At 41.2% G+C, this 226,695-nt stretch overlaps 6 protein-coding genes across 7 annotated transcripts in view; 4 read left to right on the top strand and 2 right to left on the bottom strand.

Moving 5' to 3' along the window:
* Positions 1-5,589, bottom strand: part of usp45 (ubiquitin specific peptidase 45) — a 44,034-nt gene extending 38,445 nt beyond the window's left edge. The window contains exons 1-5 of the mRNA XM_083919075.1: positions 5,339-5,589; positions 4,572-4,682; positions 1,836-2,005; positions 413-513; positions 1-26 (exon numbers count right to left, since the gene is read on the bottom strand). The exon at positions 1-26 is cut by the window's left edge and continues 75 nt beyond it. Of these exons, the coding sequence (XP_083775201.1) occupies positions 1-26; positions 413-513; positions 1,836-2,005; positions 4,572-4,674 (400 nt within the window). The 5' untranslated portion in view covers positions 4,675-4,682; positions 5,339-5,589. The remainder of the gene's footprint in view (positions 27-412; positions 514-1,835; positions 2,006-4,571; positions 4,683-5,338) is intronic.
* Positions 5,590-6,328: 739 nt separating this feature from the next.
* On the top strand, positions 6,329-8,798 carry tstd3 (thiosulfate sulfurtransferase like domain containing 3). Its single transcript, XM_083919217.1, has 4 exons — positions 6,329-6,568; positions 6,701-6,868; positions 7,712-7,871; positions 8,336-8,798. Exons 1-4 carry the CDS (start codon positions 6,430-6,432, stop codon positions 8,391-8,393), a joined length of 525 nt encoding a protein of 174 aa, XP_083775343.1. The 5' UTR covers positions 6,329-6,429; the 3' UTR covers positions 8,394-8,798.
* Positions 8,799-14,371: 5,573 nt separating this feature from the next.
* Positions 14,372-18,657, top strand: LOC310950442 (desmin). 2 transcript variants are annotated; one of them, XM_083918254.1, is made up of 11 exons: positions 14,372-14,701; positions 14,910-15,069; positions 15,263-15,412; positions 15,852-15,971; positions 16,057-16,152; positions 16,233-16,367; positions 16,457-16,567; positions 16,662-16,772; positions 16,921-17,045; positions 17,189-18,142; positions 18,294-18,657. In XM_083918254.1, the coding sequence occupies exons 1-11, from the start codon at positions 14,472-14,474 to the stop codon at positions 18,385-18,387; spliced, it is 2,286 nt and encodes a 761-aa protein (XP_083774380.1). In that variant the 5' UTR covers positions 14,372-14,471; the 3' UTR covers positions 18,388-18,657. The 2 variants fall into 2 exon arrangements, with proteins under 2 accessions (XP_083774380.1, XP_083774381.1); XM_083918255.1 differs by having other exon boundaries at positions 17,189-18,148.
* Positions 18,658-25,261: 6,604 nt separating this feature from the next.
* prdm13 (PR domain containing 13) lies at positions 25,262-30,893 on the top strand (the record flags this gene model as incomplete). Its single annotated transcript, XM_083918313.1, has 4 exons — positions 25,262-25,429; positions 26,938-27,069; positions 27,179-27,299; positions 29,401-30,893. 4 exons carry the CDS (start codon positions 25,262-25,264, stop codon positions 30,891-30,893), a joined length of 1,914 nt encoding a protein of 637 aa, XP_083774439.1.
* A 65,498-nt stretch (positions 30,894-96,391) lies between these two features.
* On the bottom strand, positions 96,392-197,315 carry me1 (malic enzyme 1, NADP(+)-dependent, cytosolic). Its single transcript, XM_083917553.1, has 14 exons — positions 197,122-197,315; positions 158,271-158,404; positions 155,555-155,704; positions 122,271-122,346; positions 119,545-119,706; positions 113,785-113,888; positions 103,372-103,481; positions 102,605-102,702; positions 99,988-100,101; positions 99,241-99,346; positions 98,556-98,698; positions 98,258-98,431; positions 97,115-97,213; positions 96,392-97,012 (listed from the first exon to the last, which is right to left on the bottom strand). The coding sequence occupies exons 1-14, from the start codon at positions 197,248-197,250 to the stop codon at positions 96,845-96,847; spliced, it is 1,767 nt and encodes a 588-aa protein (XP_083773679.1). The 5' UTR covers positions 197,251-197,315; the 3' UTR covers positions 96,392-96,844.
* A 22,507-nt stretch (positions 197,316-219,822) lies between these two features.
* prss35 (serine protease 35) lies at positions 219,823-225,444 on the top strand. Its single transcript, XM_083917682.1, has 2 exons — positions 219,823-219,978; positions 222,847-225,444. The coding sequence occupies exon 2, from the start codon at positions 222,866-222,868 to the stop codon at positions 224,144-224,146; it is 1,281 nt and encodes a 426-aa protein (XP_083773808.1). The 5' UTR covers positions 219,823-219,978; positions 222,847-222,865; the 3' UTR covers positions 224,147-225,444.
* Positions 225,445-226,695: the final 1,251 nt, after the last annotated feature.

Raw genomic sequence — 226,695 nt, 5'->3', positions numbered from 1 at the left:
AGAGCTCCTCGTTACATTGAAAACACCTGTTACAATGAGACAGGGTCATAGAGAGACAGAGAAGCTTTAGGTTACTGTGGAATTTAAAAACCCTCAAGAAACTGTAGTTGGAATGAACCATTTATACACACAATCAAATATAAAAATGTAGTGATACTATGTAAAAAATGATATAGGTCTTGAAACTGAATCTGCTCTGTAAATTGTGGTAGCCAAGGTCAGTAAGACTTTTGGACAATACGCACCTATGGTGTATGACATGTGTCAATACACCCACACCTATTGTCGACGTAAGCCCACACACACCCTGGTGCTGTGTTGACATGTGTCATCGCAAGTTGACACACAGTGGCATTGTGTGCAGTCTTAGTTTTTCATTTGTTTATCATAAACATATTTGGAGGTTTCTCACCAGGCCTTCCAGGTGCTCAGGCTGATGGTGATGCAGTGAGAGTCTGGATGGAAAGCTTGGTGGTGCTTGACAGCGTGCTGGACCCCTGACTGGTTACAGCCCTGTAACATAATTCATTCATGGTTTTTAGTTGTTTTTATGCACATACCTATGTTTACAGACAGAGGGTCCTTTCCACTTCAATAAAGCAAAATTAGCATGTGGGCTAGAGTTATGGGGGTAAAAAAATACTTTTGGCAATATACAATACACTGTATATGTACATATTTATGCATTTATCTCTTCATCTCTTCTTTATAAACCCATTTGTCTAATTAGAACAATACATTTGTGCAGAGCTTGATAGTAACAGTGAATAGTTGTTGCATTAGTAATAGTTTAATATTTCAGTTACAGTCAGATACAGAAAACAACAACGATGCAAAGAACCAGCTGCACCTGAACAAAAAACAAAAAGGAAATTTTTTAATTTGAGGGTCTTTTATGTAACATTTAAACAATAAATGAATGCAAAGTATCTTAATTACTCAAAATATAAAGGTGACTAAATATGGCAAACATATTTTCAGTTGGCAACAACTATTAAGAGTTAGTGTTGTTTATACACAAATTAATAATTTATTAGAACTAGCGCGATGCCCGTTCGGGTTGTGTCCGTTTGGAGCGCATGCTTGTTCAGAAAGGGGTGATTGCTGTTTGCAGTGTTGTTGGGGGACATGCCCGTTGAGAAAAGGGTGCCCGTCTGAAGGGTACCCGGTTCCTAGCAGTTTGTTGCATTCTCAAGCTACATGTGCAGTCAACTGGATGAACGATTATTGAGATATGCAAAGGACAATCATATATACGCATACATAGACAAACAGACATGATGCTGCTACAGCACTATGTGTTGGCCAAATGGCACCAGATTTGTCACAACCACTAGAGCGGTGCCAATTTTTTTCTTATATCACAGCAGTGCAGTGTTTGCAGTGATTGGCCACCGGGGCTGCCAAACACTGCAGCTCCAATCAAAATCTGTTGGATGAGCAGTGAAAACACGGATCTGGAAACAATTCGAAATGGTGGAAAATCAATCTAATCAGCTGTGGACCCGTCTAAAAACGTACATGCCGAAATGTAAAGTTCGGTATTAGAGTTCCACCATCTGGCCAAACTGCTCAAAGTTCTTGGGAGGGGCTATGTCCACTTATCCAATCGACACACTTGACACTGCACTCCCTTGGGTTGACAGCAATAAACCTGCCTAGTGTGAAGTCGATTGGACAGTTCTTGAAATATGCGAAGGACAAGAGAAACAGACAGAAAATTACCTGCTTCCTCTTACAAATGCATAAAAGTAAATAAATGACCAAGTTAATAGATATTGACGATCACATCTGGCTTCCAACGATGAAACATCAACAATTACAACAATTCTTACCTGGAAGCCACACTTTAAGCACACCAGGATGTCGTGGGATGCTGCTGGCTCTCCATCGATCATGGTCCTCTCCTTTAGGCACTCAGAGCACACCAACCACACACTGGAGATCACTGATCTCTTCACTGAGCTGAGGTCCACTGCCTTACTCACATGCTGACAAGTCAACCCTGATTAAAAACAAAATATGCTGTCATGACAAATGTCCCGTCCGATCCCAGTTAGGGAGCAAATTAGGATTCTGAGTGATTATGTTTTGAAAGGGAAACAATGTGCACAGTATCTGCTGTAAATCATATAAGGGGGGGAAATAAAGAAGTGTATATACAATCCTTTGTAAGATATGTCATGGGTTTTCATGAACATAAAGCTCATTTCCCTGGGGTTTCGGTTATAACTGTTGTGTATGCCCAAAAACAGGGCCTGAAAAAGACACACGCCACTTCCCATGTAAAAGTTGTGATCTAGAAAAACAAAGTTGTGCGGAGAATGTGCGCAGCTGTAGGTAAACTCTGACCCACTGGAGACAGGAGAAAGTGGCAATGCAGATGGTGAGGTGGTAAACTGAAGTCAGATTATAGAAACTTAATGAGAGGAATCCTTACTCTCAAACATATCACACGTTACTTAGGCAATAGATCCACTTCATCATAACCATTTAAACCAGCGGTGTTATTTGAACTTTCACTGAGCCAAAACTATTCCATTAGCAACTTTTAATTTGTAAAGACATAAGCCAACTCAAACAAGTGGTTGACCAATATGGGTTTTAGGTAACAATTTATAATACAGCCTGCGACTTAGGGCGCACTCACACTGTCCATCCGTACCGTGCCCATGCACGTTTCACAGCTTAAGTCTAGTTCGTTTGACCAGTGTGAGTGCAAGCGTAAGGCACAGTCCACGGACCGCTTGGGGGAGCTGGGCTTTTGTAAAGCACGTTTGCACATGTACGAGCATGAGCGGGCGCACGAGTACGAGCACGAGGCCTAAACGTCAACTAAACGGAGTCGTGCCGCATCACAATGGGTCCAAAAAAAATCACAAATTCAAATACGTTACAATGTTTTCTGCGCTGCTTTCCATTATGTGGCCAAAAGTCCACGCACTTTTGTAAACAAAGCGACACATCGCGATGACGTCATCAATGCAGGTGACGTGTTACGGTGTGATGACGTATAGGCAGCAAGAAGCATTCGCCGAGGCCCAGGTAGTGCGAGTACAAACGGGCCTAAACCACAGGGGGAGAGGGAGGGGGGGACAAGTACCCTAAAGCACGGGGCACGGTACGGACTGACAGTTTGAGTGCGCCCTTATAGTGTAATTACTCAACATTTACGGTGTAATAATGTCGTATGAATCAGAGCATATATAATATTTTCTGGTTTCTACTGGTACTTAAATGTAGGTACAACGGAACAAGGGAGTAACAATTGTGACTTTTAGAGGAAATGAGAAATGACTTGTACTGTAAGTATTTTACTGGGTACTTATGGAGTATTTTAGATGGGAGAAGAAATTACTTATTTCACAGTCATGTGATGTGCTACCAAAAAGGTAAAGACGTTTTTTGTCCTTTGCTCATGGCAGTTGTAACAATAATTTCGTACAGGTGTGCCTTCAGCTGTATTTATGGATTTAAAGTAAATGTTCTGCACTTAAAAAGTAAAAACGGGAAAACAATGTAAGCTTTATAATCCAGTCCATCCTCTAAAATACCCTAAAATTACCCATACTTAAGAATATTTAGTGTAAGCAATTTCTTCTTTCATCTAAAATACTCTGTAGATACCTAGTAAATACTAAAATACTTGCAGTATAGGTAATTTGTCATTTCCGCTAAAAGTCAAAATTGTTAGTCCCTTGTTCTGCAGCGTCTACATTTAAGTACCAGTGGGAAACAGTAACTTTTATAGCTTTCTATGAACGGATCCATACGACAATATTACACTATAAGTGTCAGGTAACTATAATAGAAGTCACAGGCTGTGTTATAAGGTCTTACTGTGTTTTCAATGGCAGGGCGGCTGACGGACAGTATAAAATGCCGATATCATGTTGTTGGATATTTTAAAATCAGATAAAATGCAACTTTTTAATAAGAAGAAGCAAAAGGACTAAAAATTGCTGAACTTAAATTAACATTTATTTAAAACTCGACAAACTTGTTTTCAGCACATTCTGTTGTTGTGTGACAGCCCCTAAAAGGCTTTGCGGTTGTTATTGTTTGATAAATGTTTTACTCGAGAGTAGATGCGGGGGCTGCAGATGCCTATACAATAGTTTTTCAAGCCTTGTCAGCTAGTTTGGCTGGTTGAAGGCTTGCTACCATGACGCTGATATCTGCCCATACTGTAGAATGGCTAAATTGACACAAGGGGAGCACTAACTTAACAGCCAGCTGGTCATCGGCCTTGTGAGCAAAGGCATCGGCAAATGCTGATTATCTTAAAACTAAAAATGAAATCTTAAATCCAAATCTACTCAATATTTTATCATCGTTGAAACCAATGCTGTGCTTACAACACTGGACACAGTCAAGAGTAGTGGCTGAATGCACTCATTGAATTACTTGATGAACTTTGTGGACTTTTTTACTGAAAGTATGACTGAGTGTCATGAATACATGCGCCTTGCTTTTTGTGCATTCGTAAAGAGTATATTCTATTCACTAACCAGTGTGCTAGGACTCACAGCGCCAACGTTAAGTCTTGTGGTACTGCTTCAGTGACTTACCACTGACTTCATCTGATGACTCCTCATCTCGAGGTTTCTTGGGTTTATTAGTCCGCTTAGTCATATCGGCGGCTTTCAAAGAGAAGGGGTCCTTTAGCCGCATCTGGAGCTCTGAAACGGAAGATGGAGAACAAACATGGGGGTTACTATTCAAAATAAAACTACCACATTTCACTTAGTGTAGTCCACAATATTCTAGCACAGTGGATCTAAAATGAATCAATGAATGGACCATTTTGAGGGATTTTTTACATTTGGACCAGATGAAGTTGGTAACAATTGTAGCTCAGTTAATGCATAGCCCCCTGTTTTAAGAAGCACAAATGAGCTGGACAAATAAACCCTTAAATCAAATTAAATTATTTAGCAGGGGAAATGCCCGGGTGGACTGAGGTCAGGTGAATGACTTTGCCCAGTCAAGAATAGTCCACTGTTTGGCTGCTCGTAGGTTTAAGTTGTCACCTTTGAACCCGTTTCTACACTGTTTACCCTCACGATGCATACATGGGACCACCATGTATACAGTAAGAATACTAAATCGAAAAAAACAGAAACTGTTTACCTGTCCAAATACTACAGACCACAAAGTATGTTCCTGGGAACAGAAATAGCCAATCGAATCAAATTTGAGACTATATTAAGGATAGATGAGTTACACAGTAATGAACAAGGTGAGCAGAAGAGGCCTGCAAGTCCTTTATCAGAGACATGGAAACACTGAATGGACACATGTTCCAGTTAGAGTTGGGAAAGCCGTAAGAACTCACCTCTTTATTTGAGCTCTTGTGTTGACTGTGTCAACTAATCTGAAGCCAACAGTAAAATGTCAACTCTTCCTCGTTGGCAAACAGGCTAACGTTAGCTGCATTAGCTTGTCAGGATAAATAAAACATTAACAGTTGTGTTTTATCCAACAACACACGGGGATATTAAGGCATTTCAGGCAAAGTACAACAACAACTGCAAAGTTCTCTCAATACTTGTTCGTTTTTAACTTAGACTATCCAAATAGTGCCAAGCTTTCGGTGGCATCAACTAGCATACCTCAGAGCAAATCTAGTCAACATGTGACGCACTACGGCGGCTCAAGTTGGCCGAATGCTGCGTTCACGTACAATTGGAAATCTCACAGAAAATGGCAGAACATCATAAGTTTTGAGGCGTTCACGGGTTTAACCAACGTTTTTTTTTTAAATACAAGAGTAACTACAGAGATCAGTTTGTTTTTTGCAGATACCAAAAACAATGAAAATGACTATGATTGCAAACTTAATTATTGTATGTGTTGTTGCTTCAACTCTGGGTGTTTGTTTAATTTATAGTGTGGTTCAGCTCATGGTACATTCGTTTTGACGACAAACAGATCTAACTGAGTCGAAATCCTAGTGATGTTATCAATCGATCTTTGGGTATTTTCGTCAGGAAAGGTCATGGTAGCCCGGTGTATTTATTTAGAGAACTCTTGATTAATTAATGTCCAGAAGTGGACACTCGTGATTCTCACTTTTCCGTCTTTCCCACGACCATGGATGGATCATATGTTATGTCTTGGATAATTATTAAGTGCATTAGTTTTATCCACCTAGAGCACATAGCGATTCTTTATTGTGATAACTGTTTAACCTTTGAAGTATGAGGTTAATGACTGACGTTTGCGTTTGATAAGACTTGAAACGAGAGAGTATTTTTGTCCTTTAAGGGCTCCGTACTTCTGCGCACGCGTATGTCATTGTTGGCAGGGTGAGCGTGTCATCGGTGAGAATTTCAGCAGTGTCGCGCGCAGTATTGTTGCAGAATTAGGGGTTTACGTTGACGAAGTGTTAATACATAGTGTACTATAGGGTGTAAATAATAACACATGGCGCTCAGAAGGTGTTGGGGGGTTGCGGGGGTTCTTCCGCGGCTGATATGGACCAGTACCGTCCCGCCTGGGTCTTCTGTCCTGGGAGGACGAAGCTCTGTGTCCAGCCTTGTCAGCACTTACCACGGCTGTAAAAGTGAGCTTACATCTAGTGTTTTATGAATGTGTTACTCTACAGGCCATGTGAATGTCAGCTGGTTGACACGCTACTCACTGTCATCTTGTGAAACTGATAATAAACTGTATGTCATGCTTGTTTTGCTCTCAGCTACAGCGCCGCTGGTCCGCAGGCTCGGTTCAGCGCCGCCGAGCACAGATGTGAGTTATGCGCAGCTGAAGCAGCTCCTGGGTGACCGGGCCGCTGTAGTGATCGATGTCAGAGAGCCCTGGGAGCTCAGGGAGTACGGCTTCATCCCCGGGTCAATTAACGTCCCCCGTGAGTGTAGAAATGCAGAGAAACTGTGTGTTTTGTTGGCTGGGATGTCAACCCTAAATCACATCAAGTCTGGCCCACAAAGCACAGGCCTTTACCGAATAAAACAAAGAGGGTTGTGTTGGAGCTGTTTGGTTTGCTCAGTCTCAGTTTATTAGAAGAAGAAGAAGAAGAATTCCTTTTATGTATCCCGCAAGGGGAAATTCATTTTTTTCACTCTGTTATTATTATTCAGGTTACACACACACAGGCCCAAAATACACACATTCACAAACAGGACCTATATACATGCAATTAATGGAGAGATGTCAGAGCGAGGGGACTGCCATTGGACCGGTGCCCGAGCAGTTGGGGGTTCGGTGCCCGAGCAGTTGGGGGTTCGGTGCCTTGCACAATAGTATCTCGGCAGTGGCCAGGAGATGAACTGGCACCTCTCCAGCCACTAGTCCACACTCCATTCATGGTCCAGACAGGGACTCGGACTGGCGACCGTACGGTCTCCAGCCAAGTCAACCATTGGACTGAGCTACTGCCGCCCCTTAGAGCCTTCTTACTGTGGAAAATTGCTTCAATATTACATTCCCTGTGTAAAAAATACAAACAAATCAACATGAATGACACCTGCAGACAACTTGGTGAATAATGGAGGACAAGCCTCCCAACTTTACTCATAACTAACATTCCTTGGATAATCCTGATTGGTGTAGGCCTATCTAGGTACAGTGTTTTGACACTACTTACAGCAGTTCCCAGGAACTACAGACCCACCAATGTTTTGTTTTACCTAATAGCACATAAAGGGCTACAGGTCATACTTGACCTGTCTGTGTTTCTTTGACTTTGCAGTGGGACAGGTGAACACTGCCCTCCAGCTGGCTCCAGAAGAGTTCAATGAAAAGTATGGTGGTGAAATGCCCCGGCAGACAGATAACATTGTGTTTACCTGTCTGGCAGGGGTCAGGAGCAAGACTGCGCTCAACACAGCTGCCACACTGGGATACAAAGAGTGAGATGTGATGTTTTCTTCACATATAAATTATTGCTTCTCTGCCTTATCTTATTAAGTCCTTCAATTATTGAGAAATCGTAGTCAAAAATCGAAAATGTTTTTTTTTTTAATTCGTTATTGTTTCTTTTTGAAACATTTTTTTCCAGTACACTTTTATGGTTGAATGCCATATGACTGTTATTTCATCACAAGACTGTTTTAAGTTTCACCAACTTGAGGTTATTAACCTGTTGCATAATACCTCAAATCACGCATTGCTCTTTTGAGAGCTGCCACATCTCCAGAATGACTAAAAAGGAGGAATAAAAAGCTACTTAGCTCAAGAAGCTAACAGTAAAATCAATAAATGTGGCTTTTTACTTTGTTAGTACCCGTAAAGTCAGACTCAAATGCGGTATCATTTTTGACGCACCTCTGTTTATGCAATATTTCACTTTTTTCCTTTTTTCCCTTAATTTCAGTATTCAGCATTACCCCGGCGGATGGCAAGACTGGGTGAAAAATGAACAACAGAACTGATTGGGATAACAAAAACCCTTAACTGAGATCAGACTGGCAAGTGAGAGTGTAACAAGGAGACTTGTAAAGGGTTTAAAAAAAAAAAATTCACTCTTGTGTTGTGTTCCTCATCTGTGAATCCCAAAGACTGAAACCTGAGGGCTCAGCACACTTCAACAATAATGCTGCAATTTTACTTGAAGTTACTTCTAACTAAATTCTGCTGTTTATAAACCCTTTACAACTTCTGAAGAGGCCTGTAACCAGTGACTATTCTAAACCGGTTTGTTTCCAGACTATGCAAATGACTACTTAACTGTGAATGATTGTGCTTAAAAATGAAGTTTTTCTATTACATTATATGGACATGAAGTGTTGTAAATATGCAATAGTGTGTTGCTCATAGATGCAGCTGTGGTTGTTGCCAACACCATTCAGTAAATAAATACATTATCGCTTTGATTAACAGTGAGATTTAGTTTGTTTTGTCTCTTTTATTTAATTATTCTACAATTTATACACAGTGTCCATCAGCTCTTTTACAAATGACATGATTTGTGATATAAATAGGCATAGAGTGGCTCTCTGAGGTGACATCCCCTGGGACTAAGATGATCTACAGTATTGAAGAGTCATGTCTAATATCCCCTCTGTCTCAGTATGAATTTGCCACCCACCCTCCAGGGAGCATTAACAGGTTCATTCGTCATCCAGGATAATGAATGTGTTTGTCTCAACTGAGAAGAATGCCTCTACACAGTATGTCAACCCCTGCCATGGACCTTGTTCCCTATTAGCTCCCCATTTTACAGCTTCAGATGAAAGTCCGAACAGAACGCACAAACTATATTCTAATGAGTAGTTTGGTCAAGATTTAGAAACGATCCAAGTGCCTCACTAAACTTAGAAGCAGCTTGTTGATACTGGGTCATTGACACTGAATAGGAAAGTGACCTCTAAGTGACTTACCAGATGCATGAGTAAATAATCTGGCTCAGAAGTGTTAATGCTATTTCTGCTCATATTCTCAAAGCAGGCGAGGGAAAACCCCAAATGATTGTTCATATGTACATTTAACTGTTAAAGCAGGTCTGTTTAACTCCATTTTGCCTGTTTAATTAGGAAAACACCAAATGCAATCTGGAAAGACTGTCCATACCTTCTCTATCTTATGTTCCAATGAGCTATTTTAAGATGCTAATTTGGGGGGGGGGGCATTTGTAAGGCTTACCTAAACATTGTAATAGAAAATACCACAATGGTGATTGATGTCATTTGGTTGCGACATGAAAAGAGCTGGTTAGTGGAGATAGATAGTTCACATGACTGATACCACCTCTCCCCAAAAGTCCCATGCTGCTGCAAGATCTGAGGTCAATGAATAGATACTAATCCATCAAGACAGGTTTTCACACACAACAATAAATGAAAACGCATTTTAGATGCTGGAATTCTATGTTTTCACGTGTTTAAAAGCAGTAGCAGCTTGGTTAGAAAGTTTTGGTTTTTCTGCAACTGTCTGTGTGTGTGTGTGTGTGTGTGAAACCTGAGTGTTATGTTTTATATGAGGGTCAACAATGCTTGTTGTAATGTTCACCTCAGACTTCAGCTATTGCACAGTGTCCTGCCACCTTCGGAAGTTTCCTGATGACACAGCAATAGTTGGCTGCATTGGAAAGGGGGATGAAAGTGAATACAGGACTGTTGTGGGCAACTTTGTCACTTGGAGTGAGCTGAATCACCTGCAGCTCAACATGACTAAAACAAAGGAGCTCGTAGTGGATCTGAGGAGGGTGAAAACCCCTGTGACCCCTGTCTCCATCCAGGGGGTCCCTGTGGGCACTGTAGAGGAGTAGAAGTACCTGGAGCTGTACTTCAATAATAAGCTGAACTGGACTAGAAATGCAGAGGCTAAAGTCGACTCTTCTTCCTGAGGAGGCTGAGGTCCTTTAACATCTGCTGGACGATGCTGAGGATTTTTTATGAGTCTGTGGTGGCCAGTGCGATCTTCTTGGCTGTCACATGCTGGGGCAGTGGGCTGAAGGTCACAGACACCAACAGACTGAACAAACTGATCAGGAGGGCCGGTGATGTCGTGGGGGAGGAGCTGGACACCCTGACGACCATGTCAGAGAGGAGGATGCTGTCCAGGCTCCGGTCTATCCTGGACATTGTCTCCCACCCTCTCTACGACAGACTGACCCAGCAGAGGAGCACCTTCAGCAGAAGACTCCTCTCACCCAGATGCACCCCAGGAAATCTTTCCTGCCTGTGGTCATTAAACTATGCAACACATCCCTCGGAGAGTGTGTCACCTCCTCTCTGTAATACGGACTCAATCATAAACAACCTGTTCTTTGCACATTTGTACGGTACTTTGCACATGATTACAGTACTTCTGATCTGTATGTATTACTATTGTCAATTTGATAGTTTATATATATATATACAAACTATATATATAGATATATAGTTATATATCTATATATATACTGTTTTACTGTATATGCTCATTCATTCATTCATCTTCATCTGCTTATCGGGTCAGGTCGCAGGGGCAGCAGCTCTAACAGGGGACCCCAAACTTCCCTTTCCCGGGCCACATTAACCAGCTCTAACTGGGGGATCCCGAGGCATTCTCAGGCCAGTGTGGAGATATAATCTCTCCACCTAGTCCTGGGTCTTCCTCGAGGCCTCCTCCCAGCTGGACGTGCCTGGAACACCTTTTATATTTCTGTTTTTCCAAATATATGCTATCTGTATAATATTGTTGTGGTTAAATATGTTGTTTGTATAGCTGGAGTTTGCAAAGAAAACAATTTCCCCCTGGGATTATTAAAGTATTTTTTAATTCTGATTCTGATGATTGATTTTAAGGACAGTGCAGCATTTAGGCTACTGAATGCCTAACTGTAGGTGTGAATGAAGAATGCTCTGAACAGACACAAGCCCTGTTTTCTCCCCTCATATCACTGAGCCGTGTCAAGCGTAAACTAGACTAAACCCCCCTCCTTTTCTTTTGTCTCCTTGTTTTTCCATTAATTTAATTTTCTTTTTTCTGATTACTATGGTTTTAATATGTTTCAAATAGATCAGACAAAAAAGTACTAATCTATGTCAAATATTGCTGGGGCCCTTTGTTCCTGTGCAGCTGCAGCCTCATCAGGTCACCCTCCAGCTTCTGCTCAGCACTCAATTAAAGTCCCTCGTCCCATCAGAGCAGATCACATCAGTGCTGCACCTACTGGCTGCTACTGGACCCTGTTTGCTCTTCTGTCTGCTGAGGTGGTACCATAACACTGGCAAACAGAGGCGCGGCCAATGGCCACACCGGTACAATCGGAAAGAACAACTAGCCTATTTGAAGTACAATTTAACACCTAACACATGTATATAAAGATGCATAGCACATTTGCACACGGACCACTAGCATTCAGCCATTTGTGATTTGATTGTTCATGTTCAAAAGCACAAATGCACTTGATTGTTGAAGTTACTTGAAGTTATGGGAAATAAGGATCAGCAACCTTTTCAATGTTCTGTGCCAGAGTTACAACATTTATATATTGTTTTGTAATCACACATAGATAGTTTACTGCTGCTGCACAAATGGACCAATTTGCTTTACAATGCTAAATACAACTATGCTAGTATGTTCAACTTGTTGCCTAATATATTGTAGAATTCAGGTTAACAATCTTGTATTCAATTTATACTACGTACTTTAATTATAGCATCATCTCCATAATGCTGCTTGCTAGAAACAGATATGATGGTATTCCTTTCAGATGCTTTGTAATCCATCTTTAAACTGCATTGTCCTTTTGGAGACTTCGTAAAACAAATCCAGAATGATAAATCCAACATCGAATGTTTTCCAGGATTGTTTATCAATTTTTCTGTGTTCAAAACACTTTGTGTTGTTGTTAGTCTTTCCATAAGCAATTTCATGATGCTGTGAGTTGAGTCTGTCGACCAATCAGAGGCTGTGTTCCTGACTTGACAACCAATCAGAGGCTGAATTCCCGAATGTGTGACTGCTATCTTATACAAATTAAAACATAAACAACGAAGAGACTTGTGGTGTTTTTAATATGGTCTATATGATGACGGTGAGGTGTATAGATGCTCAGAAATCTTGTGTTTTATTTTAGAACCTGCTAGGCTTCAGAAAACATCAAAAACCAACATGTAGGACAAGTCATGGGCTGAAAGGCATGGAACCAGTGTCCAAGGATGTATCATAAGAACCGGATACCAGATCCCAAAATGGCACTCATCGAGTTCAATGAGAATTGTTCATTTGGTCCTTAGTTTCTGGGCTTCAGAGCTTACTTTTAATAATATATGGTGAGATATCACAGACTTTACATTGGGATGCTAGTGGGGAAATTCAATTCAATTCAATTCAATTCAATTCAATTCAATTCAATTCAATTCAATTTAATTTATAAATCATAACAAAAGTGATCTCAGGACACTTTACAGAGTAGGTAAAGACCACACTCTATGACTTATTTATGATTTACATAGACCCAACAATTCCCCCGTAGAGTACAGTGGCAACGAAAACCTTCCCTATTACAGACAGGAACGTCAGACAGACCCAGCTCTGTGGAGGACGGACATCTGTCTGCACCGGTTGGGGAGGAAGAAAAGGAGAGAGAAAGAGAGAAAAGACGGACAGATGGACAGAGAAAGACAAAGACGGACACAAAGACAAAGACAGACACACTTCCAGTAACTATAATAATGTCTATAGTAATATGAATATGACTTGTATGTTATGGCAGTTAAAACAGCAGAATAGTAGAAACAAGCACAGCTAAGGTTATAGATTATAATACCAGCAGGTAGCGTCATGCAGGACCACGGCAGCAGGCACAACCAAGATCAGCAGAGACCTGAGAGACGACAAAGCACAAACAACTCTGGGGCAGCAAAAGAGGATAGTGCAAACAACAGGAATATCAATAACAGATGCAAAATACAAAAATACAATAATAGACTAAACCACTTTTCTTGGCGCGAGGACATTTTAGCAAATATAAAACTCCCTGGATTCAAAATTCATAACAGAGAAAGTCAATATCAGCCTGTTTGCAGTTGGAGGTGTCCTGTGTCAAGTGTTTTACAGGTGTCTCTTTAACAGTGGTGGCAAAAAAACCTTTTTGGGTGGCAGGGGGATTTTTCGTTGTAGTACCGTGAGATGCCTCTGGAAAAAAAAGTTGCAAGACTGAGCAGTGGTGCCATACACATACTCGATATACATTCTGGATATGCCATCACCATGTTGTAATTTTGGAACTAGAGTATGCTAATATTGTAGCATCAAACGACTAAATGAAACAAACCAAAAATACCTTCAGGAAAAATGTATTTGACATGCGCTTGATTTTATAGTTTTGCCCATGTCCCATCTGCTAACATAGTCAGGGCAGGTTTTATGACCTATACCGCAGCCAGCCACCAGGGGGCGATCCAGATGGTCCAGCCATCCATCTATATATACAGTCTATGTGCCTGACATGGCAAGCTTTATCCAAGCAATACACATCTGGTGAGCCAGACTAGATGATTAGAAACGTTGACTATAAAATAAGAATCCAAGGTATATCATTATGTGATTTCTTAAAACTCATATTGTCCGTTTTCAACAAGCCTATATACTACAACAGCATAATAGAATTTATATAATTCAGTTATGGCTGTTGGTTTGGGTGTGCCCCATCTGGCCACCCCTATGAACATTTTTAGGGGCACGTGATCACATACTGTATTTTGCAGAAAGACTAATGGGTGATGCCGTCAGCCACTATCCCAGCCAAGCTCTGCTCCTCACAAGCTGCTGACAGATATTTGAGCAGCAGGTCAAGCCTGAGTTGGTGCAGGGGTTCGAGATTCCGCATGAAATGGGCTGTCTTTGACACAGTCGGGGTATGACTGGCAATGGGAGGTATAAAACCTGATGCTGGGTTGACACCCAGGGAGTGCAAACAAGTTGGAACAGCCCTGCAGTAAACCACAGACAGGCCTTGCTTGAGTATTTCTTTCATCCCCCTTCAGAGATCGAGAAGTAACACAGTTGCTGCCGCCAAAATGAGCCGCAGTCCAGAGAGGATCTCTTCCTACCGCCGACACTTTGAGGACAGCAGCAGCCAGTCCTACCAGGTCAGGGTGTCCAGCCCATCCCCCACCAGGAGAGATGTCCGAAATGCCTCCGCTGGCTACCCCTGCAGAGCCGGGGCCGGGGCCAGTGGCATGCGTGTGGAGTCAGTGGGACGAAGGACCGCCTCGGCCGCACGCAGGACTCGCATGGTTGGAGCAGGGTAAGCCGTGTCAGCTGCAGTGCCTTCAGATGGACAGATATAGGGCTTATGTGTTAGAAGCCTGTCACTTATAATATTTGTGCTTATATCTTTCTCAAGCTCTCTTTCAACCATTTAGAGTTTTATTACATTAGTTATTACATTACACTTTTTCACAATATGCCAACTACCACTTCTTCCAATTTGATGTCTTTCACTAATTTTTTAGTGTGAGTGCAGGAGCCATGGTCTGTGTCGGACCAACTGGAGAACCTGCAATGGATCTGGATGTGGCTGCGGCCGAAAACCAAGAATTCCTCAGCACCCGCAAAACTGAAAGACAGGAGATGATCGTTCTCAATGACAGACTGGCTGTATACATTGACAAGGTAAAACAGCCTTCAAACTAACCACATCTTACATGTTTTATTTTACAAATATATTTGTCAGGAAAAATGCCTTTAACTGAAAAATGGGAACATATTACTCTTGCCTCTGTGAGCTAAGGGACAGGAAACATATTGTGGTGTTTCTGCTTCAGATGAAATTGAAATCACAGAGGAGGTTTTCTTGTGCTCACAGGTTCGATCACTTGAGCAGCAGAACAAGCTATTGGAAACAGAGATTGAGGCCTACCAGAACCGCTTTGAGAATCCATCAGGTCTGCGCCTCTTATATGAGGAACAGCTGAGGGAGCTGAAAAAGATTGCTGATCAGATGAGAGTTCAGCGGGTGAGACAGAATTTTCCAAGCTGCACATTGCCTCTGTTTCTTATTTTACCTTTCAGAAGCTCAATAAAGCATAAAGACTGAGCTCTTTGTTTCCGGCGAGATTTACACCTCACTGAGCTGTAGAGGATCCATCCAAGCAACGATACAAGACGTCAACTTGGTGTTTTCAAGGTTCCTTACCTGGTAACAGGCTTATTTCTGGCAGGCAAATGGAGAGGTGCCTCAGCATGTTAAGGTGTCATGGAGTACAGCTGTCTTCAGCTATGTTTTATGCACAGATGAGTTGGCTTGATTGTACATTTGCAGACACACACACACACACACACACACACACACACACACACACCGCAATGTGGCTGATCTACATTTTGTACACACTATTGCACACACCTCCAAATCTTAAAGATGACCATATTACTTCTGGCTTCTTGGTTTTCAGGACATTTCCTTGGCGACGAAGGAGTCCACAGCTGCTCAACTAGAGGCAATCAAAATCAAATATCAGGAGGCACTGGAGCTGAGGAGGAAAGCCGAGTTAGACATTGAAGCCTTCCGTCCAGTAGGTTACATTTAATTATCTCCTTCATCATCAAATTAATTTACAGTCCCATACCCACATCATTATCGTGTCATGTGTTCTTCAGGATGTTGACAAAGCCACCTCCTCGCGCATTGCCTTGGAGAAGAAGCTGGAGCAACTTGAAGTTGAAATTGAATTCCTAAAACGCATCCATCAACAGGTGGGTAACATCACCATGTAAGAATCACATTTTTTAGTAGTTTTTTCTTATTTATGACTACTAAAGTTTTATCCTCCCAGGAAATTGAAGAGCTCATGAAACAGATCTACGCAGCTCACGCGACAGCTCAGAGTGCATTTACCCTACCTGACCTCGCAGGGGCTTTGAAACAAATCCAAAACCAGTATGACGACATTGCAGCCAAAAATCTCCAGGTATAATTAATCACACTAGCACTGTCTGGAGTGTAGTTCCCTGGGTTTTAGATTAAATTCATGTGGTTTCTTTCATCCCTTATCTTTAGGAAATGGATTCATGGTATAAAAATAAGTTTGAAGATTTGACCAGTAAGACGTCAAGGCATGTGGATAAGGTTCGAAACATTAGAGATGTAATAGCAGGTGCCAGAAAGGACGTGAGTATCAAAAGTGAACATGAATGACTGAAGCTTGATTGACTATTGATATTGAAGGACTGTAATGGATATAATCATAAAAAAATATCTCCAGATCCAAAGCAAAGACCGTGACTTAGATACCCTGAGGAGCAGGAATGAAGCGCTTGAGGCTAAGATCCGAGAGACGCAAGAAAAGTACAAGAAGGAACTGGAAGACCTGCAGGTAAAGAAAGGTTCATCTAGTCCAAGGGTGCAAACCTGGTCACACCAGAGTCAACATTGAGCACATACGTCACTGTCATGCATGCAGATACAGAGCCACCACAGTAATGCATTCATACATTCATTTTATGGCTCTGTTAACCCAATAGGCTCGGATTGAGGCCCTGCAGCTTGAGCTAAAATCTACCAAGGAGAAAATTGCACTGCACCTGCGTGAGTACCAGGCCCTCCTGAATGTCAAGATGGCTCTGGAGATTGAGATTACAACATATAGGTGAGGGGAAATAACTGAGAATTTGAAAATAAAAAATATATATTTTAAGAAATGTATTTTTTAAAATTAATGTAATTTTGTCCTTTATTACTGAATAAATAATGAACAAATAATACAAATAATAAATTTGTGATTTGTTACAGAAAACTTATTGAAGGAGAGGATGTCCGGCTCTCTGGCATGATGCAAACCCTGTCTCTTACCAGCTGTAGCACGAGTGCCACCGGTGGTGGGATGAGCTTCAGTGGAGGAGGCATGGGTGGTGTTGGTGGAATGGGTGGCGGGATGATGGGAGGTAGTGGCGGTGGTGTTGGAGGCACGGGGAGTGGAGTAGGAATGGGTGGTGTTGGCGGAATGGGTGGCGGGATGATGGGTGGTAGTGGCGGAGGTGTTGGAGGCATGGGGAGTGGAGTAGGAATGGGTGGGGGCATAGGTGCAGGAGGCATGGGCACAGGTCCAGGCAGTGGTGCTGGAGGAATGGGTGCTGGAGGTCCAGATTACAAGAAGGGTCCTGCTGGTAGGGCAGGTGGGGCAGACATGGGTGGTGGTCATCGATTGGGAGCTGGCGGTGTAGGTGTAGGAGCTGGTGCAGGAGGTGTGGGTACTGGTGGAGGAGGTGGAGGATCCGGTGCTGGAGGAACAGGTGGTGCTGGCACTGGTGGTGGTGGACTGGGTGCTGGAGGTGCTGGAGGTGTGGGTGTTGGTGGAAATTTGGGATTCAGCACGGGAGGCAAAGGTGACAGCAGTGTGGGTGGTGTTGGAATGGGTACAGGTGGTGGCACCACAGGTTCTGGTGGCAGGGGCACCACTGGCATGGGGTTAAGTGGAGGAAATGGTGGTAGAGGGGGAGGGATGGGCGATGGAACGGGTGCAGACATAGATAGGGATGGAGGTAAAGATCGTGGAATGGGTCCTGCTGGAATCGGGGGTGGAATCGGAGGCCGTAGAGAAACTGAAGGTGGAGGTGATGTTGCAGTGTCAGGCGTTGGTGGAGGAATGGGTGACACCAGATATGGATCAGATGGATATGATAGCAACAATGAGCCCTACGCAGAACAGGCTGTGGAGCTGACAGAGCGGAGGACGGTGCTCATTAGGTAAAGGTACCATCAGGTGTCTTTTCTATTTCTTTTAAACATACTTTCTGTACTTGATCGTGAAAGAATGAATGAAAGTCATAAGGCATGAGGCTAGGGTCGAGAGGTCCAACAAGCTTCCTCCCTTTGCATTTTCTTCCTTCCCCTTCAGAACTGTTAAAAATGAGGATGATGTGCTGGAGATGGACCGCCAGGAGCAAACTTACACCATCACCGGAGCAGCCGATGACTCTGACGATGAATGAACAGCCAGAATTCCCTAGTGACCTCCTCTCGCCCTTAAACCTCCACGCCTATCTTAGCTTTGCACTGACCAAAGCCCATGTCTGGGCCGTGACCTTCGCCCTTTGCCCTGGACAAGAAGACTTTGAATGACCCTTTGCCACAGAGTGAAACCTTCACCGCATGCGGTTTAAATACATCTTAATAGTAACACTCATGGTCCCTTAACTTTTGTGCCTTACACCCTCCTCCCTTTTTTTCTACTTGTCACAAATAAAGCTATCAGCATTCAATTTCCTTGTCTTATTTTATTTGATGTCTTTTTCAGTGTTTGTGTCTGAGGTGCCTTATGAGGCCGCACAATGTAAACAATACTGTTTTCATGAAATGTCGCTAAAAGTAATGTTTTTGCTCAACTGAGAGAGACATTGCTTATTTTGAGACATTCGGCTTGGACGGATACAGAGTGGAAAAAAAGGCAAAGGGAAAGGAAGTAGTGACGGAACAGCAAAACAGAGAGAGAGAGAGACAGTCACCTGAGGGTCAAGGCGGTCGCTCTGACACTTTCTGGAGGGCGAAAGAATCCGTCAGTCAAATTCTGTCCCGCAGTGAAGTGATGGCACACAGCCGTTTCCTGTCCTCATTCCATCCACATCCACACCTTTCCCTCCTGCTGCTGATTGGGAGCGATCGGATCTGGCTAGCAGATGCCAAACACACTCAGTGTCCCGCTCAGGGGTTTAGAGCAGAAACATGCAACACACCAATCCTCTGAGAGACACTGCAACAAAAGATAGAACAGAACCGGTGTTATTATGGCAGCCATAACATTACTGTTCCACTATCAGTATAATGGGGCACATCTGGCTAAAGTCAACCAAAGATCCAAAACCTAAAATGATTTCCCCTGTAGAGTGTTTCTGCATTAATGGCACTCTAAAATATGTTGCATTTGCTTTTGAAGATGGGAATGGTGGAAAAAGTGAAACAAATGCACACATCTATGTGTTTATCGCCTAATATTTATTGCTTCAAATGTGATTAGACAAAATATTTGGACTGGATGTGCTGGATTAACACTGCGATTTCCTGAATCCACACAAGAGCATTTCCCACTCAGGACAAATACAAAATATATGAATACGTGAGGTATGCACATTCGCAAAAAAACAGCCAAAAATGAGCCTACGATTTATACAATCATTGTGATTTAAGTAGCAATATAATGAAAAACAAGCCAGATGAAATACAAAGGAGAGATGACCGGCGTTGTTAGAGCCGCTGCGCCTCTTAGACCGGCATCTCACCGTACAATATCATGACTTGATAAATCATTTTTATGACGATTATGCACAGACTTCATGTTGAACTAATCAATATTTCTCTCGGACATCATTTCCACAAGCTCATCCCACCCGAACACGCTGGAGACAATTAGTTTGAACCTAGAACTGTCAATCGGAGATATAATGAGGAGCCGCGAGACGCTCTTATCATTACATTACATTTTGTTAGAGCGAATTATTAATGTGCATCCAACCGAACCACTCATAAGCCTACGTATGACTCAGCCTGTATATTTAGGCTGGAGCTCAGGGAGATGCGCTTCTCGTCAATATGATGGGATGGAATTTATTATCAATATAATTAACAGACAAGGGAGCGTGTATGTGTATGCGTGTGTGTGTGTGTGTGTGTGTGTGTGTGTGTGTGTGTGTGGGCGCGCGCACGCGTGTGTGAAAAGCGGAGCTCTCCATGGTGCCCCGTCTTCACAATGGATAAACTGACGCATAGGAACAGACTGGTGTAATTTTATCATTATAATAAATAAATAAATAAATAAATAAATGAAACGTAAATTTGCTAAATTCCACAAACATTTTCAAATCGACAATTCTGACTCAGTTTTTATTCTTTTGTCATGTTAGGCACACTTAAACACATCATTATTATTTTTAGGTTATTAGGTTATTGTTATTATTTTTATTACTAGGCCTGGGCCTATATGATCCTATATATATATATATATATATATATATATATATATATATATATATATATATATATATATAATCCTATATATAGATTAATTACTGCTACAAAACAACAAAAAATATAAACTTCCACTGTAAAGAATCAGACATAACAGGGTAAAAAGCAATAGATTTATTCAGATATTTGTTCAGATAATTACCATGACACCGGCTAAAATATCTGGCTTTATTCAAACATATAGGCCAGTCAAGGCTGCATGTCTGCAAACATGCTCTTTGCCATTCTAGTTGTTTTGCTCACACTTTTAGTTTGCAGATCCACACCGCAAAGCAATTGGGTCACTAACCTCCTTCCTTTAAGAAACCGCTGTTTCGGTCTGAGCCGAGGGAAAGAGCTCCTTACATTCACTGAGGAGGGCAAAAGTTGCGACTCTCTTTGAAAGCTGTGGTTTTCTGACACTTTGTGAATATATTTTGGGTGGCTAAATCCCAATTAGGGTCGGCTGACACGCTGCTCTATTCACGCACAGCCCTGCCTGCATACATTTGCCTAGGAATGATCCTCTCAAATAGATCTCCCGCTAAATGCGTTGGACAGCAGAGAGAATCGGCCTGAGTGACACTTTCTTTCTGAGGCGCTCGAGTGAGAAAAGGTATGAATTTATAAGGTACACCGAAACATATCAATTCACGCAACTTCACACGCCATTATCCGCGTCCCCTCATGCGAGACAAAGTGCGTTTAAGTCAGGGAAATGTGGCCTGAAAAAGAAAAAAAAAACTTTGGAGAGACTTTGAATACCGAAATGGTGCAGCCCACTTTGGAGGCATTCTGAATGAAATCACGCATGAACAGCGTTGAATCAGGTGCCGTTTATTCGGCTCCTCTCTAATGCGATTTTGAATATTAGTCTGGGTTAAAATCCCAATCGTGTCATCTGGTGGGAGTCCCATACAAGCATCATTACTATTCAAACGCGTCGCTAATGTCCCACCCGCATCAGGCAGCTGGTCTGCCCTCGGTACAGCTCGCACCGTTCCCCGTGATTCTCAGAGAGTAAAACACCTTTAATATGAGCGGCGGTTGATTTTAAATAGGCTGCAGAGAAGAAAGGCGAGGAGCAGATAAACAGGCCAGTCCAAAGCCTCGCTCTTTGTCTGACAGCGGGCCCGGGTGTGAAAGGGATAATAACAAGTTCTGTTTCTTTTGCTGGACAGAGTTCAACCTGTCCAACAAACCAAAAGCACGAGGATTTAAGTTTTCTTTTTCTTTTTTTGTAAACTCAAAGAAGTGTGACCAAATAAATGCGAGAGGTGCCCAAGGTGTGGCTTTACATGTTGGGAAATAAATGGATTTACACAAACAGAGTCATTTCCAAGACGTGGGAATCTGTGAGAAATAGGCCACAATGCTAAGTGGGACAATGATTGGGCTCTTGTGAATAGACCCAAACAAAGTTTATGGGTCGACATAAAAAATGTGTTTTCTTCCGAGCTCGGAGGGGTCTTAAATGGTAGGCCATTGAAACCAGTCCCGGAGAGGTGGTGGTGAACCCTTGGCACCCCTGAAGTATAGCCAGGCAGCATGAATGGAGATCCCTGGTGGGGCATTGCTCTCTGTATTTACCGCGTTGCTTTGCAGACAGGTTGTTCCTCTATATTCATGGCTCATTAATGGCCAACCAGTTAAATCAGAGCCCCATCGTTTAGACAGTTCAAATCCAAAAAAGGCTGGCAAGAGCCAGGCAGAGCCGCCCATAAAACGTCTCCCTCCTCTCCCTACTGCGATTCTTCTCAGGTCGTTATTTAGGCCGCGTTTATTCTAGAGTCATTTAAGAGGAGCGCACTGGCGGAATGCTGTTGATTCACTCCTCGAGATTGTCCCAGAATAAAGCTCCGACCATGTAATTAATGTGTCTTTTTCTTTTTAAAAACGAGGGGGGACAATACCGCCGGTCAGAGCCCTTTAATTTCATTTAATTTTCCATCCCATTTGCTCCCAACACTGTTTTCACTCTGACACCGAGCCCTTTGAGTGCTCTTCGGGGCTTCACATCTCACAGTGCAGGATTCAGGAGCAGGGATTCATCCCAGAGACTTCTGCGCAACCAGAAAGGAAACGTCTTCGCCCTTTTCTTCCCCTCCTCCGAGAATAATTCCTTTCACCGTGGAGAAGTGCTGGTCTTTAAAGCGGCGCAGGGGTGGATGGGAACCAGCCGCAAAAGGCGAGGCGTTAATAAATAACCCCTCCGCACAGCCAGGCGCAAACATTGCGTCCATTGATGAGATTGTTCGCGTGTCGTTGGGGCTCTTTGGCTGAGTGGAGGAGCGCAGGGAGGAGGAGAAGGAGAGCAGCAGCACGGGATGCCTGCAGAGAAAGAGAGAGATTAATGTCTGTTAATTTACGGCATGTTTTTATAAAGCTAGGGACACATTTCACACTGGAAAGAATTAATAACATACGCTGGTTTAAAGTGAACTGTGGGTTGTGTTTGGTTGTTGATTGGTGTTGGCTAATTTATTCTTCCTTTGATCCATTCTTTAAACATCATTAAACATGGAGATACAGCACCGGTCTCTTCTGGATATTTGATCATTTGATATTTGCGGCTCATCCTGGAGAATGTTGGAGTGACGAGTGTACTTGTGCACGGTGCACAGGTCAGAGGTCAGCATGTCCCTGGTCTGAACTGATCGCCCACAGGTTCTTGGTCAGACGTATCACTGCAGCATCAGAGGGACAGCATGAGGGGGAACAATACCGCCGGTCAGGGCCGTTTCATTTCATATGGAACAATAAGTGGAAACAACCTGCTGCACAGGGCCACATGTCCCAGGCTGCCTTTCCTCTCCTGAAATAAGTCGCATCGCTTATTTCAGGATTTTATGCCATTAACAGCAGAACCATGCATGCAATGATGAATGGTGTACAACCAACAAGTGAATCAATCATTTAAGGTCAAATGGTTGGAAGTAGCCTGTTATATTCTATGATATTATTGTTACACTTGATGTGCCATAGATGCATCAACGCTCTATTATTATTATTATTATTATTATTATTATTATTGTTATTGTTATTGTTATTGTTATTATTATTATTACTATTATTATTATTATTATTATAAGTATTCTTCTTATTATTCTTATTATTATTATTGGGTTATAGCTGTACAGTAAAAAACATCTCCATGCTTGGTCATTTTCATTTTCAGATAAACTGAAAGATTAAATGATCCTTCTGATAAATGCCACCGACATTAAATGACATTTAACATTTAAAAAAAAAATGGGACTATCTGAGGAAAATGCAGTCACGAAGCTGACAATGAACACACAACTGATGCACAGTTATAGCGATATTGGGTTTTCACAGGACAGGACATGGTTTTAAAATATACTTTCATAATGTCAAATCAATCATTCAATTAATACATCAATCAATCAATCAGGATATCTCTATAGTGACTCTAGGACACTGATGTGAATTCAAAATGACCTTATTAAACTACTATGAACTATTCTATCTCCTCAATATTGTATGAGGATACATAGAGTGTATGGTTTCATTATTCTCATTGATTTGATGGAACAGCCACAAATAAGATCAAAATAACACTTTGTCACTAAAACAGATAGCTGAATGGAGTTAACGTACAAGGTCAAATAAAGTAGCCCATACCAAACACAACACACATATCACAAGTGTGTAATTGTGTTCACTTTGATAGAGCAGAATATACATGTTGAATGAAGAAGCCAAGATAAGAAAGCCACAAGTGTGTGTGTGTGCGCGCGTGTGCATGTGCGTGTGTGTGTGTGTGTGTGTGTGTGTGTGCGTGCGTGTGTGTGTGTTTGTGCGCGCGTGTGTGTGTGCGCGTTGGGAAGATGCTGATGGTTATTCTCTAGTCTTTTTTTTTCTCTTCCTGCGGCTGGTTCCTTTTCAGTACCTGCCTGATCTCCACCCGGCACACGCCGAGAGTCAATAGAAGTTAACAAGTCCTCTAAACTTTCCTGCCCTTTTGTTAAACTAGGGACACAAAGGAGGAGGGGAATGGAGCGCTTTGAAGTATATAAACCTAAAGAATGCCAGCCAAGTAGATTTAAAGTAGCCACTGATTTCCAAAACCCGGCTTGAAAGGGAAGAATGGAAAAGGGTGAGGATTTATGGAGAAATTATACAGTGGATTTGTCACTTAAAATATCGGAACTGTCTGGGGGACAAAGCCACATGCTGAGGATTAATGGTCGCTCTGGACCTTTGATTCTGCTCCCTCTTTTCTCTGCCCTTGACAAATTGGATTTTGGGGATGGGAAGGTCGCCTGGCCCTTTGTGTCTCTTGACCGTTTTGGAGCGATTCATTATGCGGCGGGGTGAGGGAAAGTCTCCATGTGACCAGGCCGGCCCGTTCTCCCTCTCCTCACAGCTGCTGGGAGAGCCCAACTCTCTCACACTCACTCACACACACACACACACACACACACACACACACACACACACACACACGCACACGCACACGCACACGCACACACACACACACACACACACACACACACACACACACACACACACACACACACACACACACACACACACACACACACGCACACACTACCTTACAGCACAGCATCACCCCCCCCCCCCCATACACACTTGCATCCCGAGCTGAAGAGGTCGGGAGGGGTGTGTGTGTGTGTGTGTGTGTGTGTGTGGGGGGGGGGGGGGGGGGGGGGTTAGGGGGTGGTGTTGGGGTGGCTACCTTTCCTGCACCATCACTAGAAAAGCCGGGGAGCATAACGCCACCGCGTCACTTTGAGGGCGGATATCGGCCGGTCCTCATCCTCTCTTCCTCCTCCTCTTCCTCCTTCCCTGCACTCTCCCATTCGGTCTCCATCAGTCTTCATGGTTCTGATCTCACCCCACGCCATGCAAGCCACCCGGGTGTCGACCACCGTCAGTGTGTTTGCGGACTCCAGCATCCCGGCCGGGCTCCGGATAGGACCGGTACCGGGCATCTTCAAACTCGGGAAGTACGTGTCGGACCGTAAAGAAGTTGGACCCAAAAAGAAGGTAAGTTGAAAGCACTGAAAACGCGTTATAAAAATAAGTTTGTCTTTAAGTTGTCAGTTTTACGTCATGTTTTTTTGACTGCAGCCGCAGAAATGTGTTTATATTTTGCAAAAGTGCAATATTTTGAGGTGATGCGGGTTAATAAGGTGCACTGGCTGATGGGTTTGAATGAAGGTTACATTGCTTTGATTTTGCATTAACTTTTATTTATTCATTCATTGCCAATTTAAATATCCCGAAATTGCATTAAAAAAACTTTTTTTTCTCAAACATTTTAACCTCCTAATAAAACCCAGCTCCTGTTCCATTTAAACGTAGCCTGAGCGTGTATCAAAAGAAGGAACGGACTGATTTGGACTTTAAAGCTGCACTGTCAAACTCCATCGGGCCTTCGCTTATTAATTGGTTTGGCCTGTCAAGTTGGAAATAATTGAGCTCCATTAGTGGCCGACTTGTCAGTCTGTGCTTCTACTTAACCGGCCTTAATGGGCGGCCCGGCTCTGCTGTGTGGGATTTCATGCCCTCAGCCGCCTCACATTTCACCGCCCGGCGGGCCTGTTATCCCGATGAGCCGTTTAATTTTAATGCAATCCGGCCACAGAAAGATGCCGCCGAGGCCGGGGCCGCAGCCTGGGGCTGTGCAAAACTGATATAATAATAACACCATTAATAAAAAGATAAAAATGAAACAAACTGCGTTCATGTTACTGGACTGCGGTTATTCTGATTAAGAGCAGCGTGGTGGTATAAATCATATTTTTAGTCCACAGGAGCAAAGCATGAAAAAATCAAATTATTCAGATATTAAAAAAATATATTAAAAAAATAGAAAATGAGAAACGTAAAAATAAATCAAACTTTCAAACTGTTATTTTGACACGCACAGGAGTGAACACTTTGAGCTGCGAGAGCATCTAACCGCGCCCTGTTATTGTTGGAGCTGTCAGTGGTTGTGATTGATGCGTCTAAATGCACGGCCCCGGGCCGCGGCGATCATCAGGTGCAATCTCTGTGTCAAATGTCACGCTTCGATCTTTAATGTCCTTGAACAGTTTAGAAACGCTCTGACACTCTTCAAATTCGTTTCCCATATCAACTCAATTAGGCCCGAGTGTCGTTCTCTTTAGTAAATTATCAGCAGAGCGGATAAAGACGCATTAAGTGCGTCTTGGTCATGCCCGACCGCAGCACCTCCAGGTGATAATCACGGGCGACAATATTGGTGCGAAAATTCGTGAAAATAAAATATCAATAAAACAAATAAATTCATTTAAACAATAAATATGTCGATTCTGAAATTAAGCGTGAAAGAAAAACAGCTAAAGTTGCGCGTAAAAAAGAGGCCAAATGTGTTTGCTGGATATTTAAGTGGGGGTTCGTTCCGACTTCTATCTCTTTGTTTGTTTGTGACGTGTTAAAGGCCTTTATATATTTCCCATCATTCATATCATTCTTTACAGTCATTTGTCAAGCCCATGCTCAATCTGACCGTTTGTTTGCTGGCCTAGATCCGCTTGGTACGAGGGGAGTTCGTGGATGAGTCGGGCTGTCCCGTGCCAGACTGGATCGGATTCATCCGCGCCGCGAGGAACAGTCAAGAGCAAAACCTGGAGGCAGTGTCGGACTTACCTGGCGGACAGGTGAATTTTCATCCCGTCACACTTTGAGCTTGATGTCAGATTTTCTTCCATTTGGACACTTGAGTTAACTGCAGCCTCTCTGCTCCTCTTCCTCTTTTTCTGGGTCAAGATTTTCTACCGCGTGCTGAGAGAAATCCCTTCAGGAGAGGAGCTCAGTGTTTGGTACTCCAACGCTCTGGCACAGTGGTACGACATCCCCACCACGGCCACTCCTACGCACGACGAGAAAGGTAAATCAGACTTATACATAATAACTCAGACAGTTTAACCAAACGGCTTATTGTCTGGAAATAAAGTTATGTGAATGACAGGAAACTGATCACCTAAATAAAAAAGGTTATATATGACTGTGGAGAGAGTATTTTAGATGTAATTATAATAATAAAAATCAATAATAATAATAATAATAATAATCAAGTTCATGGAAACACTAAATGGACGTTGAGAGAAAAAGTATCTATTTTTTAAAAATTGTGTATAATAATAATATTAATTCTGGTGCCATGGAACACACTGTGGGCATGCCCTCAGCTTCACAGAGGGCTGACACTGACACGACATCGACATGTTGAGGGCTCCATCACTGCGCTGTTAAATGACTGCCAATACCCGGGATGGCCCTCCGTTATTGCTCTGAGATGGAAATCAATTATTGTTTTTCCTTGGGCAGTCCATATTTTTTTTGCTCTTGTTATCACATATTAATTTATTTCATATCATAAAATACCGAACAATATCACAAATGTTTTATTAACTGAAAATGAAATAAAATGTAAAATGAAAAGGGTGGACATGTTACTTCAGGCCTACAACAGCAAAGATTGAGTTGGTGTAGTCAGATGAAGGCGTCGCCTTTAATCATTTCTGGGACATTCTTAATTCAATACAGAGCAAACTTTAATCCGCATTCAAGAGCATTAGATGATGAAGCACTATGATCTTTGATTACTACAGATATTATTGCCTTTCAGAATATCTGATTTCGTGTTTTGCCTGGATTAGTTTTGTCATCAGCCTGTGTTTGGACTTTTAATCTGTTTGTTTGGGCTAGTCATGGTAATTTCATGGTTGCGCTTGGGGATTATTCCCTAATCCTCCCCAAACATCAACTCAGAGGGAATTAATCCGTTGAAAAAATAAAGAAAATATTATTTTCAGCGGACACAGGGGACGCAGGGAATTCCATTAACTGACGATTATTTTGGATTATACATTTTTATTTGGACCTCGTTACTTGAATAAATGTAAAATCAAAACAGCGAAGCTTCAAATGAAATGATCATATTTGCTCAGACAAAAAAACTATTATGATAAAGTAATTACGGTGCTTGAAGCGCAATAAAAAAGGCAATTAAAAAGCAAAAACTAACGTGTCTGCGCGTCCATGGAAGAAGAAGAGGCTGATGATTCAGTTGTGAGACGGAGGTTAACAAATGTCATCGCGTCATTAATATTCATGTATTCAAAAGCAAATAAATTCAAAAACAAGTGCTTCACGGTAAATTAGGTGGGTGCGTCAAGGTATTGTGGCCTAATGAATGCTAACTTTTATATGGGGTGTATATTGCCTTGATTCTCCGGCCCAACACCGTGTGCGCTCCTGGACATACGCTCTCCTCCATTATTAGGCGTCAACAGATGGGCCAGCGCCATTGTTTCTGGAGACTTGCGATTTCAAGCAACAGCTGCTGTCACTTCCACGGGAAAGCGCAGATAGAGGGAAAGTCCCGCATTCAATGCATTGGTTTCTGAGCGCCAGATTGGGCAGGGCGTTTGCTCTTTTGATGGCGATCATTAACAATGGCCCGTATGAGGATTACAAAATCATTACATCTGTATTAACCTCTGAGTGCTCGACTGGGGGGCATTTAAATGGCCTCCTGTGTCTATTTCCATTTGGCACCAGATCTTCGAAACCGGATCATATCCATGATCCTTAAGTTTCGGGTGATGAGCTGCAGTGACTGATGAAAACGTTGCTCTTTAAAGGGACGTTGTCAAAGGAGCATCGATGGTATATTACAATGTTTTAATATTTGAATCCCTCGGTTTTGATACCAACGCACTGCAAATGTATTTATCCTCTTTTACATCACATCCTCTGTGCGTGTGTTGAGTGTGCCCGGGAGTGACATGACTGTTCACAGGTCTTTTCTCTACAGGTTTCCAAACCTGTTATTTTCATTTTACGCACAGAGCCGGTATTTTACGCACGGGAATAAATTGTAAATAGTCATGTCATGAGTATTATCTAATGCCACGCTGTGTTGGGCGACTTAATGATCCGCATCCATCCGATAATTAATTTCATGTTTGCTGTTGTCTCTACAGGTGAGGAGCGTTACATCTGCTGGTACTGCTGGAGAATATTCAAATACCCGAACACACTCAAGGCCCACGTCCACTTCCACTGCGCCCTGAGCAACGGACAGGGCTTTGTGAACAACGAGCAGGCCAGAGGCACGGAGACCTTCAGCAGGTCACCAAAGTCTGGAGACATTCCCAACACTTCCACCTCCCCGAGGAGCGCTCACAGTAACTCCATCTCAGACTCTGGCAGGCGGGCGGTGTCCTCTTTGCCGTTCCCACACAAAGTGGGACTGTCAAAGAAAAGCATCTCAGAGGAGCAGGACAGAGCCCTCGACATGAGCGTTACCTCAGCAAGAAACCCAGGACACATCCTCGGCCTCGGCGCCACATCCTCGATGCTAAGCACTATGGGTTTCCACCCGGGTGTGCGCTCTGCCTTCAAACCGACCGGCGTCTCCAAAGTCCCGGGCGCTGACGCCTCCAGAGAGGACGCAAACGGGAAGTTGAGCGGCTTGGGATTCAGCAAACTCATTGGAAGCATGAAACCTATCCGTAATGTAGGTGAAACTCTAAATGGGGGAGGGAACCCCACTCCTAAGTGCACACCTGCGATTATAGACTCCGCATCTCCAATGGTGCCATGCACAAACGCTATCCGAGGTTTCCCTTTGCTGCCTCACATGGAGGAGACCTCAGCTTTTAAGCACGTAGAGAGCCGGATGCACCCCGGCCTGTCCCCATCCCGCTACCCCCAGATCCCCCCTGGACTCCAGTTCGAGAGGTTTTCAATCCCTCACTTCGATGGTGTCAAGACATACGGCGGAGACTGTAACATCCCACTCATGCCCCTCACTGTCTATAACGGGGAGCTTCTGTACAGCTCACCTTACTATCCACTCAAATTCCACTTCAGCAACCTCCTCAAGTACCCGGAGTCCATGTCCTACTTTGGTGCGCCATCACTGAACCATGAATTAGGCTCGATCACTAACATCGACCGGGAGATCGCCATGCACACGCAACAGCTGTCTGAAATCGCTGCGGAGAAGAACCGGACGAGGATGGACTCAATACCTACCGGGAGCGCCAGCAACGCCGGCTCTGGTAAACCGAAAAAGGGACACCTGTGTCTGTATTGCGGAAAGCTGTACTCGAGAAAATACGGCCTAAAAATCCACATGAGAACTCACACAGGTTACAAGCCGCTCAAGTGCAAAGTGTGCTTCAGGCCTTTTGGAGACCCCAGCAACCTGAACAAACACATCCGGCTCCACGCGGAGGGAAACACGCCCTACAGGTGCGACTTTTGCGGCAAGGTGTTAGTGCGGAGGCGAGACCTGGAGAGGCACGTCAAGTCCAGACACCCCGGGCAGACCGTTAAGAAACTAGACGACAAACCGGGCGGCCTGTTCGAGGACGCAGAGCAAAAGAGCGACAATGACAATGATAGTGACGTGGACGTGTGCTTCACCGACGACCAGAGCGACCAAGAGTCCAGCAAAAACAATGACTGAGATGTTGCCATGCCCACAGAGAGACTATTCCTTTACTTTAACTTATACACAAGAACATACGTCCTTCAATCTTGTACTGAATCTTGAAACTTTACATTTTAGACACTGAACCAAGGGCGTCTGAACCGCAGGGCACAAAACCTTCCAAACTTTAATGAAAATTCAAGTTGAAAAATATTTATTTTTACTCCAATGGGACGTTTTTGTTTGGTGTCTCATCACGAAGTAATCAGGCAGGTGAAATGTTCTTTGTCTTGCTCATGAACACAAACAATAACCAGGGGCATTTTGGTTCTGGCAGCTTTCTTAACCAGCCTAAAGTCTGACAGTGGTGTTGCACACGGTTTCGTTTGTTTCAAGTGCAAATAATCATAATTGTTTTCATATTTTTGTTTATGCAAATGTAGAAATCTCTGTCTTTATCCGCTGCCGCCCGAAATACTGACAATTCTACAAAAGCAGCACAACTGCTGCACACAAAACAAGAACAATGATCCGACATCACTTACAGACATTTTCAGTCGCTTTAAGAACAGAAATAGTCAAATCTGAATATGAGAGTTCATTCAGATATATTGTTTTTGCAGTGTACAAAAGTGAACCATCTTTTTTCTTTAATTCGTCTCCCTCTGAATAAAGGATCTATGGGTTTACTAAAGGCCTAACCCATTTAAGAGCACTAAATTAAATGACACTGGATACGGGCTCAGTCTGGGAATTTATGAGCTGCAAAAGAATATAATTCTTTTTTTTATTTTCTTCATCTGTCAGTTGCACTTTAAAAACAGCAATGGACATAACATTTCAACATGACAGAAGCATACTGATGATTATAATCCATCTTATTTCCCTGATTTCATGAAAGATCTCGGCTTCCCTGCGCCTCACTGAGCAACACACTGTACTTAAATTTGCACTTTCTTGCCGAGGCACGCTGTTCTTAGGGAAGCAGCAGCAGCAGCAGCAGCAGCAGCAGCAGCAGCAGCAGCAGCAGCAGCAGCAGCAGCAGCAGCAGCAGCAGCAGCAGCAGCAGCAGCAGCAGCAGCAGCAGCAGCAGCAGCAGCAGCAGCAACAGCAGCAGCAGCAGCGCCCAGTTTATTTATGGAACTATTTCTAGAGAAAGAAGATATTGATTGCAGTTATAGCCGATGTAAAGAAGTGTAAAGTATGATATTTCACATTTCGGTGGAGTAGTGTTGTATACGTTTGTTTATAAGTGATATTGTCTATGAGCGCACTATTTTACTCCTGTCCATTAAGTCGTTGGTTTTTGAATAAATTTAATTTAAAATCAAATGACGTTGCTTGACGGTTTTATTTGTTTTATAAATATACATATATATATTTATATATACATATATATATACACACACACACACACACACCGTATATATACTGTATATCCTTGTGATGCTGAGAATGAATTACATAATGTAGGTTTCATGAAAGCGGTTAATTAAATTGATTAATTAAACTCTATGATAAATACTCTAATATTTGAGCTTCGTGTTTTGTTTTGTGTGGCACAATCAGCCTAACGGATGCAGTTGAACGGATATGGTCCAGGAGCTCCCATTTTGTCTGTTATGACGCATGCAGTCGGGCCTGCTGCAATCAGGAGAAAACCTTAATGCTCCGCTGATGAAGGGTAGTACATTTTTATTTATCCTCTTTTCATCCTTCTTATAATAATAACAACAACAAGAATAATAATAATAATAATAATAATAATAATAGTAATAATAATTATAATTATAGTAATAATATATTTCCCCCAAATGAAAAATATTTAGATGCTTGACATAAGTCATAAGTCCTGCATTAAAATGTTTATTAAAAGCATGTAAGCAATATTAGCTAATTGTAAGACTTTATTATCAAAAGTCAAAGAATGCAAAAAACAGTGATATCATATTATCTCATCATGTGTAATTAGCATTTTTTTATATCGCCAAGTGTACAGTAGGGCTTATTTTCACCAGTCTATATGTTGGTTTAATCTTTAAAGTTCATCCTATTTTACAAGCTATTTTTCAAACATATAACGATATGTTAAGATTAGCAAAGCAATCGCTGTCAAATTCATGTGTGGTAAAAAGTACAGAATTTCTTTGTGAACTGTAGTAGAGTAGAAGAATAAACTGGCATCAGAATTTAATATTCAAGTACAAATAACTCACATCTGTATCAGTAGGCTATTTGAGTAAATGGAATAAGTTACATTCCACCACTGATTTCAGCACTGACCCATTTAACCACAAAATCTCAGCTCTTGATTATTGTTGAATTATTAAACCATGAGTTTTGAGGCGGTAAAAAAAGGAGCGGATTTAGGTGGCCATGGGCCCCTAGGCTACTCTTTGTGTCAGCTCCCCTCATACTCATGAGAAAGAAAGTCATTTAGTGCCATGTTGTGTGGAAGAATATTAGCCGGCCCACACGCACAAACTCAGGGTACACTACACACATTATGACAGCTTTTACCATAAATACCAATTCTACAGAAAAAGGCTTCACAGTGCATCTGTAAGCTGGTAAAAAGTAGCTCCTCACCCAACAGGTACAACGTCAGCAGCCGATCAGAGCATCCTGTTTCGTTGTCAATTCAGGGATTCTTCTTCAGTAGATCTTGGTTTTCTTTCAGTCGTTGTGCTTTTGGTTTCATATTTTCATATTTCATGAATATTGTTTGAAAACCAAATTGACAAATTAACCTGGCCGGGGAGAGCTGTTTCCTATTTTTAATGTTTCATAAGGCCCAGTGGGGGTCGAGGTTTTCACCAGCCACAACAGCAACACTGCTATTGTTTTCACCTCATCAGTCTGTGTGTGTGTGTGTGTGTGTGTGTGTGTGTGTGTGTGTGTGTGTGTGTGTCAGTCATCATGGCAAAATGTGTTCTTGGAGTCATCTACTGTAGAGGGATATAGAGGCATTTGATAGCATCCCAGCTGTGCAAGGTGCAGTCATGAAATGTTACAGGTCTGTAGTTGAGATCAAAATGAAGGTCGACATCTAAAATGGGTGTGGTCTGAGACACCCCCCTTCCACCCCCCCACCCCCCTATTCCACACACACTTTAAATTGGCTGCTGGTGAATGACAAGATGTAATAGTAAGAGTAGGTGTGACCTCGACGTGGCATACTGAATCCATTGTAAAAAATTGAGAGTAACTGCATAGTGTGTCACTATATCATGCTGTATTTTACACACACATACATGCTTTCTTTGCATCCTTCTCACCATGCATAAAGCTTGCTTTGATCTACCAGCCTTGACGCGAAGGCCCTGTCCTTCCAGTGAAGCTGCAGGGTTAAAACACACCTGAATAAAACCAGGTGAATCCTGAAGGTAGGTCACAGCGAAGTTAGAACGTAAAACATGGGCGGTAGCAGAAGTCACAATCGTGCTCCTTTGGTAGAGTCTAACTGCATCCCTTAAACCCATTAACTATCCATCCATTCTTTGTGTCTTGTTGTTATTTTTGTTACTTTACGTCTACCCTTGTTGTCTCATCTATCTTTTACATGTATACAGTATGTCAATCTGGTCACGTGATTTCACTAATAAATAAAATCATCTATCAATTTCTGGTAAGGCAATATGTTAAAATGATGAAATGTTACTGCGGTTAGTAACTGCAGTGTTCTTTAATTACCAAATTTTGTAGAGGTTCAGACATAAACTCATACTGCATATTTATGTATACTGATAAAAGCAGCTGGTAGAGGTCAAATGTTCAAGAAAACTGCTCATGGTCACCATGACCTGACTAGAACATGTCTAAAGATGTCCAAAGATCTGCCAAGATGTGTGTTTGCCAAAATGAGTGTGTGCTCAATAGTTATTTGAGAAAATACAAATGATATCAATGCAGACGCTGAGGATGGGTGGTCAAATACTACTAAAAAAAAATACACCAATTGATCTCCACACTTTCACTGACTGCAAGATCCCGGGAAGCCAATTAAATCCATCACCTGTGTTAATCTTCATATGTCTCATGGTGTCTTGATTTTTAATATCACTCGCCACTACATGAAACGATGCCGTGACCCGGATCCTAAACTAGACCACATTGGGTTCCTCACACAGCTGCATATTTTTACTTCCCTCTTTGCTTGTTTTTAGCCAGAAATGTCTTTATTTCCCTCGATACTTACAATAACTACACCATGAATACATCCATTGATTAGAAACGTGGCGGTACTGAGAAACACACATATTTGAATGTGCTGGTACAGGAGTACTACCCCAATTCAAACACTGCCTGTTTGGTGTTAATGGTCTTGAGTGTAAGCTTTGACTCTCTCTCAGAAAAATGTGGTCTTTTCCTTCCAGATAACAACTGCCCAAAGTGGAGCAGTCCATTAGTGAGGGTGAAATGGATGATGGGGTTGAGTGTGAGTCAGGAGCCTGTGATGGTTAAGGTTGAACTGAAAGAAAAAAAAAGGGCGACGCTTTTGATTTGCTGGTTGTTTTGTTCACCTACTGGTCACAAGTGTGAGACAGTGTTTGAAAGAATGAGATTGCAGATACAAGTGGTCACGGTGACCTCACTCTCCCAATAAGAAAAGTTCAGTGTGTTTAGTTTCTTGCTCAGATTTATTCCCTTGCGTATTGTCAGTTAAGGACAAAAAGAGGAAAAGGCCAGTATGATGCACATAAAATCTTTCCCCAGAACGTGTTGATACCAAACAGTGTCATTATGATTGCCCACAAATGCACGCCATGATTCAACCCACAGGAATTATTGTAATTAACTCCAAAGTGTTTTCACTCTCAGCAGGGTCGCAGCTGTCTGTCCCTTTATGTGTTGCTCCCCTGTGTTCACTGTACCCTGTATTATATCCTCTTCTCTATTACAATACTCAGGGCCCTCCACTGGGCCCCCGCATCAGTCTGGACTGAGTCCAGGAGCTGTTTGTGTTCAAACCCCCTTTACTCTCTCACACTATAACACCCTGCATGCTCATCCCCTCCCACCAGCGTTTTCAATCAATTAGTGCCGTTCATTAGTGGGAACATTGGGAAAAAAAGAGTCTGATTGAGAGAGATTGACTTCCAGCCTAGAATTTGATCCAAAACCAGACTTCACTGGCAGGCCAACCACCAAATCGAGGCCGACTTGTTTCCAGGCTACAACTTAGTCTCCTCTAAAGTCTCATGGGTATCCTTGATCACAAGAATCCTTTTCAGCTGCTTGCCTTAACCGACCAAGCGAGGGGTAAGTCATTATCAAGATAGCAGATATTTTCATGTAGAGTCACAGTCACAGTTAAAATGACTAAATATTACATTCACTGCATTGACTGTAATGGCTGGATACTGTGAAGCAGAAAAGAAATGATTAAGTTAAGAATTTGTTCAACTGAAAGTGTTCAAAGTGCAAAGCTCTAAATAAATAAATATATAATAATCTGTCACATTATTCAGCAAATACCCTTTGGAATTGGGAGCTGTGTAGAACATATAGTTTTAATAAGGAGGCAACCTTTTTGACATCTGATTGTAATTATTAGAAACATATTGTTTATTCATTGCGCTGAAGGTAAAACAACAAAACAAAACCGTGACAGCCTGCATCACAGTGATTTTATCCTTAGTATTAGTACCGCATTTAGTTGGTTTAAATGGTTGAATGAGATTGGAGACAAAGGAACAACATTAATAAAAGGAAATTCTCATTTTTGCATTCAAATAAGATGCAGAGGTCAGATCGAGTCTTACCTTTATCTTTTCCCTTCCTCTCCCACTGACGGTGTGAAAAAAACTAGAATCTATTCAGAAGCTTCTGATGTGATAAATGGAAAGTAAAATGAAGTTGGGTTGCCAGCTATTAACATCAGGTCTTATAAGTTCCTAAGGTCCTTAGGTGTGTGTATGTGTGGATACCGGCATATTCAAAGCGTCCTTCATTTGATAAGGTCTTACAGTGATTCTCTGCAACGCCAGCCGACATGATTGCCTTTCCTTTGGGTTAAGCCATCCCATTTCTAGGGCAGCAACTGAGTCAGTGGCATAGTACTACACAGTGATACAAACTTTAATTGAACCATGCCCTTTACAGTAAAGCCATATCTAGACCCAGACCCAGCTTATGAATGGCTCATGAGGCAGAAAACCTTCATACTGTTCATGCCTTTTGACACTGGAATCTTCTCCTTGACACTGGGAGCACTGGTGACTAACAGAATGTAGAGAGAGATGTTTGAAGAAGGAGCCAACAACACCTCCCGTACACACTGTGATACACTTTGTATATAGTTTCCCTTTATACAGAATATAACACATTTTGTATATGTGAAGGGATTTTTTTAAATATTTGACTCAAACCTAAATTGAATTAGATGCCTATTTGAGTGATATAAACACATGGAAAATAAATAATTATCAAATATTTATACAAAGTAACAAAAATGAACAGAATAAAAAAAATAAATATATATCTTTCCTGCTTAACTTAAAACTGTATACATTAATATAAAACAACACAAAGCAGAACATAGTACACAATTAATGCAACAAGAAAAGTGCAAACATAAAGTCTGAGTAAAACACTTGTGCCTCAAAGGCCGTGACTAGCCTACAGTTGTAGTCAGTCTATTTGTTTTTTCCGTCTGTACTTCTTCTGAGCTCTTGCTGCAGCCACAAGCTGTTTGTCTTTCAGTGCCACAGAGTAAAACTCTGAGCCAGACATTTCATCATTTAGAGTGACAATGAGCTCTCCTTTAATGACTTATTATTATTTATTGTTATTCATCCATTAGTTTGATGTATTATTTATCTACCTAATGTACTCATCTAGCAATTGTACTTGCTTATTACACAGAAAATAATATTGTTATGTATTTCTGCATACAATTCAGACATTCATTGTACTTTCCCATATTAACCTTGACCAGAGTGTTAAAATCATTATTTAAATACCATATCTGCGGCGTTGCCTGGTGGACAATAAATTGGTCTTGGGTTCCCCTAGTTTTGGTGTGTTTCTTATGTTTCTTGTGGCCACGCCTATTGCTTTAGGTCAGTTAGTCCACCATGGGCAGTACCTCAACCAATGAGATGAGCGGGATTCTGGATCGCCATACTCGTGTGTGAGTGTGCTGTCAGCTCATTGGATACAGAGCAGGAGAGGCTGAGAATAAGTTAACCGTAAATTTAAAGCCAGACAGCCATCTCTCCCTCCCCCCAACGACGCATCAATGTCCTTTTTTGGTAAGAGGAAATGAGGCGGAGTCAAATTCCAATAAGATGGCAACTCCATTGGGGCGGCCAGTGGAACAGTGGTTAGAGAAGTCGCCCCATGTAAAGACACTGAAGGTCTTCGAGGCAGCGGCCGCGGGTTTGACTCCGACCTGCGGCCCTTTGCTGCATGTCCCCCCCCCCTCTCTCACCCCATTTCCTGTCTGTCCTATATAATAAAGGCTTGGAAAACTGCCAAAAAAAGAAACTTTAGGAAAAAAAGATGGCGACTCCCGTAGGCGAGTACAATTAGATCAAGTTGAGAGAATGGACCCCGATGGAGAGGCTACGTCCATTTTTTATGCAGTCTATGAGACGTTCCCATCAGCCTCAGCTACACTTTTTGTTTAATATCAATTAGCAAATGTTAATATGCCGTGCTAAGACAAATTATGAAATGCTGAACTAAGATGGTGAACCTACCAGGATAAAATGTTGACAATGTACGTTTTTGCAAACCACAGATATGTTAAATATCAACTTTTAAACACAAGATTAATGTTAATTCAAACAAAAATGATTAACGTTACTCAGGTTTAGGCAACAAAACGTCACGGTTAGGTTTAGGCAACAAAACTACATGGTTAGGTTTAAACAACAAAACTACATGGTTAGGTTTAGGTATCAAAACTACATGGTTAGGTTTAGGCAACAAAACTACATGGTTAGGTTTAGGCAACAAAACTACATGGTTAGGTTTAGGCAACAAAACTACATGGTTAGGTTTAGGCAACAAAACTACATGGTTAGGTTATGGCAACAAAACTACATGGTTAGGTTTAAACAACAAAACTACATGGTTAGGTTTAGGCAACAAAACTACATGGTTAGGTTATGGCAACAAAACTACATGGTTAGGTTTAAACAACAAAACTACATGGTTAGGTTTAGGCAACAAAACTACATGGTTAGGTTTAGGCAACAAAACAACTTGGTTAGGTTAAGGCAACAAAACAACATGGATAGGTTTAGGCAACTAAACTACATGGTTAGGTTTAGGCAACAAAACTACATGGTTAGGTTTAGGCAACAAAACTACTTGGTTGGTTTTAGGGAACAAAACTTCATGGTTAGGTTTAAGCAACAAAACTACTTGGTTAGGTTTAGTCAACAAAACTACGTGGTTAGGTTTAGGCAACAAAACTACATGATTGGGTTTAGGCAACAAAACTACATGGTTGGGTTTAGGCAACAAAACTACATGGTTAAGTTTAGGCAACAATACCTGGTTAAGTTTAGGCAACAATACATGGTTAGGTTTAGACAACAAAACAACATGGTTAGGTTTAGACAACAAAACTACATGGTTAGGTTTAGACAATGAAACTACATGGTTAGGTTTAGGCAACAAAACTTGGTTAGGTTTAGGTAACAAAATGACATGGTTAGGTTGAGGCAACACAACGACATGGTTAGGTTTAGGCAACTAAACTACATTGTTTGGTTTAGACAACAAAACAACCTGTTTAGGTTTAGACAACAAAACAACATGGTTAGGTTTAGACAACTAAACTACATGGTTAGGTTTAGGCAACACAACTACATGGTTAGGGTGATATTAGCATGAGATACTAGTTTGTATACTGAGAGCACCCTCAACCAGATATCAACACAGCCACACGACATGTGTTTCTCATCAAGGTTATGCCCGTTTCATGTTTTTACTGCTGTATCCGTAGCTTTCTTTGCCTTCATGAGGGAAGTTGAGAGATGATCACAAGGGAAACTTCAATGACATCACTCAACAAAACAAATATAAATAAATACATCGACCACTTTGACAGAATGATTAAAGATACACCTTGTCTTTCAGGTTTCCCTTACAATCAAAATGGAGAAAACTGGTTATGTGTCATTCTTACCACTCAAAAGGTTCAAACTCACAAGATGATGAAAAGTCCGTTGTCCTTTGTTACAACCAACAAAAACATGTAACATAAAAATCTCAAGGCTGTCTTATTTATTAAAGAATAGTAAAGGCAGCTGGATTTATTTTCCTTCAAATCACAGGCATCTCATCATTTGACATCTGCAGTGACTTTCTTTCTCTCTTCCACATCCAACAAACACAGGATGACTGACAAGTGCAGACACAATTTAATGTGCTCTCAAGTGTGTTTCAGGTCTTCACCCCTGCTGTTAAATGTGCAGAACTTCAGAAAGACTCTAAGATGGTCAGTAAGTCAATTGTTTGGTCCAGTGGATGTAACTACATTCAAGGGCAAGATCACCCAAATGATAGAAAAACACATTTTCTCACTACTTGTAGTAGTAGCACTGCCTTGCATTTACTTGTCCAGGTTTTGAAATATTGGTTGGTGCAATGTCTGCAGTCACTCCAATACAATAGAGGTAAATGGAATTTTGTCTTTGGCCCTCATAGAAATGAAAAAATACCTATGAATAAATTCAGCAGCAGCAAACAGCAGCGTGTCTTTACAGAATCAATGTCCTTGTTACTTTGGGGACTGGGAACAGAAAATATGCTTTGAGCAGCAATTCTGTTCTGCCATGATAAAGATTTTACATACAAATCTGTATCCTCTTCAAATTACCTACAACCAGCTGTTCCACTCTTGTAGATTGTCACTATATGCATTGACCATGGTCTGGGTGAATACTCAATTCTGATGGCAGAAGTCCTTTTTGAATTGATATAGGAAAACTAATAAGTAGTTTCAATTAAACTGTCTGCTTACCATTCTAATTTATCCATTTATTACACTGACTGAAGTCCTTTAGTGCCTCATCCTCTTAACACCACAGGATGGAAACTGCAACTTACAAGCTGCAAGAAGTGCTGAAGTTAAACTGCCCCTCTGAACTTTATATCACAGCGATCATCTCCCATCACAGCAGGCTACACATGGATAATGTTAGGCGTGTGCAAAAGGAGGACTCAAATGCAGTCAGGGAACGATTAATGCAGGCTTTAATTCAGACACAACGGGTATCCTCTTTGGACAGGGCAATAAATAAATAGGCTACCAAAACCTATACTCGTCAGTACGGACGAGGGGATAAACAAAGGAAACAGACGTGGCTATAAACACCAAACAAATAAACTAAAAATCACTCTTCTTCAGAGGAAATCAAGGGAACAAAAATAATAGCGAGGCAATTCCTAGAGCCAATAGAAGACTGTGGTTATGGCTGGAGGTTCACTAGAAGACGCTATACTGTGACACAGGTGGCCACAATCAGGGAATCAGGGAACACAGCAGACCGGTGACACAGGAGGAAGGGCAAGTGACCTGAAACCAGAGGAAGATAAATCTTTCAAAATAAAACGTGAATTTCACAAGACAAAAAACCCAAGACAGGACACCTCTCACCGCGATGTGACAGATTATCAATCTTCATGGAACTCTTGATATTCTTTTGGGGACAGTGGCATGGCTGGATAGCTAGCTTGTCTTTAGTGTCAAATTATATTTACAGTTTGCCATCTGTATTGACTTTCAATCTGGCCAGTAAACATTAGCGTTAACTTGGCTCGTAGCTGAAGTTCTATGAGCTGTGCTGACTAGGCTACTAATATCTCCTGCTGCTAGGTCGTATTTAAGGTCTGTCCTTTTTACTGGAGCAGTGACCAACATTTCTATTGCATAAGAACATTATTGGATGGGAATGATTATTCTAGGTATTAGTTAAACCCTCAGAGTTCTTGTTTAAAAAAATGGAAAATGCATAAATAATATGACATATAACAGAGGCGCGTCAACTGGCTTTTGTCTTCCAAACAGTGCATGCATTCTTTCCTGTGATTCCTTCATGCATGCATGCCACTCGGAGTGCAGGAGGTGACTAATGACTTAATAGCTACGGAAGAAATAGCAACCATACATGAAAATGATTCGCATTTTGTCTTTTAGAGTTGTGGCTCTAGACAGCAAAAGCATTTTAGCCATCTAATCTTGATTTGAGCCAGGAGAATACTTGTAACTGCATGGTAGGACGGACAACCAAATGCACCCTGGAAGACCAGGACTGAGCCACTGAGTATAATGTCTGCCATTACAAGGATATAGACTGATAAATCATGGTTTATGCAATTATGTTTTTACTACTGCAGCACCTGCTTTTCTCACAATGGAGCACAGACGAAGGAGCTCAGAAAAAGGAAGAACTAGAAAACCTTATGTGATGTTAACATTTTGTTATTTCAAGGCCACAGCAAATTTAGACTTGACTAACATGTACAGGAGAAAACATTGCTGTAATTCTTTAAGCATGCAGTACAATATTTGCCACACAGCTAAAGGTTTCATTTGACTCTTCTCTGATGAGTTACACAGTTGGTAAAAGAAAAACATATCTCTGAGAGCTAATCTTAGTTTATAAGCCTGTTTTAGGTCTGACAGACTGATGTTGAGTGACTGCTCTGCTGCTGGCAGCATGCTCTCCTGGAGCAGGTAGACCAGGAGATGAATACAGTTAGAGTCAACACGCACAACTGGTCAGATTGAGCTTGAAAGAGATGGAACAAATGGCCCCACGTGCACACAACGTGCATGCAAACCCATATGCACCACCTTCAACTAAAAATGACCCAGCTGTAAACCCAGTGTCCACAAATCCTGGTAGACATGCAGACCTCCTGGCAATGTTAGTCTGACAGAATGGATGTGAAGTGACGGGGCTGCTGCTGGCAGCCTGCTCTCCTGAAGCAGGTAAACCAGGTAGAGTAAACACACACACAGCTGGTTTCACAGAGCTGCAGACATACACATACACGTACAATAACAAAAAAATTGCATTGAGGAACATTAAAAGACAAATATGTTGACATGCATACACACAACTTTAGGGAGTACAGGGAGGAAGAACACTAGCTGTAATCAGAAAGATGAACAGGCATGAAGGTAACAAGGTGTGTGTGTGTGTTTGTGTGTGTGTGTGTGTGTTTGTAGACTTCACAGCCTCAACTTCAGTCAGAGATACTATTTGTCCCTGGTTACTGTGGCCCAGCCTGTCAGTTGTGATAGCAGCAGGTAGAAGGTTGAGACTGTGGCACACCAGCTGTGGCTCACTGGTACCCTCTCCTCCTCCATCCCTCCACCACCTCTGCAACACAAACATATGCTAAACAGGCCACTGTCTCCTCTGCCTCCCACATTCAGCTGCAAATAAGCCTGCAATGGGCCCCAACCTGTTTGATGTCATGAATAATAAGGATGCATTTTCATTTGCGCAGGTTTCTGAAAACTAGAACCCCTATTGTTTAGGTCCCTCACATCAAGCAGCCAGGTTTGTGAGCTCTGGAGTCTATCCATGTCCAAGTTACAAACACATACAATTCAAACCCACAAATTAACAGACATATTCTGTGAAATAAATACACTGTGGCTAACACACTACTGAGCCCGAGAAACAGCAACTTTGTGAGGATTCAGTTTCTCAGTATGTGCAGCATTCTTGTTGACCTCCTGGCAATGATGGATATTTGACAAAGTGGATGTGAAGTGGTGCCTTGCCTGCTGGCAGACATAGGCTACCAGAAAGCTCACAAATAATAAATCACATTCACATTCAGAAGAAGCCTGACCCAAATTAAGACCTTTGTCTCACGTCAATACATACTCTCTTCACCAATATTTTCTGTATCAAAAACATCATCAAACATATGAGCAAAGAACAAGCACAAACCCACGGGACTGAAGGATTGAGATGCTGTAAACAAAAATGATCCTCTCAGATGCATCCCTTCATCCGCCCATCCATCCGCCCATCCATCCGTCCATCCATCCATCAAAGACAAGAAGATTGCTAGCACCCTCATATGTCTGTTAGATTATAAGATGGAGCCAGGAGACGATTTGCTTAGCTTAGCATAAAGACTGGAAATGTTGAAACAGCCAGGCTGGCTCTGTCCAACGGTAAGAACTGAATCTCCATACCAGCACTAAAAAAAAGCTCACTAATTACCATGTTATGTCTAGTTTGTTTAATCTGTACAAAAACTGAAATGTACAACCAACTGATTTCCTGGAGTCTACTCTTCCCGGTACGGTGGCTAGGCAACCGGAAATATATATTGTAAAATAGTGAGCATTACAGGTGATGATGAAATAAGCTAATCTAAGTTTAGTAAAGCTAAGAGATGGTTAGCTTAAATGAGATAAGACCATCTCTTGGCTGACAGATAGCCTATCGATCTTCTCATTAACATATTGTGAAAGGAAACACATGACTTCCTGGAGTCTTATCTTCACCGCAAAGTCACCAAGCAACCAGGGATTTATGTTTGAAGTTTATTTCAGGCTGACTTTCAACAACAAAAACATATTACCAAATCACATATATCACATCACATCGACAACCTGAAACAGGTGTAGGCTGGAGCTCTTGCTTATAATGCCTATACCCTTTTTAAGCAATTCATGTATGAAAATAATAATATTAATATATATATATATATACATATATGTAAATATATACATACATATATATACACATACATATACACATATACATACATACACAAATACTTAAAAAAAACTCTCTTACATAAGAGTAAGACTATTTGTGAATAATAATACACATCTTAGGAAACGATTGTGTATGCAAGTGAAGTTGCACAATTACAATCAAGACAAACACAGCTTATCCTTTATTTATTTTTCTTTAGCTACTTTCTGCTCAACCTTTTTCATATTGTTTCAGTATATTATTTTTAAACAGTTTTGAAAAATTACTTAGTGTACTACATGTCTTTAATTCCTCAGTGCAGCTGTTCCATAGATTCACTCCTTTAACTGACATACAGTGATATTTTGCATTGGTCCTCACTAAACATTTATTGAACATAAAATTTTCTCTTAAATCATGTTGGTGTTCTCTTATCTGAAATGATTATTGGATACTTTCTGGTAATTGGTGTTTTTTGCTTTGTACATGCTTTGTAAAGTTTTTAGTTGGCCTAGGTCTTTACATTTTAGAGATATACAGTATGTTAAGCAGTGGCTAGTTGTTTCCCCTTACTTCTAATTTTCATGCTAAGATGGCTAAAATAACCTAACCTAAGCTAAGCTGTTAGCTGTTAACTGTTAGCTAAAATAGGATAATATGAGCTAACCATCTCTTGGCTGATAAATATCGATCTCATCAATCTAAAGTTATAATTTACGTCTTATGAAAGGAAACATGAATGATGACATAACAGTATCGAAAAATAAAAAAAATAAAAATAAAATGAAATGTCTGCAGAGCTTCTCAGTTAACGTGATACATCTAAATGACTAATTCATGTATAAATGTGTCAGGCCAAGCAACATTACATATACATTCTTCTTCAGTATGAAGCAGAGTGAGAGAAACAAGTGTGAGGCAGTAAAAGTAGCAGGTTCGACTCTTATCGACTGACTGACGGGTTAAAAGTTGGATTTAATTGAAGCCCACAGGCTGCTACAAGCTACTATCGACAGGCTGCTTACGCCAGTCTATGAGGGAGTTACAGTTAACTGGTCAATTTACCATCCTGGTTGACATGGTTGAGGTGTGACTCGGCCAAGGCAGTCAGACTTGAGTTATTCTGTGTCATGTGGTTTGTATGTGATTGTAAGAAAGTTATGAGAAACAGGGATGAATGAGTTGTAGGCTTCTCCTGGAAAACCACTTTATCTTTCAGTTCAGTGTGTGGCTAAAGATGTGTTGAATGTGTCCATTGATTTCCTCATTACCCTCAGCCTACTAAACAACCAGGCGATTGCTAATGCACTAGTCATTACCATTCAACTTGCTGGACTCTCTATAGTCAAACATTTCTCCACAATCCCCAAGGAGATTTGCTGCTGTGTTACTTGTATACCTTGTGTGTGTGCTAAGTGTACAATAAAGTATATAAAACAAAGTAATCCAGATTTAATTTGTATTCAAACACTCAAAGAGGATCATTGTTCAATTTTGCATTATTAGTTTAGCTGTTGTTTCTGACTTAAAAACCATGAAAAAAATCCATTAAGCTAATAGGATATAGGCTGCCTGTATCATACTAACATACAGTAGGTTCACTAATGTGCAGCAGTGGTTAGCTGCTTGGTCAATAATTAACAGTGAGTTGTCATGATGGTGTGGTAATAATTTGAGTGGGAAGCGGGGAAGGTGCAGTGGGCGGCTGTGGCTTAGTGATAGAGTGGGTCGTCCTCCATTCGAGAGATTGGCAGTTCGATCCCTAGCTCCCCCGGTCCACATGTCGAAGTGTCCTTGGGCAAGACACTGAACCCCGAATTGCTTCCTGTGCTGCGCATGGGTGTGTAAATGTGGTGTGAATGATTAGATTAGATGGTTTGTAGATGTCCACTGCCATCTGTGTGAATGGGTGAATGTGGCAAGTAGTGTGAAAGCGCCTTGAGTAGTCAGAAGACTAGAAATGTGCTATATAAGTACAAGTCCATTACCATTTACCAGTGTGGTGGTTAACCAACAAGTAGCTATTCTCTTGGTGGGTGTTTTGAGTCTTTACAGTCTTCCTGAGGGGAGATGTGATGGGCCGAATGACAAGTGTGGGGAAAAATCACAGTCTTTGGGAGAAATATAGCATTTCATCATGACTGTTACATTTAGAAGTAACTGTGCCATAATGTTAAAAGGAGACATATCCTGTGCTGATGAGGTTTTGATGGTCCACCACGCTGGTCCAGACTGCAGTATTGCAAAGTCTGGACCAAGTCTGGACCAAAATCCAAGAAGCTAAACAACACAAGGATGAAAATGTTAACATTAGCTTAGCATCAGCATGATGACATTGCCATTTGGAGCATATTAGCATGCAGACATTAGCATTTAGCTAAAAGCAACCCTGCGCCCAAATCTACCTAACAGCGCTGCTAGCATGGCTGTAGACTCTTAGAGCTCTAGAAGAAGAAGAAGAAGAATTCCTTTATTTGCCGGGGAAATTCGATTTTTTCACTTTATTATTATTTTTCATTATTATTCACACACACACACACACACACACACACACACACACACACACACACACACACACACACACACACACACACACACACACACACACACACACACACACACACACACACACACACACACACACATGCACATGCACAAACAGGACCTATATACATGCAATTAATGGAGAGATGTTAGAGCGAGGGGGCTGCCAGTGACCAGCTCCCAGTTGGGGGTTCGGTGCCTTGCTCAACAGCACCTCGGCAGTGCCCAGGAGATGAAATGGCCCCTCTCCATAGTGCAGCACTGCTGTACTAGTTTCAGAGTGAAGCAGTTGTCATTTTCATACGCAGCACCCATGTTCTGGAAGTAGCAAATGTACTTGGGTCAATTTATACACCCAAGGGTGTTTTGGTGTTAAAATAAGGTGTGGTAAGAGGCATTGTTAGCACATTGCTATGTCCAGGATGCAGGAAGTGATTGTGCAATTGACCAACAAAAGACAGAAAGAAAAAAAACACTAATGCATCAGAACTATACATAATGTAAAAAGCAATAGCCTACACTGGTATAGGGGGAGTGGAAATCATTGATTACATTTGGATAATCTAAGCGTTAAAGTGGATCTGGATGGCGTCAGAGCTGTTGCATCATGCTTGTTAAAAAGACAGGAATACTCATTTGTAGTCAAATGGTGTGACAGAGGATTGGGAGATGGCAGAAGGCCCAATACCATGTGCACAAGCAGATCTGTTTCCTCAGCAGAAAATTGCTCACGTTATCAATTTCCTGCATCCACTATTGCAGTAGCTGCAGACACACCTGGCTTTTAAAGGGAATGGGAGATGACACAAATTGGTTTGATGCCCAAACCACAAATGTTTAATTAAGAGACTAAATACAACTCCTTTGCCCCTTGTGCCATATTTATAGACTTAATAAGAGAATATGCATGCATAAATAGCATAGGTGGAGTTGGAGACTCCCTATATGACCTTGTGCCACGGCTACAAAGACCAAATTCCAAGGACATTCAGATTTAGTGAATTCAAAGCTCCAAATTCCCTTTAAGACTAATTAGTGTTAATGTTCAATGTTATAAAAATGCATGCTTTTGGATAGACTCCAGGCCCTATGATTATGAATAGGTTAAGTGCTATAGAAAATGGATGGATTAACACACTGCCATGAATATTGTCAAGGCTTCTCTCTTTTCAAATACAGTGAATTGACTTCCGTTTATACCTATTTATTTTCAAGTGTATGTTGTTACAATCTTGTGTCTTTCCCTCGCTATGTCACCATGTCATTCTAGCTTGTGTTTTCCTTGGCTACTCACCTGGGAGAGTTCCAGGTTTTCACATACGAGTAGCAGCTGGAAGAAAAATGTTAAAATTCAAAACACTTGCAAACACTCACACAAGTAAGTCCATATTTTTGATCTGAAACATCCAATATTCCACAAGGCTGTTATTACCATAAAATCTTGTACTTCTGCCCTATATTCAAATGCAACAAATGTAAATACACAAGCACACAGTACACCTCTTCATTTTAAAATATGTGAACTCCATCACCTAACTTTTTGTATATAACTTCCTTTTGTTGTGGGCAACGGTATGTGTTCTTAAAGGAATAAAATATATTTTTTTCCCTTTTCTCTTTCACATCCTCAAGGGACAATCATTACCACACATTACAAAGGCTAACTATTTAAACCCTTGCTCCTATTGAATGCCAGTTCATACAGACTGAAGAAGAGAACCTAAAAGTAAAAGAAAGGGAGGAAACAAAAGCGAGATAGACTCTTAGAGAACGTCGAGGAGAGAAAGAGGAAGGGAAAGACAGAGAGATAGGGATGGAAAGAGCAAGACACTTATAGAGAAAGAGATGGTGAAGAGGAGGCTCTTTTGGGGTGCAGTGGGGTGTGAGACAGGTCCATTCACTGTGATCTAAACACTGTGTCCCACTGTGCATCAGTGCTCTCACCCAGGCAGCCAACACTGTGGCCACAGACTCAAAGTTAACCAGTCAACTCCATTACAGTGCAGGGGGCGTGTACAGACCTGCCACACCAAAGGGATCATGCCAGCCAGCCAAGAATATTAATTGCTTTTAAATGAAGTGGAAGTCTCTTTATTGGGTGTCTGGTGTTGGTTTGTTATCTGCAGGGCTGAAAAGGACTCACTGCTCTTTGGTCTCGCCGCCTTTGAAAGAGAAACTGACTCTGGATGAGGTCATTGATCAGCGGGGGCTGTATACTCCCATTGGGTTTTTGTGTGTCCTGCCCCTTTAACTACTGCTATTGTACTTCGCTCATTCAATCCTCAATGGTCAATAAACATATTTGTAAATAATGCTTCCTCCCAAATGTAGATTCAGTTTAAAGTATGATATGAACCATAATGTATTTGTTAAACATGCAACTTGATGCTCATTGTACGACTGCAATTCATTAGCCTATTTAGTAATGTGTTACTGTAGGCTAATGTGATTGTTTTTATTCAGTAAAGGATTACAATGTCAAATTGAGTACTAATCCCAATGATGAGAAGACTGGCTCTTTTAAGTAACCCAGTTTGTGTTGTTCACCCTCTGCAAGCAAACTAAGTCATGAGGGACTCTTTTAGTTTTCCCTCAGGGGATGTGTGCTCATGAATGATTAATTTTTCAGCTCAGGGGGTGCACGCTAAATGAGAGTCTGAATGAGAGTCGCTCTGATCGAGAGTCTGGAGCAACAGCTAACAGAGTTTAACCTGGCTGTTAGGCACTGAAAATAATCCATACATAAGTAGGATTTTGGATTCACTCCTGTATTGCAAGTTGAGTCAACTTGTTCCTCTTTAAGAGTTGATCTAAAAGAAAAAAATCAAAGTAATTGGATGTCTGATGGACCAAACAAAGCCATTTTTTGTAACCCTTGCTAGTTTATCTGCTGTAGAAGAAGACACAACTGTAATATAAAAGCTAGAACAGCCAGTAGTGGTCAGTTGGTAGTAAACATACTATCAGATTAGCTCAGTGGTGACAATTTACCTACCCCTATTGGTCATCTGACCCTACAGGTCGTAGTGGTGAGGCAGCTAGTCTTGACCAAAAGAGAAGTAATGAAACTACCTGTAACTCCAAAGCTGTATACAGTAAGCTATGTTATGTGCTTTAAGCTGGCTTGCTAACGTTAGCTAGTTAAGACGTGCTGATTTAGTTGAGACAGAAGGACAGAGTCTGCTGTCAGTGTGTGGGTCTAATGTTAAGCTAGCTGGGATGTTTTGCACGCTCCCGAGTCACCTTTCATCACCTCGACTACAGCCAACAGTGATAGCTTAATGCAGTCCGCTAACGTCAACAAACAAACCAGAAGAGTCCACACATGCGGTTCTTCTGTTATACATTCTGCAGGGGCAGCCTGGAGATGGACCTAAAGTTGGTGGCTATCCTGTAATGGCAGCTATTAGTTTGCTGTTCTGGCTGGGATTCGGACCCAGAGGGGTCCGGGCTCAGACTCTCTGGGTCTGGGGTTTATGCTGGCTGAGATCCGAAATGCTGGTGCTGTAGTCAAGGCACAGCGTGTGTGGACTGTTATAGTTTTAGTTTGCTAATGTTAGCTAGAGTTGATAATGTCAGCTTATTCATCCAGATTCCAAGGGGTGATCCGTCTCATTGTAAGCAAATTACTTTATCAGCTAACATTTCAAAGTAAGCAACACAAGATCCATCCAAGTTTCAGCTAGTCAGCTAACGTTAGATTATTTGATAATGCTAGCTCACTGAAACCTGAGCCTGCTGTCAGAGCTAGCTGATGAAGTAATATGCAAACAGCAAGCTAGTATTATTGTATAAATGATTGTAATTCCTGATACAACATGCTCTTGTATGCGGCTATGAAGTTTGCAAGCATACAGGTGCTAACAACAGGAGAGAGCGTACCATTGTTCCCGGGGTCCTATGTTCCCGGCTTTGTATGTGAACAGGGTGAATGGGATCCTTTTTTAAAAAAAAAGCAGGGTGGAATGTAGGGTCGTTTCAGGAACGGAGAAACACATAGTTATTCAGAACTGGGGCAAGGATTGAAGCCCTTTGCAAGCCATACTGCTTCCTGAACTGTATCCACATTTTAATGGTATTGATGACAACCGGATTGGGTGAGACCTTGTAGGCAGTTATGGGGAGCTGTGAGACAATTGTGGAATGCAAAGAGCAGGAAGAAGATGTTATTTCAGTATGAGCCCAGGGCAGGCAGACGTCTGCAACTCCACCGCGGAACCAATAAAAAAGTTTATTCATGTTGCAGGCCCAGAAGTAGTGGCGGAGATTAGGGAGTGCTAGTCCACCTTCATGTTTAGAGGGTTGAAGAAGATGTTTTTTGATATGGCTGGTTTATTCTGCCAAATAAAAGCGTTAAGTTAGGTCTAGATTACTAGATACTTTGGTAAAATTACCATCTTAATAAAATTTACCCGGTCTGCAATGGACAGGGGGAGGTCCGCCCATCTAGACAAGTCTGACTTGCATTTATTCAATAGCAGCTGGAAGTTCTTTTGAAAAAGGTCCCTGAAGGAGCTGGTGAAAAACACCCCCAAATACTTGAACCCTCGTCAGCTGTTTGAAGGGGGAATATGGATTGTGGGAGTGATCTCGCCAAGTTATTCATGAAAAATAACTCACTTTTAACTCACTCATAGGTTCCCAAACTGATCCACAATTGATAAAACTGGAGAGGTGGAGAAAGTTTTAATAATTCCTCCGGAATTTCCACCAGCCTAGCCCATTCAGCCCTTCTCATTTGAGAAACATAGGATATCACTTGTCCCTGAATAGTAGCTTTAAGCGCTTCCCACAGAGTGCCGCTGCTGACGTCAGGGGTGTCATTAAACTGTAAGAGTGGATTTGAGTCGCAACAAAATCTTTGAACTTACTGTCTAAAAGTAAGTGTGAACTTAACCTCAATGGTGAACGTGGAATTGCATCCCATGGAAAACTAATGTCAACTGTGGTAGGAGCGTGGTCAGAAGTGACTATTGGGTCATATTCACATGCATTCACACAGTGAAGATTGGAGATTGTTACACAATAAAAATGAATCAATTCGAGAGAATGTGTGGTGTACGTGGGAAAAAAAGGAGAAAGCTTTCCCTGGATCTCTCCACCGTCGCCACGACCCAGGCGAAGCTCATCGCCCATTTTAAGGCTTCTGGCGCTGGTGACCGGACCATGACGGCAGCCGACAACACCACCCTGCCGTGGACTGCCTCCATCACCACCGGATCTCCAGCACCAGCACTCACCGAGTCCCGCTGGCACCATCAGGGCGTCCCCGCGATCCGTCCATCCAGCTGGTCGTGGCTCTCGCTGACCCAGGAGCCGGGGTCAGCTTCGCCAACCTCATCCCTCCCCTCCGTCTCGGTTAGGAGCAGCCGCGGGCCGGTGCGCATCCAGGCAGCCCGTGAAACAGCGTATTCCCTCCGTGCTGGTTGTCCAGACCTCGATGGTCTGACACGTGAGGGTACGCGACGGCCAGTCCTTCTGCCACCATGAAGCCGGCGTCAGGGAGGTTGGGTCCTCCACCCTCCAGCTGTGGTCCTTTAGGTCGGTACAAGCGATTTAAAGAACCGCCAGTCCGAGGTCCTCAAGCAGGACTTCAGGTCCATCATGAACTGCCTGCTAGACAAGGGGAAACGGCTGATTATTTCCGGTCCGCTTCCCCCGCTAGCTGCACCTGTGGCTTAAAGGATACTGCCTGGGGAAAAGTATTCCATTTATGGACAACTTTACGGCCTTTTTTACCAGACCTAGGCTTTTTAAATACGACAGCCTGCACCCTAACCAGGAGGGATCAAGACTTTTATCTGCCAACATTGACCTGACTGTCGAGTACTGCACCACTACCACCTCCTGACAAAAACCCAGTGTTGGGATCAGGATGCAGAGTAACAGTTTAACACACCTCTCTGCGCTGCCCTTACCACAAGCGCACAGCAAGCATAGCTGCAGTCTTACACAACTCTCCGCGCGCTCTGTGGATCACTTTACAGCTCAGTATCCCATACAAACGCTGTGTGCCCCACGATCATCTACATCAATTAATTAAAAAATGAACAGAAGAGGAGCTACACAGAAAAACTTGATACAAACACCAAATCTGCGATAATGCAACAAAATCAGAAAATAAAATGTGGACTTTTACACATCAGATCTCTGTCATCTAAAGCTGTATTAATAAATGATTTGATATCAGATAACCATATTGATGTTCTCTGTCTGACTGAAACCTGGCTGTGTAATGAAGAATATGTTTATGCCTAAATGAATCCACTCCTCCCAGTCATATTAATACTAATATTCCTCGAGGCAGTGGTCGAGGAGGAGGCGTTGCAGCTATTTATATCTCAGGCCTATTCATTAACCCTAAACCTAAATTATAATTCATTTGAAAGTCTTGTTCTTTGTCTTTCATATTCAACCTGGAAAACTGTTCAGCCAATCATACTTGTTATAGTGTACTGTGCTCCTGGTCTGTACTACAGGGTTTCTGTCAAATGTAGTCCTTAAATCTGATAAAGTAACCATTGTAGAATATTTTAATATTCACGTGGACGTTGATAATAATAGCCTTAGGATTGCGTTTATCTCTCTTCAATTGGTTTTAGTCAGAGTGTACATAAACCTACTCACTGTTTTAATCACACCCTCGACCTTGTTTTGGCTTGTGGTGTGGAAATCAATGACTTATAAGTCCACAGAGTCCTATTTTATCAGACCATTATTTAATACATTTTGAATTCGTATTAAAGGACTACTCACCTCTGGGCAAAACTTTCTACACTAGATGTTTATCTGATAGTCATCTCATCTTTAAGAGAGGAGAATAAGAACAATCCTAGATTTCTTTTCAGCACTGTAGCCAGGCTGACAGAGAGCCACAGCTCTTTTGAGCCATGTATTCCTATAACCTTTAATGATAAAATTATAACTATTAGAGACAAAATCAACTCGCTTGGCGCCAATTTTTCTTCGAACCCAGGAACCTAAGAAACAACTGTATGGCCTTATATACTCTTGGACTGCTTTTCTACAGTTTTCTACAAATTACTAATGACCTTCTAATAGCTTCAGACAAAGGACTTGTCTCTGTACTTGTTTAACTAGATCTTAGTGCTGCCTTCGACACTATTGACCATCACATCCTGCTACAGAGACTGGAGCATCTAATTGGCATTAAAGGAACCGTATTAAGCTGGTTTAAGTCATATTTATCAGATAGATCTCAGTTTGTATAAATCCTCTATACAAACTAAAGTTAGTCACGGAGGGCTGTAGAGTGCTCTGCCCAGAGGTTAGCAATAGCCGCCAGGCTAATCTACACCCTGCCTCGTCTGCGGTGCTAGCCTTTGCCCCCTGGTCTTTTATAGTTCGTCTGCTTGCATAAGTTGACATATCTTGGTGGTGTATCCATCAAACATGGCGAATATTACAATTTGTAGTGACTTTCCGGTTCCTGAAATGTGAAATTAATAAAGGTTGCGGGAGCAAGATCTGACCTGTGTCTACTCCATCTCAGCCAAACCGGAAGTCAATGCTATGTTTTTATCATGCAAATCTTGTTACAATTCAAGCATTTTTTAATTCACTAAAAAGGTATGATGACAAACAGCAACATTGTGCAACAATGGAGTCAATGCAGCCAGTGGATTCCTTAGTAACTATATTTATAGTATACAGTTTTACATTACTAATACCTGAATATCTTTGCACAAATTTACACAGATACGTAGCCCAAATAGATTCCGTTGTTGCAAAATGCTGCCATATGGCAACCCACCCCAAAGTAACCCTCTAAAATATAATATTTGTAAAAAAATATATATTGTTATATTAATTGGGTTTTATTTTAACTGTTAAAAACTCTAATCTTTTCCATGATGGTATAATAATGTGTGCAGTACAAGGTTTAATAGATTATGTGACATTTGGGTGTAGAGGATTTGGAGTTGTTTAAATACAGTATAGGCTAACTTGGAACTAACCTGACTCTCGGCAGATGAATTTCGTTCTGCCTGGCTTTACTCATCGATCGACACATCGGCTGAGTGGAGTTAGGCGGAGTCAAGACGGAAGCAAGGCGGAACGAAAGTCATCTAGCGATAGTCAGGTTACCTTGGAACTGGCCTGAGTAATGACAGCAAAGTAATAAGTAATGTAGCTAATTCATTTGCTGTTGAGTAAATGTAATTCTTTTTTTAATGAGTATTATGTAATAAGATTTAATTACATTTTTACTTGCCCAACACTGCTGATGCTTAGTATGTTTACACGGATGTATTATTATCAAAAATAGTGCATGTCCTTTTATCATGAAAAATGAACAATGTCCCATCACAACAGATACCATAACAAAACAAATATGAACACCATGTACTAGGCTTTATTGTTTCGTCTAATAGGTTATGCATTGCTGCCTGGCTGTGATTGAATGCATTTCCACCTGTGAGCTATGTCAGGACTACAATGGCTGCTGTAGCTCAAATCATGTACAGTGTGTCCACCTCTCTGGTCCCCACCGAGCTCTGTGTCTGAGGCCTAGCAGGCTATAGCAGGGGGAGAGGATAGAGGACATTATCTATAATTCCCTGCGCCGTGTCTCTCTAAAGGGGCCTGGACACCAAACAAAGCCTTGCTGCCAGACAGCTCTGGAGATGAAGATGAAGCTGAGGTATCACATCTCCGTGAATAAGGTTAGATATTAATCCAGCTAAGAGAAGAAAAAACATGCTACAGGTTGCTTTCTCAGTTTCCTTTGTGGGAGTATTTCTTTGTGTTGCTGCCTGTCTGGCTTGTGAATAGGACCCCTCCTCCTTCTTACTATGTCCATTGAAGAAATGGCTTCTAAATACAAGCTATTAGAATATTTGTGTAGATGACTAATAAGTTATTAGTTGCAATTACTGGTCATCTATTAGTCTGGTATAATAGACTGATTTGGCAGCAGGCCTTTTAACTTCTGAAGAAGTAATTTGGAAGACAGCCTACCTTTGACAAGGCAAAGAAAGGTTTCCTTTATTCAAGCCATATCTGGCTATTGTACTAACAGACATGTTATAATGGGATTACTAGCGACTACAGTGGACTGATGAAATCAATGGCGAATGCATCATTTTGTATAATTCACAGGTACTGGAGATGAGAAGAAATCTTGGCTAGTGAAAGGACACTCCAAACAGAATGAATAGGGAGTGTTATCCGCATTACGCAACCTATATTTAATATAATTGATTGCATATGGGAAATGGTGGCAGGACATTTTACTCCCTCGCTGTTATTCAAGGTGACTTGAATATTTGAGAGTTTTGGATGGGATTTTTGGAGCATGCTTGCCTCAAAACGTTACATTGTGGCCTGTCTGAGGATGACCTGTGTTTGACCTTGGAGAAATTGGAAGCATAGCCTCCTCTGTACAGGTAGTACTGGTCCTTTGTCAAAGATGATGACAAAACCGCCATTCATATTCTGTCTTGAGTGTTCCAAGGACACCTTGTTGTTGTCAAACATATCCCTGCCTGAAATCTTTCTTAATAGAGAACAATAGCAGCGCTCGTGGTCACGGTGCTTAGGCTGCTTCTGTCTTCATTCGTCTTTCATTTGCCTTCTCTATTGTCTTCAATCCAAGGAGATACTGGTAAATATTTGCTACCACATTAACAAACTGTTTGCACACAATTATGTGCATTAAAAAAACACAGTCAAAAATGAGGGAAATTGTTTGAGGGAAAACCTGGTCTGACATAAAGTATCCTAGGCTTGAGCTTACACAACTACACAAGAGTGTACCCAACTACAAAATGAAGTTTGTCCCTGAACATGACATGAACACTCTTCTATACAAGGCTTTGGTGAACCACACAGGTGAACATAGGAGGTTCTTCATGCCTCTCTGCCCTTCAGTAACTGGCTCAAGTTGTGCTTCATGCCTCCTCATTCACCAGTGGCCACAGATGGAGCATGGGGTTGACAAATAACCCTGAACAATATCATCTTTCCATCGGTGGCAGACAAGACAAGTGTATTGCTTTCAATCCTACCCACTTGTCTCCCTTCTTTATACCTCTGTTTCTTCCTTGCATGTTTTTATTCTAATGTGGACTGGATGGAGCAGCTGGTGGTGACATGGGGTTGATTATGCTGTTCCCACAGTGACATATTCAAAGGCGGAAGAGGAAGGCACCATTGTTGCCTCTGATCTGTGGATGACAGTCCTGCCTGTTGCACCAGCTCCACACTGGCGAGCTCATGGTGAGAGGGGAGCAGGGACATGTACAGTTCATGCCAGGGTTTGACCAGTGTGGGCTTTTGAAGGGATATACCAGGGTGTTTGGTATGAGTCTTCCAGTTTTACCTGTTTTTGTGCCAGTTTCAATTACATTTCAGTGATTACCTGCTGCATTTTTATCATTACAAGTTTGGAGACATCTCTGCAGCATAAAGGTATTCGACAACTTTCCACCGAAACCCTTGCTAATCAAATTATTTTAGGGTGAGCAGCAGTTTGATCAACTAAAAAAAAAAACAACTACAAAAACTATCACAAAACTCTTCTTTAACATACTATTCTTTATTACCCAAACAGTCACCAGGGTTGAGGTTGTTTACAATTTCTTTGTATTAAGTCCATCCATTATTGATGTTACTTATAAACCACCATAAATATAAGGTATTAAAAAACAAGCACGTTACCATTCAAAATTCTTCAACTCATCAGTAAGAGCCAACATGGTCACGATGTCCTTAAAGTGCTCAGAAGAAATTAAAATTTGATGTTATTCCATGACAACTGGCAAACTCCACCTGCTGATGAAGGTCAACTTGTATGATTAGAAGCGTGAGACCAGCTACTAAATGCACCCTGAAGTGCAGATGTTTACGTTAAATCTCCTTTCGAGTGATATAGCACATCCTAAATATATTCTACCTCATTTTTTCAGACCCAAATTCATTTTTACGGCAGTGGATAGTTGGCCCAGCCTCTATTAAATTATGCCCAAATTGGATGATGCAAGTAGTGTGTGTGTTTGTGTGACCTTCTTGCAGGAGAGAGAAGCGGAGTTTACTTCTTGTCAGTGAATGTTCTCCACTTTATTAATCCTAACCACAACATTTCCCGAACCTAACCAGGTGATTTAGTTGCCTGACCAGCTTTTTATTGGACTATTCCTAGCTAATGCAAAGTACGCAATCCCACAGTACATACACTTACTCTGACTCCTACTCTGTTCTAAAGCATAGAGGACAATACTGTGCACACAAGCAAAGAAAAATAGTGCAGCTAGTCACTTAGTCAGTCCAGCTACTTCATCACAAGGCCCAGTTTGGATCATTTGGTAGGTAATTGCTGCCCACAAGTGAGCCACTCCACATGAATGGAAGTGCAGTAAAGCGTCAGCGGCCATGATCAGTGTCTGCTCCCAGGTAATAGCCCCATCCCCTCCCCCTGCTCCATCCCAGTCTCGTTCTCCTGTTGAATGAGAGGATAAAAGTAGTCAGGGTGAGGGCTTTTGCAAAAAAGGAAGGGAGGGGGGGCATATAGGCAGTCCATAATTACCTGTAATGAGACTTTTGTCTTGGAGAATTATAAGGATGTTCTTGAAGTCACCCCGGAGGTGGTTTTCAGATGGAGGAAGAGCCATGTACGCCTCAAGTCCTCTCATCGCCCATCTCATCCATATGTGCAGTAATAAGTAATTACTGAAGTCTCATTGAAGTCCATAGAGCATTCTCCCTCTCTCTCTCTCTCTCGGCAGATGAATACCCGCCACTCACCTATTACACAAAGTGACACTCCTGGAGATCCGACGTGTCATCTCAATCTTCCTCTTCAGCCCTACTTGTTCCTCTCCTCCACAACCCCCCCATTTTAGAAAACAGCTGGCACCCTTTGATGTCTGGCTGTCCTCGCATTGGGTCACCTTCACTGCTGCATCTGACAGGGTATCTATTCATACTATTCTCAGGATGTTGAAATAATTTTCTATATGGCACCATGCTGCAAATACTGTATCTATCATGGACTTCCTGCGCTACTTCCTGACACCTAAAAATTGATAGCTCTCACCTCACCGCATTACAAAAATGCTTTGACTGTTTGGTCCGTTGAACACCTCATCTATATCTGCGGGAAGTATCTACAGATCATTTTTAGGGATAAAAGGAAATGCAAGAATCATCTTTGCCACTGGGTGAAACCTCTATTTGTGTTACATTAGCTGTAGGATATTTATTCCCATTTGTCACAACATTAGTTTGGTTTTCGTAGCTGCGCTCATCATTTACGCCGCTTTTGATATGGCGGCTGTGGCTCAGAGGTCGAGCGGGACGTCCTCCTTTCGAAAGATCGGCGGTTTGAAGGCTACAGAAACCTTCCTGTTCACCAAAGCATTTAACTAAGGTCTTTTAGATGTTCTCCTTTTAAGTAATGACTTATTTTTCATTTTACTTTTAATTTTTATATTGTTTCTATTCTGCTCTGTAGCACTTTGAGATTGTTGAATGTAAAGTGCAATACAAATCAAATGAATTGCTATTATTATTATTATTATTATTATTATTATTATTATTATTACCCCTGTTGGTGGTTTAAATGATTAAATAAGATTTGTTGCGTGAGCATTCATACTGATAGTCTGCCATCAGTATGTAGAAGACTAAAAAGGTGCTTTATAAGAACAAGTCCATCCTTTTACTAAGTAAAGTAGTTGTTCCCAACTGCCAGGTCAAACCAGTTACTGGCTAACATGCCAGCAAATAATACGATCTGAAAAAAGTTCTGACTAGTATTAATCACTGAAGTTTTTTTGGCTACTTGTGTGGTAATTATGTTGAACTTGGAGAAGTCTGTCTGTGCTACATCTGTCCTCATCGCCACATAGCCTCTTGATCTGGTGTGCTGTGCCCCTGTCCCTGTTTCAATTAGCTATCTAACATTAGTTAAGAACTAAAAGACATGTTGCCTGAGAGAAATATTGGATCTTCAAATTTGCAGCACAAAATTATAATAAGATTAATTGGAACATTATGAATGCCCTATGAAGTGTGGCTTAATTTAACCTACTTGTCACAAGAGTCACACACTTGATATTTATGTGAACTTGAAAATCAACCTGAAAGGCTAAAGATTTATAATATGATAACAAAAGATCTTTATTTGCCATCTCAGCACTGCTGTGGGAGATATTTGAAAAAGGTAATACAAAAGCAATGATGATGAGGTCACCAGTAGGTACTCCATACTTAGCTCTCAGGTGGGGTTTTAAATTGAGGAGTGTGTGCGTGCATGTGTACGTGTGTGTGTGTGATTGGATTTCTTGTGGCTTCTCCTAGACGATTTGTTGTGACGGAGGAAAATTACCTTTAGTGACCGCATGTGCTTAGACTCTCACACACACACACACACACACACACACACACACACACACACACACACACACACACACACACACACACACACACACACACACACACACACACACACACACACACACACACACACACACACACACACACACACAAAACAGCTGTGCGGGTGGGCCTTGTCATTAGTCCTGCTTGTTTTTCTTTTGATTGAGGGAAGTTGCATTGCAACTCTCAATACACGTTGGAGAGTGAGTGTGTGTGCCATGTGGAACCGTTCTCAGTGTCCACTCTGAGCTGGGACTAATTTGCATTCCTTTGTGTATGAATAAAGGACACCTATTCTGAGGACAGAGTTTACCAGCTGCCATCCAGGACTAGTCCTTATTAGAGCCCTGCTGTTCCTCTGAGAACGCCAGCACATGTTCAACACACGCTGCCGCTCACAAACGGGGGCATACACACATACACACACTCAAGGACACGTGCCCCCCCACAGTCATAATCCATTCATACACAAATGAAAACACACTATCACAGATGCCCAAGAAGAAACAAACACACACTTTACATAGAGACACTTGAGGGTCTGTGCAGTGATTACCAACACCAGTGGCAATATTCTGTAGCTTCCAATGAAAGGGTGAAGGTCACTGTCTCACACGTCACATTTTGATTTTTTTTTTTTTTAAGATAAATCCCATGTAATACAATGGCTTATTTTTACAATCTGGTCACATAAGTAACACAGTTCTAGATCAAACAGCTGATGGTTTATAGGAAATGAGGGAGAGAGAGTGGGGATGACATACAGAAAAGGGTCGCAGGTTGGAGTCGAACCCGGGCCACTGCAGCGAGGAGCTCTTCGAGGTGAGCGAGTGGGCACCCCATCGTGTTTCTTGTTAGTACAATAAAGGGTTAGGATTAGTACACGTATAGTGTTAGTACTAAGTGTTGAATTGTGGCAAAGCTACAGTGAAGCCAGAGTGAAAGAGACTAAACAAACTGCAACAGTAACAGGTTTTATGGGGAATGTAGTAAAACCCAAACTCCTTAACTCTTAATTGGCGTGGCACAATTCTGATGTGCTTATGTTATGAAGAGCTACAGTAGGAGGTGTCACTTGCTGTCACTGCTTTGAATGTAAATGACCATGAGATTAGGGGATGATTCGGGGTATGAAAGAAGAAACTAATTGTTCAATTTGGGCTAATTAGAACAGAAAATGTAGACACTGACCAGCTCAGCCTTGGCTTGAATACCTAATTACTGACTGAAAAAATGATCCAGCTTTCTCTCGAAAATTATAGTGAGGTTTAACAAACAGACTCTGACCCTGAGCATCTGAGGAGACAGACTCTCAATTTGTATTGTATTTGTATTTTATGCTGCTGATGTAAAGCATACACTCCCCTCCCTCCTGAGTTCATGTATGTGTGTTTGTGTGCGAAGGGGTTGCGGATATTCAGGTGTTTTTTCAGCCAATGTTGCCCCACTATTGTTTAAGTTTTCTTTATGCCTTTTTAAACCAGTTCTCCTTTATCTATTTTGCATTAATTGCACCTCTCTTAATTGTTTATCTGTTAAATAGAGAGTATAGAATGGCGCATGACAAGTGAGGAACGACAATGGCACTTCAGAAATGTTGCACACAAGCTAACACTCGAGTGCACTTCAGAGCAGTGACAAAGTGCAGCTTTTAGTGTTTAATCAAAAATCATTTTAAAAATAAAAGATATGCTAATTATGTATGTTATTACACACAAAACCCAGACATGATAGTCAGTGAAAGCGTGAAGAGGAAGCGAGTGAGAGCAAACATGGAAAAGAATAAGAAAATGAAGTAACAATTTACATTTAAATGATCTTTAGGTGGCTACAGTGATGGTCGTTTTCTAGTTTTCATTTTTCAGGAAACACGACTGATCTTTCAGGTTGTGAAGAAGGATAAATGTCGGTGAGCCGCTGGGTTGTACAGTCCAGACAGAAAAGAAAATGCTTCTTTCAAACTCCCCCAGCCTGCAGCAACCGCAAACTGTTCATGCATCTCTTCGGAACAACTTCTCATCTCTGAGGGTCGAGAGGTCTGAAGCGGCTTCGCTCATGTTTTCTGTGCAGGTCACAGTACGTGACCGAAAGCGGCATTTTATAATAATAATAAAAAATTAAAAAAATCTAAATTTAAATGACTTCTGATCATTTTACATATTGTGTCACTGAAGGCTTTTTCTAATTCAACTGGCCTTCTCTGAGCTAAAGAAGGGGGCTCACAGAACAAATGGATACTGGTCATCTAAGGGACATGTCTGACTGCTTGAAGCATTCCTTGCATTATTAGATAGAAACCATCAAATTTGTTTTGGTGGATTGAATCAAGAAAGAGATTATTACCTCGTGGCAACACCAAAGCTGCAGAAGATTAAATGGAATTCCTTAAACCAGATTCCTGTAATTAAAAATGATATTTGAACCACCACTGAGATGAATGCAAATGAGAGCAAGTCACTGAACCACACATATTCTTCTAGTCACAAACTAAAGGTGTTATGGGACTGCGCGGTAAATAGAGTGTTTCCTCTGCTCTGATTTTTTTCCCCCATTACTCCAATTGTGGGATACTCATAGCTGAGAGAGGGGCTATGTGATGGAGTATGACCGCTGTCACAATACAGACAACAGAAAGGCTTGGTGAAAAATGTAATTTCCCCTCCTCTGTGGTGCTGCACTAAAGGGGAGGAAAAATGAACCCGGCAGAATGATTTGCCGGCAACGACTAGAGCTTGTGGTAATTACTATAATGATGTCTCAAAGTCAAGGCACAGCCAGTGCCGCTATCACACTGAAGCTGATCAGAAAATCCAAAAATCAGGGGGCACACAAGGAGGCTATCGTCATCTCATTAATACGTGCATGCTAAATAAAGAGAATTGACAGAAAGAACCCTTCACAAATATTCAATGAGGTAAACAGCTATGCTCTTATTGTATTCATATACATGGTATTGAAGTTTGTATGGGTAGAAAATAATATTATATATAATATAATATTAATATAATATATCGCTGTTTATTTCTACAGTTCTGCTGAGGACACTGAGGTTCTATTTACTGTGTTTCTTTTTATGGGAATTTGGGTGGGTTATGACATGAGAAGTTTTCATTTGACAATGAAAAGGTGGAGAAGGTTTTAGCATTTGATCTTCAGCCCGGGAGAAGAAATGAAAAGAAAACACAATGAAAAGTTAAATCAATAAATATGCATAGAATGGGGGTTCAGACTCAAGACTTCCATATTTCCAAAATCCTGGCCCTGGCTTTATCAAGGACACTGATGTCTGGGCTATTTTCTGTAAATTTGAATTTTACCAATCTGGAAATTTGGGTGGGTATTTATTTTGCTGATTCTAATATGATCTAATAGATCCAATTCAACAACACGTTAAGCCCCAATAAATAGATTAACATTTTATTTTTTTCCCACCATAACTTTATGTTTTGCTCTGTTGCATGTAGATGGTGTGACATTGTTGCTCAGATTTGTATCACTCTTCTTTATTTTTGACCTTCCTCTTGAACTCTAACCTTATATGTTTCTGCTAACATGAGCATGTCAATAGAACATACATGAATGAATGATTTATGCTCTAATGTGTCCGTTAAATGTCAGTTTAGTTCAGGCTTAACCTGAAATGTGTAATAGGACTTCTCTCAGTTTTTATAAAAGGTCATTTATATCAAGAATGTAGCTTGGCTAACCTTTTTTGCTATAAATGTTACATGTCTAGAGGTTATATCACAAAATGATGTGTAAACAAACACCTGGCTACATAGCTGTTAGTCAGAGGTTGTAATTAATGTGGCTGAGGTTTTCTGTGTGTCAGTGCTTGTTCTTTTAGATTGGCAGAGGAATGCTGCCTTTTGACCAGGCTACTGTCTACCAAGCTGTCAAACAGTTTCCATTAAGACAATAAAATGACAAAAATGTAGTATCTTTTATTCCCACTTACAGAAACACATCAGCTGTACACCACAATCATTTTTCACATAATTTGAAATAGATGGATTTAAGGGTCTTTACATTTAATTAACTGGTTATCATTAATATTCACCTCTGTCTTTGTCATCTCTGTCATTTACCAATACTCTTTTAGTGTCAAAGGTTATTTGGGTAACTTAAATATATATATATATATAGTGTTATATATATTTCTTCTTCTTTTTCTTCTTCCTCTTATTCTAATCACTATTATAATTATTGCTTCCAATTAAAGCTTGATGTAAGAGAACCTTCAAATGCCCCCCTGAGTACCATAAGCGTTTATCACACACCCTTTTAAAACAAGAGTAGTTCTAAGAGGATGAAACAGAAACTAGACTGCAGCAAACAGTGCTTTGCGACTCTGCGACTGGCCCGAGAAGACACGGTGGACATGCAGGGACGTGCTGATTTGCACAGATGTTCCCCCTCATATCCACAAGCGTGTGACCACAGTCACTGGTTCGCCCTTGCCTGGCGCCCGCTTACGCAGCTTGCCTCTTGGTCCTTCCACATTACCCACTGCCCTGTTTGATTGTGATGGGTCCTGAAAGCCAGGAGACATACGTGGCAGTAACAACATCAATGCGCTTCGCCAGGTTTTCAAGTCAAGGACATGTCTTATTATAATTACTACTTTTTTATTTTGTTCCAGAGAGAGAAATCGTCATGGTGCTCCGTGGACACTTTTCTCTTTTCCTTTCCTCCCTCCCATCCTCCCTCTTTCCTGTCCACCTTTCCAGTCCTAGGAGAGGAAGGAAGACTACAGTTTGGGAAGAAAGCGAGAGCAGGGGGAAAATGGTGGGGGCAGCAGTGATCTGCAAATCATTTATTTACGTTTCGCATCTGCATAATGAGGCGGGGAGCCAATGGCAGCCCTGGCTGGCTGGAGACAGGGTGGCATGCCTTCAGTTTTAATGGGCACACTGAGGAAACTTCCAATCCTTCTTGACATTTCTCATAGCGAAATAAACGTGCTCTGGGTCAGAGTGTCTATTAGGAAGATAAGAGACGAACAAGTCAATTATACTTCAATGACTGCATAGCCAGGGGACCTCATTAACATGATCAGGGAGGTCCATGGTGCAGCAGCCCTCTCCTGTGTGTAGCTCCTGATTAAGTTGTGGAAGAATGACATGGCCCTTTTTTGCCTGCTTAATGTAGAAATGACAGAAAAAACACAACGACGTAAATATATTCAAACATACATAAGCAAGTCCAAACACACACATGTATGGGTCCACACACACACACACACACACACACACACACACACATACACACAGTTACACACACATGCAGCAGACATCGCCAGGACGCTGTGTCTGGCCAGCCAGCCAGAAACTGTTGACACATTCAAAAAAGTGAGAGGCACACTCCATGAGGGGTTGTGGGGAGGTTTTATCTGCTGATAGGGTCATGGAAGTAGATGCTTTGGGAAAACATTTGTGGCAGGAGATGTTGTGAGCTGTCATGCACAGCCTGGACGCATGGCCTAGGGTTGCAAGTGGAGGGTGGGTCGGGAGGGGGGAAGCAGGCGAGCGGGCGGGGAACGGGCAAAGACGGAGGCACGGGTTTAAAAAAGCAGAGCCTGGGGTTTGGTGGGTGGAGTGGTGCATGTTCTTTCCCCCCTTCCCCTCTGTGCTGGCTTGTTTTCTCAGTGAGGACACTGCGATCTGTTGACGTTGATGGGATGAGTGCAGACAGGGCACAGGAAGCACTGGCTTGTCTTTTCTAGTGCTTGCATAGTGTGCATCATACCCAGCCACTGCTCAGCTAAGGCGCTAATGAATGAATTTAAGTGCCTATCTGGACCAGTGGGAATTGATCAGCAGCCGTCTTATCAATGATGAAAGTGTTGGCTACTACTTTTGACTGGAAGGAAAACCTTCCTTCATCTGACAATTTCAGCTATAACATTACTGAGAGATACTCGGTCAGCCACCACTGTTTGGTTTGAAAAGAGAATATAAGTGGTATTTCCGAGTAACTGTGGAAATTTTAAATGTTTTTGAATGAGGGAATATAGATTCAGTTAAAAGCAGTACAATTTTCTCAAATAATTTGCAAACTTTGGTAAGAATTTTAGGACATGCTGAGTATTTTAGTGTCAACTGTTGTCAAGCAAGGTTTCTTTATATAGTACCTTTCTCGTTCAGATGTCAAGTGATTCAAAATAAGTCAAAAACGAGACAAAAATAGACACAATAATAAATGAATGCATTCTGATAGATATACAGGGTAAAAGCGAATAAAAATGCCAGGGGATGAAACCTCTTTTCTGGGTCTAAATGCTATTGACATCTCAGTTTTGACTTTTTGAAGTTCTCTTGTACCACTGGACATAAAGGAACCGCCTCTGCTTAGCTGTACTTAGAAATACATCTATTGAAGCTCTGAGATTCATCTGATTTCTATAAAATGGCCATCTGCCATCCTTACCACAATCAAGCGTGTTAGCTGTAATTTTGATCTCTGGTTTGCATGTTTTTTGTGTGTGGCCATGAAGAAGAGAGGAGAAGAGACAGTAACAAGCTTTTGTCCACGGGCACACCAAGCCCACACAAAGGCATCCCACTAGGAAAGGTCCTGGACATATCTGCTCACATACCTCCATTATTGCTCTCTGAAACATGAATGATTTGATTATTTGATGACAGCTTATTTCTTAAATCTGTTTCGGCACCATATGTGTCTAATATGCAGCTCGCTCGCCATATGAATGCCTTGCCCTGGGGTCTGAGGGAGGCCAATCCAGTTTTCAAACCTGGAGGGAGGATCGGCTTGTGAACTCAGACAAGCAAACTGCGCATTGGGCTGTGTTCAAGTGCATGTTCAAGGAAACATGCATCCCGTGTTCTCTCTCTCTTTCTCTCTCTCTCTCTCTCTCTCTCTCTCTCTCTCTCTCTCTCTCTCTCTCTCTCTATCTCTCTCTCTCTCTCTCTCTCTCCCTCTCACTTTCTCTCTCTCTCTTTTTCTATCCCTCTCTCTTTCTCTCTCTCTCTCTCTCTCTCTCTCTCTCTCTCTCTTCTCTCTCTCTCTCCTCTCTCTCTCTCTCTCTCTCTCTCTCTCTCTCTCTCTCTCTCTCTCTCTCTCATCTCTCCTCTCTCTCTCTCTCTGTGCGCATGCGTGAGTGTGAGCGGAGCGAGTGAGCTGGAGTGATTGACGGTGGTGAGTGTTTTCTCAAAACTTTTCTATAATTGTTTGTTTGTTTGTTTTGCATGTTTTAGTGTAGTTTGTGAACCTTGTTCCAGTCGGTGTGTGTGTGTGTGTGTGACACCGGGCATCATGCCCGGTGTCGGAGTAGATGAGGTGGGACTGCAGAAACTGACGAGGGCGACATGCGGTCAAACTTTTGCCGGCTGTCGCCTGTACAGTGAGGATGCAGCCTACGCATCGGAGAGCTTGTGGGGTTTGTAAGTGTAAAAGCTGCCTCACGGATGAACAGCGCTATCGTCATCTTTCTGGATGATGTGGCAAAGGCGGAGAAAGTGGGTGGAGAGCGGCGTGGTGTCCATGACACCTTCACGCCGGTGTTTCCTCTGGCTAACCCGGTGAGGAGGATCATGATCTCCAACACGCCACCTTTCATTAAAAACGAGGATTTAAATACAGAACTGTCCCGCTACGGACGAGTCATCTCTCCAATAAAGATGATGATGTTGGGAGGTAAAACCCGACCGGAAATGAAACACGTTGTGTGTTACCGGCGGCAGACCTTCATGGTGCTCAAAGATGGAGTTAAAGACCTCAACCTGTCTTTGAGTTTCAAGGTGGAAGGATTTAATTATATCATTTTCGTCACATCTGAGACGATGAAGTGTTTTTCTTGTGGGGCCGAGGGGCATTTGGCTCGAGCCTGCCCTGAGGATAAGGAGGCTGCCGGTGGCACTGCGGGGCCGAGCGCCGGTGCATCACCCCGGCGTGCGGGGGCCAAAGGCCCCCGCCCCTGGGGATCCGGGGCTTCGGCCTCTGGTGGACCTGGCGCTTTGGCCTCCGCTGAGCCGGCAGCTGATGCGTCAGCTGGTGGCGAGAGTGGTTCGGGTGAGACGGGCTCAGGTGAGACGGGCTCACCTGACGCGCTGCAGCCGGCGGCTGAGTTAGACTCGGCCGGTGTGCAGCGATCTGACGAGACGGCAGAACAGAGTGAACGGGAGGAGATGGAGCAGAACAGGCTGTTTGCCCAGAGGAAAATATTACTGCTACAAAGAGCACAGTCACACCTGCTAATAAAAATAAACAGGAAAATAAAAAGAAGGATAAAAGAACATAATTTGAATGCAGACGAGGTGGTGAAAGAGGTGATGGAGGAGGACATGGATGAGGATAAAAGATCAGGAAAAAGGAAAATCAGTGAGTGTAGGGAGGAGAGGAGGATGATGAGGATGAGGAGGAGGTGGAGGTGGAGAAGATAGTGGGGATGAAGCAGGTGAAGAAATGGGATATGACTCCATCTCAGGAGGTTCACACCACCACCTATTCATTGAGAGAAATTAAAAAGTTCCTAAAAGACACAAAAGGGAAAGTAGCTGTGCAGGTGAAGAATTTCTTCCCCGACCTGAAGGGCTTCATTGTGTCTGTGTCACGCCTTAAAAAGATGGAAGACTCCTTTGAAACGAAGGAAGTCTACAGACTGAACAAGTTTGTCACAAAAGCCAGGGTGAAGCTCGCTGAACTTAATGATGACTCACTTTAAAATGTCTTATCACACCTTTGTGGCTGTTTTCTTATTTATTTTTTTTTCATATAATTATGACTAATATAAATATTGGTTCTTTAAATATTAACGGTGCCAGAAGTGTTGTGAAGAGAGCTTCTCTTTATAAACTTATTGATTTTAAGAAACTGGACGTAGTTTTTATTCAAGAAACCCATAGTGATGATGAAAACAAGAGAGACTGGAAGAAGGAGTGGCCTGGCCAGGTTTTTCTCAGCCACAAATCTTTAATAGTGCTGGGAGTCGGTGTGCTTTTTAACAAAGCTTTTAACCCTCACTCCGTCGAGGTGCAGGATGTTTTATCAGGTCACATTTTGAAGGTCAGAGCACAGTTTGAGAATGTCATAATGGTTTTTATATGTGTTTATGCCCCTGTTTTTAGCAAAGATAGAATGTTTTTTTTAGACATTCTATCTGATGCCATTAGCGGCTGCAGCACTGAAGAGTATTTATTTCTGGGAGGTGATTTTAATTGCACAGAGCATCCTAATACAGACAGGAATCACCTAGAGCCTCACCCTGCTTCATGTGCTCGGCTTCAGCGTCTCAGTGAAGCTCACGAGCTGCAGGACGTATGGAGAGGGTTTCATAGAAATATCCGGCAGTATACATGGAGCCACAGTCGTGAGAATGTATTATCGATGGCTCGACTTGATCGGTTTTATTGCTTTAAACATCATTTTAGCATTTTTAAATCAAGTCATATTATACCGGTCGGCTTTACAGACCATTCTCTGGTTCAGTGTTCTTTTTTTATCTCAAATGTTAAGATAACCAGTGCTTATTGGCATTTTAACACAGCTCTTTTATTAGATAATGCTTTTAGAGAGGGTCTTAATTATTTATGGGTTTTACACAAGGGCAAGAAGTCCAGTTTTATTTCTTTACAGCAGTGGTGGGATATTGGCAAAGTCCAAATCCAACAATTTTGTAAACAATATACTCGCAATGTCACTAAGTACATCACCAGGTCTCTTCAGGACCTAGAGACTGAGGTGGTACAGCTGCAGGGTTTGGCAGACTGTACAGGAGAACAAGGGCATTTTGAAGCCCTTAAAAGGAAAAAGGCTGCTTTAGCCAACCTGCTGGGCATTACAGCACAGGGGGCGCTGGTCCGATCTCGTTTTTTGAATGCCTCGCAAATGGATGCTCCATCCCGGTTCTTCTTCAGCCTAGAGAGGAAAAATGGCCAGAAGAAGATCATCCACTCGCTACGTGCTGAAGATGGTTCTTCATACACGACAGGCCCAGAGATCCGGAGGTATGCCACACATTTCTATAAAAAACTGTATTCAAATGAGTTTGTGGATAACCCAGAGCTGGGTGGACAGTTTTTTAATAACCTGCCTCAGGTGGAGGCTGCCTCAAACACAACACTGGACTCTGAGCTGACTGTTGATGAGCTCCACACAGCCCTCATGAGTCTGGCCAATGAGAAGGCTCCTGGCATTGATGGGCTCCCCGTGGAGTTCTACAAGTCTTTTTGGCCGGTTCTCGGCGAAGACATGTTGGAGGTTTTCCAGGATAGTCTGAACCGGGGACAACTACCACTGAGCTGCAAGAGAGCTATAATTACTCTGCTCCCTAAAAAAGGAGACCTGCAGCTTTTAAAGAACTGGAGACCGGTTTCATTGCTGTGTGGGGACTACAAGATATTGTCCAAAGCCCTGGCCCTGAGGCTGAGGGAGGTCGTCAGTGAGGTCATCCATGTGGACCAGACATACTGTGTGCCCGGCAGGTCCATAAGTGATAATATCACTTTAATCAGGCATGTTTTGGACGTCTCTAGCTCATTAGGCGTGGACACTGGTCTGATTTCCGTAGACCAGGAAAAAGCTTTTGACCGGGTTGAACACCAGTATCTGTGGCAGGCGCTGGCTGCTTTTGGGTTCAGCCCAGGCTTCATAGCTAAGATCCAGGTACTGTACCGTGACATTGCGAGCATACTGAAGGTTAACGGTGGCCTGGCTGCTCCTTTTAATGTGGAGAGGGGGGTTCGGCAGGGATGCTCCATATCAGGGATGCTTTATTCCCTTGCCATAGAGCCTCTGCTCCACAAATTAAGAAAGGAGCTCAATGGTGTTGTTTTTAATGGATGTCCTGCTGTTTTTAAACTGTCTGCCTATGCTGATGATGTCATTTTAATGGTGAACACACAAAAAGACATTGACATCATAAAAACTAATGTTGGACTGTTTAATGAGATGTCATCAGCAAAAGTAAACTGGAGTAAGAGCGATGCAGTGATGGTAAGTGACAAGCCCACAACTAAGCTGGTTTTACCAGGGGGACTGACGTGGAAGACAGGGGGCATAAAATACCTTGGGGTGTTCTTAGGCGATGAGACTGTTTTAAATAAGAACTGGGACAATGTGCTGGAGAAGATTGAAGGTCGGCTCAGGAGGTGGAGCTGGCTGCTACCGAGCATGTCCTATAGAGGAAGGGCACTCATTATCAACAACCTGGTGTCCTCCTCCCTTTGGCACAGACTGGCCTGTGTGGACCCTCCCCCTAACCTGCTGTCAAAAATACAGGCATTGTTAGTTAATTTTTTCTGGGACAAACTTCACTGGACCCCTCAAGCTGTCCTCTACCTTCCTAAGGATGAGGGAGGGCAGGGACTTGTCCACCTGGCCAGCAGGGGAGCTGCTTTCCGGCTACAGTTCTTTCAGCGACTGCTGTACGGCCCCAAGGACCTGGTCTGGAGACCGTTGGCCCACATGGTTCTGCAGCGGTTCGCTGGACTGGGTTTAAAAGACTCTCTATTCCTCATGGACCTCAGCACTGCAGACCTTCGCACATTGCCACCTTTCTACCGGGGAGCCTTCACTGTGTGGAAGCTGATGGCGAAGGAGAAAAGTACGGTCTCCCTTCACTGGCTGCTTCAGGAGCCTGTGGTCTTTGGAGGACAGCTCAGCGCCCCTTTCTGGGCGGGAACAGCTCTTAGGGACATCTTCTGTAAGGCCAGGGTCATGACTCTGGGGTCTGTTGTTCACCTGGCTGGAGCTGAGCTGCAGGATGCAGCCGTCCTGGCAGCTGGTGTGGGGATCCGGTCTGTGAGGAGCATTGGCAGACTTTTGGAGCATTGGAGAGGCTGCCTGAATGGACATCAACGTCTTCTACTGAGCCGGCACTCCCAAGGTTTTATTGCCCCCTGCACTGACGATCCGTTTCCCTCCATTACTGTTCGTCCGGTTTTTAAAGACTACATTGGTTGTTTTTTAAACTCACAGCACTGCACTTTAAGCCTACAGGAGGCCACTGGCAAAGCCTTGTACAGAGTCATGGTGACATGTCTAAATGGAAAGACTCTGAACCGAGTGGACACTCCATGGAGGGGTCACCTGCAGTTGGGAGATGAGGTGACACCCGCCTGGAGGAGTCTCTATAAAGGTCCTCTGACTAAAAAAGTGGCAGACCTACAGTGGAGGGTGCTACATGGCATTGTAGCAGTTAACTCCTTCCTGTCGATCATCTCCCCAGGGCACACTGACCGGTGTGTGTTCTGTGGTGAAAGGGAGACAGTTTTTCACTGTTACAGTGAGTGTACACGTCTCACTCCTCTTTTCACTCTCCTGAAGAGTCTCTTCAGAGCAGCTGGAGAAGAATTCTCTGTTCAGGTTTTTATCTTGGGTTTTAAGTACAGAAAGGCAGCAGAGAGCAAGTGTAAACTTTTAAATTTCTTACTGGGACAGGCCAAGATGGCAGTACATGTGAGCAGGAAGAGGAAAGAGGAGAACATGGTAGATGTTGAGGTGAGTTTGCTGTTCTGTCGGATGGTGAAGGCCAGGGTCCACATAGATTTTAAATACTACAGTCAGATGCAGGACATGGATCAGTTCACCAAGACCTGGACTCACTCCAACACACTGTGTTCAGTTACTGACAAAGCTCTGGTCTTCTCTCACCATCTCATCTAATGCATCTCTCTAACCCGTCTGCACGGGCTAAGCTGTGTATGTTTTATTGGTTTTAGTTTGAATTTTAATGTTTTTTAAAGGATGTGCTGTTTGATATGTGCTTTTTGATCAAAATGTGTATTCTTAATAGTTAAAATAAAGGTACTATAAAAATCAAAAAAAAAAAAATCTCTCTCTCTCTCTCTCTCTCTCTCTCTCTCTATCTCTCTCTCTCTCTCTCTCTCTCCCTCTCACTTTCTCTCTCTCTCTTTTTCTATCCCTCTCTCTTTCTCTCTCTCTCTCTCTCTCTCTCTCTCTCTCTCTCTCTCTCTCTCTCTCTCTCTATCTCTCTCTCTCTCTCTCTCTCCCTCTCACTTTCTCTCTCTCTCTTTTTCTATCCCTCTCTCTTTCTCTCTCTCTCTCTCTCTCTCTCTCTCTCTCTCTCTATATATATATATATATATATACGTATATATATATATATATATATATACGTATACATATACTATGAATTAATAATGGTGCTTAAGGCTGTAAGTGCTGTTTTTGAATATCTTGGCCTCAGCAAACCAACCAAATCAAGCAGAATAAAGCTATGGAAAGCATCTCTCATTATTTCCATTGCTTTCCTGAGGAAGTATTCTCGTTATCATAATTGGTTCCCCAGTCTTTTCCCTTGCAGGACTTTGAAAACATGACAATGCTTTATGATTCAAAGTAACTTTAACCAGCTTTCCAACCTGTGTCTCGTCACTCTGAATGGCTCTTTAGTGGATCTCACTGGCTGACAGTGATGCCCTGGCACACTGTCCATACTATTGGCACAGACTGCAAATAAAATGGATTAATTCATAGTTCTTACAGTCCTGCTGCAGTTTCACAGGAGCAAAATGCATTAGTCTTTGGTGAAAATATTTAAATTAAAAATTCAAAGAAATACATCATTGTTATGTTTTAGTGCATTTTAGCGGAAAACAGTTATAACAAACACACACACACACACACACACACACACACACACACAGACACACACACACACACACACACACACACACACACACACACACACACATATGCACACATATACTGTGTTATAAATATAAATATATATATAGTTTTGCGAATACCTTCAAAATACGGTAAGCAGATGATTTCAATTATTAGTTTAATTGTATTTTATTATTTAGATTATTTTAGCTGAACATCACCTTATTATTATTCATACACTGTTTCCAACTGTGAGTAGCATCAAAAAGACAAACAACATTGGAATAATGTAATCCATCCATTAATGAACGGTGTTGGTGTGTAGTGTGCCAACACTCAAGTGTTAGTGTGTATATTGCCTCTGGGGTTGGATGAATGCCGTGGTGCAGCTGGAGGTCACAGAGGTCAGGACACGGAGGCTGCAGAGGGTTGCTCACTCTAACGAGGGCCCCGTGAGGAGAGTCCCTCACTGTGTCCCTGCTCTCATTTACACCTCGTGTAAGGAAGAACCTGACGGCTCTCCTTTAGAAATCACTCGACTGCAGGGATATCAAATGACTTGTCAAAAGAAATACCAAATCTTACTGAACTGGAAACTGAAAGGATTGGCTCCAAGTAATGCAAATGACCCTAGGAGCAGTCAGAATCATGCAAACATTCATCCCTATTGAGGCGTGCCATACAGTGGCTTGACAAATAGGCTATTTGGATTATTTTTCTACTCCCTCAAAGAACTTTTTTCCACAATTGGACAATTACTGGCCTTGCTAATTCTCTATTTCTTTACAAAATCTATTCATGAGCTAAGACGAAGGTAATTCTGTGGTCTTGAGATACAAGTATTCCTTTATCTAATTCCACCGCTTCAAGGTTTTTACAACATTGAAATTTCCAGAGAAGAAATCTGCAGAAATGCCACATTCAAATATGTTTGACAACTGGCAAAGTTTTTAGCAGTTGGCAGCACTTACAAGTTTAGTTTTTCTGCCCTGTCTCCTCAAATTTTCATTTGTATGGTTCAACATACAGTATATTGTCCAGGATCATGTCCTGTGTGAAACCAAAAGTCAGCATTGATTTGTTTACACAACTTGCGTAACTTAAATTATGAAACAAATGTTCTTATTTGAAGCCAAACCATCGTCTTTTTCTAAATCTAACCAAGTAGTGTGGTTTCAATTGACATGTGTTTAAAACAGTGACCCAAATAAAAAAATATGTCTCCCTCAAAACATAACTGGCCGCTGTGAAATTCCTGCCAAAATGGGAATGCCATTTTTTAGGAGATAAGGTTGAGTTTGTAGGTGTCCCAAAGGCAAGAGGGGGACTGTGAGACTGTTCAAACATGTGTGCGTTTGTGCGTATGTGTGTGTGGGCGTGTGGGTGTGGGTGTGGGTGTGTGTGTGTGTGTGTGTGTGTGTGTGTGTGTGTGTGTGTGTGTGCGTGTGTGTGTGTGTGTGTGTGTGTGTGTGTGTGTGTGTGTGTATGTGTGTGTGTGTGTGTGTGTGTGTGTGTTTGTGTGTGTGTGTGTGTGTGTGGGGGGGGGGTTGTGATTGATTTGGGGGTGCCACTGGGATAGTTCTTGGCCATTTAGCCCTGCTAATGGCCTCTCTGCCATGCCAAACACTCCTTCTCTCCAAATATTTAGACCTGAACTCCCGACATCCCCTCAGGGGACAGAACATACTCTTTAATTGATATACTGTGCATCCCCAAACCTTTGAATTTGAAGGAAGGAGCTCAAAACTGGTTACTGGTGTAAATAGGAGAACAAAAGGCTACAGCACAGAAAGAAGGATTTATGTTCTCCTCTGCGTTGCTGGTGTCATGCTGAATGCCCCTGCTCCTTCAGATCTCTGCTGAAGAGATAACGCTGGCTGTGCCCTAACAACACATACAGTTATGGTTGACTTCATTCTCCTCAGGTCTTCTCATCAAGGCGGAAGAAGGAGACAGAATTGATTTGTTTAAAATGTGATATGGGCACACAACACTTTATCTGTCTTGCTTTTTTTCTATTTGACATGTGAGAAATAAACAGAAATCAAGGAAAACTCCGATGTAGCCTAAAAAAAGAGCAAAGTCACCAGCAGGAATTAATACGCTGCCTTTTTTTGACACAGATTTTCATTTGGATCATCAACTTGCCTATGACTCTTTAACGTTGCTTATTACTACGGTGAAGTGAAGCATCTAACGTTCATCCCTTCAATAACCTCTGAGCCATACGAAAGCTGTTATGTCTGGAACAGAGCACAGCACGAGTGCCACTATGCTCTCTCACGGCAGGTTGTTTTACTCCGCCACTCCAGACTGTATCACATAACACAAATACTTTATTAGATTCTTATTTTGAAGCTAAACAATAATGCTAGTTTAGAAGGGTTATACATTTTCTTTTGATAAGAGCAATTAGCTTTTAGTGACTAGTGAAGAGACAGCTGCATGACTGCTGCACCTTTTAATTGGCCCTAATAGAATGTAGATTTATTAGTAGGCTTATTTTCTCATTGACTTCTATTTAGAGTCATGTAGGTGGTTAGACAGATTACAGGTTTAAGGCATTTAAACCTATATTGGCTCACTTTTCAGGCCCGGGAGCTACGTTCTCCTCTCTCATACAATCTTTGATCTGTAACCTACACACACTTATACTAGTCCTTCTGGTATATATTGGGGTGTATTATGCTAGCAGCTGCTAATGTAGCCTCAGCCTCAGCCAGATATTTTACATTTGCAAACTTAGTCTTCAGCGCCAAATGATACTGACTCAAGTGACACTCGAGGCAATTTATCATATTAATAACTTATATATCACGTAGTGTGGCTCACTGGATGTAGACTGTTGGGATAAAGCCTGTCATTGGCTGCCTATTTCAGCCACAATTCTCCTCCCCTTCCACAATATTCGCCATCTATTTGTCAAGGGCACCATCGCTGCATCCAGGGCTTAGTGCTGCCCAAGACGATTGTGACTGGTTTAAATAATTACAAACAAGCCAGAAAGTTTCTTCCCTTATCCCAGAACAATGCAGCAGTGACACAGAGCTGTGGAGCTGGCAGTGCAAGAATGGACTTACTTTGGCTCTCTCTTTTTTCACATATGCAGCAGTACTACCCAACACCTGGAAACAGTCGGTGATGTGTAAAAGTGCACGTTTTCCTTTAATGCAACATTTGATGAAATATGCTTCTCACACAATTTTAGTTTGTCAGGTTGCTTGATATTATAAAGGTTTGTATGTTGTGATAAACACATCTGTTGAAACAAATTAAGGTTGGGCAGGTAAAGGTACTTCATCACTGTGTGTGTCCATTGTGAGATGGTGAGATGCACCCTGAAGGCTGAAACAGGTCACAGTGTCAAAATGTGCATTAGAAGATCAGGGCCTGCTGTAATCTTCACACCTCCCCACGTGCTGGCTTAATTGACCATAATTGCCTAATTAACTGGTCAGTGATTTCATTGTAATTATTCCGTTTTTTTTTCTCCTCCCACTCTTTCACTTTACTCCATATTGTTAGACATAAAGACAGGCCCTGTTTGGAGTGTCATGTTCGATAAAGTGGACTGGAATGGGACCCAATTAATATCATGAGCTGAACCCTCATACAGAGGAGAAAAACTGGAACCGGGGGCATTTCCTCAGGACATGATTGAATCTGATTACATCAGCTTTAATTTGAGCAATGTTGCCTGCAGAGTATACATTTTTCTTGAAGGTATGCATGTTAAACTAATAAAAACCTTAAATCACTAAACATCCTCTGATCCTCAATTACTCACCTTTAAATGTCCTTTTGTCAGCAGGGCAGATGACTCAGAAACGTTAGAGTTTCAGTCCGGAGCAAATGTTGTTGGAACCAATTGAACATTCTTAGAGTGGCAGTACACATACATACCATACCTACTCAAGGGGCCACTTCACTCAAATCACAAAAAGAAATATATTTTTCCACTAACCACCATCTGTACATAGACACCACAACTTGTGTATCAAGTTCAATAGGTCGGTGTTTTGGGATATCCAGCTCTGACCTCTGCTTTTTCTTAAGTCATATTTTTTACACAATATCCCATTCCCCTTTATTGTATTGGTGTGAAGGCAGAAGTCTCACTATGGACATTTGAAAACCTTGGCAAATACAGTTAAAATTAACAACGCGGCCAGAAATCACCAAGGGCAACTGAGAATAAATTGTGATCCCAGTTCACTGGGCTGAACTTACTTTTCTGAGAATGTTGCTCAAAATCGAGCCTCGAAAAACCCTTTGGACGAAATGGGATTTGCTAAATGAATAGAAATGTATAAAAAGTTCCAAGTCAAATATAAAATAAAAGAACAATTGTTACTGTAAATGCTTATAATGTAAGTCATTAATGCGGTTATTCTTGTTTCTTCCTACTGTGTGTTATAGGGATGGTTGGAACTGGATCCCATCATGCACTGGCTTGAAAGCTGGTAAAGAGCATCAACATATCTTCATCACAATGCACGTTTAACGTTTAATCACAATGTCTGTTGCACTCTGTCACATCTAGTTAATTGTTTGATTTATTTTATGATAGCTTTATTTTGATTTGATTTATGTTTCCTTATTGTTACTCTGACCCTTTCCCATCTTTGTATTGAAACTGTTGCACAATAATTTCCCTTGGGATAAATAAAGCTTCCTGAATCCTGAATCTTGAATCTTGAACGTTGACAAATGAATAGTTTGGGGTCGTAGTGGTCCACTTGTCTTGTTTTTCATTGGGTATCACACATTTGAGGAATTTGTGCTTACTTGAGAATTACCATTTAAACATGCCACTTTGTACTTCTGCTAAAACTATAAGTCAGCGGGAAATATTGAACTATTTACTCCATGACATTCAGCTTTCTACTTACTTTACAATTTATTATTCTACAGAAAATAACACATGGCGAGCTTATACAATATGATACAGTTATAAAGCTGCACTCACAGTTTAAATCCTCTCCATATTGACTGAGTAGTCCAATAAATTGCTACCTAAACACTGACACATCAGCGATAATAATCTTATGATGTAATCTATAAAAGTTACACCATTTTTCTGCATTGAGTACATACTTCTAGCTAATAACACTTATTGAACGTATAGTGAGATTTTCAACAGTCTTTTGTATGACAGGCTTTTACTTTTAGCCGAGTAATGTTACATATGATATTGATACTTTTACTAAAGTGAAGAAATGCAATCCTTTCACCCTTGACAAACACAAGGGAGAACATAAAGTCCACACACAAAGGACAAAAGGCTCAAACCCATGAGCTTGTTGAAATCATGAATCACATAAAAACTTGCACATGCATCACCATAAATGCTGAACTCTTAAACCCACACTGTTTCAGTCAAAGATCAATCCACAAGTATTAGGTTTGTATGAATGCTTTTTCGGTGTATTTCCAGGCCTGAAGACTCCTTTCATCTCTTAACTAGGGCTGAAACAATTACTCAAGTTACTTGATTACAAAAATGTATCGGTGCAAAATCTCTGCATCGATGATTCGTTTAATTCCTATCTCACGCGTTATGCGGCCTGTTCAGTGCAGGGATCATTGTTCCACACGGACCGTTTTTGTTGAAGCACACCACTACATCCGGAAAAGGCAGAGGGTCATTTCACACTTAAAAAAGAAGCCGTTGCAATGTGTCCACTATTAACTAGAACTGTTCCACCACAACAACACAACATTGATGATTCAGCGTCTGAGCCGAAAGCAGCCCGTTGTTTGAATCCTGTTTGAGTAAACACGTCACGTAGAATTTTATGCACTACTTTGAATTGTTTAAATAGTAAAGTTATTCATGGTAAATTGTGAGTGTATTGCCTCCGACACACATCTCGTCTCTCTCTCTCCCCCTAACGCACACGTGCACACTCATACAGACACAGACACACACACACACACACACCCCTGTTAGATTACCACACCAAATTGACCATCCCAGACATATGTTTTTTTGCAAAATAACTCAAATTCTAATATATTTTTATACAAAATTAAACATTTTTAAAATGTGAATACTCGATTAATCGATGGAATAATTATTAGAATACTCAATTATAAAAAGAGTCGATAGCTGAAGCACTACTCTTAACCCCCCCCCCCCACACACACACACGCACACACACACACACGCACACTCTATACTGTATCTCTGCCTGTCACTCTGATAGCCTAATAGCTCTTCTCATCCTTAGTAGTCTTACTAGTATCTCTGCACTGTGGACCTTCGGATCACATCACCCAAGGCTAGTCCAGACTCTTGAAATTGTAACCTTATGATCCTCCAGGCCAAACTTAATGGGACACCAGAGTCCCAACCCGCCCCAACCAGCCCAGTGGATTAGTGCAAGTCGGATCAGATCCCTTCCTGGCCTGTTGGAGAGGCCCTTCAGACCAACTAACTGCAAATCAGAGGCGGCACCTCTGGGCCCAAGACCTGCCTGAGTTTACCCATAGCCTCAGGTCTTGATCCTAACTGACCAGTCTCAGTTCCCTGAGGGAACTGAAGCAGCATCAGCAGAGAGGAAGAGAGAGGCCGACCGACCCAGAAAGACCAGCATGGTCAGAAACATGATGATCACATGATGGCCCTTCCCCGTTCTCTGTGAACAAAGAGCTGAACTAAAGAACATCTGGAGAGCATCGCTGCAAGCAGCAAGAGACAAGAAGCGAGAGGCGTGTCTTAGGCTGAAGTGAGGCTGGTCAGCATAGGAAGAGGATTGAATGAGAGAGAGACAGAAAAGACAGATAAGACAAGATAAAAAGAGAGAGAGAGAGAGCAAGAGAGTAGTTCTGTGCTGTCTAACAGATAAAAAAAATATATACATAATGATGATGAAAATAGCTCAGTACAGTAGACATTTATGTGGTTGCATTACCAGCAGCTTAATATACAACATTGTAGCAGTAAAATCCGCAAAATTCTGAAGTGATAACTTCAGAATCAAACTTAAAGCAGACTGACTTGATAACTTCAGAATCAAACTTAGAGCAGACTGACTTGATAACTTCAGAACCAAACTTAAAGCAGACTGACTTGATAACTTCAGAATCAAACTTCAAGCAGACTGACTTGATAACTTCAGAATCAAACTTAAAGCAGACTGACTTGATAACTTCAGAATCAAACTTCAAGCAGACTGACTTGATAACTTCAGAATCAAACTTAAAGCAGACTGACTTGATAACTTCAGAATCAAACTTAAAGCAGACCGACTTGCCGTCGTTCCGGTTTAACGAGTGACCGTGTTAACTGGAGACTTTCAGCTGAGTGCCTCTGTGGTTGCAGATGATGAAAACAGGATTATGTTTTAAGAGAAATACTCACAGACTGTATGAAAAGGAGATACTCTGAGATATGTTTTTCTAACATTACACTAGGTTGACAGGTACATGGTTGGATGGTGGTGCACTGGGTTAATCTCTTGTTACTTTTATTTATTTTCCCTCAACAGCATGATTACGAAGGAGTAAGAAGGGTTTTGGTTTTCTCAGTAGTACTGAATATTCTACGCACACGTGTTTGTACAAGCAAAGACCAACACCGGTCAGGAGAAAAAACGTCTGTCGGAGGAGTGATGTTTCAGGATACCTGCAGTGGATTCAGCCCGGTGACATCAGGTCGGTGCATGTCAGTGTTTCTGAGGCTGTAGGCTGTTCTAATACCTCATTCTGGCTGCTGGTGTCTGTGCTGACCTTTTAACATAACGTTAAACAATTTACTCACCTGCCCTGACGGGAGTCACACATGACCATTGGTCTTTCTTTTCCTTCTCAAACTACGTCACAATTGCATGTTCCTCAGCGCAATTTCAAAAATTTCTTGGGGGAGAAACCCCTGAACCCCCGTCTGTAAAGGACTCTAACTCCTAGGCTACAGTCCCGGAGGTTTTCACTAGCTAGCGATGCGGCTGGAGAGCGTTATCAAGTACTCAGCTGAGTTCCAGTTTAGGGGATCAAAATGCAACTTTTTCTTCACAGTTCGAAACCTCTGATTTATTGAACAACCACTGCTGTTACCCCAGCGATTGAACATTGCTAAGCTCCCTCTTCAGCTACTATTAACTTAGCTAGCTACTATTGCAATTGTTACAGGCTTCAATGTGAGTCATCTGGTCTCACAAGATAAATACCCTTCTGTTTTCACAGGAAAAGAAGAGACAGATGTGTGGTAGCTGTCTTTTATTAAACAGAATTTTTCAATTTTTTCTTTACATGTTCAGTGTTTTTCACTCAATTATTTATTATCTGTCAAAACTCAATAAAATAACACATTCCCAACATAGGATGCAATCACAATAAATGTTTGTGTCCTCAAAGTTTCCACTGTTTTTAACCAAAATAATCATATTTTACTTGTTTACTTGTTTTTTACACCGTGAATCTCCATCTTGTAGACTCTACTACACTACTGCCTGTATGAACACTGATCCTACACGTGAACAACAGTATGAGAAATGTGTCGGCATACTCTTTTAACCTGACTCAGTATGAACACATGAACGCGTGAACAAACACTAGTTCACCCTCACAGAACTCATATTACACTTCATTCTTAATTTGGTTCCCAATTCAATTCAAGTACAAGTACAGTCATTCACAAAGGAAATGAAAATAATATGCCCAGGAGCCCTACAAAACCAAGCAAAAACATAATCGGACCACCATTTTGTGTTGTTGTTTTCTACGAGGGAAGCGGGGCTTATTCTGTTTTACGCTTCTCACAGTTTACATCGTGATTTCTACACCAAAAACTTAATTTATACCTGAATTGTGGTCATTTAACACACTTTCGTTCTTACCCCCCTAATGTGTTCGTACCCAGGTGTGCACGATGAATCCCACTTTTTTATTTCTTTATTAGCATATGGTAATGCCTGATACACACTATGTAAGGGAAGGTGTTGTGATGTGTAATAACACACTGACACATGCCCAAGAACTGGAGAGATTTCAGCAAAAAAGACTGAGAAGAAGAACTTCAGCAGGAGTGAAATGGACGTGTTAAATTGAGTTTAACAAAGCAAGTTCTTTTCCAGAGCATCAGTACTGTCTTCAAAAACAAAAACATCTTAATATAACATATAATCATATGAAATAAAAATATAATGATATGTAGTTATCTAAATGTGATTATATAATATTCATTATATGGTATTATTTTATGTTCCTCCAATTTAAAATAAGTTTGAAGTTATTTATTGGCATGTCATGGCAATGTGGGTGTTTGGACGGAAATCTCCACGAAACGGAGCATCGGATATCTGCCAGAAATCTGCCAGATGACACGAAACGGCACCTTTTGTGTCATCATGAGCTGCTTTCCCTTTAAAAAAAAATCACACAAGTTGAGGCCATGTGAAAACCTAAGACATAATCGTTCAGTTGGATTAAAGAACTAATTTTAAACACAATGCAGAATAACAAGTAATACAGATGTGTAAACTGTTTGTATAAACAGTGGGTTTATCAGGTAAGATGACGTGCGATGGAAAAGTAACATGTAATGATAGAAGAGCTCAAACTTATGTTTCCTTCCGTTGACAGTTTGTGGACTGTAAAAATAACTTTTTTTTACCTAGGAGAAGAGCAAAAATAAGAAAACATTGGTGAATCCCAGACACCAATGGATACTCACAAAATAAGAACAAATTGTGGATACGAACAATAATAAGAGGGATGTGTTTGTATATTACTTCTACCACGAGGGTTGAGTTTTCATCAGTATTCATTGTGCACCACATAGTAAGAACAGTGTGTGATGTTAGCACTGTGACATATTGATCAAAAAGAAAAAAATACAGGTTCTTTAATTGATCTTACAGGTGGACGAGCTCAGGTGGACCCTTGAGCAGTTAAAGAGATAACACAGCAGGAGGATTTACATGCCACAACTGATGCAGAAAAAGGGGCCACCTCGCTCCACATGGTCACATCAAAGGGAACCTGGAATATATATGAGAGTATACCCACTTCCCCCTTGGTAACCTAGTACTTAGTTGTACACAACCTCATCAAATAAATTCAGAAAATGATTATAGATGCAGTCGCCAAGTCTGGCAGATCGAGTTGACTCAGTCATATTTCGAATGTTTACAACTCTCACGCCCCTCCCCCACAACCACAGAGCTCCGCAGCTCCCTCCCATTGAGTGCTCGTCAGTGCACGTGCACCATATTCCTGTGAACAATAAACAGCATGGAGTACACGCTACATGGAGGTAAGCTGGCTAACTCACTCATAGATAGCAACTGCTAACGTCATTTAGCGTATGCCTACAGTAGCCAGGCGGGGAGGGGGGATCTGTGGCGTGTGCACGTACTGTGCCTGACAGTCAGCTCTCACACCGCTCTGAGTGGACAGTATGACTCGGGCGATGTCGATTTTTGCAAAACATTTAACAGGCTCTAGGTGCATGTAGAGGCGCCTTTTTTTTATAAACCCGGATGATATATGTGGTTCTATTGGGCATAGTGTTGGCTTCAGTGAATATGATCAAACAAATTTTGCCGACTGGGACTTTAAAATGTATTTATATTAATACTAATATATATATATATATATATATATATATATATATATATATATATATATATATATATCATTTTATAATGATATACTATATTACTACACTTCACGTTATACTATGTCACATATCCTTATTACATATCCTTCATATATACTAGCCTTCCTACAAACACTGAGTATAATCACTTAATCATATTAGTACACTGTTTACGTTCTACTTAGTTAGCTAACAATGTTAGCTGAGAAAACTGTTACTGATTTTTACTAAATCGGCAGACCTGCAGTCTCAAGTGGATGTGAAGCTGTCAGCGAACCCGGCTCCACCGACCCAGTAGACCCAGCTGACCTGCCTGCTAGTGTCCCCTTTAGTTAAGGCTAGACTAAATAACAGCATTCACTTATTCACACTTATAATTAATCGTCTTACTCTCTATTTTCCTCATATTCTTTTCCTTTTTCACTTCCACACGGATAACTCTTTTTCATTTTTCTTTGACTGTCAATTCAATAATGTTAGTAGAATCATGCAAGTTCCCCTGAGAAAGTATTGGGACTCTTAGCAGCTATTCATTTTGAAAGATCAAGGGCCAATGGGGAAACACCAACGTCATAACTCACTCTGACCAATGGTGTAACTCCATCACACACTAAGTGAGACACACAGACATTCACATTTCCTTTCTAAAATGAGTAATAAAAATCTACACATCGGTGGCATTCAGAACACTCATGTGCATCACACCTAGCTGAATCATTACAGCCTGCTTTATGTATATATATTCAGATAGTTGCAGCTTTGAGCCTGTTTATTTTCCCCTTTGTGTCACCACTGTTTTATCTGAACACCTGTTGTCCATTTCACTGACCTTCAAGACAACCTGTCTGTGAAGCTCAACAGCTGAGCAACAGCATGCAGGAGACTCTACAACGCTACAATAACCAGCCTATGGCTTTGAGTACAGGATCAGTGTACAAACAAGGGCAAATCAGAAGAAGCATAGCAGCCACTTGGTTAGAGAGAACAAAAGATATATTACCAGTGTGTGGAGACAGAGCTGGAGAGAGAGATATGGCTGAGGCTCTTTATTGTGCATGAGAGGAAAAAGAGGCAAATAACTGAGCCTAATCGCAAAACCCACTTAAAGAACAGTGTCAAAGGAATTAGGGCCATAATGTCAGAGCTCAGCATAATGGAAGCCAACAAGTTGACAGGAAACTAGTGAATTTGTGGTGGGAATGCAGTGGCTGAGATATCCGGCAAAACTTGTATGTTGACTAGTCTTTTATCTGATTGGATTACTGTTACTTAGACCACATGCAGTCAAGCGTCAGTAACACAAAGCTCTTTTTTTAGATTCACTCCCTCTTTCTCAATTTGGTTAAGATCCTGGTGGGTGGAGGTGATGGATGGATGTAGACTCACTGACCTACATGCAGGACATTTCAACACTCGCGTATGCCATTTAAAGGATGTATAGCCTCATTTGAAACACACAGGACGATTACATCTCTGACTTCAGTGCCTAGGGGCTCATATGAGGGGCACATTGGTACCAATCAACATGAGGGTTAAACGCATTAGTGAGCCGATGCATAACATTTTAAAGGCTAGCGAATCAATGCTGTACGTCATCTGATTCTGTATTTTCATGTTGGCTCACATGTCTAATCATGAATGTACAGTGATCTGAAGTTAGTGGCATCAATGTGTGTTTCATTTTGGTGCATCCAAACATCCATCTGTGAAAACAATATTGATAAGAGCACCTGCAGCTTGAGAACCAGTCCAAATAAATAAATACAAATCAGGCATGTTTGAGGTTGTACTGGATACTTTCACTGTTGCAACCTTTCATTTGGAAAACACTTCCACCTTTCAACAATTAAAGCTTTTTTTTGAAAGCCTATTCATCTGCTTTGTTATTGTGAGAAAATGGTGATGCTAGACTGCATTTTCAATTAGGTTGCTCGCTGTTTACAGGTATTGTGCTGGGGGCTGTGTAGCCTGTACTCCAGGCCATTGTGCCTGCTGACAATAGATAATGAGATACCCACCTATATGCAGCCAGCACAAGATGGATACACTTATGTAAGCAAACAGTACGATTTTACTAAGACAGGGACACAAACACACACTCAGTGTTGTCCTCAGTTGTCATTGATTGAACTATTCTGTTTGCAATTTGTTGTTCATGAATCTGACCAGACCTACTGAGCGTTTTTGTTTGGAGATTTGGGTTTGAAATGGAAGAAAGCACAGGGAGCATTCAGCAAAAGGTCAAGAGCCTGATCAGGTGCACTTTACAGACCTGTGAGACATTCAATGACCAGGAGAACAGATGACTTAAACAACCTTATATCAGGCTGTATGTTTGCACAGTATATCCTCAAAGTTTTTGGAGAGAAATACAAATATAAGTGTATAAATATATAATTTTAATGTATAGATCCAGCAGATATTAATATTAGTATTCATTTGGAGTAATATATTCTTCCCACCATTTACTCCTTTACTCCTTTTAGCTCGGTCTTGGTTTACACTAAATCCTGAGGGAGATCTCAGTTGGGTTTTTTTTTGCAGCTAAAAGCTTCACTATGTCACCTTATAGTTGCTTACTTTGTCCCTCTGCCGTTTGGTGTTGGGCAGATACATATGGTGGGTTTTTTTATGACACAGGTGAGAGCCGTCGGAGTGACTCAAAACAGTAACTTTATGGACAATAAAACCAATACAATGAGCTGAAAGACGCCTAAGTGCTCCGCAGAGCCAAAGGGAACTAAAGATTGTGATAATTCTGTTTTATAATATCTTCTTTAGCTCTGGAAGCATGAACATTTCATAGTTTCATTATTTTTGGTTTGGACCTCGACACAACTCATTTTTAGCAGAAAGCGTTTCCTACAAACTGAAAAACTGGTATTGAAAGATGTGGACATTAACTGGGCACAGAAAGCCTAATGAAAGACCCAGCTGAGTTGCATTATGGGAAATGTAGGATCTATTGGTGCATTACCTATACCTGAGTTATAAAGTCAGGATACCTTGGACTTTGCTGCTTTGATTTTGATTATTCTTTTTTCAAACCTATCTCCTGTCCTCCAACTTTATGGCAGGGCATACAAAATCACTCCGGCTTTAACTTGTAACCATTAGTAATTTTTCAAAAGAGAGAAACTGGCCTCAAATGCATACTTTTAAATGGACAAATTGGGCAACATTTTATTCAATTTCACTCTTATTTTCTGTGAAGAAAAATAAGAACTCAACTCCAAATGCACCAAACGTTCTTACCCCCCTAATGTGCTCGTACCCAGGTGTGCACGATGAATCCCACTTTTTTATTTCTTTATTAGCATATGGTAATGCCTGATACACACTATGTAAGGGAAGGTGTTGTGATGTGTAATAACACACTGACACATGCCCAAGAACTGGAGAGATTTCAGCAAAAAAGACTGAGAAGAAGAACTTCAGCAGGAGTGAAATGGACGTGTTAAATTGAGTTTAACAAAGCAAGTTCTTTTCCAGAGCATCAGTACTGTCTTCAAAAACAAAAACATCTTAATATAACATATAATCATATGAAATAAAAATATAATGATATGTAGTTATCTAAATGTGATTATATAATATTCATTATATGGTATTATTTTATGTTCCTCCAATTTAAAATAAGTTTGAAGTTATTTATTGTCATGTGTATTACAGGAAGCAGTCGTTGGCATGAAAAATGATGGTTTCAGGCTCCCTTCTACAACGCTCATTAAATATGTATTAAAGGGATACTTTACCCACTTAAACCAGGTCTGTGTCATGGCAATGTGGGTGTTTGGACGGAAATCTCCACGAAACGGAGCATCGGATATCTGCCAGAAATCTGCCAGATGACACGAAACGGCACCTTTTGTGTCATCATGAGCTGCTTTCCCTTTAAAAAAAAATCACACAAGTTGAGGCCATGTGAAAACCTAAGACATAATCGTTCAGTTGGATTAAAGAACTCATTTTAAACACAATGCAGAATAACAAGTAATACAGATGTGTAAACTGTTTGTATAAACAGTGGGTTTATCAGGTAAGATGACGTGCGATGGAAAAGTAACATGTAATGATAGAAGAGCTCAAACTTATGTTTCCTTCCGTTGACAGTTTGTGGACTGTAAAAAGAACTTTTTTTACCTAGGAGAAGAGCAAAAATAAGAAAACATTGGTGAATCCCAGACACCAATGGATACTCACAAAATAAGAACAAATTGTGGATACGAACAATAATAAGAGGGATGTGTTTGTATATTACTTCTACCACGAGGGCCGATGTTTTCATCAGTATTCATTGTGCACCACATAGTAAGAACAGTGTGTGATGTTAGCACTGTGACATATTGATCAAAAAGAAAAAAATACAGGTTCTTTAATTGATCTTTCAGGTGGACGAGCTCAGGTGGACCCTTGAGCAGTTAAAGAGATAACACAGCAGGAGGATTTACATGCCACAACTGATGCAGAAAAAGGGGCCACCTCGCTCCACATGGTCACATCAAAGGGAACCTGGTTATTAATGGGTAAGGAGAGCGCTGAATGCTGCATTACCATCACATACACCTTGCTGTCCTCATTTATAACACACAGACACAGACACACAGACACATACACACACACACACACACACACACACACACACACACACACAAACACACACACACACACACATACACTGAACATACGTCAGGTTGAACACGCACCATAAACACAAGCTAAAAGGGACAAAATACTTTCAATACACACAACGACCAGAAGCTGTTGTTGCCTCTCACAATTAATTAGGCAACTTATTGAGCTCAAGATGCAATATGCATGTTAACTTAATGGGTTGTTTCAGAAAAAAGGGGGAACGCTTTGATGTTCACAAAACTTGGCAGTAAATCACTGGCAGCAAACAATCACAGATTTAATGAAGATCCAGGAACAATAAGCAAGGCTATTGCTGCAAACACATGCATGTTAATATCTTAAAACGCATGCATGTTAAATGTGATTTCAGACAATGGTGCACCTCAGTGTATTCAGCCTTATTACTGGTCTTGAGCCTCAAGTGGGATGGTGGGCTTACTTTTCTTTGTCAATCAATTAATTCCATTTATTTTAGGCCACGGCCGTACATGTTCAAGACACAACTCTAGCTTTAAAATCATCCATTTATAACATACAATACACATGACATAAAAGACACATACATGCAAGCATGCACATTACATAATATAATACAATTTAACAGTGCATTAACTATAGGCCTATAATTCTCCACATTGTATAGTATTTTTTATTCCTTCCTAATAAAGATGGGTTTAGAGTAGCACTATACAACTTTTACACATATAATAATAACAAACATAAAGTACCGTCATAGACTAAAAAACGATCTTTCAGCCAGAGCAACATCACATGACTGCAAGATACCTTTAACATATAGCGGGCATCATTTAAACCATTAATACTTGTTTTGAGTAAACATATAACATGTGTGTTGTACAAAACAACCCCAATGTTAATTAAATGAATACTCATGTGGGAAAATATATTATGGAGTGCAAATGTTTTTCAATCCGGGGTCATTAAATAATGTCTTTGGAATGACTTGTTTGCATGGTGGAGCAGAAGTGAGGGATTTAGGTCACATGCAAATGTCTTGCTTGTAATATTTTCAGCATGTGTTGATCCATCTGGAGCTTTCAGCAGAATAATAAGCACAAGCCTGGCTAGCATGTGCCGACATTCAAAAGGCGGCAAAGACATGCTCAACAGCTAAAGGCAAAGGGCTGTGTAGCTTAACTAAACTAGGCTATAGCATGTTCAATTCCCATACTCTTGAATTATTACAAATCAGGAACAGTATCCGTATCCCAAAACCAAATATATGGACCTGTCACTTGTTGAGTGAAATAAATGTTCAACTCAGAAAACCTACATGTACTTGCACAAATGCTGCAAAGTGTCCTATTTTAGTCATTTCTTCACTGATGAGCGCTGCAGGGAATGATGTCTGTGCGCCGTGTTGCAACACAAATTAATTAAACACGACTCTGGGTCGTGATCACACATGTCACGTTAGATTCCAGTGCAAGAGTGCAAGGCTTCATCTAATTATGGAAAAGTTGTCAAGGCGTTGGCGCTCCTGCTTGGTTTCGGCGCGTGGTACCCGCCTGAGAAACAACAGGCTGTCTGAAACCTGCGCCCACCACTGCCTCTCAGGCTAAAACCTGTGCGACGTGCAGGCCTCCCGAACTGTCTGCTAAACAGAGGCGTCTCTCTAAATTACTCACAGAATCATTCATGGGAGCAGCAGAACGGTATGAAGCTGCTGAACGGAGGTGGTTTCTTGATAATTGTCCTCATTCAGTCCACCACCAGCCAGGCGGGGCACTAAATTTACTAAGGAATGAAAGGTCACTTGGTGAAGCAACTCGTGCTGTCTCACACCACAAATAATATTTGTTATAGTTAGAGTTATTTAATATATGGGCAGCGGGTTCTGACCTCTGGTTCCATAGACTACAGACAGGTCAGAGGTCAGGGTTAAAGCTCATCATATGCTGCTCAGGCATACTTCATCTATGTGGGCAGTGTCCATGCCATGTTACCCTAAACACATAAGGCACTGTGCCACCTACCAGTCCTTGTACACAGCATTAAGAGCCTGCTTTATTATAAATGAAACACTTTCCTGTTACACTTCTTTGTGTTATTTCTAGTCTTGTTATTTCTGCCTGCTGTCATGTAATTGTTGATTGTGTGTGTGATGAGAGCTATCTGTCTTGTCTCTATGTAATGCAGGCTGTTTGTATCGGCATATTATTCACCGCTTTTTAGCCTTGATTGTATTTTTAATGCTTATATTTGAAGGTCTATTGCCTGCACAGGGATTATGGATGCAAATAAGCCTTTGTGGCTAACTGGGGAATGTTTTCAGAAATGTTATTGAAAATATGAACTGTACCTATTTTTTATTTTTAAAAAGAAGAATCAGGTAGAAAAACCATCAACTGCCATCACTGTCTCCACTGGCAGTAGTGCATGCAATATCCAATTCATGCTTTTCTCTGAAAGCTAGGCAGATAATTATTGATCATTGGATATTATTGAAGGAAAGGTCCTTCACAACCATGGGATCTGGTTAAAAGGCAGGTTGAGAGGGAACCACCAAATGTGATTTGATTTCAAAATAGCCCATGACAACAACTGAATATAAAAGGATTGATACTGAATAAGTGCATTTATCCAGTCTTACTATTGAAATACGTTTTTAGGACAATTCTATAACAAACACATTTGTTATCTTTCAAGCATCAGTAATAACACCCTTGTTTCAATGTTGAAACTGTCGCAGGAGGTCAAATGTACATGTACAGTAACTACAGTCTTCTGTTCCAATGAGATGTTATGCTGTTTCCTATTTCAGCAGATCCTGAGACTTGGTGTGGCTGCAAAGAAACCCCACGCAGGGAAATCTATATAGAGAGCTTCAGCTCACTTGAGACCACACACCAACGCTTCTGTATCGGCACAAGACCTCTGAGATCGTAGGTTTCCATACAGCACCAGTAGATGCAGAGACCCATGATGGGATTTCATCGATACAGCAGTTTATTCTTTCTTCTCAGGGAGCTTCTGTAGAGCCGTCCTTTCACTCCAGCGCCGTTGACTGTCATGAAAAGGTTTATTTCGAAAAGTGTATAGAAACGTTGCATGTTGGTTGCTTCATATTTATATTTACTGGTCGTATTATACCGTGCAGTCCATGGTTCAACTCTTCATTCAGCCACCTTTAGCATAGATACATTGCTCTTTGTCAAAGAAGAAGAAGATGAGTGGTGTATTGGGATGTATATAATCTTTCGAAACTGTGAGAACCTTTACCCAGCAGAGCAGACTATAGTGCAGCTTTATAATTCAAGGAACAGATTTGAGACAGCAGAAAGAAAGCATTTCATCCAAAGACTTTAGAATCTCTTGTTACGGTACATTTTCATATTCTTGACTAGGCTTATGTGTGAGACTACAAAGTTTTCATTCAGTTCTACTTACAGATACTTACAGATGTAAACAAATCAAAGTATTAAAGCATTTTTTTAAATGAATCTTAATCATATGCAGTTTAAACAGCTCAGATATGACCTCTGTTATCTTTAAGATTCAATGTATTTGTCATAGGTTAAGTGTTAAGTCTTGGTGTGCATACAGTATATAATAGAACTTAAAATTTGGATTTTCAACCTTTCTTTAAGACTAATAACATATTACAAGCTGCCTAAATGGTACACTCCAGTGCACCAGACAGCTACAACCGATCAGCTGATTGAGCAGTGGTGACTGTAAAATGTTTCTGTATAAAAAACATCTTGGTTTTATTAGAAATGTCTAAATTCATAAGTACCAAATGTAATTAAAGGTTAATCCTTTGCTTTTCAAATCAAAGATGGCATTTTCAGCAGTGAACAGACCAGCAGTAAGTCACATGTTACCGTAATGTAATTAATTCCATTGAGCTGTTTATATATAGATATATTATCCACATAGATTTTGTCCATTTTACCCATCATTATCTCAGGCTATAATGCAGGATAATGCCCATTCACTGGGTGACTCATACAAAGACCAGGAACACATAGGAGTCTGATCTATTGTATTTATATGAAGGTGTAGCTGGTGAAATTACCCCATGTAAATGCAGTGATTGAGCCTATAGTTTGGTGTATTATTGCATTAATATAGTAGTCATTATCTTGTGTCATTATATTCAGCAAAGATACAGGAGAAGGTAATGAAAGGAGAAAATGTGAGGAGAGATGATCATAGACAAATGTGTATATTAAGCTCATTTTTTTCTCCCACAAATGTTGCATTATGGTTCCTTTAAAGACCTTTCACTGATCTGTGCTCAAACAGTGTGTTAGAGCACCCTCTGCGGGCCTTTATAGGAGGATGCTCCTCTCATAGACCTGCACAGTTTTGCCACTACAAGTGGGGAGTATCAAGTAAGGAAAAAAACATTAGAAATTATAGTGAGAGTGGTACATAAATAGTAAATCTGCAATATTTATTCATTTATTGAAGGGGTAATTTACACACATTAAAATAAATCATACGTGTTATAAGGATTAACAAAAGGGACGCATTGTGGGTCTGGAGAGGAAATTCAATGATGCTGCCTGAACCGTGGATATATTTGGCAAGTCCCAAGGACACGTCACATCTACTGTTTTCTTTGGTCTGAACTATGCTGTGGTTACGCAAGAATGCAAGCAGGACATGCTGAGTGTGTGGTGGTGGTCGGGCAGATGGGAAAGGGTTTTTAGGCTTCATGCCAGACAGGCGACAGGGAGGATGGGTAGACATGCGATACCCCCTCTGGGGCTGTACCGATTGGCACTGATCACAAGGTCTCAGCAAGGTGCCATTTCATTTGAGACTGTAAACAAGGTCAACATGTTGTAGGGTTACAACTGCCAATCACCCGGCCTGTCCGTGACCAGCAAGGTGCCGCCGAGGGCTGTGGCAGAGACAAGATGGTGACATACGGCAGATTTACTAAAAGTCAGCTTCAGCAAAGGACCGTAGGCTTCCCAACCAGAGGTACTTGTACATGATTGTAGAGTAACTCAACTAATTTGGGGAAATAGAAATTGTTATTCCATAAATACAAGTGAACACCACATATTGTAACAGTAAGAAATCCTGAAAGCAAACTAGCAGATACTTCTAAAGAAAAGTAATGGATAAATGGTGCAAATAAATGAATTAACATGTCAGCTAAAAGTAATGGATACATAGCCGCCGTTGTTGATGAAGAGATACCTAGGTTCATTTGACAGTGAGGTTATGTCCAACAAGACACAAGAACAGCTGATGGAGAACATCCAGTAGCCTATTTGGCAAAAGGCTCACTGTGACCCACCTGCACATGTCCTTCCTGTCTCTCTCCATCCACTCTATAAAACAGATATTAATCCTGGTAGAGACAGCATCAAGGGAAACTTGTTTGTGTGTTGGAGCAGACCTGATGTACCATTTATGCCTCGATGGCTGACAACTGGATGGCGCTGACATTGAGACATATTGATCATCATGTCAGAGTGGTGGTTGCCCAAGGCTGAATTAAAAGGGAGGGTGAGGTAAGGAGGAAAACAAATATGTGCCTCTACAAATTATGCCTGGGGCGAGACGCTCAACACTGAATGCTGACTGGTCTGGTTGCTTCTCTATTGATTACAGACTGGCCTCTGGTACCGACTGTCTGGCCAGTGATTGACTGATTAAGTCATGTAAATAACATCCTCAGTTTAAACCAGACAGCGGACAGACAAAAAATACACTGTTGGACCATAAAGTGTTTTGATTCACCTGCTGCTTTTATTGTGGCTTGCATGTACACACAAAATTAGAATCTCTGGAAAATCCTCTGTGTGTGAAGTTATGTCTAAGAAACCCACTCTAGTTAGTGAACTGTGGAAAAGACTGAGTCAGAATGGACCAAGATCAAAGCAGAGCAGTGTGAGAAACTAGTGATGTCCTGTGGGTGCAGATGTGCTGAAGTCATTCAAAGCTGTGGCCTCTACACTTCCTGTTCATTTTGAATAAATTTTTTTTGGTGAAGCTCCTTGGGTATTTAAAAAAACATGTTAGTTCAGAAGTGGATATTCTATCAAATTCTGAAGAAAAAAACCCAAAACAATATTTCAGAATAAATCAGGTATTTATAATTTGTTCTCTAATTTTGATCTCCTGTGTAAATGCATCTGTTTGCTTTTAAAATTGCATGCAAATTAAAATAATGGAGATTGAATTGTATTATGGTACATACTGTTAAAGTCTCAATAAGGTTCGTAAGTTTCCTGTTCAAATCTGAACTGCTTAAGAAAAACACATGAACTCATAAAGATGAAACGATACTAGGAATCACTGCTAATTGTATTTCAGTGACAACAGTTGGCCTCTGGAGGGAGCCAGATCATCGTAAGATGAATTTCAGTTACTCACAGTAAAGCAAAGCAATATAATGTAGCTATAGAAACCATAGATGAGTGACAATTATCAAGGAAAGTGTCCTGCACTGAAGGGAAAAGCTTTTTTTTTTTTATCAGCATCCTTTTATGATTATTGAATAAAGGAAGTAAGAAGCCAAAATGGTGTACACACCCAACAGTTTTATTTTGTCTGAACTACAATCATCTTGATGTAGTGTAATTACTGAATATTTTATGAATATAGTACAGTATACTTTAATATTAAAGCCACCACAGACCACTCTCTGTCTTAAGTTATCATTATGAAGTAAATGTTGATTGCACAGTGTTATGGATATATATATATATATATATATATACTGTATATGTACAGTATATGGCTGTCAAATCATAACAGAAGTTCTATCTCACACAGGCTCCGTGGGTAATGCTCTCACCTCCTGAGTACCCACAAAGTCCAGCAGAGGGCTCCGCCTGTGCCAATAGAACTAGGTTTACAGTATTGTTACCTTTGTTATCTCAAGACACGTTACATAGAGCAGGTCAAGACCATCCTAAAAAGATGGATTTCCTTATGTGTGCCTCCTCCGTATACTCTATGGCATTACGGACACAAAACTGTAAAAATAATGTATCTCTTGAGAAAGAGACAGCGGTCTGTGAGGTCATTATCATAGATATATAAACACTTGAAATACGTTACCATTCTGTTTTGCCTTTTTCTTTTTGTGGCTGCTCTGCCCTCAGGTCTAACACTCAACAGATTCTCGTTGTTGATGCAGCAATCAGTGGAATGATGGAAAACGTTAATCAAAACCATTTTTATTTGACAGGGTGTTTGGATTACAGCTGACACGGTAATAAAATAACTGCCTATTACACTACAACTAAAAGTCACCTGTGAAGAACTTCCCTCAAATATATTATCGTTAAATGTAAGTTCTGTAAACATCTGTCTATTTCAGGTTTTAGCAGTTTCCCTCTTTTCAGTGTTTTTAAAAAATTCAGTATTTCTTTTCACTATTCCATTCATTTGACAGTAATATATTAATGAGATGCAATGTCTACACACAGCCCCTTTCACATCCCAACGTCATGTCTTGTGATGATATTTCATGTCAGTAGTCACCGTAGCCCTCCAGAGCTCCTTCTGTCTTTCTCTCCAGTGCATTAAAGTTTGCATGACTGCACAGTCATACTGTCCTCTGGCCAGACGTATGAGTCCACAGCAAACTCATCATAATCAGTGCTATAGGTGAGTGAGTGCAAATATGCTTCTTTGTCGGACGGCTCCGGGTGTAGTGTGGCCAGGTTGTGCTCATAGGCATACTCCATGACCTGTAATGTACAAGTTTTGAGGCAAATAGAAATTCTCACAACCAGACTCAAATATAATGCAAGGTACCTCAGCTCTGTACTGTGTGTGCACTGAGCTCTCACCTTGACAGCCAGCTTGAGAGAGACGTCCCTGATGGAGCTAAGAGGAGGATACAACCTTCCCTCTGCCAGGTCCTTCTCTGTCACCAGGTGAGCAAGAGCCTGTTAAATGGTAAACACACAGCTCATTTTATGGAAGTGAAGAAAATAAACAAAATACTTTACTTGGGTTGCACGAGTGTGATTACTCTGAGTTCAGTTTATGACTATATTATACAGAGACAGAGGGACAGATTGGTGGTGCATACTGTTTTTAATCACATTTTGACTCAGACTGACGGCCGGGACACACATCTTGTGTGAGCAGCACGTGTGCGTTGCTGAACGTGTTGGGTTTTTATTTCCGCCCCAAGTTAACAGGCGTGACTGGGCTTAGATTCAAGATCTCGTCTATTTTTTACCGCGACATGCTAGCTGCTCGCAGCAAAAGCAGAAAAAGTGAATGATCTTTTGACAGTCAAATTGACTTCATAACAACACTTTCACTGCACTTTCAATGTGTATATCTAGAATACTGTGTCACAGATATGAACAAAACATATATATTTGTACTTAACTAAATGCTTTCTGTTTGTTTCTGCGTACAGAATCTCAGCCTTTTCTATCTAAAATGATTATTGACATTTGTAACGAAATTAAATGGAATATTCTATCATTTTTGGCCATTATCATAGGCAAATTCAGTATAGAGAGGTAGGCAGCACTGCAGCACCACTGCAGCACTAACAGTGCATTTGTGGAAGCATGTGAGTGACAGTATGTATGCATCAGCAGTAATTACCTAGTGTTGCAATATATAAAGTACTCCAGAGGACACTTTTCTTTATTGAGCACTTACTTGCCTGTCTGACTGTTAGCCTCTCCATAACCTTGCTTCTACAATAAACCTTTAAAATCACCCTGCTGACTACATCCTTTTAAATAGCTAAAAAATATATATAAGTAAATCAAATTTTAATACAGGACTTTTACTTGTAAGGGAATTATTTTACAGTCTGGTATTGCTCCTTTTGCTAGAGTAAGAAATGCATCCCCTATCACTGTCAATAATGTAATGAAACGGTTCAGACACTCATTACATTGACTACTACTGATAGTAGGGAACATTTGAAAAGGGTGTGTATACTGTACATGTCAGTGTGTTACCTCTGCTGCAGCGAGGAAGATTTCCTCAGTAATATGTCGGATGGAGCAAACAGTGACACCCAGGCCCACACCGGGGAAGATGTAAGCGTTGTTTCCCTGACCAGGGTAGAACGTCCTGCCATTAGACAGGGTGACTGGGTCAAATGGGCTGCCACTGGCAAAGATGCCCCGCCCCTGCAGAACAGTGAGGTATAGTAGTGTATTAATATTATTAGTTTATCAGCCATTCAATAGCGATAAAATGAAATAATGAATGTACGGGAATATAACTGCGATGAAGAGTGTCCTGACTGAGTACCTCTGTGAGTGTGTAACACTGCTCAGCGGTGCATTCTGCTTTACTGGTTGGGTTGCTGAGGGCAAAGATGATCGGGCTTTTATTGAAGGAAGCCATGTCTATGATGATCTGCTCTGTGAAGGCTCCAGCAACAGCTGCAACACCTGGAACAGAAAGCAATGAGCAATTATATCCCATTTCAGTCAGCTTTCCTTAATTTTTCAATTTTTTCAACTTTAAATTATTCTGTAGCTCATCTTTAGCATTCCAAATATGATCTTAGATTCTCAATCAGCCCTTTCTTTAAGTGATTTCTGGAATACAATCCATCAGTGTCATCAATCTAAAGTCATGGACAGACCAAGCCGACAGTCATCCAACAAAGTCCGGCCGACGAAGAGCACCTGTCTCCCTAGTTTTTGCTGTCCTGCACCACTGGCAGTAGTTGGCCCTTGTCAGCAGTTTCCGTTTTTGAACATACAGACTAGCTCTGCCTTCTGGCATGGAGAGTTCTTTCCTACACAGGTGCAGAATATACAAGTTTGATGGCTATTGACTGTAGTCTTTGTGATGTTTTCTGAGTGCATCGAGTGAAGCGATGTTGGGCATTGATGATGGGCTGGTGTGTCTGGGCCTTAGCACCATGCAGTCTGACACATATTGTCAAAATGGCTAACTGGCACACATCAAATGTTTGTTGTATTACCAATGATAGCTGTGGGTTTCAGTTCCTGAACCACATCCTCCAGTTTCTTCATCTGTGGGTGCTCATGAGCAAACCTCTCCTTCTCATGAGTCAGGTGGTCTCGACCCTGAGGATATGGAGAGGGCGGTTGAGGAGGAGGACATTAAAGACACAAAACCATCTGTAGAAACACCAGACGCTGTAAAAACTGTTTAATGCTTGGAGTCATTGTCACTGCTCCCCAATGTGTTTTACTGCTGAAGGAATGAAAGCTTTGTTGTAAGTGTTCCTCTGGGCTGGAGGATCACCATTTGGAAAGAAGACAGAGAAAAGAGGAGGTGAAAAGAATACGAAGAGGAGAGGTGTGATGGAGGGGAGAGGGAAGAGAGAGCGTCGCAGGTGGAATGGAAGAAAGAGTGAAGGAGTCGTGGTAAGTGAAGAGGCAGAGGGATGAAAAACATGGATATGCCGGACAAAACAGATGTGTAACAGATGCTAATGTTGGAGAGCCTTTTGCAGTGATTTTCAAGGACAAACATATGTCATATAAATTAATAAACAATGGGAAATTTATTTTCTTCATTGTGGAGGCAGAATGTCAAACTGCTCAGGAAAATCCACCCTGAGAGATTCTTAACCTGTGATAACATCAGTGTAGTGATTTTCAGGATTTATTTGTCTAACTTCCTTTTGAACATTCCTTCTGGTCAGATTACATTGGATTAGTGTATATACACCGTGTACATGTGCAGTATTTTATCAAGGCACCTTGACAATGAGGCCCTTGGAATCGACCATCCAGATCTTTTTCAAACATTCTTCCTTAGGGAGTCCGTCCTTCTCCATGGCCATTGTGATGAGCTCAGCAATCCCCATCGCTGCCTGGGAGCAAGACAGAAGGGAGGGATGAAAGAGGAACGGGAGAGGAGCAATATTCTGACATCTTCATACCAGCTTTGGTTTCACATGCCAGTCACACACAAATTCTCATCATTCTTGTCAAAAGAATATCTCATCTGAATACACTTTTCCTTTCCAATCAGGACTGCCGAAAGTCAATGAGACAACACAATTCTTGCAGTTGAGCCATGGTTTTTTGCATAACATTATTGAGGACAGTCCTGATCCCCCAGGCAGACTGTGTGGACGCCGTCCGTTAAGAAGTGTAAGAATGTTTGCGGTACACTGAAAGAAGTGAAACTACTGTGTCATTCCTTTGAAGTGTATTTTTAAATTGGTCTCATGAAAAAGTATGGGTTCATGTTTAAACCTGATGTTTTCAGTTTGCTTCAAAGCTGTGGATAAAATGAAAAGAAACACGTCTTCTCAAATGGTATTTTCTCTTTAAACCAAATGGTTTCCTGTCACGTGAGAATGTGACATCACGTCAGACCGCTCTTTTCGTTGTTGAAGTCCGCCATTGTTGTTTTACTTGCATCAAGTGCGCAAGAGTGGACTGTCTGTCCTGTGATGAAACTCGTTAAAACAAGGTAAGAATTCAAAATTGTGCTGTTACAGTGCAACATGCGCTTTCCGTGTACATTAATCTGACCAATGCTTGAACAGATTTCCCAGCAGGCCCTGTTTTTTTGTGTGTAAATTTTCAGAATAAAACAAAGTAAATGAAGTAATTGTGATTATGCTTTTTTTAATTCACGGCCAAAGTATCATTACTGAAACCAAATAAACATACATTAAAGTAAAAGGAGGAGAAAAAATTTGAGTTGGGTGGGATTACATACCACCATGACTGTGATGAGAATGTGAAGAAATACCAGTCAGCTCCCTGTTGTTTCATAAGGAGCTGTTCACAGGCTATCAGATGATGGTGGATGGTAGTGCAACAGTGTAATCTTGTACTGCATTATCACGGGAGGGGGGTGCGCGCCGCACTGGAAGCACCGTCCTTACATCATTAGGCCCAGTGCATTGCACTGGAGCCTAGCACCACTACGCTACACCACTGTATATTGATTAAGGTATAATTATTAAAATACTTTGTACTGAATCAGAAATGTAACTTGAGAAAAAAAAAAGAAAAAAAAAGTATTTAACAGAATTACAGCACTTCAATTAGTTTATTCCAAAGTAAAATTTATAATGGATGCAATGGTAAATATTAGGTTTTCAATAATTAAAAAAATAAGTTGTAAGAGAGACAAAAAAATTGTTTATGGTCTTTGTAATGAACAATGTTTTCACTTTGAATGAAAGCAAATTTACATTTCAGCCGAATCATAGATTTAATTTGGGAAAAACTAATAAATGTAGGTGTAACAAATAACAGTCATTTTTTAAATTTGATCCAAAGCATTACTTTTTTCAGTGTTTGACACTGTGTAGGGCTGCATTTGACCACATTTTACTGACTTAATGTGATTGAAATCATCATTGAAACCCATGATGGAGTTTGTGATTTCAAGTGAGTCTACATGAGAAAAAAAAGGGCGGATCGTCCACTCGTCTTACTGAAAGGCCTAATCAGGTTGGAATCAAAGCAATCTGATTCGGCTTCAGCCCTGTTTGCGGTTCACTGTTGTGGTGTAGAGAAATTAGTATTGCTACTAAAAGCAGAGGAAACAATTTCTCTGCACACCTATAACCTTGTTTAAAGCCAGACCAGGTAACTTTTGAAAGACAAAAAAACAGCATATTATTCTTGATGGTAGCTCAGGCAAGTGACTGCCTGCTAAGCATTTCTGCTTGTCACACCTCCGACGGTGCCATTGCGGGTAGCTGCAGGGTCATTAGCCGGGAGCCACCCTTCATTGATGTTTCGCTCCATTAATCCCGGGACATCTCACGGTGGTGGTTTCTTAAAAAATAAATAAAGGGACTATATTGCAAAATGCACAATGTTTCACTCTTTTGCTGCTTGGGCTTTACTTGGGCGAGTATGATGAGGCGCTTAAGATGGCGTCAAATAGCTTTCTTTACTTAGCACACTGTGGATAGTTGCTGTTGTGTAACTGACATTACTGACTTTTTCTTTTCTACTCCACTCTAGCATGTCACAGATAAACATTTCAATGGTTTTATCCCAAAAGTAAAATGAGAATGAAACACTATACATCACTTTGAGACATGCTTGTTTTTTGCTGCTTGTTATCCTGTTTCAACTGCCCTCATTAGGATGTTTTCCATTTTAAAAGGCAACATTAACAGACATAAATACACATAATTAACGGTTCCTGCATAGGGTTAATGAGACTACATGGTCATCATTTTAAAACCTTATACAACCAGGATGTTAATTCCTTTAAGGCATCCAACTCAAGAAAAACTCAATTTCAAATTAAATGTGTAATAATGTTCTAATGACGTCTTATGGCAACAGTGGCCACTGTTCAGCCGAACAGTCGTCTCCCTTGTGTGCTGCACATACCTCCCCTGCACCTTGGAACACAATGGTATGGTCAGACATTTTGCTCTTGGTAATCCGGAGAGCGGCCAGGAGTCCAGCTACTGCCACTGCAGCGGTACCTAAGGAGTATTACAGAGCAACCTCAACACTTGGGTCCGTTATAAAAAAGAAAATCACTCCCTGTACTTCAGTCGACATGAATGCTGAAATTAGCTATGGAGCTTTTTTGTAGCAGTCTACGCTAACATACTTAGGAGCCACAATTGTTGTTCTGTTGTTTCTATGTGGATTTGGATGCACCAATTTTGCACCGATATGACTCTACAGAGATACTCAGAAAGCTTCTTCTCTAAACAAATAACTTGATTTAAGAATATTTAACATTATTATACATTATACATACAATGTATTACATTGTCAACCAATTCTAGAAATCAGTACTGAGAAAATAAAGAGCATAAAAATAAAATAAATAGCTAAATAAACATCATGTTCAGTATCAGTCAATTGTTGTCCATATAAATACAGAATAAATGAGAATAAAAAAATCTGACACTATTTGTAAATCACCCCAACCATCGGCACATATGAGAAAATGCTGATAATAAAATATTGCTGACACTGATATCTCTCTGTGATAGGCCGAGCATACTCGCTGAGCGATGTATCGGTCTGGCTCTATATTTGACTCTGATCATGTTGTTTTATGAAAGAGAAATGCCCGTAGGGATGAGATGGACAGTGAAGATGTCCATTTATGTCTTTGTGTGCATGCGTTTCGTTGTTACCTTGAATGTCATCGTTGAATGTGCAGTACTTGTTGCGGTACTTGCTCAGTAGCCGGAAAGCATTAATATTTGCAAAGTCCTCAAACTGAATCAGACAGTTCATTCCATACCTGTAAACGGAAGAGCTGCATTTAATCTGGATGAAACAACAGTCAGAGAACTGGAACAGACAAGATAAATGATGAAGGGTCATTTAACAGACTTTTGCATACACCCAAACACACAAAGACTAGTCTCTGCTTTCAAAGACTTTGTTTCAGTCCTGAGGGGGGCGCTCTCTCACTTCACTACACAGCACATGGCAGAAAATGAAGAGAGGTTATTCTGGCTTCTCAGTGCACAAAATTGTAACAGTGATTTGAATTAAGTCTTCAGAATATACACAGTTCTATTTTAATATTTCATTGAACAAAGAGGAACCCTCTCCTTTGTTAGAAGTTGTGTCTAAAGTTAAAATTAAAGTCACAGCATATAGGCTACAGGTGTCTCAAACTGATCCAGTACAGGGCCGCTGTGGCTGCAGGTTTTTATTCCAACCAAGCAAGAACACAGCTGACTAGACTTATTCAACCAACTGAATCGCCTTCACACAGTTGGATTTGTTGGATCAGGTGTGTTCTTCCTTGGTTGGAATGAAAACCTGCAGCCACAGCGACCCTTTACTGGATCAGTTTGAGACACACACTGTTTTATTTAATGGACATCTGACAAGCTGACACCTGTTTGCCCCAACTTCACAACAGCACCTCACAATGAGTTTCACTGAGGGAGGTCAAAACTCCACAAAGGAGTAGCATCACAAAGACACAACATTTGAACAGAACACAGAGCCCACCCAGTCTCCCAGTAAAGCAGCAGTGTTTTACAAGATGCTACTAACAGAAGCCTTGGCCTATAAGCTCCAACAAAAACATCATACAACAAAAATAAGCCATAGGGCCAGCATTATGAGTCTGTAAATTAGTTTTAGCAGTGACAAAGAGGAATCCCGAGTTTCCCATGCCTTTCAACAGATGGAACTATTGTTCAGGAATTTACTGGATGTTTGCAGAGCGACTGCTGCTCTCCAAGATGAAAGACAGGCTCTCATCTGTAGGAAAAGCAAAGAAGGACCTGGTGAAGGTGTAGGTCCATAGGACAATAGGCTTTGTCTGAAAAGCTAATAAATACTCACTAAATACCATTTCTTAATATTAAATAGTTAAATAGTTAACATTAAAATTCAGTAATAAACTACAATTTGCAACTTTACTAAACCTTAAATGATAGGCTAACTTGTCGCAAGAATATTTTATGAGTTCTAGCTACGAGCAAAGCTAATGTTCGCTTTATAAGTTGAGAAAATGGCATTCAGGAGCAGGATTAATCAGTGTGTTAAGCAAACAACAATATGTCAGATAGTGAGTTTTGCTGAGCTGCTGGAGTTTTAACTTCCATAATTCCATAAAAGACCCAACTGGAGATGCTAACGTTAGCCTAAACTCTGATATAGTAGGACTGGCTTCCAGACAGTGAGGAACCATTACACAGTGGATGTGCTATCATGAATGGGGCACTTTTTTACAATAGCCAATAACCTGAAACTACACAAAATGTAGTCAGCTAATTAAATACTCCTTGGAAATCATGCTAGGTTAAGCTAGCCAACTGCAGTGGAGCTATTTAGCTGGACATGCTAATGTTTGACGTTTATGTGAGAACAGATAAACATATGCTTTACACTTTTTGCTCCTGGTTATGATTTTATGGCTAAAGGTTAATGTAAAACACCACCTGCCAAGCTCTTGCAATACTATACTTTAATATAGAGCGTGGGTCTATTACAGCTCCATGAACACCCATTCAGAGAAAGCTGGTCAGACCTGATGCGCCATGTTACAGTTGCTAAACTGTGACTGGACAATCACTGTGGGAGAGGGTTCGCAAATGATCAGTCGAAGTAATCAGCTTCAAGATGTTCTGTTTAAATTCTCACACAAGTTAGAATAGCATTAAAAAAGATAAAAAAGACTTAGTGACTGAGAACATTTTGCGCTATAATTACAAAAGCAGATAGTTGGAATGGAATGGAATGATGTGACTGTCTGAAAGCAGAGTTTAGCAGTATAACTTTTATTAAGTCTATTTCTCAGCTAGAAACAATGGGAGGAAAGGGTGAGGTTGTCTGAAACCTGTATTAAAAACACCAGGGATCTTGTTTCAGTGAGTGATCAGGAAATTGGGGACGGGCCAAGCAAACAGGCTGAGCTGCCCTTAGACCCCCCCCCCCCCCCCAACACCTGCAGCCCTGTCAGTTAACTGAACAACAGGAGATGAAATCCTTCTGTCACATTTGTTTTTCAAACTGTTTCAATTGCTTTTATCCATTTGAGTTTTTAACTTTCTCTCTGTTTCTGTTCCCTACTTTTTAAAGTAATTTCATAAAATCCCACTTCATACCTCATATGGAATAGGATCCTGGTTTGCACTGTTATTGTATCATTCACTAAAGCTTTCCCCCACTTGTTACAGGGGCTGCTAGACTGCTTAAACTTTTAGCAGGGGCAGGATGAAGCTGAGCGGAAGCGGGGATGAGAAGTGATCTGAGTTCAACTCCAATAAAACTTAATGCCCTGATGAGAGAGTGCCATCACTGGGTCACTGTTTATCTTCCCCTCTGCCACACTGCAAAATGCTGATTCCTAATACAGAGACTGACAGCCTGGCTGACATACTGCCAACACGGCAAAATGTGTTTTCTATCAAGCACTGAGCAGTACCAAAGTACTGAGAGCTTGTGCGAAAAAGAGGAATAATGAGGCCAAGAAGGGAGCTATAAACTTTTCATTGTGTTGGTGCTGTAAGAGACAGAGACAGGCGACAGGCGAGGATAGATGTCGCCTTGCCCCACTGCCAGTGCAGCGCCCTCTGGTATGGTTTGGTGCAACTTGCTGCTGGAGAGGTCACACCAGTTCATGCAGAACCAAGCTTCCTATACAGAGCGCCCATGAGTCCAGAGAGACGAACCTCTCAGCGTAGTCCTCTCACTTGCTGCATGTTGTCTCAGTAAAAACAGAGGATTAGGTTTTAAGGCTTCAAATGAGAGTGAAAAACAACGTGGCCTGTCAGACACTGAATTCTGTTTTATTTTAAAAAGCCCAGAAATATCAGAAACTCCTGACACAGAACTAAGGATGAATGAGCTTTGAACATTTGCATATTTATAGCAATCCACTGACCATAAACGACAGAGTTACTATCTGTGGTTGTGGTAAAACCAGAAACAAAAGGAACATCTTCCCAACGCAGTAAGCTCTTTGGTCCTTGGTCTGAGCCATAAAGATAGGGGTAGTGTTTTTACAATGTGTGTGCTAGACTAAAGGTCCTCTTGGAAGAGCCATTTGTGTTCGCTGCCATATTCTGCCTCAAAGCCTGGGGTCTTTCCCTGACGACCCTTTGACTGGAAGGCCAAAATCTGACAAAGCACCTCTTTGCCATCTAAATAGTGGGATTATTACCAACCACAACAGCGATGCCAGCCGGATTTGGCGTTTGCATCAAAATCATGCAAGACACAGTCAGGAAACTTTAAAAGTGATTTCATGGGTGTGGTCCGAGAAAGGGTGCTTGAAATAGGGGGGTAGGAAGTCGGCAAGAGGCTAGATGTTGTGTCATGGCTGGTTTGACAGTAAAGTAATATCGTATTGTATCATATGGTATCGTATCGTAAAGATGCCAAAATTGCAATCCAAGTTATAGTATTATTAAACTGTATAATTATAATACCAAACTATATTGTAAAAATATTTACGAAATAACTTTTTGCTGCAAAACAAAACGCTGGGCCCCTGTGAAGAGGGATGTACCTTTATACCTATGTATGTTTTTGAGATGATGTTAAAATACTGGCAAACAGTAATCTAGTTTTGGGGTCCAGCTGATCCATCCAATATTCAAAACTAAAAGGTCCTTTATTTGACAATATCATCATATCAGACAAACTTTGACTCAGAACAAACTATAATGAAGGTTTGGGGTCAATAATGAGCATAGAAACTATTTATCACTCACAAAGGATTATTTAGAGTATCATTTATTTATAGGTCACTCCCCAATGTAACTTTGTATGTCCCTTGTAAGTGTTTACTTTTCAGTTTTTTTGTTTCAATTAAAATGACATTGTTGTTAAAAACATAGAATATCATATAATATGGTGATGAGTCACTTTGAACTTAAACAAGCCGTCATTCAGGACTTGTTGTACTCCACTGCCAAAACAGTGACTTTGTTCCACCTCTCACTGCAGAGCCGGTGTGTCTCTGCTGTTGAGCTTTGGCAGAGAGATCACTTTCTGACTCTTTGTCCAGAGCTTTGTCAATAGCAGTATCTGTTCAGTGACTTCTGAGACCAAATAGGACCTGGTGGGAAAGCACTCACATCTGTCACTAGGATGAGGGACAGTGAAAACTCCTGTCTCTGATATTAGCTAACACTAAATATTGGACTTTGGGCATTTATCAGGCAGACACACAATTTGATTTAAATATGGTCAAATACTGATTGGTACTCAAAATTAAACCCCATCACTTTCTTCCAACTGAACTCCGACTTCAAACCAGTGAAATAAGCACGAGTCACCTCAAGTGTGCAGTAAAACACTGACTAGTAAATTCAGGGCCTTTAAAGGCTCTATATTAGTGCAATCTGGGTCTTTAAGGCAGTCACCCATCCTTCATCATTCGTTCACATACCATAATACACATCTGTTACATGGGGAGCGGGGGGGGGGGGGGGGTTTGCTGTGCGTGTGTCCTCCCTCTCCCTCCTCCTAATTTCTCCAGGCCACTGCTGGTCAGGTAAGCACACCTGAGCTTAATCAGCTCCAGGATGAAGGACTGGCAGGATATCCTGGGTGTCCCTCTCTCTTCTCATTCTGCGCGGTGTGTTGGCAGGCAACTGACTAGTGTTCCCTGGTACCCGTGTGATCGGATCGGCCTCTGCCTTTGTGTGGCAAGCCCGCCATTTGTTTACAGTTTTTGCAGGACTGTCACCTGCGTTATCTGCCTTGTTGTTCTATTAATACATAGTAAATATACTTTTACCAAGAAGCATCTCCCATCCCTCCTTCCATCAAACGTAACATCCACGGTTACTCCTTTTTTAATATCGGGACGTAACAACATCATTTAAAAGCAGATGTTTTGACTTTTGATTTCTACGTTGGAGACTTCTTGAAACAATGAAAGACCAGACATGCAGACATAAAAACCTGCAGACAAGTCACCTGAAGACAACGCTAACCTTTCATGCCATGTTGCTGTTTAAGCTATCTAGAAAATGCCAGCAGAATAACACAGAGATCCTTTGTTCTAAAAACTTATTTTGCTGTAATTTATGATGTGCAAGTGGAATACGGGTAGTAGAATGGAAGAAAAATACCTAGATTTATTGTTTTCCTGCAGGGTTTCTTGGTACTTATTGCGTGACCAGTCCTATGGACTGAGAATAAGCTTGTAACATTATTATTAATGTTTGATGGTATAAAGAATAGTGTGAGACTTGAGACACTCTCCCATGTGGCGGATCACTCAGACTTAGGTGTTATGTCTGGGCCAATCTGTAGGACAGGGTAGTTAACGAGTGACCCAGCTCCTTCAGGAAACAAAATCTGGCTTCATCTGAGACGTGATGAAACCTGAATCTCCATCTAATAGGATGTAGGTGGATGTCATACATATATGTCATAGAGCCAGGCTGGGAGGCTGGAAGGCTGCCTACATAGAAGGTCACACACAAGGATCCTCTGTCCAAACACAGCTGTCAAACTTGTGTGCATATATATGCGTTTGTGTACCCACGCACATAATGTCTGTTACCCCGGGCCCTACAGGGCTTCACTGCTGCAGCCTTAATAAGTCCCCAGCCCCCTCTCACTCTCCTGAGAGCCAGCATCTCTCAGCACACATTATTTCTCAAATCCCCAAGCCGCCATTAAAGACAAAGACAAAGACGCATTCTGCATTCTTTCTCCTCTCCTCTCTTGCTCCTTTCTTCCATCCATCAGCCATTCACTCTGTTTCTTCTTCTCGCTGTGCTAAGAGTTTAAAATAGTTCATGGCATTTGGGTAGCGTTTCTTTGCTACACAGATCGGTATGGGGAACACTCTAGACCCTGTTGTGTCAAACACTGTCAAATCATTTCTGACATAAAAAGATATATTTTATCAAGGTCTAAAACTGGGTTCATACTAGCGATAGACCGATACATCAGTCGATATTTGTGCTTTATACCTGTATCGTATCAGCTGATGCAGGCTGCTGCGTTCGCCGATAGTTTTTTCCCGGCGTTATTTACAGAAAGTTAGCTCTGTGTTGCTAGCGACGCCTTTTTTAAGTTCAATGAACATTCCTTTTATAAATTGAGACTCGTAACATTTTTTTTATCATCATTGTGTAATTTTTATGATGTAAATTGAGAGAGCAAAATAAGTATCGGCTCCTAATATCTGCCTGTAGCAGTCTTCGGCTAAGGTGGATGAAAAAAAAATCGGAGTTTGGCTCGGCTCTTAAAAAATCCATATTGGTCGATCTCTAGTTCATACTTTTGTTTTAGAATTAAATATTTTGGGAAAAATGTTCACTTTCTCACCAAGAGTTTGACAAATAGCCTAATAGAGAACTACTGCCAGTAGATGGATAGCTAAGCTTAGCTCAAACACTAGAAACGGGGGGAAACATCTAGCCTGCCTGAAAAGGGTCTCTGCTGATCGTGGTGGTGCCTCCTGCCGCGGTCCTACATGACGCTTCCTGCTGCTATTATCACTGTTACTCATATATACTATCACTAGTTTAATAAACTATAAAATTTGTAGCTGTATCGTAGCTGCTATTGCCACTACTCATCATTGATCATGTTTGCCACCATAATTATCATTTTCATATTCTGTCACCTTAGCTGTGCTTGTTTCTACTATTCTGTTGTATTAACTGTCTTAACATTTACGTCATATTCACATTACTATAGATATTATCATAGTTACTGTTAGGCTTTGCTTGCATCTCTGGAAGTGTGCCTGTCTCTCTCTGTCCATCTGTGTGTCTTTTCTCTCTTTCTCTCTCCTTTTCTTCCTCCCCAACCGGTGCAGACAGATGGCCGTCCTCCACAGAGCTGGGTCTGTCTGACGTTCCTGCCTGTTATAGGGAAGGTTTTCGTTGCCACCGTACTCTACAGAGGAATTGTTGGGTCTATGTAAATCATAAATAAGTCATTGAGTGTGGTCTTTACCTACTCTGTAAAGTGTCCTGAGATAACTTTTGTTATGATTCGACACTATAAATAAAATTGAATCGAATTGAATTGAATTGAAAAAAATCTACCTACCAGCACCTCTATTGCAACAATGACACATTATGGTTTTACAGGGAGGAAGAGGTGGACTATTTTTTGGGCAGGTGAAGTGACTTCTGCTAGTTGCCTGGTAACGTCACAATAACTAAACGTGTGCACACTGAATGGAAATGAATGCTAATTCACACTCTCCCTCTTGTTGTCTGTCTTGTCCCTGTAGTATTTACTTTGAGTCACTGTAATTTAGAGCTTTACTAAAGGTCAAATGTTTTTTAAATGGCATTTTCAATATGTTGTTATACGTAAAGGCTTTATAGTAGCTTGCATCATTAAGATAGAGATAAAACTATTGATAATTGGATCAACTGGATAAAACTGAAACTTAAATATTCACTAGTGACAGACTTTTGTAAGTATTCATATCAATTTGTTTTAGTCTAAAATGAGAACCTTTGATAACTAGCACTTTCTAAATTACAACAATACTACTATTATAACAATAATAATAATAATAAAAAATATAATAATCATAATAATAATAATAATATGGAGAAATCGTCAATAGCTAAAGGCATCTTATCAAAAATATGGGTTTGTGTTTCTGTTAAAAAATTAATAATATATTAGAATTCAATTTTTTAAATGGGGTTCGACTCTGACCTGTGCCCTTTGCTGCATGCCCCCCCACCCCATTTCCTGTCTTTCCTATATAATCAAGGCTTGAAAAACTGCCAAAAAATTATCTTAAAAAAAAAAATAGTCATATTCCTAAAAGCACATTTGCTATATAGTAGACAGTGGTCTGTGTTTAAAATAAAAGAGCTAACGTGCTATGGCTGTGTAACGTCTCTCTTAATGACTTAACAGTCTGTTAATGACTGTTCACTTCCAGCACATTCCTCCGTGTTTCCTCTCATGAGCTTTATGCAGTGAGAAATCTAAAAAATAAGCACACACCAGCAGAAAAACATTGGGGATTAAGGGTGATGAAAAAGGTTAGTGTTTCCTTGACAAAAAGAGAGTTCAAAGCTTTGAAACCTTCACTGAGCCTTATGTAATGGGTGTGTGCAGGAGCAATGGGCTTAGGCGATAATTCGTTTCTGCTTGAAGACAAAAGCAGTCGACGACACCTGCTGATTAGTCAACAGGAGCTGGAGAATGGAGGCTGGCCTCAAATCAAACACTCTGTTGCATCACTAACCATTCTCATTCAGCTGAGAAGCACGTTTAAATAGTGGATTAAAAAAATCCCTCCTGATTTATGCTACTTATCGATGATGAGTCAATCGGGAGTATTTTAGTTCACGTTTAGTTTCTTAGAAAACTAAACATGAATATTACTTAAAAGACTACAGAGCTGTAATCATTCATTCAATCTCTGAGCCCATAATTACTCATTTTCCGCCAATCTGGCTCCTTTGGGGAAAAAGCTTCGCTGTTCCCTTTAGTTGAGAAGCCACCCGGTTATTAGAGTCGTGGCTTCCTGTTGCCAGCTGGAGGGGGCCCAGACCCCGGCTTCTCCTACTGGACTTGGACTCTCTGAGATAGGACGTGTCTTAACCAGGCCCATGTGTGTGTCACTGTAATGGATTCATGGCAAACAGGGACAAAGTGATACACAGATATGTGTGCCAGCATGTGTCAGAGGTATACAAAAGTCTCATTAAGGACAGGACTGCAAAAAACACATAAGGTACAAGCGGCGGAGAGAAGTAGCATGACTCCCACATTTCAGCTCAGAAAAGATGGAAAATGTAAGATCAGTGTGTGAATCAATATGGAATATTAAACACTTCAATGTCGTGCTGTACATCAAAGTCAAAGCCAAAGCTTACTCTTCACTATGATGCTGCTGCTGAACCAAACAGGGTTTAGTATATCTACATGACATCACTAGTTTCAATTATGCATCCTCTGTTCTTGTGGAGAATGAAATATGTTTCCTGGACTGGGACTACTGGAGTCAATACAGAAAAACTATCCCACTATTCCTGTGAGCTTCGAAACCAGGTCATTAAATACTGGTTCTTGGTCATGCCCATCAGCGTCTGATACCGATGTACAAGACACCCTTTGATGATCACTAGCCACGCATTGACAGTAAACCATTGTTTTCCTATGTGATGGCGTGTGTTCCTCTCTTTTGCTGTGCCTCATGTTTTCCTAGCGGCTTTAATACACATAAAAAGAATTCTCAAGTGGCCGAGATTACAGGAGTCTTTGCATGTGTGTGTTTTCTTCCCCATTAATCACAGCTGATCACCTGGTTGTGCACACAGGCATGCTCCATAGGCGCACAACACTTTTTTTGCCCAACACATTTTACCAAGGTGTTTTTGAAGTGGCTGCAGCTGTATAGGGACACCTCTCAGCGTGATCGCCCCCCTCTAGTTTCTGTATGAAACACACCAGGCTTTCAACTAACCCCCACATAAACCTAATATTAGGTAATATTAGACGCTCAGAGCGACTGCGCCGGCTATCCATTTCATCCAATAATAACCCAACCATGCTATAAGGTGATTTTAACCAAAACCAGGATGTTTTCCTAAACTAACCAAGCAGTTTTGTTTGAATTCATAACGTTAACCATGTGTTCAAGTCTTTTGGACAACCCTGCATGTTGAAAAATGACGCCAAGGGGCTCCTGACCAAGCGTCAGTAGGGAGTGAGAATGCGTTGGAAAGAATCCAATTCCCTGAGTTTCTGTGGACTAATAAATACGTCACATCATTGTGTAAGGTTTAAAAAAAGATGATGTTATGCTGCCAAAAGTCATGATCATACAAGTGTTCATAGTTCATAGTTGGTTAACTATGCTCTCTGAAAACAGTAGAACTGATAGTTACCAAGACTCCCTGATCACTTTCCAATCAGCTCATGTTGCCATTCAGCCCATAAGCAGATTACATTGCTTAATTCAAAGACTATACTGAAGTTCATGACCCCTGAATCACACATTTGGCTACATCCCTGCTTGACATACTTCTTTTAAGAGCACCATGTGCTGTTTGTATTAAAATGACAATAGCAGACTGCATACAGGAAGAAGGCAAATGATTAATTGAAGGTCAATAAGATCATACCTGTCTGACACAGCCTTCATAAATTCATCCAGCAGGTCATCATAGGCCTGGCCTCGGACTCTCTTATGTCTAAGCCCAATGTAGAGAGGGTCCTTCAGCAGCGCCTGCAAAAATACATGGAGGCAGTGGACACAATGTCGGGTGAGAAGAGAGGACATAACATTAATGAAAGGAAGACAGAAGGAGAAGAGGGAAGAAATGAGAGGTGTCAGTGGTATGCAGTCACTGTATTCTCATCAACAAGTTTGTATCATATTGTACAAAAAAATCTGCACAAAAATGTGTATGATATCTTATGAAGTGGCAAACAAAAGTCGGCCGTAAGATGTTGACTGATCGGAAGTGGACTTTAATGGTTGCTTTTGGTGTCAGTTAGGTTTAGGCACCAAAACTACCATTTTCAGAATACTTTTTCACAACCTAATGTTGGCAGGCATGTAGAAGCCATAGGGAAGGCTTAACAGAAAAAGGCAAACAGTGGGAAGAAGATGAAAGAACAGTAACAGTGAACTTTGCACCTTAGTAATTCAAAGAATGAGAGGGATGCAGCAGGGAAGGGAGAAAGTTAGGAGTAGACGTGATGGGAAGCTGTGTGAGACAGACAGAGAGAATGAAAGAGTGTGTGACTGTTGTGAATTACGTGGACGTAAATGCCACGAGCAGTAGTAGATTTCTTACAGACTTTGTTTTTGGGATATTGGCACATTCTATCAGACCAGTGACATGCTGCACCTGATATAACATTGCTGTGTACCTCAGCAAACAGCATGCTGTCGATTCCTAGATTTTTTAAAATAGACTCTAAATTTGCTACACTCTGTAAACTTTGCCTTTCAGCGGATTTCGATCCCAGGGGGTGGGGAACTGCTCCAGAACATCGCCATGCCTCATTGGGACAGGCCGACCTTTACTTCTGGAGATGGATAATTAGAGGGTGCCACTAAGATGAGCGCAGCAGCCGCCTTTCCATGACAGGGTCAAGAGTTGCCATGTCCAAGAACAGCTCAAAAAGTTTATATAAGGCAATATTTATTTGAAGTTGACTTGCCATTTCCTGGCAAGCTTCTAATAGACAGTAATAGGCAGGAGTTGGCCAAGTTCAACAGTAACCAAAACAAGCAAAACATTTTCATGTGATCCAGCTTAGATGTGGATTGATATCCGAGAGATCTTTTGGTGGTCATTTCACAAGATGATGCAAGAGCATGCAAGGAGAAAGAAAAAAACGGTGCTTCATCTGCAACTAATGCTCTGTCTATAGTGTCTAATGTTGAATTACATGCCATTTACATGCTGTGACAAAACTGTCTTTATAAGGCAAAATAGAAGGACCTGCAATATATGTGACTCTGATAGTCCAGAGTGAAATTTCCAGTGTCTAACCTCGTTGACACTGTGCTGAAGTGTTGACCTGCGCCGTCTCTCTGTTCCAGATTATCTACCGTTGATTGGCTAAACTGTCCTTTGTGTTGTACAGCCCCTTTTCTCTCAGAAGGGATTAGTCCTCATGTATGGCTTGACGGTTCATGCTTGCTAGAGAACACAGAAGCTCCATTTTCCCTCTTGCAGCAATTTCCAAACTGATGTCTGTTGGACTTCAAGAAAATAATATAAAGTTATATTTGACTGTTGACTTTTAATGAGGAAGCAGTGTAATGAGACCTGAGATGAAGAATTAGCCTGGGTCTGTCTGAGGTAAAAGGGACACCAAGTGGGGATATGACCACCCAGAACAGATGCACAAGCAGCATATTGTCCTGGATGACATCACTGACTCTCATTTCAGCATGAGTGTGTGTGTTGAGGTTATTCCAGGTGACATCAGACCCAGGGATGAACGGAAGATCAGAAGACTGGACACCCTGCAAACTGTTTTTCTTCATGCCCAGTGTGTTTCTGTGCCTCTTTCCCTGCACATATATCGGCATTTCTTGTATGTAACTGTATGTAAGACCGAGATAAGAGCTGTCCATGTGAGAGTTTATTGCTGGTTCTCACACAAGATTATACATTTACCACATTCCTTTGCAGAAAAAATAACAACTGCACAGTGGCTCACTTTCTAAATGTCTAAAACAGACATTTTACAGGCCTCCTTGTGATCTGATAAAAGATTTAATAAATACTTAGACATTTGGTTTTTATAGTATTTTCTGTTGGAAAGAGTTAGAGAAAAGAGCAAGAAATTGCATTTACCAAAATAGTTTGACTATTTGTTTGAAGAAAAAACAAAGTATGACTTGATCAGGGGGTCTGCCTGCACAACCGTTTGGATGACTGCCTGCTCACCTCTCTCTCTCTATCCCCATATCCACTCAAGGACAAATACAGTATAATCCCATAATAACAGTCATTTTAATAATTAGCTAGAGCTACCACTACATCATAGCCTGCCTTCTCCACATTCAGGACTACAGAGTGAGGCGGGGTACAGAGGGTCAGCTAGCCTGCCTTCCATATCAAGCCAGTCCAGAGGAACTGCACATGAGAGATATAGATAGATAGATAGATAGAGAGAGAGAGAGAGAGTGAGAGAGAGAGAGAGAGAGAGAGAGAGAGAGAGAGAGAGAGAGAGAGAGAGAGAGAGAGAGAGTGTGTGTGGGGGGGGGGGGCTGCCTATTTATCCCATTAAAACTCATTTAGCTTGTCATCTGTTTAGAATAATAGAAAAATGAAGAAGCCGGCCAGGGCCTGGCAGACTACAGCCAAATCTTTTTTTATAGCTATTTCTTTTAAAGTTGCATAAGCAGCAATACTATGTGTGTGTATGTGCTCGCAAGATCCTTTGTCCCTGTGCATATATACTGTACACGTTTATACTGTACTTTTAAATACAGTGGAGATCAAAATTAGAAAACAAAGTATTAATTCTTAATTTATTCTGAAATACTGTTATTTTTTTATTGTTCATCATTTGATAGAATATCATCTGTGGCTATACCACTGCTGTACTAGCATGTTTTTTTTTAAAATAACCAAGGCACTTCAACAATAACTTATATTTTGTGAAAAATGAGAATATTCACAGGCCTATTGGAAGTTGCTGTGGTTGAATCCAACAGCACTACCTAAACTGCAACAGACTCTATGAGCTCTGCATCAGTGCTCGCTGACATACATACCTGTACACTCAACAAAGAAGATTGAGGCAACTGGAATAAATCAAATTATGAGATAGCTTGATAAAGTTGTGTTGTCATGCCCATAAATGTCTAAAAGTGTGGCAGACGGTAGTATAACCAGAAACCAGAACCATTCAACCTGAGTAGTAGACTCAATGTGGAAACTTAGAGCATAGACCATAGAGATGCCAGTAAAGGAAGAGGTCAAAAGGTAGAGCTGCATACTACAAGTCTATAAAGATAAAGAGCCGAGGTGGAGGACTTGGCAGGATGAGAGACATTTTTGCTTTCTTGATCCAGTTCAAATGGCTCTGAGAGGACTAAAGTAGCAATGTCATATATTTTATAGGCTTTCTGGGAATACTGCAGTGTTTCTGCTGCTTAAATGAAAGGGATTTCAGCTGTGACCCGGGGTACTTTGATGAAGTGTGTATTGGGTAAGTGCTGCCACAAAGGGACCTCAGGCCATCTAGCACGCTATCGCCTGGATGAAAGTGGCTTTCTCCTGTTCTTGGTCTCTGTCCAGTCTAACAACTCTTCCATGTACTCTGTGCTAATTCCATTTCTTGTTTCATTTTATTTGCACACTCATTCATCCTCAGCATCATCTCTTATCCTTAATCCACTGGAGACATGCGCTTGGATTGAGACTGAACTCCAGGCACTGATTCATGTGAAGGCTGTCTTGGAAGATGATAAAGGACAGCTTCTGACAGGCTGAGCTCAGCTGTGTCGGGCACACAGGCCCCTGAGGCTGCCACGCCTGAGGCTGAGAGTTGTGTATATATAGACATGAACACAGACTATTCTTAGTCTGTTTAAGGCTACAGACACGTGCTGCCCTGCCCTGCGTTTGAATCATCTTTCAGGGACGCTGCCATGGGGAACAGCAACCATAGGTGGGTAACTCAAGCTCTGTTGGCTGCTACGCTCACAGGCTGCCAGAGAGGAGAGGTGTTTTCCCAGCTGGCATCCATCAATGGAGCTGCTTACCTCACTTCTATAAAGGGTGTTTCCTGGTTGTGAAGTGTGAGATTTGTTTTCTTTCTCTTGGCTGATTTTTGAGGCAAGACCTACCTGGCTATGGTGGGTAAGGGGCATTTCCCTACTGGCATACGCCATCATGTAGTCATGGCATATTCATTTGTTGAGTTTATGAGTTTAAAGGTCTGGGGCAGTAGAGTTAAGAGGTGAATGGGAAGACCAAGGACTCTTGATCTTTACTCCTTGGGGATATAAATATAATATAACCTAATTTCTTCACAAGGATGATTAGAGTTTCATGTAATTTAATGTTATACACCCTGAGTTGAGCGAGACACTCCCTCAGCTACTGCTGCTCTGAAGCTGGCTATTATCTCTGTGTATAGGTGAGCAAAAAAAAGAAAAGAAAAAAAATCTCCCCTTTACAGTTTTACTGTATTTACATGGCTAAATGATAGAAAAGATGTGCTAATCTGGAAATGTCTGTGGTTTCTGAATAGAAGTAGAAAAATACTACATAAATAACAGACATACAGTTGCTGTTTATGTCAACATTGGAATGGACATAACACTAACTTTGCATTAAGCTTGAACTCTGCTATAGCTGTGAGGAATATGACATGCTAAGTTCATTGACTCAAGGTAGGGATATTTGACCAGTTTTTATTGTATAAACAAATTCAATTTGTTAAGTAAGTAAGTAACCAAGTAATTTGGCATTTTCAAAGTATTTTTATTAAGCTGAAATGGATTCCATAGACTGTTAGTGTAGGAGGGTGCGGGTGCATGTCAACTTGGATTCCACCAGAGCTCAATCGTGATTACCTGCAATACGGCCGCCAGAGCTTCTTGCAGCTACGCTAAGGACTTGCATAAAGGACTTACATATTTCTGTAGTGATATGTACTGTATATGTCATACGCATGAGCCTGTTTGGTTTAAACCTAGATGAGACTAGATTTTCCTGTTTTTTTATATATTTCTTAGGAAACAGGCACGTATGGATGTATTGTGTATTCCCTGGAATCCCGTTTCCCAGGATTAAACTCTAATTGACACCCCTAATATGTTTGTACAGTAAATATGAAGCTACAGCCAGGAGCTGGGTAGCCAAGCTTAGTTTAGAGACTGGATAATGACTGGAAACAAAATCTGATTACCAGCACATTTTAAGCTCACTTCTAAACATGTAAGATCTTGTTCGTTTCAACTGTACTTTGTGCTAATTTCCAAATGTTAGCATGCTAACATGTTTAATTAAGATTATGAATATGGTATAGTGCACATTAAAGTATCAGTATCTTAGTTGTCTTCGTGAGCATGCTAGCATTTAGCTAAAAACACTTGTGTGCCAACGATAGAGATGGTAGCATGACTTTCTGTAACAATTGATACATTTATTTTTTATTTAGCCTTTATTTAACCAGGTTAGTCTCACTAAGGTCACAGATCTATTTCACAATGTGGATATTGTACCTTTTGTGTGCACTAAAAATGTAACTGTAATACTCAAGTTGGCTACATTCATGAATAAATGTTACGTTCGACCTCTGATGGGTGTAATGTAGAAATAACAACAAGTTGCTTATATTTCTGTTATTAGCCTGTCAATTATATTGACAATTATATTGATAATTTAGACCTCAGCTCTTACCTCATTGTCTGTGCCCACATCCAGCATGATCGGCAGGCATTGCTGTGGCGGCACGCCTCCACAGGCTGTGTAGAGGGCCAACTTGCCCACTGGGATGCCCATGCCACAGCAGCCCAGGTCACCCAGCCCCAGGATCCTCTCTCCGTCTGTCACACACACCGCCTGTCAATCAACATAACAGTCAGCCATGAACAGTACAGTACTACGGTAGCCTCATCAATCTCATCAATTTAAATAATATAATTATTTATTTATTTATATAGCACTTTTCAAAGACCCAAAGTCGCTTACATTGACATGAAAATAAAAAACAAAAACAAGAAAGGGGTAATGACAGTCAGGGCGGGACAAGCAAAAGACAGCACAAAAGTAAATATATAATGCAGCTATGTGTAGGATATTATATCAGATTTCATGTCCCATTTATTCACAGATTCACAAGAAGTTAAGTGATGCAGCAGTTCTGTCTCCAAGTCTCATGAACTCAAATAATCTTTACCAAAACAAGTCCAGCCTGCTACCCAGAAACATGTTTCTTTCCTGAGTGTAAGCCAGGCCCTCCTGCAACCTGTTGGCTCTCCATTCACTTGTAACTTTACTCATCATGCAATAAATAACTTCCTCAGGGTTGATTCCACAGCATGAAACAGATCAGTTGTGTAACACTTCCTAACACTAGCAGAAGTGTTTAATTTGATTTTTCTATTTCTCAGTGTTTTTCTTTTTCCACCATCTGTATGACGCAGATAACTCTGGCACAGTAGTTTTACAACCTGGTTCTTCCCCAGACGGATTTAAAGAGTGTCATTAGTTTTCCCATTTTCAAATCTATAATGACCATACCCCAGCTATCAATTGTTAATATGTGACAGAAAGGCTGCAAAGACTTATCAGTGTATGATTATGTTTGCTCCTGTGTGCACTCTCTGTATGGAAATGTTAAAAGTAGTCCATATTAGCTGAGTTTACGATAAGACCACCCTAACAATGAGTGACGACGGCATGTCAGCACTGAGGTAAATGCCCTGTTGTTGACAGCTGGGAACAGGTGGCTGAGGCTGCAGGTATATTTGACATGCCAGGAATGCCTAATGGTTTCGTCATTCTAAATATGACTAGATTATGACTTGCAAATAGTTGCTCTATGCAGAAGATAAAAGGAATATTTTGGTCTTTTGGGAAATTGGCCAATACAGAAGGTCAAGAGAACAAATACCGAAAGTATCTGCAGATCCCCAGTGGGTCACTGGATTTACTGCATTTATTATTGTTTGAGACAGTCTGGTGTAAGATGACTGCAGTTTCAGTAATGAAAACATTGTGTTTTTAATCCTATGAAATATTAGACCAATATAGCTAACATGTTTAATTCATACCTGTAAAGTGTTGGGCAACCATGTATTCATCTGCTGAGAATTTGACCTACCTTCAGTCCCTGAGAGTTTAAAAAGTATCCTCAGTACTTCAAAATTACAGCCTTTAGTACTTTTTATCATATTTTACATATCATTTTAAGTGTCTGTCATTAAAGTTTAAGTCCAGCGCAAAATCATCCCATGGTCTTTTTCCACACTTACATACATCAAATAAACCATCGAGACAGTTTTTTTCATGTAACAACAATTAATGGAGATATCCCGGTGAGACGCTAAAAGGCGGACACTGATTAGCTCGGGAGTACGGTAAAAGCATTAAAACATATTTTTTAACCACTAATACTGCTCAAAATAACACCAAACCTCTGCAGCAGCATGAGAAGAGTCCCTACACAGAAAACAAAGCACCAACAACGCAGTTAGTGAACCCAGAGTTTATTAAAAGAGTGTTTTAAGACTTACCTACTGGCCCCTGTACCACCTCCTCTCATAGTAAAGTCCATTCAAGTGGATTACCAAAGTCAATCCCAAAGGCAGGAGCCCATTGGTGCTTCGTTTTTTATTTTGCGCCATAATAACACTTTAAGGATTATATTAAAGTTCTCATTTCCTTACTATTATCATAATTTTCGGAGGACTGCAAAGTTTATATTTTCTGAAAGCATTTGCGTTATGGGAATAATGGCTACCATGGCATGTGCGTCTGGGTTTACATAAAGATAGAAAGTAAAGAGCTGCCACTACGGTTATTTATGCACTGAACTATGCACTAAACTGAATTATTGACTTAGGTAAAGCTTTAAGGCACTCAACCCCAAATCCTAATCCTAACCCAGTATTCAAGTCACTTTATTGAAGTGGTTGAGCACTTCATATGTTATCAACCAAGAGCTGTGAAAACTTGGAAATCATAGAATTATAATGTTAAATGAGATCTGAAGTTTAAATTGTATGGTATGGATAGTCGAATGTTTGTTAAATCTAACTCAAATTGAACATTACAAATTCATTTAATACTATTCCTGCATTCAAGAGTAGTCACAAAACAAGATCCTTGAATATAGTTTTTTGTCTGGTGTCATTTCCTCTACACATGAATAGACCAATAAGATATAAGCACAAATGGATATTTTCATATCTATGTCCTTTGGCCCATGAGATACTCCATCCAAAAAATTCAGGTGTTTGCATTTTTGTCTACACACATTATTATATTCTGCTTTATAGATGCAGTCACACGGAATAATACTATGTTTCACTGTTTTTGTAATATGGAAGTGGTCAAAAAACATGAATATCATCAGATACTAATGTAACACTTCATGCCACAGTTTGAATGATATAATTTACCCTGACATCCTTTTCTGGCCAGTTCTGGAGCAGTGTAGAAATGTGGCCTCTGTCATGAATAGTGATGAACAGCCCCCTGGACCACAGAAGAACAAATGGAAATACTTCAGTTAGCAAAAGGAAGAGACAGGAGAAAGAGAGGAGACATTTTTGCATATCCAAAAAGTATCACAGGATTCCCTGGACAATTATTTTCCACTTTCTCACTCATGTCATGCTTGACTCTAATAAAGTAAAATGTATCTTAAAATCTTGGCAATACCAATGGCAACACAATAACTCAAATAACTCATAAATACTTTCTACTTAAAAAAAAATATATGATCTAACATTTGAGGGGAAAACAGCTTCAAGCTCTATCTAAGAGGCTGTTTGAAGCTAAGCTGCCAAGCCTTTACTGACTTTGTTGCTTCTGACCGAGACTTTATTGAATACTGATGGCACCTGGGACTTTACTGTTGAGCCCAGAGCCTCTGCAGGGAGTTTGCTTTGGACCCTTGAGGCTCCCCAAATATTCATTTATCTTAGTATCATCCCCTCCCACTCCTCTAAGAAGTCCCTCTTTCCATTAACGTCCTTCCTTCCAGTACAATCCCTGGATAAAGAGATCATCCCTATGCGTGGGGTCCAGCTGCGGCGCCTTTCCTACCAAACACACCCATCTGGTTTTAGTATGGAGGGCAACACTTCCTCCATGTGCCAGTGACACTAAAAACATATATACATATTTGTAAGAATCTACTTATATAACAAAAAGCCAATCCCAGGTGAATGCTTGTGGAAGAAAACAGTGGAGAAATGTCAAACACCAGCAGTATGACACATTGTTAAAAGTAAGAACAAAATAAAGACATGAAAGTGTCACATAAGAAATGCTTTGATAAGTCCGGGATGAGGAAGGTAACAATGTCGGCATATAGTAGCGGTTTTGGTCACAGACAGACCGGGCAGCTTTTTTTCATGACCCGTGGGGGGCAGCACAAGCACTTTAAAAAATCATCTAGGCCAGACAAAGTGGTTTTCTATTATCTATCTGTCATATCACTGTGTGGGGAATTGACAAATTGGCGCCTCCTGCAGCTGCGGAAGGGGAAAGATGAGGGGTGTGCGTGGGGAACAGGTGGGGACAGGTCACCTCTGGGTCTCCAAAATGGAACAGACAAGAGGGGGTTAGGAGATCCAGTGGTGTAGTTAACGTCATACGTAGGTATATGCTGTATACCCACTAGGAATGGTAAAGGATTTCTGTATACCCACTTACAAAAGTGCGAAGATACATAACAAAATCATTTTGTGACAGAACTCACTTTCTTTCATAAATTCTCCCCGTCTGTGTTGTGCAGCATTGACTTTTCCGTGGCCTGTGACCTGGCTCTGACGTCACCTACCAAGGAACAACAACACAGTTGCTTGGTCGGCGGTCATTCTCTGCGCAAGTTTGAAATGATCAAATGTGAAGGACTCAAGGAGATATGAAATGAAAGCAATCTCAAAACTCTTTCAGTGTTTTCGTAAGCCTGCCCCTGAAGCTGCTGCCGCTACAGGTGACACTGCAGCTGCAGCACATGAACATTAACATTACAGAAACTACAGAAAACGACTCACCTACGGTTCAGAGCCTGATGCTAATGAAAACGTCACCTGGTAAGTGACAGTAGCATATTCGTTATCATTAACATAACTGTAACAGCAGGGGATTGTAGGTATGTCTCGCCCGGGGAGTAATTCCATGTAGAACCGCTGTGGGCATAGATTTCCTATTAACACCAGTAACCATGGTAGAAAAAAGCTCTGTGAGGCTGTGCTTTCACGTCTACCTGGTTTGTCCAGCTTTTTGGACTTTTCTGCTTGATCCAAACCAAAATTGCAGGTGTAACAGCATCCTTTGACCATGGTCTGAACCAGCCTCATTGATCCATTTTTTTGGATTACAGGAAGTTCTGGCAGGCTATTGTCATGTTGTAAGAGTTGGAAAGTTCAGAATAGCTCATCGCTTCGTGTGCATGTAGCAAGTTCAATTCAATTCAATTTGATTCATAGTGTCAAATCATAACAAAAGTTATCTCAGGATACTTTCCATATAGAACAGGTCTAGACTAGATTCTTCGATCTACAGAGACCCAACAATTCCTCCACGAGCAAACAGCAAGTTATTATGGCAACATCAGAAACAGCAAATTGGTAACAGCAAAGTGGAAACAAGAAAACCTTCCTGCGGCAGGAACGTCGGACAGACCAGGCTCTATGGTGAGCAGCCATCTGCCTTTACCCGTTGGGGGGGGACAAAATCCCAGAGATCCCGCTGTCTCTGCTAGTAGTGCTTTGCATTTTGATGTGACAAAAGTACAGAAAGCTTCTTTTTTTATATAGTAATTAATATTGGTCACCCACATGTTTGTTGTTATTCATGTGTTTTAATGCTGTCTAATGCCATTATTAGATTTTTTCAAACATATTAATTCTATAACACGAGACCGCTGAATATTCAGATAAAAATGAGCAAAGGTGATATGGATTTTTCCAAGTACAGCACTCATCTGTAAAGAAGTGTATATTGATTTTGCCTAAACTATAGAACACTTTGATCTTTGGCCCTTGTCTAATTATTTCTACCAGTGATTCTATTGATAATACAACACACAGTAAAAAGTGTCTTAAACACCCTTGCCAGAATTTTAATTTTTCTCCATTAATTCTCTGATTCCAGCTTCTTCTTTTTTTGGTTTGGTTTATTTATGGATATAGAAAGGCAAAAAAGGATCCAAGGGATAACATGAGAAAGTGATGAACACTTTTTTCCCAACATGGTCCCTGATGGAAGAGGACAGGACATACAACACATGCAAATACATACAGCCCTTCTAACAACAGCCACACCAGATAAAATCCCATGAGCTATAATGCAATAAATAACCCAGGCCCCAGTCTTGAGCCTATTTTCCCCAAGTATCCCCTTTAGGCTATTCCATAATATAGCTCTTTACTTTTTTGCCTCATTATCTACACATGGCACCTTACATGAATGAACACTGGCCCTAGTCAGTGTGCATCATCAAAATCCAAGAGCCCAAGTACTTAGGGGCTTCCCCATTAATGATATTGAACATATGATTGAGTTTAAGTTTTTAAACCCTAAGCTTTACAGGCAGAAACTCCACCCTATTTAATTCCAACATGATGTCTATACAGTTAGACAGTATGAAACAGATGATGTTGTTTTGCATAACCTGCATCTTATTTTTCATTTTCACCGTCAGGCCACTGTACTGTGCTGAGCATGCATAGACAAAGTGGCACTGAATGAGTGCTGAGAGTTTATTTATTTTTCTGTCCAACTGCCTTGTATTACGGTACAAGAATTTCAATTTGAAGGCACTTTTGTTCAGCAATGTCAGGATGTTCTGCTTTTTTCTGTTAATATATAATAATAAACTGAATATTATCAACAAAATGAAATCCCTTTGGACCCTGGGATGGACATTTTCCACTAGTTCCTGACATTTAATCAACTAAATGGTTAATCAGCTAATTGAAGAAATAACCAATTGATTAAAGATGGTTGCATCCCTATATTAGACAAAGGGGAGAGAAAAGAGAGGAGAAGAAGGGATGGAAGGGAAATAGAAAGAACTTGACTGACCAAGTGACAGCATCCTCCCTGTGCAAAGAGTTCTCTGCAGGTCACATAAAGGTCACTCAGCCACAGACAAATGGCATTTTAAATACCCTTAAACTTTTGTGGCAATACGATGATGCACATCTGCAAACAGCTACACACCTACACATCAGTGCTGGATAAGAGCTCATTTAAATAGTCTAAAAATGTCCGCACAGATGTAATGGACTGTGGGAAGCCGGACAAACTTTCTCTTCATACACTTGTGTGTGTGAGAGAGGGCAGAAAGTGTAGCCTGCTATGTGTGTTTACCTGAAGCTGAGAGGACCTGAGCCGCTGCCAGCAACAGAAATATGAGTCATTTTATGGCTGAAAGGTTGACCTCACAACAAGACCGTTGAAAAACAACTTGATGAGATGGATCAAAGCAGACAGGCAAACTGGCAGTAATGCCTAATCTCTGTCAACATAAAGGTTACCAAAAACCTCAGGTTCAGCGTACCTTTATTCCTCCCCTCCTCCAGTCCTCATCTTCTTCAGCCATTCTGTGTTTACAGAGAAGCTGTTGACCTTGTGACCCTTGACCCTGACAGTACAATGAAATAGCTGCTGGAGTGCCTATTAAGCCTTTGAACAGTCAGACACACACACACACACACACACACACACACACACGCACACACACACACACACACACACACACACACACACACACAAACACACACACACACACACACATACACACACACACACACACACACACACACACACACACACACACACACACACACACACACACACACACACACACACACACACACACACACACACCATCATGTATCTACAGTACCCAGAGCAGCAAAGAGCCAATCTACAGTATCTCATGATGTATGTCAGGAGTTATGCTGTTATAAATCCATTATCACTTTCTGATAACATAATCTTTTCAGAGCAAGAATTATGAAATGGTGAAAAATTACTTAATGGATCATTGACAGTACACAGAAGCTGTCATGTGTGTGTGTGTGTTTGTGTGTGTGTGTGTGTGTGTGTGTGTGTATTAGACAGAGAGAAAGACTAATCTTAAAAAAGAGACCCTTAAAGAGAGACCCTTAAAGACTGTGATACAACATTTCTTTCTGGGAATGTCACCACAGATACCCAGCTTGTATGCTGAAATACAGCTGATTGCAAAACTTCTATCCGTCGACCGTAGACTTAATCACCCTTTAGTAACCTCGTTATCGAAAGATATTGACATCTATTTAAATGGAAATCTTCAAGATTACAGCTTTAAATTAGGTAAATTAATTATTATTATTATAATTATCTTTTACTTTATTGGAGGTTTAAGTTTAGGAATAATTAGGGCCATGTCCTGAGTCCATGAGTGACAGCTAGCCTCTGAGGCTAGTTGTGAGGATTAGCATGCTAACTCCGTCATCTCGACCTTGACTGCGGTCATTCGTTTGGTGGTGTTTCCAAAAGTGACAAGATGGTTTGCTCTTTGAATGTTGATGGTTTAGGAACACAACGTGTTAGCTCTATTATGCTAATTAAATAGCCGCACTAATCTGGAGCAGCAGGAGGATTCGGGTCGTGGGGGTCGGTGCTTTACAGTCTATGGGCAGAGTACTATGTTAAATATCAGTTTAAATCAAATATCACAAATGCTGGCTGCCTTCAACTCGCGAAGCCAGTGTAATCCCTACTAGAGACATGGGAAATTTCAAAAATGACTCCCGTTCCCTCCCGGTCCCAGAATAACTCAACTCCTGCTCCTGTTAATCTAGTAGCATGTTCTGTTAGGCTAGCTTGGTCAGTGTATCTTTTGGTTATTGGATTTTCAATTCACAAACGGATATTAAAAAAAATAAATAATAAGTGATTATTTGATTTTCGTTTTAAAATACCAAAATCAAAATTGAATTATAAGGCGTTTTATTTGATTTTCGTTTGGAGTTATGATAACAAAAACTAAAATGTCCCCAGTAAAGCAGCTGTGAGGACAGTGCTGTGTATTTTTGCTTCTTCTTTGATATTCGAACTTGTGACAACACGTGTCACTTGTGACTGGTTTTTTTCAAAAGTGCCTAATTCTTTCTTTATGGCTTATTGTTGTTGAAACGCTAGCCTGTTGTTGTTGTTGTTGCCATAGCTACGGTAAACATTCAGGTAACGTTAGTGACAGAGTACCAACATTATTATTATATGGTCAAAATACAGAAAGACAACCCATAATACTTTATTGATATACTAAGAGCTTTAATTAACGTTAGATAAAAGGCCACAGGAGCTGTATCGTTTAGCCCATATTAGCTTAGCTTTAATCTTCCAAACAACAATAAAACATGAAATCCAGCATTTCTGAACAAAACCTAGTACAAATAGCAACAGTCACACCGGTTAGAAGAACTGTTACCAAAGTGTTATAAGTTATTTTGTCAAAGTTTAAGAAATGCTAATTAGCCACCATGTCCTGATGTTATTTTATCTGTGTGTGATGTCAACTAAGCATTACATTTACTATTATAGTAGTGTGTCTTTATGGTTGTGTTCAGTTTATTTATTAGTGTTGGATTGCTTGAGTATCTTAGAACATCACAATGTAACGAATTAATGTGACCAGTCGGACAGTTTTTAAAATCTATCAAACCTTCTGTTTAACCTACAAATATGAATGATCGTGTAATGTTGTAACTTCTTACTTTTGTAACCATATATTGTTTTAACAGCCTGATTTAGCTTTGTGTTTACAGTAGACGTTCAAAGGTGACATCTGTGAATTAAGGTTAGCCATGTGCTACCCTTGGCCATACTTGGACGCCCTGATCTTCTCACCGTAAACACATTCAGGATCATACTTCAGTCCTTCATAACAAATGACGTGCTCTAACAGCTCCAAAATACACTGTAAAGTCTTCCTCATTTCCATTTTTAATGTAAACCACCACCTGAGCCGCTAAGGCTGAGCCTCACCCAAACGCTCTTACTGCTTTCTCTCATCAAAATCAGTTTCTTTATTAATTAGACATATAAATGTCCATGTACAAATGTGAAATATCACTTGTAGATTCTTAGAAGTGTGTAAATTAATTCTAAAAGCGCCAAGAAAAGATGGGAAACTGCACCAGACAGGATGTGTCCGGATAGGGACCAGCGAACTGCCACAGGTGATACAGTGACGTACAGTATCCGTCAGCTGTCCAACTTTGACAAAATAACTTATCATAACACATCGGTAACGGTTCTTCTAATGGGTGTGACTGTTGCTATTTGTACTAGGTTTGGTTTAGAAATGCCGGATTTCATGTCTTATTGTTGTTTGGAAGATTATAGCTAAGCTTATATAAGCTAATATGGGCTAAACGATACAGCTTCTGTGGCCTTTTATCTTACGTTAATTATAGCTCTTAGTATATCAATAAAGTATTATGGGTTGATGTACTGCATTTTATTTATATAATGATAACAATGGTACTCTCTCACTAACGTTACCTGAATGTTTACTGTAGCTATGGCAACAACAACAACAAGCTAGCGTTTCAACAACAATAAGCCATAAAGATAGAATTCTGCACTTTTGAACAAAACCAGTCCCAACTCCCAACAGTCAAACCCCTTAACTAATGGTTGTGATGCTAATGTTGCTAATTCAGTATATTTCACCAAGATGGACATCTCCCTCCCCCCAAAGTCACATCAACGCCCTTCTTTGGTAAGAGGAAATGAATGGAATTAAAGTTTGACAAGATGGCTACTCCCAGAGGCGAGTATGATTGCATCACGTTGAGAGAACAGGCATCATTATACAGTCTATGGTTCAAACATGACTTTTAGCTAACCATTTCAACTGTTAATCCATTCATTTTAGCGAACTACTTGATATACTTTTTCTTACTCTTTCAATCATCCATCCCTTATCTTTTTAGCTATTTCACTTTTAGCTAACCGCTCGAACCGTTTATTTATTATTTTAAGCTATCTCTTTCAACCATTCATCCAATATTTTGAGCTAACTCCTTTAAGCTTGATGATTTGTGGTGTTTACGTTTTACAGCTGACCATATAAGTGGAAATACTGGCAATGGAAGATGGAAATATATTTTTTCAAATGAGTTAAAGTACTCCATAATCTTCCACGGCCATACCCCCAAACAATATGTCTGGAATACAAATAGGCTTCCTCTGGTTGAGAATGCAATATTTCTCCACATATTGATGCTTGAATAGCAGTCGCCCAATTTTCTAGATGAGAGGAGGGTCACAAAGCATTGAGCTGCCAAGTCTGGCTCCTCTTGGAAGAGAGTTTGGCGAGAACAGAGAGGGTAATGCAAACAACCTGATGGCTTGAAACAGCATCACCGCTGACCTGCAGCCCGACACAAAACAACATCCCAGGGACTGTGGAAAGGCTGCGGGGGCCTGCAGGAGCAAAGGCTGCTTTCCACATTATGACCCCAAAACAATCTGAGCCCCATGAGGAAGCCGGCCTCCAATTGTTGACCCGTGTCCACACAAAACACCCACCAGTGACTATTCTTCACCCCCACTGCATATCCTTAATCTTCACTGTTTTGGACGCCCTCAGTTAGCAAACTGCATATGGTTCAACTGACACAGTGGGCACAAATCACTGAGAAACGACTGTGAAAACAGTGTTACAGGTCAAAGTCACACTATGAGATGTCTCCAAGTAATTAACCTCCAAATCTGCCATGGCAGGCAGTTATGGTTGGTGTTCCCTGAGAAAACTTATGACAGTTTTTTCTTGATTTTTATATATTTGTTTAAAAGGGCCTAATTGGAGCTCAGTGGAGCCAAACTTATTGAATATAAATTAAATGAAGAAAACAACTCCTTCAGCATGACTGTGTCTTGAGACTACAGATTACAGAGCAAACGTAGTATCCTTGACTTTTAAGAAAATATAATACTATTATAAAAGGATATTACACATACACCATTGTTTCATTAGCCATCTTACCCAATACATGATGGGGAACAAAAAGATATTTCAGGCCGAGTAGATGTGCTGTGCCAGGTTTTATTTTTTTGCATGAAGCAATGTCAACTCATGACCCTTCAACACAGGTCATGGCCTTAAGGTGCATTTAATTAGTGTTAAAGGTTAAGTCGTAGCTTTGGAGCCTTTGCTCACAGACGATGTTCAATGGGTACATAATTCAAAAAACGTAAAAAACGACAGTGTTTAGTTCAACCAAGAACAAGTGGAATGTATGCAATCTTAAACTGCTTGCATCTCTGTGCCTGTTTCAGCCACCAGTCTGCTAGAAATGCCACTGACCCTAAAACTACTTTCTCATTTAACCAAAGTTGTTTGACATCGTTGATACGCTGTATCTTAAAGGTATGCAACAATAAAGGTTATGCAAAGCATGTAAACCTTAGTGCCTCTTAGATGGGGGTATGAGGGTAACTGTACACCGACAGTGTCACACACACACAGATACCATTTTGTGCATGCCCATAATTAGCTTGTACTGCGAACACCAACTGAAAAATCATTAAACTGTAACAGCTAGCACAGTACGAAACATATGGTATAAAAGTAGCGGGATATCCAAGATACTGTCTGGCTTACTGAAAAAGAAACACATCTATCCAATGGGGGAACAACCCTTGTGGAGATCCATGGCTTTTCAAAACAGTGGATCATTCTGCCAGACCAGCTGCTGAGATATTTGAGACATCATTTTATTAAGGCTGGGAAGTTCAATAGGTTTCTCGTAGAAACAAAAACATTCAGTTTCCAATAACAAGAGATTAACATTTAGAATTTCATTACAAAAGATGAATCAACTCGCCACTTGGTTCCAATGGTCACAAATGAGGAGTTAAAAAAACATTCATAAAGCATTTTTGATGAGTGTTGAAAGACAGAGATATTGTACAGTAGTCCTGTTTCAATCATTACTAGTCTACGACTGTTTTACAAATGGGATCTGGGATCAGATAAGTCTAATAAATACATTGTGTTAAGCTGATGATGTGATGTAAAGACTACCTGCTTTTAGTACAGACAGTACATAAACCCACAACTAGGAATGGACATTTCAGTTATTTTCAAAGTTTACCCCCACTACCAAAGCAGATGACTTAGAATAGAAATACATAAAACAGCCTGCAGTGCTCATACCAAGAGTAGATTTTGGATCATATCAGGTGACATATCAAGTTGTTACCATCACTCCCAACTCCCTGCTCTGCTGAATTTGTGGTTCCTTGAAAAGAGGGATAATGTCAGAACCATTGTTGCAAACTCTTTTCCACTGACACTAGCTCCAGCAGTCGCCAAACGTCAGTAACACACATCTAGCAAAGCAATCTATCTACAGTGGATCAATGAACATACACAAGTTGATTGCATGGCAGTAGTCCCCTATTCAGTAATGAGGCAAGGCAAAATAGAAGTTATCAGGATCTAGGGATTTCACAAAGTAAAATAAATAATGTAAATGCAATATAACTAAGGCATGTTTGAGAAATCTGGAAACAGCTACTTTCAAAATCATATAACAGGGGCAAGGACTTGTATACTTTGGATTGGTTGCACTTGATCTAAAATGAAACAATGTCACATATATAGTCCCTGTCAAATTAAAGCTGCAGTCGGAAAGTCTGGCAGATCAAGTTGACTCAGTCAAATTTCAAATGTTTACAACTCTCACGCCCCTCCCCCTCTACCACTGAGCTCCTCCGCTCCCACCTATCGAGTACTCGTCAGTGCGTGTGCACCAGATTCCTGTGGACGCGCCTGTTTCTTCTCTCATCAATAAACAGCATGGAGTACACGCTACATGGAGGTAGCCTGGCTAACTTTCTCATAGATAGCAACGGCTAACGTAATTTAGTGTATGCCTAGCTTAAGGCATGTGCCTGTAATATTGTAACATGCGCGAGCGGGGAACCGGGATCTGTGGCGTGTACACAAAGTCCACACCTCCAGAGAGTATAGACAACTGTTGTGGCTGCTGAGTCCGAGCCTCAGGCCACAGGGCGGACAGGGCTCAGGCCTGCCTCCCTCCACTGCCTGGAGCTAGTTAGAGCTGAAAAACCTAAGTCCAGACCTATACAAAACTAACTACCCTCAGCCAGCCAACCAGTCCATTAAAAGTCCACTTTCAAAGGCTTCTTTTTGTTTATCTTCCTCCCAGGAGACTTCTCCACACAGCTCTGCACTGAGTGGACAGGATGACTTGGGCGCTGTGGATTTTTGCAAAACAAACAGGATCTACGTGCACATTTTTTTCTCTAAAACCGGATGATTTATGTTGTTCTATCGGAGTATTGTGTCGGCTTCAGTGAATATGATCAAAAATGTTTTCGACTGGGACTTTATTTACTAAAAAACTTTTCTAGTTGGATATATTTCTTCGGGTAACCACATCACTATATTATTTGATAACTCAGTTAAGTGTATCAAACTGAACTGCAGACTGGACTAATTATTTTGTAATCAATTACACCACAAAATAATTAATGAATTTGTTCATTATATTACCGAAGTATAGCTACCTTGCAGAACAAGCATCAACACTTTCTTAACACCTTTGTTTCCCAGCAGCTAAAGCAGAGACAAACAGAAACACAAGGCAATTTGAGACTTTAGCTTATTACTGACCACAGTGACTTGTTAATGGTAGTGTCTTGGTAACCATGTTTGGTTTACCTTGACAGATATGTAACCAAGACTTAGTTCTGTCTTTGTCAGGGTAAACCAAACATTTCATCTCAAGATATGAGATGAGGATAAATAGTATCTTGGGTTTGGCTTCAGTATGAATTTGTACTGAATTCCAATAGCCAGTTTGACAATACACTGGAATGACATTGATCTGGGTCTAACACACACATCTGTGTGTCGTCATATCAGGTGGGTTTCCTCTGAGGACAAGCGCAGCAGAATGTGAGACAGCCTGGCACACAGACATACAGCACACTTATTCAGAGACAGAGTCATTTCTATGACTGGATGTGGTATCTGACCACAAGCAGTAGAAAAGGACTGACAGCACAATATTTAAGCAACAAGGCCGCTGGTTTCAACTTTCTTGCTTCCTTTTCTGAGTGGTTTTTAATAAGCTAATGGATTTCCATGAAAAGAGAGGATGATTTTTTTCCCCCTGTAAAGTAATATTTTAAAATAGAGATAATTATTTTTTCACAAGTAAGTTATACTTCAGTTTATGCTGTAAGATGTAAGCTACCCATAGCTATCCATATACCAGGAGAGTAAGTCAGTTTTATTTCTCAGGTTATACACTTGGTTTTGTCCATACAGATCATTTCCAGGGCAGTTAAGTAAGTGAAGCCAAAGGAGTGAAGTTGTTGGCGTTACAAATAACAAACTCATGCTGCAGCGCATGAATCAGCCAAGCAACTGACTAAACCAATAAAGGAGACTAAGAAAATTCAGTGAGAAGTGGAGATCTGGCTGTGCCAATCAATAACCATGTTCACAGTGCAGCCTGAGCTGACGCAAACTCAGCCCACTTTTAAAATAACTAATTGCAATGGAAAAGATGATCGTTAAAGAAACAAAATATGCAACAGACCATGCAAAGGAAAAAGAGCTCTGTAAACATAAAGAAAAAAATAGCAACGACAAAATGTTGCGGATAGTGGGTGAATGATTTAGCATCAGCTCAACAATCTAAATCATCCATGCTATTAGCCATCTGTCCATCTCTTTCGAAGCACACATAAGCTTTCAGTTCCCTGTTTGTTCACTCTTTTGTAGGATGTCCGAGGGGTCTTTGTGTATTTCTTCTAGGAATTCATCTTAGCAGCAATACTTTACTCAGTAATTTTTGTACAACATGCAGCTCTCATCACTTGGAAATGAAACGTGACGGGCAGGAATTCTCTTTCCAGTCACTTCTATTTCCCTTCCCTTCACATCCTCTTCTCTCCATATTCTCCAAAGACAATGCACTCTTCTTCTCCTGCCTCCCACCCTCCATGGCACACTCCAACTTTGACAGAATTCCATCACATTACAAGTATTCAACACATTGCGTGAATCACCCTCTCACTTTTACACAAGCAAGAACCAGTTCCAGTCCTTGGCCTCGGAACACCAGAACCCACCCCCACCTCATTCCACTGCAGCCCACGAAATCAGCTCAGGCTTCCACACAACAACTAATCTTCCCTCATGAAGCTTTTCCAGACTTGGAGAACAGGGGAGCCTCCAGAGAATTTGTGGCCAAAATGAACACAGTTAAGCCAATCTGATCAGCCTTTCATCACTTCGGGTAACATGCTGAGGCAAAACATAAAAAGGCACGGAATCTTTTACACAGGCCAACCTGCAGGTGATGCAAATAGCAGCCAGACAGCGTGAGGTTCTGGGGTTTCAAAGCCTGTCGTCTACTGTAGCTGTGCGGGTGAAGGGGGGACGGTGGATGTGGATATCAAGCTTCTCTCTCAGCCAGCCTTACATAACTTAAGAGGCAAGAAACAGCAGAAAAAGGCCCATTCCAGCACAAAGACCCTGCTAAAGAAATCAGAGGCACAGACCTGATGAACCCAGCTGGCTATTAGAGGAGTTTCAGCTCTCTGAAACCAGGTTTTCCATTCATCCCCCTTTTCACACACATCCTGACATTTGGGGCATGCCAATGACGTTCCGTGTGGGTTGCAATTGGTTTTGCCTTGGCCAGCAACTATGTGAGGAGCAGTTGCAGAGTGTTTATTTGAAAATGCTGCTTTGTGTTAGCAACAGTGGTCAGGACCAGATCGCACAATGCATATTCAAGAACACTTTATATCCCCTAAAATTCAAATAGGTCAGCCTTACAAGAAGAACAGACAAGACCATTGACGATCGGAGACAGGTTAAGAGAATATTGTAAAACCATTGAGCACTGTACGAATTGGCAGTGATTTATGGCCCATTGTATTCTCTTTGACATTCACAGAAAAATGTGTATTCAATTTCAGGACTGTCTGGGTTGGTGGCAGGCAGAGCTGCTAGTGTCCACCATCAAACAGATGGAGAAATGCTTCAAGAGTTTTTAATTCTTCACGGCTTATAGCTGAGGATATAATTCATGCTATATGACACTAAGTGGCCCAAACATATATGTAAATAAAACATCAATGTAGTTGGCTTTTACTGTGTATTTTATGCTCTGAAAGTCCATTTAAGCAAAACAATCCAGCAGGCCATCTCATTTGTATTGTTTTTTTGTTATACTCCAGTAATCCATTAACCTGGATTAAAGTCTTGTTATGGAGAACCTGAATAAGATACTTGTGGTTCAATACCCTCTCATCCTGGAGAATGAGGTTCATTCTGTTAGCTATGGTTAAGATTTGGACAGGTTTGAGGAAATATGGAGTTAGAAACTGGGGATACGAATTTTGACTAATGAAACTATCAGTTTAACATTTACACGTGAGACAATAAATTACTATCTTATTTAAAAACATTTGTTGCATGGTAAAAGAAAAATAGTCTATACAATCTATTTCTTACTGTAACTGCTAGTAAACTTGCTAGAGCTAACTTTGTACAGGTAAGTTGTAATTAAGCTATTTTCTTCTGCTAAGGTTGTGGCTTTCACAACCGACTGCTGGACGTTGCTCACAGCCAGCTACATGACAAATTCCACTGTATTGATGAGAACTGGTGTCTTAAATCGCCCTCCTACACAGACGAGTATGCAAGCATAGACACACAAATGACAACCTTGCAGGTGGATGCATTGGAGACAGGCTCAGACATAAATTGCATCCGCAGCTAAGCATCGGGGGCAATGATATGATTAGATCAATGATGGGCACGTAGCCTCTGCGGGCAGTGTATGAACATCTGAGGAAATGTAACAAATAGTGTAAAAGCACCTTGAGAAGAATCAGAATCAGAAGCAGAAAACCTTTATTGTCCCCTGCAAAAAGCAGTGGAAATTTTTTGTGTGCATAAAAGAAACATAAGTTAAGAAAAACACAAAAAAGAATGACACAAGGCTAGAGAGGCTGTTGGTTAAGTCCATTTATAATTAACGAATCCATGTACCGGTTGCACAGATGTACAAATGGCTGCATGTGTCCTCAATAATGCATGCTGTGCAACCGATAACTCTGCAGCTGTTTACGGACGTGAAACATATGTCTGAGCCTCCGGACGGGTGAACTGGGACTCAGTTCATTAACGGTTAATGATCAGTTCACAAGGGTCACAAAAAACTGCAACCCTTATAAGAAACATCAGAAACATTATGGTCTGAGTTAAAATGACTACGTTGTTAACGGCAGAATGTATAGGAGTTTACTAAAACATAAATACGCACAGACTCCTGCCTGTATTTTCTTTTATTTTCATTTTTTTCTGTTCAGGATGTTTCTGGGCGTCTAGGTGTGTAGCCCCCACATGGTTAAGTTCAGGCAATAAAACAACTTGGTTAAGATTAGAAAAAAGGTTGTGGTTTGGCATAGGGAACACAAACACTGGTACCCCGGGTGAAAGTCCTGTGTTTTGGGACCCGACCACCACCCCAACTCTCCTCACTACACTGATTTGTCAGCTGATTTCTTCTTCTTTGCTCTGGAAGGAATTTATACTGAAATCAATATGTGGATTACATATATATTACAGTGCATTACTTTTTGTGGGTATATGTACAAACAGTGGATGAGGACAGCCTGAATAGTTTGATGAGGATCAACATCTTTTTATAGTATTTACAAAGCATTTCAAAATGGAGAAAAAACTTGCTCATTTGGTATGAGGCTTATCTTAGGTTCTGGAGCTACAGACAATAAAACTAGATGGGAAAAAAACTGAAGCATCTAAGCAATTCAACAATCTGTCATGCAAGAAGAATTTCAGTGCTGTTCATATGCAACTGCCCTGTACAGATGACACTGGAGCTGTGGCTCTCATTGACGTAATGCTGAGGCCTAAATCAAAGTGAATGTTCGGGATGCCAGGGGAGAGGTCAAGTCTCACGGAATGAAAACAGATCAAGGAGAGTTAAAAAGGAAAGTCACCAGGGGTCAGATCCCATCCCTGTAGAGGGGTTAAAGGTCACACAGAGGTAGTCTACGTCACCACCAAAACCCATCGTCTCGCAGTTAGAGCATTAATAATACCCAGAATGTCTATGGATATGTATTGTGTTTATAAACGGTCACTGAAGCCACACATACTCTCTGGGGGATTGTAAAAATGAATCATGTCATGTCATTCTTATTTTCCATAATATAAACATTAAGATAATTTCAGTCTCAGACAGGCAGCACCTCATATAGAGGAAACATGGACGCTATGAAGCAGCAGGATGGTTTTAGAGATCTGCCTTAAAATCCAGTGTGCTCTGTCAAAATATGCACTACATAAAACACAAATTTTTATATTCAGATTTATTGTTATTATAATATCTCATCTCATCTTCATCCGCTTATCCGCGGTCGGGTCGCGGGGACAGCAGCTTTAGCAGGGGACCCCAAACTTCCCTTTCCCGGGCCACATTAACCAGCTCTAACTGGGGAATCCCGAGGCGTTCCCAGGCCAGTGTGGAGATATAATCTCTCCACCTAGTCCTGGGTCTTCCCCGAGGCCTCCTCCCAGCTGGACGTGCCTGGAACACCTCCCTAGGGAGGCGCCCAGGGGGCATCCTTACTAGATGCCCGAACCACCTCAACTGGCTCCTTTCAACGCAAAGGAGCAGCGGCTCTACTCCGAGTTCCTCACGGATGGCTGAACTTCTCACCCTATCTCTGAGGGAGACTCCAGCCACCCTCCTGAGAAAACCCAATTTCGGCCGCTTGTACCCCCGACCTCGTTCTTTCGGTCATGACCCAGCTTTCATGACCATAGGTGAGGGTAGCCTTCCGGCTCAGCTCTCTTTTCGTCACAACGGTGCGGTAGAGTGACTGCAACACCGCCCCCGCTGCTCCGAATCTCCGGCCAAACTCACGCTCCATCGTCCCCTCACTCGTGACATGATCCCGAGGTACTTGAACTCCTTCACTTGGGGTAAGGACTCATTCCCTACCTGGAGTGAGCAATCCACCGGTTTCCTGCTGAGAGCCATGGCCTCAGTTTTAGAGGTGCTGATCCTCATCCCAGCCGTTTCACACTCGGCTGCAAACCGATCCAGTGAGTGCTGAAGGTCACTGACCGACGATGCCATCAGGACCACATCATCTGCCAAAAGCAGAGACAAGATCCTCAGCCCACCGAACTGCAACCCCTTCCCACCACGACTACGCCTCGATATCCTTTCCATGAAAATCACGAACAGGATTGGTGACAAAGCGCACCCCTGGTGGAGGCCAACCCCCACCGGGAACGAATCCGACTTACTGCTGAGGATCCGGACACAGCTCTCGCTTTGGGTGTACAGAAATTGGATGGCCCACAGAAGTGACCCCCTCACCCCATACTCCCGCAGCACCTCCCACAGTATCTCCCGAGGGACCCGGTCATATGCCTTCTCCAGATCCACAAAACACATGTAGACTGGATGAGCATACTCCCAGGCCCCCTCCAGGTCCGTTGTTCCACGTCCAGGACGGAATTCACATTGTTACTCTTCAATCCGAGGTTCGACTGTAGGAAGAACCCTCCTTTCCAGCACCTTGGAGTAGACTTTACCAAGGAGGCTGAGTAGTGTGATACCCCTGTAATTGGCACACACCCTCTGGTCCCCCTTTTTAAACAGAGGAACCACCACCCCGGTCTGCCACTCCCTTTGCACTGTCCCAGACTTCCATGCAATGTTGAAGAGACGTGTCAACCAAGACAGCCCCTCCAAACCCAAAGCTTTCAGCATTTCTGGACGAATCTCATCCACCCCTGGGGCTTTGCCACTGTGGAGTTGTTTGACTACCTCAGTGACTTCCGCCAGGGATATTGACAATGATTCCCCATCAGCCTCCAGCTCTGCCTCTACAAAAGAGGGCGTGTTAGTCGGATTAAGGAGTTCCTCAAAGTGCTCCTTCCACCGCCCGATTACCTCATCGGCTGAGGTCACCAGCGTCCCGTCCTTACTGTAAACAGCTTGGACGGTTCCCCGTTTCCCCCTCCTGAGATGTCGAATGGTTTTCCAGAAGCACCTTGGTGCCGCCCGAAAGTCCTTCTCCATGACTTCTCCGAACTCCTCCCACACTCGCTGCTTTGCCTCTGACACAGCAGAGGTTGCAGCCCTTCTGGCCTGTCGGTACCTTGCAACTGCCTCCGGAGTCTTCCGAGATAACATATCCCGGAAGGCCTCCTTCTTCAGTCGGACAGCTTCCCTGACCACCGGTGTCCACCACGGTGTTCGAGGGTTACCGCCCCTTGAGGCACCTAAGACCTTGAGGCCACAGCTCACCGCTGCAGCTTCAGCAATGGAACATTGCCCACTCCGGTTCAATGCCCCAAACCTCCACAGGGATGCCAGAAAAGCTCCGCCGGAGGTGTGAGTTGAAGATCCTTCGGACAGGGGCCTCCTCCAGACGTTCCCAGTTCCCCCATCCTCTGATCAAACTCATCACCAGATGGTGATCAGTTGACAGCTCTGCCCCTCTTTTCACTCGAGTGTCCAAAACATACGGCCTCAGATCAGATGATACAATTACAAAATCGATCATCGACCTTTGGCCTAGGGTGCTCTGGTACCACGTACACTTATGAGCATCCTTATGTTCGAACATGGTGTTAGTTATAGATAATCCGTGACTAGCACAGAAGTCTATTAACTGACGACCACTCGGATTTAGATCAGGGAGGCCGTTCCACCCAATCACGCCTCTCCGGGTGACTCCATCATTGCCCACGTGAGCGTTGAAGTCTCCCAGCAGAACTATGGAGTCCCCTACCGGAGCCCCATGCAGGACTCCATTCAGGGTCTCCAAGAAGGCCGAATACTCTGAACTGGTGTTCAGTGCATATGCACAAACAACAGTCAGAGTTTTTCCCCCTACCACCCGCAGGCGTAAGGAGGCGACCCTCTCGTCCACTGGGGTGAACTCCAACACCGCGGCGCTCAGCCGGGGGATTGTGAGTATCCCCACACCCGCCCGGCGCCTCACACATTGGGCAACTCCAGAGAAGAATAGGGTCCAACCCCTATCCAGGAGTACGGTTCCAGAACCGAGACTGTGTGTGGAGGTAAGCCCCACCAGATCTAACTAGTAGTGCTCCACCTCCCGCACAAGCTCCGGCTCCTTCCCCGACAGAGAGGTGACATTCCACTTCCCAAGAGCCAGCAGCGCAGCCGACCCAAGTGGTTCCTCCTGCGAGTGGTGGGCCCACAGGATGGAGAGGGAGGAGGTGCCACGTCACTTTTTCGGGCTGTGCCCGGCCGGGCTCCGTGGCAAACCCGGCCACCAGGCGCTCGCCGGCAAGCCCCGGCTGCCTCCGGGCAGGGTCTCTCTTCCTCTTCGTTGTTTGTCCATTGAGTCTTTGTGAACCATTCTTAGTCCGGCCCCTCGCCTGAGACCACTTTGCCATGGGAGACCCTACCAGGAGCACTAGGCTCCAGACAACACAGCCCTCAGGTTCACAGGGACACACATACCTCTCCACCACGATAAGGTGATGGTTCCCGGAGAGGTGTTATCATTATTATTATAATATACTATGTCAAAACCACTGAAGCAGCCACCTTGAGGTATTAAACACTGAAAGATACGCATGTCTTAACTTGAGACTTTTCTTTATGCTGTGATAAAAATAAAAAAAGCATTATTTTAACAGTTAGATCAGCATCATGTGCCCTAAATTGCTCTGATATGATGTAGAGGAAAAGCATTAAAATATTTGTGTGTATGAAGTAGCTACATACTGTAATTAACATACTGTTAGATAGTAACCTTTTTATTAGGTCCATCTACATTGTTAGCATATTGTAGTTACTGTGTAGGCCACAATCACAGCCACTGAATAACCTCTTTCCGACTCGGATTTCTGTCTTGCAGAAGGTTGTGTTGAACCTAAATGAAATGAAATGATATTTGTAAAAACGTTTATAGTTTGGAAGCCTTTTGATTGACTCCACAACTTGATACAGCCCTTGAGTGCACATGGATATTTTCAAGTTTTCAGTTTCTAACCTTGGGCCAAATGCATGACGGGAGTATTAATGTTCACAGCCAGAGTTGAGCTGAGAGGTGATAGAGCTGTCAAAACAAAGAGAAATTAGATTTTAGCACTTTCTTTTGCATAGAAGAAATTTAGAAATTACATAAGAAGCAGAGTCGTTGGATATAGGCCTCATACCACAGAAGTATGGTTTTATCTAAGTGCAGATATAGTGGTACAGTTGGATGGTGATTAATGAGTGATCCGTTGACTTAGCTCAGTAGGGAGTGTCCCATTTCAACATGAGGCTGACCCAGTTAGACACAGGTTTCACTGATCTGCTAAACCATTAAGTCTACTAAATGTATCCTGAATTAATATATTTTTTTTATTTCTTGAATTTTCCAGGAAGACAACAAGTCTATATGACAGAACTCAACTCAACTCTCATATTTTATGAACTCCCACATGGAAGTTATTTCTAATCTGTGGGAACTTTGATTAAGGTTAAAGTCAGATTCATATGGAAGCCCTGAAAGGGAAGATGCTTCTTTTTTTTTTTCGGGCATTGTTGGCCAAAACCTAAGTTTATCAAATTTATCCTAAGTTTTTTAGTAACTTGTACATACAAGATAAACTTTGAGGCTAAATTAGGCTGTTTTTAGGGGGAGAAAGTTGTGACGAATGAAGTTCCTCGCACGATACAAAGGGAAGTGAAAGTTCAGCAAAATGCAGCATATTATTAATAATATTATCAAGAGCAGACTGCTGTTGTTTTCAGGTGATTTAAGAAGATAAACACGAGATCTACTGTATGACCGTGTGTGTAAAATTACGCACAGAGCTGGGAAATAGCTGTGAGAGGCTCACTTCACTACCTGCATTAATCGTTAAGGTATATATAGGGTATAAACCCAGACATGATGTGTGATCAGTGAGCTATGAATGTGATTGCACATCATGAAGACATGTCTACGCCCCCCCCCCCCCCCCACACACACACACACACACACACACACACACACACACACACACACACACTCAGGCACACACAGACACACACAGACACATAGACATCTGACTTCACAACTAACGTTATAATATGGCCTATAAGTATATTTAGGGCAAAAAAAAAAACTTGATTGGAAAAGATTACAGTTGACAAATAATTGGCCATTTTGTAAATACTTGTATTAACTGTCAGTTAAAAGAGAATTATTAACACTCAGGTTTAAGTATTGAGTATTAGCAATTAGCTTAGCTTAAAAAAAGAGTGAAACAGCCAGACTTGCGTATACATATATGTATATATATATATACATTTCTCTTTGTGTTTGTAATTGAGTAATGAAATACAATGTGATAATTATTCCGCTGTATAACTTTTGTTGGACAGATTTATTTATTACCTTTACAGAGCCAGATGAGCTGTTTCCATTGAATTTCCGCACATGTCAAACCATTCCTTAAAAACGTACTTGTTTTAACCATGAAGGCAAAAGTTTCCCTACCTTAACCAAGTTGTTTTTTCAGCCAGGTTAGAAGTATCATTTCTGTCTATTAGGACTGTATCAAAATGGCCAGTGATTTTAGTGATAGGTAGGTTAGCCTATATAACAAAAATGCAAAAACATCATAAAAAGATAAATAAATGTGGACATACAGGTGGTTTTGGCCTGCAGTATTTAATAACCCAATGACGTTCACAAACTGATGGTCAAAGGTTTCCTACGTTTTAATTACCACTGCATCAGAGGACATGAGATTCTCCATTAGTTGATGCAATGTGTGGAGTCTCCCTATAAGGGCACCCAACTCCTACGGTAATTTTTGGTTACAAAGAAAAAAACACAAGCGCAAAGTTTCACACCTGTAAAAACAGTCACTGTGGTAAGCCAGATGGTTAGTTGGGCTCAGTGACTACAAACTTCCAAGCTCAATCATCTTAACTAATCCACACGGCCCAAAAACGTCCATCAGGTCATTACTGAGTGTACAGTACCAAGTCCTTGCAGCAGTTTGGATCTGATTGGGCTAGTGTTCCATTTATTGTCATTTTTGCATCATTCCATTAGATCATAATGTGAACTTTACACCCAACTCCAAACGGAAAGAGAACATGCCAAAAAGGTTGGACTGTGTCAGGGAGATTTTGTTTTGGAGTTTCCACTCAATCCAAGGGGAAACAAAGCTGGACTTAATTAATCACTGAGGCATTCTGCCATGCATGATGGCAGCTGTTTGTATTTGTACAACTTAGCACATCTGAGATGTAACACTGCTCTTTCCACATTTGACACTTAAATGTAAACTCTATGTCCCTTAGCCCTACTTCATCTTTCATGCCCAATATTCCTTCCCTGTTTTTTTCACTTATGGAGAACTTGGGATTTTGTTTCTTGGGAGTGTTGTGGCAAGAAAGTAGTTCATCCAAAGTTACGGTTGCACCACCGCTGCCCTTACACCATGTATCTGTGTGTAGCAAAGGCTATTGGGAGGCATGCCAATAATAGAAACAAAAATGACATTCTTGGCATATCCAGCTTGTCCACAAATCTGTTCACACATGGTCAAGATCGCCCTTCTTGACAGTATGTGTGACTCTCCATTTACCCCGCATACGCGCATATGATATGCATTACATACTTGCACTGTGTTACATCACACATACTGACTGCTAGAGTGACACAGGAATGGGGCCAGCTGCATGAAACGACTCTACTGAAGAGTTGGCAGACCTCCTATGCTAGCTCTTAAAAAGCTACCTCCAATTGTGCTTTTGCACCCAAGCTGTACCTACACACACAATTCAGCATTGACAGTGTAATAAAAAAATGATATACTTTTATTTCAATGTTCAGTCTCTTTGAGGATTTATAGGGTCCCTGCAACAGTAAATGTGAAGAAAAGATAACATCATTAAAAGATACAGAGCGCAAATGTATAAAGTGGTGGAAGTGGCCAACATATGCAAACATAGGGTTATTCCATAAGACGTCGTATTTAACTCACCAACCTCTCCCGCTTTTATGGTTCAACCACAGTTTCTCAAGGCAGGGAGAGGAGAGCTATTCCATTCTAGTTCATGATATAAAGGACGCTTTGGCAATTGTTTCACTTTAAAGTGATAATGTTTATGTTTTAATTCATAACTATAAAGTAAATTGCACAATGTAACGGCTAAAGAAAAATAATACCGTCAACATTTAGATTGGTTTCTTATAACATGGCGAACGAAGGCGCAGCTTATGTGTTTTAATGCAGTAGGTTCTGCAGGTTTGGAAGCTGTGCTCACCTCAAATGACCTCACATTGAACTCTGGTACAATGAGTCTTGTATCTTAATAATTTTTAATCAGATTGTACTAATTTTCTTACTCAGTTGTATGTAGTTTTTAACCTGTTGGAGAGCCACGTAGCCACACGCAGACGGAGAAAAATAGACGAGCCATGCAAAACTAGAGTTGTGCCACATTCTGAGCTGAGGTGTGCGTGCCCTCTGTGGCTCATGTAGCTGCTACTTATGAAGGTAATAAAATAATAACACTCATTATCTGAACAAAGGAAGCAAAGTATTTTGCCTTCCACAACAGCAGCACATTACAGCTTAACTACTTTTCACAATAAAAGCCCCTGACATAACGTTAATGTTACTAAACATCAGTGACGGCTGCTGGTCTTTCAAGGAGGGGAAGCAAATTTTTCTGGCCTACATCATAAATGTGTTTGTTTATTTATATGTAAATTCTACCCTTCGTTCCTTTTCAAGAAAATGATCTGTGACCTTGTTGTACCAACTAGGCGTCTTTTCCAGGGACTTGACCAGTGTCCTCTCAATGGACAGCAGAGCTAGGCTGCTTAAATGGCCTTGGCCCAGCTGGAGCTGCTGCGCCAGGCTACTTTGAAGTGAGACCGCCTGTGAGTGAGAGTGATCGTGACGGGGGGAGAAGCTCTGCAGCTGCCGCTGCTCGTTGGGGAAAGAAACCGCAGAGTGACAGAACAGAGTCTCCAAACACAACGATAGTCATTTTTATCGGTAAAGTCTCCGGATCAGTTCAGAACAACGGAATGAAAAACTTGGAAAATGCTCCGGTTGATGTGTATTCTTCAAGATCGCTGATTTGCTCATTTAGCTGTCAATCAAAAAAGGATTCTGCCTCAGACAGCCCCTTTAATCATTATGCAGAATTATTATTATGCATTATCTGGGCCAGCCCGCTGTCCCATAGACCCCCAGAGACACTGAGCGTCCGATGGGCGGGACAAAGCCAAGCATTTATCCGATGAGCGTCTAGTTTCGTTGCAGTGGAACAACCCGCTCTACGCTTCCCTACTGAAATCAGTAGAAGCTAAGGGTCCGACTGTGTAAAGCGCTGTGGGGATGAATGAGAAGGAAGTTGGGCCGGTTACCTGTCATAAGTAGCTAACCAAAGATGAAGGTTTTCTAGCACGTATTTAGTCATCGATCTACGTGTACATATAAAAATGAACCGAACAAAAATGTCATCATTGTACAGTTTGTTTGGAAACAAATGCAGTGTGTCCTGTGTTGTTTGTAACATTAGCTCTGATAAAAACTGAAAGCCAATATCCTTATGTACTTAATACTTTTGTAATTCTATATTTGTATCCCTTAGATTTCTAATGCACAGTGAGATGCACATTAAAGCCATTAGAGAGGATCTACACTTGTATGTAACATATTTGTGAGTTTTAGTTTTTTACTATAAAACTACAAACCAGACTGAGTGTGATTAACTTAGGTATCAGATAGGCTTCATGGGATTATCCCAATGTTGTTTTTTCCTAACCTGGACTGGTAAAATATTACTGCTGCGCACCAGAATGTAAAAGGGCAGGTACTTTCAAAATATGATTGGATGAACCATCTGTGCTGAAGCCAGTCAGGAAAAGTGCAAAAAGATCTTTTCCATCTAGAAAAGTCTGCTACGCTGTTCTTTGCTTTTCTTGCCATGAAGAAATAATCTGCTCTACTAGACTGACTGGATCGTGACCAACAGTGTCTCACCGAAACCAAACAAGTCCAAGGTGAGTCGGGGCAGTGACAGAGACTGCCAGGCAGGCTTTTATACTGACAGCTATTAGCCTACCCAAAAATCACATGGGTATGTTGCAATGATTTCACGGTTGTTTCTTGGAGACATAATGGAGCCAAATCCAACCACCTTGCTCTCCAGCCATGCTACACCACTTTTAGTCATGGAAGGTTATGGCAGTTTGAATTAGCAATAGTCCCTGGTACTGCAGGTCACAGAAAATTCAGCCAGGTAGTCTTGGTCCTTTGGACAGTTATTCAACACATATACTTAGTTTGATTCATTTCCATGTTTACAGAATAAACTGTAGCACTGCTGTGGATTTATATTGGGTATTAGCTGATATATTAATTTATTATACTAAGGGATACTGCAGGAAAACTGGAATTACAGTCTACTCTCTAAAACGTCCCCGTACATGAGCTCTATATTTTGTTACACAAGGACCTCAAGGTCGAGGGCGGAATTAATCCCAAATGTTTGCCATGTTCCTCATGAGGTCAGTGTAATTCCAAACCATTTCTCTCCTCCCTTCTCCACCATTGCATCTCCCATTAAACGCAAACTATTTGGAACTTCTCTCATGGTCTACCAAAGAGCAAAAATGCAGTAAACAAATACATCAGTAAAAGTCATGCCATCAGTCATAATCACAATCAAGTTATGTGGAATAAGTGGTTGTTTCTTATTCATGGTTGTAAGCCAGTCATCACACTTCGATAATTGTGTGTGGATTAATGATTCAGAAGGCTTGGCTATTTTCTTCTTACTCTGGATGCTCATCAATCCAAATTAAATCATTTCGCTCATAAACTTCCAGTGTAGCACTGTGTGTGGGCCTGAATGGGGTGAAATCACAGCTCAAGCCCCTAATCTGCAAGGTTGGAACACTTCATCATCTAGCATGTGCCACTTCAGAGGTGGCCGAGTCAGCTCCATCTGATGCCTTTCATTAGGCCTTTATAACCTCCTGCACCTCACAGTCAGCAAGATCTAAATAAAGAATCTAAAGACATCAAACTAATCCAGAGACACTGAACACACACTGGCATAAATCCACATTCTGATTAAAATATTTCACCAAAGCTTATGTTCTCTTCGCCCTAAGGGCGTGATCACACTGTCCTTTTGGCCGCGGCCAAAACCGGTTTTTCAGCTAAAGTCTAGTACCTTTAAGCCATGTGAGTGGACCCGCTCCGCGCTCAACTGCGGCCAGCGGGCCGTCCACGGCCCGCTTGAAAGAGGTGGGCTTTAGCGGAGCCGTTTGCACATGTATGAGCACGAGCGTGCGCACGTGTACGAGCACGAGCACGAGCCCTACGGCAGTAGCGTTATGTGCGCCTGTTCGGACATGTAAATAGAAGGACGGACCATGTGCGGACATTTAACAACAACAACAATGGCGGTGAAAGGTTCACGTTGGTGTGATGCGGAGGTGGAGTGTTTACTGCAGATTTGGTCGGATGAAAATATTCAAAAACAATCGACAAGACGCACAAAAACTCTGAGGTCTGTGGAAAGATTTGTAAACAAAGCCACACACACGCGATCAATGCGTGTGACGTGTTACGGCGTGATGGCGTATGGACAGCAAGAAGCATTGGCTGAGGCCCAGGCAGTGTGAGTACAAACGGGGCTGGGGCGCGGGGGGGAGAGGGAGGGGGGACAAGTACCCTAAAGTCCGGGTCGTGGTCCGGGAGGACAGTGTGAGCAGACCCTTAGATTCTCGTCACCAAAAACAGGTTTAGTTACTTACAAAGTTGCAGCAAGTCTTAACAATCTCAGAAATTGGCTGGTGGCCAAGATGGCAGCATTATGAGCCTTACAGTGGATTCATATTCCTTAGCTTCTTACCTCTCAAAGGAGACCAAATGAATACATAAAGGCCTTATGGATGAGGAGCTGTTCCAGATTCAGTCTGGGTATGTTATCTTAGGCCGTGAAGTAGGGTCTGTATGAGTGTTAATAATAGCATTTTAAACATGTTTATTATTATAATATAAGACATTTTTAAGCAATGATAATGAATAATTCTGCCCACTGGTTTACATTTAGGTCAAAATTTGAGGTAAGAAATAGGCCTGGCAGTTGCTAAGTCATGCTTCATTTCGGACCTAATTCCCAGTTTAAAGAATTCAGCTGGTAATACTTACCTATTAATACATAACAGGTTTATACCTATATTAACAATATGTATTACCCTTCTTTTATTATAGAAAAAGACACAGTCTATTTTTTTTTTTACTGTAGTCTATTGACCTTTTCCTCATCTGCACTCCAGGACGATCCACCCTACTTTGCCTCCTATTGGTTAGTACTCGTTGCCTTCTTCACAGAATGAGGGGAAATAACACTCCTGGATCAGAATTGGTAACGATGGCAGGCCTTATGTTGATATGGCACACTATTAACAAGGAAATGTAAAAATAGCACTTCACATCAAAACGGATGCCAACCCCTGTATTAAAAATATACTGTATATATCACCTTCCTGTTATTATAGAAAAAGGAGGCACCTGGTCTTTACCCTACCCTATCTCTCAGGAGCTTAAGAATTCCAAGGTTTTACTTTCCAGCTCCTGACAGGCAGCTGTAGTAGCAGTCGCTGACCCTTGATCTTGAACCAGGAATCCACTAATGGGCTACCAATGATCATTTATCTCCATCAGCAAGATGGATTGGTTTGTGTCACTTACCTCGAGAGCTTCTTGAACAAGCAGACTCTTACTCTAAAAGGGCCTATTACAAGTTTATTTAGACACTCCATAGCAAACTGGAAATGCTTGAAGTGGACCTAATTACTTTCCTGCAATATGCGGGATCATTTTTCTACTGCTAACCATTATCATTTATCACAACTGAATAGTCAGCTGTCAAACAAAATACACAACCCACATTTATGGTGAAAACAGAAACAAACTTTGTGTGATGAAGACAGACCAACTTTCTCTGCTAAACACTGTGTCCGCTCAGGAGCGACAAACCAATAAAAGTGAGCATGTCCACTAATCTTGTGCGATGGTGTGAATGTGCTCCTTTTTACCACTCTTTCCTGCCTCTGCCCCATCTTAAGATCAGTGAATCAGTTGTGTTTTGACATTTAATGAAGGCTTGACCTTTTGGCCTCTGGTACAGAGCCTGGTGTCGGAGTGTTTAGTCTTCATGAAACAGATTAGCTGGTGAAGTCAGGCAAGACAAGGAGCGGCTGCCACTTCCAAACAGAAACTCTTTATACCTGAGAGCCAGTGATTAGAGACCTAATCTACTGCATGGTGGTCTGACTAGAAGACACACACACACACACACACACACGCACACACGCACACACACACACACGCACACACGCACACACACACACACACACACACACACATCATCATCACACACGCATCAATAATCCGGTACAGCCATTTAGCGGATGCTGGAGAGTAAAATACCCTATGCATTGGATTTGGATAGAGGCAGAATAATATTACATTCAGACACACCTAGCAGAGATTAGAGACTTGAGCCGATCTGTGAAGATCATATAAGACAAAGAGTCTACAGCCATGCCTGTCGTTACCATGGTAACACGCACAAAATAACATTGCATGCTAGCTGATGTTCAGTAGGTATTATGTTTACCATGTTAAGCACCAGTGTTAGGTAAGGTATAATACATTACAAGATAACAGTGGCTGTGGCTCAGGAGGTAAGTCCAATCTGCATGCTGGGCAAGATCATTAGCCCCAAATTACTCCTGAAGGCTGTGCCATTGGTGTATGAATGAGAATTAGATTAGATCCTGATGAGCACCTTGCATGGCAGCCTCCGACATCAGTGCATGAATGTGTGTGAATAGGTGAATGTGGCATGTAGGGTAAAGCTCTTTGAGTGGTCTGAACACTAGAAAGGTGCTACATAAATGTAAGTCCATTAACTATTAATAGGTAACTTGTTACTTAGGAAAGTAACTCATTAGAGTTTTGCTTACCATTTGCTTTACCAAAAATGAAACCTTCTTTGCGAGTCCTTGCGCATTTATTTTATATTGTCCAGAGGGCACATAGCCTGTTGAGCCTTGTATTGACTCTCCTGCTGTTGCATAGCCTAGCAGTTTATGGCCCATGATCAGTAACTAGAGTCTCCAAAAGTAGAATGGGAGGCAGAGCCTTCAGCTACCAAGCTCCTCTCCTGTGGAACAAACTCCCAAATGTTATTCGGGAGGCAGACACTGTCCCCTTATTTAAAAGTAAACTTAAAACTTTCCTTTTTGATAAAGCTTACAGCTAGGGCTTACGATAAGACTTTATTCTGCTTAATGATGCTACTATAGGCCTAGTCTGCCGGGGGATAATACTTTTCCTGATACTCTGAGCTTCTCTCCTCTCTGTCTGAATCATTCATGTCCCATCAATGCATGTTACTGATTCAGCTTCTTCCCCGGAGCTGTTTGTGCTTTGTCGTCTCGCAGGTCTCTGCTGATCGTGGTGGTGCTTGCTGCCGTGGTCCTACATGACGCTTCCTGCTGCTATTGTCACTGTTACTCATATATACTATCACTAGTTTAATAAACTATAAAATTTGTAGCTGTATTGTAGCTGCTATTGCCACTACTCATCATTGATCATGTTTGCCACCATAATTATTATCATTTTCATATTCTGTCACCTTAGCTGTGCTTGTTTCTACTATTCTGTTGTATTAACTGCCTTAACATATACGTCATATTCACATTACTATAAATATTATAGTTACTGTTAGGCTTTGCTTGCATCTCTGGAAGTGTGTCTGTCTGTCTCTCCCTGTCCATCTGTGTGTCTTTTCTCTCTTTCTCTCTCCTTTTCTTCCTCCCCAACCGGTCAAGACAGATGGCCGTCCTCCACAGAGCTGGGTCTGTCTGACGTTCCTGCCTGTTATAGGGAAGGTTTTCGTTGCCACTGTACTCTACAGAGGAATTGTTGGGTCTATGTAAATCATAAATAAGTCATTGAGTGTGGTCTTTACCTACTCTGTAAAGTGTCCTGAGATAACTTTTGTTATGATTTGACACTATAAATAAAATTGAATTGAATTGAATTAACTCTACAGGCTAATAACATAAACGACTGATTTAATATCCCCTGTACAGCAAGTAGGCTAAACATAAGATCAAGAGGATACCAGCCAGGGCTCACATAGCCTAACAAATTCATACATGTAACAACGGCAATTACAAACATTATCATTAGGTTGAAGTAGCCTGCATGAAAGTAAATAGAAAAACTAAAGCGTACTGACAGGTGGCAACTGTGCAACCTTTTGGATGCTAAAAATCTAACAATGAACTGGGCCAAGGTGACCATCTGTCCTCTGAGTTTCCTCTCATCATAGGCGCAGGCAACGGCAGTTCAGTGGTTCTTGCAGGGAAATACAGTAAAAAAATAATGGCTATCTTATTTGAAAACATAACTCAATACTGATAACTCTAATTGCAAAACTACTTGTTACAAAAAAAGCAATCACTGAATAGCACAAACCACAATGTAAAGCTGAGGCTGATGGGAATGTCATTAATTTGGCATTTATTTGGTCACAAACTAAAGTATTTTACAAAATGGAATTGTAATCTGATGAAAAAAGTTAAGGGATCACCAATGTTACTGTATATATAAATGTCATTGAAATTCTTTTGGGGGGGGGGGGGGTAATCCTTCCAATAGTTGTTGAGATATTTCAGTCTGTGCCAAACATATGCAGAGACTGGCTGACATTGCCATCCCTAGAGTCACCTCACTAGCATTGCTAAAAACATAGAGAGAATATACAGACGCACAAATGCAAGCTTATATGTATAGTTCCCTTTTTCTCAGGTATGGTAAGTAGAGTGAAACATCCTGGCTGAAAACTTAAATCTGTTAAAGACAGTTGGCCCCGGTGTATTCTGCTAACGGACCCCCTGATACTCGTTTCCTAGAGGCCCAACCCCCGGTCCTGGTCCACAGTGCCTTGAGATTGAGAGTGTATAAATGTATCCTCCAGCCAACACTGTGTGAGAGGAGGGGAAGCATGCTAGGAATATTTTCCACATAGTTCTGCAGGGATGGGGAAATGGGGAGCTATTGGAAAACAAAGTGTGCATGAGAGAATGTGGGTTATTTTAAATGTAACCAAAGCAAGCATTTGTAATAAAACTGCTTGGACAAAATGTGGAAAACTGGGCTTTCACTAGTCTGGCATTGCCACAGCTATTCACAAATGTGTATTATTGTGGAACCTCTAAGTTCATTTTCAATTTCCAAGGGGCATTATCAGCCAGACTAAAATACCTCAGGATGCACAAGTATAGACCAACAACCAATCAGAGCAGCAAAATGTGTGATGTAGCACTCACTGAGTGACACGTAAGGTGGTGCAGTGCTTGGTACATTTTCAAACAGGGAAAAAATGTCGGCCTGGTCACAAACTTTCTAACAGTTACAGCCAAATACTATTTTTGGCGAGAAATAGGCAATACAGTAACAGAATCTTGATTCATATTTTATCAGCACTACACAGTTGGATCTCTGTTTCATGAGCCTTCCCACATTAGATAAACGGTTTTGATTGGCTCAGCACATCTTTGTCTGGTTTCCTGGCTAGGACCCATCTTATTAAAAGCATTCATGGTGGTAACATAAATAAAACCATCATTGAACAAAGTCTTTGGAAAATTCTGACACTGCTGAAGAGTAGATGCAAGATAGAGGAAAATAGTAGGACTGAGGTATCTTTCTGATTGCAAAGGCTAAACTAATTATCAAAATGTAGCTTGTTTGTTTAAATTCCAGCCAATGACCATTACCTCTAGTAAGATGCCACAAACAATAGCTAACCACTGTAGGATGCTGTGGGGTCGTTGGCTTGAATTTATCCTTCAGTTCCTTAAAGGAGTCAGTGATTATAGCTAACAGCAGTAAGTGAGCATAGTAGAATGTCAAGGAGAGCTGACTAGGGTGGTCTTTCTCCTATCAGTCTTATTAGAATAAAAACAAACCCAACACTTGTAACCACCTGAGTACGGTTAAATGAAGGGAGGCATGGCCAAGTAAAACAGAGTGCGGCCCTGAATGCAGCACTGAGAATGAAAGCCCTATCAACTCAATATCTATTAGTAACTGCTCTGGGAGTGTTGCTGTCAGATAGCAAGATACTTGAGGGAAAACAGATACTAGCAGAGAGTTGTGCTTGTGTGTGCGTGTGTGCGTGCGTGTGTGCGTGCGTGTGTGTGTGTTTGTGTGTGTGTGAGACAGAGTGAAAGTGTTTACAGTAGACGAGAAGAGGAAACCAGTGAACGCCTGTATGCTAGAAGCAGAGCCACTCAAGGTGAACCCAAACTGATTTCTACAGCTTACAGCAGCTTGCCTCAAGCTGGGCTGTCTAACCAAACTCAAGCTAAAAGGGCTACCGCAACCTCCAAATTTGGTTCCGATTTTATAACATCAAAGACCAATTTCAACATTACATAGGCTACATTGCTTTAAGAGTCCTTGGGCTTTTGGTTTCGTTGCAATACATCAAATCATTTGACAGTTTTCTGTAGTTTAAGTACATAAGCTTGTAGACCTACAGGCTTTAAAATTGGCTAATGTGATTGATCCCCAGGCAGAGTCGTGCACAGACATTTTAAGGGCTGCTCTAATCTGAAGAAATGGCAACTGAAATGTAGCAAACAGGTACCAGATTGTACACAGGCATCCATAAGCTATTCAAATGAAGGACACAGCAGGTAGAATGTACAGTAGTCACCTGATGAGTCACCAAACATAGCCTGCATATGCCTACTGCACAAGTGTCAACCCTTCAGTTAGCAGCTAGCTAGCTAGCTTTGAATAGAAAGGTTAAAATACAGGTTTTGGGTTAGGGATACATTCCATTACTTATAGTCATGTCTTCACGTATAATAAATTATAAAGTAGATTATTGCTGCATTTGGCCTGACATTTATTTACTAAAACGTTGTGTTGGCGTGTACGCAGCATGAATGTTTGTATCTCAGTAATTCTAGCATCTGCCAACACTGCCAAAAATACTACTGGACAAAAATACAAATATAGAAATGCAAAATGGCAAGTGGACAATTCCAAACAAAATGGGAAAGAATTTGGGGTTGAAATGCACTTAATGAGTTATTGCGTGGGTTTAAACGATCTATAATAAATAAATAAATATCTATTATAAATATATAATCTATATTTCTTCAGTTGACACATTTTTAGATATGCGACTGGTGCAAACCTGTGACAAGCCGGTTCTCTCCAGCATACTGTATATGAGAAAAAGCAGTCTGAAGCAGTGGTATATTAGTACCACACAGACCTCAGTAGAAGATAACGCTGGCTGGTACCTAGTGCCACCACAAAACATTGAAACGAGCAATATCAGGAAACACCTAATAACTGAGTGGTGGAATGTTTAGTGTGTGGGAACAGAGAGGGAAACCAGTATCACCAGCTTCCTTTTGGCCTAAAGCCTGTTCACAGCAGCGGGAAATACGGTGATTTATTTTGCACTACAACTTGGAAATGTACTTCCATAATTCAGGATCATTAAGTGTTAAAAGTGTATCTTACCTCGGTCTTCTAAATATCAGGCCATATTGCTGGCAGGCCAGGCCCACAATAGGGGTGTAAATAATGGGCATGAACCTTTCGATGTCTGACATTAGGACCCGATAGAACAGTTTCTCGTTGCGGTCCTGGAGCCCCATCAGAAACACATATCTGGGAATGAGAGGGAGGAGCATGGAGGAAAAACACAGCATGTTAATCTTTAACATATTGAAGACCCATACCTGCTGGACTGTATAGGGGTTCATTAAAGTCAGATGTTAAATCCTGTGTGTTTGTGTGAGATGCACCAAACAAGATTGTAGTAACTGCAAGGAAACACTATAAATTGAATTTGAGAGAAGAGAGAAGCAAAGATTAAGATTTTTAGTATGAGAGTATACCCTTTTGAAAACTACATTTTCTGCACACAACACTGTAAAACCCAGCCAAAGCAAAAGCACTGAGGTTTAAAAAAGTGAGAAAGAAAACAAAGAGAACAAAGGAACTCTGCTCACATATTCAAAAATTACTTGCAAAGTTATGTTTTGCTTGTGTTCCATACATAAACCAGCCCTTCAGATGGCCTACACAAGCTCTTTGTTCTGTAGATTGACAGGAACTGAGGGTTTGCATATAACCTAAATTAGGCAGAGCATGCCAGAAAGGGCTCTATTCCTAATCAGAGAAGTTTCCATAAAGCCAAGAGCACAAGGTGCCTCTTGTTGAGGGGATACAAAGCATGCCTTCCCTCCCTGCTATAGGTTAGGCCACAGCAGCTGCACAATAATGGTGGTGACAGTTGCTCTTGAGGAGTACTATTTTCATATTGGTGAACCAATTAGCTTCTGTCACCTGCAATTTATCACATGACGGGTTTCTGTATGCCTTACAGTATGGAGTTAAAATACAATTTGCAATAGATTGATTATTTACTCTAGACAAATCAATAAATGTTACTAACTGTCGTTGTATAAACAGTACATTTTACTGAAAAAGTCCTTACTTAAGGTGTACTTACTAGCCTTTATAGAGCTTCAGTTGCATGTCAAACCATTTTGTGTAATGTGTAAATTTCATATTCTTACATTATATCAACTCATACCAATGATTTTTCATTTTCACCTTGCATGGAATAAGCATTTCACTCCCTCATTTGAATCACCACATGTGCAGTGTTGTAGCTTTCTCTGTTAGTTATTTATCTGGCAGTTTAGTACCGCCCTTCCAGAAAAGATTGATGCAGCAGGGGCTGACATTAGAGCTAGGACAATAAGTCACTTAATTGATCAAATTTAAAAATGTTAACGCACTCCAATGTCGCGCGGCTGCTGAGACTAATTAAACAAAAATATATAATGAAATCCCCACATTAAATCCTAACATATTACTGCAGGGCACTATTGTTTGATTTGAGGCTGGCAGACATTCATTTCTTTCTGCATTCTTACCCTTAAAAGGCGTGAACCCTACTCGCACCCAGGAAACAGGAGTATTTACAGTACACACTGCTTTATAAAGCAGGATCCATGCTGACTTACTGACTTCCTTTAAAGTCAACCTGATGAAGCAGCCAGGACATAATCTATCTTTATCATAATCTATTTTAGCATGAGTGATTAACTGGCTCATTTTAAGCGTGTTACTGCATTTTAACAACCTCAATGGATATGATGTTTCCCTAAAGCATTTTATATACTGCAGTATTTCAGTTGGCAAAGCCTTTGGACATCCATTTCCTCTGTTGACAACACAGTCACAGTAGGTACTTAAGTCACTCCATCATCTCAGATCGTGAATGCATGTGCTTAAAGCGTTAATCTGCCATAATTTGTCACAATAATTCAAAAATATGACAAATTCCACTGAAAGAAAAAAATGTCTAGAGTCTAGATAGCTGATTAAAATAGAATGATCGTACAAAAAATGGCAGTGTCCAGCAGTAAATCCCTAAGAAGGATTCAGAGTGGGGGAACAGACTGTAAGTAAACACAGTAGGCTTGAGCAATGCAGGCAAATAGCAGTCCTTATTCCATGGGACCAAAGCCTAAATCTGGAACACAATCAAGGCCCTGAGACAGATTGTCAATGACATTGATAGGGCATGGGAACGACAGAAACAAGCTCATACTGGCTGTTTTTAGAAGTTGATGCTGTAATGAGGCGCCATTTCAAGAGCTGTCTAGTTCCTGTTGACCATAAATCCTGTCTCACAAGAAACTCACTCATCCTTGACATTAAGAGTGACTGGGATACGAGGCAATTTCACAGACAGATAATAATCAGCATTCTGCATATAATTCACATGACTTCGGCTTGAGGCCTGATATTGTGAATCAAAAAGCGCAGACTGAAATGTTAGCATGAGGTGGATTCATTACATAATGCGAAGATCTATGACTCCTAAGTGTCTAATGAAGCTTGTAAAACTGAAGTTTTCAGTTGGTCACTTTGGAGGTTATATAAACACTAATGAAGGAGATCAGGGAGGTGTTGGAGAAATTGGAGGAAGAGTGTGGAATTTTTTTCCATGAGATATATGCTGTTAGGAGATGGATGTAGATATCTGAGAGTCGACCGCTAATCTGGCTCTCATATTCTGAAGGCTTCCAGATGTGTACAGAGCCAGGGGAACCCTCTTTGGAATCCATCAAAATTCAACTGATCTGAAGCTGATAAAAAGACACTACGTCATGGTAGTAACCGGGGGTTTCTGTCTGTGTGTATGTGTAAATCTAACCTGTCCAGGTCGTCTCTCTTCATGTCGTAGTTCTTGAGCACCCGGAGCAGCTGGACGTCTTGGCTGATGAAGCAGGGAGGCAGCAGGCCGTGGATCCCCAGCTGGAGACGCTCCTCCAGGGAGAAGGCCATGCCCTGCAAACACACACAAAGCACTGCCATTATCCTCCACCATCTTAAACAACCCGTCTTTATCCCGACTTGTCACATACTGCCGTTTTGTCAGGATCTTTTGGCATCACTCACTTGCTCTGGGTAGGCATGCACATCAAACATTTTTAACTGAATGTGAACTATGTGGTTAGGTTCAGGCAACAAAACCACATGGTTATGGTAAGGAAAAGATTATGGGTGGGGTTAAAATAAACGCATTTGCAACGTAACTATCCTGACAAAGGGGACAGGAAGGGGACTTGAACCTACGTCTCATGAGTGGAAGTGTTTGTTTAATCCACCCACCACAACAACCTACCTCCCTGTGTGCCATTTGGCATTCTTAATCCCAGAGTACTTGCTCTGGGCGTCTAATTTAACAGTGGACAGTTTTAGAGTTAAAAGCCCAGTGCGTTTGGCACCAACACACAATTCAGACTAGACCATTGGGTGTGCAATGCCTTCCTCAATCATAATTTAGGAGAGGAAAATGAGGAGAAAAGTGTCCGGTGGGTTTGTGTCTGGGCCAATGAACTTCTGATTCATTAACGTTAAGAAATGTGACTCCCGATGACTGACAGGTTGACATAAGACACAGGACTGTGGAGTCTTTTACATAATAAAAGATTGGTTGTGGTAACTGATCATCTTTCAAGTTGCAAAAGATAGAGATTTTAAGGAAGATCAACTATTATGTTTTGGTATCTACTTCCAGGATTACAATGTTTTGTAGTTTTTTTCATCCCTGTGTCCTTAGTGTGGTCATGTTATGTCTTGTGGTTTCTTGTGTCAAGTGCGCTCACTGACACATACTCCTGTCAACTATATTGAAATGACAATTTAAGGAATATCACAACATTTTGGGATATGTAAATTTGCTTTCTTGCCAAGAGTTAGATGAGACGATGCACTGCTCTTATCTGTCAGCTCAATGAAGCTTTTGCCAGGAGACAGTGGGCTTAAGTTAAAAGGGTGAAACAGCTACAATGACTTTGTCCAAAGCTAACAAAATCCACCTACCAGCAACTTTAAAGCTTACAAATGAACACAATCTATCTAATTTGTTTAATCTGTGATGTACAGTAAAGTGACAAGAGGTTTTCTTGGCTGGGGGCAGTGTCTTGCTGGAGCCATGTCATCACCGTGACGGTGCCAGGCAACCAGATGAGCCTGCAGGATTCCAAGACAGCACCCAATCATTAAAAGGAAAATTGCTCACTGACCACATGATCCAAAAGAAGCTGTGGCGCTTTCATGACTTAGAAATCACTTTTCTAAGCTGTGGAAAAGTTTTACAAATAAAAAGCCCTCATGGAAGAAATTGAATTTCATAATTTACAGTATTTGCAGTTTGAGATGTCCTGGCAAAACTTTCACAGACCTCTCAGCCATTGCAGGGAATTTTAGTTGCAGTACTGCGGTTGTTTGCCTTTTAACCATTAGACAGAGCCATATTTACCATTCCCTCCCCTTTTCCAAGCTTCAAGCTAAGCTAAGATAACCCTCTTCTATTTAACAGACACATATAATAATAGTATCAATCTTCTCATCTGACTATCAAAAAAAGAGAATAAGCATATTTCTCTCCAACTGACCTATTGCTTTACGTATTGAATCTTGAATCCGGACAGTTCAGATGTCCGGAAGAGTAAAATACAAACCTGGACTAGCCATGGTAGATTTCTGTGAACCATGAAGTAGTAGTTGAAATAATGATGAAAAAAAATAAAAAATAAATAAAATCATGCATTATATTTTGGTAAAAAAGAATTATTTCCTGCTTGTAAAGTAATATTAAATCATGGTCCATCTTGTTGCATTATTGGTATTTGCCCCGCTCTGAGAACTTTGAACAATTGCATATTTAGGAAAATATTCACCAATCTTTTCTGTTCAAACATTCCTGAGTGATGAGAGAGGTGACGTGTGAAACTTGTCCTCTGTTTGGTCGGAGTGTTGGCGCTTAGACAGCTCCCTCTTAATCAATATGTGTTCAGAGAGGCCGCTGCTAGCTCACATTCTGGTGCAATGTCCGCTTTTACCAACCCGCAAAATCACACATATCAAGGTCAAGGTAATAACCTGCTTCACTTTGACCTTTACTTTACTTTCATCTTACTGGCCCCTGACCTCTGGACGGGAATATTAAAAGACATGCACACGTTTAGTGTCAAGGCTGTAACCCTGAAGGGTCTGATCTCTGACCTGAGGAGACACAGAGGAGACAGTGATTTCACTGACGAGAGGTGTCATATGTTGATGTGACATCAGAAAGTGGTGACAGTTTGCCACTGAGTTACTTCAGCTACATACAGTGCCTATAGAAAGTTGTGATACCCCTTTGAAATTGTCACTTTCTTGTATTACAGCCTTTAATGATTTACACATTTTGCCTTACAACATTCAAGTGATTTTTTTTTCAAAATTTCTGAAAATTGATTAAAAAAATTAAAAACTAGAATAGCAGGGTTGGAAAAGTGATTTGTCCCCAGATGTAATCCTTTGTGGAGGCACCTTTTGCTTTAATTACAGCCATCAGTCTGTTGAGATTAGTCTCTACCAGCTTTGTGCACCTAGATTGGGGAATATTTCCCCATTCTTCCTGCAGAACTGTTGGAGTCAGGTCAGGGCTCTGACTGGGCCACTCTAGGACATTCACCTTCCTGTTCTTTAGACACTGTGTTGTTTCTATGGAAGTGTGTTTTGGGGTCATTGACATGCTGGAAGGTGAACCACCTGCCCATTTTCAAGTGTCTAACAGAGGGCTGAAGGGTTTCCTCAAGAATGTGGGTGGACTTGGCAGCATCCATTTTCCCTTCAGTCCTGACCAACTGCCCAGTCCCTGCTGAAGAGAAATAAGCCCACAACATAATGCTGCCACCACCATGCTTCACTGTAGGGATGGTGTGTTTTGGGTGGTGTGCTGTGTTTGGTTTCCACCAAACTTAGCTCTTGGAGTTCAGCCAAAATAGTTCAATTTCGGTCTAATCTGACCATATAAACTTTTGCCACATGGCATCAGAATCTTCAATATGTTTTTCTGCATATTGTAAATGATACACATGTAGAACTTGTGAAATTGTTGTCACATGCACAGATTGACCAACCTCTGCCATTAAGACTTGGAACTCCTTCAAGGTCACCATGGGCCCCCTGGCAGCTTCCCTGATCAATCTTTTCCTGGCTTGGTCATCCAGTTTGGAGGGGCGGCCCGATCTAGGCCAGGTCTGGGTGGAGCCATCTTTTTAGATCCTTCTTCTAACTTGTGCCTATCCACAACTTTATTCTGGAGCTCTTTTGAAAACATCTTTCCAACCATGGTGAAGTCTTTGTGTTACCATGCACTGCTAGGAGAGGACTCCTCAAGGAACAGCTGATTTTATTCTGAAGTATTCAAAGGAACAGCTGATTTTATTCTGAGGTGAAATCAAAGGAACATCTGATTTTATTATGAAGTCAAATCAAAGGAACAGCTGATTTTATTCTGAAGTAATCAAAGGAACAGCTGATTTTATTCTGAAGTCAAATCAAAGGAACAGCTGATTTTATTCTGAAGTCAAATCAAAGGAACAGCTGATTTTATTCTGAAGTCAAATCAAAGGAACAGTTGATGTCAGGTGGAGGCCGATTAACTCTGTGTGTGATCTGGAAGGTGATTGGTTATACTTGAGAATGTTTATAATGGTTATTCTAAAGGGACTCATCACTCTCCAACCCTGCTATTCTAGTTTTTTGTTTTTATTAATTTTCAGAAATTTTGAAAAAAAAAAAAATCACTTGAATATAAGGGAAATGTTTTAAATCACACTGGAAGATATATTTTTGATGTATTATCATATAAGACTGTAAAACAAGAAAGTGACTATTTCAAAAGGGTATCGTGACTTTCTATAGGCACCGTAAATAAAATATGGAGATTTGTCCTCAAATAACCCACAACAAGCAATAGTCCATATTTAAAATGGGAACAGAATTCTCTACTATTCTCTGCAAGTGAGGCATGATATGGGGGGCATTTTCATTAGACCAGCGACCCGGTGAAACCTCAACCTCAATATGCCAGCTACTGTTGCTGACTGGTGAGACAGAAGCAAAGCAGCGCTGTTAATCTCTCTGATTTGGATTACATCCACAGACGCTTAGCCCAGCCGCAATTTACAGCCTTTTCAAGCCAACAGCACTTTCTGTGTATCAGGTTGTGCTAGAACAGTTCTGAGGTTGCAAAGAAATCTGCTTGTTCACAAGAGACACGCTATTATAGGGAAGCAGAAAAAGGAGGAACCATGAGAGCTAACAACAGGCACACTTCCAAATTCCTTATCCTTACATTGTGTTAAACAAAACAGCAGGCTGCTTACTAACTGTTGGTTTTAGATTTAATATCTTATAGGGCTGAAATGATTCCTCAAGTAATTCAATTACTTAAATATCATAGAGGCAAATTCTTGGTTGAAAAAAATTGAAATCCAATCAATTATTAGAATCACTGTTTTGTAAACTAAAAATAGAAACGTGTCAAACTAGCAGTCAGGCCTACATCATAAATGTATTTCTTTATTTTTATGTAAATTCTACCCTTTGTTCCTTTTCAAGAAAATGACCTGTGACCTTGTCGTACAACTAGGCGTCTTTTCCAGGGACTTGGCCAGTGTCTTCTCAATGAACAGCAGAGCTAGGCTGCTTAAACGGCCTTGACCAAGCTGGAGCTGCTGCGCCAGGCTACTGTGAGTGAGAGTGACAGAACAGAGTTGCCAACCAAAGAACTAGTCGTTTTTAACAAAGACAAAGTCTCTGGGGATTAGTAAAGTCTCCAGATCAGTTCAGAACAAGGCAATGAAAAACTTAGAAAATGCTCCGGTGGCTGTTTATTCTTCAATATCGCTGATTCGCTCATTTAGCTGTCAATCAAAAAAGGATTCCGCCTCAGACAGCTCATCCAATCATCATGCAGAAGCTGAGCGTCCGGGCCAGCCCACTGTCCCATAGACCCCCAGAGACGCTGAGCGTCCGATGGGCGGGACAAAGCCCAGCATGTATCCAATGAGCGTCTAGTTTGGCTGCAGTGGAACAACCCGCTCTACGCTTCCCCATTGAAGTCAGTAGAAGCTGAGCGTCTGACTGTGTAAAGCGCTGTGGAGCTTGGGGGATGAAGGAAAAGGGGGTTGCTCCGGTTACCTGTGATAAGGAGCTGATTCTGAACAAAGGCTTTCTAGCGCGTTTTTAGTCAATGAAATGTAAACACAGCATCACATATTTCACCACTTTCTTTTTCTTTTTTTTTGGTGCCATTTTAGTGGAAGCTGAGCTTCCCTCGCAGTCTTAGAGCAATTGCCACTGCTGAAAACATGGCTGGTGATACCAGGATAATTGTATTGCCTTTTAACAGTGGAGTGACTGTATTTAAAAATGTATTTCATTTACACTGAAGGATAATATAATTGTATTTGCAATTGAGCAATAATAATGTTTTTTCTAAAAAAAAAATAGGAAACCAATTTGTGAGAGCTGTCTTATGTCCTCTTTTGTATTTGAACTATTGCTCTTTAATTTAGCAAAAGTATATTTTTTATTCAATTCAATTCAATTTTATTTATAGTTCCAAATCATAACAAAAGTTATCTCAGGACACTTTACAGAGTAGGTAAAGACCACACTTTATGACTTATGTATGATAAACATAGACCCAACAATTCCCCCATAGAGTACGGTGGCAACGAAAACCTTCCCTATTACAGGCAGGAACGCCAGACAGACCCAGCCCTGTGGAGGACGGACATCTGTCTGCACCGGTTGGGGAGGAAGAAAAGGAGAGAGAAAGAGAGAAAAGACGGACAGATGGACAGAGAGAGACAAAGACAGACACAAAGACAGACACAAAGACAGAGACAGACACACTTCCAGTAACTATAATAATATATATAGTAATGTGAACATGACTTATATGTTATGGCAGTTAATACAGCATAATAGTGGAAAACAGCAGAATAGTAGAAATATTTTTTTGGTTTTTATTTGGTTATTTGTTTGAATAATCAGTAGAATGCTCAGTTACTGAAAAAAAATCAATAGCTGCAGCTGTAATCTCTGTGAATCTTGAGGATAATGGTGCTGAAATAGGAGGTAAACAAACAGAAGGAAACAAGCAAAAACACTCCATTTCCTTCTTGGCAGAAGATCTAAAGACATGGATTTGGTGTTTACTCCCTGTCTACAAGCAGGACTCGCTGCATGTCATTACACAGTTAAAACAGAACATCATGTTAACATCAGTTCCCAATGTTAGTTACTTAGTTGTCAGCTAAATCATCTGAGCATGACTGAAAAAAGGCTTCTGTTATTCAGACACTAAAGTCTGAGTCCCAATCTGTCGCTCGCCGTGGCTCGATGAAGTCTGTACTTAACGGACCTCAAATACACAGAAGCAGCTCTGAATTATAACCTTCCCCAATTATCAAAAACGATATTCTGTTTTTCAGAGAGCCAGCTGCTCACGTCAGACTTGCACTGCTGCTCTGCTCTCCGCCACAGCTGACCATGAGGGGAGAAAAAAATCTTAAAATACACGAGGCAAACTGAGCTTAATATGAGACTATAAAATGAGATTCATTTCTCAAACAGGCTCACACTGCTCTTTCATTAGCTCAGATACTTTCTTTTTCTTTATGAGAGAGACTTGGCTCTTCCTGACACAACTTGGACACTGCGATGCTGAAAAAAGCCCACAGGCACACACTAGTCTATCATTTGTAAACACTGACAGTGTTATCAGCTATTTAAAGTATAAAAGTAGAAGCGTTTCTTGTGAGCAGCCGTAAGTGTTATATTATGTATTGTATGGCTGGGTGTTAAAACTGAATATAATAGTTCACTCTGAAATATGGTGACACCACCGTCATATTGACCACGCACAGATCCGCACACACGCAGGCATATGCGGAGCGCTGTAATTAGCAGATGCATTTCTACTTTTTTTTTTCCTTTCAACTACTCTCAGACTAAATTTAATTTTCAATCTTCCTTCAAGAAAAAATGCCTTATTGACACTTTCACACATTCTGCTGACCTGTAATCTTACATGCTGCCATACTTGATCCACAACTAACAGATTTCTTCTCTCAATTCTGCATCTTCCCTGTGTTTTTATGGTCAGAATTTAAGTCATACCTCATAAGGAGGGATGGAAGAAAAACGTGCTAGAGAGGCCTTTTCTTGTTGTCAATGGTCTGTATCGATTCATTAATCAGTCAATCAATCAATTTCCTTAGTTAGATGATCTGAAGAAGAAAACACATCAAATATATGATATATATGTATATCATAGCCAACATGGGTTCAAAGAAAAGCATACTATGCCTCATTAAGAATAATTTCCCTCACAGCTCTATGAGCTCTCAAAGGGTTCCAGTGTCACATGTGAAATAGATACCATCCATGGAGTTGGGCCTAAAATGACCAATTAACATCCCTCACAAAGGAGCAGGCAGTTTGGCCATCTAGAAGGGGAACCACTGGCCTGTAGAGTGACTTTATGATTGAAGATACGGCTGGTTGGGTCAGGGCAGGGGGCTGGTGACCGAAAGAGAAAAGAGCAGGGTGGGGGTTTCATGGCAAAAAAGATTAGCGCTGCACGATTCTTAGACTTTGGCTGGGAAAGCGTGGGAACCGTTGACGCCAGTTTTGACATGTCTTTGACTTTTGACTTGAACGTTGGCTTTGCAACACCCTTGTCCTCAGCATGTAAATAGAGCTGCCAATCTTTTCAATTCCAAGGTCCTGTCAACGTGCCTGTCAGTTGGCCTTCTTAGGCATCATGGAAAGGCCTTGTCTCACCATAGGTCAGGGTAAATACACTGCAAGTCATTTAAGACATTATGTATTATCAAATCAAGTCAAGAGTCTTTAACTTCCAAGTTGAGTCTCAAATGTTTTATTTTCTGTCAAGTTGCAAGTCATCAAAACAGTGACTTGGGTTGAATCAAGTTCAAGTCATAAAGTCTCAAGTCCACTTAAATTAAATTAAATTACGCAGTAGCTACTCTAGGATGTTTGACTGGGAATAACACCAATGACAAAAACCTTTTAAGTTTATAAGGTACATCACAACAGAGAGCTACTTATGAGCCACTGCATTTGGTGAAAGAGAACAACAACAGACACGAATCATAACTTGCTAAAACCAAATCTACAGTTTAAAATAAAAGAGTATGATCTTATCAGGCTTGTCAAAAGTGGAATGAAATACTTAGCTTAGCACCACTAGGATAATAGCTAGGAATAGTTTCTTATTAAAAAATATGAAGTTAATGTATGTGCAACTATAGGATTGTGTGTTATTAATCATAGTATTGTATATGGGTTGTTTTGATGTTATTTTGTGTGCTGTACAATGTATGAGGCTAATGGTGGGTTTTTAGGTGTTTGTGTTTCTTATTGTATCTATTAAAGTGATGTTTTTATGTTTGTTAAAAATCTAATTAAATCAAATCGAGTTGGCTTGTTATTGGGAATTGGGAACCTAAACATGCCAAATATTCAGATGATTTGGAGATTTATCAATCATAAATAGAACAAATGTACAGTTTTTTTTTTGTTTTTTTTTCTTTCAAAAACCAAAGTACATTAACAAACATACACACCCACGCATCCAAACCTAAAACCTAATAAAACACACATACTCTCAGAGCATCCCTGTGTTTGTTTGTCTGAATACAGGTTTGCAATGCTCTCTCCCCTCAGGAGTCATGGGCTGGGCTGGGCAGGATAAACCCTAGAAAGCTTCCACATGTCCCAGACCACATCTGAAGTGCCCGCACCCTGTGCCAACACATGTGATGCCCGCAGCTCCATGTTCCAGAAGCCATGGTAGGAACCCAAACCTGTAATCTCCCCGCTGGCCAGTGCCACCCCTTTACCTCGGACTGCTTCCAATGCCCACCCCAAATCATTCAGTGGGGAGGAAACAGCTAATTAGTTCACCAGATGCCCAAACAAGAAAGATGAAAGTACAAGTTCTTTGAAACTGATAAAAATGCATTTCTGTGCTTCCCAGGGAGTTCAAAGGGTGGGGTTGTTGCAACTTTCCAGCGTAAAGGTTGAGAAATGTAAACATTCTGCTACCTCAACCTTTTCATTTGCATCTGCCACAACCACACAGAGCAGACTGGAGGCTCACATCAGAGCCCCTCCCTTCATTACAGTACAGTAGGACTTTTCCTCTATCTGGAGAGAGTGAAATTCCTTTATGCCACTGCTTGGTTTAGTTTACCCACATGAGTCGCCTCCTTATCACAATATTAATGCTCTTCTTTTCTCACATGCTTTTCTCCTTTGAAATGCTTGTCATATTTGACTTTCTGTGTGCTATGCAATTAAAAAAAATTAGGGAATATGATGCAATAACTTCCTCCCATCAACCGTGAGTGCAGTAAATGTCAGATCTTTTCAAAATATTCAGCAGTAGAGTCATTTGTTTCATTACTGAGCCCAGCTCTGCCTCCAAGCTTACAAAATCCTATGAATCCTGAATTGCCATAAAGCAGAAAAGCTAACTCCTTTACAACATTACTTACAAGTGAGGCAACCAGCGGTAAAGGAGCAGCAGCTACATGGTCTTGTCTCACAGTACATGTCATCATATTGTCCAGTCCTATTGCCAATGCAATCCTAAAATTTTGTGTAGAATCTTAAATGTAAGATGTATGTAGCTGCAAGCACAGAACATTCCTTACAATATGTTTTTACACAGTGGAAGAAAGTGAAATCATCTCTTCCTTTAGCGGTGACTCCTTTTTCAACAAATATATGGCTCTGTGACTCACTATGAGACTAAATAACCGGTTCAGATGGACAATTTTGTAAATGTGCTGACACAAACTTAAACCCTCAAAAGCCTTCCCACTTTCTTGGAAAACGTTTAAATGGTGAAAGTCCACACAAAGCCATGATTGATTCGGCTTATGAGATTTACAGATAAGAAAAGAGGAGGGGACCTTCCTGCTCACAGTCCACCAACTCCAACACACAAATCCCACTTCCAAATAAAAAATGCCTCATTTTGCTCCTTTTCTTTTCTTGTGTGTTCACTGAGCTGCAGCTTCAATGGAAATGCCCTCTACTTTAGGAAGAAGAACCCCTATTGAGTGAGACCTGAGCCTAACATGATAGGGAGGTCTTTCCCTATTGAGCCTCTCTCAACCGCAGTCGCGGATCAGACACGGAGACAAAAGCCCACAGGCCTTCAACAGGGAGAGGGCTCAAATGTTTGGCACTGAGATACGGCCTAGCAGAGATGTGTGTGGCCACAGAGCACTTCTCTATTCAATGCTGTGTGGGAGAGGGAGGGCTTTCTTTTCATGAGAGGCAGAGCTGAAGCACTACAAGAGATGGCCTTCTTGTGTGACTTGTTTATCAGTAAAACCACTTGCTGAAAGTGATGTATAGTGATAGCCATCTTAACCCTGCTTCCCCTCATTTATCTGTCTTGCATTCATGTTGCATTAGAGCCACCACAGCCTTTTTATGTGTTTATGACTGTTAAACTTAATGCTTCAAGTCAATTGTGTATTTATAGGACATCTAGACGCAATATGTTCCACTGTTTATTGAGGTTAAAACAGAACAAAGAAAATACAAATGTGAAGACCATTACAATAAAAGCAGGGAAACCACACCAGTCACACTGAAAGGCAATAAAGGGTTTAAAAGGTGTTAATGCAGGTCTTTATTCAACATATTAAAGACAGGAAATTAATTCTCCTTTCACACATGCACTGCAAACCTGAAATTATCTAGAAATTACCTTGCCGAGTTGTACTGTATGTGAGAAGCTACCGGATCAGATATCAAACAGGGTTTACCCTCCAAGCTCTCTAGTACAAAGAACGGTGAGCCCGAGTGTGAAGAGGGCCGTTCATTGTGCAGAGTATTCACAGCGAGTGAGATGACGTGCTACCATGGGGCTTGCTGATAGTGAAAGAAAACAAATCTGTTTGAAGCATGGGGTGAACGAGAAGGGTGATTTACACAAAGATGGCCACGAGAGATTTGGGAAGTCAAGTCCAAGTAAAGTAAAATAACCTCTGAAGTCATTTAAATGCAATGACCAGAAGAATCAACCGTGGTCTGTCTACTAGTCTCCACTGCCAAACACACCTTTCCCACATGCTCTTGCAATGTGATTGGCTCCCGCTAAAAGTATTTCAGTTAAAAAAATAAAAATTAAAAGAGTTTATTCACTGTACGTTTTTACAACATTTAGATATGTTTTACACACATATATGAACACACATGAGCCACAGACAATGTCTGGACAAGCAGGTCCCAACATATTCCAGAGTTTTCCTTTGAATGAAATACTCTGTTTGGTTTAGGTGAGTGGTGTCGCCTGGGTGGAACAGTAGGAGGGAGGACATGATGTGGACTACAGCATGCCAGCACAGCCAGGTCAGACATAAACTAGAGGTACACCGATCCGATACCTAGATCGCTTATCTGCTCTGATATTGACTAATTAGCTGGATCGGATATCGGATGAATGAGGCCGATCGAGCATTCTGATCCAGTCATTTCTTTTTTACTAATAATCATACACAGCAATACAGTTACAGCAATCTAGTCACTGCAATTCTATGTTTGTAACACCGGTTAGAGTTTTATATTACACTTGGAAGTGTTATTTATTTATTTTTGCTGCTAATGTACACTTTATTTTTTTAATAAATAATATTAACTACATTCATATCAGTGTTAATTTGTTACCTATTTTTTAACAAGGCTAAATGTTTACGTCAAGCCTGATGCCTTCACTCACATGGACAGGTATACGCGTCATTCATTCAACAGTAGGATCAGATTTGTATCAGGTATCGACAGGGGTGAAAGTAGTTTTTATTTCTTGCCGGTATTATCATATTGACCAATAGTGCGCATAGCTCGCGCCATAGCTAGTGAAAACATCCGGGGCTGTAGATGTTTGATGATGTACTGATAACATCATCTTCACTTCACGTGAACATCCGGGGCTGTAGCTCAGAAGTTAGCAGTAGCGCAGAAAGGGGGGTGCTGCCGGGGCTGCAGGTGGTGGCTGCAGGCTGTAACATCACTACTACTAATAAGTGGAGCAACTCCATTTTACACATCTGTTAATTAAATCAACTAATTGTTTGGGCAACAAAATTGTATGAGTGTATGTCAACACACATTATTTAATCAGGGACAGTCCTAGTTCTGTCTTTAAACATGCTGACATGGCTGCACCATAAGAATTATTTTTTCACAATGACAGGCATGAGAGCAGTGTGAATGCGCAATGGAGATCTCCATACACCAGATAATGAGCGGCTGTATTCACTCATGGGCTAAATGTAAAATGAAACGGTCCAGTCTGACTGAATCGGACGTTTGTGTTCTCACATGTCTAGATCATTTCAGGGTTGTGTGAAAGGGGCTAAAGTCGTTCTATAATAGAGAGTAGAGAGTGGAAAACCTTTGTACTGGCAGTAAAATGTAAATCCTCTTCTGTCATTGCCAATATAAAGGTTGATTTTTAAAATGCAACTGTGGGGGGCTAACATTTGCGTAACATTCAGCAGGACTGAGAAAGTCATCTGAAGCGATTCAATTCGCCCACACTGTTTTTACACTGTAGACCAATATATCTGGATTCACTTGTGCTGATGATGTCAGAGACCAATGACCTCTCTGCAGCTGACCAAACAGGGAGCAGAGGTTCCCATAAACACCACCATAAGCACCATCTAAAGTAGTCTACCCCACTATTACCGCCACGTGTTCGCCACACACTGCTCCAGGATTTCAACAAGGGTTACAGCTGTGCAGTGTGCAGTCATATCTCAGTTAATCAATTGGTGCAATCAGCAGTAAAAAATGGTGTCAATGCAAGAAAAGGAAAGAAAAAACAAGATAGAGATTGGACATTGGGCTGAGAGTAAGGAGGCTTTGTGCCTTGAGGGTTCAGGCATGCCGATGCAGACATCTTTATTTTTAACCCTGAACACAGTGCACCCCAGAAAATGCAAAGTAAGCCCATTTGGAAACTCATGGAGGAGACCAGAGTCGGCCGAAACTGAATTAAACCACTATCACAGGAAACCATGTGATGAGTTCACTGGTTTGGCTGACGCTGACCCACACTGGGGGAGTCTCTGGCTAACAGCTGGAGGAAAGGCTGAGTCATATGCTCCCTGTTCTCTCTCCCTGCTCCAGTGTTTGTAAACACACGGACACACACACACACACACGCACACACACAAACACACACCCACACACACACACACACACACACTCACTCACTCACTCACTCACTCACTCACTCACTCGTATACACAAAATGCAAAAATAATGAGGCTAATGCAGATTTAGTCTACATACTGTAAATACACACCACCTTATGCTGTTGCATGCAGACCTGCACAGGTAGGTGCTTCTGATGCTTCATGAACACTTGAAGCCTCTCTAAACCCTGACTCAGGACACAACCGTGAGCAGTGATTCTATTTAATCCTGCAGCAGGAGAAGACCCACACTCCACGACGTCCTCATTGTCACTGACTGTGACGTCGTCTTGTTGTATCAATATCGGCATGTGTGTCTAGACGCTGTGAAAACAGCTGGTGGGGTCAAGAGAGTGGATAGCCCAGTGGAATGACAGATTTATCCCATAGTTATCATAGGTGGGATTAGAGGATAGAATCCAAAGATGAGAGAAACAGCAGGGCCAAGAGTGACAAAAACAAAGAAAAAAGGCGGGAAAGAAAGAAAGAGGTGGGTACGCCAAAGACAAACTGGTCAGGCTGCCAGCGCATGGCTGCTGGGGTGACTGTACGTGACGGACCGGGCCAGTATTCACAGCTCTTTTAGACGGTGATCAGCCAGCCAACAGGCATGTTATATAGCAGCACCATATAAATAAAGCACCATGATAGTTGAACCTGTTCAGTGCCTCCTACTTCATCACAGATTTGTATACAACAGATACTGGTCTGCTGATCACATGTTTAAGTAGGGATGGGAATTGATAAGAAACGATCAATACTAATGCTATTGTCAATTGTGCTTATCGATGCGATTACTTATCATTTACCAAATCAATTCCAAATCAGTGTGCTACTTCCCTCAATCATTATCAATGATTACCTGGCAAGTGACCGAAGCACCATATGCTCACACCGCTGCCCTACAGCACTACAGTACTTTCAGCTGTGTGCTGGATGTCTTCTCTTCGTGCAGCCATGCCCCGCCTTACTCTGCTTCTGATTGGCTAACACGTTTGTTATGTTCAAAGCCAGAGCTGCCCCTTGAGCGGTATCTCTGACAGTGAAAACCAAAACCCTCATCTCTAATGATGGTGACGGTGGAATACTGTAAGCCCTGTTAACAGTTTTTAATGTTTTATCAGGCAACAACTACTCGAGACTCTGCTGCTCTAGTATAATTTTAATTAGGAAAGAATTTGGGATTCGGAACAACTGCTTTGTTTCAGGACTGTCACAAATTATTTCTCCTCTTACCAAAATTCTAGCTGTTCTACCGTCATGATGGTTAGCACTGTCGCCTCACGGCAAGAGGGTTCCTGGTTCAAATCCCAGGTGGGTCCCTTCTGTGTGGGTTTTCTCCAGGTTCTCCAGCTTCCTCCCAAAGACGTGCACGTGTCAGGTTAATTGATCACTCAATTGCCCGTGAGTTTGAATGGTTGTCTGTCTCTATGTGCCCTGTGATAGACTGGTGTCCTGTCCAGGGTGGACCCCCCCTCACGCCCGATGTCAGCTGGGATCCAGCCCTCGCGACCCCGATAGGGACAAGCAGATGAAGATGAATGAATGAAGAATGTGACATTGTGCTGTGACAGGGAAACGCCTGGAATTGTTGAGATAAATAAATAACATTTATATGTATACACATATATACTATGTATTTATATAGCTACATGCATGAAAAATAGCAACAAACAAGTATGCGTTTGATGCAGCTGTAAGTTGTGATAAGTCAACTTACATAATGCTATACTGTAATTGACATATTCCTTGTATCAATGTGAAAAAACAATATTTTACTTCAACAACTCAAAATGACACTGGTAGGACAAATATGTCACAAGCTACTGATATCAAGTCATTGTTTTGCCAAAAGTAAGTCTCAAGTCTCTGCACTCAATGCCCCAAGTCAAGTCCCAACTAAAGACAGACAAGTCCTTAATCAAGTCTCAAGTCCTAAACTGTAGGTTTCGAAACCTAAACAAGTCATAATGCACTCCTCATCAAATGCAATGCCATTTTAACAACATAGTATAATAATTAATGAATTATTTTTAAAATTTCTATTAATTTGTTTAAATAAGTGCGATTAACCTTAAATTGAAAAAAAAAAAAGAACGCTGACATTGCACTTTCAAAGCACCATTAAACAATAATGAAATGCATTAAGTATTTTTCTGTGTTCTGTAGTATTTAACTTGACTTGAAAAAATGCTTTTATAGAATTTAAAAAATTACTTCTGCGTACTACTTTCTGTAAGACTATGTTGTATGTTGTTACATGTTCCATGTCTATATGAAATAAAGAGGTTTGCAAAACATACAATGGATATGTTCTAGATAGTACTACTCATCTACTTTATGACTTTTTAGAGGAATAGTGTGTGTGGGGGGTGGGGCGAGGTTTTGAAATTAAGGAAAATGTATCTAGATGGCAAATAACATACCCTGCAAGTTAAGTCAATTTGTTTGTTTATAGGAACTGAATATGTGATTAGCAACTTTAAGTGCACAGAGAAGGCAGTCGACAAACCCCACTTTAGTGACGTATGATGGGTTCTCATGAGTTGTCTTACATTTTGCACAAGAGTATGTGGGGAAGTATGTGTTGGAAGAGTAATATAATAATTTAACTTAGCGCAAGTTCAGACAGGAAGATTCTCCCTCATCATCCTATCTCACATCTCCCACGCTCTGTCACTCTTCATTCAGAGACTCTAAAGTGTCAGCTAATTGGGGGCGGGTCAGCGCTTCTCTCTAACCTATCAGGGATCTCCTTGTTGTCCTCAGCCAATCAGGCTGTAGCTGTCAAAAAGGAGTGGTCTCTCTGTGCCGTCAGCTGTCATTCCAGGCGTCAGGCGATGGCCAACACCCACCTCCACCCCATTCACCTCCAAGTATTCAGCAGCATCTCCATCATCTGAACTCCTTCTCCACTGCATTCATCTCAGTCATCTCCTCTTCAGCACCACCAGTTTTTTACTTCATCGGGGGGTATCCTGCTCTACTCTTGGCTTCACTAACCCTTTAACATGATGTATCAATGGAGTCTAATCACCATAGACTACCATACAATCGTATTATATAATATTTTCATGTATTTTTAATAAATTCTTACTTTCACACTGAATCATTAAGTCTATCCTGATTAAAACACATTCATCCATGGCTGTATGTGCATGCATGTGTGTTAATGCTCACTTTGCGTTTCTGCAAAACATACAGCAGCCATGAATCTGAATGGAGGCAAGCATCTGACTGTTTCTTGTTAAACACAAATACTGACCCTCGCTCTAACTGTTGACCCATCACCTTTTACTCTACAGAACCCCAAGAGAGTTTGGCCTTTGTCACTAATAAATTATCTGTGGCCCTCCACATCAACTTGGTTCTCTTTAAGGAACCACCTAGAACAACTGAATGGGAAGAGAGAGAGAGAGAGTGTGTATGTGTGTGTGTGTGTGTGTGTGTGTGTGTCTACATGCGTACTTGCTGTCACTCATTTTGCATTGGATGATGGGATGTCTTCCATACAATGGGGGGTCTCGGGATCAGTGTCGATGTCAATCATTTAAATTATACACCCATATTGAGTCGGCCTGTTCTTGGGTTTCAAAAAGGCAAATTCTGCAGGTTCCATGGTAAACTTAAACCACATCTTTTTAAAAGGCTACATATTGGGGCCCACGCTTCACAGGAATGAATTTCCTGATTTTGAGGAAGCGAGTCTAATCACATCACTGCACTCATTGTTCCAAATGGCCATGGCAGTCATCCTACACTATATAAATTATATAGGCATCAGCAATCAAGTGGAAACAGAAGCAGCATAAGAAGGCTGTCTATCCTGAAACAGCCATCCTGCTGTGGCTACAGAGCAGCTCATATATGGCCTCACGGAAATGTGACCTAAGCTGTGTCCAAATACCAAACCCACACTTAAGTGCACTCACAAAATAGCTCCATGTGATGACATTTTCATCATCAAATACGGTACAGTAGAGGCTGATACAAACAAAGATACCATTCAAGGATAAGGATGGCATTATTCTAAATTCTCAACCAAGTCACTAAATACTAGCTTCCCTACCACTCAGCTCCAAGCCCATTAGTATTTACTTAAAATTAATGAAGACATAAATCTCACAAATGTACTGTTTTATTTTTAAAGGAAGGCTCCGTAATTTACAAAGACAGCTGGCCACTTAGCAAATGTTACTTAAACTGAAGGAAAATATGTTCAGGACTGTTTTCAGTGCTGGAGTAATCCAAATCAGCACTTTAGAGAGTATTGATAGCACCAGGGTGATATGTAAGATGAACTCAAAATAAACTAAAGTGGCCATGTTCAAGGTGATTTAGAAATATGTCACCCAGTACAATTGTCCCGCTAATTGATGTGTTCTTGGACAAAAATGGAGCTGTATGGTGCAGAGATATATCAGGTTTTAGCTACACAGACAATACTTGTTAGTACGATCAATTAAATGTAGGCACACATACACAGTATTTTTAACCATGTATGCGTTTTGATTTTTTGTCTACATGCAAATTGTTTTAGAGGTAACTGAAAACTGATTGTAAAACTGTTGCCAAGGTGCAGATTTTCAGAAACTGTGTTTTCATTGTTCAGGGAAAACTGAGTTGTGGGCTTGTACGTCCGAGTGTGAAGTATCACAAATTAAGCACCACTTCATGCAGTGGTGGCAGGTAATAGAGTTTGGGTTGAATTGCTGCATGTTGGCATGGCATGCTCTTAACAGTGCTTCAGTTTGTTGCATTTTCATTTGAAGAGTCACACTGTGCTCCCCCCTCAACTGCCAGTAGCTCCTCACAGGACACTGATTGGCCGCAAGACTTCTTGCCGTAACACAATCACATTACTTGGAGCCTGACAGGATGGATTTTAGTGTGACATTGAGTGCGAGAATTCGGCTGCTGTGCAAGGAAAAGCTTGCGTATATGAGGACTAGGCCTTACAGTTAAATTACATGGGACACGGATTCAGCAAGACACATCTTTGGAAGGTAAATTTTTTTCTTTGTTTTAGTGAAATCTCTCAGCAGACATGCTGTGTCTTTGTATATTTTCTAACATCCAAAACAGAACTGAATAAGGATTAGGCACATAGCACATACCAGAGATGGTCATAAATCACCCTTTGGAAGTCCTATTCAAGTTTCAAGTTTTTGAGGGCAGCAACAAGACCTAATCAAGTCTCTTATGGTTTTAATAAATAATAATAATAGTTGGAGTGCAACTGTATTGTATAATTATACAAGGTCCCTTATGATCTAATGTGAATAAACAACGTTTGCTGCTCCCTTTACCTGGAAAAAATTACAGACGCACCTGCAACTTCATGTCCTGCTCTCATTGGAGAACTTTAAAGAGGTTTTAAATAACCTGGAGGCAGACACATCTGGCTGTAGATATCCTGCACAATCTATTCATGACTATTGTTGATTTTGATACATATTTGCTGTTTTCACTTGTTATTTGATATATTTGTATGATATTATAGTCATGTATTTTGTATTGGCTGCGTATTGTGTTTGTCAGAAACGTTGTCAGTCATGCTGTTGCCTGTCTTTGCCAGAACAATCAAAAGAGATTTTTAATGTCAGCAAGCTCTTCCTGTTAAATAAATAAAAACTCCTCTAGCCTCTCAAATGCATTGTAATGGTAAGCTAATAAGGCAGTAACATTAACGTTACATGGTAAATGGACTTGTACTTGTACTTATATAGCGCCTTTCTAGTCATCTGACTACTCAAGGCGCTTCACAGTGTTTGTCACATTCACCCATTCACACAGACATTCACACTGATGGCAGTGGACATCTACATACCATCTAATCTGATCTAATCATTCACACCACATTTACACACCCATGCGCAGCACGGGGAGCAATTCGGGGTTCAGTGTCTTGCCCAAGGACACTTCGACATGTGGACCGGGGGGAAATGGGGATCGAACCACCAATCTCTCGAACAGAGGACAACCCACTCTGTCACCAAGCCACAGCCACCCCATGATCAACAATGAACTTGTAAGACGAACTCCCTATGTTCCCCAGGTCCTATGTTCCCTGGTGGCATAAGCCTCTGCCTCCACTGATTTAATTTAGCATTCTGTTAGGGGTTTTGGTTAGGGTCAGCGTTAGGGGAAGTGTTAGGGTCTATATAGGCCTATTTGCGGGGGAATTCGGCACTGATTGTGGAAAAAAATAACAGACATAGGATCTTTTCGTTGAAAAGCGGGGAACATCTGACACTTTCCTTAAAAAAGGCGAACATACAAAGCGGGGAACAAAGGACCTTTATGGAAAAAAGCGGGGAACATAGGACACGGGGAACATAGGTACGCTCCCTAGCAGACAATAATAATTAATGTGTATTTCTCTCAGTTTAACGGTGTTAGCCAGTAGATGGTGGCAGCCACGGCAAGCAAACACTTTCAGAAATTAGTAATTTAATGAACGCTATTCTAAAAGTTAACCTCTTACAAAGCTAACATTGGTAACAAGCCAACATTAGTAGCAAGCTAACATTGACAGTTTATGAATTAGCTTAATACACAGACGTTATATTGAGTGATTCTTTTGTTTCATCTTTGAGTGAAGTTATTAAAGCCAAACAATATGACAAATAGTAATGTCACTGCAGTAGCAGACCGGGGGGAAGTTAGGTTGAAGTTGGATATTCGGATTCAGATAGGCTGGGACCGAAGTGAACATCCATGGAATACCCAACTAAGAACTAACTTCACCCCGATCAGCAGCAGGTGACGTGCTCTCCATGTCGTCTGTGGAGTGTGGCCGCTTACACATCTCTGTGGAAGAGAATGACCTTCTGCCCCTGATGTTAATGCTCCAAAAAGTACATAAATAAAAAGATTGTGCACTAGTCCCAAATCCTGAGTCCGAGTCAAGTCTCCAGTCTTTTGGGGACGAGTCCAAGTCAAGTCCTAAGTCACATTGGTTTGTGACTTAAATGTGACTCGCGTCCAAGTCTCAAACTCGATTCCCCATCTCTGGCACATACATACATATAAAGTTACCATTAACATTTTACAACATCCTCATAAAAACTTTTACAAGAGCAGCATGTTGTAGTGCCCCTGCGGTGAGTGGAGGTCAAGTCATTAATTGAGCTTACCTAATGGAATACCTAAGCCCTTCAGCTGTGACCGGACCTCACTAACCAATACTGCTGCCAATGTAATGTCACTATTTCAAAGTGTTGTCAAATCCCTTTAAACCCATATGCATGGTATCCCCACCCAGTACTGCTGATTTCTCTGACCCATTCCCCTACCAATGAAAGTCCTCTACCTACAGTCCTGGCTGGTCTTATATCTGCTTATATTTAAGGGGCGGTCCATACGAACATGAGTAATTTTGAAACTGTGAGTTTCTCTGCACGGTTTGGCCTTTCATCCACACGTGTGGGCTCCTGAAACCGGAGTTTTTTGTAACCAGAGTCCAGCAGTCATATGTGGACAGGAAAACGAAGGAAAACTGGTGGTGTGGATGATATTTTTTTTTAACTGGGGGCTATAAAAGTTTGGTTCCAAAAATACCCATGTTTGTGTGGAATAGGCTTAAGACAGGGACAAGCATGTTGAATATAATCATCTCTACGGCTTTGCTTTGGAAACAGCTCAATCAGGGATTCCTCTGAAACTAGAGCAAGGGAAGCACATCAATTTATTCAGTGGAGCTGGCTGATCCGTAACACTGAAACACGGTTAGCACATGTTCACTGGAAGTCCAAAACAAATGTAAGCACATGGCTAATTTCAGAGAATGCACACAGTGTGTCAAAAGAGTCTGAAAAGTCCACTAGGTTATACATTTGCTTTAATATATTTCAGTCCATGCAAATCTGAACATCTCAAGTGATACTCCCAACATTCAGAAGATAACAAGACAGTGAGTTAGAAAGTGTGAATGACAATAAAGGTCAGAGATGAACATTTCTAAGGGAGATGAAGCACTGACATATACTCTAAAAGCAAACTAAGGGGCCGCCCACACCGGTGACGCATTTTGTTGTACTTTTTGAAGAATGGGGGGGGGGGGGGGGGGGGGCAGTATGGATGGACCCTAAAAGGCTTTCAAATGACCCTTTTTTCCTGGACACACTCCTTCATTTCAGAGCGCCACACATGCCAGAGAATGATACGCTAGTTGGCCTCTGACCTCTGAGGCATATTGTTCTGTTCAACATATGACAGGTACAACCGTGTTTCCTTAAAAAAACGTTGTCATCAAGATGATGCATTACCTGACCAGAAAACTACACAGCAAGCCAACTTGATGGCCTTAAAGTGTTTCCAGTCAATGAAAAGTAAGAGTGAAGGTTTTCTGAAATGACTGTAATTGTACACAGAGAGTGAATGGGAGGTTTATTTATGGGCTGTGCCTTCTGCCTGCAGGTGAAGCATTGAAGAATGGAAAAACCCTACACAGCCGTGTGTACATTAGTTTGCGCATGCTTTCTGTGTGTGTGTGTGTGTGTGTGTGTGTGTATGTGTCAGAGATATTGAGAGAGAGAGAGAGAGAGAGAGAGAGAGAGAGAGAGAGAGAGAGAGAGAGAGAGAGAGAGAGAAAGAGAGAGAGAGAGAGAGAGAGAGATTGTCCATATACCGTACTGAGGGGAACCTTGAGACAATCCAGAGCAGAGGCTGGTCTATACTGCGTTAACAGGGAAATTCCCTCTCTAATGGAAATTCCGTGGCCACAATGAAACTTCTGTAACCACTTCATGGTAGCACAAACTCAAGTGCAATAAAGACTTCAACATGAAAGGGAAGAGAGAAGATGTATCCCATTCATTTAACATATTTAACCTAAATGCCATAGCTTTTTGAATGAGAAGCTCAGCTATGTAGCCTACAGTAAATAATGTAATAACTACCCAACACCTGACTCCAGAAAATTTTATTTGGTGGAAGAGGGGGCAAAAATGTCTCTTTTGATAGCAAAGGTTGCAGACCCCTGGTCTAGGAGCATGATGTTCAAATCCTGGAAGACAGCAAGTCCTAGGAAAAGCACTAAAACATTAAAGATGGCTCTATCCAAGTGTCCCAGTCATCACAGCATGCACAATACCAGGACCCTGACAATGAAGCAGTTAAATGGAATTCAGCCATTATGAATCTAAACATTAAAACAGAGCTGACACTACTCCATGTCAGAATGTATTTTGTGATTGTGGTCTTTTTGCAGACCTTAGTTTCATTTCGCTCCAGGGAAAACATGTGACATGGGTTTTACCCATTTCCTCTAACTTCTTCTACAAGAAAGAAGACCTGTCAGTGACAGCTACATTGACAAAATTGAGTTCCCTGCACATGAAAAAGTACATAAACTTAATTCAAGTGACTTCTTGGTCTAGGGGTGTGATTCTTGTTTGAACGTAACACGACCACAAAGCTTTTATTGGGAACTTTCCTTCCATGTTAGAATTCAGTGTTTTGCAAGTGGTGTCTTGAAACCGTGGCATTTGTGACTCATGTCTTTGTGTGGATTGCCCGTAGCTACCATCAGCATGCAAAAGATGGATTCCATGGTGTAATAGTCAGCCCTCTGCACTATGAATCCACAGATTCAATTGTAGTTTCCAAGTAGATCCAAGTTTAAGTCTTGGTAGAATATCATGATGCAGTGAGCATAGGTAAGTATAAGATTAGCTCCCTTACTCATTAAGGCCCAGTCCACACGAACACAGGTATTTTGAAACAAAACTTTTATGGCCCTGGGTTAAAAAAAAATCCCATCCGCACCATGGGTGTGATAAAAAATATCTCTGTCCAATGTAAGTGTAAAATCTGCCTCAAACAATGCCATGCACATGACAAAGCAGTAGGTTGCAGCAGCACTCATAACAGGAAGGCCATTTTAGCCAATCACAAGACTGGAAAAATTCATAACGGAAAAACAACAATAACGAACCTAGGCTGGGCAGATTCCTTCGTGATGAATGACAGCGAAGTTGAGGTACTTCTCACTGTCACTCATTTGAATCTAAAATCACCCAAATTCAGGAAATGTGGATTGGGAGTCGCGCGTGCGGTTACATGTGGATGAAAGGCCAAACCGTGCAGATAAACACACGGTTTCAAAAATACCTACGTTTGTATGGATGGCCCCTGAGAGTTGTGCTGTTTTTTTTGTTTTGTTTTTTCATCTCTTTTATAATTACGTGCTGTAATGGCCTGTATCCTGTGGTGAGTACTGGCAGTTACTGTACCCCCACCTTCTGGTAAATAGGTACACACATGCTAGCTTAACGAGAGAAAACAGTGCTGAAAATGTCCTTTTTTACATGGATAGAAAACACAAAGTGGACCAGCAATAAACTTTAGCAAGTGACAACAGTTCCTTTCTGAATACTACTGCTGTCACTGCATCATTAATAGTTAGCTGCAGTGCAAATGACTCTGGCTGTCAGAACTAGTTGTGACACCAACACCAAGAAAACTACCTAGAGGAATGGTAAGAAGGAAAAACATGGGTGGAAAAAGTGCACAATACCATCTATGAAGCGCACAGCGCTGTGTGGCGGCGGACTGCTCCATAGCCCATGGTGGAATAACTGACCTAAAGTGACAAGCCTCCTCTGGTGGGCAGTGGGCACACAAGAAACATAAGGGACACCAAAACTAGGGGAACCCCAGACCAATTTATTGTTCACCAGGCAACGCCAGAGGCAGATGTGGTATGTAAACCATGATTTTAATACACTGTGGTTAAGGTTAACATGGGAAAGTACAATGAATGTCTGAATTGTATGGGGAAATATATAACAATATTAGTTTCTATAAATAAATAATAAATAATACGTCAAACTAATACATAGATGAATAACACAAATTAATAATAATTAATTAACTTTATTGAGAGCCTTCCTAATATTTATACAGTATAAATGTTATAATTTCTATTTTACAGAAAATGTGCTATATCGGGATATATATATATATTGTTAACAAGATATGAAATGACCTGTATCGGGATATGAGATTTTTGTCATATTGCCCCGCCCTGCCATAGATAAATACAATTGAAAAAGCAATGTGTCTGAGAACAAAATTATTCAAACTTTATGGTAGTAACAGTAAGTCAGAATTCATAGTCCATGTCTAATCTTTACATTTGCTAAAAGTCAATCTTTCATAAAGGACATAGAAAAAAGTGCAGGAAAGTCTAGGGCATGGATGTCACATGACACACACAAAGAGACTGTTAATAATTTGTAGAGCAGAATGGAAACCAGGCCTCAACGTACAGGCACAATGCCTTTGAAAATGGAGCCAGGACTTTAACAAATATTTGTCCCCAAGTTAATATAGTTCTTTTTTGTGCTTATTATTGACATGACATATACTTGATAAAGTACAGGAGATATCTCACAATGGCTTATCTCTATCTGCTTCTGTGGTAAAGAAAAACGTTCAGTTCAGCAAAAGGTTGAAGAGAACGATATGGAATAAGAGTAATATTGCTGCTTGTAGTAGAGGGATCGGTCTTATTTTGAATTGATAAGACTGATTATGAAGCTGAATGACGAGTGTCCATTTTTTTGCCCATGTAAGCTCTCACTTTTGAATATGTTCCTATTCAGTGTGAAGCCATATTACTAGGTTTTCCTATTGTGTCGAAATCCTGTAGATTTTCTGAGCAAAAGGCCAGATGCCCCCCATCTGTTTCCTGCTAAAAACAGCAGCTGTAGCAAGATTCAAGAGGACTACCCTGTGAATAAAGCCTTTTAATCCATCCCAAAGAGCACACATCAACTCCAGTCCGTCTCTTCTCAGGATCTTAGTGCCTTAAGCATTACCCAATAAATGCCTCCCAACAAATGTGCCGTGTAAGGCCTACATGTGCACTCTCATTCCTTAACAAATTCAAGTCATTAGCAGACTGAGGACTATGGTACTCAAACTTTGTTCAGAGGGCCAAGCACATTAATCAGAAAGATAACAAGTGTTTTCTCTATCAACATTTCTGCACTGCACTAATAATGCTGTTAGCAGGTCTGAGAAAAATCCTGCTGATGACAAAACAAGGAGCAATCAAGGCAGAAACAGAGTTCGGTGTGCCGGATCAATTTCATGTCTGGTTTAGAGAAAAAGCTTGACTTATCTCACTGTTTGATTAAAGGTCTTAATAAAGCAATGCAGTGTGTGTGTGTGTGTGTGTGTGTGTGTGTGTGTGTGTGTGTGTGTGTGTGTGTGTGTGTGTGTGTGTGTGTGTGTGTGTGTGTGTCTGTGTGTGTGTGTGTGTGTGTGTGTGTGTGTTTCTGGTAACAAAAAAAAAAGGCGTACAATGGCCTGAGTTTGCTTCAGATTACATCAGCTAAGTGTTGTTGCCTTTGTGTTAACCCGGTTAGCTTTTGGCTTATGAGGGACCGAATGTGATATGATGAACTATAGCAGCGATAAAACAGTTACTCCTGGGGATACACGTTATTTTATAACAGATACACGTTATTTTCTAATGTGGTTCCTGAGAGTTCAGCGAGCTACAGGAAATAACTTTGAAAAAAGTATATACTACTCTTAATCCTTCATTTAAAATCTTTTATATGTTTTAAATGACGTTTATGTGTTTTAAATGTATATGTTTTATGTGTTATCCCAGCCAGTGCTTTTAATGTTTTATGTGAAGCACTTTGAATTGCCTTGTTGTTGAACTGTGCTATACAAATAAACTTGCCTTGCCTTAAAACACCACATATTAAGTGGTTGTTGTTGTTTTTTTGTTGTATTGCTGATAGAAATCTACATATCCTGTAATTGTTAGATCTAAGACGGCCAATGCAGCTAGAGAGAAAACTGCTAAATTTCCCTCTGAATAGGTTAACTGTATAGACTTAATGGAACTCCATTACTAGGCAACAGCCTTGATCCTTGTTAACTTCCTGTCAGCTTATGTCGTTCACATTCACTACAACAGGAATACAACTTGGAAACATTTAGAATGTTTATGTGTACAACTTTGAAAAGGTCTATAACATAACATAAAATGCTATCTTCCTTATGATATAAAGAAAAAATAAAAATCATATTCCTTAATCACTAACTTGAGGTCAGGGGATAACATTTTGGTAGCATATCAAACATATTCTGAATAGAAAATATCAAAATATTACACAGGCTACTTAACATGAAACTAAATTGGGAATTCTCTCGTCTGCAACATTAGAAACATTTATAGTAGCAGCATAAAAAAAATACATTACTGAATAGAAAAATACAATACTATGCCAGTGAGGGTATAGTATTGTATTCTAAAAGAACGAGGTCGCGGGTACAAGCGCCCAAGGGGTCTCCCTTAGAGAGAGGGTGAGAAGTTCAGCCATCCGTGAGGAACTCGGAGTAGAGCCACTGTTCTTCTAGTATCTAGTAAGGATGCCCCCTGGGCGCCTCCCTAGGGAGGTGTTCCAAGCACGTCCAGCTGGGAGGAGGTCTCGGGGAAGACCCAGGACTAGGTGGAGAGATTATATCTCCACACTGGCCTGGGAACGCCTCAGGATCCCCCAGTTAGAGCTGGTTAATGTGGCCTGGGAAAGGGAAGTTTGGGGTTCCCTGCTAGAGCTGCTGCCCCGCGACCCCACCCCGGATAAGAGAATGAAGATGAGATGATGATGAGATGAGACACAATTTTATCATCTCAGAAGCTTTCTTTTTTGTTAAACATATATCGATATTGGAAATATCAGTTATCGGCCATGACAGCAATTTTAATATCGGATAATCGTATCGGCCAAAACTTGCATATTGGTGCATACTAGAAACCTTCAGGGTTGTAGCATTAGACACCCAGGCCTAACAACGTTATTATTTAGTACTCTTTTTTTTATAGATGAGCTATTTAATAAAGGCGAAGGGGTTTAATTATGTGAGTGGGCCAGTCTAGTGTTGATTAGGAAAAAAAAGACAATGAGAAAAAAAAACAGCTATAGAAGCAATATTGGTATAATGAGAAATAAAGAGCTTAGAAATAGTGTTTGAAATTCTGTAAGCCAACTCCCCTGGCTACACTTGCATCTATCTCTCAAGATGGACTACAGCACATCTCTTGTCCTAATGTGACAGCAACTCTGCCCCTTTCGTGAGTCATGATCCCCACCTAGCAACTCTGAGCTCTGAGACTGACTAAAAGGAGCGTCTTAAATTCCTTATCCTGAGCAAATACGAAAGAGCTGAGCAGGGCTCCTTAAATCAGGAGGTGTCAACTTGTGAATGTACAGACACACTTGTTGGTAAAGCAACCTTGAAAACCGAGCTGCTGTTGACTTAAGGAGGGCAGTCTTGAGTGGGTGGAGGTAGCGGACATGTAGGGTTCTTCAAAGGCAGCCAATCCCCTTGAGGCAACCTTTTCATGCTCCACAGTACAGGTCCCTCAGGAGCCTGAGTGTTGCCGGGAAAATGTCCAAGCCTTCAAAGCCCATGCACTTTAGGCTAATGCTGCTTCAGCACTCATTGGCCATGTTCAGAAGACAGTATGGGCCTCGACTGCCATGTTCAACTTGTCACAGGTGTTTTTGACTCTCTCCTACTGAAAACCAATTTGTACTTTTTCTGGAGACACAACCAAGGAATAGCCCCTTAGTTAAAACAAAAAAGCCTAACATGAGACACAACCCTTGTGTCTTTACTCACATAGTGAAGTGGCCGCTGGCTAAACTGTCTTAATAGCACAGGAAATCTCCAATTAATCTCTGTGTGCTCCCACAGAGAGCCAATTTAGAGGCTGGCTCAAAATAAATCTCTTTGTAGTCACAGATGGAACAGCAAGGATATATATACATATGTTTGTATACATATACAAACAGGTGAGCAACAGCTCACTTTCATTGTGCGAATATGACCTTCTTTCAGTTTTTTGTAACAGAGCAATGAGCTAGTCTCTCCGCTCACCTCTGTAACTTCACAAGGGAGGTGCACTGAAATGTGTTTTCCTGTTGTCACCGCTAGTTTCTGTGACAATATGTGTTTCTTCTGACAAAATGACCACCTACTCGGCAGCTGGTTCTTGCAATTCACTAACACTGTAAAAAAGTGAAAGAAAATAACTTGTATTTTCACAAAGCAAACATCACTGCTGTGAGAACACATTACACTGTTACCAGTAAGGCTGCAGCTCATGGTTAATACTAAATCTCACAGCTCTACCATAGAAAAAAATAATAGTCATAGCTTCCGGGACTGAAAAGTAAAGACAATGCAGAAATGTCCTATACCTGCATTCTTTCTAATGTTCAGCAAGAGGCGACCCAACTGGCCGCATAAAGAAGTCTGATAGTCAATGAGAAAATGAATCTACTTCTCACTTGATTTCATTTTCATTAATCATTTTCCTAATGAGCTATGGTCTCCTTCGCTTGTTTCAAGTCTTCTTCAATTCAGCAAAATGTTTATTTAGGAAATCATGATCATTTAGAGTAAAATTGACAATATAAAAAGGGGCGGGCAGTGGCACAGTGGTTAGAGCAGTCGCCCCATGTGAAGAGGCTGAAGATCATCGAGACAGCGGTCGTGGGTTCCACTTTGAACTGCGGCCCTTTGCTGCATGCCCCCCTCCCCTCTCTCTCTCTCCCCCCATTTCCGGTCTGTCCTATATAATAAAGGTGTAAAAAACTGCCAAAAAATAATCTTTAAAAAAAAAAAGGATATGCTTTAGAGCGGGCTACATGGTGACTGGTCAGTCAGGATAGAGGCTTAGTGATATATATCCAAGGCAATGTGTACATTAAAATAGCCGTGAACTTGTTTTTGAGTTTTGTCACTGTTATTGTTTTAGGTTTTGGTCGCCTTTGGTTACTAACCAAGCTAGTCAGCTAGCGCCAGCCTTAGCTGGTAATTTAAGGAAACTGCAAATTTTCAGCCAGCTAGGAGTCACTGCATTACATGCAGATTAGCAGCGCCTGTGCTGGGAGCTCCCACTGCAGGATTCATGTCAGCCTGTTAACAAGTGGTGAAGGTTTTCCTCTTTAGTGTGGAGCTTGTAGTGCAGCACCATTGAAACAACAATTGCCTAGTGGTTTCCCCCAGCTCTGTCCTCTTGTCCGAATATGGCCACTTCTGGCTACAAAATACCAAGATGGCGACAGCCAAATGCCAAACTTCTGGCTTCAAAACGATATTCTACACATCAATGGGTGACGTCCCGGTGGCTACATCCATTCTTTTTTACAGTATATGAACTCTACACTTCAGAGAAGTTTTTTAACATCCTTTTTTGTGTTGTATCTGTTAGTGGTGAGAGCATTTGTAGCCAGGAGAGGGATTTCAGATCCCGTCACAACAGAAAGTGGCACAGTAAAATTCATCCAAGTTTTCGCGAAATAATTAGTTCAGAAGCTTAATGATGAAGGGACACCCTGCTAGTTTTAACTACTGAGCTATAGTGGATGAGCTGCTAATTGGTATAACACTTGCCGACTTGCAACTGATTGTGTTTGCAACAGGACAGTAATATAACACTGTTTATACTGAAAATATATTTGGACAACTCCCGTCTCACAATTGTATGCACACCATTCTTCTTTTATCGAGCACATGGATTTACTTCGGCCATGTCAATAAATCTAGTGATTGTAGAAGTTCCAATGGAATAAAATGATTTTAAATGCTGGTGTGACCGAGCCTTTGGTTCGTGAACTGACAGCTCTTTCTCATACCAAGACCATTAATACAAACCTCCTCATCAGTTGTATCTGCAACCACACAAAACCTGTCAATCAACACAGCATTAGTCTAAACGATCTCTCTCTCTGACCTTGGGGAAACCAATTACATCATGTTCATATATCCACTGTTTTGCTGAATGCTGAAATAAAATACTACCTTTAAATTCTTGCTTCTGTATCTTTGTTAAGACATGACAAGACCTTCAGCACTCTAAAATAACAGACAAAAGCACCATTGAAGAGAAGAGGAGGGGTAAAAGACAGGAGGGGCTTGAGATGAGCTTCATAGGAAGGTGATGAGGCTCAGACTGTCTCCCTCTCTCTGGCTGGGACAGGCTAATGACTTCTCCGTTGTCCTCACATGAATGAGGACCACCTTACAAAAAACACAAAAGTGAGCTGAGGAGGTAGAGCAATTTAGAAGAACTTTCTGCTGAATAAACACAGCGTCACAATTGTGTTTGTTGAATTGATAATGTGATCATATTACGCTCATTACACAGTTTATTTGAGCTAGCCCTAAAGAAAAGTGATAACAGCAGCTGTGTGACTGCAAAAAAAAACGTATTTATACTACTTATACTAATACTATACTATACCTATACTAATAACACGTATGAGTGCATGCTGGTGCGTGCGTGCGTGTGTGTGTGTGTGTGTGTGTGTTTGTGTGTGTAAAGCTCAATTTGGGGATGGTCACTGGTGGGGAACGAGGGTGTACTTTCTTTCTGCCTGGCTGATCCAGTCCAGTCCATCAGAGGAATGTCTGGTCACTAGCGATGCGTGCGGTCAACCTGGAACACCTGGCCACACTTGGGACAATCCACACACACACTCACTGACTAACAAATATATCTATGGAGCTCTGCGGTCCACCTAGTGAGGGGGATTGACAAGTGCAGCTGCTCTGCATAAAGTGTGAACAGAGAAAGGTTTGTTCCATTTTCACCACTCCGTTAAACCAAGACTTGTAATCTGCCTGCCAACATCACCGAGTTCAACCACACATAACCACTGTCATCCACCTTTAAACAGGCTGAATTTTCACATCATTTTTGCCCCACCCAGAGTTAGTGCAGTGATGTCACAATCCCCTGTGCAAAAGAGCGGCAAAGTCAATCCCCTTCTGGTGGACCACCATGGGACCTTATTTTGGAAAACTATATGTATGGTAGTTTACAGGGAGGGAAACTCATTTTCAATTGCATTTCCCCACTATACTATTTAATAACCTTTATCAGAACATTTGTCAGGATTAGCATCACTATTGGCTTAGTCAAGCAATAACAGTGAAGTCATTGACTTTAAAACCAATTCTCCATCATCATAGATATCCTTCAGGATTATCCCTAGGATTTGATCTGTTGATCGCACCATGCATGGGGGCCAGAGAGCTGAGAGATTAATAAAGTAGAAAGAATACTAAGGTCTATGGGAGCCGTGCTGTATTGTTTCACCAACACAGAAAACTGTCAGCACAAAGGTTTTATAAGTCTTGAGTGTGCAGAAACCAAACTTTATTCTTGTGGCATGCTGACATGGTGACTCAGTGAGAAACAAAGTTCCAGACTGATTTCACTAAAGTCAGTGCCAGGTCATCCAGCTGTTTCCTCACTGGCACCTTTTACCAATTGTGACATAATTCTATTAGAGTGCACTGTTATAAAACCCTTATCAGGCCTCGCTAGAAACACAGAAGGGCTGGAGCGCATTATGGTTCCCATGGAAAACTCAGCAGATCATTTACTGTGCAGCAACCAACAAAGCATGATACTGAAAGGATAGGATTCAGAGAGCCACAAAAATACAGAAATAGTTTGATTCCGGAATTTAAATATTCCGTTTGTTTGTTTGTTTGTTTGTTTGTTTGTTTGTTGCTAAATGTATTTGTGGTTAAAGGGAAATTAAGAGGGGGGGAAAGAAATGTTTCTTGGAGCAAAACTCAGTGAGTGGCGCAGGCAGCCAAACCAGAGAAAATCTAACGAGAGCCTAATTACTTCCAGATGCTACAGAAGGTTATCAGGACCGATGCCATTTGGCATACCAGCACATCCTCCTTGCCCAATCAGATACACTGTTTAGCACTCGCCAAGAATAGGGATTCTTATTTTTCTCTTCATCTGATGTGCCATCTTGCAATGTCATGTGTACTCCACACTGTGGTTACAAATGGGGCATCCAATTGCATCTCAGTCTGGGCATGGGCTCTCCATTTTATTAAGTATTCGTAGCTCAAATGATGCATAATGTTAGTGATTTTAAAGAACCTCAATAAACAATACATTACTGTCTAATCAAGGAAGAGGATCAATGTGAGTTCTTGGCATTTAGCGCTGAAAGCATGAATGACAGCACCATTTCTCACTTGGGGCCTACTGTATTTGAATGTAGATCTTTGTGAGTCTGCTATTCATTATTGTCAGGTTTGATGTTTCTATGCAAACATGTAGAATGGGCCTGCCAGACAGTTGCTGTAGAACTGAAAAAGAAGTCAACAAATAGACAGGAGCTGCAGTTCTCATTCTCTCCGACATTTATGACTGACTGCACTTGTTACAGTCACCTTTACATAGTACAGAGCCAGTGAATGGGCGTCTGTTGGCCGCCGACACACCGACAGCTCAGTTCAGTGATTGAGGTGAAACAGCATCCCTGATTGGGTGCTAAGAGCATTTTTAAGGAGGTTGTTGTTGTTGTTGTTTTTCAAGGTTGTGGCAGGCGGAACCAGCGTCAGAGAGACGCACTGAGGGCCGGGATTCACACAGATGCCTCATTAATGTGTGATCAAGCAGAGAGACAGAGGACGTCTGTGGAGCGTGGCTAGCTCTCTCTTCATCACCACAGAGAACCCTTTCTACACCTCGCACCCCACTTCATCTCTTTATTGCACAGTGAACACACCTATAATATCCGGTTCCACCTCTGGAGAGGGAGGACGGAGCATTAGCTAAAGAGCAAGGTGAAGCTGTGTGTGTGTGTATGTGTGTGTGTGTGTGTGTGTGTGTGTGTGTGTGTGTGTGTGTGTATGCATGCACATGCATCAGCTCTGCATGTACTGTAGCAGTGCGAGAGTAGAGAGATTAAGAGGAAATCGTAGCCTGTCGATGTGAGGACAGACTGCTTTCAGCGCTGCGTCCCTCGGCATCAATTAGCACGTTGTGCTGTGACTGGCTCCTGTTAGAGGTGAAGTGGGCCAGCTGAGGGAGGTAAACATACCTCATCCCTTAGGGCTTGCTGAAATCAGAAGGAGGGCAACAATGTGCTACTGCCTGAGCCACAGAAGCCTGCCTGTGCCTGTCCACTAACTCTCTTTAGCAGTCATTTCCTACCTTCTCCTCCAATTTCCTTCCTCCATGTACAGGGCTGACAGTGGATGGTTCACCTGACTACATAAGAAACCTTTTTTCTGCTATGACATCTGACCTGTGTTTGAGGGAGCCAATGTTTTGGGTCACTTTAGCCAAGTGATGACATGCTCAGGTTGATCAGATACAACCACCAACCAAGATTAGCTAAATGCTTGCTTTGCAGTATAACACAGTATAAGAACATATCAGTTTTGGTATCTCCTCTAACCAATATCAGGGCCGGATCATGGTCCCAAAAGACCAATGTTTTTTGGAGATCCCCTCTCCATTTCTGACTCTTGTGAGTCTCACTGATAGGCTTTTGCGACAGTGACATGAATTTCTCAACTCAAACAGAAGCATATGGCATGTAGATTATTGCTGCGTTTGGCCAGGTCCATAATCCAGCCATAACCAAAATTAGATCATATTATTGTCCCATAAAATGGTGGCATTAGCTATCAAGCTTATATCATAAAGCTTTTAGGGGAAAAAACACCATGGTTCTAGAAATCCCCGCTCTCGGTGGCCTGATCATATGCTATAAAGGTGGATGGCCTAACAGCTCCCCGAAAGAGAAGCTAAAGCATATTGATCGCCCCCTGGTGGCTGGCTGCAGTATAGACCTTTTCGGGGTAATTCCATTGCTAGGAAACAGCTTTGGTCCTTCTTAACTTCCTGTCAGCTGATTTCATTCACCTCAACAGGAATAAAACTTGGACACATTTAGAATGTTCATGTTTACATCTTTGAAAAGGCCTGAAAACTCAAGGTTCACCTCTAATACATTTTTCCCAAAGATGGTTTCTGTCAGTGTAGGTAGTTTTCATCACACTGATGTTTGTTCATGCGTAATTTTGTCTGATAAATTTGGTTTTAATCAGTTATTCAATGGTATAAAAACAGAGTGAAACATCACGATTGACAGCTGTGATTGACTCGATTTGCGATTGGTCAGGCAGAGGTATCGACGTCACTTTGATGACACATCCACACAAACACTTAAAATTACAACATACCGACGCACGTATCCAGGACATTTTGACAAGTGGCAACCTGTCGTCCATCTTTACATACAGCCATTGTTCCGGACTAAACAAAATACTGTGTACGAACTGTCAAAGCAGGCTCCTCAGATCCTTGTGGCTGAAAGTTCCCAGAATTTTGCTCTCATGTAATTAATCTTATAACAGCACACTTTTTTTCCAAAACGAAGTAAGTGCAGAAATTGTTAGCTCATTTAAGATGGCCAACATAAAAGGACAAAAAAAGCCTTCTTGTTAACAGAGGAACAAAGGACTGTGGCGCTAGTAACGTACATTCTTAACATTACCCAGAAGAAAAACGAAAGAAATGCAGGAAGCGCAAAGAGCGACAGTAAATAAAAAGTACAAGGCAGCTTGAGTAAAATGATATTTCTGTGTCTCTGTGGCACTTTATAATTTAAACATGTCTTCAATCTTCCATTTAAGACTCCAGATTTGAATGTCTGTGGCCTGGTTCTCAATAGACCTTTATTATAACAGACAAAATATAGTGTAACATCCTAAATGCTAGACTGGTCATTCTTTGACATGAATTAAGGTCAACCTATCTGGCCTTCTTTAAGAGCCCTATTGAACACTGGGTCCATTCAAGGCCCCAAGGTGTAAATTGAGATGTAAACAAACATTTTACTGGGCCAGGTTTAAGAGCTGAAGCTTTTGGTCCTAGATTGACCTCTATTAAAAACAACCATCACCTTAGTCTGAAGAGATTTAAAAAAGAAACTATCTAAAATCCGATCTGTTATGCAAATACAAACTTCAGAACAGAAAATCAAAGGGGGGTTTCAAGATTGCAACTTAAAGAGTGATTGGTATCAACAGAGCTCACATTGGGCCAAATGGTGCCAATATCAACATAAACATTGATGCTCATTTTCTGAAGCATTCAGAAAACACATTAGTTCAAGAAAGCAGGCTGTTGGGTTTGGTCAACAGAATCCCACAGGCATATCAGTCAGTGTATTGGGTAATACAATTAGAGAGATAAACTGGATAGACACACAACATTCCCCGAGTCACCAAGGACCACAGGAACATGTAGGTGTAACCTGCAGGGGGGGAGCCAGGTGCAACACTAGTGATAGGCCGATACACCTGCCGGCCCATAATAACGGATTTTTACGGTTTTTAGGTATCAGCCGATGCGGGCTGATGTGTTTGCCGATAGTTTTTTCCCACTATTATTTACAGATAGGCATCCACAGGCAGCTTCGTTTTGCATGAGACGCCTTTTTTAAGTTCATAAACGTTCCTTGTTTTAAAACTTGAGACTCGTAACATTTGTTATCATTGTTGAGTAATTTTATGATGTAAACTGAGGAAGCAAAAGTAGTATCGGCTCCAAATATTGTCTCAAGAAAATCGGCACTCCGTTTCTGTCATTGGCTAAGGCTGATGATAAAAAATCGGTGTAGGCATAGGCCCTAAAAAATCCATATCGGTCGAGCTCTAAACAAAACTGACATACAACCATCCCTTTGCACTAGTCCTGTGGCGTTCCAGTTAGCACAGACCCTGAAAAGGTGCCCGACATGTCAAAGAGATAGAACCGTATGAAAGGACAGATGTCCTTGATACTCACTCCACCAAAAAAGGCCACACCGCGTGTAGAGTGTGTGTAGACCATAATGGGAGGTGTTTCCCTGCCTGCCTGTTGGTTTGGGAGAGACACTCACAAAGCCAACCTGCAAGGCGTTTCTTGGACAGTGCTTTGTAAGCCACACCATCCCCGAAACACAATCAACTGCTCAGTACGTCTAATGGGGGCTGTTTTGCCTCCCTGTCCCCTGCATTGGGAGGAGGATAAAACATACTCAGCTGCATAACTCTCTCAACCTAAAAAAAACTCCTCAAGTACTTGGAAACAAAAGGGGTTTTTGGTCCAAGAGTAGCCCCCCTGCAGTCACCACAAAGCAGCAAGCAACTGGGGTGCACCAACAGTGTGGTTAGTGCACACGCTCTCTTATAGCTCATTCTATAAATGAGGATGTTGCAGCAGTTGAACAGACCACTTTGCATGTGTTCAGATATCATGGCTAAGCCATGTTATGTAGCTGTTATGTATTTCTGTTTAGCAGATTGACTTTTGTCATATGACTTTTGTAGGTTAAAAAACCATGAGGTTGTGCAGTTTCTGTAGGATGTGTCATTGTTAACTAACTTGTGAAATTTTGGAAAACAGTGCCTCCATATTCCCCATAAACCATATGACTTGATGTCAAAAAGAGGATGTTGCTCTATTTTCATTATAAGAACTGAACCCCCTTCTGTTTATTACAGATTACAGATTATTAGATTATACACATGATTCGACTATCGTATGTACAAAATCATAGTGAAATAAATCCGAATGGTTTAAGATTAGACATCAACTGGGCTACAGTTTTAATGTTTTCCGGTAGTTTCCGATATGGAAACATATGAGGCCAGTGAGAGTGCTCAAAACAGCTCAGAGGGAAGAAATAGACCAAGTGTTCTAAAATTAGTCTGACTTTGACATAGAGCGGGACCAGACCACGCTCTGTCTGTAGGGCACACTTGACACAAGAGTGGCCCTGAATTCAGCCAGTTGTTTTGATGATCAGTCAGCACCATGGAGAGAGACCCTGTCACCACAGCTTGACCTCGGGGGCCACATCCCACCACACAAACCAAGAGAAAACACTGGAAAGGCTAAAAGGTTGCCAGAGGCTCTTTTGTTAAGGACTTGTTTAAAGCATGGGGAAAAACACATCAAGCTAATTCAACAGCCAAGGCTGGTTAGATGAATCATGTTACAAAATCTCAACAGGCTAATCCCCGCAATAAGAACATATAAAGTCTCGTATCACAGTCAAACCCTTATCCCATGATCTATAAGGAAGCTGCTCAGCATTATTTGTTGCGATTAAGCAACTTCCAACTTTGTTCCCCATTTTGCTTTAACAATGGAAAGTTAAAACAAGCTCTAATCTTAATCATTTATAGGGGTAATAGTGACTAATTTGATTTGATTTTTTTTTTTTACTTGTAAAACAACTTTATTTCTCCTTTAACAGCACCATTTCAACTTTGTGATTATCGCAAACTATATTGGATCTCCTTTGTAAAAAGTTTATGTGGGTCAGTGTGAAGTCAAGTTATCCGCACACTGGGAAAAGAAAAAATCACTGGGGGGATTTGGAGAGTAGGCAGTCACAAACCAGTAGGTGCATTCAAATAACACAACCTTTTAATTACTGTTAAGACAAAAAAAAAGGTTACCAGGGATACCAGCTTATGGTACAGCATATTCAAATTGAGCACATGCAAGACAAAGTAAAAAAAAAAAAACATTAAGTAAGTAGTCCATATACAATTATACACACAAAATAAACAAATTATGAGAGTTTATATACAGATGATAATAAAGATGCAAGTGCAACAGAGCAAAAATATACTGTATACTACGTTTGCTCCAAATGCCTCCTCCCACATAGCCTACTACTGTACACCATGTTTCCCATTTGTGATTATGTTATAGGATCAATTCCAGGCTGCTAGAGCTAGGTTTCTATGATGGTCAGTAGTGCTGTGATCAGAGTTTAATTCTCAGATGCCTAATGAATATGGACTTGTGACTTATTTTACTTGACAAGACATCAACTTGCACAGTGAGCTGCAGAAGCCTGCCACAATATGCTGAATTGGTGCTTGGGCCACTGTGGGAAGATGGGCCTGAGCCGTCACTCATTGTGTTAATTGCCTAATGCACAAAGACACAGCTGCTGTCTTTGTTAAGCAATACGTGACGGGGCAATATTAACAAAAGCCCCTCTCCGTGTGACAACAGCGTTTGGTCTCTTTAAATCTAATTATAGCGGAGTCTAAAGCTGATACCTAACCCTCCGAGCTAATGTTGCGTTCACCTGCTTCTCGAGGGTTCCGACCGGCGGCTGTGCATGTACTGCCCTAAAATATTAAACACATAGCCTACTTCATATCACAAGTATTATTGATGGCTGCTGCGTTTATAGTGAGGAGAAGAGGAACGTCACTACATATGTGGCAAAATGTAGACCAAACACCTGAGTAGACTAAGCTAGGTGTCACTCTTTAATATTGGCACTATAGTGACATTAGCTAATTTCGCTGTAGGCCTATAAACCCATCACTAGCTGAGCATCTCCACCCTCTAGAAGTCAAATCTCGTGAACTGTGACATCCCTGAACATCTTGCCTCGGTTATATTGACACACTAAGCAGAACTCTAATATTTCCCACAGCGCCTGAATGCAGCAGCTCGCTCGCCAGCCTTTGCCGCTCACAGAAACAAGCCGTAAACTCACACAAGTGTGAAGCCGCACTGACCTTGTTCAAGGGGGGGTTCCGGGTAACATCGTAGCCCCTCTTCTTGGTGTAAACGAAGGTTTTTGTTTTGTCTTCGGACTTGTGCATCTCCGTTTCCACTGACTCCCGTCTGACCACACCGCGTGCCATTTGTTGCCTCTTTAAATAGAGCGACAGTGAACTGTTGTGAACTCAACAGTGGCAGTGGATGCGCAGGTCTGACACTGAACTCCGTTCACACGTCTGCCCGTAGTCACTTCGAAAGTAGTGTCCTTATCAGATGTTCGTCAGCTGTTTTTGTTTTTTCTCTGCAGGTTTTTTCCCTATCACCTGGCAACAGATGCGCGGTGCCTCTTGGAACACAGAGATCTGAACCAAAAAAGGCCTCCACATTTGTTCCCTCTGGGCTATGCCATCACGTTTCCCTTAAATGAAGATTAGCCTAATTGTGAATTAGTTATGACATTGTTTTTAACAGTAGCCTATTTTTGCAGGGGTTTTATTGAGGTTAATTCGTGACAGCTCATAGTTTTTTAAGACTTAGGTGTACTGATTAGGTTCAAGTCAAATCAAATCAATCAATTTGTAGCTATGGCACTTTTCATATGTTTGACTAGCACAAAGTGCCTCACAGAGAATACAAACACAACAAAACAAAACATGTACAACAAAGAAACACCATGAAAACCTAAACCTCCCACCCCCACACATATACACACAGAGACACACAAAGACATACACTCTCACACAGACATACACACATCTACACACAGCCACACACATACACTAACTGTGTATGACTGAGGAGACATGGATGGGCACCGAGATCTGAGGTGGCACGGTGTTTAGTGTGAGAATTTATATTCTATCTTTCCAAAATCCAACTCGCCTCCCTTAAAATGAATCCTTTAATCGGTAGTAATTTTTAGGGAGTTTGGCAAAAATGTCGCCAATATGTAAGAACCAACTGAATTTTAAAAAGCCTTATATACATAGACTACTTCTGTCTTTACAAGCAACATATTATAGTTCATTTAAAATTATCCATATGGATTATATTTTTGATGAAGAGTCAATATAGACAAAAACAACATTTAACCATAATGAACTGTAAAAATTAGAATAACACTATACTTGGAACTGAGGAAGCAACGTTCCCAAGAATGAAAGTACATTTCTTCTAAAATATATAGTTTACATAAAGAGTTCAGCATGACCTTTTTTGTTGGTATAAGTATATGTTTATGATACTTACACATTTTGTTCAGCTATCTTCATAAATGAACACCACTTTAGGATTTCTGAAACATAAATTCAGACACCAGACGCTAACAGTAGGCTATAAATGGATTACAACACTAACAAACCGCCTTTTAATGATATGAACAGTCTTCAAAATTCACGAGTGGGGTATTTACTGACGTATTTTATACCAAAATGTTAAAGTCTCTTAAACCTGTGATAACCACAGACCTTATTTAACCAAAAATCCATTCAAAAACGATTGTTTAGTTTTGCTTTGTTTTTTCGAACATGCGAATGGAATAACAACATAAATGGAAATAATGTAAAGAAAAGTGAAAAAACAATAATAATAATCTATAATATCTATGAGTTGTATTGTTTTTGGCTTATAAAAAATGTGTCTGTCTGGTCTTGATATTCAACTTTGTGAACTATTCTTATAACTCTTTTTTGAAGTATAGTTAGTGATTGCAAATTAGATTCATATGTGTTACCCAAGACTTGTGGCAAAACCAGGGAACAGTATAGAATATGTAGTGAATTGTGATCCAGAATATGCTTAGCTTTGCTCAATATTGAAATGCTTCTTGACAGTTTAGATTGTACATGTCTTATGTGATATTTCCAGTTGACCTTGTCATCTATCATCACACCAAGAAATGTAATTACATGCACTCTTTCAATGTCCACCCCTGCTATCTTTATCGTTATTTGAGAATGTATTTTAAAATTGCTAAAGACTATGAATTTAGTCTTGGACAAATTTTGTGACAATTTATTTTTGTCAAACCAGCCTTTTATCCATAACCCATTTCAAGGGTTATCACCTCTAATAGTCTCTGCAGAAGAGCCCCAGAACAAAAAGTACTTGTATCATCTGCCGATAATAGCAGCTTGAGCATCTTTGAAACTTTACAAATGTCATTAAAGTAGTTAAACGATTGACTTTGAGACGAGGGAATAAAGTGCCTCAATGCTAACCTATTTCCAGGTTTTTGGACTCATTCCTGCAGGACTCCATTTTACAGTGTGCTTTAGATTTTTCCTCAGTTTTTTCCCAAGTTTTTGATAAGTCATGACATTTGTAACAAACACGTGAAGATCATTCACAGCATGGTGTGTCTGAGGGCTGTGAAAGGAGTGAGGATACTTGAAACCAAGGTCAACCTTCAGCCTTCACACTGTTTCATAAGGAGATTGTGCAATATTAGGCAGCAGACGGTTTGACTGTCAGAAAGACCCTGGCTACTGGGTGTGGTAGAAAACTTATTCAACCCACAGTCCATAAACCTCATGTTGAAAACCTGAAACCAGCTGATTTTCTAATTATTGTCCCTGCAGCATCACAGGCATCTACAGGGACTACTGGTTTGAGTTTTTCAAATGATTATTTTATAACATATATGCCTTCATTGCTAATTCCCTGTCAGTGTGTGTCACTGATATAAAGGGAGGTTGAACCCTTGTGAACGCATCTGAAGACTTTGTCACAGTTGAGCTCGTGCTAAGTGTGTAAAGATGGTCAGACTGATAAAGAGAGGATAAGAGTCCATGGACGCTGGATGAATCCCTGGATCATTGTCAAGTGTTAAGTATATCGGACTTTAACTTGTTCAGTACTTGCAAATGGATTATGTTACTTTTTTATATTTCCCTCCCTTATCTAAACCCTAATGGTCAGCCTACTTTCTAACAGTGAAGAATATATCTAAACATCTCATCTCATCTCATCTTCATCCGCTTACAGTATCACCAGGCCGTTGAGGTTCACATGGGGTTTGTGTTTGGCTCCCCTCTGCCAAAAGACTCAGTGACAGACTACTTATTCCTCAAGGCTCAGAATCAACATTAGACTCCTGCTGCAGCCAAATGCACAGACCCAACCAAACTCCGTGAACTCAAAAACTGAGCTCATCTCCTTCATCTGGTTTGATTGATAGTGGAATACATAAGTAAACAATAGACATAAAAGTTTATATACTATAGACAGAATTCCTCAAACAGTTGAGCAATGTCGCACTGTTGATGGTAAAGTATAAATGATTGACCACACATCATCAGTGTCCAGTGAATATGCACTCCAAGCTAATGAATAACCTTGTTTTAGGCTTGGTTTCAGTTCACTTTTTTAATAATTTAGTGTCTAGTCTACTTCTGAGAGAAGGAAATGAGGATGGAAAAATCTCCCAATCTATGAAGTTCTTTTAAATGTCTTTGACGTTATCAACATAAAAATGGCCGCACCTGAAAAAATAGTGCTTTCTACCAGCACTGGAAAAATGGAATGGTATCGCTGGCTGAATAATAAAGGTTCAAAAGCAGTCGTGGGAATGTTGAAAGACTTAGACAAGTAGCAGCTGCATTGATGATGTCAACGTTTGATATTGATCAATGTCTCCAGCCAAAGCACTTCCTTATATAGAAGACCACAATGGAATCCCCCCTCATCACCTTGTTCATCAGGCTTTCATTATGTGTGTGAATGACTAATCTTGATGATTTGCAATCTGTTTCTGCACCAGGAGCAGGAAGTTATCTTTGAGGGTCCAGGCAGGATGCCAGTTGGCAGCAGGAGGACATAAAGAATGCAGGGAGAGTTTTGGAAGCACTATCAGCCCACCCATTGAAGGTGATCACAGTACTGAGACAGCTGGATGTTGTTAAGAAAGCTGTTCACCTGCAGATAATGCCAGTGTGTTGCACATATTAAGAAAATTCAGATTCTAAATGGGTTTACTATCAGCAAAAAACGGCTTTACAAAGATTATATTGTGGAACCCATCAGCTATCAGTCTGACAACAATGTAGCCTCTATGGGCAACAGCCAATATTTCTAGGGTTCCAGTGCAGCAGATATCTGGGCCAAAATTTCATGTTGTGGTTGCTGGGTCCCATTAGGAACCTTAGACGCGTGAATGAATTTGGAATTGATGAACAGATATCTGCATATGAATGTCAATAAATTAAAAAGCTAATCAACACCTAAATCATCAACAGACGATAGACTAAAAACAGAAACCCAAACACTTCCAATACCCAAAACTTATCCTGTTGTCTAGAGTGCAGATATCTGTTTGTAGAAATTAAAACACTGCATTGACCACAGATCATTTGTCAATATGTGATTTAATTCTAATGTTGTTAAAGGTTGAATATGGAGAATGAGCAGAACACCGCCATCTAGTGTCTCAAGATCGTTGTTGCAACAACAAAAAATAATTCAAGCAGTCAGTTGCCAGGTCTGGAGACAGTACCGGCCCAGTAGCCTACAGGAGAACGGAGTCTGTTTGAGCCTGTTTGAACCCGTCCCCTCCGGAAAACATTGCACCATAAAAACAAGTATTGCAGAGGAGTTTGACAGTTATGTTAGCCTTTAGCGTTAGCCGTTACAGCTTAGTAAACATGAACGTTTACCGATCAAGGAGAAATGTAGCCATTTGGGCGTGCGTTTAAATGGCATTCCTCTCCTTTCTCTCAGTCCATGGAGTGAATGCTTGGCCTATATTGACTCTGGTTTTTGCCCGTCTCCGCTCACTCAGCTGCTGGGACAAATAACGCCCCCTTCACTGAGGCTCCAAAGAAGCTGCAGGATTGGCAAACTCCATTTCACCCAGTACCAGCCTACATTAGCTGCACCCAACAACAGACAACCCTGGCAACCAGCAACGCCCAACGCTATTGGCTGCTACAATGGAAACAGAACAGGACAGAAAGTCATTGTCAAACCCTTCAAATATAAAAAAATATATCAATTCAGACTAAATATATATTTTTTATGGAAAGGCAATATGTTCATTCTGTATCCCTCAAAACGGCCCGTGGGTGTATCTCCTTTACTATTTTGAAACATACTGTAGCTTTTAATAAAGATCCTACATATTCAACCTTCAGCCCTCACTGTTTCTGCCCATTCCTCTTGTGTTAATTTCAGTTGAAGTGCTGCCACAGGTGTTGGATATGTAATAACGTGACTTCAGGTGCCCCAGGACAGGTCTACAATACAACAGGTGTTTAGAAAACCAAGTGTATATTAAAGGCTTTCATGAACCACATATAGGCCCCATTTTGCAAAACACAACACTACAGACAAAGCAAACAAAAAATCCCCCTGGCGAATGAGTCCTTCGTATGATGATTTCTACCCCCACACTTTACGTTTTTATCTTCTCAGCTAACACATCTAAAAATCTTACCTGGGTTCCCCAAAAGGGAATCCCATTAGTTTTCCAGGTATTTGGTCATGAACCACAGTATTGAACAAAACACACTGATGACAGCGCTAGAGGAAAAGTCAGGGGATCACTATCTGTACCACATTTCCTGGGAATCCATCCAATAGTTGAAATATTTCAGTCTGGGAAAAAGTTGTGGACAGACCAAAACCCAGAGATTGCCATCCATTGAGCCACACCATTAGCATGGCTAGAAGAAGAAAAATCAATAGTTCTTGGATCGATAAAGCAGGGGCGAGGTTTAATTTGCACTTTAAGAAATGATTAAAGCTTTCAGTGGTGACTTAATACATGTATTAAACAACTGTACTTTACACCACAATTCAAAGGCGAATGTTGTACTTTTCGCTATACTACATTTTTTGCTAACTTTAGTCACTAGTTACTTGCAAATTCAGATTAATAACAAATAGAATCAAAAAGTAAATGATGATATTATTGTTTAAGATAAGACTGAAGGGACATTCACATTCTACCCAGCTGTATCAGCTGCAACATTAAAGTGATACTTAAATATATACACTCACCGGCCACTTTATTAGGTGCACCTGGTGCTTAATAAAGTGTCAGTGTGGTCTTCTGCTGCTGTTCCCTATCTAATAGAAAGTAGGTGGTGTTGTGTGTTCACAGATGCTCTCCTGCATTCCTCTGTTGGAACCAGTGGATATTTGAGTTACTGTTGCCTTTCTATCAGCTCCAACCAGTCTGGCCGTTCTCCTCTGAACTCTGGCATCAACGAGGCATTTAGCCCACAGAACTGCCACTCACTGGGTCTTTTCTCTTTTTGGGAACATTCTCTGTAAACCAGTGACGTGCAGTCAGGGGAGGAAAAAGAAACGAAATAATAAAACAACACAAGTATTAATATTTGTCCTCTGGACTATGATTTTAGTGTGGTTCTTAATATATTTTGACCATTTTTATAGTAAAAATTGCAGAAAATTCTGTATTTCCTGCTTAAATGAACGGAGTCTCTTCGGAGACGAGAGGTGAGGCACGGACAGCCGAGCCCCCCTCCAGATTGCGCAATCACTCACAAACTGAATTGAGCGCGTGCAGAGGGCGCGTGCTTGTTCCCATTTCTGTGTATGTTTCCAATATGATGGTTGAGGACGCTTTTATGTAATAAAAGCATACGTCTTCTGTTCCATGGTGTTCAGTGATGTATTTTACGTATGTGTGTAATATTTACATCTTAATGATAAGACATAAATCCACAGGGAGAATGCTGCCCTGAGGCAGGCAGTACCTCTGCCTCAAGGAGGGCGGCGATAGTGAGCAGCCTGATAGCCTGCCACCAGCCAGGTCACAGTGAACTCTGACCTGTGTGCAAAAAATAAACACAGAAGTGTGCTGTGTGACGCTTAGCGACAAGCTGTCATTTCTCGCCCTGAAAATAGAGGATTTGATTTATAAACTAAGACATTTTTCAAAGCTGGACTTTCAGTCACAGCAAGAAGTCATGTACAAGTAAAGGTAAGATATACTGCAATATACAGTTGCACTGGTGTTTTAAAATGGTTTTCAGCATCCTATTCGCTCCTATTCTCTCATCCTATCCTATTGGCGTCCTACTGTATGTTTGTAAATCTGACTTGTGAGTCAGTGCCTCCCCAACCCTCACCCTCACTGCACATCACTGCTGTAAACCCTAGAGATGGTTGTGCGTGAAGACCCCAGTAGATCAGCAGTTTGTGAAATACTCAGAGCAACCCGTATGGCACCAAGAACCACGCCACGTTCAAAGTCACTTTAATCACCTTTCTTCCCCGTTCTGATGCTCGCGTTGAACTGCAGCACATCCTCTTCACCATGTCTACATGACTAAATGCGTGAGTTAATGCCATGTGATTGGCTGATTAGAAATTTGCGTTAATGAGCAGTGGGACAGGTGCACCTAATAAAGTGGCCGGTGAGTGTATAATCTAGTAATTTAACACTTTATTGTGAACTGAACCAAGGAACACTATTAAGTATATTTTGATGCTTGTACTTTTATACTTTGACTTTTAGCAAACTTGTAACTGAGAATTTTAAAGTGGTATAAATACTTTTGCAAAAGTTAAAGCTCTGAGTACTTTTTCCACCTCTGAGCGTTTTCTCGGTTTTGAGGCAGTGAAAGGTTAACAGTCAAGGCCATTTTCTGAGAGAGTGACAAGGATCACTGTCAAGCTGACCTGCTGCAATCTCATAGCTCTGCAGATAATGAAAGAGAGCATAAAAACTAGTTATTACGGGTGATGTAATGACACGAAACCAAAGGCCACCAAGCCATAACTAGTTGTAATATTAACAGATAATTGGTGAAATGAATGTGCTAACATAAAGTCTGCCTTTGAGTTCATTCCATCCCCTCTCACAATCAGATTTCATGACCCTGTTGAACCAGATGTTCATAGGTTTAATCTGCTGTCAATGACAAGCATGGTCCTGATCTCTCCTCTATCTTAATAACAGGCACTGTTCTGACTTACACAGACACACACACACACACACACACACACACACACACACACACACACACACACACACACACACACACACACAAGAGTGCAGAGGATCTGCCTTAATGCATGATCTCGATCCACGCAGTCTGCACATATTTCTTTCTTGTCTGTGTTTTGACTCTTGTTTATCCCTGTGGGGCTTTTCTGGTCAGGAAGAGGAGGAGGCAGCAGACAATACAATTACTGAGAATCAAATCACCCACAAACACATGGTTTTCTCTCTGACCTCCATTTATTCTGCTGTATTCTGACAGCAACACCTGGCCATGCTTCCTGCACCATAGCTAATGGCAAAGGATTCACAAGCGTGGTCATTAAATGTAATTACAGCCAGACTCAATAGAAAGAGGAAACCATGCCTTCTGATTGCATTGGCATCTGCCTGTATAAACTATAGTGAATGAAGGTTTGAGCAATATGGGTTTTGTAATATGGTGAGTTTACACCACTTTAAGGTAGATAAGGGAGCTGCCACTCCTGCTTCGCTGAAGAAAGACAGCAGACAAAGACAATTAAACTTGAACCTATTTATTTTGAACTCTGTACACAAACATTTAGAACGACCAAACACTTTGGTGAGATTCCTTTTGTTGATTTATCATCAGTATAAATCAACAAAAGGACTCCACTTAGATCATCAACTCATCAATATTGACAATGTTTATACCGCCTTCATTTGACATATTTGCGAATTTATATCTCTCATATAAAACGTCAAGAACCAATCAGCTCTAAAACTCAGAGCTGGTTTGCACAGTTAAGTACTGGACAAGCACTAAAAGGAGATTGATTATTAATGGCCCTCACATGTGACATGCATGACTTATTTAAGCTAAGGCCATTATAGCAATGAATTTTAGATTGACTGATTTCAATGTTGCTGTTGCCAGAAATTAACCTCCATCATATGAGCAGTGGACAATGACCGATTACTTAACTTAATCCAGCTTTCTAATCCAAAGAACTACTAGAGCTCGCCTGATAAAAATGAGCATGGTTACTTACTGTAAGTGAGAAATGTGATAAATGTGTGGGATTTGTTGAATGGTTGAAGGAAAAATCACATTTGTTGCAATATCTGAATATGAGACTTTGAGAACTTCAAGGAATCAAGTGCATGAGTGAAAAGTACAGAAGCAGAGAACGGTTATCTCAAGATCACCAGATCATGTCTCGTTTCCTCTTATGACTTATCAAAAATTAGGAGTGCCATGCTGTCTTACACCGCAGTCAAATTAGCTGACAACTGTAGTGCAGCCATATAAACTGACATTTATTTTAAAGGCATTAAAATGACCCAGATCAAGCTGACGTGACTTTGGAACACAACAATTGATACAGTGAAATGCGTGACTTTGTCTCTTTAACTTTCCTCAACTCAAATGTCAGGAACTATTTTTTTTTTCCAGCAACGCAAAAATAAAACAATGAAGGCATTTCCTTCATCATTCACTCGCATTAAAAAAAGGGCCTTTCTCAGCTTCCATAGAAAGACTGAAAGGGCAAAGTGCAAGATAAGACGAGAGCTCGAGGTGAAACAGACCCTTTCACATGCAGGAAGGTGTGCTCACCTGCCTCAGCCTCTACAGCATTTGGACCTTTCAGCCTCTTTAATCATTACTAGAAAGCAAAACTTTATTAGTCCCTCAAGGGGAAATTCAATTTTTTTCACTCTGTTATTTCACACATGACACACATGCAGACCCGAACTACCTTGGACCAATAAACTCTGGTTTGTTTCCGCCATGGCTTCACAGGCTTACAGAACAACCATTCCCATAGTTAACCATTTCAAGAGGGTTTCAAAAGCCAAGAATTGGCAGTATATAGATTCAAGCTTGATCCTTGGCAGAGGGAAATCTGAAAACAAGAACCACATTTCCTCCATTTGGGTACTTTTATGAAGCCATAACTGTTGTTGTTTGGACCCTAAAGTGAACACACACAAAAGAGCTGAGAGGCGTCAGGCTTGCTGAGCACCGTCAGTACCAGCGGAGGAAATGGTGGATGTTTTGGGAGGGGTTCCTGAGGGACGCTGCACTTTCAAGTTTGCTGCCATACATACATGACTGCCCTCTTTGCCCTCTCTCTCTCTCTCTCTCTCTCTCTCTCTCTCTCTCTCTCTCTCTCTCTCTCTCTCTCTCTCTCTTGCTCTCTCTCGCTCTCCCTCTCTCTCTCTCTCTCTCTCTCTCTCTCTCTCTCTCTCTCTCTCTCTCTCTCTCTCTCATATGAGTCCATACATGACCTTCCCCCATCCCCCCAAATCAATGGGCCCTTTCACTGATCACTCTTCATAATGACCCACTGTTTGAGTCCATGGATATTTGGGGTGGTGGAAAAAGAGAGAGCTTTAAGCTGCAGCTTTTCTGTCTTGCATTATTAGAGAAAGCTGAGTTGACATGAGTGTACTGCGAGAAGGAGCTTGATCATAATAGGCCCAGTTGAGTCAAGGAAGCCCGAAACATATCCTGAGGAAGGTACTGCTGAGCCTTTGCGTTAACAGGTCATATGAAGTGCAGTGATGGTATTGCTTTCAGAGTTTAGCAGGGGTGAAAGTCGTTTTGATTGAAAAATACACTTGATTATTTAGTACAGTCTACTTATCAAGCAATCACCAGGACTTCCTATCACTCAAGTACTTTTATCCCACTGCTAGTGTGAAAGTCTCAGACTTTGCAACAAACGTCTGTCTGCTAAAACACTTTGTGTGTACACAAGTGTACACATAAAACAGATTATTAAAACTGTGCACACATAAAACAGATTATTAAAACATCAACATATTTTCCTGTATACGTTTTTCTTTATATATATGTATGTTGTTGTTGTTGGAGCAGGATGGTTATGCAGTACTTGCGCTATCTCGCTCCTTGTCTGATGAGTGAAACGCTGCACTGAAGGTTCAGACACAATTCAGAGTCAGTTCAGAATGACGTATATGTAATGTATACATATGTAATTTAATGTTAGCAGGTGTGTTGTCAGGTTGAAAGTGCATTTTTTTTCAGAGACAGTATATTTACTTACTTTCACCCATGGAGTTTTTTATGGCAACTGGTTGCTTTGAATTACTGTAGTTTTTGAAATCTGACTTTTATTCTTTCAGAAAAATAATAATAATAGAGAGAAGTTAAAATATTCAATTGATAACATTAGACGTGTTTTCAAAGATGGAGTGATAGAAACAATCACTGGCAATATACAGTATTTAGTCACCTGTAAAGTTCAACTGTGGTGAATCCCAACCAACCCTTTTAAAGGCAAGGCAAGTTTATTTGTATAGCACAATTCAACAACAAGGCAATTGAAAGTGCTTCACATAAAACATTAAAAGCATTGGGAGACATAAAAGGTCATTTAAAGTATATAAAAGATTTAAAACATAATAAGGCATAAAAGGTCATTTTTAAAACATAAAATATGGTTACACTTACAGAAGTTACAGTGCAGTTTACTGAAAAGCAGCTGAAAAGAGAAAGTCTTCAGTCTGACTTAAACACCAAAGTCACACCACAACTCAAACAAACAAACAAACAAACAAACAAACAGCAAACAAACAAACAAACAAACAGCAAACAAACAAACAAACAAACCAATTGAGGCAGCGGACCAGCAACGTGTTCTGCAAAGTAAAATGACTGTTTTTGTCAAAGGAGTCTGGTGACTTTGACTAGATGGGTATACTATCTTCAGTTCCCCATTGTAAGATGCTGTCTGACTGAAAGGTAAAGGTTTGAAAATATTCAGAATATAACATTAAACTGATATTGATTGTTTTAGGTTGCTAAAATAAGTTTTGGTGCTGCCCATTTGACATCACATTAATTCAATTCAATTTTATTTATAGTGCCAAATCATAACAAAAATGATCTCAAGACACTTTACAGAGTAGGTATAGACCACACTCTATGACTTATTAAGTCATCAGTTGTCCATACTGCCTTCAAGTGAGTGCCTCAGTTTATGAATGTTCATGTTATATTATTTTGGTTAGATATGGAATATTCAAATGTATTTTTAGAAAAAGAGATTTATGACAAAAATGACTTTGATTTAAAAAAGTTACCCTTGGGCTGGTTTCTTAAAAAATAAATAAACATAAAAATGAGTCTTTAAACAGCTTTTTGAAAGGAACGGATCCACAACGTCTGGCTCCCTACACAGAGCCGAAAGTTCCATCTCTAATCTTCACAGGTTCACAGTCGCTACTGTATGTGTGTGGATTTTTTTTTTTTGCTCTTCAAACTTTATTAAACTTTAGTAAAGTTTATTGATGCTCGGATTGGTTTGTTTGAAATGTTACGTGTTTAAGTTGTCAGGCTACCAATCACGTTTGAGCCTGCTTTGGTTGAATGCAGGTCAGCATCTGTGTGGAGAGCAAACAAAGTGTAGTTGGATTGATCAAAATGTAATCATGGTACCCATCGGCTGTTGTTTTGACAACGATTCAGCTTTTCATTATCTTCCTTTAAAAATGATTTATCAGTATTCACATTCAGATATCTTTTCATAGAGACACACAACTCCATTCTTGCGTGTCAAGTTGCTAATCCGACTGTAAATAAAACAACCACCTACATCGGAAATCCTGAAATATTAGCCATTGCTCCTAGAGGCTAAATTGTCGCCAGACAAATAGATGATGGGTTCCAATATTGGTCTAAACCTTGCCAAGTAGTTTTGTTCTGTAAATCTAAGTATTAGTAATGGTTTTTATTTGAACATTAAACATGTGTTTAAAACTGCAACCATTTAGCATGGAAAGTATCGCTATGGGACCAGTAAGGAATGAGAACAGAATACAGCAGTTCAGAAACGTTGAGATTTACCATGGTTTGCAGAAATGTACAATGGCAACTTTTTTTCTGGTGACTGGGTTGGTCTCTTCTGGCACAGAGTCTGGCTGTGTCTGTGTTTCTACTTGCATGCATGTGAGGGTGTTGTTTTCTTTATGACTGTGCCCACAAAACAAGGTGTGCCACTGAACTCAGTATGACTGCAGAATGAAAAAAAGCTGTGCACCAGACAGGTTAGCATTTCCCAAACAAAACTGAACAAGGCATGGAACACCAGAGAGCGAAGATTCTTCCTGAGAAACAGTGGCGCTTCTCCAGTCAAACTACGAAATTGCATTTGGCAGAATGAGTCTAAGAGGCATCATCATTGCTCTTAAACAAAAACCCCTTTCTTCTCCTGGAAAGAGGACAGGGATTAGTGTGTTAACCTAGTCGCACAGTGTGTTTATGTAACCTTTTTGACCCTGCAGAATATGTGAGTCTCTCTGTCTTTCAACATGCAGACACACAGAGGCTTTTCTACCTCATTCTTCATTCTTATTGTATGAAATCTTTCCACATTTGTGAGCATTTTTTTACATATTAATGTTTGTGTGTGCCCTTACGAAAAACACATGAGATATTCATGTTTTCACAATGTCCCAAATTTATCATGTGAGATGTCAAGCACTACACAGATTATTTATTTATCACATGAGAATGATCACATAGGGAATTATTTCTTATACATTTACATGTGATAAATTCACAAAAGCTTTGTTGTGAGGGAGTTCTCAACAGAATATACAGTATATGCATTTGAACACATGTTTTCTTCTTTGACCACATCCACTAGCTTCTCTGACTAATATCAGCAACATCTAAGTCAACAAATACCTTTCCTCCCTGTATCCTCCCTCGTCTCACATGTCTCAAGTTCTGGCAGCACGTTGGGAAATGAAAACACCTCCTCTGTCCAAATCCTCACTATAAACAAGACCTGTGTCAGGGATAAATGTCACATTTCACTGTGTTTGTCTCAGCGTGTCTAAACAGTTTCATCTCAATGCAGACACAATGCAGATCTGTTACCCTCAGCTCAATAGCAGGCCTGAATTGTTGCTTCTACTTTCCTCTGTGTTGCAAAATAAGCCTCAGTGATGATACGTTTACTGTATAATCTGCAAAATATATGTTTGGTGTAGGGTGTTAAAGTTGCAAAGAGGAGGAACTGATTTCATGTCAGTCAACATCTTGTCCAAACTTTTGTTTAAAACATTGCCCCGCCTGGTGTGTACACATTATTATCATGATAAGAGATAGGCTTTTAGACGTTTGCTTTGCTCCCTGTTTGTCAAGCCCAGATTTTTCAGCTGTGCTAAATGTTTTGACACTAGTTGGATGGATGAGGAGAGAAGACATTTCTATAGTTCTGTTCTCTTACCAGAAATGAATTCAAAGCTACTTCAAGATGTCTCTGCTGCATTATCTAGACTGCATCTAGACAGGGCTGTAGTCAATGGAATCAAGTCCAAGCCAAGTCCAAGACCACATTCCATCAAGACCAAGTCAAGACCATGTCCAAAGACAGTTAAGACCGAGTCAAGTCCAGAACAAATTGAGTCCTGTTTAAGACCATGTAGACAATAGTGTCTCTCCACTGCTAATATAGTGTTTATTAAGGAGTAAGGATTGATCTATAAACAAGATTGATCTATCTGCTAACATTAAACTAATCAGTGAATAGAGTTTAGGCAACATTGTGCACACCTAATCCCAGATCGGGAAACAACGAAGAACTTGACCATTTCTCAACAGCGGTCCAAGACAATTCCATCAAATCCATCAATGCAAAAGACCAAGACAAGTGCAAGACTTCAAAAAAGTGGTTCAGAGTTGAGACCAAGACCAGACTCAAGTACTATAGCCCTGCATCTAAGCAATGGTAGAACACTGCCATGTATGCACAGCAGCAGCATAAGATCTCTGTATGTGACAAAGAGGTCAGTGAAAGAGCACTGAGGGAGCCTCCTATTTATACTTCTCCTTTTCAAAGGAAGCTCGACTCCTGAATGCCATTTCCTTCATACACTTTTGGGCTTCTGAACTTACCATTACTTTACCGGAGCACACATTACAAGATCATTAATCATGGCTGGAAACCTCAAGTGTCCAAATACTATCCCCAGCTCTGAAAAAAAAGCAACAGGCACTCTTACCGTTTTCTTAACTGCTCCTTTTTTCAGTGGAGAGAGGATTGACATCTATGGAGGATGTTTCAGGTGCATGCAAGCGTGTGATGTATTTTTTATTGCATGAAGGGATTATGGCCAGTCTGTGTAAACACAAGGTCACACACTGAGAGTCAGATGATGATAAAGGAATACATGCGCATCTGTTGTACAGGACAGGTTCAGTCTAACCTCAGTCTTCTATCCTAACCTGCATATCAAAGTGCTGCATACCCAAACCTAGTTGTATTTTCATAAAAGTAAGCTGGTCTGTTAGATTTTCTCAAAATCTCAGGTGGCTGAGGCTGAGGGGGTGCTGAGGGCATGAGGCGGGGTACACCCTGGACAGGATGCCAGTCTATCGCAGGGCACATAGAGACAAACAGAGACAGACAACCATTCACACTCACATTCAAACCTACGGGCAATTTAGAGTCATCAATTAACCTAACACCTGCATGTCTTTGGACTGTTGGAGGAAGCTGGAGAACACCATAGGTCCTTCTCCCGAGCCATGTCCTCCAGGTTTTGATGTTGGTTCCTGAAGAGGTCACCAGGCCAGATGGGATATACAATCTGTCCAGGGTGTTCTGCATTATGTTCTCAGCCTGGAATACCTCCAGGAGGTGTCCAGGAATCAAATGCCTGAAGCAATCCAACTTATTTCTTTCAATACAATAATTAAATCCAAGGACTGTATACCGGATGCCTGAGCTCCTTATCCTACCTCTATAAGTGAGCCCAGGCACCCTGAAAGAAAGTAATTTTTGCAGCCTGTATCAGTGATCTCAATATTTTCGGCACATTACCTGGAGCTCATGACCATAGGTGAGGGTTGGAACGTAGATCATCAGATAGTCCTTTGCTTTGCGGCTCTGCTTTGTCTTTACCATGACTGTCTGGTACAATGGCAAAATTGGGCCACATCAATCTGCCCGTCACTCTCTCCTTCCATCTTACAGTGACTCACTTCCACTACTGAAGGGGGCAATCCAGCTTAATTTCAATGTCTTGTGCATAAACATAACTTTCCTGAAAGGTTAAATGTCTTGGAAGTACTGATGGCAGTGCTATGACCTGCCTTCACAAGTTCAAATTGCAGCAGGACTGTGGTTGCCTGTTAATTTACGTATGAGATTCAAAGGAGCACATGTGACTTCAGTCAGCCTTTCATCACATACAGTCTCGTCTCTGAAAGCTGGCGTGCTAACCATTTAGCCAAATATTTACTATCAAAAAAGGTTATAAACTGTATGTGGATCTAAGTGAGACCTTTAACTAACTGTACAATTACTGTTTATATACTGTATATGTACTGTATTAATGTTTGTGAATGTGTGTGTGTGAGAGAGAGAGAGGTGGTGAGGTAGAGAGTCCTATCATATCAATGGTGGTCTGTTTAGCGGGAGCAGAGTTAAAAGACCATTCATTTGTCAAAATAAAGCCAGTGGAAGTGAATTGTGGGTCACTGCAGCCCTCTGATTTGGTTTATTAGTGTGGTCTGTGCAAAGCAGTAGGCTTTTAGAGTGCTACACACAGCAAAAAGAGCAATAAGGTCCTCCAAGAGAGAAAAAAGGCCTTGTGCTGTAACAAATTCAGGGAGCTGTTTTAAAAATAATAAATCACATGTATGAACCCAGAATAAAAACTCAGCAGTATCATTTTGAGATACAGTGAGTCAGAGCAGATGGCTTCTCAAGGATGAACGTTAACTCAAAGGCTAGTCTCCTCAGAACCTGATCTCCTTTAAGAGCCACACCCATTTGCTGGTTTACTGCTGTGATGGTGGGCAAGGTCTCATCCACTACACCCAAACACAACTAATGAAATTCCCAAATCTAAGCTCAGACCAATAAGCATCCATCTACCACAGCAGACCGCAAAGGGAGCACTTCCTGTGAGGGTGTGACGGCCGGAACAAAAGCCCCTCTATCCACACCGCAGAGTCTGACCCCGACCAGAAATATCAGTCACTGCATTTCTATTTGGAAACGACAGAGCTGGGAACATAGGCAACTCTCTCTCTCTCTCTCTCTCTCTCTCTCTCTCTCTCTCTCTCTCTCTCTCTCTCTCTCTCTCTCTCTCTCTCATTTCACTACACTTATATGACCTCTGACCTTGAATTTAACTGAAAACAGGAGCATTTACTGTTTCTTTGTCTGCATCTGTGAGGGTTGTGATAACAGTGGTCACAGTTTGTTATGGTGCTTGGATGTTGAGTGGCCTCTGAGAGGAGCAAGTAGCTAAAGATATAATAATAATAAAACAACCTGTTTTTATGTCAAGTCTGCTCATTATTCAGCTCCCTTAGAATGTGATCAACAAAATTCTTCCTTTATCCACAGTAGATCATTTGTCCCCATTACTCCCTGGAATAAGAGTCTTGTATTCAGAAGAAGAAAGACACAAAGAAGCGAAAGGAGAACAAAAATAAAGTCTTGCCACAGCGTTTTTATTAACTATTTCAGTTGGGAAAACATTTCATTTCACTGACCAAAAGCCCAATAGCTTTCACCGTTGCCACAAAGTCCAAAAGTACTATTTATTTAATTTGGATATTTTGCAGATTCTTGTCTCAAAGTAAAGTTTGACATGGGCTTGCATCTCCCACACTGAGCCAGTTTAAAATGCAGAAGAGCAACAAGGGCAACTACAGAAGGCACTCTGTTGTACAATACAGACGTCGCTGCATTCTAGACCTCGTAGAGAATCTCTGGAAAATCCTTAGCGAAAAAGTTGCCAAACTGTGGAAGAGACGGAAGAAGAATGGGCCAAGAGCAAACCAGAGCAGTGTGAGAAACCGACACAATGGTTACTGTTCTCTAATTTTTCTTATTTTTTTCACAAAAAATTAGCACATTTTTTTTCTTGAAGTGCCTTGGTTATTTTAAAAACATGCTAGTACAGCAGTGGTATAGTCACAGCTGATATTCTACCAAATTCTGAACAACAATTAAAAAGCAACAGTATTTCAGAATAAATCAAGTATTTATAATTTGTTCTTTAATTTTGATGTCAATTTATTTTGTATTCCGCTGTATGTGTTGTACTGTAGTATTGATAGCATTAGGGCCTTTGTAATAACCTACCAGGAACAACAGATGAAAACTAGCTCATTAGCTAACTTGCATTTGACGCACATTTGCATTGAAGTGGAAACTGAAATGTTGATGAATGTGCACTGTCCCTGGCAGTTTGAGAGGGGCAACAGTGCCTGATTAATCACCTAAATGATCAACGATCTGGCTCTTGGATGAGTGGTTGGATTTCTGGCCAGAAAGTTTGGTCAGCTGAAGTTTGAGCAGTTCCACGCTCCAATTTCCCTTTTGGCTGCCGTCCAAAGAACCATTATAACTTGTGGTGAGCGCTTGTTTTAATAATATTGGAGAAGTATTTTACTTTGTTGTGGCTAAAACTGTAGTCTTGACTAAGACTTTGCCTCACAGCAAGAGGGTTCCGTGTTTGGATCCGGGCTGGGGCCCTTCTGTGTGGAGTTTGCATGTTCTCCCTGTGTCTGCATGGGTTTTCTCCAGGTTCTCCGGCTTCCTCCCACCGTCCAAAGACATGCAAGTGTTGACTCTAAATTGCCCGTAGGTGTGGGTGTGAGTGGTTGTCTGTCTCTGTTTGTCTCTATGTGCCCTGTGATAGACTTCCTTCCTGTCCAGGTTGACCCTGCCTCACGTCCGCTGTAAGCTGGGATCGGCTCCAGCCCCCCGCGACCCCGTTCGGGACAAGCCGTTGAGGATGTATGGATGGATGGATGGAAGCTAGCAGTCTTCTTCCTCTCTTCTTTTGCAGGCACATTGCTGCATCTTTTTGCACACTACTGCCACCTGTAGATGATTTGAATGGTGCAAAACCAGTGGCAGGGCTGTAAATCCATTTTCCCTTGTGTGTGTGTGTGTGTGTGTGTGTGTGTGTGTGTGTGTGTGTGTGTGTGTGTGTGCGCGCGCTCACACGCACATGCACGAGACAATGAAAATGAGGACCCAATTATTACAAACTGTTTCAAAGGTTGGACACAGTTTTTACTCCTCTGCCATCGCCACTGCCGGCTTTGGAACACAGCTAAAGACTCTGAATGAAACTTATGGACCCACGAATCACATATGACCCATATGTAATTTGACAAAGATGGCGGTGGGTGGTGAACCCGATTTAAGCTTAAAAAAGTTCCTTGAGAAAGCTCTGGATGATGTCACATGGACAATGTTTTCCACAGTTTGTGTGGCCTTCTGTACAACTTAATATGCTGAGCATGAGTAGCACTATGCAAAAATCTCAGCATTGTGCACTCAAGGGACCCCTGTATGTTTACAGTCCCTAAAGCATGTTTTCATTGACCAATGGGTCAATCTCCCAAAATGTTTCATTAAGCATAGCCTGAAGGAGGAACTGGAGATTCCCTGCACGAGTGATGTCTAGATAGTTTACGGTTTATGTTGCATGTGTCAAAGAGGCTTCAGAAACATAAAAAAAGAAAGTAAGGCTGTATCTGGAGAGTTACCCTAACTTCTGTTTTATTGAAGGACAGGACAGGTCTCAGCCAGAATGTGTCATTTGTGGCCAGAAGCTAATGAGAGCATGAAGCCATGCAAAATGCAACAACAGGAAACAAAAAGCAAGAGACTGTCAGCTTTTCTGAGATCCAAATATAGGGGGCTTCAAGGAAAAAAGGTTTTGAAACACTGTTCTAACACATAATAGTAAAAAAGATTAAGCTTTGTAGTTGAATGTGCAATGTATACATGCACGTGTGTGTGTGTGTGTGTGTGTGTGTGCAGGCCACCCAAGTCTTCTCTCTCTTTCCCACCCAGACACACACACACACACACACACACACACACACACACACACACACACACACACACACAATCAGTAGAAGTGGTGTGAGGCCTGCTGTAAATCAAAGTGATTGACAGAAATGATTACACAAAGACATGACCAAATGACATCCTGTATACTCTTCTTTCTCTCTTGAGCCAGATGTGCATCATCCCATTCACTCTCTCTTTCTCCCCCTCATTACACACATATTTTCCATGGCTCATTGAGACTTCAACTAGTCACCATGGTATTCTTCCTGTTTCGGCCAGAGGCCCAGGTTTCTTCCCCTGACCTTGCATAATGCAAAGACTAAACAGAAAAAGGATTCTTGTTACACTGCAGAGGCAGCAAGTGCTCAGAGACACTGAGGGCAGAGAGAACATCCAGATCTACTGAAGCTGCCTGTAGCAAGACATGAAGCTGGACAGAATAAAAGCAAAAATTACAGTTGAAAACAGGTCAGATTTTATTCTGTCATGCATACATGTCATTTGCATTAATGTTCCCGTTCAAATAAACATTCAAGATAAGATAACAGGCCCCACAGTTTCTGTGAGAAAACTTTTTAATGATGATGATAGACCACATTATACATATGAGGACGACTCTGAATCGTATTGTGTATTTTATTAATACATATTGATGTTAGATAGTCAGTGGTTCTACCATGCAAAATGTAGCAGCGGGTACTATACATGCAACTCTGGATCACAGGTTGCTTATGAAGTAATGTATCTAAATACAAATACAATCTTGTGGTACTTATACTTTACTATTTCCATTTTCTGCTACTGTACTTAAAACTTCTACTCTACTGTAATTAATGTATGTATACATACCGTACTCCATCTCGGAATATATTTTCACACCCATGCGCAGCACAGGGAGCAATTCGGGGTTCAGTGTCTTGCCCAAGGACACTTGAACATGCAGACCAGAGGAGCCGGGGAACGAACTGCCTGTTTCTCGAACGGAGGACGACCCGCTCTACCACTGACCCACAGCCGCCCCATGACATGCTGGCCTATTAACATTTAGAGAGGGAATGTTGCCAAAGAGACACAGAGTGGAATACTCTGCAAAAAGGCAACAAGTGCTTTCAAAAGTAGGTCATGTGATCAATAACCATTGTTTTTTTTTTTTTTACTTTTTTACTTGTGTTGCATTTTAATATAGTGCTTACAACGATTAAAATAGTATTTTATTCTATTCTATTCAAAAGTATAGAAGCACACAGCATAACTATGTTAAAATGTTGCTTATATGTAGGATAATCTGTAATAATATTGAAATATTATACTATTATGCTCTCTGGGACAATCTGCATATGGGTACTTTAACATTTATTAGTTTATGCGTATTTTTCTGATAATATTTTCAATTAAAGGGCAATGCCACTGTTTTTACACCACAAAGTCTGTTTAGAGGTTTTGTGTTGTAGCTTATGTGAAAAAAAAAAGTTGTATAAAACCTTTTATGGCTCCAGAGGGAGCTCCTGTGAAGTGATAAACTGCCTCGAGTGATACCACTTGACTCATTTTCTGTTGGGTCTGAAGGCTACATGTTTGAAAATCAAAACGATCAGAGGGTGTGCAGCACAGACTATTTATAGCATGGGCCAAACACAAAAGTCAAAGTATGCTACACCTAAAATCATTTTTGCCCAAAGATACTTTCTGTCATATTAGGTAGGTTTAAATGTTGTTGACGTTTGTTCTAGTGTTCATTTTTCTGATACGTTTGGTTTTAATGAGTTATTTGATGTTATAAAAATGGGGTGAAAAGTCATGATTGACAGCCATGATCAACTTGCGACTTTGGATCCCTCTTTATATACAGTTTATGATGTGGAGTTAGAATGAAGTAACCCTACCAGATCTCTAGAGCCCTCTTCTCATCTCTGCTTGAGGCTAGCGACTCAAAGCTACATTAGCCTCTACTAGCATACCACACAAGAATCTCCGTGTCAGTTATCAAGTTGCATCGTGTGTAAGCTAGGTGCAAGGTTTTGACAAGAAAGAAGTACAGGTCAAATAAAACCAGATATTTCTGGTTCTGCCACAGCAAGAGTACAATGCTAAACAAGTGCTTGTTGCTGGAATAATTTGTATGCATTACATTACATGTATCAAAGTACGTTTAAAATGTGGTTTCAGACATTTTAAGCAATGGATAAAGGATCCAAATACATCTCCCACCACTTTCCTTAAAAACTTCTCAGATTGAAAATTAGCAGCTTCAAAGGAACAAAGTTTTCGTTCAATGTTCTCCTCGTCCACATACAGTATGGGATCAGACTGATGTTGACACCTTGGAGGGGTCCTGGCCCTGGTCCTGGTTTAGGGTTCAAACCCCCTGTGCTGTTTTACTGCATGAGTAAAGGGGATAACATTAGAGCAAAATATTAAAAATGAACTTTTGTGTGTGTTCTTTGCAAAAGGTCATCATATGTGAGGCAATAACACAGACTGGCTGTGGGTACATATAAAAACAGCTACATCCCTAGTGTTTACACTTCACTGGGCCTGTAGAATAAAAGTGCTGCAGATGTTGAGGCTCACATGGCTCAGTATGGAAACGCCTAAGAATCTATTGTAGAAAACAGTAGAACTAATTCCTTCACAGTCTGCTAAAAGTCCCATTGACTGAGGTCCCCCTGCTGCCTGGCTGGGAGGCAGCCTGCAGTCACACCCTCCCGACTGGGCTGCTGCTGAATAGACCACTGACTTCACCCAATTCAGTCTTTGGTTAGATCGCTTGGTCTGGTCCCACCCATATGTGAACAGCTTTTGTCACAAGTGGAAAAAAAAAGAAGCGCTTTTCAGAACCCCCCCACTACCCCTCCCTCCTCAGCATCAAGTGCAGCCTCCGCGCAGTGTCCCGGCAGCGACTTTCTCTCACAAGAAGCAATGAGGAGAAGGAGCCGTCGCCCTGCTGACACTAGGACGCCTGGGATGCACTAACAACCGTTTGTTTTCTAGTGGGATCAGATTTGTATATTTCTAGGGAAAACAAACAATACATTGCGGATTTGTCATATCCATCAATCGGATGCAAGCAGGTAGGAAGCCTTTGTCAATGTATTATTATCCCTTGGTTGACGCGCGGGGTTGTTCTTTATTTGTTTGGTTTTTAATAGTTTCATTTCATATTTTTATGTTTTCATTTTTTAATCAATTTGCGTTTGGATCGTCGTCGTTATTTGCGAATTTTTTTTTCACCTTGAGGGATTTAGTCGGATTTTTTAGCCGAGGTGGTGCACAATATTTCTCATTTATATATATATATATATAGCCTTTCTATATTGTGCGAATTATTATGGTTGTTTTTAATGACGTTTTTCAATCCGTGCATCAGAAATATTTCATGCCTAGTTTGCATAGGTTGCTTTAGAATTGAGACACATTGATCCCCTTCTTTCATACAGCCTGCTGAGGCAGATGTGGAATTACAGATGTTTTTTTTCACACTTAATTGGATATCACATTTAACGCGGTAGGCTATTTAATTGCAGTAAACGCCAAAAGTGAGATTTGATTTGATTTAGGAATTTGGCAGGACTTGACTTATATTTTGACTAAGACATTTCAAATTGTATTTAAATTAGACTCTTATTGTAAAGCGCTGACACTGTCTGATCCGGCGGTTGTTACCCTGGAAACTCTCAGCCTGAGATTAAGACGTTGTGAAAATAGATCAAAATTAATGAAACAATTATTTTCATTAAAGTGGTGTTGAACTTGACAATAGATGCTTAGTGCTTACTGAGTTGAAAATGGACAGTTGCACCATAGCGCCATCCTTTGGACACTGTCTCCTGTGTGCCTCTGGCTGCTCTTGTGACTCTCCACTGAGGGATGGAGAGGGCACAGCTTTGTGTTCAGCTGACGGCAGTGGAAAATTGTTCAAATGAGCACCTTCTCTGACCAAGAATCATCATGGCAGCATATCAGTTTCCACTCTGTGCTGAATAATTGCAGGCTTTCTTCTAGATTTGTGTTATGTCTGAGTCTAGTGGTGGGAGTGTGAAGTTGAACAGAAACTAAGGGACATTTTTGTATTCTCATTTATTGAGACTGTTTTACAGCTCTTGTGGCCTTGTATTTTATTACCGTCTCTTTGGAGCTGGTTAGATGTTGGCCACTGGGTATGTTTTATTGGACACTGTGGTAAACTTGCGCCAAATAGTCTCCTTTGCAGTTGGACTCGTTGGATGACAATGCACTAACTGGCAAACAAAACTGGAAGGAAAAGAGTATTCTAACTAGTTTTAACTAAAAAAGGGAATCTGGGCAGTGTCTCCGTAGTGGCTGATGATGCATTGATAAGGTCCACAGGTGATGCAGTACATTCTTCTTCTCAGCCGAGTCTTCTGGGAGCTTTGCCAAACCAGGCATGGTCTCATTTTCACACTGCACTAACATTATTTGAAAGGGAATGTGTGTCTGTGGACCCCCTGGCCAATGTAGAATTTCTCCCCCAAAGGTTTGTCCTCCAGCTGGATTCCCCAGATGTCAGTCTGTCTGTCACACGCCACTTAACCCCTTCAAACAGCCAGAATGAACACAGTCACTGTGGCTTTTCACTCTGGATTTCTATCTGTATCAACTCTTGGATTTGCACTCCCTCTGCAGTGCTCCTAAATGAACAGCATCCAAATGGTTTTCTTTCCTTGTGTTTGGAATCACTTATGTGACTTCACCACCACAGCTATGCTGACGAAATGAAGCTCTCCTACTCTGTAGTTAAGTGATGGTCTGCTGAATGTATTAAAACTTGCCCAAATTGTAATTTTCTTTATAGGGTTATCGGGATTATTGGCAACATCACACTCGTACAGTAGAAGCCTGAACCAGCAGGCTGCCTGCAGCCCACATCATCTCTATGTTTGATGTCATTCGTATGCATGACAAAGAGTGGAGTGGAACTAAGGAAACCAGATATGGTCATTACTGAGGGAGAAGGTTTACCATTGTGGCAAACCTCCAAGCCACTGTCTCAGCCCATTCAGAGGATCAGGGTTCATCCTCTCCTCCTCGCTGCCCGCAACCACCAGCAAGACTCAGAGGATATAAATCTCCTCTCAACCACACAGCTAATGTATCAACTCGAGAGAGTGCTATTTCTTTATACACATAATGGCACCAATATTTTGTAAACTTGAGCTTTTTGAGGAATGCTCTTAAAGAAAATGTGTTGTGCTGCCACACACCACCAAGCTGCTCTATAGAGATCGGCCAGAGCTCTGGACCTGTTGGATGTCTCTCATATTCTGGGCTACGCTGCCCCCCTGTGTCCATACATGGATCTGTGTTTATATTTTCTAGACCTGGAGGCCTCAACATTGAATATACTGTACAATCTTCAGTGCAGGAAACTCTGAGTTTCCCACCTGTGTAAAACTGTTTTATGATTCTAAACGAGATTATTTGTCTTAAGTGCCTAATGACTTCTCCCTTACTAAGCAGAGGTGATTCACTCAAACAAGTATCACAGAATCATCAGTGGCACAAAACAAAAGCTTTTTACAATCATGATGTAAAAACACTGTCAGATAAGTGGTTGCTTAGCTGAGAACCTGGTCTTTTACTGAACCAAAGGAAACTGTTTAAACCAGCAACAGGCTGAGCTTACTTAGAGACTAAAGTGAAGGCAGTCAGAAGCAGTACCAGGATATTAAGGCATTATGAAAGGTGGATTGCTTAGCTTAAATAAACAAAAGTCTTGGTGCCATAGGAAAGTCAGGCAATCATAAAGTGATTACAATTCATCCTGAGGGATTTGTTGAGATATCTAATCTGGGCCAAAGTGGTGGTTCGCTTGACTAACCATTCCCAGAGCCAAACAATAACTTACAACTTTTAAATCTTTTTATGTTTCCACCTCTACTACAAAGTGTCCCTAAGTCTCTCTACTCTTCATCTTTCAGAGCGTGGCCCAACTTAACAATGGGCCCCATACCCCTGTGTGTGCTACTCCCGGTGACGGTGCTGGCTGTGGTGGTGTCTGTAGCTGCTGAGGAGAGTGCAGTCAACGACGAGTATACCTGGCCACAGTGGAAAGTGCCTTTGGTAAGGAAAAGACGCACTGTGCCTCTTGACAGTCCAAACTTTTCCGCTCATCCTCAGCTGGAGCTGAGTGGGACCTGTGGGATTGAGTGTCAGCGTCGCCTGCCCGCAACTTCTTTGGATGACCTGGAGCAATTCCTGTCCTACGAGACAGTTTATGAGAACGGTACACGCACGTTTACCTCAGTTTCTGTGCAGGGCCTCAATGAAGTCACTGCCTGGTCCAGAAACATCTCGTCTAGCTCCCGCCACAAACGGGAGGTGTATGGCACAGATACCCGCTTCACCATCTCTGATAAGCAGTTCTCCACCAAATATCCCTTCTCCACTTCTGTGAAGATCTCCACAGGATGCTCTGGCGTTCTTGTGTCACCTAAACATGTACTGACAGCTGCCCACTGCATCCATGATGGGAAGGATTATCTCGATGGTGTGCAAAAGCTGCGTGTTGGTATTCTGAAAGAGAAGTCCAGAAGAGGGAAAGGAGGCAAGGGGAGAGGAGGGCGAGGAAAGGGCAAAAGGAGAAGGGGAGACAAAGATAAAGAGGAAGAGGAAGTGCAGGAAAAGGAAGAGAAAACTGAGAAAGGGGACCGTAAAGGAAAAGGGAAAGGTAGAAAGAGCCGGAGTAGGCGAAGTGCGGAATCAGGGAAACCTTCGTTTAGGTGGACCGGGGTCAAGAAGACCCAGGTGCCTAAGGGCTGGTTCAAAGGTGTATCTGACGGACTGGCTGCGGATTATGACTATGCTGTTTTGGAGCTGAAGAAAGCCCCAAAAGTTAAGCACATGGATCTGGGTGTTATCCCCTCTGTCAAGAAGGTCCCTGCCGGGAGGATCCACTTCTCTGGCTTTGATGATGACCGCCCTGGCAACCTTGTGTACCGGTTCTGCTCTGTCTCTGAGGAGTCCAATGATTTGTTGTACCAATACTGCGACGCCAAACCAGGCTCCAGTGGCTCTGGTATCTACATCCGTCTCAAAGAGCCTGGCAAGAAGAAGTGGAAGAGGAAGATCATTGGGGTTTTCTCTGGTCATCAGTGGGTTGATGTAAACGGGAATGGTATGCAGCAGGATTACAACGTGGCTGTGAGGATAACACCTCTCAAATATGCCCAGATCTGTTACTGGGTCCATGGGGACTCGAGTGAGTGCCAGGTAGCCTAAGAGAACACAGGATTCCCACTTAACCAAGACCCCTCTCCCATCCCTCAGAACCACCTCTATTCAAGGGACACCCCACCTACTCTCAACCACCACCTCTCATCACCAACCAGGGGCCCGACGACTGCCTCTCCTCTTCCTGCCTCCCTTTTACCTCCTGTGCCTCCCAGTGACTCCTGCTACACTGATCTACATGCGTACAGACACAGACACAGACACGCACACAGACACACACACACACACACAAACACACACACACACACACACACACACACACACACACACACACACACACACACACACACACACACACACACACACACACACACAGACACACACACACGCATAGCCATACAGACTCTTGTCAGCACATCAAGAGAACTGTGGCTCTTAAGCTTTTCTAATTTATTTGCTAAAAAACAACTGAGAAAAAAATATGTATTGTATGTGTTTTCAGATCATTTAGATCTGCAGTTTTTATTTTATTTTAAGATTTGACCTTTTTGGACAAAATGTTGGAGAGCATATATATTCAAATGTTTGTGAGCAAAGCCCCTGGTACATTCGTCTTATATTTCAACTAGGCTTTGTATGGAGAGATTTGCATTTTCAAGTGTTCTCCACCACTATAAAGAGAGCGCATGCATTGGCTTTGACAAAAGACCCAGAAGAAATTTATATAACTTTTGTTTTACAAATGAACTATATAGAGATATTGAGAAAACTGTTTTTATAAACATTTTAATTGAACAAGCTGGTGTTTTGCATTTTGTATATCGAGAACGTTGAGTGTGTTGTTTTTTTTACAACTACCTTTTTTTCTGTCTAAATAGAGAACGGGTCCTTATGGATCCTGGGTTGAGTTTTCTCTGGTTTGTGAGTCTCATATTTTCTCTGTTCTTACAACACAGAGAAATGTGGTTTCATTGTTGTGCACATAATTATATCTGTGCTCATCCAGAAGACGTGGTGCTAATTTATGTTATTGTAAACTTTTTTTGGGGGGGGGGGGGTTCTCAGAATATATTTTGATAGCCTAGTACTGTAACTATGTATTTCATATGAGGCTACATATTTGGGTTGTGTTAAGATGGGACTGAACCATTTAATGATTTACTTGAGCTGTTGACATTTCTCTAATTATAAGGGTTAAATAAGATTGCAAAGGCAATGTTGTTATATAATAACAAATTTAAATCTGGGACGTGATATTTTTTCCATTTTATATTGATTATGGTCCAAAATTCTAATGGTTATCCTTTTGGATACCAAATACCGGAAATTAATGATACAGATTGAAGACTACCAACCATTAAACCAAGATTACTACTTGTGTGTGTGTCTGTTTGTGATGATCCCGATTACAGAAAATCATGTCTGCTATAATGCAATGGTTTGTTAACGACAATTGTTATGCGAACACCACCAATAACAGTTAGTTTTCCATTTTCAAGTTCTACCCCTAGACTGTATAAAACTGTTGTACCCCATAAGATTTGAGATACCTTGTTTCTAGTGGGCCTCTTTGGTGGTAAGATGTAATTGCAGGCGAGCCTGTTCTTTAATAGAGCCCTCCATCTTGTCACGATCACAGTCATTATGTGTGTTGACATATTTTGTAAACTTTATTGGAACACATTCACCTCTCTATACTTCCAGTCTGTCCCTTATATGTTCCAAGCCTGAATCAGTTCAAAATTCAAAGTTCCCGATTTCCGATTATAAGTGATCGAGTATAACCCTTAGTGACATTCTGGGCTGGGCAGACCATCAGCTGTCAGCAGCGTCACTTACATGGCAGCTTATTTACATCTAGAAAGGGAATGCCGCCACAGAAACACAGATTGGAATACTCAGCAAAAAGGCAACAGGTGCTTTCATTTGTGGGTCATGTGATCAATCGACATTGTTTTAACTCACTCTTTGATAAAAATGAACTTAAAAGACAATTAAATAGATGAAAATCTTAGGGAGTACAACTTTAACTCTTTCAATTACAAAAACCAATGAACACAACAACCGTGTCATCATAAATCAAACCACTAAAGAGCATGGCAAGGGGACCCCAGGGCTGAAATTTGTTGTTAGGCTCCTTTAACATCTCTGGCCTGCTGTGCATTATTAATGTGACCTGTTGCCTCTATGTTCTCATTAAAGCTACACTAATCAGTCTTTTCTATATTAATGATGGACAAATTGACTATGTCGCCAGTAGTGATGAACCCAAAGGAAATGATTTTCCACAGCCCATTCTTTTGGTTTGCTGATCCACATGTTGAATGTTCGTGTCAGTGTTTGCGTCTCAGGAGTACTAAGCCAAACCACAACCTTTTTTTCTAACTGTAATCAAGTTGTTTTGTTGCCTAAACTTAAAGGTGCTACACTTAAAACACTGAAAAAATGGTCTGTGTTTGCTAATACACAACTCTCACTTCAATATGCAAAACAACGCCTTTTCACAGGCATATGCACTACAATGCATGCGTGGCCAGACTGTCTTCACAACAAATAGAGAAACTTAGATTACAACACACACAGACGGAGAGTGACTT

This window comes from Echiichthys vipera (assembly GCF_963691815.1).
Source record: "Echiichthys vipera genome assembly, chromosome: 8".
Lineage (NCBI taxonomy): Eukaryota > Metazoa > Chordata > Actinopteri > Perciformes > Trachinidae > Echiichthys > Echiichthys vipera.
The sequence above is the reverse complement of the archived record's forward strand: the minus strand, read 5'-3'. Positions and strand labels throughout refer to the sequence as shown.

Coding starts and splice junctions, on each gene's coding strand:
- me1 (XM_083917553.1), bottom strand. CDS start 197,250: ATGGCACGCGGTGTGGTCAGACGGGAGTCAGTGGAAACGGAGATGCAC. Junction 155,705..158,270: donor AAGAGAGACGACCTGGACAG/GTTAGATTTACA, acceptor TCTCATTCCCAG/ATATGTGTTTCTGATGGGGC. Junction 102,703..103,371: donor ATTCAACGATGACATTCAAG/GTAACAACGAAA, acceptor AATACTCCTTAG/GTACCGCTGCAGTGGCAGTA.
- prss35 (XM_083917682.1), top strand. CDS start 222,866: ATGGGCCCCATACCCCTGTGTGTGCTACTCCCGGTGACGGTGCTGGCT.
- tstd3 (XM_083919217.1), top strand. CDS start 6,430: ATGGCGCTCAGAAGGTGTTGGGGGGTTGCGGGGGTTCTTCCGCGGCTG. Junction 6,569..6,700: donor CACTTACCACGGCTGTAAAA/GTGAGCTTACAT, acceptor TTTTGCTCTCAG/CTACAGCGCCGCTGGTCCGC. Junction 6,869..7,711: donor CGGGTCAATTAACGTCCCCC/GTGAGTGTAGAA, acceptor TTGACTTTGCAG/TGGGACAGGTGAACACTGCC.
- LOC310950442 (XM_083918254.1), top strand. CDS start 14,472: ATGAGCCGCAGTCCAGAGAGGATCTCTTCCTACCGCCGACACTTTGAG. Junction 16,368..16,456: donor TTGCAGCCAAAAATCTCCAG/GTATAATTAATC, acceptor CCTTATCTTTAG/GAAATGGATTCATGGTATAA. Junction 17,046..17,188: donor ATTGAGATTACAACATATAG/GTGAGGGGAAAT, acceptor GATTTGTTACAG/AAAACTTATTGAAGGAGAGG.